Source organism: Vulpes lagopus, chromosome 18 (assembly GCF_018345385.1).
Source record: "Vulpes lagopus strain Blue_001 chromosome 18, ASM1834538v1, whole genome shotgun sequence".
Classification (NCBI taxonomy): domain Eukaryota; kingdom Metazoa; phylum Chordata; class Mammalia; order Carnivora; family Canidae; genus Vulpes; species Vulpes lagopus.
Window position 1 is genome coordinate 27,570,461 of NC_054841.1, and position 261,245 is coordinate 27,831,705.

Consider the following 261,245-nt stretch of genomic DNA (forward strand, 5'->3'; position numbering starts at 1 on the left):
CAAAGCAGATGCTCAACCGCTGAGCCACCCAGGCGTCCCTGGAGCCCATTTCTATCTGAGTCCCACACGCATGTCCTTTCCCACACTGCTCCAGACTGTTCCAGAGCATGTTTATAAATGCCTGGCAGAGAGTATATTCACAGTCAGTGGATGCTTTGCTGATGACCCTAAACTGGGATCTGTGGTCTCTGAGGCAGTTCTGTAAAGGGAGAGGGAAGGCTGAGCCCTGGGCAGGGTTGGGAGGCAGAGTAGGAGCTGTGGGGAAGGAAAGAGCCTGTGTGGTGGGAAGGCAGGGCAGGGAGCTAGGAGGATTTTGAGTCAGACCCTGTGGTCCCCTCCCACAGAGGGTTAAAGCAGCCCAGCCTCCTTCCGGCTGAGCGGAAATCAGGTTTGAGAGCTGAGAGGAGCTCCAGAGGGATGTTTTTCTTCTCCATTTGTCTGCTGTGGCTGGCCCATAAAATCTACCGGAACTCCATGCTGAACTGAGGAATTCCTGCTGAAGGAGGGGGGGGGGACGTGGAGAATGCAGGCGGGGGTGGGGGGGAGTCCTTATCAGGGCAGAGACCACTCCATCTTCAAGCCTCTACCTTTGGGTCAGGGGATCCCCTCTGGAGGCCTCACAGGATTTCTTGGATGAGGGCATGTACAAGGAAGAAGGACACCCCTACCCCCAGGTGAACTTGAGGGGTGAGGAGTGAATACAGACAGGGAGGGCTCAGGCCATGGCAGGTCAGTAGGGTATGATTCAGGTCCTCCCCTTCTACATATGATGGTGTTGGGCAAGTCTCTTCCCATTTCCTCATCTGAGAACCCAGGCAGCCTGAGCGAGATGATCACCGTCTGTAATTTTCTAGTCGGAGGTGACAGTTGGAGGGTTTTTTTCTATCTAGCAGGCACCTTGTGTGCATTTCCTCCCCTGAATGCAGTACAATTGTTTTCACTCCTTTTTACAGTAAACTGAGGGTCAGAGAGGGGAGGTGGCCAGCCCAATGCCACCCACTCACAGGGCAGGGCAGGATTCAAACCTAGGCAGTTGGTGCCAGAACCTATCTCTCAAGGGTTCATCCTTCTGCCTCCCGATATGAATGACCCCAATTCTCCTTGTCCTTGGGTACCCTCTTCCATTTCTCTCAGTTGATGCCTCACTCATTAAGACTCAGCTCATGCATTACTTTCTCCAGGAAGCCTGCCCTGACTAGCCAAGCCAGACTAGGGCTCCTCTCTGGCTGCCTATATGCCTGGGAGGTAACTGTTTTGGTTACTGGGCTGTGAGCCCTGGGTCACCAGAGCCACTTCTAATTCTTCCTTTGCCTTCTGCATCAGTTGACAAAGGAAACTTTTTATTTGCCTTGAAGATGCTAAGTGCTTGTAGCCACCTTAGAACAAGGTGCCCTTGAGAGGTGGGGGTCCACGTGCCTTCCCCTTGAGTCTGGGTGGGCTTGAGACTGTGTGCATCAATGGAGGATGGTGGAAGGGATTCTGTGTGGCTTCCAAGGCTGAACCATAACAGGTGATGCAGTGATGCAGCTTCACCTTGTTCACTGGAGCACCTGTTCTCAGAGTCCTGAGCTTCTGTGAAAGAAGTCCAAGTGCTCTGAGACCACCATCTCACGAGGAAGTCTAGGCCACCCAGAGAGGTCCTGCTGGTGGTTCCAAGCCAGCAGCCTCCAGATGATTCCAGCCCTCAGTTGTTGATTCACATTCAGCCTTTGAGTCTTCCAACTGAGGCTCAAGACACTGTGGAGCAGAGACCAGTCCTCCCCACCACACTTGTTCTGCATTCACAGGCATCATAAAATGGTTGTTGCATTAGGTCACTGAGTTTTGAGGTAGTTTGTTACGTAGCAGTACTAACCGGAGCACGACTACCACCCCGGGCAAGTCACCTTCATGTCTTACTAGGATTATTCCAACGGTCTCCTCACAGGGCTCCTTGATCTTTCCGTTTTCCTCCCTGGTTCCTCTGCAGTCTGTTCTCGACACAGCAGTCAGACACATCCTGTAATGCACAGATCAGACAACATCCCTCTTCTGCACAAAACACTCCCTTGGCTCCCAGTTCACTCGGAGTAAAAGCTAGATCCTTAGGATGACCCATGTGTGACCTGCTCTCTCATCTATCCTATTACTCCTCTGTACCATCTCCCACCTTCTCCTCCCCAGCCACACTGGTCTCCGAGCCACTCTTCATACACCAGACACTCTGCCTCAGGACCCTTGCACTGGCTGTGGATCACAGTCTACCGCCTGGAACACTCTTCCTCTAGGTATTGCCTGGTTCACTGCCTCATCTTGTTCAAGTCCATGCTCAGATGTCACCTTCTCAGTGAGGCCTTCCCTATTGAACTCCATGAGCCTCCTCCTCATGCCCAAGCCACTTGCCTGGCTTTATTTTTTATTTCGCTATGGCCCTTATAACTATCTAACACCCTATATACTTTACTTAGTGTATTTGTTATTTATTATCTCTTCCCTGCCACGGAATGTCAACACTATGGGCACGGATCACTGTTTATTCTCAAATGTATCCCCTGTGTTTGAAATAGCACCTGACATTCAGTGATGCTTTGCTGAATGAGTGAGCTGCAGGAGCCCAGATGTGGGGCTGTCCAGTGGGGAGGCAGATGGGGGTCAGGAAAGAGCAGGAGTGGAGAGGCTGGTTTGAACCAGTGCACCAGGGCTGGAGGACATTCCATGGAAGTGAGAGCTTACTGGCCCCCCCTGCCAGTGACAGCTTACTGCCCCCCCAGAGAACCCTGAGGATGGGAGAGTAAGAGGGAAAGGCTTTGAAGATGCAAACATGGGGCGTCTCCCGGGGCTTTCCTCCTTGGTCTTGTGTGCCTCCGGCCCTGCCAGTAAACAGGATCTCTGGGCAACTGCCTAAGAATCCTGCTCACTGCCCAGAGGCCTTGACTTGCTCTTTCCTGTGCTATAAATCGGGCTTCTTCCATCTGTGACATCCTGGATGCTGCTGGGGGAGGTGAGACAGGGCAGATTTGTTGCAAGGAACTGTGTGCGGCCCTGAGCAGCACACTGCACCTCAGTTTTCTTGTCAGCAAAATGGGAATGATAGGAGGATGTGTTTCAAGGCATGACTGCGAGGTTGAATGAGATAATGAAGAAAGTCCTTGGTAAATAGAGCTGTTCCATGGACCCTTGAGGGGGTAAAGGCACAAAGCACAAACCCTAGCTCTGCCACCAAGGTCAGCCTCATTGTCTGCAAAATAGGATGAATGTGAGTCACTAATGTCATAAGATTGTTGAGAGATTCAAAATGCAAAGGAAATTCTTAGCACGCAGTAAACATGCAATAGTTTGCTTTTATTAACAGTAATTATTCTAATAATGATAGAGGATAAAATGTTATTGAGAAGCCATCTGGGAGCCCAGAAGACTGAGTTCATGCCCCAGACGGAACCATGACCGTGGATTGCACACAGCACCAATTCAGCCCTGTGCCTTTTGTGTACAATTCAGTTTGGTCATACAGACTCTCTCCTATATGCAAGGTCACCTCCTCCCATTGCCTCTAGCAAGCCATACCCATGAGCATACTTCTTCCTTAAAATACCACAGGAGTATATATTTGGCCTTGAAGCCAGCCTGGGAGTGAGTGTGTCGGGGGTTCAAATCCAGGCCTCAGAGCTCCCAAGCTGTAGAAATGTACTCATGCTAATTGTTCTGTGACTCAGTTTCCTTTTCTGAGAAAAGGGAATAATAATAGCTCCAGCGTCTTGCAATTGCCATGAAGATTGAGTGAATTAAAATGTGCCCAGTGCCTGGCACTGTCCCTGGCACTAGCAACCTGCAAGCATATTATATAGAAGAGTGTTACTATCTTTATTCCATCAATATGTAAACTGAGGCTCAGGCAGAAGAAAGAACTTGGTTCAAGTTATCAGTTGTAATGTTTATTGTCCCAGAGCTGGGATTAGTTTCATTTACCCCAGTAGAAGCCCCAACCAGGGAACTCACTGTTTGTGAGATATCTCCTTTTATCCCTTAGTGGTTTTTTTTGGCTCAGTGGGAGTCTATGCCAATAAGGTTAGAAAAATGGATTAGAGGAGAACTTAACATTGAGAAAAATCTCATCCATGAGCTTCTTTTCATAAAACTGAGGAAACAGGGATCCCTGGGTGGCGCAGCGGTTTGGCACCTGCCTTTGGCCCAGGGCGCGATCCTGGAGACCCAGGATCGAGTCCCGCGTCGGGCTCCCGGTGCATGGAGCCTGCTTCTCCCTCTCCCTCTGCCTGTGTCTCTGCCTCTCTCTCTCTCTCTCTCTGTGACTATCATAAATAAATAAAATTTAAAACAAATAAATTCACAATTACTATTCTCAAATGGGCTTTCAAAATTGCTTGGCAATCCTGTAATTCTCTCGGTAATTCACTCTGCCATTCTCAAAGACAATCATTAAAAAAAAAAAAAAAAAAAACTGAGGAAACACTTAGCCCTGTAGGACAAGGTCTTGGGTTCCATGTGAAATGTACTAAGCAAAGTCATAGGAGGTCCTTGAAGGCTCTTATATTATTTTATTTTATTTTATTTTATTTTATTTTATTTTATTTTATTATTTTATTTTATTTTTAAAAAGATTTTATTTATTCATGAGAGACACAGAGAGAGGCAGAGACATAGGCAGAGGGAGAAGCAGGCTTCCTGCGGGGAGCCTGATGCAAGACTCGATCCCAGGACCCTGGGATCACTACCTGAGCCAAAGGCAGGTGCTCAACCTTTGAGCCACTCAGGTGTCCCCCTTGAAGGCTCTCACTTAAAGGATAGGAATCTGGCAGTATGTTTGTGTTCATTGATGTTACTGAGATCTGGACATTGCTGGTGGGGTGCAAATTGGCACAGTAATTGAATTCCACAAATATTCAAGATATATTTATAGAGTCTAAGTGAAAGGTACCATGCAGGTGTGGAGGATTTGCAGTGAGATTCACGATCTGGGGAGGAGATGGACAATGAACCAAAGTAGAACTCCATCTAACAGATGTTGGGGAAGAAATGTTAAGAAGAAGGCAAAGCAGGGTGAGGAGGAGACCCCAAGTGGGGAGCAGTGGTGGTGTCTGGTTGGAGGCACAGATGGAGTAAGGATGAGCCGGGGAGATATGGAGGAAGAGAATATTTCAGGTGGGGAGGGATGTTAGGTGGAAGACCCTGAGATGGGAGCATGCATGGCAGGTTCAAACTTCTGCCAGGAACCCCAGGTGGGACAGAGAAGCGGGAGACAGGATGGGCAAGACAGGTCATGGGGTCAACAAAGGGCTTCAGAGTTCTCAAGGACATTTTACTCTGAGTAATGTGGGAGATCATCAGAGGCTTCTGAGCAGAGAAGGGGCAGGATCTGACTTAGGTTTTAAGGGGAACCCCTCTGGCTGCACATGGAGAATGGACACTGAGGTCCAGGGCAAAAGCTGGGATCCCAGGAACAGCGGCTTGTTTGAGGGTGGTGTGCATGGAGGTAGGGAGGGGTGCTCAGATGTTATGGAGAGATGGATGGAGCTCAGAGGTGATTGAAGAGTGGGCAGTATGTGTCAAAATTGCAAGTGCACATGCCCATTCACCTAGCAGGTCTGCCTCTGGGACTTTATCCTACATTTATATTTGCACATGTGTGAGATGACCCAGATACAGGGATACTTATTGCCGTGCAAAGAGAACTGAACAGGCTGGATGGAGCCAAGTGTGGGTGGCGATGTGGAGGTAGCACTGCGGAAGTGAGGACAGGAGCTGCCATCTGGAGAGCAAGCTGTCACATTAAATATATATTGGAGTGTAGAAGAGAGGACCACTAAGTCTCTGATAGTCTTCCCAGCAACAGGTGAGGTCTGTGCACCTACTCTCTGAATCTGGACTGCTCTGTGACTGCTTTGACCGATACTATGGCAGAAATGATGCTGTGACAGCTTCCCGGCCCAGATCTTAAAAGACTAGCAGTTTCTGTGCTCACTTCAGCAGCACATATGCTAAAATAGGAATGATCCAGAGAAGATTAGCATGGCCCTTGCTCAAGGATGACATGCAAATTTGTGAAGTGTTCCATATTAAAAAAAAAAAAAAAAAAAAAAGACTAGCAGCTTCTACTTCCTCTTTCTTGGAATGATCACCTGGGGAGAAGCCAGCTGCCATGAAGGAAGTCCAACCACCCCGAGACTGCCATGCGGTGAGGAAGTCATAGCTAGCTATGGAGAGGTGTCCTCTAGAATGAGACACTATGAGAGGGAGACAGAGACAGAGACAGAGAGATCTGGTATATCAAGGCTACAGACATGAATAAAGAGGTCAGCCATCTTGGAAGGGAACCTCCAACCTCTACTGTCTCAGCTGACACCACATAGTTCAGAGATGAGTGGCCCAGCCAAGCCCTTCCTGAATTCCTGACCCTCAAATTCATGAATAAAACAAAGTGTGGTTTTAAGCCTCTAAATTGAGAGTAATTTATTAGAGTGCAAAAGATAACTGGAATATATATCCTCTATCACTCAGTAATCTTATGCCTACCTCTTTGTCCAGATAAGATTCTCATACTGACCCAGACAAGGACATGCCAGTGTAGTGACAATGTGGTGGGTAGAGACCTAGAGACCACCCAGGTGCCTGTTACTTGGCTAGTAGAGATAAAAACATGTGGATGTAAACCAGGCAGTTCTAGTCAGCAACTAGAAGCCACAAGTCAAGCCACAACCCAGATAGATGTTCAACAGGGAATGAGCACTAGAGTGAAACCAGATTAAAATGCATATATAGAAAGCAACAATACCCATACAAGCACACTGTGTTCTTCAAGAAGACTAACACACCAAAGAACACATGGAACCCATTAGAATGGGCCTACGGAAGAGCAGAAAATGGGAGGGGGAAATGGGATAAAAGAGAATAGAGAGAGAAAAATAAAACAAAGAAGGGGCATGCAGGGGTCAACAATGATACTCTGCTTTGAAATGATGACTTTTTTTTTTAAACTCAGCCCTCTACATTTGAAGCTTAAAAAGTAATAACAAAGGTAAACAAAATGAATGCCCATAAATATGGGGTTGTTGAATAAATTACAATACATCCACATGATGGCATACTTATTAAGCCATATAAATAAATGTCAAAGTTTTCTATGTATGAATATGTAAGAATCTGCAAAGTATATTTGCAGGGAGGAGGGGGGAGAAATGATGTAGAAGGGTATGTATAATAGGCTCCCATTTAGGGGAGAAAATAAAATGTATGTATTTGCATACATGTATGTATGTATGTATGTATTTGCATATACATTTATTTTTAAATTTTTTAAAGATTTATTTGTTTATTTTAGAGAGAGAATGCATGCAGGCACACATGAGCAGGTGGAGGAGCAGAGGGAGAAGGAGAGGGAGAGAATCTCAAGCAGACTCTACTGAGTGTGGATCCTGATTCAGGGCTCAATCTCATGGCCCTGAGGTCATGACCCAAGCTGAAACCAAGAGTCAGACGCTCAACTGACTGAGCCACCCAGGCACCCCTGCACATACATTTATAAACAAGTGGTATCTCTATGGAAGAATATCCCAGAAACTAATCCAAGCAGATGCTTTGGAAAACGCCAGGTGTCAGAGTACAGGAGTAGTTAGGAGAATTTCAGAGGGGCAGACATGCAGTCTGTCAGTGTTCACCTTTGGATTCCAGTTACCATGATGTGATGGAATCCAGGTCCCATGGAGAGGACCATGTAGAGAGGAACTGAGTCCCTCTCCTATATCCTGCCCTCTGCCCCTAGCCAGCAACCAGCACCAACTTGCCAGACATGTAAATGAGCTTGTTAGGCAGCAGATTCTCCAGCCCCAGTCAGGTCTTCAGATGAGTACAACCCCCAGCTGACATTTGGATGCAACCTCCTGAGGACCAGAACTCCCCAGCCAAAGCACTTCCAAATTCCTGACCCTCAAACACTGTGAGATACCATAAATGTCACTGCTTTAAAGCACCATTCTGTGGTTGGTAGCGTGTGTTACACAGGTTAAATAACTAATACAGAAGACTCCTGCAACCCTTCCCAATAAAAGTCCCTCTCTCCTCCCCAAAGAGACCACTACCCTGATTATTTATTGTTCCTATGAATGTTCTAACTTATACTACGTATAAATCCTTACACCATATATAGGACTGTGTTTCATTCTGAGAAGTATAGAAATGCCCATGATATAATATATACATTTGTGTTTATAATATGTATCCTATCTTACTTGCTTTTTTTCTTCCACAGTATGCTTTGAAGATCCATCTGTGTTGAGGCAGGCAGCCTGCCTTTTCACTAATATTACATTCCATTATATTAATAGCATAATATTAAATCTTATAATATTGTAATATAACATTCCATTATATTAATATACAATACTATAATTTAGTAGGCAGATCAAAGTGTTTGGCACACATGGTCAAATTGCATCTTCTCATCTGTGATAGCAGCTGGACATCACGCATACCTACTAAATGTTAGCTATGCCAGTGACCTATATTTATACTTGGACTTTTAATTTTGAAATGATTTCAGAGTTACAGAAAGGTTTCAAAAACAGTACAAAGAATTCCTTCATACTTTCACCTAGATTCCTCAAATGTTCACATTTTACTACCTTGCTTTATCATTCTATCTCTGCTTACATTTCTGTCTGTCTAGGAGTAAATTGCAGACATGATGTCTCTTCTAAATTATTCCATATATATTTTCTAAACACAAGAACATTCTTTAATAAAGCCACAGTACAGATACAAAAATCAGGGCATTAATGTTGTTGCAATATTATTGTCTACATTTTAGACTTAGTGAAATGTTGCCAATTGTTCCACTAATATCCTTTTGCAGCAAACAAACAAAATCTTTTTTTTTTTTTGTTCCTGATCCAATATCCAATCCAGGGTAAGTTGCATTTAGTTTTTATATCTCTTTAGTTTCCTTTCATCTGGAATAGTTCCTTGGTGGGTTTTTTCTTGGTTGTTTTTTTTTTTTTTTTACTTTTATGAACTTGACATTTTTTTCATGCACATGGACTAGTTGTTTTGTAAGCAGTCCCTATAGTTGGGTTTTTCCTTATGATTAGATTCAGATCAGGAGCTTTTGGCAGCAATACCACAGCAGTGATGCTGTGTACTCTGCAATGTGTACTCTCAGGGGGCACATGAGGTCAATTCCCCCCTTGCTAGTGATGTTCACCTTGATTACTTGGTTAAGGTGCTATCTACCAGCTTTCTCCACTATAAAGCCACAATTTTTCTCTTTGTAATTAATAAATATCTGTGGGGAGATATATTGAAACTATGCAAATATTCTACTTCTCTTCATTCTTCCTACCCACATACTTCCTAGAAGGATGCTATATTTTGCATTAAGTGTAATTATTTGGCCAAGGAATACATGATTATAGACCAATAATTCAACAGTATAAAAAAGTGTAAGGAAAGTCTCCTTCCTACTCCCTCCCCAGCCACCTGGGTCCTCTCCCTGGGCCATCCCTATTCTTGCTGTTTCCCTGTGTCCTTCCTGATTGTTCTATGCACAGGCAAGCTGATACACGCATGTATCCTGTATTCTCTTTTAGAGTCACATGCACATGGAAGGTAGGTAGATATACACATTGCTCTGCATCTGGCTTTATTTCACTTAACGTTTTGGAGGCCATTTTCTTTTGCTCATAAAAAGAGATATTTTTCTGATTTTAGAAACTTAATCCTCCTGAGATGTGATCCCTTCATGTTCACAAAGAAGAAAACTGAGGCCCAGAGTGAGAAAGGGCCAGGCCCCCAAAGTTAGAAGGCCAAACAGACTTGGAAACCAGTCCAGGACCCCTGCATGAGGGAGCTAACAGGTCTCACCACTGGGGAGCCAGACCTTCCAGGGTCTTGCCCCAACAAGATGCCAGACCCAAGCTCAGTGTCCGTTCCCAGCCTGGCTTCTCCCCACTGCCTCCCCAACCCCCGGGGTCCCCTTCTTAGCTCTTGTTAGGGACTTCCCTCTAGCTCCCTGCTGGGCCAGGCCTTGGGAGCCCCATTGATCCTCTGACAGCCCAAGACAGATCGTTGGGGAGTGTGTATTCAGGTGCAGGCTGAGCACATGGAGGCCAGATGAGAACAGGGTGTGTGGGGGGGTCAGGGGCCCTCTTGGGTGGGGGATACAGGACTGAGGAAAGGGAAGATAGAGGATCCCACAGACACCTGCCTCCACTCCTCCCTCCCCCACCATTCCCGCCCTTCTTGGAAATTCAGCTCCCCACCCCCTCGTGTGGGTTGAGGCTCACCCATGTCCTCTCCTTTCCCTTGCCTAGGAGCCTAGGGCATAGCAGAGAGAAGTTAAGGTATGAAATGCACCCTGCTTGGTTTGATGGCAGCCTAGGCCCTCCTGTGAGAATCAGGCAGATGATATCTCTTCCTAAGCCTCAGTTTCCTTGGGGTGATGAAGAGGAAACAGGCTTCACATGGGTCATTATATGTCTCCATGGCCTGTCACTGGCCTCTCAAAACTCACACCAGGTCCTTCTCTGGTTATGGAAGCCCCTACCCGTCGTCCCTGACTCTCCCCACTCTCCCCACCCCCAGAAGGAACACAGTGCTTGGGATCAGGCTTGTTGACCCAAAGGGGCTTCTGGAATAGAACATCTGGAGGTGCTGCATCACGGACTGGAAGAGCCCAGGCATAGCCACAGGATGGTCTCTGCCCCTGTTCTTTGGGTGATGGGTGCTCACTCCTTAGTGAGGTAGCCCTTGAGCTCTGCTAGTGTTCGTTCTCCTTCCTCTTTTGTAGAAATCTGCCCCCCTGTGGCAGTGTGGTCCCCATAATGGGGAGTCTGCCTAGATGCCCTGTGACCCCCAAAAGGCCTTTAGATGGCATGTGCATCTTAAGTGGATACCTGAGCATTGTGTGGTGTGCAAGGGGGTTGGGGGCTATGGGCACATGGGGGCTCAGAGAGAGGGGAGAGAGGGTAAAGGCATAGAGATGGGAACAGAGAGAAACAAGGTTCAGTGAAAGAAACAGGTACTTGGTAAGGGTGACAGGGTCTCAGAGGGAGGCTGGGGGCACAGAGAGGAAGCTAGCAGAGCAGGGGGTGGGGGGTGGCACTCAGATGGAGGGTTGCAGACTTAGCGAAGGGAATGGGGACTCGGAGTGGGGGTAAAGGCTCAGACAGAAGGATGGGGGACAGAGGGAGGGATGACTGCACATAGGAAGGAGGAGGAGGCTGTCCCCGGGGAGGATGGCACAGAACAGAGCCCAGGGGAGCAGTCTGGGCCAGCAGCTCCTTCCCGGCAGGCAGATCCTGAGCTGATGGTCCTTAACTAGCAGCTGGGTGCAGTTCCCTGTGATTCGCAGCCACAGCCAGGGTGTCGGTACCTCTGCGGTGTGCTAGCCTTCCAGAGGGTACCATTCAGGGAGCCAAGGTAGATTGCTGGAAGGGCTTCCCCAGCCTATGCTGGGCTAGTGAAGGTGTCAGTTTGCCTTCTCTGCAAAATTAGGGGATTGTTGGAAGGCAATATCGACTGCAGGCAGGGGGCTGGCATCAATTATCCCAACACTAGGGGTGTGGGTTCTGCGGAGGGGCCAGGGTTTGTACCCCTCACAAATCCCTGGACTTTGCACTGGAGCTCCTTAGATGGAATGGCTAGCTGCCTGTTGCAGAAACAAGGGAATGGGCCAGAGGGACAGTTTGTTGCTCAAGGTCACACCACACAACATAGATACTCTTTGAGTCTGTCTGTGCCAGACACTGTCCACAGCACTTTACTGAATCCTCACTACCAACCCCCAAGGTGGCTACTATTATCAGCCTCATTTTACAGAAGAGGAGATGGAAGCACAGAGCAGTCACATAGCCAGGAAGCCCCACTAGCTGGGATTTGAACCCAGTCATCCTGGCTGATCCGAGTATGGGCAAAAGGGCCAGGAAGGTCTCAGACCTGGGCTTCCCCTGGCCATGGGGGCTGACAGTGCCTTTCTCCCCTTCATTCCCCTCTCTGCAGGGATGCCGGGTATGTTTGGTGCCCCCGGCAGGGTTGGGAGGTGAGACTTAAGTATAAATAAATAAACAGGGAGCAGATGGTGGGGAGGGGCCGGTTCAGAGAGGGGCAGGGCTAGGGCCTCCCACTTCTCCCTGGGAAAACATTACTGGGCTGGAGCAAATGGATTCCAGACTCAGGGCCGGGAAACCCCCTCCCCAGGCCTGCTGTCCTCTCTGTTGATCTGGGGCCTGGCACAGCACTTGGGAGAAATGGTAGGCTGGGGTCCTGAGTCCCAGATTCTGTACATCTATCATTTCCCTCTCTTTTTTCTGTGTGGCCTTGAGCAAGTCATTTTACCTGTGTGTCTCCATTTCTGCACCTGTCAAATGAGTGGAAGGAGGTGGTCAAGGTTTGGTTCAAAGGCCACCTCCTCAAGGACGTCCTCTGTGATTGCTCCATGCAGACTTTGTTAGAGGAACAGCCCAGAGTATCAGAAAGGATACCAGTGTTTTTGTCTTTCATCTCATAGCAACCCATTCAACAGATTTGTTCAGCATCTACTTTGTGCTAGGCACTATGCCACCTTCAAGGCTGACATGATGCCTAGAACACGGTTTTGCTCTGTAGCTCCAGCAGCTGTCCCAGAGTAGCTACTCAACACTTGTTATGTGAATAAATGAATGAGTGGATGGACAAAAGAGGAGATGAGGAGTTGTCATGTGTCCTGGATGTGGAACCTGCATCACTGTGGTGAAGGTGGGAATGAACAAAGGACAATATGGGTAAACAGCAACAGGGTCTTAACAATCCCCGGTGAGAAAACCATTCTTTCTTCAGCATCTGCCAGGCCTTCCAAAAGGCCAAGGAGCATCTCCAAGGATGCCAAGGACACTTTTCTAACACCAGATCTTTCTGTAAGACAGAAACAGCAACAGGGTCTTAACAATCCCTGGTGAGAAAGCCATTCTTTCTTCAGCATCTGCCAGGCCTTCCAACAGGCCAAGGAGCATCTCTAAGGATGTCAAGGACACTTTTCTAACACCAGATCTTTCTGTAAGACAGAAAGATCTCTTTCTTTTTGTAACCCAGAGAAAGCTGATCTTGGGCCAGGAGCTTCTGCAGGAAAGGTCCCAGCTAGAATTTGAGAATATTGGTTTGTTTTGTTTTTTAGAATATTGTTATATTGTTTTGTTTCTGATTTATTCATTTTGGTCAGTTACTTTTTATTTGTGATAAAGGATTCTGATTTTTCACTTTTGTTTGGATATTGCTGAAAGGTGGTGCTTAACTGATCCTAGAGAAACTCTGAAGTGTTTGGCACTTTCTGAGGTAGTGATGGTCTGGGACCTGGGTGGCAATGGGGTGGCAAAGGGGCACCAGGGAACTTGTGGTGGTGGTGGAAATGGTCTGTGTCTGGATTGAGGTGGTGGCTACATGGATGTGTGTGTATTTGTCAAAATGCACTGTACTGTATGCATTATTTTTTAAAAGATTTTATTTATTTATTCATTCATTCATTCATTCATTCATTCATTCATTCATTCATTCATAAGAGATAGAGAGGCAGAGGCACAGGCAGAGAGAGAAGCAGGCTCCAAGCAGGGAGCCTGATGTGGGACTCGATCCCAGGACTCCAGGATCATGCCCTAAGCTGAAGGCAGGTGCTAAACCGCTGAGCCACCCAAGGATCTCCTGTACTGTATGCTTTAAATGAACGCATTTTGTTGTATGTACATTATACCTCAATAAAGTTGATTTAAGAACACATATAGCCTCCCAAGGCTGACTGAAGATATTATGTACATTAGGTGTATGTACTTCAGATATCGAGTGCAGATGCTCTGTGGATGTGGCCAAAGTCATGCAGATTGTTCATCCACTGTAAAGCTGGGGAAACATGGAGTCAATGAATAAATGGATAGATAGGAGACTGACTGACTGAATGAATGAATGAGCAAGTGAATGAATATCTACCATCTCTATGGTAATGAGTCCATTCTACACAGTCCCCATATATCAGCTGGTCATGATCAGGGGTTGTCATATTTCAACTTGCATAGCTCCTCTGATGGGATGCTCACTACCTTATAACATTGTCCTTTCCATTGCCTGAACACTAGGACTGTGTGAAAGACCTTTCCTCATATCAAGTTAATTTTCCTGGTGGTCCCCTGCCCTTTGCACTCCTCAGACACATCTACTCCCCTATCTGGGGACTGTGCAAATGCCACCAGTCTGCTCTACTCTGGGTTCTTTGTCTCAGACGCCTAGCTGCTCTGCTCACCAGATTCCGCTTGCACAGGGCTTATAAATGATTTTTTTAAAGATTTTTTTTATTTATGTATTCATAGAGAGAGACAGAGACAGAGACACAGGCAGAGAGAGAAGCATGCTCCACGCAGGGGGCCCGATGCGGGACTCGATCACGGGTCTCCAGGATCACACCCCGGGCTGCAGGCAGTGCTAAACCGCTGCACCACCAGGGCTGCCCATTGCACAGGGCTTATATCATGGTGGGGCAGTGGGGGAAAAAAAACAAGTACACAGGCAAACAAAACAATTACAAACTGCAAAGGAAAAACCAGGGTGAGAATATTGAGGACACTCTGGGAGGATGAGGAAACAGGAAAAGCCTCTTTAAGAAGTGGACATTTGTGCTGAGTCCTGAAGGATGTGAAGGAGCCAGAAAAACCAGAGGAAGGGCATGTCTGGCTGCAACTAGAGCAAGTGCAAAGGCCCTGAGGTCAGAAAGCAATTGGGAACAAAGGCAGTCAGCCTGGCTGGAGTGGGACGAATGGGCAGGTAATTCAGGGCATTGATGGTGAGGAGTCTAGAATTGTTTTTTTTTTTAAGATTTTATTTATTTATTCTTGAGAGACAGAGAGAAAGAGAGGCAGAGACACAGGCAGAGGGAGAAGCAGGCTCTGTGCAGGGAGCCCGATGTGGGACTCCATCCCAGGTCTCCAGGATTAGGCCCTGGGCTGAAGGTGGCGCTAAACTGCTGAGCCACCTGGGCTGCCCTAGAATTGTTTTTAAATTCAATCCTCAAACACTTTTTAGCAAGGGGTGATATGATATATTTACATTTTAGAAGACACTTTTACTGAATTAAAATTAACTGAGGGCTTTTCTGGCTCCAGTAGTTCAGCACTTCCAAAGTGACCATGAAATGCCTTCAAGAGACAGACTCTGGCTGTCAAGTCAAAGAACGGCCTCCACGATGGGAGGAGGGTCTGCATCCTGGCTCTGCCTCATCTGTGCTGTGTGACTGTCGGCAAAGGAACTCATCTCTCTGAGCCTCTATTTGCAAAGTGGAGTAATAAGTGTACCTACCTCATGGGATTATTGTGTTAACTGGCTTCATATTGGGGAAGCATTTAAAGAATATCATAAGTGCTTTCTGTTTGTTAAATAAAATGTAGAAAGGGTGAGGATGCAAAAAGCAAGATGATGAATCCTTTCTTATTCTCTTCCACTTCTGACTCCTGCAAGAGGAGAGCCCTGGGTCGGTGGGGGTGGGTCTTTCAGGCACTTCTACGGAGAGCAGCCTCAGCCAGATCTGGAGAAGTCGGCAAGGGTGTTGTGTTTACACTGTTTATTTTGACAGCCACATTTATTTATGTCACGTGCTACTGATTTTCCATTTAGTCTGGCTATCTCAAGTTTCCTTTAAAAAAATTTTTTTTTAGGTTAAACAAAAGCAAATAGATTTAATGATTCAAAAACAATGGTCCCCGAAGGTGGTATGAAGCCCGCCTGTCCCAAGTGGCCCATATTGTGAAGGAGGCTCTTGATGGATTTTGAGAGATGTTTTTCTAACCTCACCTCTTCACCGTGCTCTGAGGGAACCTGAGGACTTACTGTGTGTTCTGTGCTTGGCCAAGTCTACCAGGGCACCAGTGGAAGAGTGGAATTCACCCTGAGGACTCTGTCCACATTCTGGTCTATAGTGAAGCTTCTGGAAAGGGCTGGTGGACCCCCAGTTTGGGGGTTACCCAGGTCCTTTCTCTTTTATTCCTCAGATCAAGTTCTATCCACTGGAAAATTCTGGGACTCCATCTTTCTATTACATCTGGATTCTGATCACTTCTCTTCACCCTGGTCCAGTCCATCAACCACCACCTGGGCCCTGGTGACAGCAGCAGACTCCCCCTCCAACCCCCCTCCCTCCCCATGTGCTCCGCTTAGCAGCCAGAGCCAGCCCAGGTGTCCCCTCTGCCTAGAGCTTCACATGGCTCCCAGATCACTTGGAGGGAAAAACCAAAATCTTCACCACCTATGAGGCCCCTTCCCAAGCTGATGGTGCCCATCTCTCCCACCTCCTCACCTGCCCAGCCCCAGTCTTTGTCCTATCCAGGCTGCCCCCCACCACAGTGACCTTCTTGCTCTTTCTTGGAACCTCCAAGCAGGTTCCCACCTCACAGCTTTTGCATGTGTTGTTTCTTCTGCTTGGAACACGCTTCCCTCTGACATCTGCAGGGCTTCTTTCCTCTCTGTTCAGGTCACTGCCCCCATCACAGAGAGGCCAACCATCTTAACAAAATCATTATCTTCCATCTCATTCTTTCTCCTTTCCCTGCTCTTCTCTCATAGCACCTATCACTACTAGATACTGCATTTTACACTTTTTACATGTTTCGTGTGTGTTTCTTGCCCATCTCCCTGAAACGACCTCCATAGGACAGGGATTTCCATCTGTTTTGTTTTTTTGATGACCCCAGTGCTTGGAGCAGTGCCTGGTACTTCAAAGGTGTGACACCAATTTGAGAATGAAAGTCCAGGGAGGTGTGTGAAGGGGGGTGGAGGGCAGTGAGCCCTGCCCTGCCTAGCTCTGTCTGTGGCGCCTTGGTCCCCTCTCTGGGCACGGTTTCCTTCTCTTCCTACCATCACCTCCTCACCCCTTAAGGGCAGGACTGGACAGTGAAACTTGCCTCTCAGGGGAAAGGCTTCCAGCTGCAGGTAGACCCTCCTCCTACTGCTCCTTCCCCTGCAAGCCTGTGGGGATTCATGGCCACAGCAGATGCACTTGCCATGGAAAATACTCAAAAGACAGAGAGTCTAGGGGCAGAGCATGCTGGATGTCCCTGGTCTCTCTTCTCCCAGCCCCTGTGTCATCATCTGGAAGGATGTAAGTGATGAGCATGGACAACCCCTGAGGGTCTATTGTACAGACAAGAAGACTGAGGTTCAGGGCAGTGACCTGAACAGAGAGGACAGTTCCAGGACAGCTGGGACACGGTTCCCTCCTCTGTAAAAGGAGGATAATACCTCCTTCCTCCTAAGGTCATTGGAGGATTAAATGAATTCAATAAAGCCTTTAAGCACTTAGTGGTGTCTGGCACACAGTAGGTGCTCAAGAAACGCTGCCGGCCACTGCTGTGGTCCTGAGAGGTGAACCTATCCACAGCCAGTAGGTGGCAAAGTCAAGGTTCAAGCCCGGGTCTGCGTGAATCTAAAGCCACCCCCCTCACAACCCTAAAACAATGACAATCACTGTAATTGCAACAAGGACACCACCAGCACCACCGTTAACAGCATTTTCCACCCCATATGGTCGCTCCAGGGGTTAGAGCAGAGGGTTATCAGGTGGCCGCACCTGCCCCGCAGCCACAGCCAGGGCTACCGGGCCGAGCGCGGCTGCCCCCCTCCTCCGCGGGCACAGGTCGGCGGCCCGCGCGACCTCCCGCTGGGGGCGCCCCCAATCCCGCCGCCTGGACGGGGGACAAGCGGGGCCCCCGGGCGGCCCGGGGAGCCCCCCGGGGGAGGCGAGCGCGGCCCTCGGGCTCTGGAAGGAGCCGCGCGGCCTGGAAGACATTACACGGCTGTCGGCCGGGGGCGTCGCTCGGAGTTCCGGAGGGGGTCCCGGCGGCGGACGCGCCGGCCCAGGGACGGCCCCGCCACAAAGCGCGCTTTGTTCTGCGCGCCCCCCGGGAGCTGGAACCAATGGATTGGCGGCAGCTGAGGTCATCCGTCAGGCAGCGCCGGGGGTCAGGCCCGGGGAAGGGGCCGCGCGGGGGGCGGGCGGCCGGCGGGGGCGGTGTGTGCAGCCGCGGCCTCAGTTTACCCGTCTGTCCGCCTGGCAGGACTAGCGTGTCAAGTGCGGAAGGGATGATTCCGAGGACGGCCCTTCCGTGCCGGGCTCTCCCCACCTTCCCGCTGTGTGGGGGCGCTAGTCGGGATCCGCCGTGGGCAGAGCCAGCGGCGCGGAGGCAAATGTGGCTGCAAAGATGCAGGCGCACGGGAGGCAGGGATGAAGGCCTTGCAGCCTCCTCTGACCCGGGGAAGGCAGGGCCTCTGCCCGGTGCCCCACGTTGACCCTGGATGTCAGACTGGCTCTGCCTTTGGCGGGGTTTGACAGGTGGAACTGCCTAGTCCTGGGTCCGCCAGGGACCCCTGGAGCTCATCCCTCCAGTAGGTGTTTTTCTGGCTGAAGGCAGATCAGGTCTGAACAGGTTTCTCTACCCGCTACAAGACTACATCCCATGTATTCATTCATTCACACTCCCATCTGTGTGTGCCTCAGTGCTCCCATCCATATACAATAAGATAATTAGGCTTCTAAACATTCAATACAGGGTCCCCTGAGGGATGAGGCCACCAAATCCAAGGAGCCCCAGACATCGTCCAAAATATTTGTGTGTGTGTATGTCTGTGTGTTTCTGGAGAAAGGGCTTGTGGCTTTGGATTCTCAACCTTGCCCATGACCCAAAAAAGGTTAAGAAGCGCTGGCTGGAGTGCAGGGAAGGAAAGCAGCCCCTCCAAACTCTGCTGGAGGTAAAGGCACTCAGAACAGCCACCCTGCAGAGCAATCTGCTAGTACCTTAGAAGTTAGGAATTGAGCTATGTATGAGCCAGGCAGTCCCTCTCCTAGGGATGCAGCTGAGAGAGCATGGAGAGGGACATTGGAAGTTGTTGATAGCCGCAAAACTGGAAAGCTCAAATGTCCACTAACAGGACAATGATTAGGAAGTGGTGGTATTCAGACCCTGGAATTCCGCATAGCAATTAAAAGAATGAGCTAAACCTAGATGGAGCTTATTCATCCAACAAATACTTATTTTATTTTTAGATTTTATTTATTTATTCATGAGAAACACACAGAGAGAGGCAGAGACACAGGCAGAGGGAGAAGCTGGCTCCTCACAGGGAGCCCCATGCGGGACTGGATCCCAGGACCCCAGGATCCTGTCATGAGCCGAAGGCAGACGCTCAACCACTGAGCCACCAGGCATCCCATCCAACAGACATTTATTGAAAACTTACTGTGTTTTGGGCAGTGGGCCTACGGTGATAAGACAGATCAAGTCTTGCCTGGAGAATGTTTTCTAGCCAGTGAGACAGACATAAACAGACACAGAAGATAATTTCAAAGTGTGTGATAAATGCCACAAAGAAAAATATAGCTGAGGAGGGTGACAGAATGTTGGGGGAGGGAGACTGTTTTAGACAGAATGGTCAGGGGAGGCCCCCCTGAGGAAGTGACCAGAACGAGGGAGGCTCTGGGAGAAGAGCAAAGACAATTAATGGGGTGAATGGCCTGGCACAGTGCTGGCAGAGAAATGCAATCTGCAAAGTAATGTAAAAAGGAAAAGCATGCTTTACTTATACTTTACACACTGCGTTACGACAGAGTTAGAAAAAGGTCTGGAATACATGCCAAATTCATGAAGGCAACTGTCCCAAAAGTGAGGAGCACAAAAGGACCCCCAGGAGTAGGACTCACAGTGGGCTTCAGCTCACCTCTCCTATTTTAATTATTTAGCATTTTAATATCTTAATGTTTAAAAGGTGAATATACGCACATATAACTTGTGAGATTAAAGACCATTTTAAAATTTCCATGGTGACAGGGTGGGTTCCAGGGCAGTGAGGGGCCTAAGGGGTCCCTACACACTTTCACTGGACCCAAGTTCCTGGGGGGCAGTGGTTTGTCTGGGAGGGGCCACATTGTTAGACTGGAGAGCCCAGAAGAGGCATGTGGCTCAGCCTGAAGTCCGGAAGCTTCTTGCAGACTATCTGGCTCAGCACCCCCAGCATAGACAAGAAGAGAGGCCATGATGTGCCTAAGACCACAGAGCAGGAGTGGAAGGGTAAATAGAACCCGACACTTCCAGCTACGTCTCTTCAAGCCTGAAGCCCCCCTGGCTTCTCAGGGTAACTGATGGGTCTCCCTCGCAGCCAGCGCCCCCTTCCACCCTCTTCCCACAGGACTTGCTCTGCCGGCTAGAGCCCCCGCCCTGCTCCCGCAGGCCAGAAAGCAGCGCCACCTGCTGGCGCAAGAGAAAAATGCAACGCTCAGCCTCCACGGAGAGCAACAGCCGGTTTCAAAACCCTGTTTCTCTTCCGTTGGAAGAAATCAGAGAGAGATAAACCATGACTCTGAACTATAAAAACAAACAGGGTTGCTGGAGGGGAGATGGGTGGGAGGATGGGGTAACTGAGTGTCGGCATTAAGGAGGGCACTAGACGTGATGACCCCTGGGTGTTACATGCAATTGATGAATAACAACTCTACGCTTGAAACTAATGGTGTACTATATGTTAGCTAATTGAATTTAAATTTAAAATAATAATAAAACGAATGACCAATCCCTTCCACTCCCTGTCTGTTCCACACTGCCCTCCGAGTGTCTAGCAAAGCCTTTAGTGCTGCCTGCTTGGGTCTTATCTGCAAGAAGGAAAAGCTTTCTCAGGAAGGGGTAACCATTCTGGTACCCTAGACCAGTGGGGTCAGGAGATGATTACTCACATGAGCCAGTGGCACCTCATGATGGCAGCTTACAAAACCAGCTCTCAACTTCCTGACCCTTGGTACAAATGTTAGGGGTAGGTAGTCCATTTGAGAGCTGGAAAAAGCCTCCAGGGAAGGGCTTGTCCAATATCCTACAATGAACAGGTGCACTAGCTAATCCCATAACATGGGCTCCTGGGAGTCAACCCAATGTGGTGGAGGAGGTGTCACCATATTTGAAAATAATTGTCTAGATCAGTGGTCTCAGCTTGTGGTCCCTGAGCAGCAGCAGCACCTGGGAACTTGTTAGAAACGCAAATCTGCAGGCCCCACTTGGGACCTGCTAAGACAGAAACTCTGGGGTAGGGCCCAGCAATCTGTTTTAGCAAACCTGTTTCAGAACCTAAACCAGCAATCCAAAGCAATCACACCCTCTCATTTTTATTAAATAAGGTTTTATTTGGGAATGGTTTTTGACTTATAGAAAAGTTGCAAAGATAGGAAAGAGTTCCCATAAATTCTGCACCCACCCCACCATCCTTACATTTTACGTGTACATTTGTCAAAACTGGGAGACTGACATTAGTATGTTACTGTTAATTGTTTATTGTAAAATCCAGATCTTATTCAGATCTCCAGTTTTTCTACCAATGTCTTTTTTTTTTTTTTTGGTTCTAGGATATTACACTGCATTTAGGACTACATTCATTTTAAAGTTAAATTGGTCATCTCAGTCATCTTCCCCTGGGACAGAGAATGGGTGGGAAAGCTGTTGTTTTGGTTACTGAGCTGGGAAAACCGAGGCTTGAAAACACCCAGGGACTGAGTTCCCTTAGCAGGACAGTGAGAGCAAGGCCTGCCTCACTCTGTACCCTTCCTGTCCCTCTTCCCTTCACCTAGGACTCTTGTTTCCAGAAGTCCCTTTGGAATGTCCCATCTGGCCTACCCCCATCCCGCCTGTGTAGACCAGGATAGATGTCTCTAGTAGAGCAGGCCCAGCCCTGGAGACATCCACCCCACCCCATCACCTCTTCTTCTAGATTTAAGGGTCAGGACAATGTCTTAGTGACTTCAGCTCAGTCAGATCAAGGCCTGGTCCAAAAAGAGTGCAAGTTATTTGCTTACACACAACCATTTGTGACTGATAAAAAATGCCAGCAATTCTCTGGAGTGTCTCCCAGTAAGAGGTAAAGTCTGTTTTGCCACCCCTGGAATTCAGGCCAACTGTATGATTTGCTCTGACCAAAAGAACTTTGCCAAAGTGATGCTGTACCAATTCTGGGCCTTGGACTCAAGAAGCCTTCCAGCTTCTACTTTGACTCTCATGACCTTCTGAAGCCAAGGAAATAAGCCTGAGGTAACCTGCTGGGGAGACCACATGGACGAGAACCAAGTCACCCAGCCAACAGCCCGCCAAAATGCCAGACAAGGGAGTAAGGCTATCTTAGGCCATCCGCCCTCTCTAAGGCAACAGCTGACTACATGCAGCCCCGGGGAATGATCCTAGGTGAAACCAAAACTGTCCCAATGTGCCCAGGCCAAATTGTACACCCACAGAACTATAGGCAAATAAATGACACACTTTTAAGTTGTCAAGTTCTGGGGCAGTCTGTTACACAGCAAAGACTGAGACACAGAGGCACCTGGGTGGCTCAGTGGTCGAGTGTCTGCCTTTGGTTCAGGTCGTGATCCTGGGGTTCTGGGATCAAGTCCAACATTGGGCTCCCCATGGGGAGCCTGCTTCTCCCTCTGCCTATCTCTCTGCCTCTCTCATGAGTAAATAAATAAAGTCTTAAAAAAAAAAAAGACTAATACACTATTCCTTACTTCTCTCTTGGTAATGGGATTCCAATTTTATTTCAGGAAGCGGTGTGCCAGTCCTAGGAAATGGGATATGAATGGTCTACTAATTCCGTTCCTGGCATCTTAGCTTTCTTTGCAGCCAGAAGTGGCAACAGTAGCTGGTTTGGGCCAATGAGACCTAAGTGGGACTATGCAGGGGGATAGAACAGGAAACAGGTCTCTGAAAAAGTTCTGACTTAATGATAGAAGTTGACAGCTGGTTTGGTCCTTCCTCCTCCCCAACACCTTTCTTCCTGGAATGCAACCACGATTCCTGGAGGTACAGCAGCCATCTTTGGTCATTACGTAACAAGCAATGAGGGAAAGGCCAAAAGGAATCAGGGATGTGAGCCCCCACCTTCGCTGGGGTACTGAACCAATACCATTTGTCTCCAGAATTCACTATGTGGACAAACTTCACTTTGTTTAAGCCACTGTAGCCTAGGCTTTCCTCTACTTGCAGCCGAATGGGAAATACACAGACAAAAATGTAGGGGGCTCATCCTTGAGAATCTGGAGCCAGGAGCATTTGGCTCTCCAAAGCCACCTCCTTTTCCATTTTATTCTCTCAAGAGTATCTTGAGAGCAAAGACATGACCCCATTTCTGCAGCAGTGGGATCTGTTGCTCCCACATCGTTTAGTAATGAGTCCAAGGTCTTGCAGCTAGTGGAACAGGTGCTCAGAGTCAGACCTCTGCCTAGGCACAGGAGAATGCACCCCTGATTGCTTTCTGCATGGTCCAGCCCACTGGAAACCAGGTGTGTCTTCTGGGCTCATGGTGCCGAGGAGGCTGCTATTGTAAGTCTGGTGTGGAAGCGCCCAGGTACACCCTTAGGTCCGAGAGGGTGGACCGGACAAGCTTGGCAGGGATGGTCTCTCGCTGTAGCTGTTGGTACGCTGCATAGCGGTGGCAGCCCCCAAAGGAGTAGAAGTAGTCACCACCCTGGGCCCCTTTGATCCAGAGGACGTCAATAGGGGGAACGCTGTCTGGATCCTCCTGGAGAAGAGGGGACATTGTCAGTGAGCATGGCACAATGCGTGACAGTTTGCAGAGCAGACTCTGTGAACCTGTGTTGAGCTCCTACAGCATACTCACACTGGCTCATGCTGGCTTGTGAGAGACAACTGTTAAATATTCAGGAATTTTGTGAGCCGGTTGTCATCAACTTGGTAGCTTGAAAATCAGCCATGGTGATTTCCATCAGGGAAATGAGCAGATGCTACAAATCAGGGCTTTCCCCCTCTAGAGACCAGGTTGTTAAACATTTATCGGTTTATTAATATACCACATACACACTATCTATTTGGCCCTGTTTGAGACTCTGGGAATAAACTACAACCAGAATGGGACAGGCACAGCCCCTGCCTTCACGGGGTTCCAGTCCAGTGGGGCAGATGGAATGAAAAAAGCGAGAGTTGGAGTGATCTATGCTATGAGGACAAAAACACGGGTTGACAGGCCAGGGATGGGTGTCCAGGAGGTCTCTCTGAGGCAACAAGGGAGCAGAGACTGAACACAAGAGGAGTCGATGTGGGAAGAGGGACAGGTGTCAGAGCCTGACAGCCTGGGTTCAAATCTCAGCTCTGCTCCTTCACTGGCACATGATCTTAGACACTTAATCTCTGTGCCTCAGCAGCCCTGTCTATCAAACAGGGACGAAGACAAGAGACCCATGTCATAGAGCTGTTGAGTTAAATGAGCTAATGTATGTAAAGCACTCCAAACAATGCTTGTCACATGGAAAGTGCTCAATAATATATGCTCCGTATTCCTGGAGGGAAGAGGATTCCAGGCAGAGGGAATAGCAAATGCAAAGACCTGAGGTCAGAACAAGTTCACCGTGCTGATGGCAAGGCAAGGAGGCCAGTGTGATCAGACTGGACTCGAAGGTGAGGAATATAAGAGGTCAGAGAGGTCAGCAGGAGCCAGACCGTGCAGATTGGTTTCTAAGAGGAGCGGGGGAGCCCTGGAGTGTTGTTGTTATTTTTTTTTAAAGATTTTATTTATTCATGAGAGACACAGAGAGAGAGAGAGTCAGAGACACAGGCAGAGGGAGAAGCAGGTGTCATGCAGGGAGCCTGAAGTGGGACTCGATCCCAGGTCTCCAGGATCATGCCCTGGGCTGAAGACAGCGCTAAACTGCTGAGCCATCGGGCTGCCCTGGGGTGTTTTGAACAATGGAGGGTGACGTGATTTGGTGACCCTTCTAGAAAGTGGTCACAAGAGAGCAGGCTCAGTGGGGTAGACAAAGGGAAAACCGAGGTGAGGCCTTAGCAGGTATCCAGCAGAAGGCACTGGTCTGGATGAGGACGTAGATAGGACAGGGAAAGGCAGACAGGTTCGGGACATGGAGCAGACTGGAGGAGACTGGCAGAAGGGGTGAATGTGAGGAGAGAGAAGAGAATCCAAGTTGACTTTCTGCTAGGTGCTTTAGCAGCCAGTTGCAGAGTGAGTCGTCCTCTAAGTAGGGAAAGCCTGAACTAAGGGGTGGGGGACAGAGCTCAGTGGGGAGACCATGGTTGGCGTGAGCTGCCTGGAAGGCCTCCTGCCACTGGCCTATGGGTTCTCTTTTATTATGTTTATTTGGTGGATTCATTTATCCATTTATTCCAGAAATGATTAGTAAGCAGTAAGGCCCAGCAGTTACAGGCTGGGGCTCTAGAACCCAAAAAGCCTGAATCTGAATTTTAGCTACTCCACTGAGCTGCTGGGGCACCCAGAGCAAATGGCCTCATCTCTGAGAGCACTATTTCTCATCTATAAAATGGGAGAGGATGCTCTAGAGGGCTGCAGATGAAAAGTCACAGAGTGGATGCACATGAAGCAGAGTCCAGCCTGCCCGGCAGCGGGGCACTAATGAGAGGCAGGGTGTTGGGCAGGCCTTGTGCTGTACATTGGGGACACAATACAGGGTGGGCAGTCATAGCCCCCAAAGACGTTCATGTCCTAGTCCCTGGAGCTGGCAAACGGGACTTTGCAGATGGAATGAAGTTAAGGATCCTGAGATGGAGAGATGATTCTGGATTATGCAGATGGGTTGAACGTAATCACTGGTGTCCTTGAAAGTGGAAGAGAAAGGTAAAAGGGAGCTCTGATGTTGCTGGCTCTTTAGACGGGGGAAAGAAGCCATGAGCCAAAGAAGATGGGTGGCCTCAAGAAGCTGGGAAAGGCAAGGAAAGGGATTCTCCCCAAGAGCCTCTGGGAGGAATGTAGACCTGCTGACACCTTGATTTTAATCCACTGAGATCCATTTTTGGACTTCTGAACTGCAGAACTATGAAATAATAAGTTTGTATTGTTTTAAGCCCCTAAGTTCCCGGTAACTTGTTAGAGTTGCCATAGAAAAGGAATACATATGGTAAGCAAAGACTGGCTTGCCCTCACAGAGCATATGGTTCTAGCATGGAAGACAGGTGTCTAAAAAGGCCATTAAAATCTAGTGTGTGTGTGTGTGTGTGTGGGGGGGGGTGCCTGAGTGGCTCAGTTAGGCACCTGCCTTTGTCTCAGGTCATGGTCCTAAGGTCCTGGGATCCAGCCCTCTCCCTCTGCTATTCCCCCTGGTCCTGCTCACTCTCTATCTGTTAAATAAATAAATAAATAAAATCTTAAAAAACAAAAACCAGTGGGATTGGAGCATGCAGGTGTCTGGGGGTCAAGAGGAGGCCACTCACCCAGCAGGGTGCATCAGGCAAGACATCAGGTGTCGCCCTTGAAACCAAGGAGTTAGTAACAGTAAAGAAGAGATGGAAGAGTTCCTGGCAGGGGAAAAAAGCCTGTGGAAAGGACCAGAGGTGGGAGCACACATACTAGGTTAGATCCTCAGAGCCAGGCACTATGCTAGTGTTAAGGAAACAGCCAAGATATGACATAGTCCCTGCTCTAGTGCAGTTTACATGAGGTGGGAAAGACAGACAATAAAACACAAATAAACATATAAAATAAGTCAGATGGACAGAAGTGATTTATGGAGAAATACCTCAGGTTAAGAGTAAATCTTGAAAGACCAGGGCTGTGTTAGCAAGGGCAGAGGCGTGCAAAGGCCTGAATCAAGAGAGGGAGCAGGCCTTCTGGCTATCTGGGGAAGCAGTTCCTGGGAGAAGGAACAGTAGTGCAAACTGTAGGGCTGAACGCCATTCCCGGGAGTTGTAGAGCTGTCTAGTGGGGCCATGGAGTCTCATGAGGTCACCTTCCAAAGGTCTGATGAGGAAAGGTGACATGATGCCATGCAGGCCTAACCTGATACACATGTTTCCCCCTCCCCCAAAGTTCCTGCCAGGATCACTTCCCCTCCCTCAATGATGGGGCTGGCCCCTGTCCTCTCCTGGTCCCAGTTCAAACGAGGGCCAACCAGCAGACATGACATGTCCAGTCCCCTGACTGTGACAGCCATAGTGACAGCCATAGTGACAGCATAGCTTAACTCAGAGTGTGGGGGCCATGTTGCTGGGCACTGGGGCCGGCCTGTGCCACTTTCAAAGTGCCCGACCCTGGACAAGTAACTTAAAAAAAAAAAAAATTCCTCCTGTGCCTCAGTGTCCTCCTCTGTAAAAGAGGAGCAGTAGGGATCCCTGGGTGGCGCAGCGGTTTGGCGCCTGCCTTTGGCCCAGGGCGCGATCCTGGAGAGCCGGGATCGAATCCCACATCAGGCTCCCGGTGCATGGAGCCTGCTTCTCCCTCTGCCTGTGTCTCTGCCTGTTTCTCTCTCTCTGTATGACTATCATAAATAAAAAAAAAAAAAGAGGAGCAGTAGTAGCTCTACCTCACAGGGCTGGCACAAAGCTTAGGCACTTGAAACAGCTCCTGGGCACTGCGAGTGCTACCTTCATAAATAGTTAGCGATCGTTATTTTCACGATCTCGCCCAATCTCCTCCTTGCTCGAAGGAGGGCCCAGAGGCCCAGAGAGGCCCAGCCCCTTACTCAAGGTCACACAGCAAATGCCAGGTTCGGGCGGAGCCTGGAGCCAGCCCGGTCTGGCGTCCACCGTGACTTCCCTCCTGCGGAGCCCTCCCTCCGGCCGCCTCCCCGGGCCTCACCCGGATCGTGTCCACGAGGCTCTGCACCTTGGCCGGGTCCAGCACGGACGGCAGTGGCCGGATGAGCACGCTCAGCGGCACGTTGTGCACCGCGGCGATGCAGCCCGAGTGGATGCTGCCGCCCTGCGCGCCGCCGCTCGGCCCGGGGCCCCCAGGCGCCCCCCGGCGGACCCCGGCCCCGGCCCCGGCCCCGGCCCCGGCCCCGGCCCTGCCCAGCGCTCCTCCCGCGCGCAGCCCCATGGCGCCCGCACCGCCGCCGCCGCGTCGCCCGCGAGCTTTAACCCCGGCCGGGCCGTACCACTCCGCGCGGGCGGCGGGGGCGGCGGCGGGGGCGGGCGCGGGCGCGCGTCTCCCCGCCCCGCAGTGGTCCGGCCCCGCGCTCTCCGCTCGCCGCGCGCTGCGGCCCCGCGGGACTCGGGCCGTCCGCCGGGGGGCGCCCCGCAGCCTCCCCTCCGCCTCCCCTCCGCCGCGCCGCGTCCCCGAGTGGAAGCGCCCGGGCGGGCTGACTCAGGGTGAGTCTGCAGGTCGCGGGGCGGGAGGGGCGCGGCTGACGCACGGGCCGGGGTGACTCAGGCCCGCGGCGGGCGGGGGCGGGGACGAGGGGCGGCCGGACCTGCGGAGCGAGGATGAGTCGGCAGAAGCGGCGGTGCTCGGCTGCCGCGCCTGCCGCGCCTGCCCCGCCTGCCCCGCCTGCCCGTCGGAGCCCGAGCCCGAGCCCGAGCTGCAAGGGCCAAGGAGGTGATACCAGTACCCCCGGGAGTAAAACTACGGATCCGGTGCTGCCGGGCACCGCTCTGAACACTCTGCGGGTAGATTAACTTATTTCAGTCTCCGAACAACTCCGCAACATAAGTGTGATGATTATCCCCTCTTTACAGATGAGAAGACTGAGGCACGGTGAGCTTTAAGTGATTTGCCCAAGGTCACGGAGCTAGTAAGTGGCTGAGCTAGGGTTCAAATCCAGGCTCGGACTGCACTCCCGAGTACATTATGTACCTCACTGCTGGCTGCCTCTGTTCAGGACTGTCACAAGGAGCCTTCTAGAAAGCTGCTGGCAATGTGTGGGCACTGCCCTAAACATGCACACTCACTGTTTCCTCACATCCTCACAGCACCACCAAGACATAGGTGTGAGGGCCAGAACTGGGCTGCTTGTCCAAGGTAGGGCGGCTGAAAATGAAAGTCATCAGAGCCTAGAGCCAAGGACCACTTAACCACCAACACCTGCTTACAGATGTGGATGTGGACGAGGCTGCGGGGGGTGGGGCTGGAGGTGGGGGTGGGGATGGACATGCCCATGAGTTACAGCCCCACACTCTCCCATTCAAAGTCCTCTGTCCCTTGAGTCCCACGTGTAGCGCTTAGCGTCCTCTGGGGCCAGGGGGAGGTAGGCAGAGGCTCCTGGTTTAAATTCCAGGTGTTTATCAGCACCTATGGCAACATTGGGACTTGAGCACAGATTCGCCTGGGTTTGGATCCGGTTTCGCTGCTCCCAAGCTGTGTGGTCTCTGGCAAGTTGCTTAACCTCTCTGAGCCTCAGCATTCATTCTCTTCTGTTAAAATGATTGTGGGAACACTTGGAGATAATGGCTGATGGAGGACAGAGTGGGTGAGGGAGTAAATCAGTGCTTCCACAGCAGTAGCCAAGGAAAGTGACTGGTTTTATCATGAACACCCAGAGAGCTGAAGGAGAGGCCATATTTGACTGAGAGCATCAGGAGAGGCTCTCTGGGGGAGAGGTATTCAAACTGGAAAATGACTTGGTCCTGGGGAGAGAGATGGGAGAAGCAGGAGATCCTTTAGGGTACAGGCTCTGGAGTCATTTGAATGCAGCGGATTTGAATCCTGGCTCTATCACCTACTAAACTATGTGATTTGAGGGTGTGTGTGTGTGTGGGGGGGAGGAGGTGGTAACTCACCTCTGGCCTCAGTTCTTTTCTGGATTGCCAGGGAGAGTAAATAAGAGTAACACATTAAGTGTTTAGGAGGTACGTGGCACATTGCAAATTGCTGAATGGAAGGTAGACATGAAGGACGTTCCAGCCCCAGGGACGGCTTGAGCAAAAGCAGGGAGGCGGGACAGTCTCAGACCCAGTTGAAGACAGGCATATCTGGTAAATACAGGCTCATCTGGTTTGGTTGTCCTCCTCCTCAGCCTGGTTGGCATCTGCATGGGGAATGCATAGTCACCCTCTTAGCTGGAGAAAACCAGAGACAGTACCCATGGTGGGGAGGGGAGGCTGCCTCCTGGGCTAGTTATTGACACCTCTTCCTGAACTCATTACCCTTCCTGATGAGTAATGCTGCCCATCACTCAAAGTTGTTATGGGTGTGAATTGTGAGGAGCACTTAAGTGCTCCGTGCTTTGCGTAGTGCCCCATTTTGCCATTGTAGGCAGCAGGTTCTTAGTTTTTCATCCTCTGTGTTCTGGTTTTTAATCCTCAAGCTTGTCCCCTTGCAGTCCCAAGATGGCTGCTGTAGCTCCAAGTATCATATCATTATTCAACAACTTTCAACAGTAGAAATTAGGACATCCCTTTGGGCTCTTTTTAAAGAGTGAAGCAAGCTTTATCAGCCATTCCTTACCCCTTTGGTCCCCGCCAGTGAGCCTTCTCCTCATATCTCATTTGCAGGAATTTACCACATGTCCACGCCCAAACCAATCCTTACCAAAGGGAGTGGAATGATCATAATTGGTTTAGCTTAATTGACACTAGCCTCTGGGCTCAGGAGGGTCTACTGTCCCCTGAGGTTCATGGCCCTGAGTGCTGAACTGAACTAGCAAGGTCTAGGGATGCCTGGGTGGCTCAGTTAGTGTCCAACTCTTGATTTCGGCTCAGGTCATGATCTCAGGATCATGAGATCCAGCTCTGCATCAGGCTCTGTGCTTGGGATTCTTTCTCTTCCTCTGCCCCTCCCCGCTGTACCTGCATGTGCTCTCTCAAATAAATAAATCTTAAAACAAAACAAAAAAACCAGCAAGGCCTGGTAACGGTAGCCTAGTTTTCCTGTGAGGAACCTTCTTTCCCCACTCTCAGGACTGTGTTGGGGGGCAGATGCCTTGTTGGGGGTGGATGGAGGAGAGAGGACCTGACCAGACCTGCCCAATCAGCAATTCCATTATATTGGCCCATCCATCCTTAAACCAGTGAGACTGAGACAAGCCTCTTGTTGGAAGTAAGATCAAGTACCTTCCACCGGGGCAAATGGAAACCTGGAACTGGAAGTCGGAGAAGTTCTGGCATCCACACAATATACTGTGTTTTCATTTGGATTCTCCCAAAAGTAGTCTGAGACAAGGGACTATGTGCAGGTAGTTTCTTTTTGTTTTTTAAAGATTTTATTTATTTATTCATGAAAGACAGAGAGGCAGAGACATAGAGGGAGAAGCAGGCTTCCTGGGGGGAGCCTGATGCGAGGACTCAATCCCAGGACCCCGGGATCACAACCTGAGCCAAAGGCAGGTGCTCAACCACTGAGCCACCCGGGTGCCCCTGTGTGCAGGTAGGTTATTTGAGAAATGTTCTAATTATTGCTGCTGCAAAACAAACCACTCCAAAATTTTAGTGGCATAAAATAAGTAAAATAACTTTACTATCCTCACAGATTCCGTGGGCCAAGGATTCAGACAGGGCATAGTGGAGACTGCTTGTCTCTTCTCCACAATGTCTGGGCCATCATCCAGGTGACTTGACAGTGGGGAGTGACTTGATGGCTGGGGCTGGAATCCTCTGGAGGTGGCTTCTGTCACACATCTGTTAGATGGTACCATCTGTTGGCTGGAACACCTACATGTGGCCTGGGCTTCCTCATAGCATGGCGGCTGGCTTCTAAGAGTGAGTGTCCTAAGAGAACCTGGTAGAAACTTCATGGCCTTTTCCAATCCAGTCTTGGAAGTCATGTAGCATCATTTCTGCAGTGTTCTATTTGCGGGAGCTGTCATAAGTGTTCCCCACCCCCCTACCCCCGCCCCCCCGGCTCAAGGGAAGGGGACAGAGACTGTCTCTTGATGGAAGGAATAGCAAGGTTCTAAAAGAGCTTGTGGGTGGGAGGTGTTGTTGTGGCCATCTTTGGAACACACATCTACTGTAGGAGGCGATGCCAGGAAGTACTGGGGAAAGGAGAGATGCTGATAAAGGGTACGCGGATGAGCAGGTTAACTTGGTGGGCAAGTTGGGGCTCACTCTTGCTAGGGACTCTCTAAAGAAGCATTATGTGTCATGCGTCAGAATTGTCCCTCTGAGGGACTGGGGGCTGGGTATTTATTCACTGACTCCTGCCCCTCCCTGGTTGAGGGTGACCTGAGGTTAAGTTTCTGCCACTGCTGGGCTGCTGTGTACTCAAACTAAGCAAGCGTCTGAGGACCAGAGGATGAAGCTGCCTGCCTAGAGTATGACCTCAAAGGTGGTCAAAGGGAATAAGGGGCAGGACATCAATGAATTCCTTTTCTGTCCAAACTGGCCAGAGTCCATGTTTGTTGTCTGCAGCCAAAGTCTCTGAGTATTTGCTCTCCCCATCCTGCTCCTGGGCTCTTTCCTCCTCCCCTTCTCTCATTTTTGACAAGGAATCTCATACAGCAGGCATTTGGGTATACAGAGGACTTTGCTGAGTGGGAAGAGGAAAGGATTTTTGTGCCATCATAAAAGAATCATCACATTTTATTGTATTAAAGATTTTATTTATTTATTTATTTATTTATTTATTTATTTATTTATTTATTTATTTATTTATTCATGAGAGACAGAAACACAGGGAGAGGGAGAAGCAGGCTCCATGCAGGGAGCCCAATGTGGGACTCGATCCCAGGTCTCCAGGATCATGCCCTGAGCTGAAGGCAGCGTTAAACCGCTGAGCCACCAGGCCTGCCCGGATCATCACATTTTAGATTCCTCTACCCCTGAAGTACTCTTGTCCATTTCTTAGGTACAGGGTCCTGCCTTGTTGCCCATTCTCTCTTTCTGTTTTCCTCTCCATCTTCCCTGCCCCTTCTACCAATCCTTGAGTTTCCTGTTCTTATTTTAGGCAGAAAGTTTGCCTCTGTCTTCTGCAGCTTCAGTGCCTGCTGAGCATCTCCATGGGGTCTTGAGACAGCTTCACACTTCAGCTCCTTCTCGTAGTCACAAGATGGCTGCTAGCGCCAACCGGGGCAACCTCCTTCTTCGATTATGTCTTAGCTCAGGCTGCTATCCCCAAATATCGTAGACTGGAAGGCTTAAACAATAAATGTTTGTTTCCCACTGTCCTTGGGGCTGGGAGTCCAAGATCAGGGAGTGGTGACCCTCCTTCTGGTTCACAGACCGCTGTCTTCTTGCTGTGGTGGAAGGGGTGAGGGAGCTCTCTGGGCTCTCTGCCTGTAAGGACATTTATCACATTCATGAGGGCCCTGAGGCCCCAAAGCCCCACCTCCACATGCCATCACACCGAGGATTAGGCTTCCACATAGGAATTTTAGGGGGAGATAAACTCAGTCCATAGCAATTCACATCTGGAAGAGAGAGAACCGTCCCCCCGCCCCCATCCCACATCAATAATGGAATTAAAGCTTTTCTCTACAGTCTGATTGGGATAGCTTGAGTCAGGATTAATAACGTTCTTCAGGGACATGCCACGTGTGAGCTGTTTAAGCATGGGTACTGGAGGCGGTCACCCACTGGGATGACTGGGATTGGCCCAGGAGAGAGAGACCAGTCAGCCACATCTCTGAGGTCAGCCTGCTTTGAACTGCCCAGAAGGGCTCAGTAGTGTATGTCTGCACAGATGTGAGGTTTGCTGATGAAGAAAGAGGGAGTGAAAGCCTGGCTATCAGTGTCAGGTCTTCTTGGCCCACCTTTGATTTCAGCTGAAGTTGTGGTGGGAAATTCTGTGCAAGCACTGCCAGCTTGTCAGCCCAGACTCCTTGTGTCGTCCACATTTTCCATCTCTGTGGGAGCTTTGCTCATTCACAAGCACATCCCGGAGATGTGAGGGTATTCACTGATGGACAGGAGCTGGTGAGTAAAAGCCAGGCTTCCACTGTCACAGGTGGATAATTGTGAGAGGTGTTCCGGACCATCTGGAACTTTCCAGACCCTTTTTAGAGACCAACGGGCAGTAGCCAGCCCTGTAGTTGCACCAGTGAGCTCGCGAACACACCCTCTGTCTTAACTCTTCTTGTTCCCTACTTCCTATTTCCTCAAATCACCTTCCCAAGAAACTATCTGCACTCAAGTCTCTGACTCTGCTTCTGGGGGTAGGGGCCAAGGGTGCAAAACTAAGGCAAAGGAGCAATTTCCTAGGTCATCCTCAATAGTTCTGCCCCTTGCCTGGGTTAAAATGACACATCTCTTGCTAGATGTGTGACCTGGGGCCAGTTACCTATCTGTGCCTCAGTTTCCTAACCTGCAAAATGGCCACAATAATGGCACCTGATTTGTAGGGTTTTTGGAAGAATGAAAAGAGATGATGTGGGTAAAGTCTTGAGAACAGTGCCCAACACACTGTAAGTGTTCAATAAATATGAGCCATTTGATTACATTTTGAATTAATAATAGATCTTGAAGGTCTCTCTGTGCTTGCCCTTCCAGGCTAGTCTCAGCTTATTAGCCAAGATTTTTTGCAAGTGAGGAAAGCCAATGTGAATTAGCTTAATGAAAATGGGGACATTTGGCTCCTCTGACTCCGGGGTGAGGCTGGACCTCAGGGAAAAGTGGGTTCCGAGACTTTTTTCTCTCTCACTTGGCAGAGGGATTACCTCCACAGGACAGGAACATGGCTGTCAATGGGGATTATGTTTGGCTTTTAGTGAGAGGGCTGACAAGAGAAGTTTGAAACACCCTAAAGTGTAACCTTTTGTGGAAAAGAGTGTGGAAATAGGAAATCTGGGGCTGGGGTGGCAGCTTCATGGTTATGAGAGGCATAGACCCTTTTTATCTGTCTATACAATCCTTTTATTAGAGTGGGGCTTTTATTCTTAAAGTCAGCTTCTGGTAAGATTGATGCTGAAGTGGAAGTCTGGAAGGAGGTAGAGAAGTAGAAAGGTAAAAGGACACGACCTCTCCTTTTTAGAGGGCTGGCTCAGAAATCCCATATTAACACTTTCCCTCACATGTGTTTGGTCAGAAGTTGGCCCCATGGCCACCCCTGGCCACAAGGGCAGCTGGGATATGTAGTCTTCATTCAGTGTGGCAGTGTGCTCAGCTAAAATTGGAGTTCTCTTACTAAGGAAAGAGAGAAGGCATAATGATAAGGAGCTAGTTGGTCTTATGACTCAGAGAGATGAGATAGGAAATTTCCAACTTCTAGTCAGGTGCCCACATTGGAACCAATCAGCTATGGCCATGAGGGGCAGAGACTCTTTTTTCTTTCTCTTTTTTTAAAGCATAAGCCACCATTATTGATTATGATTTAAATGTATGTAGTTCATTAAAAAGTAATTATCATTCATCTACTATTGGCTAGGCATTGTGCTAGACCTAGGGGATTTAGTGATGAGCAAAAAGACACTTCATTCTCAGTTTCATGAAGTTTATAGTCTAGTGGAGGAGACAGATAATGTCCAAATAATCACACTGATTAATGGAAAACTGAACACTGATGGGCAGTGCTATAAATGAACAATAGCATGTGGCCCCTGAGGAAGTGACCATGCAGCTGGGAGATGAAGGATGGAAAAGGCATTAACTAGTAAGGGTGGTAGTGATAATGGTGCAGGTGGAGTACGTTACTGGTGGAGAGAACAGTTTATGCAAAGGCCCTGTGGCAGGTGAGAGCAAAATTGCCCCAAAGAGGCAGCCGGTCGTTTAGTTGGAGATTCAGCTGGAATGATGGAAGAGCCAGACTAAGGAAGGCTTTAAAAGCCACCCTAAACACGTTCCACTCCCCCTTTCCCACCATAAGAAGTCATTGAAGTGTTTTAAGCAGGGAAATGGCAGGGTAGGTGTGGGGGAGAGGGTGGTAGTGACATGATCAGAAAAGATCCTGCATTTTTGAAAAGAACTCTGTGGCTGCTGTGAAGAGAGGAAAGGAAGTGGGGGAGGCAGAAGGGATCTGGGGAGACCAGTGAGAAGGCCAGTCTGGTTGTCCAGGGAAGAGATGATGGTAGCTATGGACTAGGGTGGGAACTGAGAACATGGAGAGGAAGAATCACCAGAAGCTGGTGTCAGATTGGATGCTAGGATGGGGAGACAGAGGTGGGAGAGAGGACTTCTGGTTTTTTTGGCTGCAAGACTGGCTGGATGCCGGTTCCATCCAAGGAGGTGGGGGATCCTAGGAGAAGCACATCGCAGCCTCAGACTCGGGCTAGTCCGTGCTGTTGGAATATCGGAGTGGAGGTGGCCTGCAGGCAGATACAGATTTGCAGCTTAAAGAGGAGGTTGGAATTGAAAATGTATATCTGCGAATCTGCCTGTGGGTGGAAACTGGAGCCAGGGGTGTCATGAGCCGTTTTCATGAGAGTACAGTGAGAGGAGGAGAATCTAGGAGAGAACCTTGAGGAACACAGAACACACAAGAAGGAACAGGAAATGGCTTCCTTCCTTGGGTGTAGGAACATGAGTCTGCCAAGTTGCTAAGTACACCAGCCAGACAGGTAGAAGGAGAAACAGAGTTGAGTCCTGGAGGTCTTCCTTTGAGAGAATTGTGGAAAGCAGCCTGGAAAGCCTGGCCAGTTGAGGTGCTGAGGGCTGCAGGAAACGGGCCTGATCCAGCTGACGTAAACAATAAAGACACTCATGTCACACACCATGAAGTCCAGAGGTAGCATGTTGAGTGGGCTTCAGGGTGTTTTTTTTTTTTCAAGTGCTCCCTCATGTCATCAGGAATATGGGCTTTTTCCATTCCTCCTCTCTGCTCTCCAGGGTGTAGGCTTCATGCCAAGGTTGGTTAGATGATACACTTCCTTGTTCTTGTTCAGGAAGAAGAGACACTTGGCTTCCGTTCTCTTAAAGGAAAGGGAGAAGCTAACTTTCCTGAAAGCTTCCAGTGAACCTCTCCTTAAGTTTCATTGGCCAGAATTGAGTCATATGCCCATTTATCAGCGCACAGGGGGACAGGATTACTCTTTTGACCAGTCAGGACCACTCCTTAAGCTGTTGTTCAGTTCCCAAATTGCATGGCTGCCAATCAAGGAGGAAAGGACTGGAGATAGTCCCCAGCAGCCATTCCCACCTCCCTCTGGGATGCCTTCTTATTGTAGGTTGGAGAGTCAAAAACTACATTTCTCAGACTTCCTTGCAGCAAGGATAATGACAGTGAATTCGGTTCGGCCAGTCACATGCACTTCTGTGGAATTTGGACAGCGGAAGTGGGCAGGTGCCATTTTCTTAGTGCCTTGTCTCTGGCTCCTTGGCAACTTGGTCATGAAGGCATGAAGTTTTCTGTAACGGTGTTCCAGTGTTTGAGCTGCCAGCATCGTGGGAGACAGGAGACAGTTTTAAAGGCAGTGGCAAGGGCCTCCTGATCCTTGGGTCACAGGGATAGTGCTGTCTTCCTGAACTCAGTAGCTCCAGTGAGCCACCTGATGCCCCCTGATTTTGGAAGAGGCTGCAGCTTCCCTGGTGGGCCGGTTCTCTGAGGATGTTCTAGGGGGTCCAGCTGAGGGCTCTCGCCTTCAGTCCATCCAGCTGTTTCGTCAACAGCCAGTTCCCTGTGTTAAATATTTTCTGCTTTATGGGGGTTTAATACAGGGAATTAAATGTTTATAAAACATAGGTCTAGAGTGGGCTCTGTCCCCTGGATCTGGAGCAGATGTAAGTGATACAACCTCAGGTCAGAAGCAGTGTGTAGGGACACTTGGGCGGCTCAGTGGTTGAGCATCTGCCCTTGGCTCAGGACATGGGTCCTGGGGCCCTGGGATCCAGTCCTGCATCGGCTTCCCTGCAGGGAGCCTGCTTCTCTCTCTGCCTGTGTCTCTGCCTCTCTCTCTGTGTCTCTCATGAACGAACAAAATCGAGAGAAAGAAAGAAAGAAAAGAAAGAAAGAAAAGAAAAGAAAAGAAAAGAAAGGAAAGGAAAGGAAAGGAAAGGAAAGGAAAGGAAAGAAAAGAGAAGAGAAGAGAAGAGAAGAAAAGAAAAAAGAAAAGAGGCAGTGTGTAGTCACAGACTGTGTATGACTGTCGAGGGAGGGCAACATGTGCCCCAGCCCCTCAAAGCCCCATTGGAAATTTGGGGGAGGGGGTGCAGACTGCTTTCATTGCTGGAGACATGTAACACATTGCTCAGATTATAGCCACCTGTCCAGGGGTATGTTAAGGGAAAGGCAGATGGGCACCAGGTTGAAGGTCTAAAAGTTGAGTGTACTGCTCACAAAAGGAGGAATCCCAAAAGGTGCTCCCAGGGGAGATGGAGTTCCCACCTGCAGCCTGGCATCCAGCCCTCAGAGCACACAGGCCTCACCTCTCAGTGGGTCCATGTTGCAGGGTGGAGGTAAGTGGCATGGTGTGATGGTCCTCAGTGAGGTTTTTAGTAAGGCAGGGACCTATTTGTATTTTGAAAGATCACCAAAGCAGCTGGCAAGGAGGATGGATTGGTTGTTCAACATCTTCCTGAATACTTTTGAAGACAGGTAGTTCACTGGCTCTAGAGGCAGCTTAGTTGTTTTGGGACAACTTTGCCCCCTGAGCCAAAGTTGACCTTTTTGCCTGCATGCACCTGCTCAGGTGTGACCGCTAGGGCTGGCCAAAGCAGCAGGAGATGAAGTGGGAAAGATAATAGGGGTTGTCAACTGGCTGTCAAGAGACAAATCTGGCTCATGGTTGTATTTGTTTGGCAGAGGTAGTTAACTTGAATTGCAATTCTTTAAGGTGGGACAGTCTTTCCTGTTAGTCAAGATTCCAACATTCCCTAATGAATTAAAGGAACCTGCTTTACTCATGCTATTAATCTGGTTCTTGAAATCTTTGAGTTTGCAACCCCCCGTATTTGAGGAATATTTAGGACTGGGGATGCCTGGGACTTTGTGGATGTCAGGACACCCTCCCACTCCCGGAGTGTGTGACCCCTGGTGACAGCTACAGGGTGGTCAGGCTAGAGGGAGGGAAACGGAGTGGAAAAAAATCCAGCTTCAATCAACAAGATTAATATGAAACAAACGACATTACTATGCTTTAAAAAAATGTAACACGGAAAAAAAATCCAGCTGCCTCTCAGAAGCCACCCCAACCCACATACCCCTTCCCAATAACAAGGTCTAGAGGTGCTGGTGAGTGGCCAAAGTCCCTTTAATATCCCTGAATTGCGTTACAAGTAATACTGCTGGAGGTGAGGGAAGGGATGGGGGTCTGGGGTGCGAGATGGGGGAGGAGGGACGGGGAGCGCCAAGCGCTCATACAAAATATGGCCAAAAGGCTTAGCATGCATGGAAAATTATTGCTGTCGGAAGTTCCTATTTACAGGGTCAACACCCTCCGTAATTGCTTCTGCGACCCCTCTCCCTCCCCCCATCCCTGCTGCCTCCCTTCCCCGGAGGCGGGCCTGGAGCTGAGAAGCCCTAGGGAAGTGCCCCTGCTCCAGCGGCCCCTCCAGTCTCCACCCTCCTTTGTGGCTGGAGGGAGAAAGGGAGGATTGGAGAGTCCAGGACTCCTGCCCCCAGAGTTGGGCGCCTAGTGATGGGGAAGAGGCATGTGCTTAAAGCAGAGGAGGCCAGGGCACGTGAGCTTGGAGGTGTGTGCTTCGGTCCTCGCCCGGGCATGCAAAAGCGCGGCGGGGGAGGTAGTGGCGGCCAACGTGGGGCAGCTGGCAGCCCCGGCCCCTCTGCCCGGGAGAGTTGCATAGACGTGGCCGGGAGGGAGCGCTCCTCCCGGGAGTGGAGCAGGCCGGAGGCCCCAGCGGGGTCCGGGGCTCAGTCGGTCCCTGGAACCTGGGGTCCCTCGAGAAGAGGAATAAATAGGAAACAGATCGAGGAGGCTCCTCTCTCCGGTGTCCTTGGAGTGGGAGTGGAAGGCTCAGGAGGGCGGGGACCTGCCCCATGACTGGACCTCCTCATACCCCTCACCCCCCAAGTTGAGGGTCAGCAGGCTATCCCTCCCATTCTCGTAACCCCTTCCCCTAAGCCTTTCCCACAAGTTCAGGCTCTGATGAGGGTGAGGCTTCTTCCTCACTCCCCAAGAGGGGGTGTGTGTGTGGTGGGAGGACAGCCTTCTATGGCCTTTGCCGTCCCTCTCCTTGCCTGGCTCCCTGACCTCCCAGTCCAGCTGGGGAAGCCAGACCATCCCTGGGTGAGGCCAAGAGATTAAATATAATAATAAATAGATAAATAAATACACAAATAAATAACTGGAGGGGCCCAGCCAGACAGAGAAGGGCATTTGTGAGGTGCCCCAGACTCCCCCCAACAAATAAGGAGGGGTACCTGTAGTCCTGGGGGTGGAGGAAAGTGCTCAGAGAATCCGGGGAGAGGGCAGCTGGAGGCTGGAAGCCCAGGGAGGGGTGTCCTGGGGTGAGAGGAGGACTAAGTTAGGGGGGCAGGGCCTGAACTGCCCCTCAAGACTGCCCCAGGTCAGGTGAACTCAAAGGGGGAAGAGCTGCTGGAGGGATGAGGGTCGTGGGAGTGGTTGAGAAGGTCCCAGGACCCGAGAGTGGGACCTGTGATGTGAGCGTGGTGTAGGGGGTATGTATGGCTGGGCCTAAGGCCGGGCTACAGAGGGGATCAGGGACAGACAGGGGACTCCCAAGAGGGGTAGGTAAGGGCACACATACAGCAAGACTCGGCAGAGGCCAGAAGGGCGGTCTGGGTTCGGAATGTGGCCTGGGAGCTGCAGGGCCTGCGTACCGGTGTGGACGGGGAAACCAGGGCAGGAGTGAGTCAAAGGTAGGTTTGGGCCTTAGACTGGGGTTCCAACGGAGGAATGGTAGGAGACACTCGGCTGAGAAGTGAGGGGAAAGGTCTGAAAGTTAGAAGGGGCGGGGCGCAGGGTCTGGGCGGGAGAAGCTTCCGGCTCTGGGGCCCGAGAGAGGTGCGGACCTGGTGCCTGAGTTGGGAGCCTTGAGGGCGGGGACGGGGTGTCGAGGTCCGAGTCTCGTGACCCGAAAGGACGTAGTGGTCGTAGTGGTCGGGGTGCGCTGGGCAAGCCAGTGCCGGAGGCGGAGGCGAGTGGTGGGTCCGGGGTCGGGAGAGAAAAGTTCCGGGCTGGGGTGGGGGAGGGGATCCCCACGAAGGGCGTGGGCGGGGAATCGCTGCTGGGGGGCGGAGAGGGCGGAGGTGGCCCCCCCGCAGGACGGCGGGCAGCTCAGCTGGCGGGACCGGCGGGGGGCGGCGGGGGCGGCTCTGCCCCCTTGACGCAGGCGGCCTCGCAGTGCTTGTGGAGGTAGGACTTGAGCGCGAAGCTCTTGTCGCACTGGCGGCAGCGGTAGTGCTTGAAGGCCGAGTGCGTCTGCATGTGCGCGCGCAGGTTGGAGCGGTCGGCGAAGGCCTTGCCGCAGTGCGCGCAGCCGAACGGCTTCTCGCCCGTGTGCGAGCGCATGTGGCCCTGCAGGAGCCAGGGCCGCGAGAAGGCCTTGCCGCACACGCCGCACTTGTGGCGCAGGTTGTGCGTGAGCACGTGCATGGCCAGCGCGGGCATGGACACGTACGCCTTGCCGCACGTCGGGCACTTGCGCGCCAGCTGGCTGTCCAGGCTGCGGTGCGTCTGCTTGTGGCGGCTCAGGTTCGACGACGTGGCGTACGTCTTGCCGCACTCGGCGCACGCGTGCCGGTGCCCGCCGCCCGCCGGCGCCCCCGCGCGCCCCGCGCGCCCCCCGGCGCTCCCGGCGTCCCCCGCGCCGCCCGCGTCCCCGCCGCCCCCGCCGCGCCGCCGCCGCGAGCGCCCGTCCGAGATGAAGAAGGCGTCCATGGAGTAGCTGTCGGTCACGGCCGCCTCCCCGCGGAAGTAGCGCGCCGACAGGCTGGACTGCGGGCTCTCGGGGTCGCTGTACTCCTCCGGCGCCGCCGGCGGGTAGGCGGGCTCGGCCGGCGCCAGCTCCAGGCCCGGCTTCTGGTCCGCATCGTAGCTGCTGGGGGGCAGGCAGTGCGGGGCGTAACCTGCAGGGGCGGGAAGGCAGCGGGCACGAAGGTGAGGCGCCGGCCTCTCTCCGCGCGCTCCGGCGCCGCGGCCCCCTGCTCGCTCCCGGGAGACGCGGTGCGGCTGGTGAGGCGGTGCTCCCGGCCGGAGCGCGGTGCCCCCGTGGTTCTGCCGCGCGCGCAAACCACGCGGCGGAGGTCTTACGCCCTTACCCCCGCTCTGCCCATAGAGACAAGAAGAGTCTGAACTCGCAGCCAGGAAGCGATGGAGCCGAGATCCAGACCTTAGCAGGTTGACGCCAAAGGCCACGCTGTTTTTATTCTAACAACAATCTGCCCTTCTGGTGCTTGCTCCTACTTCTCTGAATCTGTTTCCTCGTCTACAAAATGGAGCTTACAATTGGACACTCCCTCCCAGGGCCTTCGGAAGGGCAGTTGAGTGCTGAAAAGAAGCGTGTATACGCCTGCACCAGGCTCTGCCTCAGTGCTTTATGTATGTTAACCCATTCAACCCTTACAGACCCTACAAAGTGGGTACTGTTAACATCCCCATTTTCCGTGTAAGGAAATTGAGAGGGAGCACAATTATTGCTATATAAGTGTTAGCTATTATAATTATGCTTTTTACTTGCTTGAGAAAGTGACTTCACTGAGGATTATTTGTCTGCCTCCCCCGACCCGACTATGAGCCTCCAAGGGCTGGATCTGTGTGCCCAGCACGTGCCTGGCTCAAAAAAAGGTATGCAATGAGTAGATGTTGCATAAATGAATTAAAATCCTGTTAGATCCATCTCCCAGGGTTGCTAGAGGATTTAAGAGATCAAGTGTGTGGCATGTTAATAGGTGGTCCAGAAGGGGGACTTCCTTGTACTTGCTCTGGAGCCTGTTTTGCTCCCAGCTCCACTAGAAGCATTCTGGAGTCTCTCTGTGAGAATTCACCTCCCCCTCTTCCTCCCTCCTCTTTGGATTTGGACCAGAAATCCTGTCTACCTTGGGTTTATGTGATTGGTGGGTAGGCAGGCTGAGGCTCTCCCAGGGGATTCCACAGAGGCTTCCCAAGTGCAGGGGCCACTCTGATTTGTCTCTCCCTCTCAGGGCCTAACATGGTCCCAGCACCCTCCTGGAGGACCCTGGGGTCTGGGTTCCCAGGAGAATTCCTGGCGGCTATGCATGAACTTATCAACCTGGCACCAAGGTTATGTTTCCATTGTCTTTTGATTCCTGGGAGAACAATGAAGGTTAGCCCCATTTGTGAGGTTTCAAGCTGGGGAGTGACAAAGCAGGAGATTTGAAGCTCCCCTTCTGACCTTGAGACCTGATCTCCCCACACCCCACCTCAAGCCTCCCCCACTCAAGAAAGTAGGTGGAAGAGGACTTTGTAAGCGAGGAACTGGATTCAGAGCTTTCCTTCTTTGGAACAACCTGCCTGATTCAGCCTCGGTACCTTTTCCTCTCATCTGGAATCTGGGATGGTCACAGGGTGGTCTGTGCAGACTGTCCCCCAGCCATGAAGGCAAGACTAAGCCCTTTCTTTTTTCTTTTTTCCCTTTAGATGTTGGCACAGGACCCTCTGCACACAGAAGTGGTTGGGGATTGTGGGGGTGGATGACTCAGTAAGGAGGGGCTCTGGTTGCAGAAAAGGCAGTGGTGCTAGCAGTTTTTTTAATTGGGGAGGGAGGATTGCCTAGCATCTCAGCACCTGATTTCTCCCCTCCTGTCTGCCTTTGGTCTGGAGGTTCCCCCACCTTCCACTCCAGGAATAAGGCCCTTGAACAGACATTCAAAGAGTATTGTTTCAGACTAAGTTAAGTATCTGTCAGGCGCTCCCAGACCCCTTCTCTGTGCTATATTTCTTCCCATTGTACTACTGAGGATAATGATAATACTAGCTAATATTTACTGAGCACTTACTGTGTGCCAGGCTCTGTGCTAAGCACTTCACTCCCATCCCCTGACCAAATATCACAAAAACACTTTTATCACAGTTAAAGAAATGGAAGGTATGGAGTGGTGATGGTACTTGCTCAAGGGGCGGAGCAAGGATTGGAACCTACTGCCCTGCTCCCCTTGTTTTCCAAATCCCCAGAGGTCCCTGAGGAAGGGGGTATAGCTGGGTTGTTCACCTCCCATCCCCACTGCCCCCATCTCGTGGGCACTCCTTAAGTAATTGTGAAATGGGTGATAAATGGTGATAAAGATTTGCCAGGTCGACCTTGCTCCCCAGCCCAGCAGCATCTGCTACAAACCATTCTGTCTGCCTGGTCTTGGGACAACTTGATTCTTGGCAGAGATTCAGGGTGATCTTGAGAAAATCAAGTCCTGTACCTCTCTATGCCTCAGAGGATAGATAGTATAGGGTCCACTTGCAGGGGACTACTGATCATGTGACCAGTGCCTCGCATATTTTGTTATGAAATAAGGATGGCACACTGGTTTAAGAGCACAGCCTTGGTGCTGCACTGCCTGAATGGAGTTCCAACTTCACTGTTCCCCAGCTCTGTGACCTTGGACAAACTGCTTGACCCCTCTGTGCCTCTCTTTCCCCAGCCGTAAAATGGGGGGTAACGTAAGCACTCATACAGTTGCAGTAAGGAGTCCATAAGTAAACAAACAGTAAGTGAGAAATGAGCAAATAATAATGAACACCCTAGAGCACTTAACGTGTCAGACATTATATCAAGGGCTTTATATACACGAATTCATTTCATCCTCATGACTCCAGTTGGTATCATCTTACAGATCAGGAAATTTAGACGCAAGGTAATTAAGTAATATGCCCAGCAAGTAACTTAGAGCCAGGATCCCAACCCAGTGTTGGGCACATTGCAAACCCCCAAAACGTGTTTGTTATTGTTAGTAGTAATAGCAATCTGCCCAAATGGGTTTCTGTGCTGCAGTTTTCTTGGCACCTGCCAAGACAGATTTGATGTTCTTCTCTGGGCCTCTGTTTCCTCAGGATGTGTAATTTCTACTTCATGTTGGGATGAGAAAACTTTTGGTGGGTAGTAGGAGGAGTTTGATGAACCAGGCAAGTCCTAACCCAAATTGGGCTTCCTGCCCGTGGTGCCCTCTGGTGGTAGCCTGTAGCACTGCAGCACCATACTCCTGTCGCTGGGGGGCTCTTTACATAGAAATAGGGGTGCTTCAAACAAAGGCTGCTCTTCTGCCTAAGGGATGGATGCAGAACTGCCTTCAGGACAGGCATTGCAGGCCAGATCTGATTCCCAGCAGTTGTGAAGCTCAGCATGAGTAGTGGAGGTGGGGTGAAGTTGGGGGTCATATAAGAGTTTGCGCGGTTATGTTAGGACAAGGTGGTTCTAACTTGCTTTGTGACCTTGGCCAGGTTACTTAACCCTTCTGGACTTGGTCTGCATAGGAAAAAGTTTGACTGGTATGCTTTCAAGACTTTCTGCATCATGGCTGAATAGATCCTCAGGGATGCCCATTTTCCTGTCTTCCACACACACTCCCAGACTCCCTTCAAGTCCACTTCATCCTCCTCAGATCCACCCTAGCGCTCCCTGTCTATGTGACCTTGGCGAGTTATTTAACCTTTTTGTGCTACATATGTATAAGGGAGCTCATAATAGTGTTGAATGAATTAACGCATATAAAGTGCTTAGTACAAATGCTTGGCATACGATAGCCTCTCAGGCTGCTGTTATTATTGTCATCAGTGATATCCCTGCATTTCCTGGGGATATCCTTCTAACTTACCAAAAGTAGAAGGAGACACACATGAGTGCCTCAGGATGCTCTGTGACCTTGGGCAAATCACCTCACCTCTCTGGGCCTCAACCCTGGAGAATCCTCTAGGACACTGTAAATAGTGCTCTAACTGTGCATGGAACCTGAGCCTTCCTCTGCTCCACAGGTGACCATAGGTGGCTGAACTACTTGTCCCCCATCTGACAGGGTGAGACAGGGTCCTGATGGAGGCAGGAATGGGCAGGGACCCGGAGAGAAGGCCAGAGACCCTCCTGTCCTGGCTCTTTTACTTCTAGCTGTGTGACCTTGGGCAAGTATCATAGTCTCTCTGGGCTCAAATCCCTCATTTGATGGATAGAGACCAGAGCCACCCCTGCCACTTGAGGGGCTATGAGGAAGGCCCAAAAATGCTTTGGAGATAATGGAGATATCATGCACATGTCCTCTGAGAATGACTTCTGGTGTTCTCTGCCTAAGAGTCTTGATACTTTAGATGGAAGGTCCTGAATCCATTAAAAAATTAAAAGTCCTGCACCCAGAGGAGTGGTGGGAAGGGAATTTTATGAAGATTAAGGTGCTAGGTACTCCACCGACATGGTCTCCTCTGGCTATCTTGGCCTCTTGGGGTGGGGTGGGGGCATCTCTGGTAAGTACCACTACTACTACCACTGCTTCCAGGGAGCCTCCTCATGTGCCAGGCACTATGCTGAGCCCGGAGGCCCAGAGAGGGGAGGAGGTTTGCCCAAGGTCACTGGCGCAGGAGTTTGGCTTGCAACCCTCCAAAGCCTGTGTTTTTCCCAAAACATCCAAACTGGATGGAGACTGCTGGGGTGGGAAGTGTTCAGTTGGTGGGGGAAAGGGGCAGTGGGTTTCTTCCAATGACATCACCCAGTTGGCCTGTCTGATGGGATGATGGGGTGTTGGGGGTGGGGAGAAGCTGTTCAAGATGATGTTCTAGCCCCTTTTAAGTTTTTGCAAATAAAAGTAATGCTTGACACTTAACTGAGCACTTACTGTGTACAAGGCGCCCTGCTCAGTGCTTTGTGTACATTAGCTGCTGTCTAAGGGAACATGATAGGCACTTCCTTAAGTGCCCTACAGAAGCTGAGGCCCAGAGACAGGCCTTGACCCACCTCAGATCACAAAGCACATTCACACAAGAGCTAGGCCAGCCTCCTGCCTCTTAGTCCTGGACTCCTTTTCCCAGTCTCTCCTAGATTCCGAGGGTACCAAACTTCCTCCAGGGAATTTCCAGCCCCCAGTCCTACTTCCCTGCCTTGAGATGGGCAGAAAAAGAGAGGGGCCGGGTGGTGGGCCAGCTTTCCAGGTGGCCCACTTTCCTGAGGAGGGCCCAGCTCTGCTTGGTGGTGGGAGCTGGAGGGGCTGCTGCATGGGTATATTTAGAGCTGCTTCTTGCTGTGCCAGGGCCTCGGGCCTCGAGAATCAGCTCCAGCCAGCTGAGCAGAAAGCCAGGTCTGTCAGCAGCAAAGCAGGATAAAAATAGTTTCTCCTGTCTGCTCACAGAGCTGGGCAAAGGGGCTGGTACCTCCCCCTCCCCTTATTATAGCATCTTTGTTAGCTGTTCCCTGGGCACTGGACCAGAAATGACACCCACCTCCTCTAAGGGCCTGGCAGCTGGTACACCTGCCCACTGGGTAGGGGAGTCCCTGCGTCCAGATGATCAGGGGACAGAATGAGGTCTGGCCCACTGTGAGATGGCCATAGGGTGTGGGGCTGAGGCCTGTTGACCCAGGCCCAGGGAGTGTCTAGAGGATTCCGGAGTCTCTCCCCACCTTCCCCCACTCCAGAAATCCCACATTTTCTGTTTTTTCCTGACTGTGACCCAATTCCTGTGGCCCATAGGGAGGTCCACAGCTCTGCAGGAATCAATAGGAAAGATTTTTCAAGGGGTTGTGGAGATAGGAGTAGGTGGCTAAGGGTGTTGAATTGCCTAGCACTGGCTGGTGGAGCAGCCTCCTGCTCCCGTGGGGGAATCTCTGGCAGGCCCTTGCATAGCACACACAGGCTCTGCAAGCCTCCTGTTTTCCGCCCTACCCTCTCTCTGTTCCAGAAGGGTGCAATCAGAGGGCCCATTCCAACCTCCCTTCCTTCCCAAAGGCTAGCAGCTGGAGATCACAGCAGGGAGGGAGGTCAGGAATTCTGGGGACCTCATCTCTCTCAGTCACCCCCCAGAGGGCCTCTAGGCTGTGGGGACCCTAGAACATGGAGATGAAGCACTCACCAGGGAGGTGCATCGGTCCCCCATTTATGCCCTTGTGACCTCATGCAAGTCACGGGCCTCCCTGGCCTCATTTGCCTTTGTAGGTTGGAGCTAATCCTCTCCTGTGCTCACTGCCCTTTGCCCAGTGTGTGTGTGTGAGTGTGCATGTGTGTGTGTGTTGGGGGGGGGTGGCGCAGGGAGTCTTCGGGATGTAATAAATTGCTATGCTGACATAGGGACTCAATGTACTCTTCTGCTGTCCCTTAGGAACCACAAACAGACTGCTTGAGGAGTGGATGCTCAGCTCTGGTCTTCATGTTCCCCTTGTGACCTCAGGCTTTTGGGGAGGTCATGGGCCCCAGATTCTGTATCCTACACAGGCCCTGTTATTTCACACCCCCACTGATTCATTCTTAGCAAAGTCAAATTTTCTGGATCCCTAGAAGGTCAGAGCTGAAAGAGATCAAGTTCCACTGCTTGAGTTCATGAAAGGGAAATAGGCTGAGGTAGAGGAAGACTAGTCCAAGGCCACAGAGAAAGCTAATGGTGGATCTAAGACATGACTCTAGTAGGGCTTGAGAATGGACCTGGACATGACCTTGGACTAGAAATTTGATCTGGATCTTACTCCTGGACCATGAACCTGCACATTGACCTGGACCTGATCTTAGACATTGAAATTTGAACTTGGATGTGAATTTGGTCTGAATCTTGGACTGGACCTATAACCTCAGACATTGACCTTGGATCTGATCTTAGACTTAAGATTGGACATGGATGTTGGGCTTGGATCTCAGATCTGGACCAGGACAGTAGACTAGACATTGGACCTGCACTTTGAACCTGGACCTCTGATGTGTCTCTAACCTGGATCTTGGACCTAGACCAACACTGAGATGCCAGGGGAAGTGGTAGTCAAAGAAGAGCCAGATGGCCCTGCTGTGTGTCCTTGGGCATCTCCCCAACCTTCTCTGAGCTCCCTCTGCCAAGGGATTGGGGCAGCCCTTTTGCATCCCTACTCTCAAGATGGACTTTCTGAGGTGTGGGGTGGATGTGTTGGGGACTCTCAGCCGGGCTTCCAGGCCTGGCCTGGAGCGACTCCTCGGCGCCATCAGAGGGAGTGAGAGGAAGTGGGCGCTGGTATAATGTGGTCAACTAGATAAGCCCATGGGCAAGAGTAGGAGTGCTTCCTCGGCCTGCTGGGGAGGCTTAATGTAGCTGTGGAGGGCGGACAACTGTGTTATTGGATTGGCATTGATCCTTCATCTGCCTGGGTCGGATGCACTCTGAAGGAGTATGGGGGCAGGACTAGGGAGGGGGTTCAGAGAAAGGGGGACAGGGAGCCCAGCTGGAGTTCAGAGTTAGGGTGTGGGGGCATGAGGGAGGTAGGCAGTGAAGACCTCTTTGGCTGGGGTCCATGGAGACTACTGCCATGCAGATAGATGAGCAGCAGCCTGCTCTGGGATCTCCCCAGGATGGGGGCCCAGGGCCTGTGAAGGAGCGGGCTCGGTGGAGCTGGAGGGTGAGGTTGTGAGAGGGTTAGGAGGATGTGAGTTGGCATCTCAGAAAACAATCTGTGTTCAGAATCACTCAGGGAAGAGGAGGGGAAGGAGGAGGCTGCATTGAGGCAGAAAGCAGTGGAGGAGCAAGAGGAATGGGAGGGGGAGAGATGAGGCATTGTAGTGGACAGGATGGTGGGATGAAATCTGCTCTCTGTTCTTTGAGGCATTCTGCAGAAAGGCCTGGAGATTTTTCCATTTGGGAGGCTTTCCCTTCCCTATGTAGGGGTTCTTTTGGCTGAGACGGATGGGGAGGCCTGGAGCCCAGATGTACCTGCCGCACCCTTTGCCCAGCCCTCAGAGGCTGAAAAAGCAGAGAGTAGGGAGGCAAAGAAGAGCATCGCTTGTGTGTGTGTGTGTGTGTGTGTGTGTGTGTGTAGGAGGAGTCCTCCAGGAATCCTTAGCACTCCCAGGCATTCCCTGAGCTGGGAGTACACCTCTTTTATTTGGGGCCCTGCATCTTCCATCAGTTAGGAGCCTGTAGTTCTCCTGACCTCCACATACACAGGCCCCCTCTCTGCACCCCTTCCCCCAGCCTCCCCTCCCACCAGCCTTATCCTGACCCTGGAGCCGTTGCTGCAGGAATGGCTTGTAAGAGGATCTTTCTAATAACTGGAACTATCTCCAGCCCCAGGCCCTTCCCCCCTTCCCCCTCCTTTCTCCTCCCTCCCTTCTTCCCTCCCTCAATCTCCTCACCTCCCCCCCTCCTCTCTTTCTCCTTGTTTACCCAGCACACTTACACACGCTGGGAGAGAAAATCGTCGGCTCAGCAATTTTTCACACTTCCCTCAAACGCTCAGCAAGGTTATTTCCGGCAGAGCGGAGACAACGGGCCACTAGGAGCCCGCAGGCTCTCTGAGACCCCCCCAGCACCCTACCCACCCACAGAATGAGGGGGCCTTCACTGTCCAGTCTGGCCACACCCCAGGGATAGGAGAGGCCCCTGAAAGCAGGATGAGGTGGACCTTGTGTTTCCCAGCCATACCCACCCCCTGGTCTCCGGCACTAACCCTTTACTGCATACGCTGCCAAAGCAGTTAGGCCAGGGTGCCTGTCCTCACTCTGAGGCATCCTGCAGAGAATGAAGCCAAGAAATACCTGCTCTCAGAAACTCTGCCACCCTTAGTCAGGCATTGGGTGGTAAACAGAATCCTATACAAACCCTGACAGTGGCCCCTGCACTCTGTTAGACCCTTATCCAGCCATCTCCAGTGCCTCACATCCCACACTTAACCTTCACAGAAGCTGAGCTTGTCAAAGCTGGAAGGATACTTAGTTCAGCCACTCTTTCACTGCTGGGGAGGCAGAGGACCAGAGAAGGGAAGACACTTGCCCAAGGTCACACAGCGAGTCAGAGACCATAGTCTCCCAGAGTTCCAGGCCAGATATCAGACTATCAGGACAGCCTTAGGATTCTCTGGAGGCCAAGGAGCTGGTCTAGAGACCTTTGGGGAAAGAGTCAAAGACAGGGGTGGTTCTAGGGTGTCAAAAAAACCCCACAGGAATACCCCTGCTGATAGCTTTGCTTCAACTTTTGCCCTGACCCCACTGTTCACTCAGGGGCTCCTTTCAAAGCTTTTTTGAGACTGAATTCAAGGCACTCCTGCCTCCCTTTTGAGGAATAGTTTGCAGTTTGGGCTATGCATGAGAAATTCTCTAGGCTTCTCTGGGTTTCCTCAACTGGCCTGGGCATGGGACCATGGGGGCCTCAGGGATGGGAGACTGTTTTTGTCAGTCTCCCACGGGATCCACATTCCAGTCTTGCAGGCATTTCAGTTTCTACCCAGATCCTAGCACACATACTCCCCAGCCCTGGCATGGTCCCAGGTCCACCCTCTGTCCTGCGAGCACTTTAGACAAGCCCAGCCATATCCCTGGCCCTCTGTCCTCGAACCCAAGAGGGCTCAGGGTCAAGAAAAGGGGACAGCAGAATAAGAGACATATGGGCAAAGGAAAAGGGGATTGGTTTTCTTGGGGACCTGGGGGAAGCCTGAGGCTGAGGGGTTAAAGCCATATCCCTTGATCACTCCCTAATTTCTTTGACCTTGATGAGGTCACAGAGCCCTTTGCCCAGTGCCTTCTTCCTACCTGGCTTGACAGAGTGATGGAATGTGGGTGAAGTGCTTGGAAATCCCTAAGGTGGAAACTCCCACCCTCTGGGGCTCCTGCCTTCACCACCTCAGCACTGCCCCCCCCCCATCCTCAGCCCTTTCTTCTCTTCTTTTTCTCCCCTCCCCTCTCCTTTCCTCTTTTCCCTCATCACCCCCCCCCACACACACACACACACACACTCCAAAGCTGATGCCACATGTGATGTCAGATTTCTTACTGCCAAAGGGATGCCTCTTCTCCAGACACCTGCCTGGTACAGGCCATGAGAGGAGAACCCTTTTGTGATCCCCTTGATGGGGGATGGGGTCTACAGAAGCAGTCTCTGATTCTTCTCCACACCCTTCGGAGATCATCCCCTTCTGAGGCTAAATGACCTCTCTTGTCCCTCAAACCCTTGTCCCTGCAGGAACTTGCTCTGAGAAGAGATGGAGTGTGTTGGGGGTGGGGGACTTACAAGGAACAGCAGGGCTAGCTCTGATGGGGGGGGGGATGAGAAGCTGGAGTGGGGAGGGAGTACAGCCCAGGGGACCAGGAGCCACTTTGGGGGAATCCCTTCTAGAAATCCCTTCTTCCTTGCAGTCCCCAGGATAGGCCCAGCCTTTGGCAGGCATGTGGCCGAGGGTAACAAAAGAGTTGCTGAGAGAGGGGGGCCTGAGAACACTTGTCTGGCATCATCAGGGGGAGCAGGCTTGAAGAGAAGGAGGGCACCCCCAGCTACACCCTAGGAGCCAGCCCTCTCTCCCCAGGCACTGGTAGTCCAGGCTCGAATATATTCCCCACCAGGGCAGTACACTCAGGCAGCCAGCCACCTTCCCTCCACCAGGGAGAGGGGACCCTCAGACTGCCTTGTGCATGAGCCCCCCAGCATTAGCCCTTCGTGGGTGCCTCTCTCTCTTTCCATTCTCTCACCACCCCTCACTCCAGCCCCGTTCTAGGGCCACAACTTTCAAAGTCCGGGCTGGCGCGTGGCGATGGGATGGATCGACCCTGCGACTTTCCCTTTGTAGGGACCTAGCCCCTGCCCCGCCCGCCCGGCCCTCAGGAAGCCCGGGAGGCGCACACAGGCAGGGAAATCTCCTCCCGGGGTTCCCTGCCGCGCGCACCCCTCCTCGTGGCCCGAGTTGGGGAGGGCCCCGAACTCCCCTCCCTGGCCCCCCCGCCCCCCCGCCGGGTCCTACTCACCGTTGTCCCCGGGCGGCCCCCGGGCGCCAGGCAGCACGTAGGCGGTCTCCAAGGGGTGGTAGGTGGGGGCCGGCACCCCGCTGCACTGGAAGCCGTCCCCTTTGATCTTCTTTACCAGGAAGGAGCGCGGCATGGTGCGACTGGCGGGGGGCTCGGCGGGGGCACTTGCGTGGGGCCCCGGTGGGGGGAGGCGGCCAGCCGGGCGCGATTGGCTGTCAGAGCGGGGTTTCAGCACTGGACAGCTCCCAGCGGGCGGGCGGGCGGGCGGGCGGCAGCGCGGAGCCGGCACCGGTGGCGGCGGCCCCGGCTCTGGCTCGGGCTCCCGCTCGGGCTTGGCGGCGGCGGCGCGCAGACAGGCGATCGCTGGAGCTGTGCTCAGCACTCCGGCTGCCGGCTTTATATGGGACGCAGGCTGGAGGAGATCAGGTGGTCCCCTAGCAATGGAACTGTTCAGCGCTCTAATCCATCAAATGTCCCCCAGGACAATCGCTCCGCACACGTTCCCCTGAACCGGCGGCGGTGGGGGCAGGCCAGGCGCAGGGAGCAGCGGGCAGGCAGGAGGGGAGAAAGTGAGGGCGAGAAAGGCACCGAGAGATACAGAGACGGAGAAAGAGGAGTGGGGGGGGGGGAGGGAGAGAGAGAGAGAGAGAGGAGAGGAGATACACAGAGAAAGACAAAAAGAGACATACAGAGAAAGAGAGACACACATACAGAAAGAGATAGAAATAGAGACCGAGATAAGGACAAAAAAGACGCAAGAGATAAACAGAAGGAAAACAGAGATAGAAAGAAGTAGCAACACACGCTCACACACCCATAGGAGAAAAAGAGAGATCCAGACACACAAAAAGAAAGCCCCTCAGGGATGCAAAGAAAGGGAAAGAAAAGTGTAAGGTAGACGCAGAAGCCGAGGGGAGAGGATGGAGAGTGGTCTAAGCAGGCGGGGTTCAGGCACATGGGGACACGGGGAAGGGGAGGCAAAGAAAACAGTGTGAGCTCGCCAGCTGAGACCCTCCTGCTTCCAGTCCTCTCCCTCTCCCCCAATTCAGAAGTGGCCAGTGTGGACACTCAGCTTTAACTAGAGGAAGTCGTTACCCTCACCCCAGCTTGACCTCCCACTGAAGCCCCATATTGGGTTTGGGGTTCAACTTTCTTCTTCCAGAACTGGAGGGGGCAGCAAGTCCCCCATGCGGATGCCGGCCCCGCTCAGCCGGTCCTATTCCGGTGCCTAGCTCAGGCAGGCGCTGCAAGAGGAAGTGAAAATCGTCCAGTAATTAATTTCCCTGCTGCCGGGGGGTGGTGGTTTTGACACATCGGAGGCTGTGTCTTTCCCTGAAGCGGGGAGCAGACAATAGAGACACGTGGACTGGGAAGGGAGAGGGGGGAAGGGAGGGGGAGCGGGGCTCCCGCTGGAACTCTTTACAGGTCAGCTCCTTTGTCTCCAGGAGGATCTGAGCAGAACCCCCCCCCCCCACCATCCAGCCAAAACCTGGGGGAGCTCCTATATCTTGGAGGAACAAGGAGCAGGAGAACTCAACCCCCTGCCCAGAGACCGCTTGGCAAAGTGCCATGGTGGTGGGCTGGCCTCAGCAAGTACGGGATGGCCAGTGCACAAGAGTCCCAGAATCGGACTCCAGGAATGCCAGGACCTCATTGGTCAACAACAGCATTTTGTTTATGGGATGCCAGACTGATGGAGTGGGGGTGTTCTTTTGGGACTGGGTCAATCAATACCAGTTGAGGTTCTAAGATCCAGAGGGGGTATGGAGGTGCCCAAGGTCCCACAGTGAGTCAGCAGAAATTTCCAGAAACCGTTGTGTGGCCTTTGGGCACCACTGAGTGAGGGACTCACACAGACTTTGAGGTATGATGTAAAACCTTGGAATAAAATTTGGGCCCTTGAGCTTGCCAAGGCCCTGCATGATCTTGGGGTAGGGGGCTGGCATTGCCCATCTTCCCACTTATATATTACCTCATATTTTGCCCCATCCCTGGACTTTTTTTAACCTCAGTCCCTGAGGTTAAAAGAGATGATCATACCCCTTGACTCATGGCACACCCCTGTATTCCCTGCTCCAGCCACACAAGCCACTTCTAGATGTTCAGGCATGATGCCCCTGGCTTATCTCTTAGCCTCCACAGTGTTTCCACTGTTCAGATTGTTCTTTGCTCCATTTCACCCTAGCACATCCCTGTTTGTCCTCAGGACTTAGCTGAGGGATCACTTCCTCTAGGAAGTAACCCCAACTTTCTATATTGTGGACTAGCCCAGCTTTGTGGGGACAGAGACTCTGTCCCATGTTTGGCTCAGCATACTTATAATGTGCAGTGGGAAACCCTGGCTCCCTACTGACTAGCTGTGGTATCATGGGCAAGTTATTCTTGCTCTGTGTCTTGCTTTTCCCCTTTATAAAATGGGAGTAATAACTGCTATGGGCTCAGGGGCTTGGCAGCATCATCAGAGTTGCTATATATAAAAGGCTTGGAATGGTGCCTGGCAAATAGTAGGTGCTCAATACACGTGGCTTCTATATGTACCGTTGTGCCTGGAGCACCCCACATGTCTGTGGGGTTCTGTGGAATGAGTGGTGACAATCCTAGTCCTTGCTTCCTTGGAAGTGACATTCAAGGGACAGTGGCTGGACACTGAAGAAGGAAACACTAATATCAATAATATCCTTTCAAATAGTTGCTCAGTGCTACGAGGAACATAAAACCAGGCACAGGGGTGGAGAGTGGTGCTGCCTAGCTAGGGTGGGAAGCAAGGGTCTCCTGGAAGAGGTGACATCTGAGCTGAGACTTCTAGAAGTGCTTAGTCCAGTGGGGTAGGTAAGACACCTGGGTGCCCATGAGCTCACCTCTGCCGGCCTGCCTGATGGTTCTACCATTTCAATTTCCTACAAAGAGACAGTGAAACTGAGCCCAGAGGGCTTCACAAGACACTGAAGGTTCACATGGCTTAGGGACAGAGCTGGGACTGGGCTTTCTGTCATCAGGGCTTCTTGCTGGGCAGGATGGAGACGTAATCCACCCCAGAAGTGACACATCCACGGTCTTGTAGAGCACTAGTGCTGGGTTTAGCATAAGATCCCTGGTCTCCGTCCTCTGGTTGGAAGGTGGCATGGACACCTAGCAGATAAGGAGAAATCTTTGGCCCAGAACGTGAGGTTCAAAAATACCTATGGGGTGGGGAGGCCTGAAGCATGGATGAAGTACACAATGGCTGGCACAGCTTCATCACTAGGGCATCAAGAAGGGCCTTCTGTCCCCTCAGCACCGCCCCACCCAACACTGGCTTCTGGTTCCAGAAAGTCCACTATGAGAAACTAATTTCTCCAAATCACATCAAATAAGTAAAGAACTTTAATCTCAGGGATGTTTGCTGCAGCATCAGAGACTAGAATAAAAACCCCAAACTGGAGAAAATGGAGAGGGGGCGATGAAGAAGATACCTACTTGATGGACTATTTTATAGTCATTAAAAATCGTCATAAGAGGGAAGGGCTCGTGGAATTATGTTAAGTCAAGGATGTAGAATCCAGAAATCTCTCATAGCATGTTCACAACTATGAACCAAAATAAAAACAAACATACTCAGAAAAGTGAAAGGAGGATGAGAGGTCTATGAATTTTCTCTCCCTCTGTCTTTTCATGTTTTCTAAAAAGACCATAAAATGTTTCAGTTCAATAAACATTTATCGCAAGCACTTGCTAACTACTCCCTTCCTTCCATAGAGAAGAACTGATAAATTTTGTAAAACATGTCAGGATAGTCATTCTTCTGACTTTTGGGAAGATAGCACTGCTGGTGCAAGTTTCCCCAGCGACAATAATAATTATTGTTCTATCAACAGCAGCATTACTGAGCAGCTCTGCGTGCCTGGCACTGTTCTAAACACTTACCCTCCACAGAAGCTGGCCTCACCAGAGGCTTTAGCTAGAGGGATTCAGAGTCAGTCTGTTTTCAGTTCAAATCCATGTCCTGCCACTTCCCAGCTGTGTGGTTCTCTGGTACCTCTGTTTCCTCATCTGTAAAATGGGGGCATTAATAGGGCCTGCCTCACAAGGGTGCTCTGATGGTTAAATGATAATGTACTTGTAAAGTCTTTGAGGGGTGCCTGACACATAACAACTTGACTTGATAATTGTTGACTATTTTAATTTACACATCTTCACTCATCTAAGCCTCACCATGACCTCAAGGGAGAAGACTCTGTTATGCCCCATTCTACAAATGGGGCTAAAATGACTGGTTCAAGACTACAAGGTCACCCACCCTGTGGGGGGGTTGGAGAAGGTTTCAGATCCATGTGGCCCACTGCCTGCCTCCCCAGGAGCCCTGGGCTTGGTATAACAGGTCTTGCTAGTGGGAACTCCAGGCTTGGCTGTCCTGTCCTATGGAGTCTGCCCTGGTATGCTCCACATTTCAGACTTGCTCTGCCCATAGGGAAGAAAGGTAGCTGCTAGTGTCTGGGTGTAGATCTCAGTGCTGTGTAAATCCAGGTGGCCAGAAGAATTGCCCTGCACCTCACTCTGCTCATCTGTAGAGGTAATGGGCATCATATTCACAGGGTTCACTGCCTGTGGTTAGGAAGGAGCAGTGCTCTGCTCTGAGTCAGGAGGCAGATTCTAGCTCCGGCTTTGCTCCCTCAGCTCCCCCTTCTGGGCTCCAGCTTTCTCATCTGTCAAATGGGCATGGGACAAGATGGTCCCTGAGCTGCTGTCCAGAGCTGATAATGGAATTCTGTATGAATTCCAAGGAGGAGAGTGGCCACAAATGCATCCACTCCACGCTGATGGGGCTCTTTTTTTCTGGTAAGCTTCACTCCTGCCGCCTTATTTCTCCGGTGTGTTTTATCCAGGCCCTCCTCCTCTGGGCCAGTCAGGAGAAGGTAGGAGAAGGATGAAGCTCTGTATGCTAAGACTCAGAGAGGCGATCTCGCCTAAGGGCACACAGGGGGTCCTCTGGAATGTGATAGCCATGGGCTTTTCTCTTGGGCCACTTAGGTTCTCTGGGAAGCAGATATGAACATGGAGATGGAAGGACAGAATTTTATGGGTGATAAGACCTGTGGAGCAAAGAGCGGTGCCTTCAGCCAGGGTTCAGCTTTGGCACCTGTGAAGAGAGAGCTGGAAGAAAGGAAGATGGGGAAGATTAGCCTTGGGCAGTGGAGTAGGCCCAAGGAAGCCTGGCCAGCCAGCAGGGAGGAGTTCTAGTGCAAGGACTTTCTGCAGAGGAGCACCATGCTGGACAGAATGGCCAGGCCCTGGTTCCTTGCTCTCGGTGCCTGCAGTCCAGAGGAGAGCCGAGTGGCAGGCATCTTACCATGGCTGCGCATGCTTTTCTTTATGCATTTAATAAACACTTAGAGCTCTGGGCCCTGTGCCAATTACTGATCTGCACACTTTCCAAATATTACCTTAGTTAATCCTCACACTTGCCTTTTCAGGCAGACAATACTGTTAGCCCCATTTTACAGGGGAGGAAGCTGAGCCCAGAGGGGCTCAGTAACTTGTCCAAGGTTTCACAACCAGTATGGTCTCTGCTCCAGAGGCGGTGCTCTGACCGCTTTGCCCTGCTGCCTCCTCTCCAGCTGCAAAGGCCCTGGAAGCCTTCCATTTTCATTCCTCATTGGCTCAGGAGCTCAGAGCCTCAGCAGACTCCAGGAAGGGGGCAACTGGAGGGATCAGGAGTGTGGCAGGGTCACAGACTCTCCTGAAGCTTCTATCCTATTCCCTCTGAGCCTCCCACCTCAAGGCCTTTGCAGGCCTGTTCCTGCTGCCCAGAGCACTTTTTCCTCCCTCCTGGCTAGTCACACTTTCTCCTCTCACTAATCCCCACCCTTCCGCTTGACCCCAGGATCCAGCCCAGGACAGATAGGATCTGTGCGGTTGGAAGGAGCATGTTTCAGAGTCCCAGATGATAATAATGCTAGCTGACATTTACTGAGCACTTACTATGTGCTGGGAGCCAAATCTAGCCCTTTGTGTGGATTACATCATCCAACCATCACCACAATCTACCAAGTGGGTGCATACCTTTTTCCTTTGGGGATGATCGAGTCCCTATCCTGACTATCACAGGCCTTACAATTCCTTCATTAAAGTGTCTTTCCTTCAAAGTTAGAGCTGTTCCTAAATATGCTAACTTTTGTCCCTGTTAAGGTCACACCTTAAGTGGCTCCCTGAAACCTCTAGAAAGGGGGTGGAGTGACTAAGAGACCCATACACCAGAGCCCTACATTCAGGCAAGTGAGGTGGTTCAGCGTTGGGCCCAGGTCACCCTGAGCCAAGTTTAAATCCCAGCTCTGCCTCTTCAAGCTGTGTTACTTTGGGCAAGTCACTTTGCCTCTCTGTGCCTCTATTTCACCTCTGTTAACTAAAGTCAATGATAGATAGCGCCTATAAAATAGGATTGTATGAAGCCTGGAGTAGAACTGGAAGCTCTACTTGAATAGCCTTTGGGATACCAGCATGATCCCCATTTAAAAGTTGGGAGAAACTGAAGCACAGAACAGGGAAGTTCCTTTTAGGCTCCTGCCTGCCAGATCAAGGCTGCCACCCTCACTCTACAGTGGCCTCTCCTGCCTCCCTCTCTTCCCCACCAGCCGAGCCCAGAACCATCCATGGCAGATGCTGAGGCTGCTGTTGGATCTGCCGAGTTGGCATTTCCAGGCTCCCAGGGCTCCTGGCACAGAGGAATCGACCATTCTCAGCACCCCCAGTTCTGCCTTCCTGCTCCCCGCCTCTGTTCATATACCAGCTGGGACCCGTCAGAGAAAGCCAGGAGATGGCCCAGGTGTGCAGAGTCTAGGGACTTTCAATATTGACCTATGCCTGACCCCAGACTTGGTGTGGGGGACAGAGACGCCCAAGGATTCAGGACCCCCACATGCTCCTAGTACATACCTTCCCAGCCTCTCCTCCATCCCACCTCTGCTGTGGGAGGGCTGGGGAGAAGAGGGGTTAAAAGCTTGGATGGTCTGGGTTCAAATCCGACGTCTTCTGCTTACTGTCAAGTTACCTAACCTGAGTGACTTCCCTGTCTTCCTTGTGCCTCTTGTTTCTTTAGTTGTTAAAAAGGGATGTTGATACAGAGCAGGTAGGGAGTGAGTGAGGTGTTTAGGATGCCAGTTTGCACAAAGCTGATGCTCAGGAATGTCAGCCTTGTTAATTCCAAGTCCATTCTTTTCCAGTGGACCCCTTGGACCTTTCAGCCCTAAGGAGCCTCTCCTCTCTGACCCCCATGGCTCTGATAGCCAAAGCCCTACAGTAAAATCCCTGCTCACCTGGGGCACAGAAGTGGCCTGCGTGAAAGATCTGCTTGGCTGTGATACCTCATGAACTTGTGGAACTGTCACAATGACTTTCAGATGTACATAGCATGCTCATACTCATTTGATAAAGGAGGACACTGAGCACAGAGAGGTTAAGAAATTGCCCAAGGGCTCACAGCTAGTAAGTCTGCAGAGGTTTGCAGAGCACCTGCCATGTGCCAGGCACTGTGCTAAGGGCTGGGGACATAGCCATGAATAAACAGACCTGCTTTCATGCAGCTCCCATCCTATGTGCCAACAGATCATAAACAAATGGGTAGATATGCCAGCATCCTATCTATAAAACACTAAGAAAACAAGTGATGGGGGAGCCCAGGTGGCTCAGTGGTTTAGAGCCGCCTTCGGCCCAGGGTGTGATCCTGGAGACCCGGGATCGAGTCCCACGTCGGGCTCCCTGCATGGAGCCTGCTGCTCCCTCTGTCTGTGTCTCTGCCTCTCTCTCTCTCTCTCTGATGAATAAATAAATAAAATCTTAAAAAAAAAAAAAACAAGTGATGTGCGGCAAACACAGAATGAGGTGGGGGCTGTTATAAGTGGGGTGGTCAAGGAAGAGCTCTCTGAGGAAATGACTTTTGTATTGAGTCCAGAATGCAAGCTGAGCTTCCTTGGGTCACAAGGAACCCATTCTGGCAATGCTGTGGCAGGTTCAGTCTGGAATGCCAGAGATCCCAGGGCTGGTGTCTCCCATAGCCCAGTTGCCTTGGTCAGCTTCGAAGTGGATGATAGTTTTCTCCTAATCCAGCTGGCCCACCTCTGTGGAACAGTGAAAAGAATGGGCCAAATGACTTAGATTCTCCAAGCATCACCTTTCTCATCTGGAAAATGGGCCTTCATAAACACAGCACATGCTCTAGAGAGCTGAGGTGATTAACAGAAACAATCTGTAGGAAGTCCTGAGCACAGAGCTGAGCGCCAGAAGCACCTGATCTTGCTGTCTGGAGTAGATGGGTGACTTTCCTTTCAGCTGCCAGCACCTTCCAACACCCTGGCCGTGTGAGTCCCCTCCTTCCACTAGTGGGGTCTCTCCTGGACTTCTCCACTTCCTCTCTACAGCCAGGGGCAGTCATGTGGCCCAGGCCAGCCCCATGCTGTTCTGGCTGGAGTGTGGCAGCCTCTGTATTGAGTGTCCGAAAGCAGCAGGGACAAAAGTCTTAGTGTTAGCATCCAGCATTAGAGTCAACAGGGTGAGCTCTGATCTCAGAGCCCCCTTTCCCACTGATGTTATCAGTGAAGTCTCCCTCAGACCAGGGCTTCGACCTAATTTGGGACTTTTTTTTTTCTTTTTTAAAAATATTTTATTTACTCATGAGAAACACACACACACACAGAGGCAGAGACATAGGCAGAGGGAGAAGCAGGCTCCATGCAGGGAGCCCGATGCAGGACTCAATCCTAGGACCCCAGGATCATAACCTGAGCCAAAGGCAGAGATGCTCAACCACTGAGCCACCCAGGTGTCCCAAGGCTTTTTTTTTTTTTTTCTTGATATGAAGCCTTCACTTCTGGTTTCTGACCCTCTTGGGGGATTCTTCAGGCCGATGGCTGCCCATCCATCGTCTGGAAACTCCAGTAGTAATATTTTTCTCAGGTTGAATGGCATCCCACAGGCTCTATCCTTCTGGCCCAGAAGGGCCCATTGGGGATATACAGACACTCAGTTCTTTCCACTGTCCTCACTCTAAGAGCAGGAGTCTGGGGTTGTCCACGTTTGTGTTCCCCAGCTCCTGGCACAAAGTGGCTCACAGAGAAGTCTCCATACATGTTCATGATATGACCCAATATGTGGTTGCCATCAAGCCACCTCCCTGTGTTGTTGCTGAACCTCCTGTGACTACCTCTTCTTCCTCCATCTCTTGCTCCCCAGAGCACTGCTCCCCAGGAATGACCAATTGATAACAGCTCAAGAGCCTGCCTTGCTTGGTAGCAGTTGCCTGGAGTCTGGTGTTGCAATAGATTCTGGAACTGAGCTTGGGTTTAGTGGGAAAGACTGCTGAAATTGATTAAGGATGTCTGCAAAGACACAGGAGGGGAAGTGCTAGCACATTCCTAACATACTTGTCTTCCTCTGTTACAGGTGCCCCTAATCTGGGCTCCATAGAAAGAATTCAGGAAGTCTGTCATGAACTTGGGTAGGAAAAGTATTATGTCTTTAATTTCACTAGCCTTTATCTGAAACTGACCATTCCTTCAGTGATGAAAGCAGTGGTATTAGCAGGACCAGTGACTTTGTCACTAATAAAAACCATAGATATTTTCTTATCACATTACAGATGTTCCAGATATCTTGAAATATCATTTATACTCATCATGACTTGGAAATTGCAATAGCTATTTGCTAGATCTTGTGTTATAATGTATAATAAATAATATATTATTGTAATACAAACTTGTTTTTCATATTTTGATAACTATTTCAGTGTAATTGGTTTATTCTGTGATTCTATGTGTTTTATTTTATTAATTTAAAGGCATCTGAGAAAGAGTCTATTCCATAGGATTTGCCAGATATTAAAGAGTTCCAGGAACTCTGGCCTCTCCGGCTTTGGGAACTCCCTCCCCACCACCTTCCCAAGTTCCCTACCTTATCAGGGTTTGGGAGGGAAGCCGGAGGATGAGGTGAAGTCCTCCAGATGGGAGAAGCCTACCACACAGCCAGGTCCTGTGCCAGCCTCCCTGGGGTGATAGAGGAGGTGGTGAATCAGCAGAAACCTCTAAGTTGATGGAGAAGAGGTGGTGCAGGCTCCTTCTGGGCCAAGGCTGGACTATCTCATGCCAGAGGTGAGAAGCTAGTGTTTTACAAGGTGATTTGAGGGGAGGAGTCTGAGGGAAGGAAATTTCAGCCCCAGAGGGGTCCTAGGTCATCCATCCTGATGTACTCAGAAGCCTTGGACAGCAGGAGCCTCTGAGATTGGAGAGAGAAGGCCCTGCCACAGGGACCAGGGGCCCAACCCCTTTGTCCAGCATGTGCAGCTCCCATTCGTCACCTCATTCATTCATTTATTTATTCCTTCACTTACTCACTTGCTCATGTTTACTTAGTTCCTAGTGATTGGCCCAATCATGTGCCAGGACCTGGGCTGGGCATTAGACAAAAAGATGTAGAAGACTCAGTCCTTCCTTCAAAGACATAAGCGAAAAGACAGTGACAATGTCATGGCTTGATGCTTTGATGGGAGAAGTCCATGAGATCCCTAACTCAGCCCAGAGGGATCAGGAAGGCTCTCCAGAGGAGGTGACCTTTCAAGAAAGTAGAAATTAAGCAGGCCCTTGGGTGCTCAAGAAGAGTGTTCAGGAAGCAGAGGGGCAGCACATGCAAAGGAGCTGGGGGATAAAGAGGACACGAGGGGAATGCATACATCACCCACTGCCAGGGGCAATGGTGGTGAGGCATGGCTGGAGGGGTCACGTCACCTAGGAAGCCTGGAAGCCATGCTTGGATGGTTTCCTGGCTGAGGTGAGGAAGGGATGTTGGCCCTGCTATCTCATCTGTCAGAGGCATTGAACTGTGACTTCAGTGGCCTGGGGAAGTTCAAGGTCTCCGTCTGGGTTGGGGGAGGTGGAAACCATCTCACCAGAGCTGGCAAAGATCAACTGAGAACCTCGGGCCAATGCCTGCCCCTCATGGCAGCAGCCACGAAGTCCTTCTGCTCCGAAGGCCTGAGTAGGCCCTGTTCCTTTATTTATGGGCTGTGTGAGCAATTTGCTCCTTGCTGGCCGGCTGGCTGGGTGTGTGATGCGGGGATTACTCACGCCCCAGTTGTGGTCCGGCCTCTGCAGGCTGCGGGGTAATGAGTGAGGTAATTAAGTGTAAAAGACAGGAGCGAGCAAGGGAGGGCTGAGGGGGGGCGAGCAGTCACTGGCTCTTTTCAGGAGCAGAGGAGTGAGATAATGTAGGATAATAGCCCAGCCAGGCCCTGCCCAGGCAGCCCGGCCTGTGCCGAGAGGTGCCCCCCAAACGGCCAAGACAATTCAGTCTTTTCAGGGAAAATGGGGAGGCTCAGGCAGGGCCGGCTCCCGGGGACAGCTGTATGGAAATGACAGCTCCTCTCCTTGGTCCTTTCCTGTGTTGGCTGAGGGTGGGGAACAGACGCCTTTGGCTGGGGATGAGGCTGAGAAGAAGTAGATAGATCCAGGGAAGTGGGTGAGGCAAGGTGAGGGGTCCATGTGGGGCTGGACGCTTGAGCTTGGGTGGGAGAGGAGAGATACTGAGAGCAGTAGGTGAGCTTGTTAGTGGCTCCAGAGTCTGGCTCACTCTTGACTAGCTGCATGACATCGGCTTAGCTGTGCTCCCTCTTTGGGCCTCAGGGCTCTCATCTGTAAAGTGGGACTGTCAGAACATGGAAGTTTGGAGGATTGGCACAATGGTGCATAGCACCGAGCACACAGTGGGTGCCCCACACATTCTAGATACAGTTGACTCCAGAATCCGAGGGCATTGGTCATTCATTCATTTATTGCACAAATATTTATCGAGTGCCTACCATATTCTAGTGGTTCCTGGTACTGGGAAAATAGCAGTGACTAGAACAGAGTCTCTTTCCTCTTCTAAGAGAGGAGACAGACCATACAGGCATTAAACACATAAGATTACATCAGTGATCCCACTTGTGAACATTTATTGTATGGATGTGTTTAGACGCATGTGAAATGAATACATTCAAGTTTCCTTATTGCAGTTTAGTTTGGCTTAACAAAAATCAAGATGCAATCTACAGGTCTACTGTTACCAAACTGATTAATAAATGGAGTAGCCAAAAGAATATTATACAGACACAAAAAGGATGAGACCACTTTTTATATACAAATACAGAAAGATCTCCTAGAAGTATTGACAAGTAAAAGGAATATAAGGAATATTTTGGGTTAAAGGGGGGAACTAAAAAATATCTTTATATTAGCTTGTGTATATAACAAACCAATAACACCTGTCTCCTATGGAGAGGAGTAAGATTAGAATGAGAGAGCCAGGGCAGTCATGGAGACTTCATTGTATACTTTTGCGCATATATATATATATATATATATATATACACACACACATTTAAAGATTTTATTTACCCATTCATGAGAGACACAGTGAAGCAGAGACATAGGCAGGAGAAGCAGACACCCCATGGGGAATCCAGTGTGAGACTGGATCCCAGGACCCGGGATCACGACCTGAGCCAAAGGCGGACGCTCAACCACTCAGCCCCCCAGGCGCCCCTTTTTCTATAGTTTTGTACCAAGTGAATGTATTACTAGTTCAAAACAAATTCAGCTTTCTATTTCTTCCTCTTCCCTCTGTTTCTCAATATTTGTTGGAAGTGAAGGGTAGGGTGTGGGGTCAAATAGGGAAGGCAACTGAGTGAGGCTGTGGCTCTGTGGGATAGGGGATTGAATAAATAAATAATATATTGAGGAAAATGAGAGCCAGGTTTCTCACTGTCAGAGAAGAGAATTGCACATATGGAAATAGCAAAGGCTACAGTGACCTCTGTGGTGCTGGAATGGAGTTGGAGGGATTGGGGTGAACTCATGGGTTTGGACACATATAGACAGATAAGCAGAGATGCATATGCGCATGCATGTGTGTGCATTTCTCAGCTCTGTCCACAAACAGAGCCCAGGAGCACTCATACCCACATAGCCATGAGTACTCCTAGTACCCAGATCCTGGTATCTTAGTATAAGTATAACATCCTCCACTGCAAGGAACCAGGACTCCTTGAGAAGAAGGCTGATTTGAGGGCTAGGGCCTGGCAAGTACAGAGTGAGCCTGAAGCATTTACTTGTGCTATAAAGTGAGTAGAAGGGCTCCAGTAATGCTGGGCACAGGTCAGAAGAGCATAGGAGCCACTGGCCAAATCTGGTACAATTTGAGCATCATAACAAATAATGGCAATGGCAGGTTATAATCCATTGAATAATTGGACTCTGGATCTACACTGGTATCATATACATACAGACATACACATACATGAAGGAAGAGAAAGCTCTTTCTCACAGTAGAATGTCTGGTAACAAATGTAGAGGGAAGGATGGAAATATTATGGTATAATTGACTCTGGCAGAATTGTTGCTGGGTGCTAAAATGAAAACTACTCTGTGAAAATTTGTTGGGGACAGAGTAGTTACATAGTCTTCAAATATCTCTCCACAAGATAAGCTAGTCATTACAAAGAGAAAGAGGGTAACTATATGGTGAGAAACAGGGCAGAGAGTACCTGAATCAAGTCATCAGAGGTGGCATTGCCTGTTATAGGACACACTGGCATGTGCTTCCAGGTGAGACGCACAAAGAGAACCATGTCACTTCTGTGATGTTCCTGCCAAAGACTCAAAGCCTAAATCTGGTCGGGAGGAACCATCAGATGAACTCTTATTGAGGAGCCTTCTATGAAATAACTGGCCTGTAATCTGGTGAGTGTCAAGATAATGAAAGGGAAGAGGAAACTGAGGGACTTCTAGATGAAAGGAGATGAATGAGATAAGACAATGAAATACAGTGAGTATTTCTGGATGGATCTTTTTGCTTATTGAAAAAGATGTTACTATTGGGACAATTGACAGTATTTGACTGGGGTCTGAAGATTCTATGGTAGTCATGTGTCAGTGTCAGTATCCTGATTTTGACGATTTTGCTGTGCTTATGCAGAGGATGTCCTTGTTTGTAGAAACTTCTTCATGTAGAAACTGGAAAAAAAAAGTATTTGGGGGCAATGGGGAATTGGGTCATCAACTTACTCTCAAATGGTTAAGAAAAAAATCTCTCTACACAAAGAGAGAATGATACAGCAAACTTGTTTAAATGTAATATTTGGGGGCACCTGGGTGGCACAGTCAGTTAAGTGTCCAACTCTTGATTTCAGCCCAGGTGATGATCTCAGGGTTGTGAGATTGAGCTCCATGTTGAGCTACACACTGGGCGTGGAGCCTGCTTAAGATTCTCTCTCTCCCTCCTTCAACCCTTCTCTCTCTCTCCCTCTCTTAAAAAAAATTTCAACATTTGGGGGTTCTGGGTGAAGGATATGCTGGAATTCTTTGTACAATGTTTGCAATTGTTCTATAAGTTTTAAATTATCTCAAAGTAAAAAGTTTTAAAAAATTTATTCAGGGCAGCCTGGGTGGCTCAGCGGTTTAGCGCCGCCTTCAGCCTAGGGCATGATCCTGGAGAACCAGGATCGAGTCCTGTTTTGGGCTCCCTGCATGGAGCCTGCTTCTCCCTCTTCCTGTATCTCTGCCTTTGTGTGTGTGTGTGTCTCTCTCATGAATAAATAAATAAAATCTTAAAAAAAAGTTATTCAGATGACACTGAAGCCATATAATGTCAGGTAGTGATAAGTGACATAGAGAAAAATAAAGCAGGAAGGGGAATAGCAAATGAAGGGGTGATGCTCCTCTAGGTGATGTGATCAGACAGGCCTCTCTGGGAGGGGACATTTGAACAGAGACCTGGATGGAGGGAGGGAGTGAGCCCTGTGGAGATCTGTAGGGAGAGCCTTCTAGACTGAGGGACCCATCAGACAAAAGCCAGAGTGGAGCAAGCCTGGTTTGTGTATTAATTTCTTTTTTTTTTTTTTAAGGTTTTATTTATTCATTCATGAGAGACAAGAGAGAGGTGCAGAGACACAGGCAGAGGGAGAAGCAGGCTCCATGCAGGGAGCCCGATGTAAGACTCGATCTCGGATCCTGGGATCATGCCCTGACCCAAAGGCAGATGCACAACCGCTGAGCCTTAATTTCTATTATCATGTAACAAATTACCATAAACTTAGTGGCTTAAAACAGTACCCATTTAAATCATGGTTCTATAGGTCACAAGTGTGGGACAGCTGGGTGGCTCAGTGGTTGAGCATCTGCCTGCTTCTCCCTCTGCCTATGTCTCTGCCTCTCTGTGTGTGTCTCTCATGAATGAATAAATAAAAAATCTTAAAAAAAAATTCACAAGTGTGACATCCTGTGCCATACATCATAACCTGATCATGGGAGTAAACACTATCACATCCACAGTCCAGGGCATTATATACTGGACATATACACCTACAGGGGGTGAGGAGGAGAGCTGGAAATCTTGGGGGACATCTTGGAATTCTGCCTATCATAGTGGGGGATTTGAAGAACAAGGAATCAGTGTGGCTGGAGAAGAGTGAGCAAGGGGACGAGAGGTAGGAGAGAGCGGAGTATCATAGATGGAGAGACATATATACACCGTGTGGCCCAATGGGAAACTGAGGTCCAGAAAATGGCCTTGTGCCTTTTGGCTCCTGAGTAAGGGGAGGGTCATGCCAGTTCTGCTTGGATTCACTCGAACTGAAGAACAACCTTAGGGTAGGACCCAATAGATGATTTTAAGTCAAAGGAGTGTATGCCCACGGGTAGCCTTTGGGGAACCGGTAGGCTGCTGGGCATGGGTGATGAACTGATCTACTCCATGAATTTGGCCTAGGAGGCCCAGTGCAAGAAGCCACAGGCTCTTCAAGGGCCCATGGAAAAGTCTGAAACTGGAAAAAGTTGCCTGGAAAAATTTATTTATTTATTTTTATTATTATGTTTTTTAGATTTTATTTACATGAGAGAGAGAGTACACAGGCACAAGCAGGGGGAGGGGCAGAGGGAGAGGGAGAGGCAGGCTCCCCGTTGAGCAGGGAGTGTGATGTGGGACTGGATCCCAGGACCCTGGGATCATAACCTGAGCTGAAGGCAGACACTTCATTGAGATACCCAGGTGTCCCCCAATTTTTTTTTTAAAAAGAGTAAAGAAACTTCACTGAAGTTGAGAGCAATCCGATTTAATGGTCTGGAAGTAGCATTATGTCACCTGATGATCAGTAACTAATTCAACTCTCATAATAGTTGCATATGTGTTATATTTCCTGTGACTGCATCTTGTTTCCATTTTTTTTACTCTATTTTCCATAGTATCACATACAGTGTACAAAATGAAAATGTACAAAAGGCGATGCAGCAAAGCTTCTCTCTACTCCTGACCCCTAGCTACCCCTTCCCCTCCCCCAAGACCAATTTCCTGTTCTCAGAGGCATTTTATGCACATTACAAGTGGTCAAGTATATGCACACTTTACTCCCCCCTTTTCACAATGGTAGCTGCTTTGCCTGCTTTTCTCCCCTTGGCAACACATATTGTATGCTTCCGATTGGCTCATATGGAGCTGCCCATTCTTTTGTACTGCAGCAGAGGAACCTATTATTTGAATGAATTGTCACCTTGCCACCTCTTTTCCTAACACCCTGAGTGCTCTTGGCCTCTCCCTTGTCCCCCAGGCAGTCACTGTAGCTCTAGCTCTTCCCACCGCCTCCACTAAGATGATAAGCATGGGATCTTGCTTGCCCAGTAACTGGCCAACAGTGCTGGGTCACACCCCCCAGAAGTGTGGGAGAGTTAAAGCCCCAGCCCTTAGGGCAAGTGTTGTCCAGCATTGTCCTCAGTAAGTCAGAAGACAGAGTGGAAGGAAGAAGAATTTATCAGGTGCCCGAGGGCAGGGGGCTGAGGGAAGGGGCTCAGTCCTGCCAGTTTGAACTTTGTTGCCCACATCTCCTGGGTACATGTACAAGTTTCTCTAGAATGTCACCTGGAATGGGATTACTGAGTTGAAGAGGAAGAGTAAAATAATGCCAAGTTGTTCAAAGTGGTTGTACAAATTGACCTCCTATCACCAGTGTCAAGGAATTCTGATTCCACATAAGTGATCAAGTTGGAATTTATCCAGCTTTGTAAGTTTTCCTAATCTAGCGGACACAATACGAGCTCTTAGTTTGGATTTTGCTAATTACTAAGATGTTAAACATCTTTGTATATGTTTATGGGCTGCTCATGTTTTCTATTCTTTATACCTATTCAAATCTTTAGCCTATTTTTCTTTTTGATTGTCTTTGTCTTACTGATTTGTAGGAGCTCTTTATATATTTTGGGTACTAATGTTTGTAATCAGACTGTTACAAGCTTTCCCCAACTTGTGGCTTATTGTTTCACTTTTTTTATTGTGAATTTTGAACAGAGTATTAATTCTAATGTAGAATTTATTAATATTTGCCTTTATGGTTTGGACTTTTTGTTTCTTGTTTAAGAAATCCTCTCATATCCAATTTTTCTACAGTGCATATGTATATATATTTTAAAAGGGACGTATTGTACATTCTATTTTGTAGCTGCTTTTCTACTTATTCGTATAGCATGAACATTTTTACAGCATCATCAGCAAGTGGTTGCATAGTTTCCCGTCACATAGACTATCCTATTTCCTGAATCCCCTGTTGATGAGTATTCACTTTGCAACTTTTTGCTCTTATCAACAATGCTGCCAGGAACATCTCGCAGCTGTCATGGTCCACATTCATGATGATTTTTTCTAAATAAAGTCCTAGGACACAAAATACCCATCCAATTAAAGGATAGATTTTACCAAATTTGCCAGAGGCCTCATTTTTCATTCCTCTCCCGAAAACAGTATGCTACTATGTTAAATTGCCCTTCCCAAGAGTGTGGAATCAGCAAAATAGATGGATGGCCCTGGGTAGGGGGTCCTGGAGACTGCATTTGGAGTGGCAGTAGTTAGCGGGGATGTTTGATTGCAATGGCATGTGTGGAGATGGTCACTCTGGCAAATACAGACTTTATTCACTTTTTTCCTTCCCACACTTCCATAGGTAAGACACCTTTATTAGGTGATGTTGAAAGGAAACAGCCAAGAAATGCCCCAGTGAGGCCAGCATTGGTGATGATTCTCTGCTAATTGTATTTGGAAGGGTATAAGTTGCTGCCTCAAGTAGATCTTTGTGTGTTGAGGGCTGAAATGTCTCTTAAAACTGCTGCCACCTGGGCTGGCACGTTAGGTTTTCAGGAAACATTTGTCCAGTGAACAAAGGAATTAAAAAAAAAAGTTCCCCAGAGAACTCTCAGCTTGTGAACTTGAAAACCTTAGACCAGGACTCCCATCTTGCTGGGGGCATCAGACTTTTAATACTTAAGCATTGATTTTAGCGACTGTCAACATATATTCCCCTTTTTATAATAATCAATACTAATTTTTATTAATGGGAGTGCTATATAGTTTCCCATTAGCATGAATTGGCTTTTTTTTTTTTTTAAGTAAGGCAATTTAAAGAAAAAATGTTAAGAAATTGAAGGAAATACAGACAGAATGCCACTGGAGGCTGGGAAGGTTGAAACTTGGAGAAACTCTGCTTTAATGGAAACCCCTTCTTCGAAGAAGCCTAAGACTTGGGTGGGTGGGGTGGGGGTAGAAGTGGGTCCTTGGGATTCTGGGCAGAGGGTGCTGGGGGCTCTGGAGGATGTGGCCCACACATTTGGAGGCCAGACAATCTGGGGAGGCCTGCCGCGTTTTTCATAAGAGTGACGTCATATTTAGGACTAAAAAATGTGTTTCCTTCTTGATGTCACCAGACACTCATAGCAACTTTAAGTTCCAGGCAATGAAACATCACTTTACACAGGGAAACTGAGCAATAGAGAGAAGCAGCCATTTGCCTGTGGTCATGGGGTGAGTAAATGGGCTAGGATGAGTTGGCCCTGATGTTGGGTTTGGGATTTGTGGGAGAATGTGTCAGGACTTGGACTTCTGAGACCAGGACACCCATGTTAAGGAGAACAATAGCCATTAGCATTTACTCAGCGCTTACCAGGTGCTGGTTCTCTCTGCTAAGCACCTTTGGCTATCTTGCTGAACACCTTACACTAACCCTATGTCAGGGAATCCATTGTGATCACCCAGAAAGTGTTGAGAAGGAGTTAATTGATTCATGGCTCCTGCTCTTATAGAAACTTGAATTCTAAGAGAGGAGAGGGGAGACAAAGTAACCATGGAAGGCATAAATGAATGAGACAATTTCATACAACGATAAATGCCATGAAGAAAACCAACAGGCAGTGTGATATGGTCTCTGGAGGTAGGGAAGAGACTGCCCCATGTGAGACCATTGGCAAAGGCTTCTCTGAGGAGGTGCCATTCGAGCTGCAGCCAGAATGTACTAGATTTGAACCAGGGCCATTTGAGAGCCCTGCTTATGATCCCAAACATACCCCAACTTCTGTCTCATGTGGATCATAGAATGCTTCTTCCAGAGATGCTTTGCTCCCTTGTTAAACATTCTTGAAGTTGTGGCATATGGGTCTGAATGTCTGGGACCTAGGAATGGAGGGATGCTAGAATAGTGGAGCCTGAAGAGGTCTTACCCAAGGGACTGCCCCGTCCAATTCCAGGGACTCAACCTATGTGGATTCATGCAACACTTGGAGGTCTGGGAAACCAAGTCCCAGAGAGGAGACGGGTCCAGCTAAGAGCCGTCGCTTGTAGCTGTGCAGGTTGTGCTGGGCTCAGGGGTGCTGAGCTGGGAACTAAGAAGCTGCCAGGAACCCTGTGGAGGAGCTGCCTTACACCAGGAAGAAGGACTCCCTGTTTCTAACTCACACAAAGGAATGCTATGGGCTGGTGATAGCCCTGAGCCCGGTGGAGGATGGTGGTAGAAATTAGCGCCTGTGTCACTTACCCTTCCTCCAGCCTGCTTCCTGAGAGGGTAGAAGGGTAGAACACGGCCATGATTTGAGGATGGTGAGGATGGCCGTGGCCCTCCTTGATTGCAGCAGGGGGTGGGAGGGGGGCTTTGCATGCTCATCACAGGCCTTATGGGGCAGCAGAGAGGAAGGGCTGGGGCTCCCTGGGGTGTGTGTGGAGCTGACAGACTGAGGAGTGGGCAGGGCCAGGGGCGGGGGTAGCCCAGAAGGGCCTTATCTCCTCTAGGCCAGTGTCAGCTCTGGTCCCCAGCCTGCAGCACATGCTGGGGCTGCCAGCCTGAGACTGGAGACTGTAGTGAATTTGCATTTATATTGGAGACTTCTGTTTCCAGGGCCTGGAGGGAGGAGGGTGGCCACTGTGGTCAGCTGAGCGAGATGCGAGAGAGGAGGGGCCTACCGCCCTGTCCTGTCGGGGTACAGGAAGTAGCCGGTGGGTTGGGCCTGCCTGGCCGAGGAACAGTGGCACAGAAGGTTCTCTGGGCACAAGGCCGGCCCTGACAGCCTGCTGGTCCACCCTCCCAGCCGCTTGCCAACATCAGCTGGGAGTTGGCTCTGCCCCACGGACCTGGGAGAAAGGTCATTGGCCTGTGCCAGCAAGGGACCGGGCAGGGCGGAAGCACTCCTGTGACTGTGTACAAGTGTGTGGCATCCCATCTTACCTTTTTCTCAACCCGTGGAGTTGTTTCAGCCAAGAAAACCAACGCTCAGAGGGGCTTACCGTGAGTCCAAGGTGAATGGGCTTGTGATCCAGGGCCCCCCCGAAGCTCCTTATCAGCAATACTCAGCACACTCAGGTGTTCTGGAAGACAACCCCTGACTTGGGAGCGGGGAGGAGTTGACATCCCTCATCTAATTTTGGGAGAGACGAAGGAGGTCATCACAGACCCATCGCACTGTTAGGACTGGTTTCGTGATGGCTTAGGAATCATGTTTCATTTTATGGTGAAGTCCGTGGTTGTGACTGGGTTGAGCCCGCATTTCCCCTGCCTTTGGAGAGGAGCTTCTCCCTATGAGATCTCATAGTGGGGAAGGAATGGAAGCAAGGAGAGAAGGAAGGCGAAAGGAAATGAGGGCAGAAGGAGGGAAATATGAAAGGAATGGAAGAAGGGATAGAAGAAGGAAGAAATGGAAGCAGGGGTGGATGGAAATGCAGAGAGAAGGGAGGGAACGGGGAGTAGTCACGAAGAGAAGAAAAGTCAAGGCCAGAGGGCGCCAGGGAGAGCCGTCTGGATTCCCTGCAGGTGTGCTGGTTGCCTTTACAGACCCAGAGCTGTTGGGAGTCCCCTCTGTGACCTTTCCTGGCTGTCCCCTCGAGTGGTGTTCCCCTCCCCGCCCTGCTGCTCCTCCCCTACAGCTGAGGCCTCTTGACCTCCAGTAGCAGGCTGAGCTCTGGTCCAGGTGGGGGACCAGTGACGGCCTCGCCAGGGCACCAGGGAGCAGAGGTCAGGGCCCCATGTGATCCTGAGGCTCAGCTCCCATGACTCACTCCAGGCAGTGCTTTGCTGCCTCTGGAGGGGGGCTCTGCTTTGCTTTCAGGTTCTCTTTACTCCCTCCCTCCTCCATCCTTCCAGACGGAGGTCTTGGCCCTATTCCCCCAGCCTGTGACTGTGGGCTTACAGCTGACAAACCTCCTGGTCCTGGCTCTCCGTCCAGCAGTACAAGCCCTCCCTGTCTGTCACCAAACAGTCAGGACAGCCTGTTCCACCTGGCAGGCTGGCTGTTGCCCAGCTTCATCTTGGGAAGTGAGGACCAGCTCTGACAACACGCTGCCTGAGTTCAAATCCTGGTGGTGCCTCTTCCTAGCTGTGTGGCCTTGGGCAAGACCCTTTACCTCTCTGAGCCTCTGACTCCTCATCAATAAATGGACATAATGATAGGACCTAGCCCTTGGATTGCTTTGTGGATTATATACAATCAGGCATGGGAAGTGCTTGGCTCAGTGCCTGGCATCTAGTAAGCACCCAAGACATATTAGCTCTTATTATCCAAACTTTATCTTTCAGTGCTGGTTCTGGCTTAGTGGGGCTACTGGGTTCTAGACACCTATCCTGGTGCCTCCTGCATTAACCCCTTTATGCCTAGCATCACTTGATATGACTATTTCAACACAAATAGCATCAAACCCTGATGTTATTATAGTACTTCTCCCAGTTACCATTTACTGGATGCTTGTGATGAGCCAGGCATCGTGTAAGCCATTTTAAATTATGGTTGCAAATTCCTTGATACTCTTCTCATCAAGAAATGGGGTCTATGTTCTCCCTATGATTGTTTCCAAGAACAAACTGTGGCAGAAGTGACACTGTATGACGTCTGAGGACAGGTTGGAAGTGGCCATGTTGGGTCTCACGGGACACTCACTCTTGGAACCCAGCCACCATGCTGTGAGGAAGCCCAGGACCCAAGGAGAGGCCACACAGACGTGTTCCGGCTGATAGCTTTAGCTGAACTAGTCTGGATTGCGAGACATGTAAGGGAAGACACCTCTAGATGATTCTGGCCGCCAAGCATCAACTGTCTCCAAGACACCGTAGAATAGGAGGAAAGCATCTCCAGTGTGCTCTGTCTGAATCCCTGACCCCTAAGAGCCTGTGAGCACAAGGGACTTGACTACCACACTGTGTTTTGGGGTGGTTTGTTACACAGCAGTGAGTAACTGGAACCACCACCCTGACTCACTGAAGCTCCACAACAAAAGGAAGTAGCTGTTCTAATCATTTCCCTTTCATATATAAGGGAGTGAAGTCTGAAAATGCTTTAGCAGGTTGCCCGAAGTCACAGAGCTCCTAAGAGGCAGAGCTGGGATTTGTGTCTGTGGTCTGACTCGAAACTGTGCACTGAAGAATTGCCACATCCTGCAAACCCTGGTGGGCCAGAGAGGTGACCGGACATCATCTCCAGGGTCCTGGGGGGCCATGGGAAGGCGCCGAGGTAGAATTTGTGAGATCAGGAGAGGACACTAAGAAGCCCCCTGGGGTGTCTTGGGGAGGGCGGGTAATAAGGAGCTGGAGGTAGCCTCTATGGACAGAAATGCCACCCTGCCATTGTCTTTGTCCTCTCTGCTGTGCCTGTCGAAGCTGTGAGGACAGCAGCGGGATCCCTGGTCTCAGGCCCCTAGGAACTCAGTACCTGTCAGAGCCGTGTCCAGCTGGGGATGCCAGCCAGTTGGACTGAGCTGGGCTGTGCCCTCAGTTGGGCTGAGCAGGGCAGCCTGGGCAGGGTCCTCTGCCCCATACATCTCAAGGTTGGCCACAGAGCTCCAAGATCATCTGTGCTAACGGGACGTGTTTGTTTTGGAGTTGGCTGTGAGTGGCAGAGAGCCCAAAAGAAGAGTGACTTACAGGAGACAAACACTGATTTCTTTTTCTTATGAACAGTCGAGAGGCAGGCTGACCAGGTGGCTCCTCAGTCCTCGGGGACCCAGGCTTCTTCTATCTTGTTGCTCCACCATCCTTAACACCTTGGTCCAAAATGGCTGCACATTCTCCAGCTACCAAGTCCAGATTCCAGCCAAAGGGAAGGAGGAAAAGGGAAAAAATGTTCCCTCCTCTCCTCAAAGATCTCTCCAGGAAATTGCATGTGGTGGTTTCCTTACCTCCTATTGGTTGGAATGGAGTCACATAGCCACCCGTAACTGGGAGTCTCTCTTCTGGGTGTCCATGTGCCCAGCTATATCTTGGGGTTCTAATACTAAGGGCAAGGGAGGTAGGGAGCATGGGGAACTACCAGCCATCCCTGGCAGCTGGAGGGAATGCTCTAAAACAGATCAGGTTATTTTATTTGCAGCTTAAAATCATTCTGTAGCTCCCTCTGCTTCCATGATCAAGGTTAAAATCTCCATTAAGCTCCCAGGGCTGGCTGCCTGGTCTCACCCCAGCCCATCTCCCCAGCCTCATCCTCCCTGATCCACCCCCAGCACTGAACTCAAACCATGCCCACCCCCACCCTCTCCCTGGGTCTCCCTTGTGCTGATTATTTGGGAAATCCAAATAAGCAGTTAATAGGTCTGTGGCTCTAAAACCCCTACTGTGTGCCTGGTACATCCACACACACTTTTTTATTTTAATCCTCACAACAACCCAGGGGAGGCCAGCATTATCGGGAACCTCCTTTACAGATAAAGAAACAGAGCGTGTGCTGGGTGGAGCCACATAGTGACCACTCTGCTGCATGGCCTGGCTGATGGGAAATGCCTTGCACGGGCATAGCACTTTATAGTTGGCACATCCCTTTCCCTTCCATTGTCTCATATAGTCCTCACAGCTACTGTGCCCCTTTTGCAAATGAAGAAAATGGAGGCTCAGAGAAGGACAGTGATTTCCTCAAGGTCACACAGCCACCTGCTAGCCGTGCCTTGTTTAGAATCCAGGCACGTATCTGGATTTGCGTATTGTATGCACGTATTGTATTTGCCTGTATCTGCCCCATCTGCCTTCTCTAGGGAGTGAGTGAGGTGGGCCGCACCCAACCTTCCATAGTCCTGACGAAGGTGGCAGGGATTTTAAAGTCCAGCTTTCAAATGGGGAAACTGGAGTCCCTGGAGGAAGAACTTGCTCAGGGTCCTACACCCCATCAGTGACTTGCTAGGAAGGGATCTGAGTTTCCTGCCTCCCAGTGCAAAGACCTGGCACACTTTGCTCAATTCATGCAACAGAAATTTATTGAGCACCTACTGTGTACCAAGCACTGTGCTAGCTTCTGGAATCACAGCCATGAAGAAAACAGGCATAAATTCCTGTCTCCTGTGGAGCTGATGGTCTAGGGTGGGATGGGGGAAGGGGAGACCAACACTAACCAAAAAGATCAGTAGCAGCAACTGTTTTCCCTCTTTTTTTCCTTCCTTCAACAAATATTTATTGAGAACCATATTTCTGTAAGACAGAGCCAGTCCTGACTCTCCTGGAGTGAGAGTCTAGTGGTGGAGACCGGCACTACATGAGGAGGCACATAAGGAAACAAAATAAATTCAGCTAAAACGGCTGGGAAGAAAACAAGGTTAAATGCCAGGGAGTGAGGGGCAGGGGAGGCAGTGGTGGTTAACTCTAGATGGGGTGATCAGGTAAGACCTCTCTGAGGAGGTGGCTCTTGAGCTGAGACCTGAAGAGTGTGAAGGGGCCAGGTAGAGGGAACAGCCCGCTGCCAAGATGCAGAGGTAGGACAGAGCTTGGGGGTGTGGGAGGGGCTGAGAGGAGGCCAGGGTGGTTGGAGCAGGGTGGGAGGGGGCAGTTTAGAGGGAGAGGTTGGCAGGAGGGATGGCTGGGGTGCCATTGAGGAGCACTGTGTAGAGAGAGGGATGACTGGCCCCCTGTGGGGCACTGCTCAGAAAGGCCAGTCATTTCTGCATCTGGGGGTTTCCCAGCCGGATCCCAAGGGGTGGGGGCTGAGCACCTGCTGGCCTGGCACGCCTGCCTCCACAGAGATACAGCCCCCCAGCCCCCTGCAGTGGAGTCCCCCTCAGCGGTGCCTCCACCTGCACAGCCGGGCAGGGCATTGTGTGCCGGCTCTGATGGGCACACCTGGTGCTCTCACTGGCCTGCTGGCTGCCTTGATTTAGGGGCTCGTCCTGGCTGGTTCTGGAGCCTATTCCCTGAAGTCTACCAGCTGGTACTAGGCTGGCTGAAGAGGAGGAAGCAGGCTCTGGGGGCGGTGGCCAGGGAAGAAACTTTACCGCTCATCCTGGCAAGTCCATTGGACCAAGAGAGAAGTGTCCTGAGCATCTTTGAAATCCTGGACCTCCCTTCTCTGGCAAAGAACCTGGAGGCTCAGGCAGAAAGCAAGGTTCAAATGCCAGTTTAGTTGCTATGCTTAGAAATGTTCTCTCCCTCTCTGGGCCTCAATTTCATCTGTATGACGGAAGAGTTGACCGTGGCTAAACTCATCATGTAAATTCCAGAGCCAGACTATCTGACTCTTCACTCTCCCACCTTGTGACTGTTTGAACTTAGCTAAGTTACTCAGCCTTTTGGTGTCTCTTTTTACCCACCTATAAAATGGGGGTACAATAAAAGTATGTACTTCAAGGGTTGTGTGTCAAGGTAGAGTTATGAGTAGCTGCTGCTTGGAACAGGGCCTGCCACATGCTAAGTGCTATATATTTTAACTCTGATTGTTACTGCTATTCAAATCTTTGGAGAATGTTGTACTAGAAAGACTTGCTGGAAATAAGTAAGTCCGTTTGTTTGTAAACTTTTGGTCTTTGTTTTTAACAGAGAAGCTCTGCATTGCTGAAGAGAAATTTTACTCAGAGCCCCAGCTGTTCCGAAGGGATGGAAGGGGGGGCACCCGCCCCACCTGCTCCACCGTCTCTGTGTCTGCAGCCCCCAAGGGGGCTACTGGAGCATAATTTGAAAACCCTTGCTCAGTTTGTCTCCTTCGGCTCACAGTCAGGGAAACTGAGACTCAGACAGAGGCAGGGACTAGCCCAGGCCCCACAGGGAGTGAGTTGCCCAGCCTAGCTTAGAACTCAGATTTCCTGGTTTTCTCAATGCAAGACAAGGGGCAGGGGCAAGGAGAAAAGCGAGGACCAGAAGCTGCTTGGGGGACTGGGTGCATTGTGGCGTCAAGTCATTAACATGCAAATGACATGCAAATTGATGCAAAACAGCATGTTTTATGCTAATTTGCAGAGTCGAGAGCTTCGACATTTTTGGTAACAGGGCAGCAATCCTGGTCCCTGGGCATTGCCGAACACGCGTCCCTTTTTTCTTTCTTTCTTTCATTATTATGATCGGGGCCCATAAATCTTGGTTTGGTTGTAACCCTGCCTCTTCTTTCCTGCACGCCTGGCTCCTGTCACCCTCAAGGGCTCCCTCCATCTCTTGATCCTGCCTGGGCCCAGAGGCAGGCCTGGGCAGTGGGTCAGAGAACCAAGACTGAGAAGCCACCAGTCAGTGCCAGGTAGTGAACCCATCTTGGAAGCCACTTCTTGAGGAGTCTGAAGGGCCAGGGGCTGCAGCAGCTGTTCCTCTGTGCCAACTGGTCTGTGGACATTCGGGACACAGTGTCCAGGACCCCCAAACTGTCCCTAAATCCAGGTTTGGTGCTTCCCCTGAGCTCTCATGGCCACCATGTCTTCTGTGCCATTTAGGGTTGGCCTGCCTCACAGGACGAGCCGCCTAGGGCGGGCAGGGTCTTCTCCTTTACTTATCAGGACACCCAGTGCCAAGGCCACAGGTTTAGGACATGTTTGGAGTTTGGGGACTGAATAAATATGTGGAGATCTGACAGTGTACCTGGTGGTGAGCTTGCAGTCTCTGAAACCATGTAGCTTGAATTCAAATCCTGACACCGGTCCTTTTTGAGAAAATAGTAGTACTTATCATAGCTAACATTAATTGAGCAACCTACCACATTCCGCGTGCTTTGCTTTGTGCTTGCTGTTTAATGCTCTCGCTGATAATAGTATCCTGTAAGGTGGGATACTATGGCTCCCTTTTTATGAAGGAGAGGTTACATGACTTGTCCAAAACTATGTGTCCAGGGAAATGACTAAAAAGGCATTTATATTTGCTAAGAATGAGTTCCTCACCAGGCAGTGGCTCTGAGCCACTTGTCAAAGCTGCTCTTACAAGGTACCATACCTCTACCTATGCTATCAGCCAACCTTTCAACAATGTTAGACTTTACCCAAGACCTGTGCTCCTGGAAAACAGTGATGGTTAAGAAATTCCTCTAACCTTTTGTTTTCTGAAATCCCACTACTCTTCTGCGTTCAGAGCAGTGGTTTACCACAAGCAAACACCTTCCTCATGTGATTCACGTAGACTTGTCCATCTTTCTCATGACTGTCCTAAGACTCGGATGACTTCCTTGTTTGCCTGTGACCTTTCCTTTTTTTACCTGAACCTCCTGTTAAAGACAAAGACCCTCCTCTTCCCATTCTTTATCTCATGGTTGATTAGTTGAGATTAGAGCTGTTTGTCCCATCTGAAAGGAGAAGCAAACATTTCCTGTTCCGCTGACCAAGGAGCCTTCCCCCATTGCAAGACAATCCAAGGTCTAAATTCCCCACCTGTAACCTGTGTGCTCCTCCCGGCAGGTCTAAGGCAAATGTGCCCTGGCTGGACACCTTGATCCTGGGATCTCTGGTGCCCTCTGTACTGCAATAGCTTGGGTAAAGCCCTCCCCTCCCCTGCATTGTCTGCTGGTGTATTTTGTCTTTGACACTTTCCACGGTGACATTTTCCACCTAGGGCTCTGACCCTCTAAGGGTCCTGTGTGTGACCTTGGAGCAAGCACTTCCTTAGCGTCTCTGTGCCCCGGGCTCCTCCACTGCAAAACGGGATGCCCAGCTCACTAGCCCTACCTCCTCAGGTTGTGAGACCAAAGAAGATCACACCAGGAAGCGCTTGGCGCGGTGCCCGGCACAGAGCGAGCGCTCCAGAAATGTCAACCATTGTGCGCTCAGGAGAGGGACCCGGACGGGGCCCGCGGGCGGAAGTGGGGGTCGAGAGCACGCCGGAGACCTCCGCTCCCCTCCGCGCTGGGGCGGGGGGCGCTGTGTGCCCGCTCTCCCCCTCCCCCGGCCGCCTGCCCCCCGATCGCAAGCTCGGGCGGGGGACACACTCCTCACTCCTCCCTTCCTCGCCGCCAGCCTTTGATTGTGGCGAGCAGCGAGTCGCGGAGCAAATTAACTTTTTGCACACTTCATTATGCGCCGCCCCGCGTCCCCAGGGGCCGCGGCCCCGCCCCCGCCCCGCGCCGACAACTTGATTGGGCAATTAATCTTCGCGCCCCCCGCCCCCCCGCGCGGCCCCGGGCCTTTGTGCGCCTGCACGCGGGCCGCGGGTGCCCGCCCGGCCGCCCGGTCTGCTCGCGCTGATAAGGCGCCCCGCGCCGCCGGCCCCGCCTTTGTCAGGGCTCCGGGAGGCCCGGCCGCCGCGCTGCCGTCTCGCACCCCGTCAGCGCGCCCCCGCCCCTTCGGCTCGGTCCATCTGTTTGAGCTGCACAATCCTCCAGCGGCCGGGGGGCTGGGGGGAGGGGTCTCGCTCCTGGGCAGGGAGCCAGCACCCCCACTCCACCCGGCCGCCCCATGTGTGAGGAGTGACGCCCCCGAGCCCCCGAGACACACACACACACACACACACACACGCACGCGCTCGCGGGGCCGCCCAATTAAGCAGCGCGGTGATAATTAAGAAGGGGGCTGCGAAGCGCAGCGGCAGTCTGAGGAATGGGGGGGGGCTTCCCATCAGTGTCCCAAAAAAAGAGGGGACCCGCCACCCATCCTGTTGTCGTTACCCACCCCAGGTGTGTAACGCCTGGTTCTTAGCTTGAGGGTCTGCAGGCTTCCATGGCTAGAGTGGAAGTTTGGGGGGGAGGGGGAGAGTCCCTGGGAATTTGCCTGATAAATCGGGCCTCTTTGTGCAATTTCCTGGGGTTTTGCCAGTAGTTGACCCAGCCTCTGAAAAGGCAGCCTGATTCCGATAATGTTGAGAACCCGGGTCCTAAATGGGAAGTAAATCTGGGGCCCTTGTAGAGGCCCATGACAAGGGGTTCAGAATGGGGGTTCAGAGAAATGCTCCCCACTCACTCCCTGAGTGTCAGGGAAGGACTCTGTGCCCTGGGGTGGTGGAGGTGATGGGTGGGGACCAGGTTGGCACAGCACTGCGCACACAGAGCGTGCTCACAAGTGTTGGTTCTTGGTATTTTCTGTGGTTTTCCCTGGATGGGCACAGGACCACAGTTGAAAACTGATGGGTGAAAGATGATGTTGGAAACAGGCCCTTGAGTTTCATCACTCTCCTGGGCAGTGGGGTAGAGTGGTGCCTGGGCATGGGCTCAAAATGTGGGGTCTCTGCAGAGCTTGGGGCTAGGAGTGGGGGTGTGGGGGGCAGGGAAGTGTCTGTGGTCCTTGGGAAGTGTCTGCACCAGCATGCCAGTGCGTATGCAGAGGATGCCCAGCCTTCACTAGTGCTCCCAGAGTCTGTGACCACAGGTTGGAAGAATCCCTGTGCATGGGGGCTGAAGAAGTGGCTTCATCTGTGCAGTCCACCAGCAACGTGGATGGAAAACTTGGTGTGGGCAGAGTCCACAGCTGCACCACTCGGTGAGGACAGCATGAGCAAAGCAGAAGCTGTTTGCTGTCCTCACCGACTCACAATCTGGTTTGGGAGATGGATAAAAACATAAGTTGGGACGTTCAGTGAGTGACAAGCACTGTAGGTAGAAGCAAAGCAGAACAACTGATGATGTGTGCAGACTCTACTTGCTGGACACCCCCTACCCTGACCCCAGCAGTGAAGGCTCTTCTCCTGAGCCAAGAGCTCTACACCCTGTGCACCTTACCTCCTACTTCCTAGGACCCAGCTTGCCTAGCCAGTATGGGGCCATGGGGCAGGGTTCCCTGGGATGATGGGCAGGCCTCTCCCCCTTATTCCTGTGGAGCTGGTAGTGGTGGCTCCCTCTGATAATGACAGCCTCCAGTCTTGCGTGACTGAAAGGCCTCACGGGCCCACTGTCCAGAAGGGGCCTCGTGAGCAGGAGCTGAATTAAAATGGAGAAATAAGAAATACAGCTTCCCTCCCCACCCCCACCCCCTCGCTCCCCTCATTCCCACAGCCCCTGAGGCCATGGGTGGATAGCTTCTCAGTCCCTCTGATGAGCTGACTCAGTTAGCTGGGTATACACCTCTGGATGAATGCCATTAGGGGACACTCCAGAACCAGCGGAGGAATAATAGGAAAAATGCTGTTTGACTCTGAACAACCCCCCTCCGAACCACACTCTCCCCCCACCCTGCAGGTTTAGATCCCTCATCAACCCTCGTCCCAATTCTGATGTTCTGGCTCAAGACATCCCCCAATTTCTAACGTTGTAGACTTTTGATTTTCTGGACTATTGACATTCTATGCGTCTTACTCAGACATTCTGGAATTCTGTTACTATGTTCTAGAATTCTGGGCCTCGTACTGATCTCGTTGGGTTCTAACCGTTGAAACCACAATAAAGACTACATGCAAATCATAGGGTGCCTGGGTGGCTCAGTCAGTTAAGCGTTGACTCTTGATTTCCACTCAGGTCATAATCTCTGGGTAGGGGATCAAGCCCTGTGTCTGCTTGAAATTCTCTCCTTATCCCTCCCCCCTGCCCCGCCCCATTCACTAGCTCGCTCTAAAATAAATAAAATCCTTTAAAAAACAAGACCACATGCAAAGTCATATAATACTAGTCATAAAAACAGCAGTTAACAGTCTTTCAATCATGTTTTTTTTTCAATCATGTTTTTATTAAACAGATTTTTTTTTGAGAATCTTCTAAGTGTCAGACACTGTTCTAGGCATTCTACAAATAAATTAATTAAAATAAATATCTTATTAGGCGATGTGTGTGGGAGAGATGGGTAGAGAGGGAGAGGTTGCAATTAAAATTGATGGTCAATTAAAAAAAATAAATAAATAAAATAAAATTGATGGTCAAGGTAGGACACACTAAGAAGGTGACATTTGATTTTCTATTTGTTCTTTCAATTATTGAGATTTGAAATCTCAGTCTATAATTGTGGATTTATTCCTCCTTGCAAGTCAATCAGTTTTTGCTTCATGTATTTTGAATCTCTGCCATTAGGGACATAAACATTTAAAATGTTACATGCTTTTGATTAATTGATCTCTTATTCATGATAAAATGACCTTCTGTCTATCCCTGGTAAGACTCTTTGCTCTGAAATTACCTTTGTTTGATATTAAAGTAGCCACTCAATATTCTTTTTCTTTTTTAAGTATATATTTGGATCCTTTTAGGAGTTGGATCATTAAGAGTTCACTATGATTTAACATTGGCCTTTTCTAGACTAGGTATTTGAAGTGTGCTTTTCTTTGCCTGTGTGTGTCTGTGGGTTTTTTTTTTTTTCCCATCCTTTTCCCCTTCCCTTACTGTTATGAGCTGAATTGTGTCCCCCCCCAATTCATATATTGAAGGCCTAACCCCCACTACCTCAGGACATTGACTATATTTTGTTGATAGGGCTTTTGCTATGGTAAATAAGTTAAAATGAGGCCTTTAGGATGGGTCCTAATCCAATCTGACTGGTATCCATACAAGAGAAAATTTGGGGGATGCCTGGGTGGCTCAGTCAGTTAAGCATCTGACTCTTGATTTTGGTTCAGGTCATGAAATCAAGGCTGATGGGATCCAGCCTATTTTGGACTCTGTGCTGGATGTGGAGCCTGCTAATGATTTTCTGTCTCCTTCTCCCTCTGCCCCTCCCCTTCACAGGCTCTCTCTCTAATGCATACATACATACATAAATGTTAATAAGAAGAGGAGGGATGCCTGGGTGGCTCAGTGGTTGAGCATTTGCCTTCAGCTCAGGTTGTGATCCTGGGGTCCTGGGATCAAGTCCTGCATCAGGCTCTTTGCAGGGAGCCTGCTTCTCCCTCTGCCTCTCTCTCTGTGTCTCTCATGAATGAATAGATAAAAATCTTAAAAAAAAAAAAAAAAGAAGAGGAAATTTGGACGCACAAATAGACACAAGGATGTGTGCAGAGGAAAGACCATATTAAGACACAGTGAGAAGGTGGCCATCTGCAAGCCAAAGAGACCCAAGAAGAAACAAACTATTGATATTTTGATCTTGGGCTTCCAGCCTGCATAAATATGAGGAAATAAGTTTCTGTTGTTTAAGCCACTTAATGTTCTTTTGATTAGTGCTAGCATGATATGTTTTTTTTTTATCCTTGTACTTTTAACTTGTGTCTTTATATTTAAAGTAGTTATTTTGTTTTTTGTAGGTGACACATATTCGGGTCCTTTAAAAAAATCCAATCTGACAGTCTCTACTTTTTAATTGGGGATGTTTAGACCATTTGCATTTAATGTGATTATTGATATGGTTAGATTTAAGTCCATTTGTTTGCTCTCTATTTGTTTTCCATTTGTCCTATCTGCTGTTCATTTCCTTTTTCTTATTTTTCTGCCTTATTTTTGATTAATTGAGCATTTTTTATTATTCCATTTTACCTCTTTTGTTGGTTTACTAGCTATAGTTCTTCATTTTGTTATTTCAGTGTTTCCATTAGGATTTATAGTATATACCTCTAACCAACCTTAGCCTATGGTCAAGTGATATTATACCACTTCATGTATAGTATAAGGACCGTATAATAGTACATTTCCTTTTCCTCCTGATTTTGGTTTTGTTGTCCTACATTTTACTTATGTAGATATTACAACTTCACAAAATATTATTGTTGTTTAAACAGTAAATTGTCTTCTAAAGACATTAAAATAATAAAAACTTATATATTTGCTCATGTAATTTTTTAAAAAGATTTTATTTATTTATTTATTTATTTATTTGTTTATTTATTTATGAGAGACACAGAGAGAGGCAGAGACACAGGCAGAAGGAGAAGCAGGCCCTTCACAGGGAACTCGATGAGGGACTTCATCCCAGGGTACCAGGATCATGCCCTGAGCCGAAGGCAGATGGTTAACCACTGAGCCACCCAGGCGCCCCTTACTCATGGAATTAGCATTTGTGGTGCTCTTATTCATTTGTGTAGATCTGCGCTTCCATCTGGTATCATTTTTCTTCTGTCTAAAGGATTTCATTGATCATTTCTTGTAGTGCAGATCTATTGGTGAAGAACTCTTTCAACTTTGTGTGTCTGAAAACATTTTCATTTCACCTTCATTTTTGAAAATATTTATTTAGTTATTTATTCATGAGAGACAGAGAGAGAGAGAGAGAGAGGCAGAGACACAGACAGAGGGAGAAACAGGCTCCATCCAAGGAGCCTGATGTGGGACTCGATCCCGGGACTCCAGGATCACGCTCTGGGCTGAAGGCAGTGCTAAACTGCTGAGCCACCCGGGCTGCCCTCACCTTCATTTTTGAAGGATATTTTAACTGGGTATAGAATTTTATGCTGACACATTTTTTTTCTTTCTTTGAGTTAAAGGATTTGCTCTATTTTCTCCTCTATCTCACATCCAACAAGAAATCTGCCATTATCCTGATCTTTATTTCTCTGTATTTAACAAATCTTTTTTCTTTGTTTTTAAAATATTTTCCTCTTTGTCACTGGTTTTGAGCAATTTGATCATGATGGATAATTTTCTGTCTCTTTTTAAAAAATTTATTTTTATTTTGTTATTTAAAGATTTTATTTATTTCAGAGGGAGGGAAAGAACAAAAGAGAGAGTGAGAGAGACAAAACGTGAGCAAGAGCACAAGAACAGGGGGAGGGAGAAGCAGATTCCTTGCTGAGCAGGGAGTCCAGTGTGGAATTTGATCCCAGGACCCTGGGATCATGACCTGACCTGAAGGCTTAACCGACTGAGCCATGCAGGTGCCCTTATTTCTGTCTCTTGTGCTTGCGGTTTATTGAACCTATTGGATCTGTAAGTTTATACCTTATATCAGATTTGGAACCTCTCAGCTATTCTTTTTCAGATATTTCCTTTGGGGACTTCAGTTACACATTAGTCTGCTTAAAAGTTGCTCCACAGCTCCTGATGCTCTTCTTTTTTATTTTTTATGATTATGATTATTATTTTTTTCAGATTTTATTTATTCATGAGAGATACAGAGAGAGACAGAGACATAGGCAGAGGCAGGAACATAGGCAGATCCCAGGACTCTGAGTCACCCAGGCATCCCTATGATTATTATTTTTATCCTTCTCTGTGTTCCATTTTGGATAGTTTCTATTTGTTATGTCTTCAAATTCATTCTTTTTTTTTCTTCTGCTGTGTGTAGTCAACCATTAATCCCAGCATTTTTTTCATTTCAGACATTGTGGTTTTCGTTTCTAGAAATTCCATTCAGATCTTTTAGTGTCTTCCATTTGTCTCCTTAACTTTTAAACTTACAAAATATAGTTTTAATCGTTCTTTTAATGTTCTTGTCTACTACTTCTGTGTCAGTTCTGGGCCAGTTTCCATTGATTCATTAGTGTCCTCATTATGGGCCATGTTTTCTTGTTTCTTTGCATACCTGGTAATTTTTGTTTGGATGTCAAACACTATGAGTTTTACCTTTGTTGGATGCTGTATATTTTTATATTTCTATATCTTCTTGAGTTTTGCTCTGAGATTCAGTTAGGTTACTTGGAAACAGTTTGATGCTTTCAAGTCTTGCTTTTATGATTTGTTGGGTGGGTCCAGAGCAATGGTCTGCTGAGGGCTAATTCTTTACCAAGACCTTCCTGAATACTGTAACAAGTCCCCCACGGGTTATAATTTTTTTCTATTTGGCTCTATTTTTGGTCCTATGTAACTGCTGGACACTGTTCTCTAGTCTTCTCCCATGTTTTTTTTCCCAAATCAGAGTAATTTTACTGGACAAAGCACCAACCAGTGCTCAGCCTAATACTCCAGGGGGTCTTTCTGCAGATCTGTGGAATCATCAGCTTTGCTCTAATAGAGTGTCCTGCAAATTCATTCTCTTTGGTCTTCCTGGAGTCTCAGCTGAATTTCTTTAACTCAGGGAATCTTCTGGGTTTCACCTAGGTTCCCCTTTCCTGCACTGGGATCTGGAAACTCCTCCCAGGCAGTACACTGGGGCCATCATAGGCCTTACCTTGTTTGCTTCCCATCTGTGAGAGATCATTATCCTTTATTGCTTGATGCCCAGTGTCTTGAAAACTATCATTTTATATATTTTTCCTAGTTTGTTTGTTTATTTCAAGTGGGAGAGTAAATCTAATCCCTGATACTCCATCTTGGGCAGGAGCAGATGTTGAAAGGGAACATTTGAACACAAACTTGAAGGAAGTGATGGAATGAACCATGACAATATGGGGGCTGGAGGAGGAAGAAGATTCTAGGCAGTGGGAACAGCAAGTACAACAACTCTGTAAATATGTGCCTGAGAGTGTTTGAAGAACAGAAAGAAGCCAGTATAGATGGATCAGGGGATGTTGGGGGTGGGGGCAAGAGGGAGACAAAGTGACAGCTTTTGTAGGAGCTTACAGGCCATGGTAAGAACTTTGGTTTTTATACCAAATGAAATGGGAGCTATGGGAAGGCTTTGAAAAGAGAGGAAACATTTTTTGACTTATATTTTACAGGATATCTGAGTTGATTGAAGTAACTGAATCAATTGAGAGATGCCATAATGAAAGCTTGAGACAGCTGGGAACTGATGCACTAAACCAGGCAACAGATGATGGTGACTCGGATATAACATTAAGGGGGTTAGTAACTAGGAGGGGGCTTGAGGGAGGCTCATGGGGTGCTCTTATGCTTCTTGATCTACTTGGAGGTTTCATCATGTGCTCACTGTGTGAATATTCATAATCTGGATGTACATGTCCAGTTGTGGTCTCATCTACCTAAATATAATACCTCAATTTAAAAAATAAAATAGATATGGGGTATCTGGGTGGCTCAATCGGTTAAGCAACTTTCTTTTGATTATGGATCAGGTCATGATCTCAGGGTCTTGAGAAAGAGCCCCATGTGGGGCTCCATGCTCAGCAGGGAGTCTGCTTGAGATTTTCTCTCTTCCTCTCCCTCTGCCCCTCGCCCACTTAAACATTTTCTCTCTCTCTCTCTCTCTCTTAGATAGATAGATAGATAGATAGATAGATAGATAGATAGATAAATTCTTAAAAAAAAAAAGTAGATGGGGTGCCTGGGTGGCTCAGTTGGTTGAGTGTCTAATTCTTGATCTTGGCTCAGGTCTTGATCTCATGGTTGTGAGTTCAAGTCCCCATTGGGCTCTCTGCTGGTTGTGGAGCCAACATAAGAAAATGATAAAAAATAAATAGAAAGATAAAATAGAGAGATAAATAGGGTGGCATGGACCAGGCTGTTATCAGTGGAGGTGGGAAGAAGTGAGTAGATTCTAAACCTCTTTTTATAGGGCAGCCCTGGGTGGCTCAGTGGTTTAGCACTGCCTTCAGTCCAGGGCCTGATCCTGGAGACCTGGGATCAAGTCCCACACCAGGCTCCCTCTATGGAGCCTGCTTCTCCCTCTGCCTGTGTTTCTGCCTCTCTCTCTCTCTCATTGTGTCCCTCATAAATAAATAAAAAATCTTAAAAAAAATAAAAAATAAACCTCTTTTATAGGTAGATCCAATAAGATTTGAGGATAAATCTAATGTTAGATGTGAGGGAGAGGAAAGGGTGCAGGATAGTGCCATGGGAGAGTTTGAGCACCTTTATTTTTTACCAGTGTATTTTGTGTGATGGATTATGGCTGCCTTTGCCTCCATGAGGTTAGAGTCTCCCTGAGGGTGAAACTAACAATGAAAAAAAAATCAAAATCAGGGGTTGCCTGGGTGGCTCAGTTGGTTGAGCATCTGATTCTTGATCTAAGCTCAGGCCTTGATCTCAGGGTCATGAGTTCAAACACCATGTTGGGCTCACACTGGGCATGGAACCTACTTAAAAATAAATAAATAAATAAATAAATAAATAAATAAATAAATAATCAAAGTCAAGGGGCACTGGGATGGCTCAGTCAGTTAAATGTCTGACTCTTGGTTTCAGCTCAGGTCATGATCCCAGGGTGATGGGATTGAGTTCCATGTCTGGCTCTGCACTCAGAGGGGAGTCTGCTTGAGAGTCTCTCTCTCCCTCTGCCCTTCCCCCTGCTCATGCGTGCTCTCTCTAAAATAAGTTAAAAAAAAAAAAAGAAATCAAAGTCAAGATGGAGAGAAAGACAGGGTCCTCACAGTAACATGTCAGCACCAGGATCCAGCCATACCTGAAGCCAGTGCCCTGGCCTTCTCAGTTATATAAAACAATAATTTCTATTTTTTTTCTTCTTTCAGTTTTGACTGAAGAATCCAGATTGATATGACTTCCTTGCATGCTTTACTCTATGTACACCATCCCGGGGACCCTTTATAGAAACCATTTCCTGTCCTTTTCAACACTTTCTTTCTCCTGTACTTTTGCTCCTGTGGGACTCCCTTTCTAGAATGCCCTTCTTTCCTTGCCTCCTGCCCTCACATCAAAATAGTCCTCCTGTTCAAATCCATCCTGACTTCATCAACTGAAAGTGGAACCGGCAGGGCCTTAGACACCAATCCTCCACCGTTGTGTGGATGGGAATATTGAGGTCACTCTGTGAGACATGGGCAGATTTGTGGCCAGGACTCCAGTGTCCTGATTCCCTCAGGGGCATTCTACAATCCTGCTTGTTCAGCCTTTTCTGTCCTTACCCCCACTCAGGGCTGAATAGACCTCTTCTTGACAACTTACATTCTCTCTCACACTGCTGGCCTTTGCACATGCCTCTTCTTCAGCTTGAGTTGCCTCACTCCTTCCTATCCTCCTGGCAAAGTTCCCGCTTGAACCTGGAGACTCTACTCAAGGATCAGACTTCTGGAAGTCTTCCCTTATTCCCAGGGTAGGTCAGTGTCCTGCCAGGTGCCCCCACGGCCACCTCTGGTACCCTCATAAGCCCATTCATCCCTCTGTATCATGGGTGTGTTTTGGGCAAGGCAACTGCTGTGGTTGTTCTGGCAAAGAAAGTTCCCAGTCAGCATTTGTTAATTGACAAACATGGATGAGAAAGGACATTTTCTGAGGCAGGGGTCCGGCCACCACCTCTTTCTAGCTCTGTGGTCATGGGCAAGTCATTTCCTCTCCTTGAGCCTCAGATTTTTCAGCTGTGAAAAGGACGGGACATCATAGTATTTAAAACCTCAAGCAGCTGGAATTTGAATCCTGGCTGTGTGACCTTAGGCAGATTACTTAAGCTCCCTGGCCTCAGTTTCCTCATTTGCAAAATCAGGATAATCAATGCACCCATCTTGTAAGGTATTTGTGAGCATTAAATTAGTGAGTATCAAGCTCTTCGAACTATATTGACATATCATAGAAGAATCTCCAGATGATAACCGTTGAGCAACAGAAACCCGTGCCTTCCTGAGAGGAGAAAAGAGTCACAACTCATGAAGTGCTGTATGAATGGATTGTGCTCTCACTTAGTAAGCTGCCTGGGAAAGGCTCTGACACTAACTAGGAAAACACGCGTCCTTGGAGAAATCATGCCACCTCTTTGGGCCTCAATTTTCCCATCTATAGAAAGGACGGGTTAGTTTAGGACAGTTAGGGGTTAGAGGCTTAGCCTATCTGAGGCTCATGACCAAAGCTGTGGATAAGTGCATGTCTGTCATGGGATCCTGGTGAGGGTTCCATGGGACAGTGTCTGCAGAGAATGTGCCAGCCAGGCCTGCCACATAGTGAGTGTTCAATAAATGTGCCTGTCCTTTGTGCCACTGTTATTCTGGCCCTCGCATTCTGGGGTTCCCGGAGGCAGCGCTGGACAGGAGATATGCCAGGTACCCACAAAGGAAGGTACTGGCACATCACCCCACTGCCAGTTTAGAATAGTGAAGGCAACTGAGTGAAGTGTCCGCCTGTCTCCGAGCTGTATCTGATGAGCTGTGGCATCAGGGAGAAAGACAAGGATCGTGCCCACTAGAGAAAGAACAGGATACCACTGTGCCACAGGGATGGGCTGGCGCTCCTACAAAGACCCCAGGGCCAATAATATCCCTGTCACATATGACCACCTCACTATTGTCACCTGCCACCTGCTGGGGCATGAAGTGAGAGAGAGCAAGGTCCAGATCCTGGCTGCTCCCCCTTCTTGCTGCGTGACCTCGGGCAAACCTCTGTACCTCTCCATCCTCCGTCTCCTCACTTGTCACATGGTGAGGCTTTAAGCATCTTAGCTTGGAGAGTATGGCTTCAGATCTGGGAGTGGTGACGACTGGCTTAGGCTGGGGCCAGGAGGCCAATAGCACAAACCATCCCTGGACCTTTTCACCAGGGTTAAGTGAGAGGCAGTTGGGAGCACAGAGGCCTCCCTGTAGGTCCAGAGGTGGAGCACAGACGGGCTGGCAGAGGCCCAGGGCTCATCTTGGGATGGAGACAGATTGGCAGACAAAGGGGAGGCAGGCGGGCTGGGCTGGGGTGCCTCTGGGGAGGAAAGGGAGAGGGAGGGTGTGGAGCAGGAGGGAGGAAGGCACGGCTGGGCTGCGTGCAGCCTCACAAGCCCAGGGCCTGTGAAGTCTCCAGCTGGAGATTGGGACTGGACCCTTCCCCTGAATGGGGTGGGGAGGAGGCCCTTTGGTTCACTCCTCTGGATTTGGGGGATAAATGAGGGAGGAACCCTGGGGGGTGAGATGGAGATAAAGCATTCTCCCCTTCCCACAAAACACAGCCTCGCCCTGGCCACGCCGCTACTGTGACACTGTGACATCTTCACAATCCCTCCCCTGCACGGCCATCAGGGCTTGACATTCTCACACGAACATGCTGTCGAGTTCCCAGGAGATGCTTCTACCCTGCCTCTGGGTTGCACTTGGAGAACTGCCGCCTATGGTGTTCTGAGTCAGTTTGGGTCCCTCTGGTTCGGGTGGCCCCTGGTGCATACACTGAGATGGAGCTAGCAGGGTCAGAGGCTTGCTGGGGCCAGGTGCCCGTGGAAGACGGCAGGGGAGAGCTTCAGCTGCTGTGCAGGGCTGGCAATGCCACCCAGCAGGGAGCTCTGAAGAAGAGTCCACCCCTTATCAGAGCCTGACATTAGGCAGCAAGGGTCAGGCCCTGGCTCCCGTGCTGGCTCGGACACTGGCTGGGATTGCCTGGGAAAACCGTGGCCCCTGGCTCAAAAGCTGAGAGGGATCCTGGAGGCTGTCAGCTGCTTTCTGACCCTGTACCTGAAGGACACGTTCTTTCTTGGAGGGAGACCAAAGGCCCCTTCTGTGGCTGCCACAGGCCTTTGCAGTGTGCCAGACTCTGGGTGGAGCATTTACCTAGATAAATGCCATTTTAGAACCAACCTGAGCACTCAAAGAGAGCTGTCTCCATTTCATAGATAGGAAAAGTGAGGCGCTGGAAGATTAAGTGATCTACCCAATAGCAGAGCCAATACTCGAACCCCTCTCCTGCCATAGTGTTCATCCCTTGCAACTACCTTGGAAGGTGAAGCACATTAGCCTCTTCTACAACTGAGGAATCTCAGGTATGGAGAGGTCAGTGACTTCCTGGATCATGCAAGTGAAGTAAGTGGGGGCTCTGGGATTTGAACCTTGCTCTGACCCATCTCTTCTAATTTCAAGGTGCCATCTGTTGAATGTTTCCGGGGGTGGGTATAATAGCAGAATCTTGGGGCTGGAAGGAGCCCCCCTAACAATCTGCCAGTGGGGCTAGTGAGGTCTAGCCATGCCTCAAATGCTTCTCTGAGCCCTGAGGGGCTCCCTGGTGTGTGTGGGTCATAGCCACCCATCATTCATACATTCAGCACACGGTGATGGGCACCTGTGGGTCCACCTGCTAACTCAGGGCACTTGTGGTCAGTGGGGAGACAGACAAGATACAAGGGGTCTACATAGACCTAGGGGCAGCACTGGGGATTGGGTGAGGTGGCTGGTACATCTAGGGGTGCATTTGGGGAGGCTTCCTGGAGGAGATAGCCTGAGAGGAGGGGAAGTGAGAAGGGCATTCAAGGCAGAGGAAGGAGTAGAAGCAAAGGCTTGCAGGTGGGAGAATTCATATTGCTGTTAGGGAGCTGATGGGGAATCAGCACCGGAGTGCTGAGATTATAGGGGAAGGTATGGCCAGGAATGAGGTGGAAAGTGGAAATCTGGCCTGGCCAGTGTGGTCAAGCACTGGATTTGAAACATGATCCCAACTCTGTGCAGGGCAGGGCCACTGTCTGCGGAAGAGCTGTCACCTCCAGGGCTCTGACTTTCCCAGAATTCTCTCTCGATTCTCTGACTCCTCTGTGGCTTCCACCCCCTGCAAGGGCCCCCACAATCTCTTCTGATTTTCAGGCCCTTGTTGACCTGTGTAACAAGTAGGGTTTTGTGCAGATGGCAGAGTGTGACTTCCAAGGCTAGGTCATGAAACATCTCTCAGCTTCTGTCTTGGTCTCGGGTTCAACCACGCTGGGGAAGCTATCTGCCATGCTGGGAAGTCACTCAAGCAGCCCATGGAAAGGCTTGTAAGGCAAGGAACTGAAGTCTCCCCTCCTACTGTGGCCGACTTGCTGGTTCTATGAATGAGCCATTTTGGAAGCAGATCCTGCAGCCCAGTCAAACCTTCAGATGAGTGCAGCCCCAGAACCAGCCAGCCAGACTGGCCTCAAATTCCTGACCCAGAGAAATCATGAGACCTACTAAATGATTCTTGTTATGAGTTACTGAGTTTTTGGGTGATTTGTACTGCAATATCAGATAAGGAGGGCCTCTCCACATCCTTCCTTGGCTCTGTCTGTTTTACTCTGCCTTCTGCAACTTGTTCATTCGTTTGATCACAAATATTTATTGGACATCTGATGTGTGGTGATGGGGATAAACAGGTTACAACAACACATCAGGCCCCCTCCCTCAGAGTCCCAAGATTCAGACCCCCTGGTTCTGTGATTTTCTAAAAATGGTCCATTAAGTCACCATTTGACTGTTTGAGCTGAATGTCTCAGAGTGACCTTTGGGGAGACCTAACCTCTTTTGAGAGCCTGATGAAAACCAAAGTCTCTCCTCTAGAAAAGTTCAGATACACACAGAATTAAATTGGGGCACAATTGAGAGGGATCCTAGGCTATCCCAAACCGGACTTTAGGCCCCCAGACTCTGAAGACCCCAACTGGCCCCCAGGGACATGTAGCACCCCAAGGAGGAATCAGCAGTGCCTCAGCCTCTAAGCTGCTGTTTGCTTCAGCAGGTCATGTAGCCTGTGTGGAGGGCTTGGTGGAGGCTGAGCCCTGGGCCTGGGCTCTCCCCTCCTCTCTGCTGTGCTCTCCACAGGCTGCCCCTGCAGGAGGCTGGTGGGCCTCAGGCAGCCATGCCTGGGAGACATGTTTAAGAGGAAGAGCAAGAGAACCCTTTGGTTGTGTGCAGGCCGACTGCCTGCTGCCAAAGCTGAGGCCTCAGCCTCGATGGAGCACAGACGCTAGAGGGTAGGAGTCTGAGGATACAGCCTCAGGCTAGCAGCTGACCCAGCGCCCCTCTCAGGGAAGCCACTGTTTTCTGAGGACCCACCTGCCCTGATGTGGGGATCGGGGCTGCCCAGTGAGTAATTCAGGAAGCAGAGTATGCAGCTTGGGGGGAGGGTGTGGGGAGGGTGGGTGGAAGGCGGCCCCCTCTCCCTCCTGAGTGCTTACCTCTCCCTCCTCCTTAATTCTCACCACCATGCCTTTCTTCCCATGTCTGCTTTCTTTCCTTCTGTTTCTCTTTTTTTCCTTCCTCTCCTTTTTCTCCTTCTTGCCTTTTTCCTTTTTTTTTTTTTTAAGATTTTATTTATTTATTCATGAGAGACACACAGAGAGAGAGAGAGGCAGAGACAGGGAGAGAGAGAGAAGCAGGCTCCATGCAGGGAGGCCGATGTGGGACTCAATCCCAGGCTTCCAGGATCATGCTCTGGGCCAAAGGGAGGTGCTCAACCACTGAGCCACCCAGGTGTCCTGCCTTTTTCCTTCTTTACCCTTCTTCCCCTCCTCTTCATCTTCATGATGATTAAGAGCATGGGTTCTGGCTGCCCTGGGTTCGAATCTCAGCTCTGCTACCTACTAGCTGTGTGTTCTTGGGCAAGTTACATAACCTCTCTGTGCTTTGGTTTCCTGGGCTGTAAAATGGGACACTAACAGTATCTGTCTTGGAGGTTTCTCTGAGGAGTTACTTAGACCAGGGCCGTGCCTCTGTGCTAGGTGAGGGCCAGCAGCTCTTCCCTCCTTCCTCTTTTTTCCTTACTGTCTGTGCTGTCTCCCGCCCATCCTCCTTCTCTCCAGGCTCTGCCCCGGTACTCACCGCTTCTCCACCAGGCATCTTGGGCTCTTGCCCCCACCCTCCCTGCTGCCCCATCCTTTCACTGTAGAGAGAGGAGGGGGCCCAGGCTTGGGGCCAGGCTGCCCCAGGAGCAGTTGCAGGGCCAGGTGGTTGGAGCTCTTCCCCGGGCCCCGCCCACCACTAGTGCGAGGAGCTGCCTTTGTGCCACCAAGTGACAGCCTCTCTTGGTGCATTTGGCAGAACCATGCATCTGGCCCGGGTACAGCTGAAATGCTCAGCCTGGCAGCAGCGGCCTCAGGAGGCAGGGTGCTCTGGGGTCCCCTTGTCATCCAGTGACATGGCCCTGCATGAAGGGTGTCCCCAGCCCACTGTGGCCCCTGAAGCCCAGCATGTTACCCCCCCCCCCACGCGGCAGGGGTGCGGTCAGTGGGCAGGCATGGTTAGCAATATCAGCCATCCTGAGTCCTTGCTTTGTTCCAGTCCTTATTGTGAGTGTAAATTCCTTGCATCTTTATAGCCGCGGATGTGTATCATCCACCATTTTAGAGAGGAGCAGATTGAGTCTCAGAAAAGTGGAGGAAATTGCTCAAGGTTGGCTGAGTGGATGAAAGGACAAGTGCAGGAGGGAAGGCATTCTACTGAGGAGGAAACAGATGAGTCCTGGTCCACAGACGTGGATCCGGGAATCCTCCAGTACCTCTCAGCCATCAGGCCTGTGGGACTGGTGCTCAGCCGTGGGGACTCCCTCCTCCTGCGGGAGGAGCTTAGGAAGAGCAGCAGGCACGGTGCTCAGCCAGTGTCTCGGATTTCACAGTTCTTTGAGAGTATTGTCCTTATTTTGCAGGTGAGAAGCCAGAGGCCCAGAGAAGGCAAAGACCCTGCCTGAAGTCACACAGCCAGTATATGTGACTCTGAAGGCCCACTTTCTGTCTTCCAAAGTAGAGGCCTGGAGTGAGAGGGCAAAGGCAGGAACATGCCTTCTACCACCCTTCCATTCTGTTTCTGCTGGCAAGGCCAGACCCTGGTGCCCCTCTGCCCACCATTTGCCGAAAGGCACAGACGTCTTCACTTTGTGCTGGAAACCAGGCCTGCCAAGGATCACTGTGCTCACTTTTCTTCCTTCCCTTGGCTTCTCTTTCCTCCTTCCTACCTGCCTGTCTACCTGACTTTTAAGTAAGATATAAAACAAATAAAGTACCTGGAGCACATACATCTAATGTGTGCAGTTCAATGAATTTTTATGCAAGGACACACCTGTGTGACTACCATCCAGATGAAGATAAAGAACAGGCACCAGCACACTCCCTCCTGCCCATCCCCCAGATAATCACCATCCTGATTTTTTTTTTCAATTGAAGTAGAATTGACACACAATGTTACACGAGTTTCTGCTCTGCACTATTCTGATATTTATCACCATAAACTTTGCTTGTTCTCAAAATCCATATAAGTGTAATCTAATCTTACTCATCGTGTCCATTGGACAGATGAGTAAAGTATAAACCAGAGAGGGGAGGTTGACTTGTTGGCATCTCAGAGCCCAGCGCCTTTGCACTTGACTTTAAGCAGAGAGATATGGGTGGTGGGCACTTGCTGGTGTCCCCCAGCATGCTTGTGCTTTGTTTGTCTAATCAGAGGAAGTACAGCTCCTAGCTCCTTGTTGACAGGATGGCTAGGTGCCTGATTGCTCATCCAGAGGGTCTCACAGGCATCCTGGGGTTTTCGCAATCCGGAAACCTTGAGGTGGGTTGGCTCCTTTTAGGAGCTCAGGGAGACGCTCACTGTCTCTACTGGATTGAAGAACGCGCCCCCCCCTTCATGTCCACCCAAAATGCCAGAATGTGACTTTATTTAGAAATAGTGTCTTTGCAGATGTAATCAAGTCAAGGTAAAGTCATACTGGGTATGACTACTAGAGTAGATCCTAGTCTGATGACTAGCGGCCTTATCAGGAAGAGAGAAATCTGGACCCAGACATAGACCTCCAGGGAGGACGCCATGTGGTGACTGGGGAAGATTGGAATGATGGGCCTACAGGCTCAGGGGTTCCAAGGACTGTGGGCAACCCCCATAGGGCCCCCACTGACACCTTGATTTCAGATCTCCAGCTTCCAGAACTGTGAAATAAAAAGTTTCTGTTGTTCTGAACCAGTTTGTGGTCCATTATTACAGCAGCCCTTGAAAACAAATACAACATTCAAGCCTGAGGTCTGGGATCTGCTGCCTTTGACCCCTACACCTGAGTGGTTTCTCAGGAGAGAAACCCCCAGACACACAGAGAAACTACTGAGGATGTCCCAGCAAGAGCCCAGAGCTCAGGACACAAATGTTTCCTTACTGGGGGTGGGAGACAGAAAAATACCTCTCCTCTCAGGTACCAGTTCTTTTTTTTTTTTTTTTTTTTTTAATTTTATTGGGATCCCTGGGTGGCGCAGCGGTTTAGCGTCTGCCTTTGGCCCAGGGTGTGATCCTGGAGACCCGGGATCGAATCCCAAGTTGGGCTCCCGGTGCATGGAGCCTGCTTCTCCCTCTGCCTGTGTCTCTGCCTCTCTCTCTCTCTCTCTCTCTCTGTGTGACTATCATAAATAAATAAAAATTAAAAAAAAATTTACAATGTCTTGAAAAAAAATAAAGATTTTATTTATTTATGCATGAGACACAGAGTGAGAGGCAGAGACACAGGCAGAGGGAGAGGCAGGCTCCCTGGGGGGAGCCCGATGTGAGACTCGATCCTAGGACCCTGGGATCATGACCTGAGCCGAAGGCAGACACTCAACCACTGAGCCACCCAGGTGCCCCTCAGGTGCCAATTCTAAAAGCAAGAACTGAAAAAGTATCTCCACAGATGACCCTGACGTGACACCAGAACATTCCAGAGTGTCACACAACCACAAAATGAACAGCCGGCAGCTGCTGCAAGAGCCAGCCATGCTGCCAGGCAGATGTGCTTTCCTCTGGCAACAGCTCCTCTTAGTTTTATTATTCCCATTTCACAGATGTGGAAATGGAGGCTCTGGGATATTATGTGACTAAAACAGCAGGAGTGACAGCCCAGGCTCTGGGACCTTGTGACTTTGGGTACATTACTCCCCTGCCCTGAGCATCCTGTTAGCTGAACCATAAGTAACAAGATGCTCTCCTGATGGAGTTGCCTTCTCAAACATTGTCACGCTGCATCTTTGTACCAGCCTGGGAGACAGTTATGACCAACCTCATCTTGCAGTTGGAAACCCCAAGGCTCAAGGAGGAAAGGGATGTGCCCCAGGGATATGCACAAAACCAGAGAGATGAAAGCAGATCTCATCTTGCACAGTTGTTTTGGAATTGGAGTTGAATTCAAGATAACCGCGTGAATGAACCTGATACCCAGTGGACGCTTAACAAAGGCTTGCTTGAAGTTTCACATCGGGTCAGTGGCGAAAGAAAAAATCCACACACAGGTCTGCCTCACCCCAGAGCCCTTTGCAGCCCCTTCCTCCACGTGAGGCCATGAGGATGGTGCCTGGCACAGAGTGAGCTTTCCAGAAGGGTTAGCTTAGTCCAAGTATTACTTTCAGAAAGTTTGACAACGTGAATCTTATGCAAATATAGTGAGCATGTGTTAGACGTTTATTTAACTCATTAATGAGGGAACCGGCAGGATGGTCAGGCTGGTTCAGTGGAGGACAGGATGGCCAAATTAGGTACAAAACTGGTTAATGTCTTACAGGGCAACAAAACCATAGCCTTAGCATTATTTTTAGTACAAGACAAAAATCATTTGCAACTGTGCATCTTTTATAAGTTAAAGTGTAACTTCACTGAGTGGGAAGTCTGATCAATAATAAACAGCAAAGTCAAACAAAGGTACATCTCTTAGACAATCAGGTGGCCCGGTTAGGCCGATTGGACAGTGTCTTAGAATGAGCTCGAAAGGGCACACTGGCTTCCTTTTGTCTCATGCCTACGTTTTGGATAGTTTTCATTACAGCTGTTATTACATCACTACTACTACCATTATTATGATTTCTCTTCCCTCTGCTGAAAGGCAGTTCACGGAGCTCACAGGTTCCTTTTATGGGACACACAGACCCCAAAGGCCCCTTCACAAAGGGCCAAGGGCAGAGCCCTCACCCACAACTGATAGTCTGGGACCCACACTGGCCAGACAGCAGAGCCCACCCGGGCTGAAGTGCGGTGACAGCAGAGGGGGCCTATGGTAGCGTTATTGTGTAAATAACCCTGCCCTGGAAAGATCTCTGGTATCACTTGTCTAGTAAAATAAAGCCGTCCATAGATGAGAAGTGGGAGTGATCCCATGCAGGTTCATACATGTGTGTATGTGTATTTGCAATGTGCATACATTTCTAAGCATAAATGCATTTCTACAAATAAGCATAGATACATTTATTTCTATGTGTGCGTGTAGAGAAAGCTCTCCGGAGAAATACCCGCCACTCCCAACTCAGTCACGGTGTGGGGGTGCGAGGCTGAAGGGGAACATCCTGTAGAGCCCACTGCATTGTTTACATTGGTTACCCCCACCTTGTTACCTTTTTCCTGCATGATCTCTAAAATAGATTAATACATGTACCCATACTGTGTATATATCAGAGATTTCTGGAAGCTTGTCCTGGGACTAGGAATGGGTGGGGTGCGGGGCTTTCCCACCGGTACCCTCCGTGCTCTTTGGCTTCTCATCACCGTTGTTATGTCAGGCCACGAACACCCCTCCGGCGCCTCCATCCCCGTCTCCGGCCGGAGCCCAGGCTTGCGGGCCGGGACCGGGACGCCCGCCCCCGGGGCCCGCGGGGTGAGCCGCAGGAAGGGTGCGGGCTCCGCAGCTGACGGTGGGGTGGGGGCGGGGAGCAGATGGACTGGGCGCCCGACGGCTCGGGGACCCGGGTCCCGTCCAGGTGGCTCCGGCCGACTCCCGGGCCAGCTGCGGGGGCCGGGGAGGGGCGGGCGGCCCGGATGGGGAGGGGACCCCGTTTTCCATGACAATGCCAAGGCGGCGCGTACAAAGGAGCCGCAATCAGCGTTTTATTGGTTCGAGTTAATTATCTGAGGCGGGAAGGGGGCGGGCGGGGCCCGGCGATTCCCCGGTGGGGTTGGGGGTGGGCTGGGGTGGGGTGGCGAGACCCGAAGGGGAGGGGGCGGTGGGAAAGGGGCTTGTCTCAGTCTCGGCGGCCGGGGGCCTCGGTGGCAAAGCGCCATCGCCCCCTGGTGGGTACCTCATTCATTCGTTCCCTCATTCATTCATTCATTCATTCATTCACTCGCTCACCCGTTCACTGTGTTGCTCTGCGGAGCATTGCAAGAGTTAGTCTAAGTGCTGAGAACAGGGCCCCGAGGCAGGTGGGGCACATTTTTTTAAATGCCGGGTCCTGGGCTGGGCACCTCTTGGTTGCCATTCTCACCAGCCAAAGGCTCTCAGGCTAGTGCCGCAGGGAGACTTAAAATTACAACGCAGACCGGCAAATGCTAGATAAAGGGCCGCATCGCGGGATGGGGAGCCCAGAGGACCTTCGGGAAAGAAGGGAATCCCGAGGGCTTCCTGGAGGAGGCCCGGTTTCAGGCAAGACCTGAGTGATATGTGGAAATTAGCTAGGTGAGGGAGCGAAAGGGTATAGGTGATGAGGGCCTTGTCACAAAAGAGTTCAGCAGGTGCAGAAGGCTTGCACAAAGAGTAGGTAAGGTGCACTCTGGGCAGAGAAGTTTGCTGGGGGAGGATCCTGGAACCCACCATGCAAGGGTGGAGCTGGGTAATGAGTTAGATAAGAGGGCTGGGATCAGATGAAAGCATAGGCTGTGGGTGGGGTGGCCTGAGAACACCTATGAGATCTCCTTTAGGTTTGGGGAGAAGTTGGCTGCCCCCACCCCCATCTAAATTGCTCCCAAATGGATTCGGACCTTATTATTATCCCGCCTTGACCACTGTCCCATTGTCTCCATGTCTCCTTTCAATTTGCCCTTCAATCTGCCTGCACGCTATTCCCCAAAATGACATTTCTAAAAGCAAAACTATGTGGTGCTACTTTTCAGAGTTATGATGCACAGGGTTTATAACCAGTGGCTTTGACAAAAAAAACCAAACCAAAACAAACCTTTAATAATAGTTGCTTAAGCAAAGTAGAGGCATTTCCCTTTCATGCAAATAAAGTCTGAAGGTAGGCCATCTAGGGCTGGCATGGTGCTCCATGGTTTGGAGAACTAGACTCCTATCTTGATATTCTAACCATCCTCAGTATATAACTGCCATTTCGTGGCCCGATATGGCTGCTCAAACACCAACCATCACATCTGCATTCCAGATGGAGAGCCTTCCAGTCATCAGAAAGGAGAAAGGGTTCAAGAAGGGAGGGAAGTCTCTAAAGGCCCTTTCTGGAAGTCACATATGATCCTTTTACTTAGATTCTATTGGTCAGAACTTGATTATATGGCCACACTAACCTGCAAGAGAGCCTGAGAAATATGGTCTGGTTCCAGGCATCATGTGTCCAGATAATAATTGGAGTTCTCTTTCAAAGGAAGATAGGGAGCCTGGATATTGGAGATTACCATCTGTCTCTGTCACACTCAAGAGTTCCACTTCTAGGAGTGTGTCTTACAGATGCACTCAGCCATGTGATATATCTACAAGGTTATTCACTATGGCATTGTTGGTGACAGCAAAAAACTGGAAACATGAGTAGGGGGCTTCTTGTTAAATTTTGGGACATCTGTACAAGGGAGCACTATGCAGCCGTGAACACAAATGAACAAGCTCACTATGCACTGATATGAAATGACATTTCAGATATCTCACTTTGGAAAACAGTTTGGCAGTTTCTTACAAAGTTAAACATATACCTACCCATGACCCAGCAACTATATGTCTAGGTTTTTACTTCCCACCCCACCAAATAAAAATATATGTCCCCACAAGGACTTAGGCACAAATATTCATAGCAGTCGTTTGTGATAGACAGCAACTGGACACAGCCCAGTGTCCATCAACTAGTGAACGGATAAGCAAACAGATGACTCCATATCTTGAGATATAACTCTGCAGTATAAATGAGTGAACTATTGACACGTGCAACAACGTGGAAGAAAGATCTCAAAGCACACTGAGCAAAAACAAGCTGGACACAAAAAACAGTTTGCTCTAATGATGCTATTTACATCAAATTCTAGAACAGGTAAAATGAGTCAAGCCATGGTGCCAGAAACCAGCTCAGTGGCTTCCTCTGGGAATGGCGGAATTGATTGGGAAGAGGCATGAACAAACTCGGGAGCTGGAAATGTTCTGAATCACGATTGGGTGTGGGGCAGACACATTCATTGCTCTGTATGTAAATTATACTTCAATATTTTTAAAGACTTAAAAACATTTTAAATTTATTTATGATAGAGAGAGAGAGAAAGAGAGAGAGAGAGAGAGAGAGGCAGAGACACAGGCAGCGTGAGGAGCAGGCTCCATGCTGGGAGCCCCACGAGGACTCGATCCCGGGTCTTCAGGATCACGCCCTGGGCCAAAGGCAGGTGCCAAACCGCTGAGCCACCCAGGGATCCCCTACTTCAATATTTTTAAAAAGCAAGGCGCAGAACAGTGAGCAAATTATGCTATATGTTTCAAATGAAAAGAAATTTGCTTGTATCTGCATCGAGTCTCTGGGACAGGCTGGTAACAATGGTCGCCTATGGGAGGGGAATGGGTGGCTGGGGCTGGGAAAGATGGAGACTTTTCTCCATATCCTGTTGCACCTGTTGACCTTGAAAGACAGAGGTCAGTGTACTATGTAAATAGAAACTAAAAAGAAAGAGATGGGTTATGTGCAAATCTGACATCGACAAGCCCCAGCTTTCAATCCCTTGGTGGCTCCCCTTTGCCATCAGGGCCAAGTTCAGAGTCTGAGCGGTCCCTGTGTCACCTGCTCCCCCCACCCCCGCCCCAGGCAGCACCCTCTCTGGTGGCTACTTGCCGCTACCCACAGACAGCTCAGCGTCAGGCTCTCTCAGTCCTTTGTGCCTATGCTGTGACCTCAGCCACTCTTTTCCCATAAGGCTCAGCTGCTGGTGAAGCTCTCCCCAGCCCCCAGCCTGAGTCGGTTCTCCTGTCCCCTGTGGTCCTGCTGCATGCTGCCCCACCTCTTCCTCATCCATCCAAACCACCGTGTTTATTGGTGCTGACTGTGAGCTGGATCCCTGGAGTCCCCGGAGACAGATGGGAGCCATCTTTAGGGACAAACCTGCTTCCATGTCTTTTCTCCGTCTGATAGAGGGCTTCTCTGGCCCAGAGATTCTGAGACTCCCCTCTCCCTGGGCCCAGCTCTGGCCTGAGGCAGAGCCTTGATAAAATGTGTTGTTTTAAAATTAAGTGCTTGCTGCTCAGAGAATATGTTTTATGACAAGGCCAATGGGGCCTTTTAGAATATGTAGAACAAACACACTGTTGTGAGATTATTGATATGTCTGAGTCCTAATCCCAGATTCCTGTGAATGTGGAAATGGGGTCTTTGCAGATGTAATCAAGTGTAAAGTCATGCCGGGTGAGGGGTGGGCCGTAACCCATGGGCTGGTGTCTTTATGAGAAGAGGGAAATCTGGACATAGACATAGTTGTACAGGGAGGTCTCTGTATGGTGATGGAGGCTGAGAGCAGAGTGATGGGCCTATAGGCTGATGAACACCAGAGATTCCAGGAAGCATTCTCCCTGGAGCCTTTAGAGAGAACAAGGCCCTGTGACACCCCAATATTGGACTTCCAGCCTCAGAACTGGGAGATAATAAATTTCTGTTGCCTTAACCTCTGATTTTGTGGTAATGTGCGACTTGAGCCCTAGAAAACTATATACACACTAAACTAGTCAATACCTAAGGCAATTAAAGGTAGTGATGAGAACTTTGGAAAAATAAAACAAAACATGGAAACCAGGCATGTAACAGGGTGTGGTTGGGAACAGGATCACCTTAGCCAGGGTGGTCAGGGAAGGCCTCTTGGAGGAGGTGATGTTTCAGTGGAGACTGACAAGATGAGGACCCTACCATGGAAGCAGGAGGCAGAGGTGCAAGGGGCAGGTGCCAGGCTCGGCATGTTTGAAAGCTACTGGAAGCAGGCTTGACAATGGCGAACACCATGCTGGGGTCTTTGGGGAAGTCCCCAGGACTGAACCAGGAAGGGACTGTCCTGTCCTTGCCTCCGTAGATCTCAGGACCTGCTGTGGGGCTGATGCAGGTCACCCCTTGGCCTGGGCCGGCTGGCAGCCGATGAAGGAGGCCAGCTTCCCAGCTGACACTGCGCTGTAATTGTGATTAACTACCGGGTCCTCTTCCCTGCTCAGGCCTGAGGCCGCGGGAGGGACAGCTGCAGAGTGAAGCAATGAGGCCAGGAAGGGGTTAATGGGCTGCCCCTCCATCTGAGCCCTTCACACAATGAGGGGTGGTTAGGGGGGCTCTTGTGGAGGCCTGTGGCATCAGCTGGGGTGAGTGAATGGAGGGGACAGAGGCCTTGTCCCTGGGGACAGGGCGAGTACTCTGTGGGGAGAGGGGTCAGAGCCCTCCCCCCTGCTGTTATTTCCATCCGTCCCTATCTTCCCCATCGTCCCCTCCTCTCCCCATCCAGCTTGAGCATCTCAGACAACTGCCCTCTGGGCTCTAAAGTGGGCAACATCTTCAGCCTCGAGGAATTCTGAAGCACAGTCTGAAAGTCAAAGAATTGCAAAATCGTGAAATGTCACCACTGAGGGGGAGCTCATTTATTCCTGTCGCTTTCAAACTTTTTGGCTTAATTATTATTAGCATTGGAACCCAGAGCCTCCGCCCCCACCTCATTTTCTCCCCTAATAATAATAATAAATAGTGTGTTGATTACATGGAAAGCAGCCTGGGCGCAAGCCTAAATCATTCATCCCCAGTTCTCACAAATGTCTCACTTACACAACCACCACCACAACCGATATATGGAACAGTTCCCTCACCCCCAAAAAAGTTCCTTCATGCCCCTTTGGGGTCAATACCCTTTCCCCTGATCCTGGTGGAGTAATGGCCCCTCAAAGACATGGAGCTCTGGTCTCTGAGTTTTGTGTTACCTTATTTGCCAAAAGGATCTTTGCAGCTGTAATCAAATGAAGGATCTTGAGGTGAAGAGACGAGTAGATTGGGACGCCTGGGTGGCTCAGTGGTTGTTCTGCTCAGGGTGTGATCCTGGGGTCCAGGATCAAGTCCCACATTGGGCTCCTGGCATGGAGCCTGCTTCTCCCTCTGCCTGTGTCTCTGTGCCTCTCTCTCTGTGTCTTTCATGAATAAATAAATGAAATCTTTAAAAAAAAGAGAGATGAGTGGATTATCCAGGTGGACCTTCATGCAATCATGTGTCCTCATGCGAGAGAGGTGTGAGTACCTGTCTGACTCAATTGGAAGAGCATGCGACTCTTGATCTCGGGATCATGAATTCAGGCCCCACGTTGGGCATAGAACTTGCTTTTAAAAAAAGGGACACAAAGAGGCAAACTTGCGGACAGGAAGGCCAGTGACCATGGAGGCAGAGAGTAAGGGATGTGGCCACAAGCCAAGGACTAACTGGGCCACCAGAAACTGGAAGAGGCAAGGAACAGCTTCTGCTATAGAACCTTCTGAGGGAATGCAGCCCTGCAGGCACCCTCATTTCAGACTTCTGTTCTTTTTATTGCCAAGTAGTATTTCAGTGTATGGATACACAAAGACTTATCTATCATTCACCAGTTGAAAGGCATTTGGGTCATTTCCAGGTTTTGGCAATTATAAATAATGCTGCTCTTAACATGTGCACACAGGTCTTTGTGAGGACATAAATTGTCATTTTTCTGGCGTTGATATCTAACAGTGGAATTACTGGGTCATAGTGTAAATATATTTATAATTCTACAAGAAACTGATGAACTTTTCCAATGGGGACTGTACCATCTCACATTCCCACTGGCATCTAATACTGTCAGATTTAAAAAATGTCTTGGCCATTTACATCAGTATGTAATGACCACAGGGTTATCACGAGGATTGAATGAGTATATTGCAGAGAAGGATGCCTTGCATAATAAACGTGCTCCCTGCCTTGGGGATGTCAGCTCTTTCTTCTGTTATCACTGTGGGGAGGCCAGGACATGAGCAGCGCTGCAAAACTCCAAAGCCAGGTGGGCCAGGTGGGCTATGTGGGGACATTGGGAAGTTGGCAAGCATGTGCACATCTGGAAGGTTGGGGTCTAAAGGAAACAGTGAGATAGAGGTTTGAGTGCGGCTGGTTTTCCAGGGAGTGCCCTGAGGATCTCAGAGAAGTGAGGGAAGCAAGGTCAGGCATTTGCGACAGAGGTCTTTGGCCAGTCCTGTCAAGAGCTCTGGAGCTGGGACAGCCCTTCAGAGATGTCATACCGTGAGACAGGGAGGTCAGGCCTCTTCACCCTGCAGTGACCAGTCTCTGGTGTGGCTGCCCCTGGGGGAGGGGAAATCTTAGGTACAGCAGCCCCTTCCCCCCCAACCATCAGCAGCCAACACTGAAGGCATGTGGGGCCTGGTGCCCTGATCTAGGTGACATCTGCCAAGGGGAAAAGCAGGCCCAAGTGGCCAGAGCTTTCAAGTTTTTAAAACTAGCTGTAAATCTAGATGTTGAAGTTGTCTCCTCATTTTTTATTTTTATTTTTTTAAAAGATTTTTAAAAATTTATTTATTCATAGAGATGCAGAGAGAGAGAGAGGCAGAGACACAGGCAGAGGGAGAAGCAGGCTCCATGCAGAGAGCCTGACATGGGACTCATCCAGAGTCTCCAGGATCATGCCCTGGGCTGCAGGCGGGGCTAAACCGCTGCGCCACCAGGGCTGCCCGTCTCCTCATTTTTTAAAGTGCTGGAAACTCTTTCAGACTTTTAGAACATGCTGTGAGGAGCTAACATGCCAGGCCTCAGGGCTGGTTGGGGCCTGGGGCGGCCTGCTGATGGCCCCAGACGTGAAAGCTGCTCTGTCACCATCTGACATCGTGTTGGTGTCCGCTTCCCCACCAGGTGAGCTCTCCAAGGCAATCACCTTTGAGTTGCTCCACACAGCCTCACCAACATATAGGGCAGGGCTTGGCATAAACTGAAAGGAAGAGAAAGTAGAAGAGGGGAGAGCCAAGCTGGGTGACTTGCCTCAGCTTGCAGGGTATTTATTTGCAGAGAAAGGCGTTAAGTTTTGAGTTGATTTGTTACACAGTATTTGACAACGGATACCTTACTCTGGAATGTATGTAATGCACTTTATTGCATATAAAGACAATTTCACACGGCACACATCAGATTCATCAAATGCTGTTGCCTCGCCCTTCAAAACATACCCAGAATCTGAATACTTCCTCCCACCGCCAAAGCCACCACCCGGGTCCACAGCTACCATCTGCACTCTCCTGGGTCACTGCCAAGCCTCCCCACTGGTCTCCTTGCTTCCCTCCTGCCCCTCCCTGCAGAGGTGGCACAGCCATGGGAGAGAGGACCCCACGGCCTCCGGGGACTTTAAGGAGGAGGCTTCCTTGGGGAAGCAGGAGGGGCCCTTCTGTCTCCTCTGCCCCCCACAGAGGCCTGGCTCCCCAGGGGGCAGGGCAGAGAGGGTGGTGTCGAGGCCAGGTGTGGTCCTGAGCACTTCATAGCACCCAGGGCACCTGGTACCTCTTACGGTTTGGAGTCCTCGCCCTGGCTAAGTGGGTATGTGACCGTGAGTGGGAAGGGGATGCGCCTGCGTGCATTCCCAGCAGGGGTGGGGTGAGGTGGGGCATGCATAGTGGTTTAGAGCACAGCTCTTGTGTTCTGGCTGTGTGGCCTTGGGCAATTTGCCTAACCTCTTAGTGTCTCTATTTCCTCTTTTATAACAGGAGACTAAAAATACTAATACATTCCTCATAGAGCTATGATGAGGATTTCATGAGTTAATAAGTGCAGAAGGGTTAGGACAGTATTATCACATGAAGGAATTACACAAGGGCTGGCTCTTAATATTATTACAGGCAAAAGATCAAATCCCAGCTCTGCCATGGACATGCTATGTGACTGAGTGCAGGTGACTGCCTTTTTGGACTCAAGTTTCCTCACCTGTAAAATAGGATCATTTTGGCACGATCCATAGGGCATTTGTGAAGATTCAAGGACATGGGACGGCCTCCCCCTGGTTCAAGGTTGGTTCTTGATTATGTAAGGATGGGAGCCTCTGAGTATCTGCCTATATGGCCATGACAGGCACTCCTGTGGCCTGGACTCATGCATCCACTCTGAACGGCGCCCCCTTCTGTAGGACCCCAAAAGATCGGGCACAGCCCTTCCTTTCCCCCTATTTCCGGCTTCTTGGGCTGCAGCGCCACCTGCTGGCCCAAAGCTGCATTGCATGCAGAGCCGACCACCTGCTTGGAGGGAAGGGAATACGCCCTTGAGCGCCGGGTATGTGCATCTCACACACACACACACACACACACACACACACACGCGCGCGCGCGCGTGTATATATATATGTATGTATACATATGTACATACATATATATATGCCAGGGTAGGTGTCAGCCTTTTTCTGTAGAGACTGATCCTCAAGGGAGGTCACACAAAACCAGCTGTGAAGCTGGGGAGCTGGGGTTCACGTCCACACCCCTTCCCCGCGTCCCACCTCCCCCACTCCAAACACCCTTCTACAGTGAGTTCAATTTCTGGACCCTCCCTGCCCCCTCTGCTTAGAGAGGAGCCAGGACCTGAAATCAGGGTCCTGGAGAGAATATCAGGTCTGTTCCCCCAGGACCCAGATTGAAGAAGGAAGAGCACTAGACTGGGAATCCCCAGGCCAGGGTCTCACTCTGGCTCCCCCAACCACCAGCGGAGCAACCTTTGCAAAATCCTCACCCATTTATTTTAGCCCTTATCATTTTGAATATAGTCACTGAAGGGAGAGCACTTAACACGGGTGTTAGGTTCTAATGTGAGGAGAAAATGATAGAAATAGACAATTTTCTAAGACTTCAAAAAATCCTTTAAATCACTCATAAGTACAGTTTTCTGAATGAGTCTTTCATAGTAGTAAGCACACCGGACATAAAGACGGGTAGTGTGTGGCAGCTGTCATATAGGTTTGCAAACTTTGATTTTCGATTCAGCTCTCACTCAGACTTGCAGGATTCGGCTTGCACACCCCCTGCATCTTGTTCACTGCAGGGCTTCTGTCCAGGCACAATAACCCACACTATGTACATTGTTCTCCTTCTCTCTCTCTGGACACACACAGATGTGCTTCTGAACTTATGTAATAAAAACAGCTAACAGTTATGGAATATTTATTATGCATCATCATAAAGTTCTGGGCCCTTTACCTTCATGAATTCATATCATCCTTCTAGAAATGCTTGGAGAAAAGTACCATTGTTACAGAGAGGGAAACTGAGGTACTGAGAGGTCAAGGAAGTAGCCCAAGGTCACACAGCCAGTGAATGGTAGAGTGTGGACTTGAAGCCAAGGAGTCTAAGACCAGAACCCACATTCTTTTTTTTTTTTAATTTTGTTTATTTATTCATGACAGAGAGAGAGAGAGAGAGAGAGAGAGAGAGGCAGAGACACAGGCAGAGGGAGAAGCAGGCTCCATGCAGGGAGCCCGACGTGGGACTCGATCCCGGGTCTCCAGGATCACACCCTGGGCTGAAGGCAGCGCTAAACCGCTGAGCCACCCGGGCTGCCCTAGAACCCACATTCTTAACTGCCATGCCATCTACTTGAATGGAAGCCCTGTGGGAGCTATGGGTACCTGCCTGTGTGTCTGTTGTCAGCCCACAAGCTCCATTAGGCAGGCTAGAACCTGGTCTGGGTCATCTGTGTACTCCCAGTACTGGTCCCTTCCAGCCAGGACCCACTCCGGGTGCATGCAGTAATTGTTGGACGCATGCACATGGCTCACTGAGCCCCAGCGTCTTCATCTGTCAGACACACATGACAGCACGTCAGATTGCTGGAGGGCCCAGTGAACTGTCGGCGGGCCAGCTCTCTTTAAAGACCCTCCGTTCTCCTTTGCCCACTTCCTATTCATCTCTGTCTCAGGCTTTTAGTCTGGCCAACTGAGTGACCTGAACCAACCTGGAAGAGCTGATTATGTGCATATTCCCCAACTCTGCATGCAGTAACACCGTATTTGTAGGTTGAAATTAGCAGCAGGGAGTGTATTTACACTGTGAAAATTGGTAATGGTACAAACAGGATAATTTCCCCTTAGAGATCTTAAGCAGTTACTACTGCCAGGAGAGAATGGATCCTCTAGACACCACCTTCAGGGAGCAGCACGGTCAAGTGATCACACCTATTGGCTCTGGAGCCAGACCACCTGGCTTCAAACTCCAGCCCTATCACTTACCGAGTGTGTTATCTGGTTCAGTTACTTAACCTCTCTGAGCCTCATTACCTTTTTCAGTAGGGATTCAATGCAAGCATCCATGTAAATGCTCTCTCAATAAGTGTTGTTTATTAATATTACAAATCAGCCTAGGAAGTGGGGGGACTTTCTTGTTTCTCCATCTGAGGAAAAGGGGTTGATGGGAACGGGGATCTGTGATGTCAAAGGGGAACCTCAGACAAGGGCAATGTATAACCCCAGTCTGAAGCCCTAATGGAGGGGTCTTGAACGCTGGCAGACCAGATCTTTGTAAGCCGGTACGGGCTGTGTGCATGACGACTGGGGGCCAAGAATCTCCTTCAGTTCCAGGGCAAGGGTAGGAGGGGGTTGCTGTTAGCTCAGAAGCCTGGGATGGATTTGGGGGAAGTAGGTGATCTAATCAACAATTCTCTCTGCCTTCCCCTTCCCTTTCTTGCCAGTGAGCACTCCTAGGGGGACGTTGTGGGGTTGGTGACATATGAGATGTAATGTATATGACAAAAATAGTACAAAAAGCGAGAAGGAATACAACTATACAGGAGTAACATGTTGGTATCTGCTATGAAGGGAGTATAAATCTGAAGTAGAATCTAACAAGCGAAGGTGTGTATGGTAAGCCTAAAGCAATCATTTAAAAAAAGTGAAAAAAAGTTAAAGAAGCTGGAAGCTTCTAGAAAACTTTCAGGGCATATGTCTAAGCATGACTTCACATCACACTTTTGTGAGCATTAAGTTAGTTAACCCATAGGAAACACTTGGAAAAGTATTTGGCATGCAGTAAGCATATAAATTTTAGTTGTTCTTGTTTTTTTAAAAATTTATTTATTTATTCATGAGAGACACTGAGAGAGGCAGAGACATAGGCAGAGGGAGAAGCAGGCTCCATGCAGGGAGCCCGACATGGGACTCGATCCCGGGTCTCCAGGATCACGCCCTGGGCCAAAGGCAGGCGCTAAACCACTGAGCCATCCGGGCTGCCCCTCATTGTGGTTTTGATTTGCATTTCCCTGATGATGAGTGATGTTGAACTTTTTTTCATGAACCTGTTGGCCATAAGTGTGTCTTCTTTGGAAAAATGTCTGTTCAGGTCTTTTGCCCATTTTTAACTGGATTTTCTTTCTTTCTTTTTTTTTTTTTTTAATTGAGTTGTATGATGCTGCCTCTTTCTTCCTACCTTTTTGCTGAATCTCTTCCAATTCTTAGCTTTTAAGGTCTCATGTCATTAGATTGGGCCTACTCAGGTAATCTAAAATAATCTGTTTTTTTTTTATTTTTTTAAAAATTTTTTAATTTTTATTTATTTATGATAGTCACAGAGAGAGAGAGAGGCAGAGATACAGGTGGAGGGAGAAGCAGGCTCCATGCACCGGGAGCCTGATGTGGGATTCGATCTCCGGTCTCCAGGATCACGCCCTGGGCCAAAGGCAGGCGCCAAACCGCTGCGCCACCCAGGGATCCCTAAAATAATCTGTTTTAAGGCCTGTAACCTTAACTCCATCACCAAGGTCCCTTTTGCTATGCAGTGTAGCATATTTGTAGGTTTCAGGAATTGGGGTGTGCGCATCTTGGGAGGTGCCACTCCGCTCACCCCTAACTAATATTTGCTGAACCCTTCTCAGGGAGAGGCACTCACTGTGCTGAGGTCTGGGAGGTCAGAGGTAAATGTCTGAGTACATTGCTCCAGAAAAAGGGTGGGAGGGAATGTCTTCCAGGGACCATCCCCCTTTTGGGAGTTTGGGTAGCTAGCTTCAGACTAGAGCAGCCCCTCTTGCTCTGTTTCTCTGGGTGGAGACTAGGACCCCACCCCTTCCCATATTCATATCCCTTCAGCTCCCATCCACTGCCCTGGGGTGGAAGGAAGGTCATTCTGTCCGTTTTCTTTTTCTTTTTTCTTTTCATTCTGTTTGTTTTCTACACAGACCTTATGCTCATTCATTCATCCATCTCCAGAAAATTCTAAGGAGACCAACAGGAAGGACAAATTGTGTATTTCAGTCTTCATGTTATCCTGGCTTTTTTTGCCCAGGGTGGCCGCAGAGCTCCTGATATTGTTCACACCTGCTGTGGTCCTTGCAATGTCATCACCCCCCCTCCCGCCCCCAAACCTCACATAGGCCAACACAACCCTCTACCCCTTCATAACCTTGGCCTCTAAGGTCCTTCCCTTGGCAGGCTGCCCCCCACCCCCCAGCGGCTCTCCAGGCTGGCCTCCACTCAGGCGCTGGATTGATGCAGACTGCTGCCCCCCCACCCCCCGCATTTGCAAGTGCAGTTTCCTCTGCCTGGAATGCACCCTCCTCTGCTTCTGGCTTTGCCCTCTTCCCTCCAACTGCCTGGAGATACCAGCTCGGGGTCGTCTTAGCGGAAGCCCATCTGCTGCCACCCCAAGCTGAATCCGGAATTCTGAGCTCATTCTTCGGGGAACTTATTTCGTTGGACCGCAGAGATGGCAGGTGACTCAGTCGCCTCCAAAGCAACCAGGTTTAAGCTCAGGGAGGGCAGGGGGAAGGGGGTGGAAGGGCCCTCCAGGGTCCTTAGTAGATGTTCCCAGAAAGTGGAAGCTTCTAATGACATTTATCGAGCACTTGCTGTTTGCAGGTGTGGTACTAAGCTCATTGCATCTGTTAGGTCGATGAACCCTCACAGCAATCCTGGGTGGGAGAGGCTTTTTTTTTTTTTTTTTTTTTTTTTTAACTTATTTGAGAGAGAGATCACAAGCAGGGGGTAGTGGCAGGCAGAGGGAGAGGGAGAAGGAGGCTTTCCAAGGAGCAGATAGCACCATGTGTGGCTTGATCCCAGAACCCTGGGACGCTTAAATGACTGGGCCACTCAGTCGCCCTGGGAGATGCTCTCATTGTCCCCATTGTATGGTGGAGATTGTAGAGAGTGGACTCATGCACTTTCACTTGAAGGCTGTCAATGTCACGAAGACTTCCAAGGATGGTGGGTGAAAGCAAAACCAGAGAAGCTCAAACACAAGTAAAAATGGGCAAAAGAGGGATCCCTGGGTGGCTCAGCGGTTTGGCGCCTGCCTTTGGCCCAGGGCTCGATCCTGGAGACCTGGGATCGAATCCCACATCGGGCTCCCGGTGCATGGAGCCTGCTTCTCCCTCTGCCTGTGTCTCTGACTCTACTCTCTCTCTCTCTCTCTCTCTCTGTGACTATCATAAATAAATAAATATAAAAAGAAATGGGCAAAAGACCCGAAAGGACACTTTTCCAAAGAAAACATACTTATGGCTGACAGGTTCCTGAAAAGAAGTACAACATCACTCCTGGAGGTGCCTTTTCCAAATACCAGGTCACTCGCCCTGTCACCTAGTCCTTGACAGAACACATTTGCATGGCTACATCCATACTCTGCACGCTCTCCTGCATCTCCTTTCTCTCTTTCTCTCTGTGTAATTAATCTTGGAACATCTTCTCACATCAGTACAGAGAGATCATCTCCTTGCTCATTATCTACTCCAACATCCTTTCTGGGAGGGAACGATTGAAAACAATCCAAATGCCCTTGTTAGGGCAAATGCAAATAAAAATTCTCCCTGATGCCAGAAAGGGAGCCATCCCCTCTTTCTTTCCTGAGAGCATTTAGTTTAGAAAACTTATAAATTCTTTCCCTGCTCCTTTCAGGTGTATTCACGTCTTAAAAAAAAAAAAAAAAGCTGAATAAGCCTCTCATCAGTTTTACCACCCGGGATCACTTTTCTCAAGGACACAAGAGCCATCTCTCTGTAACATAAATTTGAAGAAAGTCAGTGCCCCCATCACCTAGTCTCTGGGGGAGGGTAGGAACCTAATATTAGTGTTCAGCTTCAAGTTGCAAGCAACTTCCTCATAAAGACATGAATTTCTTTTTCCTGCAGATAAAGATAGCTAACCCAGGCAGCCATCCCGATTACCGGGTGAATTTTTCAGGATGAACCATGTGACCCTTATTTGAGAACTAGCTATCGTTTGAGAATACAAACATAGTCGGCTGTATCCGCCAGAGGATGTGGAGGAGTCGGGTTTCTTTCTGCCCATTTACCGGATTGTCTGTGATGTGCACCACAATCTGGTTTAACGTGTATTTAGTAATAAAAGTTTTCTTTTTCTTCTACTTTTGTGGAGAGGTTTTCAGTTTTTTGTTTTAAATTTTGTCTCCAGTACCTTCAAATGTCTTTCTACGGAGGGCTGGTTGCATAAATTTGGTACCTCCAAGCAATGAAATGCTGTGCGGTCATGATCAAGAACCAGAGCCCTCTCTCCATTTTCACTGTTGAGCGAAAATAAGGGTACAAAGTAGTCTGAAACTTTTTCTGGAAAAAGACTCTATATTTATATTTGCATAATCTCTGCAAGTGTGAACAAGAAACTAATAAAAGTACTGTGTGTGTGCACGTGGGTGTGTTTGTTGAGAGGAACTGAGCAGGTGAGGGGCAGGAGGAAAGGAATTTTTTTTGCTGAACATCACTTTATATTTTCTGATTTCTGGAACATGTGACTACATTATCTATTCAAAATAAATGAAAAGGAGGGTTGGTGGCAAGCAAACAAACCACCAAAGAAGTCCCAGAACCAGACATTCTCTAAGCACTTGATTCTGTTCATTTCTGAGCTTAGCCTTGACCTTAGAACTGAAAATTGATTATATTGATCTTAGGGTTCATGTTAGACATTTTTATGGGATGGCTGGTATTAATGTAAGAGCAAGGGATGTCCATCTAAAAAAAAAGTAAAAAAGAGAACAAAATAATAGGTAGCAGATGCACTTCTCCCCAGACTTCCCAGGATTTCCAGGGTCTGGTTCCCCCGCTTGGTGAGTGGGGGAGGAACTGGACTCACTTCTAGAGGTTTGGTGTTGTTCCTCCCCCTATCATCTCTCTGCTAGGAGGTCACTCACTTTCCAAGGAGCAGAACCTCATGGGTCAGGAGGGGTGACAGGAAAGGGTGTGTGGGGTCTAGTGTCCATCTATCTTGGGAACTGAGGAGTCAAGACGCCCAGGATTCCACCCTTGACCATCTATCTTGTAGAAGCTCCTCTGTGAGGAGAGTGAGAAAAAGGTTACAGGGCAGGGGTCATCTCTGAACCACCCTGGCCACTTCTAGGTTGTGTAGACTGTCCCTTTTGTTATTTCTGTTGAGCATCAGATTGGGAAATGGCCCAAGAGGGCTTGCTACATGCTGGGCGCTTCTCACCTTTATCCCTGTGCTAAACCTATGAGGTAGGTGCTATTTATCACAATCCCCATTTTAGGAAAGGTACGGAGAAATAAGTGACTTCTCCGAGGTCACACAGCCTGTGAGGGCTAGCTCACGCTCTCAGCAGTTTCCCTTCTGACGCCCCTGAGCCTGCCTCCAGCTGGGTGCTGCAAACCTGCTCTCTCTAAAGAGCCCATAGAAGTTCTGAAATGGAATTGCGGGCACTGTGACGCGGCATGGGGTGGGGCTGTGCTTTGCGGGGCCCCAGGTCCCATGGGAGGCCTTGCGGCGCTCTCCTAGAGGCGAGTTGACGGGGATGCCCAGGTCCTCAGCCTCTGCCTCCCAGCTCTCCGCCGCCTGCCCTGTGACCTCGGGCACGTGCCCTGCCCGGGTTTCCAGGTGTCAGTCACGGGAGCGGGTCGGGCCTGGTGCTAGGCCGCCGGGCGTCCTAGGCGGAGCACTGCAGGCTGCAGAAGTCGGCGGACGAGAAGAGCCGCAGCACGTTGACCAGCGGGAACATGAGCAGAGCTCCGAGCAGGGAGCCCAGCTGCACCGCCGCCCCGCACCACAAGAGGGCGCTGCGGCTGCGGTCGCGCAGGATCACGCCCAGCATCACCTTGACGTAGCTCAGACAGCCGATGAACAGCACCCACGAAGCCACCTGCGGGTGCGGGGCGGCAGAGATGTGGCGTGAAGGGGCCTTTGGGGCGAGCCCCGGGGGGAAGGGTGCTTGTAGGGTGACCTAACTGGGCTAAGAGAACCCCATGGAATAACCTTTAAGTTCAATAGAGCCTTTGGGGGTGACACCCTAGGGCTACCGGGGCCCCGGTGAGTTGACACACACCTCTAGGGCAAAGGAGAGCCCAATGACTCCCATGAGCGAGTCAAGGGCATCTGGGAGGCCAGGGCTGAGGTACACATGGCAAGAAGAATGTGGCATTCAGGGGAGAGGCTGGACTGTCACCTTGGACCAGCCACCTCAACTTCCCAAGCCTCTATTCCCAAATGAGAAGCAGTCCTCCCCCTGCCCAACCCTATCTGGGACTTCCTTCTGGAGCAAACACACAGACTTTGGTGGGTAGAAAGGGCCTTGGCTAGCTGAGGGGTAAGGAGGGAGGTGTCTTCCCAGGCCAGATACTTACAATGAGGACCTCTCCACCCCAGTGGCCCTGCATGAGGGGGCAGGGGCTCATCACAGCCATGGCCATGTTGTAGGCGCCAAAGCCAGTCCCGAGCACTGTGAGGACCCCCAGGAATGGCAGAGACCTAGGACAGAGTAGAGGAGTGAATGGAGGAGGTGAGAAAACTGACCTCTGCCTCCCCTACCCTGGATGCTGTGTAGAATGGTCAGCATCTCTAGGGTTAGGGGTTAGATCCATGTGGAAACTTCTAGGCCATCTGGCTCAAGTGGGTCAGCGATGTTCTTAAGACTAGTCTAAGTCACCCTGAGCATTTGTGGCAGAACTGGAATGGACTCCTAGTGCTACTGGCACCTGGTTCAGATCCCATTTCCTATTTAAGCTGCAGCTGCTCCCTAAGCCTGCTTCCTCACCTGTGCAATGAGCCTTGCCGGGATGCCAGAACCTGTAGGGCCTGCTCCTGGGCCCCACCCAGTGTTTCGTCTGCTGCATTTCCTCCTGCAACCTTCCCAACCTCAGCCAGGAAGCTGAGCTGACTAGGAGGTGGCTTTGAGGCTGGCATTGCCACTGCAGGATGTGCTGTGCAACCTCAGTTGACCCCTTCCCTTCTGGTGTCATCTATAGCGTGGGGTCTACAGGATCTAGGGGCCCTGATGGCTGGCCTGGACACATTCCATGGGTGGCCTTCCACATAGGCTCTATGTGACAACTGAGGATACTGTCCTTCATTTGGGGTTGTCACCCTGTGGCCTCCCTGTGCACGCTCTTCGGAAGACCATGACTGGTCTGTAGTCTTGGGTGGGAGAGGAGGGCCTGCCCCTGCCTCTAAGGATTCTTTATGCTCCAGGATTCTTGGAGTCCCTGGCTTCTAGACTGGATGTTTCTAACAGTCTGGGTGCCTCATATCCCACAGATCTCTGGCCTCTGTTTCTGCTTCCCCAGAAACGTCCAGCCTCCTTCCCCAGTTTCAAGCCCTAACGGAGAAAACTCAGCTTTCTGGCAATGCTACATTTTCTGTCTAAACTCTCCTAGTCTCATTCTCCCTCTTTCCTGGGCTGGGGGAGGGGATATGAGCATGTCAGAGGGGACCATGAGGGCAGGTGGGGGCAGAGTCGTGGCTGGGACATTGTAGGCTCTAAGGTCTCATGACTCCAAAGTCTGTGTTTCTCCTCCCAGGGTCTGAGCCCCTGCAGCAGAGCCACTTAGGTTGTGTACTAAAATTTGAAATCTCAGGTCTCAATCTAGGCTGGCTCAATCTGCATCTTATCAATTTGCCTAGCCACTCTTCCAGAACTGCAGCTGTAAAGGAGCCGGCATGAGCTGGAGACAGGAGCACAGGGCTGAAATCCTGGGAAAGAGACTAGGGGATTCAACCCTTTCAGCTCCTGCTTGCTCATTCCTCCTCAAGGGCCAGTGGCTGGTCAACACTTACACTGGACCTGCCTTGCACAGGTACTGCTCTAAAGTCTTTACAGAATTAGCTCATTTGATGCTCCCAGCAACCCCAAGAGGTAGAACTATTATCATCCCCATTTTCCAGATGAGCATCCCCAAGGCACAAAGAGGTGAAGTGATTTGTTCAGTACCACCTTGCTAGGAAGTGGCCAAGTTGGGCTTTGAATCCCGGGGCCCTAGAATCCACTTTCTATAAGTGCAACCTGAGAGTTGGGGTTTGGAATTCTGACTTCTAGAATGAAGTGGATCCCAACAAGAGTTCCCCAGGCCCAGCTGGGGCAGACCTGTGAGGCAGAAACATGGAGAGGAAGCAGGCAAGAGGGTTGGCCATGGAGCTGAGGGTGGCCGATAGGTGGTAGGCAACAGGCCCGTAGGACAGGCAGGAGTAGGTCTGCACGGAGGGCAGCACGCCGTTGGTGAGCCCGTTCACAAAGGCCACCAGGATGTAGATGAAGACCAAGTATGCTGGGTGGTCGGAGGCTGTTTTCTCCTCTGGATGCCCCTGGATCTTGCTGCTAAGCCTTGGACCTGGGGGGCCCAGGTCTTCCCCTTCCCGTGGTCGGATGGAGTGGAGTGTGACCTGGGAGGTAAGGAGGTCTTCTATGGAAGATTCCCTGGGCCTGGGCTGACGCTGGAGGAGAAAGAAAGCAGTGAGGCAGCAGGCCATCATGAAGGAGAGCAGGAGGAAGAAGACCAGGGGCGAGAAGTTGGCCGGGAGGTAGCGGCTTTCCAGATGGACCACAGAAGAACGCGTCGTCTCCATAAGGTCAGACACGAAGGTACTGCTGGCTTCCTGGGAAAGAACAAAACAAGGCTCGGTCAGATCCTCTGGGGATGTCGGGACACAGGTAACAACATTAATGATCATATACAATAAATAGCACGCATTGTTAATAAGTGAGGGATGAGCAGCAGACACAGGGCATTACTCAGGTGATAATAAATGCTCATGTGGGCTGATGGTTCACTGGGCACCAGCACTTTGTGTGTGTCAGCTCGTGCATGCCTCCTCGTAGCCCTGTGCACTGGGCACCACTACCCCCAGTTTTGGAGGGTTTCGAGGTGTCAGGATGGTTCTGAACCTGAAGGTCCTGGGGAGTATGTGGCAAGGCCAGTCCACTTCCTTCTTTCAGGCTTAGAAGTTCTACCTTTTCCCACGCTACTGCCCTCCAGGGCTGGCAGCCACAGATACAGTCAGAGGAGGGGCAGCCCCACCCAAAGCTGCCTGTGTGGACATGGCCTGGTGTGCCAAATCTCTTCTCAGGAGATCCCATACATGTGAAATTTCAGAACATTTAAATGTCTTCAACTAATTCAAACACTGAAAGTGGTGTGCTGGCAGGATATGGTAGCCCAGGGCCCCTGGTTCACACCCGCTGTTGGACTACTGTAGTTTGGACAATGCCAGGTGTTACGTGAAGGGCCTGCCAATACCCACTGGAAATGAGTTGGACATTTTAACAGCACTAGGCATTGAAACAATGTCTAAAGTCTAAAGTTCTGGGGATCCCTGGGTAGCTCAGCGGTTTGGTGCCTGCCTTTGTCCCAGGATCGAGTCCCGCATCGAGCTCCCGGCATGGAGCTTGTTTCTCCCTCCTCCTGTGTCTCTGGCGCTCTCTCTCTCTCTCTCTCTCTAAGTCTATCATAAATAAACAAACAAATAAACAAACAAACAAACAAATAAATAAATAAATCTTAAAAAAAAAAAAAGTCTGCAGTTCTTAGCCCTGGCAGTACATTAGCATCACCTGAGGATTTTTGAATAAATACAAGCTCACCATCCCTATTTTGCAACTTGGAGATGCGAAAAGCTCTGAAAGTTAGGATTTTTTTCCATGCCTCAGTTGGTGGCAATACTTGAATGCAGGTAGTTTATTTATAGTCTTCATCAGCCCACTGAGCACGAATGCCCCCCGGGCTGTAGGTGGTGGTGTTACTGTGTGAGACTGCTATGTCTCAGATGTTATTATAGACCGAGACAGGTGTTTCTAAAATCTGAAACTCCAGATTCCAACACACTTCTGACCTCAAGGATCTCAGAGAAGCCTCCCCCACACCCCCTACCGAGAGTCTTATTTCATTGTTTTGGATGGGGTGGGCCTCCCCTCCCCGACTGTGTTTCAGTAGCTCCCCCAGGTAGGTGATCTGAAGTGAGGCTAGGTCAAGAACACCCGTCTACCCAACAGCTGGGACACAAGCCCTCTGCGTGGTCTTCCTTGTGACCAAGCACGAAGCTCTGTAGTGGGTCATGCTCCAGGTACCTGTGGGAAGACCGTCTTCCCGGTGGTCTCAGGGCTTGGGGTGGTGTCTGATGGCTGAGTGACATTGACACAGGTGGTGAGACCCGAGCCCTGGGCAAGAGCCACCAGGGCAGGCAGGAGGCCGCTGAGTCCTTCGCCCACAAAGAAGGTGGTGAGGTAGTGGGCGGGCAGACGGCTCATGAAAGGCAGGAAGGTGACAGATGAGGTACAGTCCACCAGGGCCAGGAAGAAGGTGAGGACCATGAAGGCAATGCTGTGGTGGCCGTCGAGCACCCAGGAAGTGACATTCCAGAGGAAGGCGAAGAGGGTACAGGCGAGGGTGCCCACACCCAGCACAGTAAAGATGATGGGCACCTCCGAAAGGCAGCTGGGCTGGAAGTGATGGAGCAGGGTGACCAGGAGGGGGCCGATGTTGGCCAGCTGGATGACCACGGTGAGGTAGGAGGGAAGATACCACCCCTCGGGCAGCTCCGTCACCAGCAGGGGCAGCTCTACCCAGATCCCATTGATGGCAACCCAGGAGCCCATCCCAAAGGTGCAGACCAGCAGGTGTATCAGGAAGGCCATGGTGACGTCTGCCCTGCGCCGAAGGCCTCTACCTCTCAGATCAACCTGCAGTGGGGCCGATGGAGAAAAATACCAGGTGAGCAATGTCACGGTCACCATCTGACAAAAGACTATGCTGTGGTGCCCAGGTTTTCCCTGATCTTTCCCCTTCTCATGAACAAACTGGCTTTTTATTATAGGAAAACACAAACTCTTTTATGACTAACTCTTCCAGAGGGGAAAGTTCCTAACCATGGCTTGTAATCCCAGAGACCACCAAAGAAAAGTTTGACACATTTAACCACACAAATATGAAAACACACAAAAGTAATCAAACAACAAAGCACCTTCTTCCAAAAAAAAAAAAAAAAAAAAAAGGAGAAATACCAACAGTTGAGATCAAAAGATGACAATCTGGGGGAAAATATTTGCAATGTAAATCAGAGACAAAGGGGTCATTTTCTTCTTATGTAAAGGATTTGTAGACATTCAGAACAAGAAGACCAAATAGAAAAAGAGTGGGCAAAGGATGTGCACAGTTCAGATTCAAAGGTACAAATAAGCCTTTTATTTTTTTAAGATTTTAATTATTTATTCATGAGAGACAGAGAGAGAGAGAGAGAGGCAGAGACACAGGCAGAGGGAGAAGCAGGCTCCATGCAGGGAACCCGATGTGGGACTCAATCCCCAGACCCTGGGATCACGCCTGAGCCAAAGGCAGACGCTCAACCACTGAGTCACTCCGGCCTCCCAACACATAAGCTTTAAACATACAAAAAGGTCTGGGTTTGGGGATCCCTGGGTGGCTCAGTGGTTTAGCGCCTGCCTTTGGCCCAGGGCGCGATCCTGGAGTCCTGGGATCAAATCCCACGTTGGGCTCCTGGTGTGGAGCCTGCTTCTCCTTCCTCTTGTGTGTCTGCCTCTCTCTCTCTCTCTGTGTGTGTGTGTGTCTATCATGAATAAATAAAAAAAAAAAAAGATCTGGGTTTGTACCCAGCTCTGCCACTTGCTAAGCAGGGTGACCTTGGGCAAGTGACTTTTCCTCTCTGTGCCTCATTTTCCTCATCTGCAAATAGAGGATGAGATGAGTCTTGACTTTATGGTTTGTAGTGAGATGCAAATATGTTAAAGGGTTAATGTTTTGGGGGGGGCACCTGGGTGGCTCAGGGGTGATATAAGCACCATTTTGGACTCACTGTGATATAAGAACCATTTTGGAGAGAAATGTTGATGAGGTCAATTACCTCATTTTTACACATGGGAAATAGGGCGAGCCTGGGGAGGCGGGATTTGGAGCAGGTCCTCTTGTGGCAGGTGGCCTCCTGAGCCCCCACCTCCACCCCGCGGCCTGATCTCTCAGTCTTGCCCAGTTCACATGGCCGTCTAACTTCTTTCTCTTAGAAGCTGCGGCAGTGTCCCTTTGGCTACGCCTCACCTGGGAAAGTCCCCACACCTCAGAGGCTCCTTTCCCGGTTCCCACACACAGAACTGACTCTCAGCCCCAGAAGAACTCCCTTCTTCCTCCCTCCACTGAGCAGAGTGAGGTCTGACCTGCTTTCTGCCCTGCTGCACCACCTTCTGTCTAGAGACCTTAGGCAGGTGGCTTAAGCTCTGGTCTCTCAGCTGTGAGGCCTGCCTGCCTAATGGCCAGGGACAGGTGTGGCTCTGGGCAAGCCGAGAGAACCCACGGAGGGAAGCTCCAGGCAGTTGGCATGTGGAGAGGACCTTTAGCTCAGGCCAGTTGTGCGCCGTGCGCAGCTCCTCGGCTGCTCACTCCCACCTGAGACCAGGATGTGGTACATAACAGATAAAATCCCACTAAAAAAAGAGCTGCCCTGAACCTGCTCAGGCAGCATTCTGCCTATAATGGGTGACATGATAAGGAAGGACGAGAAGGTAGAGGTTGAATGATATTCCAAGGCAGAGGCTGCTAGCTGCTTCCCATTACTCACTCTTCCCTTCTTCCTTAGTTGTCACAGAGACCAGATTTTGGGCTGGGCAAATGGCCACCAAGCTTTACGAGTCCATTTCCTGGCCTCCCTTGCAGTGGGGCATGGCCATCCGATCAAGGCAGGCCAAGGAGGTTGTGAAGTCTTAAAGATGAGGGAGTGGACCTTACTGCCCTTCCTCCATCCTGCTGTCTGGAACTCAGGTGTGATGGCCGGAACTCTGGTGGTTGTTTTGTGCTAAGAGGGATGGTGTGGGGGCTAGAGGGAGATTAGGGAGATTGGCTTTGTGGCACAGAGCTGCTGTACTGGTCCAGTTCTGCCTGCCACTTAACTCTTTTGTTTGTTCGGTGTTGTTGACATAGTAAATGAGCTTCTCTCTTGTTTAAACTAATTTTATAGGGATCCCTGGGTGGCGCAGCGGTTTGGCGCCTGCCTTTGGCCCAGGGCGCGATCCTGGAGACTCGGGATCGAATCCCACATCGGGCTCCCGATGCATGGAGCCTGCTTCTTCCTCCGCCTGTGTCTCTGCCTCTCTCTCTCTCTTGTGACTATCATAAATAAATAAATAAATAAAAACTAATTTTATATACAGCAAAACAGTGGTCAAATGTACAGAGGTAGACATTCAAGGATATAGAGGGACTGGTTATAGTAGCCAAAAGCTAATGAGTACATTTATCTCCTTTACTCTTAATGTCCCAATTCAGAAATCCAGGTCCTACCTCAAATGGGATTTGATCTAAAACCAAAATCAGTTAGGATTAGTTGTTGAAATATACCATAAAGAGGCATTGAAAGGTTAAGAGTGGGATCCCTGGGTGGCTCAGTGGTTGAGCGTCTGCCTTTGGCTCGGGCGTGATCCCAGGGTCTGGGGATGGAATCCCACATCGGGTTCCCTGCATGGAGCCTGCTTCTCCCTCTGCCTGTGTCTCTGCCTCTCTCTCTCTCTCTCTCTCTCTATCATAAATAAATAAAATTAAAAAAAAAAGAAAGGTTAAGAGTAAACTTGTCTTCCAGAGAAATGCAAAGAGATGGAGGGAGGGACAGACGGAGAGAGAAAATGAGAGGGGGAAGAAGACAGGGGAGGGGTAGAGGGAAGGGGAGAGAGGGGAGAGAGGGGAGAGAGAACAAAGAGCTCTCAATATGGGATTTGATGCTGAATGTATAAATTAAGTCATTTTATATCGTCATTGATAGACATCAATACACGGATAGTCATGTTGATAGATACTGCAGTCCTCAGTGGAGTTGAATGGATGTCTGTATTCTGAATAACATTCCCCCACAGCCCCAGATGTGCGGGAAGGAAGGGACAACAGCACAGTCCATGGTAGGGCAATGACTCACTGCTCTAGGCCTTGATGACAGGAAGTAAAGTAAAATAAACAAGGATATAGAGGAGGCAATAAATGATATTTCTAATAAGGAGGAATAAGTAAATAATGAAAGGGAGGAGGTGGATTTGCTGAAGATGGTTACTTTTATCATTTGAAAAGCTATTAAAATAATGAGAGTTCAGCCAGGTGTCCAGTTATACATTTACAAATATGTAGTTTTCCTGCATACAACTAGAAAATAAGACTTACTAGGGTAGTCATTTGGGCAAAAAGCTGGATCTCTGTTTTACTTCTTACCCCCAATCCTTGAAAAAAGAACCCCAGCTGGATCAAATGTTTAGCTATTTTTTTAATTAATTAAGAAAAGAATAGGGGATCCCTGGGTGGCTCAGCAGTTTAGTGCCTGCCTTTGGCCCAGGGCGCGATCCTGGAGTCCCGGGATCAAGTCCCGCGTCGGGCTCCCGGCATGGAGCCTGCTTCTCCCTCCTCCTGTGTCTCTGCCTCTCTCTCTATGTCTATCATAAAATAAATAAATAAATCTTTAAAAAAAAAGAATACGCCCCCCACCCCGAACATATAGGTAGAAGGAATTGCTTGTGCAAATGTCCTGGGGCAGGAATGAGCCTAGACCAGTGTGGCTGGAGCAGTGGGCCCGATGGGGAGATAAGGGCAGATGGGCAGGTAGTCTGAGTTTCCTTTGTGTGCAATAGGTTCAATGCACCAAAAGGCTAAATCCCCACACCCCACAGAGCTGAACTGTCTGGTTCTGATGCAGGCACCACCATGGCTGTGAAACTTGAGGGAAGTGATTGGGCTCTGTGAGTCTCTTCCCTGGGCTGGAAAAGTCATGATGGTGGGATAGCCCAGCACCACCCATCTTCCCTGTGGCTTCCCTGCCCTGGCCTGCTTCCAGGCAGCCACACCAAATGCCCTACACTCCTGGACCTGGGAGACACAATGACCCCATTGAGAGGTACGCAGCCATCGATGACAAAGAGGGGAGGTGTCCTAGGCAGAGGGAACTGCATGTGCAGAGCTTGGTGGCTTCAGAGCACTAAGGAGTAGCTCAGAATGAGTATGATGGGAATATTTTTATAAAGTATGTATCTCTTTGCTCTTTTCCCTATAGTGACTTTGCAATTTTTGTCCATTCATTTGACTAGTGTTTATTGGGCACTTGCTGTGTGCTTGACAATAATTTTTGCTCTTGGGAAAGTGTGAGAAGTCACTAAGTGAAATAAAAAACAGAAACCTAGAACAAGTCAGTGGTGATAAGGGCTGTGGGAGGGAAGCAAAGTTGGGAGGAGCAGGTGATCGTAAATGGGGTTGTCAGAGGGAATGTGAAGGAAGTATGGGAGTGAGCCAGGCCAGGGGAGAGTAGTGCAGGGGGAGGAAACAGCAAGTGCAAAGGCCCGGGGGTGGCACCTCACCTGCCATGTCCCAGAAACAGGCCTTGGTGTTGGAAGGCCAACCCAGAGGCCAGTGTGGCTGCAGCCCTGCAAGCAGAGGGGGTGGGGGGTTGGGGGGTTGGGGGTGGGGAGATGGGCAGGTCACATAGGGCCCTCTAGGCAAGAGTTTGGGTATTTTCTGAGCCCAAATCTCCATTCCTGGGCAGGAGGAGGACCAGCTCTAATTGGGTTTTAACAGAATCACACTGGTTGTTATGGAGAGAGTAATGGGGGGCCGGGGCAGAAGTAGGAGTGGAACCTATTTTTTTTTTTTTGGAGTGGAACCTATTAATCCATTAGGGAGCTGGTATAGTAATTCAGGCAAAAAACATAGTAATGCTAACAATGCCAAGAATTCTAAGGGTAGCTACCATTTATTACTGGTCAAACACTTGACACACAATATGCATCAGATCCTCCCAATCATCCCCGGGTAGGCAGTATGAGGATCTCCATTTTATAAATGAGTTAAGGCGGCTCAGAAAAGTGATTTGCTCAAGGTCACCCAGCTGGTCATCTGGGAGCTGGGATTTGAACCTAGGCACAGCTGACTGTGGACCCAGCCTGAGCAGAGCCCAGGAGGGAGGGGGTTATGAAGAGGTGGCAGGGGCCAGGTGGAGCAGGATCCCCTTCCACTCACCTCCAGCCTCCCCAACACATGGGCTGGGAAGGGGAGAAATGGGGTGCTGGCCTGGGAAAACCTGAGAGAGATTTCAAGACTTCTCTGCTTCCTGGGCCCCACCAGCAACAGTGGGGGACCATAAACCTAGGCTCTGGAGGAGACACTTAGGACTTAGTCCGCTCTATGGCAGATGGGCACCCACACGATGCCAGGATAGCCCCTGGCAGAGGTGTCTCTTTCCTTCGAAATCTTGTATAGAAAGCTGAGAGTCCCTGGCCCAAGGGAGTGGGGGTAGGAGGCCAGTGTGCCCTCAGTGTGTGGCTGAGCCACCTCCTGCCCCACTCCTGCCCCACCAGGACCATTGGAGCCCGAGCAGCCTCCACTCCTGGCACTTGTGCCTCTCTTTGCTTTGTTCTCGCACAATATTATCGAGCATCAGCTCACTTTTGGAGGTTTATCTGTGTCTTATCTTCTAAGTGCTGACCTCTCCCACTGGAGTATAATCTCCATGTGAGCAGAGCCCTCTCTTCCAGTGTCCAGGTGGCCACCTGGTTTGCAAAGGGCTGGGCCTCCAATCGAGCCTACCTCAGCCATGCAGCTTGAGTTGGCCAGGGCGGCCTGGACAGTGCCAGCAGGCAGTGTGGGCACTGTTTACACTCGATCCTGGACAAGGGTCTGAGTCAGTGTTGGCCTAGAGTCCTCCGTGAATCCTCCAGGTCCTCTCCCTCCTACTCCAGCCTGGGACCTGGGGCCTGGCCTGGGCCGAGGGACCTGGCCCGCCCTCATGGGGATGGTGGGGAGGTTGTCCAGATGGAGGCAGGATGGCTTTGAGTAGACGGAGGAAGAAGAGAGAGAGACCAAAGCCAGAAGCCAGAATGGGCAGAAAGAGGGACAGAGGCAAGGTAAAAGGAGGAGATGGGACAGAGAAGGCAGGGGCAGGAGGGGAGGAGGTGGAGATAGAGGAGCAGATGGGAGTGTTGGAACCCTGGCACCAGCTCGGCCATGGCCCTCACCTAACTGCTCACATCCATTCATCTCTTACCTTTCATCACCTCAGAGTCCCCCGCCTCCTCCAACTCCACCTTCCCATCTCACAAATGTGGGGAAATGGAGGCCCAGAGAGGAGGCAGTGCTTGCCCACACTGTGTCCCCTCCCCCGCCCCGCACCCCCCACCTCAGATGGTGGTGGTCATCCAGGCCTGTGCTCAGTGGCTGTGTGTCCTCAGGCCAGCAGCTCACCCTCTCTGGGTCTTGCTTTCTCCATCCAAGAAAGGGTGTGGGGATGCCCCTGTCTTGTTGGGCTTGGCTAATAGGGAGGAAGCAAGGAGATAATGGGAGCCCCAGGCTGGCTGGCAAGGGACTTGACGTTCCGCTCCTCCTCCTCCCTCCCTCTCAGGCCCTGGAAGGGCTGTAGGCCTCCCACGAGGCTGACCTTGCTGAAGCAGCCTCCCCTCAACTCCCATCCCCACTCCCGCCCCCGTGCCAGGCTGGTGAGGCTCCGGCCCAACCTGGCAGGAGCTGCCCTCTAGACTTCCCAGCGGCGTGGAGATACAGCTGGCCAGAGGTCAGTGGGGGACCCGTCTTCTAACCCAGGGAGGAGGGGGCTGAAGTCCACCCTGCCAGCCCCAACCTGACCACAGAGGAGGAAGCTCTTCTTCCCTTCTAACCCTCTGGCTTCAGTCCAGGAGCCCAAAACCAGGGGAAAAAACCCCACAGGCCCGCCGCTGTCCCCAGACAAGTATCCCTCACCCCCCACCGACCCCCGGTGCCCAGTGCCAGCCGGCCCCTGGTATCTGCAGCTGACTCACAGGCCTGAGCCTCTGGCAAGGCCAGCTTACCTGCAGGTCCCGGTCCCAAGTGGCTCTGCCTGGGAGGGGCCGAGGCAGCCGGTTAGTATTAACCTGCCTGGCCCCGCCCTGTAGAGGGGGAGGCAGGGGAGAGGCAGGGGAAGGTGGGCGGGGCTGCCAGTGGCACGCTGAGCCTACTGTGTGTCTGCAGGCCGCCCAGCGCCCCATCACACGGATCCTGATGAGGCTCACGTTGTCAGTGAGCGCTTACTTGCTTACTTCTTAGGAGGGTTGGCTCCTAAGAAGGCAGAAGACCTGCCCAGGCTGCTCTGGCCTGACCCCAGGGCCACCATAACTCCTTCTACACAGTAACAGGGCTCCCCGGAACAAAAACTCTTGGTTCAAATGCTGGAGCTGAAGCAAGTCACTTGGAAGTGGAGGGTATTAATAGCATCCTTCTTGTGGGGCAGAACTCCTAATAGCCAGTGTGTGCCAATCTGACTCTGTACCAGGCACTGAGCTTGACATGCATTAATACATTTACTTTTCACCATAACCTTTTGGGGTGTGGGGGAGAGATGCTATTACAATCCCATTTTACAGATTAGGAAAACAGAGGCCCAGAGAAGTCAAGAGTCTTGGCCCAGGTGGTCTCTGACGTCCACTGATGAATACTGCTCGGACAAAAAGCAATAGTTCATATCTGATTAAATATTTCCGGAATCCTAGACAGTAAGCAGATATTTAGTTCCTGCTTTACAGATGGGGAAATTGAGACTCACAGAGGTCAAGTGACTTGCTGGAGGTGCCCTAGCTGGGAAATGCAGGGTCAGATTCGAAGCCGACTCGCACTGGCGCTCACACAGGGCCTGGCACCTGGTAAATGCCCATTGCAGATTGACTTCTCCTGAGAATTCTGGCCAGCTTTTTGTTTGCCTTATTCTCTGAGATATTCATTTGCTTGATAAGCAATCGCTCTCCAGGCAGATGCTTGGGATGAGAGGTGAACAGACCACGGAGGAAGACCCCCAGGCCCCTCTCTCGGCTGTCAGGGGCTAAGGGGCACTTTGGGTTATGGGAACCTAGGAATGTGCTCCCTAGGAGAGCCTCCACCAGCACATCAGCAGTGAGAGGCCGCTCCTGGCCCGGATCCCTCCCACCCACTGAGGTTCCTTTCCGATTCCGACTGTTCTCCCTTGGGTGGGATCCACAGCCCTGCTGGTGTGATCTCCCTTCTGGCCACCTCACCGGTGCATCTTGTGGTATTTTTATTTTTAATTTAAAAACATATCTTTATTATCAATCCTCAAGGACTCCCCTGTGGCTCACCAAATTAAAACCAAAAAAAAAAAAAAAGCCTAAGGGTCACATTTCTGTCCTTTCTCAGCTGGGACCAATAAACCTTGACAATTTTTATCACTTGCTCTTTCTTATATGTAGTCTTTCTTGCTTCCAGCCAGAACTGCTTACCATTCTTTAAGTATTTATAGTAAGTCTAAGCCACCAAAATTTCCATATGAATTCTTCCGTTAGAATACCCTTTCTGGGGCGCCTGGATGGCTCAGTCAGCTAAACCTCAGACTCCTGATTTTGGCTCAGGTCATGATCTGAGGTTGGGCTCTGTGCTGGGCCTGAAGCCTGCTTGGGATTCTCTCTCTCCCTCTCTCTTTGCCCCTCCCTACCCCTCTTCCTCCCCCTAAAGGAAAAGAAAAACAAAAACAAAAAGAAAAAGAAAAAAAGAAAGCCTTTGCCTCATCTCTTTCCAGCACAATCCTATCCATATTTCAAAGCCAATCTTAAACGTTACCTCCACCAAAGGAACTTTTCTGGCTGTCTTTAATATAACTGGTATACATTGGGAGCTTTTTTTTTTTTTAATTCTTCTACCTTATTTTATTCATTAATTCATGATTTTTTGAGCCCAGTCATGTTCCAGGGACTGTTCTTGAACAAGACAGGTACTATTTCTGCCCTCAAGGAATGTGTTAGCTAACTATTGTTGTCTAACAATGCACCTGAAAACAGTGGCTTAAAACAATAACCATTTAACTCATAAATCTAAGTTTGGCAGTTTCGGCTGGATTCAGTTGGGCAGTTCTCATCTCAGCTGGGATCACTCAATGGATCTGGATTCAGCAGCTAGAGATGCTTGGGTCCAGTTCATCTCAGATGGTCTTTGCACAGTTCTGATGGTAGGTCAGCTGTCAGCTAGGGATGCAACAGCGATGACTGGGCCATGTGTTTCTCATCATCCATTAGGGTCACATGGGCTTGTTTAGTCCAGTTTAGCAAGTGTTTTTGTGTTTTGCTTGCATTTGGGGTTGGTGTCAAAAAAACTCTGTGGACCATCAATGTTACGTGGCCTTCAGTTTTCCGGCCATTGTCTCCCCTCGGCAACTACATGCAGAGGTATTGAGCAGGATCCTGGCATTGCTGGTTCTCTACTATAAAAGACTGTACCAGGGCTCAGTTGAGTTTCGGCTGGTAACACCATTCAAAAGCTGACCATCTATTTGCATGAGAAGTTCACACCCACCCTATAGTTAAACCCAATGTGAACAGCTTAAGAATAATCAGAATGCATGATGGTGGAGTTAAGGCAAAGAAGTACCCTTAGGACAGAAGATAATTCCACATTTTTTCCCAAACCTGTTCCCCAGGTTTAGTTGATAGTGGTCACACTCTCCTTGGTCCTGATTCCAAAGCCACAGTAGTATTTCCTTAGGTAAGTCACAGAAACTGCTTCTCCATAGATACCTGCCTATAAATAGGGAGTAAGAGCTACCCTCCTGACTTCCCAGAGGGCCATTCTGATGCTGGAGCAAGATAAAGCTTGCACAAGTGTCAGAGCATTAGTGGTCAGCCTCTGGCTGCCCCAGGGTCCAGATTTTTACTCTTAGCAACCGTTTGGCACCACTTTCACCTGAGGCACCTCCACAGGCTAGAAGCAAATCCATTTCTAAAAAAGCAAATGGGAAAGAGGCAGATTTCAGCTATAATTTTTATAATTGATATGATTTCCCAAACCATTCAAAGTCCATCATTCCCTTTGATTCTGACAGTTCTTCCTTTAGTGGAGGAATCATCATCTGCTTTTCATCTCATAGATGAACATCATTCACAACATAAAAGATCTGCTCAAAGCTCCATGAGAGGAGACAGCAAGGCTGGAACTTGGATCATGCGTCCTCTAATTCCTATCCTCATCCCTCAGAGTCACTTTCCATTCCCATTCCCGTATTCTCAGAGGACACACCAATTCTTCTTGCTCTCCTTGCTCCTCTCCCTCCCTCACCCTCTCCTTCAGGACCGAGGGATTGCACGGAGTCGGTGGCTGACTGGGGAGATGGTGAGTCCCGTTCTGAACTCGAGGCTCAGCTTCTCATTGTCTGGGGGCCTGAAGGTAAATCTTTGCACAAGGGAAGTGAAGAAAATAAACAGCTCAGACCTGGCCAACTGTTCTCCAATGCATACCCGCTTTCCTATTGAGAAAGGCATAAAGGCTTCCTTTTTCTTAAACTGTCCATTCTCCAGAAAATGCTCCGGGTTGAACGTGTCAGGGGTGGCCCATTCTGCAGGGTCCCTGTGCAGTGCAGTCAGGTTGGTCACGATCACGGTCCCCTCTTGATTCCATCACTTTCATTCTACATCCACCCCTGCCTCCTAGTCCAGGCTACCAACTGGCTTGCCTACACTCCTGTAACAGCTGCCCAGCTAGGCTCATAGCCTCTTTTCCCTTTCAATCTGCTCCATGCTCTCCATTGGGAGCTTATAAATGTTGCATATGTAGCCGGCTCCAGGGCTCCCAAAGAGATCCTGTTCTGCCACTGGCCGCTGACAAAATCCAAAGGCAGAGAGACCAGTAGAGGTGAAACAGGAGAGGAATTTATTTCAGTGAGGCCAGCGCCGGGAAGACAGAGGGCTAATGCCTCATAGACTGTGTCCAAAGTGCTGAAAATACTTCCAGGTTTATATAAGGAAGATGTGGGACACAGGTGGGTGGGCCCATGCAGGTGGGCAGTGAGGGTCAAATCGCTCAGTTTCTTGGAGTCCCTCACGGGCGGTCCTGCGGGCTCAGGGCAGTCCTCATGGCTTGAGGGGGCATTTCAGCTGCTGCAGGGGATGCTCTGCCCTCGGGCTCTTCCACCTGAGCCCAGAGATGCGCTGGAAAGAAGAACCCAACTGAAAAGTTTGAGGCCAAAATAGAGACAGTGGAACTCTTTACACGCCTCGATGAATGAATCCCAACCAGAATATTCTCCTTTTCCTTGGATATCCATCTCCAGATATTTTTACAGCCTCTTTTGTTCAATGAAGACAATTATTATTATTTTTTGTAGCAGTTTTAGGTTTCGAGAAGAGCATCCCCCTCCCCCCATTCCTTACAGACTGGGGCATCCCATCCACTGCGATGGGAGGCTTGCCTTTTCCGCTGATTATCTGGGAGCTCTGTCTATATCCTGCACATCCGGACACTCGTTCATTGGCTTCAGTCACAGAACGACGTTTATTAAGTGCCAGTGAAACCGGCGCTTTATAATAAAAGCTCTACTTTTAACCTACTGAACACAAGGCAGAATTGTTGTTGCCTTGTGTTTAGGGTAGCTGGAGGCAAGTGAGCTCTAGCCCAAGGGCCCCATCTTTTCACAATAGACTTTCTAACTGCCCATTTCTAAATGGAATTAGCCTAGGTAATATATCATGAGGCCTTGTAACTGCTTCTTATGGATGAAACCTCTCTGATGCACGAGTCACAAGACGTTTGTATAAGTTGTTTCTACCAAACAGAGAGGCTGGGGACCTAAGGAGCGTGATGCCCCAGTGTGCCTGTAGATCGGCAACGCCCTCACTGATGTGGGAACAAAGGCAGGAGAGAAATTAAGAAATTTCCTTACTCCCTACCGCCCATTGACAAGTCCTTGAAACAGGCAGAGTGACCTTCCTCTAGGGACTCCACTGCCTGGATGTTGATACTTGGCTAAGGGCAAAAGGCAGTCTTAGTCCAGCCCCCACGACTCCATAAATCTACTTTAACATAAAAATTCCTTTGGAAACTCCTCTTACCTCTATCCTCTAAGATACATGTTAGCAATCATCCCACTGATATATGACCCACTAATAAACATCTGAAGGGTCTCATGACTGAGTTTTCACCAAAGGTAATAAATGACCTTTCCTAACAATAGCTAGCCCCTGTCCCCCCTTCACCCCAGGATCCTGGAAACCTTGTTTCCAAAATACCTGGGAGACTTATGCTCTCCCTAACCCCTTTCCCAACTTGAAAATATATAATAGGCCACTCTTCATGATCCCAGGGCAGCTTTTTCTGCCCGCGTTTCAATAAAACCACCCTTTTTGCACCAAAGACATCTCAGGAATTCTTTCTTGGGTGTCCACTTTGAGCCCTAACGTCTTTCCTGCATCACTCACTTTTTCCTCATCCTCTATAGCTACCAGTCCCCTTTGACGACACTCTCCCTAAAATCCAGTGAAGACTCAAGACCCCTTTTTTCAAGGCAGGCAGACTTGAGATCTCACTCCTCCTCCCCATTTCCTTGTTTAGCTGCCTTGCAAAGTAAACTTCTTTCTTTACTGCAGACCCAGTCTCAGTGTTTGGCTTTGCTGCACACAGGGCCCTTGCTACCCCATCCTTGTGAGAGACAGTTGGGACCTAGAATTGAACAGAAGAGACAAGGCCTTTGTCTTTGGAGATCTGCCATTCTTGTGGAGCCAGAGGGACAATAAACATAGTAAGTGAGGACATTATTTAGTACGTTAGGTGGAGTGGGTAGAAAAAAAGAGCAGGGTGAGGGGGCCCCAGAGTGGCAAGTGGGGGCAGGCTAGAGAGTGGGGACACCCAGTAGAGGCACGCAGGGGGACAGAGTCCCAGGCTGGGCAAGGGCAGGACTAGGGGTGTGTCCATTATCCCAGTGCACGGGGATGAATGTTAGCCAGCCCCCAGGGCTGGGCACACATCTTTTACCATCAAGAACAATGCAGCAGCAAACACGGGTCATCTGTCCGTCTGTCCATGTGCAGAATACCTGGAGGATCCACTCCTTGCAGTGAACTACAACACACTCGGAGAGGGACCATCCGGTTGCCTTCCAAAGGTTCCGCACCAGGGCCACGAGTTTCCCACAAAGAGCTGCCCTCCGGGAGTTCTCGAACGTGTACATTCTTCTGGCAGGTCACAAGGGCGCTCACATTCCACCAGGAGAGTTTCCAGAGCGGAAATCAGCTAATCCGCGACAGGGCCCCCGGGGCAGGCGCGGGAAGGTTCACGCCTAGGTGGTGGGTGGGCAGGGCTTCCTGATGGGTGGATGGGTGGATGGGTTGATGGGTGGATGGGTGGGTGAGCAGAAGAGGGGCTGGGGACGCTGCCGAAGTTACCCATAGAGGCCACCAGGGGGCGCACAGTGCCACCACCTCCCAAGATGAGCCTGTCCGGAATTAGGACCTTCTCTCAAGGGGTCCTGTGGGGCCTAAATGCCAGGGAAAAGGAGGGAGGTGAGAGGAAGGAGAGCGAGAGAAAGGGAGACGTAGAGTTAGGGAGGGTTAGAGGAGCTTCTAAGAGTGCCTCTAAAGCAGTCTGCTCTCTCTAAGGACTGGTCTCATGATGGAACCCCCATCAAAGTGACTATGACCTCTTATCTGTGAGTTGAATTCAAGAGCCCAGAACATAGTGGAGAAAAAAGTCACAGGATAAATGCGTACAGTATGATGCCGTTTGTGTAAAAAAGAAATTCCTACCAATAAATGCTGCATATTTATTAGGGCTGTGTGTGTGTGTGTGTGTGTGTGTGTGTGTGTGGTGTTTACCACATATACATCCATAGGAAAAAGTCTAGAAGGAGGAATTTCAAAATCAGCAACAGTGGTTACCTTTGGAATTGTGTGTGTGGAAGGGGTCAGGGAATGGGAAGGGTGATGAGGAGTGATCAGAGAGGACTTTAGCCTTAAATATTTTAATTTCCTAGGAGTCTAAATCCTGTTGGTTGTGTAACCTAAAATTAAAAATTACTTTAAAGGGACACCTGGGTGGCTCAGTGGTTGAGCATCTCCTTCCAGTTCAGGCCAGGATCCTGGAACCCTGGGATGGAGTCCCACATTGGGCTCCCTGTGGGGAGCCTGCTTCTCCCTGTACCTGTGTCTCTCATGAATAAATAAATAAAATCTTAAAAAAATTACTTTCAGAAAAGAAAAATGAAGATAAAGAAATGACAGAAACATCAAATGCCATCTTGTATTGCATCAATAGAGGTCTTCCATGTAGCTCAAGGGAGGTGAGAGCCTCCCCTGCTCTTCTCAGAACATACCCAGGAGGACCTCCTTTCCTCTCCTTGGCTCTGTCCTGTGTGAAGAACAGTGACAGCTCAAGGGCATGCCAAGAGGTGAAAGGGGAGGAAATTGTGGTGCCATCTGAATGTGTGCAGAGGAGTGAGCATGCTCTTTACTTAAGCTGCAGTAGCCGGGCTGGGAGGGGTATGTGTGACAAATGCATTCTTGCAGGCTGATTTCTGCTAGGTCCCAGGGGCAGGATTCCAGGAGTGAAGGATAGTGGAGACTCCCGCCCAGATGGGGTAAAGATTTCCCATCCAGCTAAGTGGGGATGGTGTGGGATAATTTGGGGATTTGGGAAGTGCCTAGACTTGGAATGTATGCAAGCCAAGACAGCATGATGGTTCCTAGGAACTAGGAACACCAAGGATGGAACTCCCAGCACCCTATGGGAGGGTAGGGGAGTCTCTGAAAGACTCCTTCAGCTCTGGAAAACAATAGCTGGGAGACCAGAAGGGGTGGCTGTTGAGATACAGATTAGACCTGAACCCTCGGTGGGCTTCAGTATCTCATCAGTAAAATGGGTGGTGGGTGGGTGTGGTCTCCGCTTTTATCCAGCTGGGAATCTTCCAGGATCTCTTTTGGTCCCGAACACTTGCAAGCTGAGGGTTTGCAGTTCCCAGATTAGCCAGCAGAGCTCGCCTTCTGACAGACTGAAAAAAGCCGGGCCGGTCTGAAGCTGGGACGGAGGCTGGGATTCTTCGTTTATTTGCTTTTTCTCTCCCGGGGAACTTGAGATCAGCAGTGTTCCGTGCACTGGGGATACGGTCAGGAGCAAGGGCTCTACAATGGAGCTGCTAATCTTCCCTCCCAACTTCTTTTTTTCTCCCACACTCCACTTCTTTTTTTTTTTTTTCTTAAAGATTTTATTTATTTATTCATAGACACAGAGAGAGAGGCAGAGACAGAGGCAGAGGGAGAGGGAGAGGGAGAAGCAGGCTCCATGCAGGGAGCCCGATGTGGGACTCGATCCCAGGTCTCCAGGATCATACCCCAGGCTGCAGGCGGCACCAAACCGCTGCGCCGCCGGGGAGGCCCGCACACCCCACTTCTGATTCCTTAGCAGATTCAGATCGGGTCACCTCTGTACCCCTCCACTGCCATCACCGCCTGCCAGCCCTTCATGTCTTGCCTGCTGCCTGGCTGTCACAGTACTTTCTTCACTGGCCATCCCATTGCCGCCCTTTCTCCTCTTTCTCCCTTTCTAGCCAACCGGATGCTCTTGAAACTCATCAGAGCCTGCCCCTCAGCTCAGAACCCTCCCAACCCCATCTGTTCTCCAACCTAGAACTCACCTGGCCCGGTGTTATCCTGCCCCACTACATGGGACCACATGGCTCTCCCTCCTGCCTTGTATTCTCCACTCCAGCCACACCGGCCTCCTTGCCGTCGCCTCAGGTGGCAAACTTGTTCTCTGCCTCAGGGCCCTTGCACATGCCCTCTTTCCCCAGGTAAGCCCTGTGGCCTCTCCTTCACTTTATTCAGGCATCTGCTCAATCTCACCCTTCAGAGGTGAGCCTAAATTAAAATAGTCTGGTCACTGCCACTCTCTACCTTCTTATGCCTCTCTAGCTTTGTTAACTGTGCCCTCGATGGTGTGCTGTGTGTTCACTGTTTCACTTGCTTACTGTTTGTCTCCCTCCAGTGTCAGCTCAGCAGTGGGGGGACTGTGTCTGTTTGGCTCAGAGGGGAGGTCCTGGTGCCTAGTTGGTGCCTGGCATGTGGAAGGATATTTGTTCACTGGCTGAATGGAAGGGGAGGCCTTGAGGAGCACACTTCCCTGGCTTGGCAGTGAGTGAGAGGGAGGGACTGACAGTGACACTGAGGTTTCTGCCTGAACGAGGAGAGGGATCACCTGGCCGCAGGCTGGGGACACTGGGGCTGTACTGATGGAGGGGGCACAGTTGGGGAGGGAGAACCGTCTCCCTAGGACTGGGGGCTCACAGCCTGTGCCGACTTCCCCATCCAGAGACCTCACACTCCTGGGGTCCTATCCCCTACCCTCTACCTATGACCCTGACTTGCTGGGGGCCAGACATGAGCTTCTGGCCCTTTGGGTGCACCGGGCCTTCTCTTTCCTCTTCTCTCTGTATGATTATGTGTCTGAGGTCTTCAGGACGAGGCCAGGCCCTGGAAACAGGGAACCTGGGTCAGGCCTAGGCCTCAGTTTCTCTGCCTATCCAATGAGGTAGACAGTGCAAGAGGGCAGATGCCTAGGTGCAGATCCCAAGGGTGAGGGAAGGTGCAGTGCCCTTCTGCCCACTACCCCCTGCAGACCCCGGCAGAGCAGCCTGGCCTCTCAGGGCTCCCAGGCAGCTAAAGTGCTGGCCTCCTGCCGGGCCCCAGAACCAAGAGCCGTATCCTGGGAAAGGGGAGCAAACACCTTGCGGCCAGGCCCCTAGAACCGTCAGAGCACCAGGGGCCAGTGCTAAGGGTGATAATCAGGGTGTTCCAGGGGAAGGAGCCTCAGGGCAGGGCTGGGCTGCACGGGGCCCACACACAGGCCTGGCTTGCCGGGCCCAGAAAGTTCTTCCTCTCTTGCTCTGCCTTCCCCCGTTCTCGTTTCATGCTCACAGTTGTGGCCACACCCAGGCTCTGCCCTCATGATTCCTTCTTAATGCTTTTCTTTATGTCACTTGGTTTGCACTGAGTTACACTGAATCATTTTATTATTTATTTATTTATTTATTTATTTATTTATTTATTTATTTTTACATTGAATAATTTAGACACATGGAAAAATAGAGAATAATGTTGTAAACCATATACCCAACATCCAGATTACCATTAGCATTTCCCATAATACTACTTCTATTTCTTTTTGAGATAATGTGATGTGAATTATAGATATGAATTTTCACCTCAAATACTTTAGTCTACATCTCTAAAAAATAAGTCTATTTCCCCACATACCACTGGAGCATTGTTTCACTCCAGAATGTTGATTTTTCTCCGATAGCTAATATTTAGTCCACAACTGACTTGCCCAAGTGTCCCCAAAATGTGTTTCACAGTTGACAATGGGTTTATTTATTTTTATTTTTTAAAGATTTTATTTATTTATTTGAGAGAGAGAGCAAACATGCCCACAAGTAGGGGGGAGGGGCAGAGGGAGAGAGAGAACCTCAAGCAGACTTTGTGCTGAGGGCAGAGCCTGACGCAGGGCTCAATCTCACAACCCTGAAATCATGACCCCAGCAGAAATCAAAAGTCAGATGCTCAATTGACTGAGCCATCCAGATGCCCCAACAATGGATTTATTGTGAAAGAAAACTTGATGCATGAAATGAAAGCAAGTGTCTTCTGCCAAAAATAGAAGGTACCTCTGGAAATGGACCCAGTGTCAAACTACATGGCACCCAGGCTATAGCTGAGGCCTGCCCTTTATTTGTTGTAAGAGTGATGAGTGGGCATGGGTTGTTAAAGACAGAGCAGCTGCAGTAGAGACTTTCTCACTGTTGGAATAAGACTTGAACTTGGAAAGGGAACCTCTTTCTCCATGTCAGGATGTGTGCCATTTAACACAGGGCTGGTCTGCAGGGGTAGGGAGATGTAAGCAGGACAAGAGAGTAGCTCCTTCCCAAGGCTGCAGAAGGTTCTGGAGATGTAGTGGGAAGATCACCAGGCAGGGAGCTGGGAGCGTGTGGGCCTGTCCTTACTCTGATTTGGGTCTCTGTGTTTCTGTCTGTAAAATGGGGGAAGTGGTAATGCTAGGACAGGGCCTCCCCACTGCATCACTCCCTGCCACGCCACCACCTGACAGTACCTCATTAGGACCTGTGTGACCTGTGTGAACCCTGTGACCCAGCTTCCTACCTCAAACCTTTCTCTGTTCTGGGCTGGCTAGCTCCCTCCTGTTCACTCTTCACGTTTCAAACCAGATGCCACCTCCTCCTAGAAGCCCACCCTGACTTCTGGCATGGGTTCAGGCCCCTCATTTGGACTCCACCGCTGCCCTTGATGACTCAGAACTGTAACCCTAATGGCTTCTCTGTCTCTCCTGACAGCTGTGGACAGGAAAAGCTGAGAGCATTTGTCTCCTTCTCCACTGTGTCTCCAGCCCCTACCTTGGTGCCTGGCACATAGTAGGGGCTCAATAAATGTGTTGAATGAACAAATGATTATTACTACATTTTGTCAAATCTGTCTGCCTCTTCAGGGCTCTGGGCCTGGGCATTTGGCCTTTCCTCCCCTCTCTCCCCATCCCTTCTTCCTCTTCTCACAAGTATTTGTGCCAGGTGATGTTCTAGGCTTGGGAGATACAGGCAAGGCACCTGCCCTAGTGGAGCTGACAGTCAGTGAGGAGAGGCAAATGAAAACAAGTATACAAAATAGTCGCAGATGTTATTTATGGAGTGTAAGACAGACAGGAGCTTTGGAACAGCATTCGAGAGCCTTGCTGAGAAGGTGACATTTATCTGAGTGGAGCCTTGAGTGAGAAGGAGCTGGCAGGCGAAGATCTAGTGGAAAGGCATTCCTGGCAGTGGGAACTGCATCTGCAAAGGCTCTGAAGGGCGAACCAGCTATGGCAGGGGACAAAAGGCAGCTGCAGGGATGAGGTCTGAGAGGAAGCAGGGCCAGGCTGGGCAGGGAAGGCTGTTCTGAGTCCTCCAAGGCCAGTGGGAAGATGTGAGTGGGAAGAGGCTGGGATCTGATTTGCTTTCTTTCCAGCTCTGAGATACAGCTGACATGTAATGTTGTGTAGGTTCAGGGTGCACGATGTGAAGATTCAATACATGTATATATCACACACGTCTACCACAATGCCTTGTTAACACGTGTATCACCTCACATAGTTACCTCTGTGTGTGTGTGTGTGTGTGTATAACATAGTGCCTTGGTGAGAATATTTAAGATCTGCTCTCTTAGCAGCTGTCAAATATATAATACAGCAATCTTAACTGTAGTCACCATGCTGTGCATTTTGGTTCTCAGGACTTACTCATTTTATGACTGGAAGTTTAGATCCTTTGACCAACATCTCCCCGTTTTCCCCTCAACCCCTAACAGCCACCATTCTACTCTGTTTCTGTAAATTCAGGGTTTTATTTAAAATTCCTCATATAAGTGAGATCACATATGATCTTTCTCTTTCTGAATGATTTCCCTTAGCATGATGCCCTGCCTGTCCATCCATGTTGTTGCAAATGGCAGGATTTCCCTCTTTTTTTTTTTTTTTATAGCTGACCAATATTCCATTCTATCTACCTGTCTATCCATCCATCCATCCATCCATCCATCCATCTTAGATTTTCTTTCTTTTTTTTTTTCATCTTAGATTTTCTATACTTATTCGTTTGTCGCTAGACACTTAGGTTTTTCCATGTCTTGGCTCTTATTAATAATGCTAACACAAACATTGGGGTGCAGATATCTTAGAGATACTGATTTCATTTTTTTTTGGTTATACACACAGAAATGGGAGAGCTGGATCATATTCTAGTTCCATTTTAATAAAATAGGAACCTTCATACTGTTTTCCATAGTGGCCACACCAATTTATAATTCCACCAACAGCACACACAAAGGTTCCCTTTTCTCCACATCCACACCAGCATTTGGTATCTCTTGTCTTTTTGATAATAGCTTTCCAACAGGTGGGAGGTAATATCTCATTGTGGTTTTGACTTGTAGTTCCCTGATGATGAATGACGTGCACTTTTTCATGTACTTGTTGGCCATCTGTATATCTTCTTTGGAAAAATGTCTATTCGAAAACTCTGCCTATTTTTTAATTGGAAGTTTTGTTTGCTGTTGAGTTATGTGAGTTCTTTATATATTTTAGATATCAACCCCTTATCAGATATATGTTTGCAAATATTTTCTCCCATTCCATAGGTTGGCTTTTCATTTATTATTATTATTATTATTTTAAATAGCAATATAGTTAACATACAGTGTAATATTAGTTTCAGGTGTACAAGATAATGAATCAACACTTCCATACAACACCTGGTGCTCATCACAAGTGTACTCCTTAATCCCCCTCATCTGTCTCCCCCCATCTCTCCACCACCCTCTCCTCTGGTGACCATTAGTTTGTTTTTTATACTTAAGTGTCTGTTTCTTGGTTTATCTCTCTCTCTCTCTCTCTCTCTCTTTTCCTTTGCTCATTTGTTTTGTTTCTTAAATTCTGCATATGAGCAAAATCATACGGTATTTGTCTTTCTCTGACTTATTTCACTTAGCATTATACTCTTACACTCTCTAGCTCTGTTCATGTTGTTGCAAATGGCAGGATTTCATTCTTTTAATAGCTGAATAATATTCCACTGTATGTATGTGTATATATATGCATATATATATACACACACATACATATACACATAAATATGGCCTATACACATATATATACCACCATATATACCACTTCTTCTTTATCCATTCATGTATCAATGGACACTTGGGCTACTGCCTTTTCACTTTGCTGACTTTCTCTTCTGCTTTGTAGAAGCTGTTTAGTTTTATGTAGATCCATTTGTTGATTTTTGCTTTTGTTGCTTCTGCTTTTGTTGTCATATCTGAAGAATCATTGCCAAGACCAATGTCAAGGAACTTTCTTTCTTTTTTTTTTTGGAACTTTCTCCCTATATTTTCTTCTGGGAGTTTTATGGTTTCAGGTCCTAGGTTTAAGTCTTTAATCAATTTCTAGTTAATCTTTAAAAAAAAGATTTTATTTATTTATTCATGAGAGACACACAGAGAGAAGCAGAGACACAGGCAGAGGGAGAAGCAGGCTCCATCCAGGGAGCCTGACGCGGGACTAGATCCTCCCCAGGGATCACGCCCTGGGCCGAAGGCAGATGCTCAACCCCTGAGCCACCCAGGGGTTCCTCTAGTTAATTTTTGTGAGTGGTGTGACATAGTGGTCTAATTTCATGCTTTAGCGTGTGAATATCCAGTTTTCCCAATGCCACTTGTTGAAGAGACAGTGGGGTTTCTCCATTGAGTATTCTGTGTCAAATATCATTTGGTCATATATGCATGGGTTTATTTCTGGGCTCTTGATTTTTTTAATACCAGAACCATACTGTTTTGATTCTTGTAGTTTTGTAATGCCCATTTATGTTTTAAAAGATTTCCCTGAGCTGAGGGAGGGCAGGTGGGGGAGAGAAGGCAGGAGTGGCCCCTGGGTCTGCCGCAGCCTCCAGGCAGAGATGGGTTAGCTGAGCCCCTTTCCAACCCAGCTCTAGCATGAGCTGTCTGAGCTGCCTGAGCATGTGCTGAGGATGGGCCTGGGTTGTGGGCTTGAGGCTCCCAGTGTCTGTTGGTGTCTGGACCTGTGGGATGGGCCTGAGCAAGAATGAAAGGGCAGTGGGGTTTGGGCTCATTTGCATTTGATTTGCATGTGGAACTAAGGGGTCAAGTTGAAAGCTGTAGAGGCCTATACCAGTCCCTCGGGTGTAGGGTCTCTGGTGCTATGACAGACAAAGATTCTATCTCCAGGCCATGACCTTGCAGTTCAGGCGGGGCCCTATTTCTCCACCTGCCTCTGGCCTGACCCTGCCATCTGGGTTTGGAACACTGGAAGGACAAAGGATCCTCACTCTCTGAACCATTTTCTCCTATAGAATCCCATCTGTCAGGCTCAGCCTCTGACCTGGGACAGCTCTGTTAGTTCAGGCCCAAGAGTAGGGGAGGGGATGCCCCTCTAACCCTAAGGGGGACCCAAGCCTCTCTTCTCAGCTTCTGCCATCTGCTCTGGGCAGCGCTAGCCTCCTCCTGCTTCTGTCACTTGTTTGATGTGATCCAGGCCAGTCACTCTCCTCTCCCCCTTCTGGGCCTTGGTTTCCCCCTCTGTCATGTGCAGAGGTGGGATTGGGTTGCTTTTCCAAAGAGGAGGGACTTGTGTCTCACTCTTGTAATTGTTGCTATATCCACAATCCACGTGTTCTATTAGTAACTTCAAGTTTTGGAAGGAAACATGTGCCCCTTTGCTTAAACAGATTTAATTTGAAAAGAAATTCCATGCTATCTCCATATGTGGAAATTCAGTATTGTTTGCCATAATTGGAAAGATTCTGGGAAGAAAAAAAATAATGGAATGGGAATAGAACAATGTCATTAAATACTAGTCTTGCTTCAAGTGCAAGAAGCCCAATACATTTATAAGATATTGCAGAAAAGACAAAACTATGGAGAAAGAAAACAGATGAGTGGCTGTCAGAGTGAGGTGGAGGGAAGTGACAGTAAAACACAAGAGGGAAGTGCCCCAGGTGATGGAAACATCTCTACTATAGTGACTGCAAGTGTATACATTTGTCAAAAATCAGAGAAGTGAACACCTGAAGTTGGCAAATTTTGTTATATTTAAATTTCCTTTAACAAGGCAAGTTTTAATTAATTAATTATTTATTTATTAAAAATTTATTTATTTATTCATGAGCAACACAGAGAGAGAGAAGCAGAGACACAGGCAGAGGGAGAAGCAGGCCCCATGCAGGGAGCCCCATGTGGGACTTGATCCCAGATCCCAGGATCATGTCTTGAGCCAAAGGCAGATGCTCAATTGCTGAGCCACCCAGGCATCCCAAGGCAAGTTTTTATAAAGAAACAAATAAAAATTCCAGTTGGGTCCTCAGTCTGAGGACCCCTCTTGTGGCGAAAATTAGCACATGTAGGGAGAGGCTAACTCACTGAAGAACAGCAAAAAAGGATGGAAGGGTATCCAGGGGAAGACAACTTCCACTCTGGAGCTGTGCTAATACAATAGCCACTAGCCTTGTGTGGCAAAAAGCCGTTTAACTTAATCCAAACTCAGTAAAATTAAAATGAGCATATGAGCCACATTTCAAGCAGCTAGCGGCCACTGTACTGGGCAACTACAGAACATTTCTCCCTCACAGCAAGTCTTGGTAGATACCACTGCCCTAGAGGATCTATTTGATGCATATAATTTAAAAACAGTCATGCCCCTGTCTCCTACTTTGAGAAACGCTGCTCGGTTTGATCTAACCTCACTGTGTGAAAGCCACCACCTCTTTTCACTTTGCATGATGACCCAAAGACCATTTCACTTATGCAGTCTAAGAGCAGAGTGAGTAAGGGACAGGCAGTGTCAGGTAGGGAGAGATAGGTAGGGGGCCATGGAATCAGGCTCATAAAACAAAATCCTAGGAATTCTGAGATATAAGGAAACCAGAGATAAGGGAATAGCCCAGACCAATTGGCCCTGAGTGTTAGGAGTATTTTTCTTTGGTGGCTACAATGTAATCACAGAAAATGACAGACCACAAAGAAGTAAGTCATGAAGGGTGTTATCAATAGTCCTTGCTCAAACTAAGACGGCACAAGAATCTCAAGGCCACAAGCTCCCTGGCCAAGTTTTCTTTTCTTTTTTAAAAAATTTTATTTATTTATTCATGAGAGACACACACAGAGAGAGCGGGGGGTGGGGGGCAGAGACATAGACAGAGGGAGAAGCAGGCTCCATGCAAGGAGCCGGACAGGGGACTGGATCCCAGGTCTCCAGGATCAGGCCCCGGGCTGAAGGCGGTGCTAAACGGCTGAACCACCCGGGCTACCCCCCTGGCCAAGTTTTCAATAAAAGACCAGCTTGTTGGTTTCAATAAAAATCTTCAGTGGCAGCTCTGTCTGGACATCTCTCACTTCTAAGAGCTTTCTCTGTATCCTTACTTAATAAACTTCTATTGCTTTACTAAAATTCCTTTGTCAGAGAGATTCATTCTTCGACTCCGTGAGACAAGAATCTGGCTCTCCCATTTCAAGCGTGTGGTGGGCATCTAGAGTTTTAGACTGAGGGGATTCTAAGGATTTGAAGACCTCAGGATTAAAAAATTCTGGGCTATTCAGATTTGAAATCTGTCCCTGGTCCTGGGGCATGAGGGTTTTGGAGTGAAGAGCTAATGGGGCTCAGTCAGGGCCAAATCCAGAGGGATCCTCAGGACTGTCTGCTCCTTTCCCTGTTTCCTGCAGCTGTCAGCCTATTTCTAACCTCCAGAAGATTTCTGGAAGCCCTGAGTTGTTCTGTGCTGACTGCATGGTGCAAGCGTGTAGGGTTTGCGATTTCTCAGGAGTCCCTGTGGTTGTACTGTATAATCTCTGATATTTTCACCCACAATTAGCATAGTGCACATTTATTGCGCTGTACTTTGGTCAGGTCCTGTGCTAAGCATTTTGCGGGCATCATCCTAGGGACTCAAGGTAACTCCTTACAATGTAGGTGCAGTTATTTCCATTAAAGATAAAGCGACTGAAAGTCCAGAGTTTAAGGAGTGTTCCCAAGTCTGGCAGCAGGTGGAAGGTAGAACCGGGACTGGAACCCTGAGTGACTGACCCCAGAATTCTTGATCTTGGTCTTAAATTGCTGCTTTTTATCTTTAAATTCTAAACGCCTCCCTGTGGCATCTCATCACCCCAAGATCATGACCTGAACTGAAACCAAGAGTTGGCCACTTAACCGACGGAACCATCTGGGCACCCCTGCCTCTTTTTTATGCTTCAGGCCTCACTTCAGAGAGGCCTTCCTGACCATGTATATATATAAAGCCGTCCCTTTTCTATCACACCCATTGCCTTTCTCTGCTTTACTCTCATTTATAACATGTCTCGCTTGTTGGTTCAGTTACTCATCTATTGTTCTGTCTCCCTCACTAGAATGTGACTTCTGTGTTCCCACCTTTCTTCCTATAATTGGCACAGACCAGGGGCTCAGAAAATATTTGTTGAATGAGTAAATACATCCTGAAACCAACCAGGAGGAGGCGAAGGTGGGGTGGTCTGCAGGGGTGAGTGCAACTTGCATAGTCCTCTTTCCAAACTGGCAGCTGCCCTTTCCTAACTGCCCAGATGGAAAGCCAAGGCTCAGAGGAATGCCCAGCCCAAGCAGCAGCTCAGTGATAATAGCCCCCCCTGGAGAGCCCATTGTTATGCTCCCCAAGCCCTTTCTCAGGTGGCACACCAGGAGATGTCCAGGAGGTCAGCTGGGGGCTATCGCCACCTCTACTTACCTGACAGGAAGTCTTCAGACAGCAGGGCCAGGGGACTTGCTCCCAGAGGCAGTATGGAAGGGGGGGGGGCGGTGGGTGTGGGAGCCCAGAGGAGAGCTGCCTGACCAGCTCGAGGTCTGTGGGAGCTGCCTGGGCTAGAAGCTGATAGGAGCTCCCCCAGGGGGTTTCAACCTTGGCTGCACATGGAAGCCTGCTGCCCGAGCCCCTGTCCCAGAGGTTCCGATGTAGTTGCAACCTGGACATGGGGATTTGTGAAAGTCTCTAGGTATTATCAATTGCGGCATAACAAATCATCACAAAACTCAGTGGCTTAAGACAAAATAATCATTTTTTTTTTTTCATCTCTTGGATCAGTTTCTATTGGATAAGAACTGAGGAGGGGCTTGGCTCGGCAGTTCTGTCTCAGAACCTCTCACTAGGCCTCACGTGAAGGCTTGATAGGCTGCCTCCCCTGGGACCAGAAAGGAACTGTCCTTGGTCTACAGTTCACTCCAGTGCCTGCCTCTCAAACCACCTGGAGGCCTCCAAAGAGCCAGTTTCCACCGGCCAAAACAAAATACAGCCATGGGAGGCACAAGGGATGGGGAGCTGGTATCCGAGGGTGATTTCATATCATTTTCAAGTTGAGTAGAGGAAACACTGCCAAGGTCAGGGTGCTGGAGGAAGCACCAAAGCAGCTGCAGGCCTGTGGATGGGGCAAGATGTTATTGTTGTTCACACCCTGGGTCAGGATGAGACCATAAGGATCATCTAGCTCCCTTTTATCTGGGCACACTAATGACAGCTTGTCCACCCTCCTATTCTTGCAGGCTCTCCCTCCTCACTCCCACATGGTGGGAGAAGGGAAGGCCCCGGATGATTTTAATCACTGTGAGCTGCTACCAGGGGCTTAACAAATCCTCGAAGACAGGGAGCATCGCCAATATGCTGGTGGCAAGTGAAGATGCCCAGAGTTCTAGAATCTGAGTGTACCCAAAGAATGTCTCTTTATGTGGCCTAACTTGGAGTCCAGGGGAAGTTCCTTCTGCCCTCTGTCTGCCCTCTGTTTGCCAAAGGGAATAAGGCTCAGGACTTTTGTGTTATCCTATTTGTTTTAAGCTCCAGGGCATGTAGGGCAGAGGCAAGTTTTGAAGATGCAAGGGTCAGCAGGACCTTTATCCAAACATCTTAAATACCTCCCAACCCCTGATTAAAGTTTTACATCTCAGAGAAGAATCCAACCACAGCACAATTGTTGTCATTCTCATTTTAATGACAGGGAAGCTAAGGCCTGGCAGGCACCCTAGCAATGTGTTTGCGGGGGTCATATGCTTCTGAAAAACTTGCCAAAGTGAGATATTTGAACCTCACTCTGGTGAAACCACCATCTCCTTCCATTCTGACTTCCCTTCATGTCAGATGCTGTTGGAGTGAGTGTGAGCATTTTGGGGATTTGGCTAAGGGGATCTTGACATTTAGTGTGGGTTTAGTGGTCTTATTATGTTGTTTCCAGTCGCTTTTGTGAAAAGTTATTACCAACTGGTGATGACTTCCAGGAATACCGCTACCTAGCACACTGAGGTGTTCTGTGACATCTGCCACAACCAACACTGTGACATGAAAGTGCAGGGTCAGAGGTCATATCTCAATATATATAGATGAATGGTTTTACAGTGCCCAATACCACCAGTATGTAATAGAGAAGAGGTATGAAATATATATATTGGGCCAGAAGAAGCTTGTTTGTGACAAGTATTATGGAGGTATGCCAATTTTGTAATTCACAGAAATAATGTTATTTTTCTACATTTTGTAAAATTTGTGGAATTTGCCATTTGTTGAGGTTTCTTTTATCTTTCTAACCAATCACTTTTTATTACCTATTTCTAAATTAGTAATTTTGTAGATTTGTCTTAAATAAATCTCCCTAAATTGCATAAACCTCAGGAAGTATACAGTCTGAATCTGACCCTGCTCAGTTTTCTCTGTCGTTTATGATCACAGGACTCTCCTTGTCCTTCCTCACTGCTGTTGCAAACAGGTGTTGTACAAAGTTTACATGGCAATATAACAGAAGGGTTCAGAGGACTCCTGTGGGATCCAGACAAACCGTAGTTTTTTTCATTTATAAAATGAGAATACTAATAGAATCTCTCTCCCCACATAGTAATGAAGTCAAGTGAGAAAATATGTGTCAGGCCTTGAGCACAGTCTAGCAGAGGGCATAGTTAGTGCCACAGTTGACATTTAGCTGGTCATCACATATAGTCAGACTCCCTGTTTATGACGGTATCTATTCTGATTTGTTTGGTGCCCATGCCAGAACGAGCAATCACTGTAAGCTAGTGATAGCTGGTGATTAGTCCCCCTCCCTCACTGGCCCAAAATATGTATATAGTAAGTGCTCAGTCAATGACAATCCAATCAAAGAATGAAAGTCTCCATCTGGATTAGAAAACAGGTTGGCTTCAGATTCAACAATGCCCTAGACCCAAACAGTGACTCACAGCTGTGAAATTTCCTCATCTCAAAGGGTGCTTAGAGTTCATTTATTCGAATCCTTTTTAAAAACCTGTGGTTTTTTCCATTGACATATTTAAGTGCTGGAAAGTGGAAAATCCACAAAAGCACAACAAAGAAATGAACTGCTATTATAAATGGTTATACATGTGACATTACAATTATGTACTTAATATGTAGTTATGTGTACATAGTGCTTTGAAACATACTTTTGTTTTTATTTATTTATTATAGTCGCACAGAGAGAGGGGGGGTGGCAGAGACACAGGCAGAGAGAGAAGCAGGCTCCATGCACCGGGAGCCTGACGTGGGATTCGATTCCGGGTCTCCAGGACAGCGCCCTGGGCCAAAGGCAGGCCCTAAACCGCTGCGCCGCCCAGGGATCCCTGAAACATACTTTTAAAAAGCTTTCTTTGCATTTTCCTCATACTTTAAATATCTTTAACTACATCATTTTTAATGACTGCATTACAGTCATCGGGACTGTAGGGATAATTAAGGGTACCTATCTCAATGGGTTATGCCATGAGCACTGACCGGAGCTATGTCATGTGAAGAGACCCAGCATTTGTAAAAGGCTAGATAAACTTAGCTCTTCCGCAGGATGGCTTTATATAACCAATCCTTTTTTTTTTTTTTTTTTTTTTTTGCTGAGCATTGGAGTTATTTCCATTATTTTGCTATGGCAAATAACGCTGGGCTATATTAATCTTTGCTCATATCTTTGGTCATTTCCTTAGCAAAGTTCAGGACTGCTGGGTTTGCACATTTCACAATTTCCCACTGAGCATGTAGGGGAACAGAGAGAGAAATGGGCTGGCCCGGGCTCACACAGCGCGCTGCAAAAGCGGACCTGGAGACTAGCTGGGGAGCCCAAAGGGCGCCTCATCGTGTTGTTGGGGACCGGGAGGAAGGCCTGGCCAAGGGAGAGAACGAGGCTCCAGAGCGGCGGCGGCCGCGGGAGCAGCAGGCCAGCGGGGCAGAGCGGCGCTGGGCTGGGCTGGCGAGGCGGGGCGCTGGCTCGCGGGGCCCAAGCTAAGCGGTCGCCTGGCAACCCAGGCGGCGCGGCGTTCGAACGGAAGCGAGGAGCCAATCAGGATGTCCGGGGCAAACCATTCCGGCGGCGGGGGGAGAGCGGCGAGCTCACTTCCCTTTCCTCTGCGCCCCGGGGACCTCCGGGCCGGTGGGGGCCTGGGGACAGCCTGGTACCCCGGTTCGTCTCGGGTACGCGCAGCCGCTCGGAGGAGGCCCCTGCGGGTCCCCACGCCGGGTTGGGGGCGCACCGAGCCGCCTGGGACGCGGCCATTCCCAGCCCGGGTCCGAGCTGTCAGCCTCTTCCAAGACCCGCACGGGCGGAGCCGGGACTCGCCGAGCTCGGGCTTCAGGTGAGGGGGCGGGTGGTCTGGGTCGGAGGGGGTCCGGTCGCCGAGTGCCTGCTGTATACGTCCTCCCGGCGTCGTACGTGCGGGAGGTGGTACCCCATTTCCCGGAGGAGAACGCTGAGGCGCCCGGAGGCAAGTGTCCCATCCCTGGTTGAGAATCCAATTCGCATCTTTCAGCTCCACCTCGAAATCTCCAGTCTGGGTAGACCTAGATTTGCCTGGAGAGGTCCAGACGCTCAACTGGTGGTCAGCTCCTCAGCCTGCAAGGCTGCTATGCCCTGGAGCCCAGGCTGGATCACCTACCTCCTGCGCTGCTCCTGCATTGCCCCCTGGGTGCCCCCTCTGGGCATCTGTCTTCCCTTCTCTAGGACGCCAGAGGTTGGATTCCGCGCTCGTTTGGGGTCCTTCTGCCCACAGGGTACTGAATCGCAGTGCCATCTCAAAGGGCTGTTTTGGGGGATCCGACTGGACCGACGTGTCTTGGTTAGGTGCTAGGTGGGCAGCAGGTGCTTTGGCCCTGGAACCACTGTTAGATTCTTGAGAATCTGCTCCAGGCTGGGGGAAATGGGTAAAGGCAGCCACTGAACGTTAAGCCACTAGTCAGCAGAGACTTTGGAGTTCAGGATGGGGCTGCTGACACCTCTGGCTGGAGCATCATACCTAGACCAGGCCCTGACTCCTGGGGATGCTCTGGGAACTCAGAAAGAAAATAAGTCTTTCATTTATTCTTTCAACAGATATTTATGGACTTTGTATGCCATGCCCTGCCCTCCCCTTTGTCTATTTTGTTTCTCTCAGTGGCATTTACCCATCTAATGTCCTCTGTATTTCACTTATTAGGGAGTTGATATCTTCTTCCACTGGAATGTGATAGGAGGAGGGGCTAAGGTGGCCTTCAGGGCAAAACTGAGGGGTGCCAAAACCTCTAATCAAGATAACTAAAGCTAACAGTTATTATTTTCTTAAAGATTTATTTATTTTAGAGAGAGAGAGATGGAGTGTGGGAGTGGGGGTGGGGATTGAGGGTGAGGGGGCAGGGGCAGAGGGGGAGGGGAAACAGATCCTCCTTTTGCAGGGGAGTTCAAGGGGGGAGGAGGGGAAGCTGGATCCTAGGACCCTGAGATCATGACCTGAATGGAAACCAAGACTTGGAAGCTCAACCGACTGAGCCACCCAGGTGCCCTAAAGCTAACTGTTACTATTTGCTGCGTGTTCTGCTGGTAGAGATCAACTCATATGGCCTCTATGGAACACAGTACACCGTCTCTGTCACGATTACAAGCACGTCCTCAGCCCAGCTGTCTCACTTCTAGGCAACGCAATGTAGGTGCAGTGACGCCGCAGGCTGGTTTGTAATAGGGCAGGTCTGGACACACACTAAATGGTCATCAGCAGGGGCTGACGAGCTCTTTATGTTACTGATGTGCCACCACACATATTTTTGGACAACATATATTATTAAGTATATTAATACATATATTAGAATTAATACTATATTAACATTATTAAAACAACATGTATTATTGAGTAAAAAGAGCAAGGTGAATACAGTACACACAGCGTGTTGCCATATGTGTACAAAAATAGAAAGAATTTATACTCATTATTGCTTGATCTATCTAAAATCTCCCTGGAAGGACACACAGTTGTCTGGTTACAGTGGCACCTGCAGGGAGGGGAACTGGGTGGCTGGGGACAGGGGTGGGAAAGAGTTTGTTTTTTACTTCATTCTCTTCATAGTTTTTGAATTTTGAGTCATGGGCATATATCATCTGGTTGAAAAATTATATACATATGAATCATTACAGATGATATATTTGATCATAAGACCAGTGCCCCATCTGTGATCTGTCATTGACTTGCTGTGTGACTTTGGGCAAGTTTCTTCACCTCTGTGGGCCAAGATAAGACGCCATGATGGCAAACTCAGGTCTGGGAAGAAGGCAGTCCAGGACAGGAAGTGGGCTTGCCCTGGAGTCTACCCCAACCTCCACCTTCACCATCCTTGTGAGCCAGGACCTTCCCTGAGGCTTTGCATGCGGTCTCTGTCTCCACTGCAAGCCTGTTTGTCCTCATTTTGCAACTTCAGTTACAAACTGAGGCACAGATAATTGAGCTGGTGGAGCTGGGCTATCCGCTGGCCGATAGAAGATCAGTGCTTCAGGCGTCTGTGCCCACAGCCCTCCTTCAGTCCGCTCACCTCTCTCTTTCTGAGATGTGTGCAAGTGTGCCCTGGGCAAGGCCCACTGCAAGCAGGCCAGGGCATGAGTGTCTGGGGAGACTCCAGAAATAGCACGGAGCTCCTGGCGTGGCCCTGGAGGATGCCCAGCTGGGTGTCTCTGACCCGGACAGCTGGGCTGAAATCGAGCTGGCCTGCCCTATTGGCCGGCCCCCTCCCTGCTGCCTGGAGCCTTTCTGATCCTCCTCTGGGGCAGGTGAGGGCCTCCCTGTCTCCACCCAAGTCAGGGCCTGGCTTCTGCCGAATGGAAACAGCAAAGCAGGTGGAAGGAAGGGGTGGGGTGGGGGGTGCAGAATGTCATGAAAACTATAAACGTTGAAGCCACACCTCTTGCCCCCACACCTCTTGCCCCCTCGGTGAGGAATAAACAATCACTGACACCTTCTGAGCACTTACTATGCATCAAGTGCTTTATAAGTATGCACTCATTTAATTCCCTCAAGTCTATGATGTAAGGTAGTTCCTGCTGCTATTTTTTCCACCTTACAAAGGGAAACTGAATGCAAGAGAGGTTTAGGAGCTTGGGCCAGATTATCCAGGGAAAGAATGCGAATCTGGGGGGTCTGGCTCCAGACTCACTTTCTTTTTTTGGTAAAAAGTATATAACATAAAATTTAGCATTGCAACCATTTGTAAGTGTACAGTTCAGCGGCAATAAGTACATTAAGTGCAACCCTCACCACCATCCACTTCCAGAACCTTTTCATCTTCCTAAATGGGAACTCTGTACCCATTGAACACCAGCTCCCCATTTTCTCTTCCCCCAGTCCTTGGAAAGCACCTTTCTACTTACTGTGTCTATGGATTTGACTATTCTAGGCACCTCATGTAAGTGAAATTATACAATATTTGTCCTTTTTCCCCCAGTATTTGTCCTTCTGTGTCTGACTTATATCATTTAGTATAATGTCTTCAAGGTTCACCCAGGTTGAAGCAGGTGACAGAACTTCCTTCCTTATAAAGGCTGAATAATATTCCATTGTATGTTCATCTGTACATCTGTTCACGGACACTTGGGTTGCCTCCACCTTTGGGCTATTGTGAATAATGCTACAATGGAATATTGGTGTACAATATCTGTTCAAGTGCTTGGTTTCAATTCTTTTGTGTATACACACAGGACTAGGATTGCTGGATCCTATGGTAATTCTTTTTAAAACTTTTTCCGAACCGCCATCCTGTTTCCACAGTGGCTGCACCATTTTATATTCCCACCCAGAGTGCACAAGGGTTCCAATTTCTTTACATCCTCACCAACACTTGATATTTTCTGTTTTGGGGTTTTGTTTTTTTGTGTGTGTGTGTTTTTGCTTGCTTGCTTGCTTGTTTTGGTATTGGTCGTCTTAATGAATGTGACATATTATCTCACTGTGGTTTTGATTTACATGCCCCTAATGATGCATAATGCTGAGCATCTTTTCATGTGCCCGTAGGCCAGGTGTGCACTTTCTTTGAAGAAATGTCTGTTCAAGTGGCCCTGTGTGCTTCGATTTGTAAACTCTGAGAGAAGTGGGTCAACATTCTGGGTGTGAGGTCCTTGCCCAGGAGCTGGGCACTGCAGTATCACATTTTGGTGGCATTTGTCATGCATAGGCTGGGAAAGAGGCACTGTTACAAGTCCTGTTTTACAGTTGGGGAAACTGAGGCCTGGGACAGTTGACTGTCTTACCCCAAGTCTATAGCTAATCACTGGTGGAGCTGGGTTTTGAACCCAAGTAGGCTGGTTCCAGAGTCCATGCTACAGAGGGAGCCATGGTGCTGGTGTAGGGAAGGGCACTGTAGGAGCAGACCCTCAAGTGCAAGGGTTTGGACATGATGTCTTTGGAGAAAGAATAGGGCTCATCTAGAAGTGGCCAGGGCCCAACTTGAATGGGAGGTGACATGAGGCTGGAGGGGAGGAGGAGAGGTGAGGGAAGATCTCGGGTGGGACAGGGGGTTGGGAAGAGGCTTGGTACTGAAGGGCCTTGGTCTTTTAAGTGGCCTGGGTTCCAGTCTTGATACTTAGTCAATGGTGTGCTTGTCTGCTTGGTCACTGGAGGATGAAAATACAGAAATAGGAAACGAGTGATTGATAAGTGAATATCTAAAATGACAAGGTGGGATAATGTGTGGAAGGAAACAACCAGGTGAGAGACTTGGCAGGAGCCTCAGGGTAGCCAGGGAGGCCTCTCTGAGGAAGTGAGACCTGAAGGAGGTGAGCTAAGGGATTCCAAGCAGAGGACAGATGGTACAAAGGCCCTGAGGCAGGAAAGGGCTTGGGGTGTTCAGGAACAACAGGGAGCTGTGTGGCTGAGCAGAAAAGGCTGGAGATGAGGCAGGAGGGGAGGGCAAGGACTGGATCTGGAAGGTCTGAGGACCAAGTGGAGAGTTTAGGTTTTATTCTAAGGTGATGGGGATCCACAAGTGGGCCAAGCAGAGCAGTGATGAGATATGATTGTTGGGAAAATATTGCCATCTTGCCCCCATTTTACAACTGAGGAACCTGAGACTCCAAACCACAGCCAGGAATGCTACCTAAGGTGGCTTCTCCCTCTGGGGCCCAGAGAGGGAGGCTGTAGAGTCTTTTGGTGAGTGGATGAAGTCCAACACTGAAAATTCTGTCTCTTCCACCTCTCTCCAGTCTGCTAGACCTGCTCCTGGGTTTATATCCTAGTTCTGCCATTTACCTGCCATAGAACCTCTGGCAAGTGGCCCCACCTCTCTGTGCCTCAGTTTTCTCAACTGTAAAATGAACATAATAGGAGTACCTCAAGGTGAGTGTGAGGATTCAATGAGTCAACATATATAAGGAGCTTAGAATAGTCCAGGTGCAGAGAAACACTTAGAAAATTTCTTCCCTATTATGAAAGTGTTAGTGTTTCTTTGCTTTTACTATTATTGTTGCCTAACTGAGCCCTCTTCGTCTAACCCCTGTCCCCATTGTTGCCTCAGTAAGGGCCAGGCAGGGACCCAGCAGAACATTGTAGGGGATGATGGTCTTTAGGCTGACCTCTCTCATTCCCCTAAAACCAGGCTCCAGAGCCTGGAGGAGACCTCAGAGCTGACTCACTCCCAGGGGAAGGAGAGTTGTTCTCTGAGTCACTTCCTGTCCCCTCATAGCCCTCCACCCCAGTCAGGGTGCAGCCCCCACTGGGCGCAGATATGGTTTCCCCAGGGCTCAGGACTGAGGCCAGTGGGGCACTTCTTTCTCTGGGCCTCAGGATCCCAGTGGAAACTGGCCTAATCAAATGTGCCACCTGAAGTGACACAGTAGGGCTTGGTTTGGTAGAGGACACAATCATGTCCCTCCCAAGGATTCATTCCTGCAGTGTTGCAGTCTTCTCCTCTGTAAAAAAAGATTAAATAGTTTCTCTCTGGGGGTGGTGGCGGTGATGGTGGGGAATATCCAGAGACTTACAGGAGTATGGTGCCTGGAACTCAAACATTCTAATTATTACTATTGCTGCCATCGTTAGTAAATGTTTATGGCTGGCACAGAGCTTTTACAGGCACTCTCAGACCCTGACCTGACCTGGAAGGTGAGACTCCCCTCACTTGGCAGAATGGAGGGCCCGAGGGGTCCAGCCACCTGCCCAGGGACACACCTGTAGAAAGGGGTGGCCTTGAGGTTGATCTACAGGGAAAGTGCCCAGGTCGGACTCCTCAGGGTGACTTTGGGCAACTGGCCCAGCCTGTCGCAGTCTCCGTATGCCATTAGTCAAATGCGGATAATAGAGTTCACCTCATAGGGGTTGTTGCGAAGATTAAAATGGGTTAATGAATAGCAGGAACAGCACTTTCTCGTGCCTGGCACAGCCAACATTCATGCCGTCATTGCGGCTGTGAGAGCGGGGGACTCAGTTTTGCCATCTCCAGGATGGGCGCACTTGCCTGCCGGTGGCCAGATGTGCGCGTGTGGCCGGTGCAGCTGTCGGGGGGCGGCCCGGCTCGCGGGACAGCTTCCTGGGTAGGACGGGGCAGCTGGGCCCGCGTCCCAGGCGCTCCTGGGCTCAGGTTCTGCCCCCTGCCTGGCTTTCGTTCTTCCCTTTCGGGTAATAACCTGGGCCGGCGGGTTCACCTGCCCAAGGCAGGCCGCCGGAAGTTGCGCAAACGCGTGTTACCTGAGCTCCAGGTGGGCCGGGCCCGGGGAGCGCTCGGTAGCGGCGCGCGCGCAGCCAGGTATGTGCGGGCCCGGGGCGCGGGGTCGGGGCTGGGGGGCTCCCCGGGCACCCCGCCCTCCTCGGGAAGGGGGAGACGGGTCAGGGCTCCCCTTCCGGCCCGGACGAGACCGCACGCATCGTGCCGTCAGCGCCCGCACCGTACGAGCCAGGTGGACCCGGCCTCAGAGAGGGGCGGCGAGCCACGGAGCCACACAGCGCGCCGGCGGCTGCGGCCTCAGCCGGGCGAGTCCCCAGGCTGCCCGGAGGGGGCAGGGCAGAAGCCGGCCGCGGATCTGAGCTCCCCCAACCCCGAAGGCTGCCTCCGGGGAAGCAGGTGGGAAGGGGGCAAGGCGGGGCTGCAAGCCCGGGGTGGCCGAAGAGGAGCGCTAACGGCTGGCGCTCGGGGGCCTTTTGTGGGTAGCACTTGAAATACGTGGGTGGGGGCGTCGGCGGGGAGGGGCGGCCTCGGGACGAGCCCCACCCGGGGGCTGCGACCCGGGGTTTGAACTCGCAGGAGCCGCCACACCTCCTTTTGCCCACCTGTGAAATGGAGCTTATTCTGATCAGTGTAGGCTTGGCCCGCATCACGTGCCTCCTTTGTCTGCGGCTCGGGCTCCGACCCGCGGTTCTGGAGCGTGCTTAGAGACCGCAGCCGGAGGGGCGGCCTGCGGGGTTGGTTGGGTCGTCAGCGTCGCCCTAAAAACCAAGGAGCCCAGTTCTTGGAGCGCAGCCTTCTGGCCAGGTGCTGGGAAAGTCCTCGACCTGTTTTACCTCTCATCCCCGCAGAGACCTGGAGGCTCAGGTCTATTTTTAACCGCATCTCAGATAAGGAACCGAGAGCCTGAGAGGCGCAGCTGCTGGAGGGAGGCGCACGGGTGGGCAAGCTGACCAGCGGCCCCCAAGCCGGCGTCCGGGCCCCCGCGGAGCCCCTGCGACCATCAGGTCGGCCCCAGGGCGTGGGGCTTCTGCCCTGCCCCTGCCCACCTGACCTCCTCCTTCCCTCTGTGTCCCCGGATGGTGCCCGGGAGGGAATTGCCGCCGCCAACGGGTCGGACTGGTTTGGTAGGCGGTGGCCCGAGGAGGTGGGGCAGAGTCTAGTTACCTCCACAGGGCTCGGCAGGGCTGCCTTTCCTGGTAGACCCTTCCTGCCTGAGGTCTCCTTGGGGTCGCTGGAGTGGGGCAGCCTTCCTTTCCCACCACTCCATCCCTTCTACCTGGGCATCAGCTCTGGCTCTAGGCCAACAGCCCCCAAGGTTCTGTTAACTTGCATTGCTGCCTGCCCTTGCAGGGGTCTCAGACTAGGGGCTAGATTGGGGTGGGGAGAGCACATATGCTTGCAGACGTGTGTGCTCCGTCCACGCACGTTTTAAAAGTCGTTGTCGGATATGCTAAGATTTAAGAACCTGGTGTGTTTGTGCACATCTGGATTTCCAGCTTCCTAGCATGTTCCATACCTACCATCTAGGGCACGTATGCCTGCAATACACTGGATGTGTCTCTGGTTTATCCAAGGTCTGCCCTTTCGCACCTTGTCCTCATGGTCACTGCAATTCAATAGCAGTTTATTGAAACTATTGTGTGTTGAAAAGCTACAGATTCAGTGAGTGAAGAAGACGAACCCCCTGCCCTTATGGAGCTGATGTAGGGGAATGGGAAGAACAAAGAGTAAAATGAAATAAAGGCAATGGATGAGTGAAGTAGGTTTCATATGAATTTGTGTCTTATTTATGGACTCTGGGACCTAGGATGGTCACATCTCTAGTCTCAGTTTCTTCAACTGTAAAATGAGATGATAATGACCCTTCTCACAAGCTTGTTGGAGGATTCCGTGAGACGGTGTCAAATGTCTAGCACACAGGTAGGCATCCCTGCCTTCCCACCCCAATCTAGACTCTCCTCCTGTCATTCTGGGTGACGATGTGCGGCTTGTCCACTATAGCCTTCTGCTGTGGATGAAAATCTCTGATCTGCACTGTCTGCTCTAGACTGCTGTAGTGGCTGTTGAGCACTTGAAATGTAGTTAGTGTGATTGAGGAACTGAAGCGGAAATTATTATTCAATTTAAATTTAACACTAAGGTTGAGTAGTAGCCATTGAATTAGATAACACAGGCGTAGATGGTCTGAATGACAAGTCCTCTTGGGAATTACTGAGATAAAGTCCTCTCATTTTACAGATGAGAAGTTTCAGGACTTGGTCTGTGAATTTTCTTCTGGCCCACCTCTGGGAGAGTTGGCAGGGACACTGTGACTCCAGCCCTTTCTTGGAAAAAGGCCTGGGGCACCAGTTCCTGCTGCTTAGGTGATCATGGGGACACGTGTGCACCCAGGTGTGGGCCCCCTTGCCAATGAGTGCCTGTCTTAGCTGTCGGTAGATCCAGGGTCTTCTGGGTGCTCTCCAGCAGGGTCTTGGGATTGTGGTGGGCATTTCTAGCTTCTCTTGGAACAGCATAGCTCAGGACTGAGATTTTAGCTGACAGACATCCATGGATCACTGTGGGCCTGGCACTGAAGTCCCATACTGGAAGTTGATAATTGTCTGCACGTCACTGGGATAGGGGGTGGGGATTTTTTACACTCCTCCCCCGCCAGTTCTACTGCTATGCCTGGGGCCTGGCATGTCTAGACGGGCAGCTTCCTGCCTGGGTGGGTAAGAGTAGGAGGTGGTACCAGGTTCCCTGGGGGCAGTCCAGGTGAGGCGTGGGGTTGGAGCCCTTTCTCTGGGTCATCAGGTGCGCCAGCACCTCCCTGCTAGAAGCAAGGGGGTAGAGCTACCAACTTGCTGGGTTCGCTTAATCAGGTCGATTGAGCCCCCTGCGCTTCAGTTTGCCTACCTGCAATAATGGGGCTGTTAAGGGGACCACTGAGGTTAAGCTGGCTGGTGCCCAGCATACGGTCTGGAGCCCACTTTGCTTCCTTTAAAGGGTGCCTTGCCCTGTCTTTTCTGCCCAGGCTGCTTTCCTCTGTCTTCTTTGGCACTTTTTTTTTTTCCTTCTCTGCCTCCGCTGAGCTTGGTCCTCTGAAAAGGAGGCGGGGATGTGGGTGGGGCCACCCTTCAGGGGTGGCTTTCTGTATGCTGATTGGCTCCCTGTAAGCCAGGGGCGTGGCTATTACCTTTTAATAGGGAAGGCGTCTTCGGCCCTTTCAGCCTTGGCTGAGCCTTTGTCTGAGTGTGCTTAACCTCTTTCTTTCCTCCCCTACAGCCGTTGCCGGCCTCCAGCTGCCAACTTTCTGCCTGGATCTTTCTCGCATTTCTCCTGTCTCCTCAGACCGAAGCCCTTGGGGTATGTAACAGTCATGCCCGTGGACACACTGACTCCAGGAGCCCGGGACACCCCTGCCCTACCTTTCCGCCTGCGGACCAAGGTCCCCGGCTACCTGCTACGGCGGCCAGCAGATGGTGGAGCCCGGAAACCTAGTGCTGTGGAGCGCCTGGAAGCTGACAAGGCCAAGTATGTCAAGAGCCTGCATGTGGCCAATACCCGCCAGGAACCTGTGCAGCCCCTGCTGTCCAAACAGCCACTCTTCAGCCCTGGGACTCGCCGCACCGTGCTCACACCTAGCCGCCGAGTCCTGCCTGGTCCCGGCCGCCGGCCCCAGCTGGACCTGGACATCCTTAGCAACCTCATCGACTTGTGTGACAGTCCTGCATCCCCTACTGAGGCCAGCCGTACCCCTGCACGGACAGAGGGAGCCCACCAGGCACCCCCAGCCACTCCTCCACGCCCGCCACCCAGTACGGCTGCTGTCCGGCGAGTGGATGTCCGTCCCCTGCCTGCCTCACCTGCCCGGCCCTGCCCATCACCAGGCACTGCCACTGCCTCCAGCCCAGCCCGGCCCCCAGGTTTGCAACGCTCCAAGTCGGATTTGAGTGAGCGTTTCTCAAGGGCAGCAGCTGACCTGGAGCGATTTTTTAACTTCTGTGGCCTAGACCCGGAGGAGGCACGGGGTTTGGGTGTGGCCCATCTGGCACGGGCCAGCTCAGACATCATATCCCTGGCTGGGCCCAGTGCTGGGCCTGGCAGCTCTGAGGGGGACTGCTCCCGCCGCAGCTCTGCCACCGTTGAGGAGCGGGCCCGGGAGCGCGTCCCTTACGGGGTGTCGGTGGTAGAGCGCAACGCCCGTGTGATCAAGTGGCTGTACGGGTTGCGGCAAGCACGGGATACCCCAGCAGCTGAGGGCTAGGCCTCCACTGGACTTGGCATTTGCCACAGGACAGATCTTAGAGGGGCAACTGGCCCCTTGACCTCTTCAGTATCTATTCCCTGGCTTGGGTAGACCAGAGGTTGTTACCTTGTGTGAACCTGGCATGGGGGCAGAACTCAGAGGCTGGACCAGCATCCATCTGGCAAGAACTGACCCTGGAGAGAGTTGCCTCTTGACCTTGGGCTGCCTTCTACCCCTCACATGTAGGGGTTTTGACACTAGCCCTGCCTGGTTCTTCTTGTGGGTTTGGATCCAGGGCACTCAGCCTTCTCCACTGAGAGTGAAGGACCAAAGGATCTTACTAGGCCTGTCTACCTAGCGGTTCTGTTTCCTTCTTCCTTGGCCTCTAACCTTTGCTGACTTCCTCTTCCTTTCCCAGTGGGCCCTGGTTCCCTGGGAACTTGGCTGTGGGTGGGGGCAGGGCCATGGCGGCCTGGCCTACCTAGGTGGGTAGACTACAGGAGGGGCTAGTAGGAGTCTGTACCGCTCTGACTTCTCTCCCTTTGGTTAATAAACACAAATGCTTGTTTTTCAAGAGCTGGGTCATCAGACTTTTTTTGTGTTCACAAGGGAAAGGGGTGGGAGAAGTCTTGGGATAGGGCCTTCCAAACACCATAATTGTTTACCCCAGAATCTGGTGGGGCATGAGGTCAGTGGTGGGTCTGGCCACAGAGTGAGTCTGGGTAGAGCCAGGAGTGAAGTCTTTCCCCTGCATCAGGAAGGGGACCTGCAGGGGAAGAGCTGATGGGGGCATGAATCCTTCCCACTGCTGCCCTTTTCTCAAGGGGGGCAGGAAACTCCACACAAATTCTGTACACAGGCTTGTAGATTGGGGGCTGTAAGCAGGAGTTCTTAGAGGAAGAGGGACAACTTGGGGCAAACAGCACAGAACAAGCAGCCTTGCCTCCAGCTCTGGGTAAGCCTGGGTAAGCCAGTCTCCCTTTCTGGGCCTCAGTGGGAGAGTGGGGCAGCAAGTCCTCAGGGGGCTGGGGGAAGGGGAAGGATGGCTGGCACTGGGCTGTGAGGTCCTCCAGGCTGCTTCCCTGCTGGGAGATGCCTCCTGGCCTCTAGTGCAGCCAGGCGAGGGCGGGTCACACAGGGCACACAGGGTGAAAGCCTGGGTGGCCTCTGCCCACCCCCGGGGTGGGAGCAGGGAGGGGCTGGGCGGGGCTTCCTCTCCTGCAGGCTGCCTTGGCTGCAGCACTCAGAAACAGGAAGCTCTAATGGGGGCCCTGGTGACAGGTTTGATGTAAGTTTTATTTTAGGCATAAAGAGGAGATTTCCGTTAGGCTGTTGACAAACATCCAGGGCAGCCCAGCTGTTTGTCTGTCTGTCTGTCTGACAGTCTATGGTCAGCCCCCAGGGGATTGGGCTGGGCCTGGGCAGTGCAGGGGAACAAGGGAAACTGGGTTATAGAAAGTGGTGCTCCAGCTCATGAGAATGGAGTCCACCCCCTTCATGATAAGGATGGGGAGACTGAAGCACAGGGGCACCCAGCAGGTCTGACGATGCAGGAGTTGAGTCTCTTGGTCCCCCCTTTAAGGAGTTATGGGGTCGGGAGGGATAATCCCGGCAGGCTCCACAGAGGAGGTGCCTTTTGAGGTGTCAAAGACCAGCTTCTCCAGTCAACCTGGCCTGAATTCTGTGCTAAGTGTTGCCCCTCCCTGGGAGCTGCCAGCACCCCAGAAGCCCAAGTGGCTGTGTTGGCTGCATTTTAGATCACAGGACTGGTGGGTGATGGGCCGGGAGAGCACTTGTTCCTGGAGGAGGTTAAGTCATAGGTGCAGACCCTTCACACCTCATCACTGAATCTTCAAGGTGACCTTGCCAGGGTCTGTCTGAGAGCAGGAGGAGGGATCGTGGCTTGGGGAATGACACAGAGCAGGTCTGCATTCCAGCCTGGGGTCACACCCACAGTCAGGGGCACTCTGGCTCCTCTCTTCCTTGTCCTGGGTCCTGGCAGCCTTTCCTCCTGTCACTTTATGGAGCATCTGCTGGGTGTCCAGCTATGAGTATGACAGGCATGGGTCCTGCCATATTTGGTGGATATGAGTGGGCAGTTCATCAGCAAACACAGAGTTGTATCTTGTGGAGCAGGGACTCCTGCCCTAAGACCAGACCTGTTGCCAGGAGCTGGGGCCGGGGGTGGTCAAGAGGGCATTGGGAGAGTCTGTTGGGAAGAGAGCAGGGAAGCATTCTTGGAAGTGGAGAAGGTGTTTCCGGGTCTCTGGTTCCACAGGGGCTTCCCTTCTACCAGGATTCTGGAACCTATCCGCCTCCCATGTGGGGGATCTGTGGAGGGAGCGGCTGGGGGCCTCTGCCAGCCTTAGGGATCTGTGGGAACAGCCCCTCTATTGTTCTGCCTTTAGTGGAGTGTGAGGGACAGTGAGCATTGAGGGCCAGCAGCTGCTGCCCCATCCCCTGGGGCTGCCTGGCTTCCATAGCAGCGCCCCCAGGCCAGACTGGCCCCAGCTGCCCAGCCCCTAATTAGGCAGAGATGAGATCTGCTCCCAGATCTATTTCCCAGCAGCTAATTATATACACGTGGGCTTGGAAGCCCAGCAATCTGGCTGCTCACTCCTGTCATGAAGGTGTGATGGGCCCCTGGGAAAGGCACCTGTCCCCGCCTGCCAGGCCTCAGTCTACCCTTTTGGCAGAGGATGGGATGTAGCTAGAGGGCCCTGTTCCTTTTCCTGGTGAAATGGTTCTGGTTCTGGTTCTGCTACAGAGGCATTCAAGGGGACCAGGGAGAGGAGACACCCATCCTGCTTGACACCCTGTGTCCAGCGCAGCAAGGAGCGAGTGAGGAACTAGTCTACTGGGCCCTGACTCTAGATCTCAGGGTAGGTGAGGACATATGCAAGAGTATGGTGATAGCTGCCCCTCAGGTAGACATGCATGTAGGCTTAGAGTTGTGTGGATCTTCCCAGGTCCAAGACAGAACACCCCATTCAGGTTTTTTTTTCAGATAGTGCATTCATATATTTACCCCAGCACTTTATTAAGAAAATTTTCAAACTTAAAGAAAACTGGAAAGAATGATACAGCAAACACTTACATATCCACCTACTGGATGCTCAGTTCTTACTATTTTGTTAAATTTGCTCTACAGGCATCTATCCATCTATACATCAATTAAGACAACCTATTTTTTGAAACTTTACAAAGTAAGTTGCAAACATCAGTACACTTCCCCTTAAAGGCACTTTAGCATGCATACCACTAGAGCTCCATTAGAGCCCAATATTTGTTTATGATTCTTTTTTTCCCCTGTGTGTATGTAAAATTTATATCTGGTGAAATGCACAGATCTTAAAGGTACCCATTGCAGAATTTAGACAAATGTATACTGTTTCCCAAACTCCAGCCAGGATAAAGAGCAATACCATAACCATGGAAAGTTCCCTCATGTCCCATGTCTGTCAATTCCTGTCCCTAGCTCATAGATACATCTATGTATCTGTATAAATTAAATAGTACTAATAAGAAACATTTTCTCGCTGTGTCCTTCCCACTCCTGATCCGTTAAACAGCCACATTCAACTCTTTTAACTATTTCTTCTGGTACTTTCTTCCATATTTTTAAGTAAGATGCTTTCTTGTGGTTTTCTGGATTAATTTTAGCAAATATTGCCTGACTTTCTGGTCTGATGTCTTCACAGTGTCACTTCTGTAACCTCACTGCCTGGATTTGAATCCCAGCCTTTATCCTTCCTGGCCATATGACCACAGGCAAGTGACTTAACCTCCTTGTGCTCAGTTTCCTCACTTGTAAAATAAGAGTAATAAGAATATTTGAGCTATTGGATTGTTATGAGGATTCAACATGTAAAGTGCCTAGAATAATGCACCAGAATAATTATTCTGGCTGTAAACATGTTTTTTTTTTTATAATTATTATTATCACGGAGGGATTAACTTTTCTCACCCTCCTATCCTTTCAATCTACATTTATTACAATTTTCCATTAAGTGAATATTTAGTGTTATTTATATTGTAACTATGCAAATATTGTTTCCTGCCAAGCCAAATCACATATGACAGTTACATTTCCTTTCTTGTGAAACTCTTGGTTTTCCCTGGAGTTCCTATCAGCCTTGTTTTTCAGTCCTGTGGTTTCCTCGTAACCAACTCATCCTTAATTCTCTGACATCTTCAGTGTCCCCATAGTTATACACAGAAGGTAATGTATTGGTTCCAACTTCCTTCCTGAAACTCTTCAAGTGATCTTTAACACCACCCCCACTTAAAAAAGAAGTATGACCAATTTTTAAAATAGAATATCAAGCACATGTACAATCTGTAATATAAGCATTTGTGAGCATCCCCTGCATGTCCCTGCTGGTGGGTCTCTAAGAGGGGTAAAAACTGAAGCTGTGACCCTCCACTGCCAGGCCTTTCTATGTACCCATGAGGATCTCTCAGCACCATCTGTTCACTGTGCCAACCTCTGGCTCATTTTGTGCTTTTACTTTATGCATCCCTTTGTTCAACTAAAGGCTGCTGAGTCCTTTTCCATGCCCTATATTGTGCTGGGCAGCACCAGGGATGTAGAGCTTGGGTATTGTTGACTTACCCATTCCCAGAATATATTTACATTGACATGTGGACCTGAATAGTGGTCTGAATAGAGGTGTGTGTGGGGTTAGGTGACGGCTGGGAATATCTTCTGCAGGTGACCTGTAAGGGGTATGTCTATGTGGGTGCTGACAGATTACCTGTAGGAGGCCATTTACATACACTTACGTGCATATGTGTATGTGTATGGGTGTTGTCTCCATAGTGTATATTCACCGATTATGTGTATTAGTTAGTTTTTGCTGCATAACAAATCTCCCTAAACCTAGTGGCCTAAGACAATTTATTTGTCCACGATTCTTCAATTGGTAATTTGGACTGGCCTCAGCTGGGTGGTTCTTCTGGTCTTACCTAAGCCCACTCATGTGGTTGCAGTCAGCTGGTCTCAGAGGGCTTCATCCACATGTCTGGCAGTTGGCAGGCTGAGGGGTGCTTCCAGTCACCTCCATGAGGTTCACCCCCATGAGGCCAGCTTGGGCCCATTCACATGGTAATCTTGAAGTACCACGTTGAGCAAGAGAAGACAAGCAAGCTCCAATGCACACAAGCTTTGGAAAGACTCTGCTTGTGTTGTGATTACTAATGTCCCATTGGCTAGACAAAGTGATGTGGCTGAGTCAGATTCAAGGAGTTGAGAGATAAACTCCATCTCTTAGTCACATTGCAAAAGGGCATGAGGACAAGCGTGGAGGAATGATTACAGCCGTTTTTCAATTTAGCATGACCTATGTGTGCCAAGGGAAAGTACCCAATTGTGCAATCAGAGAAACCTGGATTTCTTGGTGCTACCTCCTACTTACTATCTGTCCTTGGTCAAGCTACCTCACCTCTCTGAGCTTCACAAACTGGATGAAAGGAGACAATCTTTGTAAAGTGCCTGTGCCATTCATTTGTTCATTAATGCAACACGTATTTGTTAGCGTGAGGCACACCTTGCGACACCATAGTGAGCAAAATTAACCAGAACACCCGCCCTTGGAAAGCTCAGTCTTGGTTAAGGACAGACCTTAATTGGCCATCCCAATAATTTTATGGTCACTGAAATTAGGTCCTGGAAGGAAGGAGGGATTGCTGACTTGACCAGGGAGGTTTGGAAGCCTGAGCTATTTGAGCTGAGATATGAAGGATAGGTGGGAGTTAAACAGAAGAGGGGATAGGAATGGAAAAGCATTTCAGATTGAAGGAACCATTTGTGCAAAGGCCCTGTGGTGAGAGTAGATTCTAGGAACAGAGAGAAGGTGAATGGGGCTGAACCTGGAGTACAAGGGCCAGACCATGCAGGGTGATGAGAGCCTTTGAACAATGTGAGGGTCGATCTTACTAGACAGACTGAAATGAAACCCATAGGTCTAACTATGGTTTACAAGGCCATCATGACCTGTATTCCTGTTACCCTTCTCACTTCCCCTTTACCTACTCTCTATAGCCACACTGCCTCCATGATGTTCCGGGAACACATCAGACACATTCCTACCTCAGGGCCTTTGCACTTGCTGCTTCCATTGCCAGTGTGTATCCTACCTCAAATATCCATATAACTCATTCTCTTAATTCATTTTGGTCTTTGCTTACATGTTACCTCCTCAGAGAGACCTTCTCTGACCCACCCACTTACTGCCCTCTCTACCTAAACCATCAGCATCCAGCAGTCACTGGTTCCCTATCCTGGTTTATTTTTCTTGCTAGAAAAAATACATATCAGCCCCTGACTCACAGTAAACAGAGGCCGTGTGACCTATTTCTTGCCTCTGTCTCTTACTAGAACGTAGCTCCAGGAGGCAAGGATTTGACTTAGGCTACAGGTCCCTGGGGAGCAGTAGGTAGTCCACAAATATTTGTTAGATGAAAGAAAAAAGGAGTAGAGGAGTGAGCGAATGGCATCCAGGAAGGAATTGGCTTCTGGAAATTAGGAGGTCTGGGTTCAAGCCCCAGTTGGGTGACCTTGATAACTATTAACCTTTCTGTTCCTTGGTTTCCCTGGCTGTGCTGTGCGGCATTTTTGTCTCTAGGTAGGTTCTGGGGAGGCAACAGGGCCCTGTTGGGGAGGAAGGGAGCTGGAGCCCTCTCCCTGGCCCTCCTGGGGATGAAAATAGCCTAGTCCAGCCTCTAGGTTGGCCCCTACCCTGACTATGGCATCTAGCTGGAGCCAGGGGGCTCTGTCTGGAGCCTGCCAGCCTGGCGCTGGGCTGGGATCGCAGCTTCCTGACAGCTGGGCCAGGCAGCCCCGAGAGGTTCTTAAGGGCAAACCGGGCCTGTTGGATGTCCCCAACCCCCCTCCCCACCTATCCCTCCTCCCTCAGAGTCCACTGGCAGGATAAATCCCTTAATCCTCTACATGCCTGCAGCCTTTGCAGCTCACAGAACTTTTTCTTGGTCTGTGTCTAATTGCACCCTGCACAGTAGGGGCCTTACCAGTGGGGACACCGAGGCTCAGAGAGGACAGCTGCCTCATTGGAGGTTACAGGCTCACACGTAGTGCAGTTAGTAATGGAACCCAGGTCTGGCCCAGTCCTGCCCTGCCAGAATGTGTGTGTGTGTGTGTGTGTGTGTGTGTGTGTGTAAGCACGCATGTGTGCTTATATGTGTGTGCTGGGGGTGGCATGACTGCCATTGGGCTTCATTACCTGTCCCCTTCCTTCACTGCTAGCCCCTGGTTCTCTGTTCTTTAATTAGGGGTGGTGGTTAGTAGCACCTAAAGCCAGGCTGCCAGGGTTCAAATCTCACCCTCCTAACTACTTCCTACCTGGACTGTTGGGTCTCCCCATTCCTCCACCTCTGTGTCCATCATGAGGATAAATTCCTTAATCCTGGACATTATCAGGCCTAACTTTATGCATTGACTAATTTAAAAAATTAATTAGTTGCCAGTTTTAAGTATTTAAAACATTGGAAGAACCACATCAACAAACCAACTAATGCACATCTATGAGGCCCCAAGCACCTACTGTGTGTCCAGCACGGAGCAAAGTTCTCATTTCTGGGAGAGAGTGCCACTGTGAAGTGGACTTCAAAGGAGCCTCAGGAAAGTGAATCCATGTACCAAGGTCACATGGCCAGGGAGGGCAGAGGCAGGGAGGGAGGTGAGTGGGGGGTTGTCGAGACCCCAGCATTCACCCCTGCCCCCCGGGCTCCTTGAGATCCAGTAGTGTTTATTCAGGCAGGTGTGTCACTCTGTGTCTGGCTCTTGGTGTTCTTCTTGGCAAAATGGGGTGGGGCAGTGTGAATGGAGAGGGCCTGCCCCAGCCCCAGGCGCAGAGGGGCTTGGCCCAGCCCATGAGTACCCCCGCACCCCAAATGTGGGCTCAGTGGGACCAAAGCTTCCAAGTTCTCATGAGAATCAAGATCTCAAAAATCAGGGACACCTCAGTGGCTCAGTGGTTGAGCATCTGGTTTCGGCTCAGGGCATGATCCTGAAGTCCCGAGATCGAGTCCCACATCGGGCTCCTTGCGGTGAGCCTGCTTCTCCCTTTGCCTGTGACTCTACCTCTCTCTCTGTGTTTCTCATGAATAAATAAAATCTTTTAAAAAAATCTCAAAAATCAGTAGGTAATTCTCTCATTGCTTAAATGTGGGTAAGTCACTATTTTCATGTAAAAACGCCCCTGTACAAAGTGTATATAATGTTATTTATATCGTCATTATTTGTAACAGCGAACAATTGAAAACAGCCATCAGCGAGAAGTGGATGAACCCACTTGGTCCCAGCCACGCAATGGAATCCCAGGCAGCCACAGAAAAGATGCCGTGAGTGTTTGTGACGTGGGATGGCAAGATGCCTGGTTTGGTGAACGAGCAAGGTGTAGGACGGCATGCACGGTGTGCTACTGTTTTTGGAAACTGGAATAGCTGTCCACATACTCTCCTGCTGGCATAAACTCTCCCTGGAGAGTTACACAGTGAGCACTGCATGGTGGCTGCTGTGGGGGAAGCAGCTGGCTGGAGCCAGAGGTGGAGGGGGACTCACATCCGCACTTTTGTAACTTTTGAATTTTGAACCCTGTGAATGTGTTACCTATGCAGAAGAAAAGAAAGAAGTTTAAAACAGGGAAATAAAGCAGAAACAAGAAATCTGAAACGGAAAGACATCAGACCTGCACATCTAGTCGCTACCCCCTCGCCTAGAGTAACCACAGGCCACATTCTGGGTTTTGCCCAGCTTCATTTTGTGGCTCCACCCTCTACGGTAATATTTTGGTTTCCACACGCACAGCGCCCACGGGAAACGCCAACCAATGGGCATCAGGTTCTGAGCTGGGAAGCCTTCCAGGGTTGGTGGTGGGTATGACACAGCTCCAGGATGGCGTTGTCCAAATACCTGAGTGATGACGCAGCCCCGGATGGAATGATGACACTTCCCACAGTCTCACAGGCCCTACTGGTCTGGTGTTTGTCTGGCAACTTCCAGGTGGGTGTGTGGATACTTTCAACAGCCATTCCCATTAACTAGCTCTGAGCCTTCAGGGACTAAATCCATCCATGTGTCATCCATGCATCTATTTATCCATCCATCCATCCATCCATCCATCCATCCATCCATCCAATATTTAGTAAGTACCTACAATATGCTCCGTACTCTTCAAGGCACTGAAGATAGAGCAGAGAACAAAACAAAAGTTCCTGCTCCTGTGCTGTTGACATTCTAGTGGGGAGAAAAAAAATGCATGTGAGGGTGGAAATGTGCTGGAGAAAATGAAGCCAGAAAGAGAATTGGGGTGGGGGGATTCTAGGTTTTTTCTTTTCTAATGATGTATAATCGACATACAACAATGTTGACCCATTTTGGATATATGGTTTGATGAATTTCGACAATTATATACATCTGTGTATCCACCTCTACAGATGGGTTCTAGAAGATTTCTATCATCCCAGAAAGTTCCCTCCTGCCTCTTTGTAGTCCATCATGACTCCCACACCACTTCCCATCTGCAAAACTGCTGGTCAGTTTTCCTTCATGAAAAAGGATTGGACTTGTCTTTTCTGTGGTTCCTGGAGATGGCATCTAGCTTCTTTCACTCAGTGTAATACATTTGTGATTCACCCATGTTGTTGTGTGTCTGTCTCTTTGTATTGCTGAGTAGTCTGTGGTACAAATGACGACCAATGTTTTGTCTATTCATCTAGCCTATTGATGGACATCTAGGTTGTTTTCACTTTTTGGCTTTTAGAAATAAAGCTGCTATAAACATCCCTGTACAGATCTTTGTGTGCACATATACTTTCATTTCTCTTGGGCAAATGCCTAGGAGTAGGGTTGCTGGGCCTGGTGGTAAGTGTATATTTAACTTTATTAGAAGCATGGATTGTGCTTTTGTTTTTTAATTTAAAATTTTTTGTTATTTTTTAAAGATTTTATTTATTTATTTATTTGAGGGAGAGAGAACATGATCAGGGGAAGAGGGAGAGGGAGAAGCAGGCTCCCTGCTCAGCAGGGAGCCCGACCCCAAGATGATGACCTGAGCCATCCAGGCATCCCGGATTGTGGGCAGGCTTCAGCAACCAGATACCATTTCAGTAAAGACTGGAAAGAGGCAAGGGGAGCCTCATGGATAAGACTGTTTGTTGTCGGCAGAGGAACTGGGCAGAAGATGTACCTGCTGTGTTTGAGGAACAGCGTGGAGGCCAGGATGGTGGGAATGAAGTGAGGGAGAGAGGGCTAGAATGCAGGGTCAGTGTGTAACAGGGCTGGATGGGCTGAGGCCTGTAGGTCATGGTGAGGATGTTGGCTTTTACCCTGAGAACCCATGGGAGGTTTCTGAGCAGAGGTGGGACGGTATCAGACTTGTATTTGAACATCTTCTCCCATGTCAGGCTGCTGAGTGGAGAATGGGCTGCAAGCAGTAAGGGAGGAAGTAGGGAGGCCAATGAGGAGGGTACTGCAGCAGTCCTGGCCGGAGATGAAGGAGCCAGACTGGGCTGGAGTGGGCAGAGGGTGAGGATGGTCAGATTCTGAATCTGCTCAGAAAGTGGAGCCAACAGGGCAAGTATTGGATGTGGGAGGTGAGGGAAAGAGGACATGAAGGGTGATGGAATCTGAGGTGCCCTCTAGGGGCTGAGAGTGACTCCTGCCCCAGCCAGTAACCAGTAAGGAAATGTATGCCTCAGACCAGCAACCACAAGGACCTGAACTTTGCTGGCCACCCGAATGACCCTGAGCCTTCACAAAGGAACAAAGCCCAGCTGACTACTGGATTTCAGCCTGGAGAGACCCTGAGTAGAGGCCCCAGCTATGCCATGCCTGGACTTCTGATCTACAGAAACTGTAAGGTTGTGGTTTTCGGTGATGATGTTTGTGATAATGTTTACTCAGCAATAGGTGGCTGATACAAGCATCCTAGAATCCTACAATTTCAGAGCTAAGAAGGTCCTTAGGAACCATGAGTCCAACCTTCTCATGTACAGATGGGGAAACTGAGGCCCAGAGAGCCACTAGCACTTCAGCACTGGTTCTTGCAAGGAGATGCCATTAGGCAGCAGAAGCTGCCCCAGCATTAGAGGCCCCACCAGGCCCAGCCTCTCGTCTCCTGGGAGGCTGCGGTACTAGCCCCTCTGCCAACACCTCCCCCGTCAGGGCACTGGCCCCCCAGGGAACCGGCTGCTGGCCACCCACTGAATGCCCTGAGCCCCTGGGGCAGCAAGCTCAGGCAGGCTCTCTGCTAGGCCAAGCCAGATGGCCAGGAGGCAGAGCTCTCACCCCCACAGCAGAATAGGACTCAAGGGAGCGGAAGCCAGGCCCAAATCTGAGATCCCAGGTGAGAAGGACAAAGTACAGGCTTAGGTCAGAGGGACTATGGTTAGGATCCAAGCCCTGCTACTCACCAGCAACAGGACTCTGGTCAAGGGGTGCCTCTTTGCTGAGCTGCAGCGTCCAATCTGTAAACTGGGAGCAGGAATGCTCTCCTCCAGATAGTCAGTGAGCTAAGGTACATGGAACTCTTGATGGGGGCACTGTAGATGCACAAGTACGTGCCCCCAAACTCTACCTTCTTGTGAGCCTTGATTTCCCCATTTGCCAAATGATCTTGTGCCCTAAATGTGTTTGGGAGCCCTTGTAGCTCTAAAAGTTGGCCATTTTGGGATTCAAATGCTGGTTCTGCCTCTAACTAGCTGTGACCTTGGATAAGTCACTTAAGCCCTCTGAGCCTTAGTCTTCTCACCTGTAAAATGGAGCTAGTCATCATTCTTACCATTACATGAAATCATCATCATCATCGTTGTTCTGAGTGCCTGCTGGAAGGGGCAACAGGTTAGAGACTGAAGTTTAGTTTCCTTGGAGACAAATATTTGTGGGCTGGGCCAGGCCTGCTTATATTTCTGGTCAAACAAAATTCATTCTTTTCCCCCCCAACTCTCTGGCCCTGCACCATCTAAAAGCAGGCCCCAAGTATCACAGTGTTTATAAACGCTAAACCCCCAGGCAGGTTTTGGGAAACAAAAATGCACATCCATTTCTGTTCCCAGTTCTGGGAATTGCCTCATTTTTCTCTAGAGGGTTGCCAATAGTTTTGTGCAAATGCTTGGAGGTGAGAATGTGTGTCATAGGCACAAGTCAGTGGACATCACTGCAATGTCCCCACTGAACACGTTTGAATTAAGCCTGCGGGCCTCTCTCACAACTGACTTCCTGATGGTACAGACACCTGACTGCAGGCTGGGCAGGTCAGAGTCTCTCCTGGGAGTTTGACACTCAAATGGAGGGCGTACAGACAGAGGGTGGTTGGAGATGTGTCATCCTGGCCAGTGCCTTAGAGAGGACAGCCACAGGCTCTGCCACTGGGGCCCCTACAGATGCCTGAGTACTCATGCTGGGGGCTTGTTCTTTCCCCATTCTGGGGACTCCTTCCTGTAAATCCACTGCTGGGCTTCTTGGTTAGTCACTTTCTGATGTTTGTCACCTAACTCCCCTTGGCCAATGTGGTGACTGAGGGGGACAGAGACTTAGTGGGTGTTGAGGGCAGACTGTGGGATGGAGTAGTAACACCTCTGGTCCATGCAGGTAGTTTGGGTTGCTTCTGTGCAGAAAGAGCACTGGAATCATGGGGTGCTTCTGTGTAGAAAGAGCACTGGAATCAGAGTCTGGTTCTTCACATGTGACTTTAGGCAAATCATTTAGCCTCCCTGTGTGGTCCAGTGGGATGGAACCAAGGGACACCTCGAGGAGCAGATGGGGAAACAGGACCAGAGAGAGGGAGAGCTTTACTTATAGCCACACAGCAGGTTTAGGACAGACACTGGAGAGCTCCTGGGTCCCTCAAATCCCAGCCCAGAAGGGGAGCAGTTCTTGGAGTAGGCAGCTCTTCCGTAATTAGTAGCAGAATCTGTTTCCCCCAGACAAACCTCAGGCCTGCCAGTAAGTCACAGATCACAAATGCCTTTCCCAAGTAATTGTCACATTTGGCTCTGCAATAGTGTCAACGTCCCATTTGGGTGCCAAGCAAACTGATTCTGGAGAGTGACAGGGGCTTTTCCAATGTCACACCACACGTTCATGGCAGAATGATCTGAGCCAGATCTGAAATGCTATCTTTTTTTTTTTTTTAAAAGGTTTTATTTATTTATTCATGAGACACACAGAGAGAGGCAGTGACAGGCAGAGGGAGAAGCAGGCTCCCTGCGGGAAGCCCAATGTGGGACTTGATCCCAAGGCCCCAGGATAATGACCTGAGCCAAAGGTAGACGCTCAACCACTGAGCCACCCAGGAGTCCCAAATTCCCATGCTTTTTGCTCTAAATCAGTGTTTTGAAGCTGATATATGGGGACTTATGAGGATGGTGGTTAAGGAGTTCTCTAGAGGGATTTTTAAATTGTTTGATTTCATTTTGGTGATAGCCCTAGAAATGTAACTCAAGCATCTCATGTGTCATCTGCATGGCCACAGGTGAGTCCTACCTGAGATTGTATTTGGGCTTGAGATCATGTTGGCACCATGGAATAACATTTACTGAGAACTAATTTGGGGCTGGGCACTGTTCTTTGCACTTTTCATGTAGCAGTCATTTCACCCTCACAACAACCCTATAAGATAGGGACTATTTATCCCCATTTTACAGATCAGGAAGTTGAGGCACAGAGAGGTTATGTAACTTACAACAAGGTCAACAGCAAACAAGGGGCACAGCCAAGATTTGAACTCAGGCTGAGTCCAGAGCCTGTGATCTTGACTGCTGTGCTCTACCACTGTCGCCAGGTCTGAGGGGTGAGAAGAGGGCAGAGATGGCTTTGATATGTAAAGATGAATTCCTGCTAAGTGAAGGCCAGATGATGCAGAGGTAGAGGGTGGGAAGGAATTTTCACTGTGGGTGAAATAGAGCCAGGTAGTGGGAGAATAATGTCATTGGCACATGGAGTTGGGCAGTAGCGTGTGACGAACCCACAGAAATGGCAGCATGACTGAGTGTCCCACATTCACACTGCAAGTGGCAATTCAGGTTTAGCAAAGCAACATCATCCTTATTGCTGAATTAATGTTGTTACACTGACGCTGTGGCAGCATCAGTGCCTCCATAGTTAAGGCCATGGGCTTAAGAGTTATGACTTCTGGGGGCAAATCCACCTTCCTCCTTGCCTGGTCCTCACACTATGGGCAAGTCCCTCGATTTCTGTAAAGTTCATTTTTTTTCTCATCCCTAAATGGAATTCTAAGAGCCCCTGAAAGCCTGCCAGTTTCCTATGGAATTCCCTTCACTCCTTTTTCTTTGTTGACCAAACCCTGATTTTATTTCAGTTGCAATGTATACAGTTAGAAGACTACATTCTCAACCTCTCTTGCAGCTACTGGTGGGCAATGGTTCGAAGTTGTTAGGTGAGGTTTCTGGGAAATATCCTTGGAAGACACTGATGCAGCTGGTAGAAAGCCGACTCCCCTTCTTTCTCCGTCTTCCTACATGGGACTCAGGCATTATGGCTGGAGCCCCAGCAGCCATTTTGGATCCAGAATTGGTCTTGAGGATGAAGTTACAAGGTAAGAATGAAGCAACACGAAACTAGAGAGAATGGGAGATGTTGATCATACCGTAGAGACTGCATCAGTCCTGACCTGGATTTGTCTTTCAGACTTCTTTTTTAATACACTTTTAATTTTTTTACAATAGCTTTTGATTCACACAATTATTGCAAAGATAGCACAGAGTTTCTATGTAGCCCACATCCAGTTTCCTCTATTATTAGCATCTTATACTGGTATGGTACCAATTAAAACCAATACTGTTACATATTATTAACTAAAAAAAAATTCCATACTTCATTCAGATTTCCTCAGGTTTTCCTAAATGTCCTTTATTTCTGTTTTAGGATCTTATCTAAGATACCACATTATATTTAGTTGTCATGTTTTCTTAGGCTTTTCTTGGCTATGACAGGTTTTTTGTTTTTGTTTCTGATGACCTAGACAGTTTTGAGGAGAAATGGTCAGGTATGTTGTGCCTGGTTTGTCTGAAGATTTTCTGACGATTAGACCAGAGGAATGTGTTTGGGGAGGAGGACCTCAGAGATAAAGTGGCTATTCTCACATCCTCTCAAAGGTAGACACTGCCAACATGACTTATTAGTATGAACCTGAACTTTGATCACCGTCAGATTCTCTACTGTAAAGTCACTCTTTTTTCTTTCTTTCCATGCAGTGCTCTTTGGAATCAGGTCACTATGTGCAGCCCACACTTAAGGCGTGGGGAGTTTTTTTTCTCTTTCTTAAGGGTGGAGTATCTTACATAAATTACTTGGAATTTTTCTGCACAAGAGATTTATTTAATCTATCTATCTATCTATCTATCAATCATCTATCCATCTATCTACTAACTTACTCAATCATTTATTTGATACAATAAATATCATAACTGAATATATCCATGCTTCAGAATGGACTCAGGGATATTTACTTTATTCTTTGGGTTATAACTCAAAACAACTTTATGTTTTTGCTCAAATTGTTCCAACTTTGGTCATTGAGGTTTTTTCCAGTTGGATCCCCAGAGTTTTTGACATGAGAGGAAAACAAACTGAGGTAGGTATTTTACAGTAGTGATCTCAAATACCTCCCATTCCTGTATACTCACCCCCCTTGCAATGTGATTTTGCAGCTTCCCTCATCAAGATCTGAGTCCCTGGAATCTGGGCTGAGCCTTGTGACTTGCTTTGGTCAATGAGAAAAGGCCAAAGCTTGAAAAGGCCTTGTGCATGGGGGCTTACTGCTCCAGGGACTCGGGACTCTGAGACTACCATGGGGGCAACCCGGCCAGCCTTCGAAGATGAGAGGGTATGTGGCCCAATTACCTCCACTCCCCTTGCCTATAGCCAGCAAGCAGCCACAGGAGGGAGGCCTTTCACCACAGCTGATTGCAAATGAGAGATGGACACAAGCTGTTTCCATTGAGCCTGGTCCAGACTGCCAACCCACTGAGTCATGAGCAAATCCCTTGTTAGTTTAAGTCCCATGCATAATGGAGGACTTACACAAACCACTTTCTTTTGTAAGTCTATGGCTTTTGAGTTTTCTGTTACATGATGTTGAACCTGACCCTATATGGATACAGAATTGATTTCATGGGAGGTGGTGAAATATGAATGAGTGAGACAGGATTAGTACATATAATTGTTTGGATGGATTAATAATGACAATAATAACTATTTTTGTAGTGTGTTAGTATTTAATTTGTAGTTTTGTCCCAAATTTTAGCTGTTTGAGAATTGTGTTCAGATTTTTTCTTTTCTTTAAGTATGCTCCACACCCAGTGTGGGGCTAGAACTCACAACATTGAGATGAAGAGTCATACTTTCTACCAACTGAGCTAGCTAGCTGCCCCCAGTTCTTTGAGAACTATAAGCATAAGAAGCTGAGAGCCCATTTTATGAGTATACACCAACAAGTGTTTCTCTGTCCATGTCCACCAGCTGACGACCACCGGGAGCGCTCTGGGAGTCAGGCAAGTTGGGCTGACGACTCATTGCAGCAAGAGAGAATGCACACTGTGGGGAGCTCTGAGGTGTCTAAGGAAGAGGGGGTAGGAAAAGGCTTCTTAGGGGCACCTGGGTGGCTCAGTGGTTGAGCATCCGCCTTTGGCTCAGGTCGTGATCCCAGGGTCTTGGATCGAGTCCCACTTGGGGCTCCATCTCAGGGAGCCTGCTTCTCTCTCTGCCTATGTCTCTGCCTCTCTCTATGTTTTTTATGAATAAATAAATAAAATCTTAAAAACAACAAAAAAAGAAAAGGCTTCTTGGAGGATCTGGGCTTGCGTTAGGCAATCTTGAGGAGAGTTTAAGGAAGTCAGTTTCTCTTGAGGTTATGTGCTTTCAGGAAGTGGGAGTAGTTCCACAGTTGGGCTCCCAATCAACCTTCTCTGGGTGAGAAGCCAGACTCGAGTAGGGCTAAGGCTCTGAGTGAGTCCTATAGGGGCCGCAGTCACTGTATTTGCTAGGGTAGGGGCCTGTGCCGTCATTTTGGTGGCCTGGAGATGGTCAAGTTTTGTCTTTGTTCAGACATGATTACAGAGTGGTCTGGCTTTTTGTCTTGGTTCATCGGACATAGAATACCTTGTCTGTTTCTGTTTCTTGTTTCTATTCAACAAGACATCAGCTGGTACCCATGAGGATCAGGCTCAGCTGATCACATCCAAGCCAGATGTCGGGGCTGCTATCTCTTTCTCAATTGAAGTTAATGCTGGTAGGTCTGGGAGGATTCCTGCTCCCTAAAGATCTCCAGATATTATTATTCAAGTTGGAGCCAGAAGCTCATTCTTGCTCAAATTGGGCTGTATCTTTAAGTACTTCTCTCATCCCAGAAGTTTTTCCTTTCCTATTTACATATTCTACTAACAATATCTAAATCTCAGTTTCAGTATTAAATATGCACAAATTGGGACGCCTGATTGGCTCAGTTGTTGAGTGTCTGCTTTGGCTCAGAGCGTGATCCTGAGGTCCCAGGATCAAGTCCCGCATCGGGTTTCCTGCATGGGGCCTGCTTTTCCGCCCTGTGCCTGTGTCTCTGCCTCTCTCTGTGTGTCTCTCATGAATAAATAAATAAATAAAATCTTTATTTTTTTAATTTTTATTTTATTAATTTTTAAAGATTTTATTTATTCATTATATGTGTATATATATGTGTGTGTATATATATATATATATATATATATACATATATATATATATATATATAAAGAGAGAGAGAGAGAGAGGCAGAGACACAGGCAGAGGGAGAAGCAGGCTCCATGCTGGGAGCCCCACGCGGGACTCGATCCCAGGACTCCAGGATCACACCCTGGACCAAAGACAGGCGCCAAACCACTGAGCAACCCAGGGATCCCCTAAATAAAATCTTTAAAAAATATGTACACAAATGGATTATATTGCTAATAAATTATAGTAATGATAATATTTATCAAGCACTTGCTATGTACTAGGTGCTGTTCTAAGCACTTTTATGTTTTTTTTTTTTAAGATTTTATATATTTATTCATGAGAGACACAGAGAGAGAGGCAGAGGGAGAAGAGACTCCCTGAAGGGAGCCTGATGCAGGACTCCATGCCAGGACCTGGGATCACACCCTGAGCTGCAGACAGATGCTCAACCGCTTGAGCCACCTAGGCGCCCTTTAATCCAAGGATTCTTAACTTGGGGTCATACTGGGGCCTATGAATGGGATTCATCTTCATTCACCTGTAATTAAATTCAGCAATTCCTTCAATTATGAACATGAGACACAAGCCATAGTAGTGTCAGCAGTACCTGGGACTTGGCCACCATTAGAAATCATAGCTACTTTCATATCCTACCATAGTGATTATGGATATCTGAAAATTTGGTTAGTACTCATCATTACTTTGCAACTAGAGTACTTGTGAGATCTTGAGAGCTAGAGCTTATTAGTTATATGTTCACAAAAAACCATGTCTAGGACTGTAGTACAACTGTGTTCTTTAGAAGTATTTTGAGGATCATGTTTTTAATTAATATAATTTGTTTCCTTCATAATCCAATGTATTTTTTTCAAGCAGTTGAAAACAGCATTCTGAGAAGGGCTTCATGATTTCACTAGATGACAAAGGGATCCACGGCAAGACACACACGAAGAGCCCTGTGCATTGATTCACTCCTCCAATGGCCCCACAGGCAGGTCTTATTACCAGCTTGTTAATGGAGGGGACATGAGGCACAGAGAAGGTGTGTCGCTTGCCCATGGTCACATAGATATAGAGTGGTTGTGCATTATTTTTTAAAAATATTTTATTTATTTATCTGACAGGAAGAGAGAGACAGAGAGAGAAAGAGAGCACAGTGGGGGGGAACAGCAGAGGAAAAGAGAGAAGCAGGCTCTTTGCCGAGCAGATCCTGGGATCCTGGGATCATGACCTGAGCTGAAGGCAGACATTTAATGGACTGAGCCACCCAGGCGCCCTTGTGGTTGTGCATTATTAAGTCCTCCAGCTCTTTTGACAGCCTATGGGCTGCTGTGGGCTTGTCCTTGGTATTATGCATATGCATGTGATTATCCCGAGGCAGGTGTCAGACACATGGATTTATGGATCTCGAATTCTATGTGTGGGTGTGTGCAATGAATGCATGGAAAAGAGAACCACAAATTCTTGACCATTCTGGGCCAACTGTGTGACTTCTGGGGTCACTTTGAGTAACTGCATCCTCATATCCTTTGGGCCTTCAAGGCTGAAACACTGGGCTGGGGAGGGTTCAGGGGCCAGGCTGGGGGGAGGTGGGCAGTAGGTCAAGTGGGTGGGGTAGGAGGGCCAGCATAGCTCCAGGGCTTGGCCTCTGAGATGAAGCTACTCTTGTGACCTGGGACAGCTTGGGGGATAGAGAATCCGGAGGAAAGAGGATGCAGGTCTCACAGTGAGAACTTCCCCCAGGCACTTGGGAGTCAAGAATACCTGAGACCATGGTCCCAGTGCCAGGCTGCCTGGGTGGGGGTGCTGTGGGGAGCTGGAAAGGAAAGCCACACTCGTGTGAGGCCCCTGGGCTCTCAGCACTGCACTGCAACACCACTTCCCTTCTGAGCCCAGACGTGCGGGTTTTCCAAGCATCGAGAACTTCTGAGGGTTTTCCAGGCATCAAGAGCTTCTGCGACACCAGCTGGGTGTCCCACAACTGAAGTCCGTTCTGACACACAGGACCACTCTCCTTTCACTTGCTTCAAGCTCGACATGCTTCTGAAAACCGGCTATAAAACAGAGGTTCCCAAGGCTCCCACTTCAGGTTTGACTAATTGGCTAGAGCAGCTCACAGAACTCAGGGAAACTGTTTACTGACTAGACTACTTGTGTGTTATAAAGGGATAAGTCAGGAACCTGGAAAAGATGCCAGAGTATGTGGGATGGGCGCGGACCTCCATGTTCCCTGGGGTGTGCCACACAACCTGCTCCTCCATGTGTTCACCAACCCCGCAGCTCTCCAAACCGTGTCCTTTTTTTTTTTTAATATCTTATTTATTTATTCATGGGAGACACAGAGAGAGGCAGACACACAAGCAGGCTCCATGCAGGGAGCCTGATGTGGGACTCGATCTCCTGTCTCCCGTCTCCATGATCACGCTCTGGGCTGAAGGCGGCGCTAAACTGCTGAGCCACCCAGGCCACCCCCTTTGAGCTTTTCATAGAGGCTTCATTACATAAGCACGATTGATGAAATCATTGGCTATTGGCCAAGGATTCTACCCCCCCCCCTTCGCCTCCCACCACTGCCCACTTCTTGGAGGTGGGGCCTGAAAGTCGGGTCTGCTTTGGTTCCCCTGGCAACCAGCTCCCAGCCTTGGGGCTTTCCGAGAGAGTCACCTCATTAACAAACAGGTGAGTAAAGACAAATTCCTTTCACCATCAGGGCTGGAGAGCATTTTCAGGAACCAATGACAACCGACCAAATATAACAGAAGATACTCTCATGGCTCTTATTGTTCAGGAAATTCCAAGCATTTAGGAACTGTGTGCCAGAAATGGAGATGAAGACCAAATCTATATGTTTCTTATTATAAACCATAACATCACAGGAACCTAGTAAAACCTGCCACCCACACAGGGGCGCTGGGGTCCCTAGCCTGAAGGCAGTGAGTCCTCAGAAAGGCCTTTGGATGTGGGCCATCCCAGTCAGAGAACTGAAGGCTCCTCCTACTCCATGACCCCTGGGACAGGGGTTGCCCAGAAGCATCCCTTTGATAGCAACTCTGGTTAGTTCTTTTCTTCCTCAAGCTTAACTGACAACAGTAAAAATAGTACTTATATGCCACATGGACTATTTGTGGTCATTATTTACTAATTCTCATACCTCTGCCACATTGGATCAGTTATTACAGTTCTGTGAGGTGCTTTATAAAGCATCAGGAGAGAATGGAAAAATTACAGCAAGTCATTTTATCTCATTTTCTCATTTAAAGAACAGGGAGGTCAGCCCAAGTGGTTCAGTGGTTTAGCGCCGCCTTTAGCCCAGGATGTGATCCTGGAGACTCGGTATCAAGTCCCTTGTCAGGCTCCCTGCATGGGGCCTGCTTCTCCCTCTGCCTGTGTCTGTGCCTCTCTCTCTCTCTGTGTGTGTCTCTCATGAATAAATAAGTAAAATACAAAATAAATAAATAAATATAAAGAACAGAGACTAGGGCACCTGGGTGGCTCAATTAGTTAAGCATGTGACTCTGGTTTCACTTCCGGTCATGATCTTGGGGTCCTGAGATCAAGCCCCACATCAGGCTCTGCACTCAGCAAGGAGTCTGTCTCTCTCCCTCTGCTCCCCCCTCAAATAAAGAAATAAAATCTTTAAAGAACAGGGACAATTACATGCTGGGCTGTGAGGACTAAATGAAATATTGTGTTTTCTCAATTCTAAATGGTAGTAGCCTCCATGTCTGGTGGACACTATGTCTGAGGAACTTTGGGCATGAAGACAAAACTGTATCTTGTCTCTAATGTCTAATTCGGTAACTTTTGTTCTTTTAAACAGCTTTATTGAAGTTAAATTGACATGTGATAAACTGCACATACTTGAAGTGAATCATTTGTTAAGTTTTACCATATGTGTGCACCTGTGAAACCACCCCCACGGTCAAAGTAATGAGCATGTGCATCACCCATAAATGTTTCCACATGTGTGAGTTAGAGGACGCTGTGTCTCATAGCAGGGGCTCTGGAAGTTCTTATTTGTGATTTTTTAAAAGATTTATTTATTTATATGGGGGAGAGAGAGAGAGAGTGGGCGAGTGTAGGGAGGGACAGAGGGGCAGAGGGAAAGGGAGAGAGAAAACCCCAAGCAGACTCCCTGCTGAGCATTGAGCCTGACTCAGGGCTCGATCTTATGACCCTGAGATCATGACCTGGGACGAAACCAAGAGTTGACACTTAACTGACTGAGCAACCCAGGTGCCCCTGTTTGTGATTTCTCATCTCAGAAAAGATGAGAACAGTTGTTCAGGGCAGGTCACCACAGCATGGCTTAGTTGTGAAGCCCGGGGAGGACCACAACAGACACCTGACATCCTCTGCTGACTTCTGAAACCCTTCACAGCTGGGCTCTTGTGCCATTTGGGCTTCTTTACTCTGTAGGCAACAGAAACCCAACTCAGAATTGCTTGAGCAAAACCAGACCTTCCGTTGATTCAAGGAGCTGAAAAGTCTGCAGTGATGCTGGCTTTGGCGGTGGTGGGGGGCGGGGGGCGGGGCTGGTTCAAGACACCGACATCATCCCCAGACCCTGCATTTCTCTTGTCCTCATGCACAGGCAGGCTCATCTTGGAAAGCAAAATGCCAACAGCATTAAGCAACATGGGAGATGAGGCCGGAAAGGTAGCAAGGTGTCAGATGCTCCTCACCTCTCTGCTCAGTTTTCTTCTTTACTCTGGAGTCTAGTGGCCATGGGCAGCCATGGAAGGATTTTGAGCATGCAAATGACCTGATTTTATTTGAGTTCTGAGAAGATCCCATCAGCCAAGATGCAAGGCCAGAATGGTCATTACAAACAAATTCATTCTCTAAAAATCCTTTCTTGTAGAAGAATCACAATGGAGTTAGCACCAGGCAGCATTCTGGGTGCCTTTCTTGAGATCTCACATCTTCCCACATTGTCTGGGAAAAAAATGTGTATTGCTTAAGATTTTAAGCCCCAAACAGCACTAGCTTAAAGAAGATAAAAATCGGGATCCCTGGGTGGCGCAGCGGTTTGGCGCCTGCCTTTGGCCCAGGGCGCGATCCTGGAGACCCGGGATCGAATCCCACATCTGGCTCCTGGTGCATGGAGCCTGCTTCTCCCTCTGCCTGTGTCTCTGCCTCTCTCTCTGTGACTATCATAAATAAATAAAAATTAAAAAAAAAAGAAGATAAAAATCTGTTTCTCACAGGGCTGGTGAGGCAGCTCTGCAAAGTTTCCATGCTCCTTCCATCATTCTGCCTCCAGCCCAGTTTGTGGCTTTAGCCTATCAGCTCATCTCATGGTCCAGGCTGCTGGTGTGCCAGCCATCACACGTGCATCTCAGGTAAAAAAAAAAGAGGGAGGGCAAAGGGTCCACCTCCAGTGAGTCAGCTTTCTTATTTTCCTGACTTGACATCTCTTCTTACATATAATTGCCCAGATACCAGTCACGTGTCTTTTTTTTAAAAGATTTTATTTATTTATTTATTCATGAGACACACACACACAGAGAAAGAGAGGCAGAGACACAGGCAGAGGGAGAAGCAGGCTCCGTGCAGAGAGCCCGATGTGGGACTCGATCCTGGGACTTCAGGATCACACACTGAGCCAAAGGCAGATGCTTAAACCCCTGAGCCACTCAGGTATCCCTCAGTCATATGTCTTACTTTAATATCAAAGAAGTCTAAGAAGTGTGACTTTTCATGGGCACATTACCACCCAATGTAGGGTGTGTGTGTGTGTGTGTGTGTGTGTAGTTAAAAGGTTGTATATTCCTTGATACTCTTCCCATTGAGAGGTGGGGTCTAGGACCTCCTACTCCCCAGATCTGGGCTGGGGCTCATCTGAGTGCTTTGGCCAGTAGAATAGGTGGAAGTGATGCTTTAAAAATGTGATTTAACATCTAGGTCATAAAAGACCATGTATCTTCTGTTCATTTGGCTTAGGAACCAGGACGGACTTCGTGGTCGTATGACCTATTTAGCGGCATAGAGCCCTGTGTTCAGAAGGGCCATTCACTTGTTTTCATGCTCTGCTGCAGTCTTGAAATTCCTAATGAGTATATCTTTGCACTTGTGTTTTGTAAGTGAAGTCTGATGGGACAGTGGAGCGAGTGTCTATGCAAGAGGGTATATGTACGCTAGTTCCCTGCACTCTTTTTGAATATGGGTCTGCAATGCCTGCTATGTGGCTTCCATAACACACTGACCTTGTATGTAGGGTCCCAGGGCTCAGCAGAGCATTAAAACAATTAAAAATTTTTAATTGTTTTAATGCTCTGCTGTCACATCTTAGAATTCTTAATTTTCTCTTTGAGCTCATGTATTGAAAGTGTAGTCCAGTGGGACAATGGATCATGCGTGTGAGCAGAACATGCACTAAGAGTGTCCACTGCTCAGATATAGTGTTCACAATGCCCCATGAGCATAGAATTCCAGTAAGCTCACAGCACAGGGTCATTTGGTAGTTCTCCAAGTGGGTCAAGGTAAGCGTGTGAAGTCTATGATTGAGTAACTATGGGCACAGCCCGAAGAGGCTGTGCTTTCTATTTCAACCAGAAGTGCCTTTGGCCACAGAAAAAAGGCACTGGCGTTCCAGGAAAACACAGACAATCCAGGAACTTGATCGTATCCTTTCTTATCCATGTTACTTCCGTGTATTGGCTGGCCAACCACCTGCGCTGAGAATGATGACCCAGAAAGGAAGGGGAGGACAGGTCATCCCGAGTCCCCTGTCCCTTCAGCCTTCCTTACTCATGATAAGCAGGGGGTAGAGAATATTGGTAGAAGGTGTGCATATCAAGAAGTGAAAGAAAAGTGATCCCTCAGTTTGGTGCAGCATTTCCACAGTCCTGGTAAGAATGAAATATACCATACATGCGCATGAGCTCTGAAATACCAACATTGTAATTTCTTTTTTTATTTTTTAAGATTTTATTTATTTATTCATGAGAGACACAGAGAGAGGCAGAGACATAGGCAGAGGGAGAAGCAGGGTCCTCGAAGGGAGCCTGATGCGGAACTCGATCCCAGGACTCTGGGATCATGAGCTGAGCCAAAGGCAGACACTCAACCATTGAGCCGTCCAGGCACCCGTCCCCAATGTTGTAATTTCAGTGATTCCACCTGTGAGTTAAATGCTCTCACATCTGCATTCAAACTGTCATTTTACAATATAAAGATGAATGGTAAAAATTTATGCAAATAATTTAAATAAAAAACAATCCTTTAGAGCAACACAAAATAGTAAATAAAAACAGCATGACAAGTTGAGAGAGAGACTGTAGAAGAAAAGGAAGAAGTACATTTTCCTAACGTTTGAACCAGGGGCTCCCCATTTTCATTTTGCACTGAGCCCTACAAACCAGATTTCTGGTCCTGTCGGGAATGTTTGCTGATAAAATGCTTCCTCTCAGATTCAGCCATCATGGTATGAGGAAGCCATGGGCAAAAGGGCCCGTGTGGATGCTCCTGTTAGCAGTCCTCCCCGAACTCCACCTGGGAGTTATCCCAGCCCAGGCGATAGGAACAAAGCCTCCAGATGACTCCATTCCCACATCTCCCAGCATTCCCTTAACCTCATCCCACCTCCATCCATCTGGGCCTTCCAGCTGAAGCCCAGCCGTCATGGCATTGAGACACGCCCTCCCTGCAATGCCTTGACTGAATTCCTAATCTATAGAATTTGTGAGCAAAATAAAGTCCGTGGCTGTTGTTTTTCTGCCACCGAGATGGTATAGTTTGATATGCAGAAATACCTAAATTATGTACCATAGTTTATTCATTTGGGTTGATTCCCATCTTTTGTTAATACAAATGAAGCTGCAATGAATGAATAACTTTGTGCATAAATTATGTATATTTAGGACAGATTCCTAGAAGTGGAGATTACTGTGTCAAAGGATAAATGCATAAGTAATTTTGTTAGCTATTGCCAAATTCTTCTCTAAACTCTTATTTTCTCCCCAAATAACTTTGTGTTTATACTGTACTTGTGCATATATAATCTCCCCTCCTGACCTACCTATGTACATATAGAGAAACATACATAGACAAAAATGCACACATGAAGGTACAGCCTGGTGAATTCTCACAAACTGAACATGTGTGTGTGACCCTCACGTGGGTCAAGAAACAAATAGTCCTCATACCCTAAAAGCTGCCCTAGTGCCTATCCCAGTAAATATTCCCTTCCACGTATGAATTTACCCCTATTTACCCATTTTCCTGTTGTCACTTCCAGTTGGGGGCTAATATGTTCTATACTCCTTGATTTCTGTTATACTCATCAGAGCCTATCACACAGATGTCAGGTTTGTTAGATGCTCCTTTACCCTTCTGTTGGTTTATTGTTCTCAAATTAGGTTCCTGTGTAACCCTGGGGTCCTTTCTCAAATGACAAGAAAGAACAAAGGCATGGCTTGGCTTCTATCAGTTTAAAACCTTCCCCCAAACCTTTGGGGCCAACCCTACTTGTCTGCTAGCAAGCTTCAGGAATGACAAATGTTCAATGAATAATGGGAAAGCCTGTAAATCCCACAGGCTGCACTGCGAATAACAGTGGACATCATTTATAGAGTGGTCTTTTGTGCCGGGACAGGTCTTTCACGTACAGTAGATAGGCTTTCTCTAAACTTCAAATGTCTTGGCAAGATAGGTATCATGATCTCGATTTCACTGGGAGTGAAAACCCAAGTTCTGAGAGGGGAAACAACTTGTTCAAGGCTATGTGCTCACACTGGAGGACAGGGAAGCCTGTAGGCTCTGGGCTTCACTGTGGCGCTGGCTTCCTGCTGTTTAGATCATTACCTTCTGCGTCCTCTTCTCAATCTGGCCCACAAGGGCCTGCCTACTTCAGCCCCTACCAGACCTGTGGCTTCTTCCCCTTCCTGAATGCTCTGAAGCTTTCCCCTGGGCCAGCCCCAGGGCCTTTGGATGTGCTGTCACCTCTTCCTGGAACACTGTTTTTCCTCTTCACCTAATTCATCCTCATCCTATAAGGATGCTGTCCTTGCTCCAATAGCGCCATATATTACCCTCTCATATTCATTGTACTTTAGGTTGCTTGGTTAATTTGTATCGAATTTCTGTCTATTTCTACCCACCCTGGACTATAAGTACCCAAGGGCAAGTGTTGATCTGTCTTGTTCATGGCCATGTCCTTAGTGCCTGGCACAGTTGCTGGCACATAGTAGTTAGCAAATACTTGATGAAGGAAGGGGCCATCTTATTTGAGTCTCATGGCAACCTTGTGAAAGAAGGAGAGCTGGATTGCTCACTCCCTTTTTATGGATGAGGAGAGTGGGGTCCAGAAGGGAAATGATCAGTCCAGTCTTCTGATTTGTGGACACAGCCAGACCTGGGCGGCTGTGGTCCTGATGCCTCTCCCAGACACCCGACAGGCAGGTGAAGGCAGAAGGAAGAGGCCTCCAGCAGCTAGGAGGTTTCATCTCCCCAGATTAAAGTGGCCTGTCCCTGTCCCTCCCCTGCTCAGGCCACAGGAGGAAGGTCAAGGAGGTTGATAAGGAAAAAAGCTAAGTCCTACTCAGAAAAGATTTGGGGGTGATGATCCTGTGGCCAAGTGTTCTGAAGCCAGGGCAGGGAAGTCAGGAAGTTAGAAGCAGGAAGGAAGGTCCTGTCCCTGCCCCAGAGGCATCAAGCAGGGACAGTGGGCTTTTATTTTCCTGTGTGAGTTTCAAGCACTGGCTAGCTTCAGCTTGGCAATTGCTTATGTATTCATTTATTTTCCTTTAAACTTGGTCACAGGGAACATAAGATCGAGGTGAAGGATGCTCTGGAGCAGGTGATTTGGATCCAGAACCCCCTCTGTACATTCTTATGGTGTGACTTTGGCCAAGTGACGTCACTTCTAAGGGGGTCAGTTCCCCGTTTGGAAAGGGGAGAGATGATAATAGTACCTATCCCATAAGGTTGTTGTGGGGCTTCCACGGAGATTCTAAGGGAAGTTCTTCACGAGGTGCCTGGTACAGAGAAATAATCGGAGACAATATCAAAGAGAGCTTACTAGGTATAGGCTCTGTCCTAGGTGCCTTATAATTTGCTAAGCCCTCATGGGATTTTGGAGGCTTTTACATTATCCTTGTGAGACGCAGAAGTGGACTTGGGTCCAGCTCTCTGCAGAACCAGAGGGCTGAGCCACTACACTGTGTTACTTCCAGAGAGTAGCTACCGATACTCGGAGTTCCATGCCACAGGGATGTGAAAGTCCAGTGGAAATGGACAGTTCCCCCAGGACAACTGGGGGATGGCCCACTGGGACCCTTTTTGCAGAAGGTTCATCAGGCCCAAAGCCTCTGAACTCCAGTGTAAGAGCAGAGCAGAGGTGGAGCTAGAAAGAGACTTGAGCTGGGTGGTGAGGAGCCCTGATTGCAGGCTGAGCACAGGGTACTGGAGAGCCCCTGGAGGTTTCAGGCAGGGGAAATGACATGACTGCAGGCTAGGAGGGAGCAAATCTGGATAGGGAGCCCTATAGGGAGACTGCTGGGATATTCTGAGCAAAAGGTGAGTTCGGGATAACGAGGGAACCTGCTGGGGAGGAAGCAGTGCTGGATATCCTGTTTCCCTTCCCGCTAGATGGGATATGGCACCTCTGGGTGTAGTGGCCCAGGCTGGAGAGGGAGGCAGTCCACCAGCCATGGACTGCTCAGCACCAGACCTACGAGCAAGAAACATATTTAACCTACTGGATTTGGGGGTCTTTTTGCTCCAGAAGTGTAGCTTGTACCGTAAGTCACTGTGTGGTAAGGCACTTGACTTCTCTGGGCCTCTGTTTCCACCTCTGTAAAATGGGTAATACTAGAACCCATTAGAATTCAGAGATGGTACATGTAAACTAGCATGGAGGAAGCATATAGTCAGTGTCCGGTGTTCCCACCCTAGTCCCCCTAGTTGACTCTGTGTAGGACACACTTCAAACTTCCCATTTAGCCTGAGGGCAAGACCCTTACTTTCTCTTCCTCCATGTGACTTGCCCACTGGCACCCAGTGTAGGGCAGTGGGCACAATAAGGCCCTTGACTCAGAGTTATCCAGTAACAGGATATGGATGACTCTCGGACAAAGATGATCACTCTCCCAGTATTTTACAGGGAAACTGAGGTCTAGAGAGGGGCAAGAATTTGCCCCAGCTCCACAATGACTCAGGCAAGGTGTGGCTGGATTCGGTCCCTGGCAGGCATTGGGGTGGGGAGTGATCTCTGATGTAGGTGCTGGGTGGGGCACTATCCCAGCACCCTCTCTCTTGCTCACTGTGGCTCTCTAGTCACACTGGCCCCCTTGTAGTTCCTCATGATCACCTCAGGGCTTTTGCACTTGCTGTTCCTCCTAGGGAATCTACTCTTCCTTGGCTGCCTCTTTCTCACTGTACTAGTCCTCAATAGAGAGCTTTCCTTGATCACTTGATGTTGGACCCTCTGTGATCTGTCTCCGCCTCCTGTTTGTTTTCTTTATTTGCAATATATTAATTTGTCAATTTAACTTTATAAATTAAAAAAAATTTTGGTGTGGGCCAGCCTCTCCCTCTAGCCTGTTGAGTTCTGAGAACAGGACTATCTTGTTTGTTCCATCCCAATCACCAAGCTTGGCCTTGACCCAGGCAGATCCTCAACATCTACTTGCTGTGTGAATGAATGCATGTGTGCATTCACATGCATTCTGAATTCTAATGTTCCAGGCTGAATTCTAATGTTCCAGGCCTGGCTGTCCACCATCACATGGAATCCACATGATTTCCCTGTGCACTAGCTCCCAGTGTCCCCAGTGTGCAGACGAGGAGAGTCTGAGAGTCTTCACAGGGTAGGGAAGGAATGTGTTGAGTGCTAAAGGCCATTGGACTTCGGTGACCTCAGGACACAGGAGAACCTCCACTGCGTGACCCTACATTAATCTAACACAAGAAAGTAACACGTTTATGCTGGACACGGCCTGGACAGACTCCATTCTCTGAAGCGCTGCCCCATCCAAAGATGCTGCTACAACGCTGTTAGCTTTCTGAAGCATCTTTAAATGGGAGAGGTGAAAGCTCTAACAGACACCAAGGGGGAGGGAAATCTGGAAAATGGGGTCAAATCCCCCCATCCAGCAAGACAAACCATCCTGATGCCGGCTGTTCCCCTACTCCCTGCAAAGGGCCACCTTTTACCTCGGCTATGGTTTTGGGATAGGCACAGTGAGCTCTTCCCCTAGTGTGGAAACTGCTTTTGCTGAGGACACGCAGAGATCTTAGGAACAATGTGATTAGGTGCCAGCGGTAAAGGCAGACAGGTCTTGGAGAGCTTTCCAGAAATTTCCTTCAATCCTTGAAATAAGTGGAGGGGACCCTACTCCAGTATTTTTGCAGTTGGTGCCAAATTGCCCCAGAGAGGCCAGGATGAGGGAAGCAGCATGTGTGCTGGAGGTGATGATTAGCTGTGCCACCTTGGATGAAACCCTTTCCCTCTCTGAGCTCTAATTTCTTCATCACTAAAATGGGGAGAAGGCTGGTCTAGTGTAGGGAGAGGTAACAAGGATTCTGCATAGGAACCTGCAGAGTCAGGTATCCCAGAAGATAGTTCCTATGAGTAGTGACCCGGAGAGATCCAGCCAGGGCCAAAGCCACCAGCCGTGCCCCCACAAGGGCCTGTGCCGCCTGGAGTCCTGCTGCTGGTCTTGTTCATAGCTGCTGTGGGTTGGCATCATGGTCAGGGGACTTTTTGAAGCCAGCAGCTGCTCTGTCCTTAGTGCACAGATGGGAAACACAGGCTCAGAGAGAGCTAGGGACTCTGCTCCAGGGACAAAGCCAGGACAGCGAACCAGGGTCTGGCATCCCTGGACAGGCCACAGCTGTATCCTTGATAGTTGGGGGCAACCTGGGGGTGAACTGGAGCCTGGAGCCAGAACTTGGGGGTGGGGATGTGGGAAATAGGAGTCAGAGAGATGGAAGGAAGACAAGTGATCACCAGTCTGGAAATAGTGCCTGGGAACTGCTAGTCCACAGGACTTGGATGGGACTGACTCTACCCCTGTTCAAGGCATGATTGGGTGACCCAGGTCTGGTCATTCAGACTCACAGTAAAAAGGACAGAGATGGGAAAAGGAGCACCAGTCTCAGCTGGAGAAATTCATGCCTTTGCTGGAATCACTGGGACAGGGGAACTCTGCTTAGCTGGGGGCACATGAGCCCAAGGCTGCTGGAGTTACCTGTCAGGAGAGAACCTGACTGAGAATAAAGCCGACGTGGATGCAGGGCTGAGAGGTGAAGAGGGACGTCACTTGAGCCCCTGGATCTAACTGTGCCTGAATCCACCCCTAGACTTCTGGGTATGTGAGTCAGTCCATTCCTTAGGGTAGAGTTTCTATCCCTTGTGCTGGAGAGTCCTGACATGGAGAAGGAAGGAAGGTAGGAATGAAGGATGAGTATCTAAGAACAGGCATCCGAGGGTAACCCAGATCAGCTTCTCAGCCTTTTCTAGAAAACAAGTACAGACAGGATTTACGCTTTCATCCCACCCAGAGGAGTCTGTCCCTGGGGCTCACAGCTTCGCCTTCATCTCCTTTCCCCTAGCTGATAAACTCTGCAGTACAAACATAAATGCCATGGATTAAAAAATAAGTGCTCACCTTACCTGGGTCCAAAAGAAATGGGGCACATACCAGGGGTGGATTTCCTCCCTCCATTTCCCTCTTTGGGAACTAACCTTTATTAGGCATCTGTTCATGCCAAGCCCCGTTACAAAGCTGACATACATGGTTTCATCGCCTCCTGCCATGGCACAGCCAGGAGGGAGCGTCATCTCCACTACACAGACAAGGCAACTGAGGTCTTGAGAGGCTGAGCCAGTGGCCTCAAGTCCAGGAGCTGGAGCAGGTCTGCCCAATTCCAGAGCCTGGCTCACGGCACGACATGGCTGGTTTTTTTTCCAAAGAGCTCAGTCTTAATCCTCGCTGGCTTTGCTCAGGGGCCTGGCTGAGGTGGGACTCAAGGACAGCCACCCACCATCCATCCCAGCCCCATCCAGGAGAAAACCTCCTGAAGACAGAGGCATACCCTTGTGGAAAGAGCAGGTTGGTCTCAGCTGGTCTGGGTGTTGGCTGAAGATGGCAGGACTGTGCTGGCCTCATCCAAACTGAGGAGGGTGACCGTGATGTGGTGGGCGGCAGAGTGGCCGTGGCCCCTCTCTGACCCTATCCTCCAAAAGAAGCTTGTGAGGAGCCCCCGGTCTCCCAGGCCCAGGCAAAGGCTGGCTCTGCCCCATGCTCCCACCTCCCTTGAACCCCCAGCTGACTGTTGGATCAGATGGGGAAAGAGGGCTAGGGTCCTGGCTTGGAGGCTGGAAGGATCTAGACTTGAAGATGGGCATCCTGTCCAAGGCAGAGTGGACAGATCCAGCAGTCCTTGAACTTGAGCCGACGTGAGCTAGGGTTACAGGGAGTGCTGAGAAGGTAGCCTCCAGGCGGAGATCTGGCTTTCCAGGGCCAGAAGGAACCTGGCAGGACCCCAGCCCATAGCACAGATCAGAAACTAGATCCTTCTTCAGGGATGGCATGTGTCTTCTTTAACCCAAAGCTTCTTCCAGTTGTTTTTAGAGGCTGTTTGAGACCATCACTGTGTCTCTTGAGTGCAGATGGGGGTGGGGAGATGGGGAGATGGGGCTCCTCCTTATCACACTTGTCAGACATTTTCCAAGGGCATCTGCAGCCCCAAGAGAGGCTCTGGGATAAAGAGGGCCTGTTTTCAAATAAGGACACTTGGAGAAAGCTGCCTACTCTAACCCCTTCACAGGTGGTCAAAAAGCCTATCACTATATTAAAGGCTCTGACAAGTCCTGTAGCTAAGAATGCCTGTTTATATGGATTTAACCACGTGTTTCCCTCCCTCACTTTTCAAGGGGAGCCTGAGTTATTCTCTCTGGAATACATTCAAGGACATGCTAGGGGTAAAGAAATCCTTGTTAGATTTTCTGAAGCCCCCAAAGACTTGATCTGAGCTCCAGATGCTGAGGCCTCAGAGGGGTGGGCTGTTAATTCCCTATTTCTTTGAGGACCTAAATTGAGTATGTTCTCAGCTCATTCAGGTTATCGTGACCCTCAAGCTGGCAGGGTAGCCATGCTGGAGACAGAGGGAAGAGGACAGAGGGATACTGTAGAGGCAGAATCCCCCCATAACCCCTGTTTCACTTGAAGGGAACAGGGGGCAGCTGACCTCCTGTCTCCTGGGCAAGGAGTGCTAGCTCAGGGGACCCAGGGTATCCAGGACAACGCCCTGGCACTGTGTCCTGTGTTTGGGTCCGGCTTGCCCAGGGGATACCAAGTCCCACCTCTTCCTATGGGTCCAGCCTCCAGGCGTAGCCACTTGTCAGATGCTCACGGGACGCACCATCATGCGAGTGGCCCGCAGCGAGTAGCTGGGGCCCTGGAAGTAGTGCCAGCGGATGCCGTTGAGTTTGCGCACGTGGTGGCGAGCTGGGTAGTAGATGCCGTTGAGATTCGAGAGGCCGCAGGCATCAAACCACCATCCTGGTGCGGGGAGAGGAAGATACTTGGGGAGGTGGGGGCCAGCCAGTGGGCTGAGGGCAGCCCGCTACCCCGGGGACAATCAGGGCTGCTGCCTCCTCCGGGAGGCCAGCTCGCAGGAGATGGGACGGAGTGGATGGGCATGGCCCTGGGAGACTCCCAGGGCCTCTGCTCAGCCTGCAGCCTCTGCATCAGCCCCCTGAGGGCCCCCCGAGTCTATGGGTCTATGTCTCTGTGGGGTCTGTCTGGATCTCTCTGAAGTCTGATGTATCTACTTCTGTTTTCTTGCCTTTCCTGGCCTGTCTCTCACATACTGTGTCCGTCTGTCTCTCTGTGGTCTGCATTTACCTCTCCATCTCTCCCTCTGCACTTCTGTCCCTATGGAGTTCTTTGTGTCCACTGTTCTGTGTTCCTCTCATCTGCATCTGTCCCTGTCTCTGTCACAGGAGGTATCTCCTCCTATCTCTGTCTCCCCTACTCATCCCCATCTCCCTCTGTCCTCCCCCCAAGGAACACTACCTGAGCCCCTAGCCCAGGTGTCCCCATCCTGGTCCCACTCGGCCTGGGGAACGGATTCTCAGGCCTGGGGTTGGGGCCCATCAGGCATTGCATCCCAGCCTCAGAGTTCCCCTAGCCCAGTCTCAGAGGAAGATCGGTGGTGCCTGTGTTAGGATGAGGGGAGATCCAGAGGGAACCTCAAGGACTCAGTGGGGGGAGGGATGGAGGGAGCACAGTCAGGCCAGCATGCAGGTGGTGAGACCCCAACCTGCACCCTCTTCCCAACAGCACCCAGCCATAGGGGACCTGAGTGGGGAGGTAATGGGGGTGTTCAGCCAGGTGCACCTGTGGGCAAGCTTGGTTTCAGACCCCCACACCCACCTCCAGACAGCATCTGGGCACATTTGCAGAGGCAGTTGTCATTGTCTGCATCACGGGTGCTGAAGTTGGTGCCTTGCAGGACCAGGCTGCTCTGGCGCCCTGCTGAACCGCTGTACCCGCTCAGAGAAAGCCTGGAGGCCACCCGGAGGTGGTGATGGGAGTTGGGTCCAGAGTTAGGTTGCGGCTGGTTAAAGAATGCCCCCCCCCAAGAGGGACCTCGGCTGGGGCTCTTTTTCAGTTGTTCTGAGAGGGGGTACTCCAGCCTAAGGTGCATGGGGTATCCTGCCCCTGGATTGCCCTCTCTGCCTGCTGCCTCCCAGGGACAGAGCACCCACTGTGTGCCAGGCCTCCCTCATCTCACTGAACCTGAGTCTTAGACAGGAGTGAGAAGGATAAAAATGAGAATACTAATAATGAGGACAATGGCTAACAGTTTTTTGAACACCTACTATGTGCTGGGCATTGTTCCAAGTGCTGTCTGTGGGTTAGCCCCTGCTCCTGGTATCCTCACAACACCTGATTATTTCCATCTTACAGGTGAAGATACAGAGATCCCTAGAGCCCAGGGAGGCTGCCCCAGGCCTCAGAATGAAAGAGAGTGAGATCCAGATCCCAGCCCAGTGTGGCCTGCCTTGGGAGTTGTGTGCATTTTGCTTCCTAGCTGACTACTCTGCAACCCCAGCCTACCACCTCTAGGAAGCCTTCCCTGACTACACCAACCTACATGGATCTGTGCCCCAGGGCAACCGCAGCCCTGTGACTTGCACATCTGCAGCCAGCTGCGGGGAAGGTTTCTATTTCTCTGCCAGGCTATGAGATCCTGGTGGGCACAGCCAAACCTATATGGTAATTACGACCATGAGCTCTGAGGATAGAAGGCCTGGATTCGAATCCCAGCTCTGCCACTTGCCAGCTGCGTGACCTTGGGCGGATTGCTTCACTTGTCAGTTTCAGTTTCTCCTTTTATTAAAACGGTAATGGTAGTAATGTTAACAGTGATGAATTTGTTGGGTTATCATGTTCCGATGACCTCAGTGTGTGATGAGCCATAGCAGTGCGGGCACATGGTAAATGTTCAGCACATATAATGCTTTTTATCATTCGTCCCTTTGTTCCCACTCTTGACACACAGCTACAGCTGGCACAGGCTTTTGCTCCTGATTGGAGAGGGTGTTGGGTGCTTGTAGCATTGGTAGCTGAGGTGGGGACCGGATTTGGAAAAAAGAAGGTCCTCTGGGTGGGGAAAAATGGACACCAGATGCGGCTGGGGCAGGGCCTGGGAGATGCCCCTGGGGGGGTCAAGAGGGCATGTGGGGCCTGGGTTGTGGCCTGGCTCAGTCCCTGCACTTCACACCATGGGCTCTGTCTGTCTGTAGTGAGGCAGGGGCATGGCTTCAGGGTCCAGGTGCCCTAACTGTAAAGCCCTAACTGTGCCCTTAAACATGTAATCCAGGGCTCCCTGTAAAAAGGCCCATCTGGCCAGGGGTTCCCAGGGATAGGGACAGGTAGATTGGCCCACTGACTCACATAGTCCTGGCTTCTCTTTGTGGTCATTATAGGCTCCCCTTGAGGTATCAGTGATGGCAGTTCAAGGTCAGGCTTGGGGCTCAGACTGAGGTTCGGGATGACATTTAGGCTGAGGTGTGTGGAATCAGGGCTGGGCGAAGCTGAGCAGTCTCATGAGGTCATTCTAGCAGCACGGGCCTCCCTGCTGTCTTCAAGTCCTCAGCTCAGGCTCTTCCTCTCCCCTGTGGGAGCCACAATGAGGATCTTGTGACCTCTGGGGAATTCTCAAGTCGGAGACCAGGAAGCCCAATGTGGCCCATTGTTCAGATGCACTCTGTACATGTTCATGGCTCAAGCCTGGGGACCTCAGACACACAGTCTCTGGGTGTTCCTAAGTTAGAGACACAAGGAGTAGCTTTCATGTGTCTGTGGATTGGTGGCTGGGGTCTGTGTGTCTATAATTGTGAGCATTTGGAAACAGTTCTTCATGCCTGTGTGTGTGTGCATGTTTGTTTTGAGTTTGTGCAGCAATGTCTATGGAGGCTCCGAGTGTGTGCTCTGCAATCTGAGTTTGGGTCTGGAATTACGTGTATTGGTACCTGTGAAGCACCTCTACATGTATGTCTGGGCATGTGCCTGTGCTGGTTTGTGCAGCTATGTACTTGTGTGAGTCTATGCACTCTGTAGGCCCAAGCGTGCACCCCAGAGGTGTGGTGAGCTCCTCCGCATGTGCACATACCTCTGTGTAAATCTTGCACTTGTAACCAGATCTGGGTGTGTGGCCACCTCTGGGGGGTGTGCGCCTGGTGGCTGCGTGCCTGTGCCAGTTTCTTCCTGTGGACCACTTCCTCTTGCAGGCTAATGTGTGTGCCTCGGCCAGGCTCTAGAAGACCCCATTATTGGGTCTGACACATAAGGGTGCCCCTCATGCCCATGGCACCCAGGCCCCAGTGCTGACTGGGCTTCCCTGTGCGCATCCTCCCCATCTCACCGGCCAGCTGACTATGGGGTGGGGGTGCGCACAGGGGTCAGCATCTGTTCTGTCACTCTCTCTTTGGCCCTTCTCTGGCAGTTTCCAGGCCTGTGTTTTCCAAGATCTTCACTCCCAGGCTCCCGAGCTTTTACGGAATGAGGGGGGAGTTCTTCCTTATGATCTTGAAAGAGACTTGCTCAGGTTTGTGGTATCTGTGGCCTGCTGGATGAAACTCTCTGTCTGCCTTTTTCCAAAACATCCCCTCTGCTTGGGATGCCCTTCTCAAGGCATTCTCTCTTTGTCTGGAGGATGCCCACCCTTTATAGGCCTTACCTCCTCTAGGGAGTCCTCCCTGTTTGCACAAGCATTTCTATGCCCCTGCGCTTTCCCCATAGGCAGCTGCTGTCTTCCCAGGAGTGTGGGATTGCCTGTGGACATGCTCACCCCAGACACAGAGGACACACTGGAGTGTGAACCAGGGACTGGAGAGAAGAATGGCCATGAACTCACACAGAGCAGGCCAGCCAGGTGTGTGAAGGGCTGCCCTGGGACAGCAAAGGTAATATTATTTGCTGAGCATTTACTAAGTGCCATGCGCTGTGTTAATGCTCTACATGCAGTATCTCATTTGAGCTTTATAACATGTTGAATAAGGTAGGTACATCTGGCGCACCCATTTTTAGATGAGAAAGTGGAGGCACTTCTTCAGAGTCACTCAGGGAGATAGGGATGGAGTCAGGACTTAAGCCTTGGCTTTGGTAGCTTAAATAGGAGTCAGCAGGGTGTTATGGTTACTCACTGGTCAGCTTGAGTAGTGGGGGCATCCAGCTTAGCCCCACCTAGCCCAGACCCAGGGTATGGTCATTCAGCTCTGAACCTTGCAGTCTAAGGACTATTATCAGATTGAGATGGGTTCCCCTAAGGAGGATGCCAGGACAACTTAGCTGGAGGATCCTGGGGGCATTTAATAAGAAGAAAGAAGGGTGGGACACATCATTGAAAAGCTCTCCAAGATGGAATTATACATAAAGTGTAGGAGGACAGAGAGCCACCAGAGATTCCTTTGGAGGAAGTGACCTCTCTCAGTGGAGGCATTCCAGCCTGGCTGGATGATGACTATGGCTGTGGAGGAGATTCCAACATCATAGTAAGATCCAGATGACACATGAGGTCCTTTTCAGACCTGTGAGTATGAATCTCTGACTCCAATTCTGTTCTGTTCAAAGACAGGACTCAGTCTTATCTCCAAGAACCTTGAGTTTCTCAGAGGCAACATCATGTAGTGGAAACACCCTGAGTTTTGGTAGCACAGAGATCTGAATTCAAATCCAAACTCTACTTGTAACTTTGGGTAGGAGACTTAAGCTCTGTGCCTATTTCCACCTCACTAAAGCAGGTACAGCAATGCTTACTTCAGAGTGTTGTAGGAGGACTAAATGGAGTAATATGCCTGGAACATAGTAGGTCAATAAATGCTCTTTCCTTTTCCTAAACAGAGCTAAGAATCAAGCCGAGGGAGGTGTGGGAGACCTTTATGTTATACTCATATGTAAGCCCATCCTGCAGTTAAGAAGCAGAGGTACAGAGAAACCAGAACCTTGACTTGCTCAAGTTTACAAAGCAAGCTTGAGCAGAGTCAGAATGAGCAGGTCCTCTGTTTCCCAGCCCAGGGAACTTTCCATATCACTCCACAGCGTGGGACAGGCTGGACTCCTCGCTCTGAGCCTCAGTAATATGGTTGATTCTGGGTGACTGACCTTAGAAGGCCCTTTCCTGCTCCTGGGATGGCAGCATCAGTGACAGGCTCTCCACCCCGCCCAGTGGCTAGGACGTGCTGAGTGTTAACCAGCCGCCTCCAGATCCCGTGACGTGTGCCCAAATGGGGGACAGATGGTAGGAACTGGAGACGCCCAGGAACTGACCCTTGGTGCAGACTCTACAGCCACTGGCCCGGGACCCTAGCCCGCCCACCAGCCTGGGCCCCGAGCCTACCTGTACAGCTGCCCCTCACTGCCCAGCTGGAAATGTTCATACTGGGCATAGGCCTCGTTGCCCTCCCAGTCTTGCAGCTCCACACGCAGAGAGTAGGCTGCCTTGCTGGTGAGCTGATGCACCACCTCATTGCCCAGCCAGTGCTCCCCCGCCAGGTCGCCAAAGCCCTGCAGAGAGTGAAGGGTGGTGGTGGTGGGGTTGTTCATGCTGCAATAGGAGGCTGCACCCCTGGCTGAGGAGCTGGGGTGGGCCAGGTTCCAGGGCCACTTAATCCAAAACCACTTTGCCTAATGGCCAAGTCCACAAAGTACAGTGTGGGTAGGCCTAGGGAGGGGAGTTCCCCACTCCATGGAGCAAAAAGACTAAGGTTTTTGTAAATGTAAAATTCTGTTAACAATAATTGAAATCACATTTCTGTGGAATTTAAGAACAAGCAAAATGAATTTGCGGTGATAGAAGTCAGAATAGCAACTACCTTTGGGAGAGTATTGACTAGGACACGCGGAGGCACAAGGGGGCACAAGGGGGACTTCTGTGCGGGCTCACAGCACTGTATATCTAGCTTTGAATGATGGTCACATGGGTAAATACATATGTAAAAATCCACTGGTATCTTACGCTTAAGATTTGTGCACTTAGCTGCATGTAGGTCGAACCTCAATAAAAAAAACTAAAGATTTTAATCAGCTGGATAAATTGCAAAGCAAATTTTGTTCAGTGACATGGCAGCTGCTGCAAGATTTCAGCAACACAGAAATGCAAGGCTAAGCACGTTAGGTGTCACCAGTGTCCCAGAGAGACGAGAAACCAATGCCCAGAGCAATGATTCAGCACCAAGGACAGGGGCACACCTAAGCCCCACTCCCCATTTTAGTCCCGCGGTGCTGCTGATTGGCCTAATGATTAATCTTCAGTGCTCTTTGTATACTTCTGAGTATCCTATTTCTTCTTGCTGTTCTTAATAATTATTTAAAACCGAACTGTCTCAAGAACACTCATATCTTAATTTGGTATTTATTTTTAAGTATTTATCAAATGAACAGTAAGCAGAAACAACTAATGAAACAACTAATCGTGCATTTCCACGATTCCTTTTCTATTTCTCTTGCTTGTAGAAACGTTAAGAGCTTTTAAGTCAGCTTGCCAAAAACCCTTTACTCAAAATTTAATTAAAAAATTGGAAGACAATCGGGCACTCTTCCTCATCTTGTAAAATGCATGGGGTCTTTGAGCCAAGAATTCCACGTTAAAGAATCTCTCCTGCAGATGTGATGATATTAATGTGTGCAAAGATAAGGGCATCATTTATGCAATGCTCAGGGGTGGGCATGGGAGATTATTTTCTTCTGTTTCATTTTTGTATTTCTAAAAGAAATTCTTAAGCAATATGTATATATAATATTTCCACAAATAAAAAAATAAAGTTAAATTTTTATTCTTAGGATATATGTCAGAACTTGCAAAAAGAAGGTTCAACTTCAGGTGATGGAATCCTTGACAGTGAATGTGTACTGGGAAAACCTGTTTGAAGCTAGTTGGTTTTAGATGGGTTGATTTTTTTTCTGGGAAAGGTTGAGGGCAAATTAGTGCCCTGCCTACAACCCACCTGCCCCAGGTTTCAGGGCTTAAAAGCCCCTTCCCAAGGGAGCAGTGTTACCTGTTTGTAATCTCTCCAGTTCCGCTGGAAATTCACGCTGCCATTCTCACGGCGCTGGATGAGAGTCCACCCACCTCCATTGGCCTCCATGTCACAGAATACCTGAAAGGAATTGCGTTGTGGTGGTGGAGGGGAGGGAGTTGGAAGACCCTGGAAAGGCCAGAAGTAGGTCTGGGCCAGCCCAATTTTGATTTGGCTGACAATCTCACAGAGCAACAAGTGAGCCTGGTGGTTGAGGGCCTAAGAAATATCCAGGTTCAAATTTCCCAGTTCTGTCATCAGTTTTCTAAAGTGTGAGCAAGTGATACCCGCACAGAGCCTTCCTTTCCTCATTTGTAAAATGCAAGTGTTAAAACCTTAGCCCTTTGTGCCTCAGTTTCTCCTCTGCAAATTGGCTTGATGTGAGACCTATGTAAGATGAGTCATCTAAAGAACAGAGCCTGGGCATACTGAGAATTAAGTAAATGGAGGCTTTTCCTCTCACTATTATTTTGAGGTTGTGGTAAGGATTAAATGCCAAGAGGCAGGACACACTTGACACACAGTGTAGACTCAGGACATGTTATTACATTCAGTGGACAAGTGTTTTCTGAGCACCTGCTATCTACCAAGGCATGGGGGATGCTGCTACGGATAAGACAGAAAGAGTCTTTCTCTCAAAAAGCTCACCATCCATCATAATCTCTTCTTTCAGCCTAATCTTTGTCACATATTATTTTTCCAGCCAGTTCAGTACATGTTCCATGTTCAGTGAGGACACACTTGGTCCCTGGTCCCATACTAGATGACAGAGACAAATCAGAGATAAATCAACCCTCAGGGCTGGCTTGGTCTGGAGGAGGCTATGATAGGGCAAACAGACTATTGATTATGAACATTTGGGCAGCTACGGAGAGCCCCAGAGAAGGAGTCACTGGGCAACCCTAGAGGGTTTCTCAGAGGAGGCAACATTAGGACAGGGCCTTGGATGATGATGTGCCTGACAGGCAGACAAGTGGAATGGCACCTCCAGTGGAGGGTGTAGCTCTGACAAGGCAAAGGCCTACTCAGGGAGAGAAGAGGGTGGCATCTGTTGTGGAAGTAGCAGAGGGTGTGGGAAGGGAAACTGAGGTCTAGCGAGGAGAAGGAACTTGCTCAAGGCAAGTGAGACAAAGTAAAGCTGAGGTGTGAGCCCAGATCTTTGGCCTCCCAGAATTCCACCGTAGCTGAATTTACTTAATTTCATGTAGAATATTTACTTAAAAAGTCGTGTCCTTTTAAAAAAAAGAGAACTTAAATACTTAGACTAAATGTATTTTAAAAGGAAATCTTACCAGTACCATAAATTGAAAACTGGTAACACTTGCTTTTATGCAGATAATTATAAAAATAAATATAAGAAAAACGTGAAACTCTAGCTAGAAATCAAGGGCCTGATCTCTGTGTCAAAAGATGTGTTGAGCAGCTGTGCATGAAGCGTTAAGGAGAGTCTGCAAACTGTGTATTCAACTGAGATTCAACTGAGATTCAACAACTGAGATGTGTATTCATAGGAATTCAAAGGAAATCGAACAGGGAATTAGGAAGTGTGAAGACTGACTGGTTGTTCCCCATATTCTTTCACTTCTGGGCCTGGCCCCCAAACCTTCCCTTCTGATAGAATGCTTTCCACTGACCCCTCATCCATCCAATAACTGGACCTTAAAGCTGAGAGCAACCTAGGAAACACTCACTGGAGATGGTAGGGTCTATATCAGCCCTGGTCCCTAATTTCCCACATGGAGCAGAGCCCCCACACCTGCCTTCAACCAGACTATATGTAAAGTAGAAATACATTTCTTTGTGTTCTAGCCCCTGGATTCTCAGGGTTGATTTGCTGTATCAACTAGCATTACCTTAAGCAACACGTAACTATTTTCTGCTCGTCCAACTGCAAGCATCTCTGGAGAAGGTGCTGAAGAAGGATGCGCTTGCACCTCTGGGAACTTCTGCTTTACCCCCATATTCTGACCTCTGACTGATGGGGGCTCTGGAAGGTAGGGTCATCCCACCTTCTCTGGTATCTCAGATGCTGAACAAGGCCAAAAGCCGATGCGGGGGCGGGGAGGGGGTGGCCTGCCAGGGACACCCTTGGCTCAGCACCCTCTGATAGCCTCAGCCCCCAGGGAGTCCCCTAACCTTCCTGGGCTCCGTCATATTGGCCACATGGATGGTGTAGATGCCACTGGCATTGGCCCCAAAGCGTTGGATCTCTGCACAATCCTGGAACAGCTGCTCAGCTGCCCTCACAGAGGCTGCAAAGGGACAAAGCAAAAGCAATCAGAGGTAAGCTAAGGAGGGAAGGCGCCAGGTGGGCACTACTTCCTGCCAGGTTCCTGGATGGGAGGTGTTGGAGACAGGGAGAGGTATCAAACCTAGGAAAGTTACCTGGAAGAGGTGACCGTGAGCTGGGATCTGGATAAGGAGCAGGAGTCACCTAAGACAGGGGGAAAATGTTCCAAGCAGAGGGAATAGCATGTGCAAGGGCCGCAAGGTGGGGAACAGTCTTGGTGTTTGCAGGGGACGGTGCAGTGAAGGGAAGTGGTGGAAGCCAGGGAGGAGAAACTATCCTCTACCCATGAGAACAGAGCTGAGGCTGGCCCATAAACTTGACAGGAGTAGGGCAAGGATGGCACAGGCAGGGTCATGAAGGAGGAAGAGATGAGGCCGTTTGAAGAAGAGCCAGATCAGCCTTGAATGCCAGGATGAGGAGCCTGGACTGTGCGGAAGAAGAGCACTCTGGCCAGGGTGTGGAACAGGGACCGAAGGGGATGAGACTCAAAGCAGAGAGGCCACGGACAAGGCTGCTAGAATCTTCCAGGCGAGGTCATTAAGGTCTGAACCCCAAGGAAGTACTTCCCCCTTTCATAGACCAAGAAACCAAAGTCCAAGAGTAAGGTAACTGGCTCAGGGCACACAGCTGGGGTATGGGCAGAGCCTTCCCTCACTCTAGGTCTTATGAAGGAGTCCTTGGATAGGAGGCACAACTTCAAATGCCTTGGTGACAGTGGGGCAGGGTAACAGGGTGTTTGGGCAAAGGGTCCCTGAGGCGAGGTGCCTAATTCAACCTCCTACCCAGACTGGTGAGCAGACACTGGGTCACAGCTGGAGACTGGGTTAGCAGGGAGTGTGTGGGGAGAGGCCTTGGGCCTGGGCCTGCATCTGGGGCTGAGCTACAGTACACCCACACATGGGACTAATTTTGGCAGTTTCACTGCCAAGGCCATGCACAAGCCAGTGATGGATTTGGGTCACTTCGTATCTCATGATTTGGACGGTATCCACTTCTCCTGCCTGTAGCTTCCTTGGGGCCTCAAATACCTTAACCCAGCAGGGCTTGCCTGACTTAGACAGAGCCCTGGTGCCATCCACTGGCCCCAAATCACTGCCAGCCGTAGTGCCTGGAACCCATCACTGTTGCTTGACTTCATGTTACCTAAAGCCTTCCCAGCCTCCTGCTGTGGTTGATCCAGGAGTAGAAGCCCCTTCCTCACCCAGCTATTCTCCACTGCCTGGTTCCAACTGAGCTTCCTAAAACATAGTCCCACTAGGTGCAAAACCCTCCTGTGGCTCCTGACTATACTCCAGTTAATGTTCTCTCTCCTCAGCACAGCCTTTTAGGCCTTCTGTGGCCTGGAAATTTCAAGAACACTGCAAGCATGTAGTGGTATCGAGTAGGCACTCAAAAACATACATTTCCTCCTTCTTCCCTTAGAGATCCAGTGATGGGCAGGTGGGCATTTTTGCAAGACTATGCTGTTCACCGCTGCATCTTCAGTACCTGGCACTGGACCTGGCACACAGTGGGTTTTGCTGACCGAGTGACTGAAGCTGAAATCAGCCATGCCTTGGCCATCCCAAGTGGGCCCCATCAGAAGGAGTCAGTGAACGCTGGGGGGCAGACCCAGGAATTTTTCTGCCTTCTCAGAACCTAGAGCCAGAGATGCCTCCTAACTTCTGTTTGGCCCTCCTGGGCTTAGGGACAAGGGCGACAGGATGAGAGAAGTCCTTGGGGAGCAGCAAGTTCAACCTCTATATTCTAAAGATAGGGAAACTGAGGCCAAGAGAGGGACAGGGACATGCTCAAGGTCACTCATGGAGTCTTGGGGTAGAGTCTGGATTGGTTTGGCTTCTCTTGGGACTCTCGTCCTCACCATATTTGTTTCACAGGTAAGGTACTGGGAGAGGGGCCCGGCCTTTCCCGAGTGGTTTCTGGGTCAAGCGAGCCAGGAGGGTAAACAGGGTCTTCCTCCGCTCCCCTCCGGTCCCCTCCCGTCCCCTCCCGTCCCGTCCCCTCCCCTCCTCCCGCACCGCTCTGGGCGTCCGGCTCGCTCACCCGGGCCCTGTGCCACGACGCGCACCAGGCGCTGCACGGACTCCAGCAGCTGGCGCTGCTGGCGCTGCAGGAGGCTGGAGTTGCTGCTGGCGGCGCGCAGGCTGCGCTCGAGGCCGGCGAGGGCGCCGCTCTGGCGGCCCAGCAGACGCCGCAGCCGCTCCTTCTCGCCGCGGAGAGAAGCCAGCTCCGCCTGCTGCTGCGTCTCCAGGGCCTGCACCCGCGTCTCCAGCGCGCTGCGGGACGGGGGCGCACGAGCGTCAGCCTGCTGTCCCCACCGCGCTGCCACACTCGCGCGCTTGCCCTGGGGCCCCGGGGAGGCGCTCTGCAGGACAGATCCGCACCGAGGCCCAGGGAGGTAGAGCGTCCTGTCCCGGTTACACAGTCGGGGGTGGGGGATCCGGGGTGGGGCGTGCCCACTGATGGCCGAGAGTGAGGAGGGGAGAAAAGAGAGATCCGGCCGGGAAGAAGATGGACCGCAGCCCATAGAAGAAAGAGATGCGCGTGGGAGGATATGCCAGCAAGCAGGACCTTGTTACCAAATCCCCACTATGCCTGCCCTCTGACCTAGCAGTCGGTTCTCAGGAGATAACCCCCAGGGAGCAGGGGCGAGAGTGCCCGGGATTGGTTATAATAGAGAAAAACGAACCAGCCCGAATGCCAAACAGTCAGAGCTGGCGGAGTCTGTTCTCTTTCCGTGTCCCTGGAAATGTTCTGGAGCTGCGAAGAGGAGGGAGGCCTAGCGCATCCGCACGGAATTGGAAAGACGCCCAGGACGTGGGGTGAACTGTGCTGGCACATCGGTGCCTCTAGGCCAGTCCCACATGTGGGAAGAGAGAGAGAGAGAGAGAAAGAGAGAGAGAGTGAGAGAGAGAAAGGGCATTAATGTAAATGGAGAGGGAAACCACAGAACTGATACAAAAAGGCATGGAAAGACGTGTGGAAGGACACAGTGATGGCTGCGCTTGTAGAGAAAGTGAAAGGCAGTTCGCTGAGTGCTGTTTTCCTGGCGGAGTGGTCCGGGGGAGGGAGGAGGAATATGGGGAGGGAGGAAGATGCAGGTGGCTGGTCGGAACCCACTTTCCCCTTCGTTTTATACAGGTCTCTGTTGTCTGGTGATATAATAAACATGGAGCATATTTGTCATGAGTTTTAAAAATAGAGTTTTAGAAAAAAAAATCTTTTGACTTAACTCTTCCACTTTTGACATTTCATCCTGCAGATTTGCCCCGTGTGTGTGCAACGAGATACAGAGCCACTATTAGGGGTTTCGACTGAACAGGAGTAAAAGACAGGAAACAATCTTAATAACCATCAACTGGGGACTGAGGATGTAAGTGTGGGCACAGCCATTGGGTGGAACATGATGCAGTTAGAGTGTGTCCTGTAATTATAGAACAGTTTCCAGGATACTTGGAAAAAAAGAGGTGCAGGAGCATGGTATACTCCATTTGGGTTCAAGAAGGGGGAAAAAAAAGGACCATATATACATACTTGTTTAGATATTCAGCAGAAACCCTCAAATGCCAGCTAATAGAATGTCTGCTATGGGATAGGAATTTTTTCTGCTTCTGTAACCCCCGTGTTTAGAACAGTGTCTGACATGTGGTTAGAGCTCAAAAACGATTGTTGGTTGAATGAATGGAAGAGCATAAGAAACTTGGAAAAGCGGTAGGTGGCTGACAGGATAGGAGGGAGACATTCTCCCATCTATGAGGTTATGCCAAACCATTCTCTAGGCTGGAACAACAAGTCTAGCCAGGTCAGAAGGAATTTCCCCTGAACCCCAAATTACACTGTAAGAAGAAAAAAAATTGGGACACACTCAGATTCTAGAATTTTAGCTATCTCCATGGGCCAAGAGCTTATTGATGACATCCTTCGTCTTCACTGACTTCTAGGCACCCAGTGCCACTTCAGACCTCAGTCCTTGCCCTCCTCCACTTTGGGGTGAGGGCATAAGAATAAGAAGATGGACAAACTATCATTAGCTGCACGCAGATGAGAGGTTGCTGGGTGGGCCTGGAGGCCTTATCTTGACCCAGCACGTGAGGAACAATAACATCTCCCTTTGTACACAGGCCCGTGGCTGCTGCAGTGTGTGGGTTTGGCCTCCTCCAACACCCTGACCTCGACAGTTTTTCTCCACTCAGCTCGAAAGCAAGATGAAATCAGCCTCAGATGGCCATTTCTCTGCCTTATCTGGACCCCATGACTCTTTTATTCTTTGTAATTTGAAGGGTGTTCCCCTCAAGTGTATTTGTTTATAAATGCCGAGACTCTCTGCCAGTACAGACGAGGAGCTGGCAGTGTGGTTGCTTCTGGGAAAGGGAATCAGTGGATAAGATTGGATTTACTTATTGGCAAATAAGTAAATCAAATAAAAATTTACAGGGTGAATTGAACAGTATGTAAACTGTAGCTCAATAAAGCTGTTAAAAATTTATAAAATGAAGAAAGAAAGGAAGGAAGAAGGAAAGAGGGAAATAGAAAGAGAGAACAGAGAAAGAATCAGTGTGTCCTGAGCCCCAGGAAAATGTCCATCTCCCATCATCGCCCAGGGGTGCCTGCCTGGCCCCCAGCCCACCCCAGCCCTGGCTCTCGTGCCCACTCTGGGTCCTGCCCCACTTGGGTCCCAGGCTGGCCCTCACCCCCAGTCCCGGCCGGGTGCTGGGGTCCTGGTGCCCACCTGTTGCGGCCCTGCAGCCTGTGGAGCTCATGGCCCTGCAGTAGTAGCTGTTTCTCTAGCTTGTTGGTGGACAGTGAGGTCTCCAGCAGCTGGATCTCCATTCGGGATGTCTGGTTCAGGACCTGTTCCCGCAAACAGGGAGAGGTAGGGGCCTACGCAGGCCATACAGGAGCCCCACTTGGCAGCCGCCCACCTGCCCAGGGGCTCTGGCATTCCAGCAGCGTGCTGACCTATTGCCATCCTCCCAGCAGTTAGTTCCTATAGTCGTTCATTCATTTACTCGTTCCTTTATTCACTCATTCACTCACAGGCCTGAACTGAGTTTATGATCTTCCTCTTGAATTTGCTCTTCCCCATCACTGCACACGACAGTGCAGTCCATTTTTCCTGCTACTCACATCCCAGGAGGAGTCCCCCTAACCACCCATGTCCCACCCCAATCCAATCTACCAGCAAGTCCTGTCAGATCCAGCCTCCAAATGGACACCTGACCACTCTCCCTCCCTCCAGGGCCCCCTTTCTGGTCATGGCCTCTGTCATCTCTTGCCCTGTGTCCTGTGCCACCCTCCTTACAGGGCGCTCTCTCTCCACCCTGATCCCCTACAGTCCTTCCTCTGCTGAGCAGCCGAAGGCAGCCTTCTAAAATGTGGTGCATCTGCTCAGAATCTTCTTGTGGCTCCAACTGCATGCAGTGGAAAGGTCCCAGTCCTCACCATGGCCTGCAGCACCCTGTGATGTCACCTGCCCTCACTGCCTCTGTGAACCCTTGCCCACCCCTCTTCCCTGGTTGCTCCAGCTACACTGACCTCCTGGGTGTTCCTGGTGCTTGATGCCACAGTCCTGCTGCTGGGCCTTTGCACATGCTGCTCTCCCTGTCCAGAAGGCCATCCTGGTGAGCCTGGCTCCAATTCTACCTTCCCCGCAGCGCCTTCCTGGTCTCTCTGTCTAAACTTGCAAGCCACCCATTCTCCGCTCCTAGCACACATTCCCTCCCTCCGGCCCCTGAGACTCCCACCCTCTCACTGATGCAAGGTTATTTATCCTATTCAGTCTCCTGGTGGTCATCAGAAAGGAAGATGCTCAAGGGTGGGCAGGCCTGTTTCATTTACTGCTCTGAACTAGAACCGGGCACCTCCCACAGTGCCTGGCACCTAGTAGGGCTCCAAGAGACACGTGCCTATTTGTCATTCAATCTTTTCGTCTGTTCATTTACTCACCCTGCTGCTTATACGTTTGTTTCCTCCCTCCCCTTCTGTGCTCCCAAGGCTCCCTGTCTCCGAGCTGCGGGCCCCCTGAGGCTGATGGACTTCTTCATTACCCATCTTTCCTCGGAGCACTGGATCTGTGCTCCTATCCCCCCTCTAATCCCAGTGCCCAGCACAGATCTGTAGTCCCTGGAGTCACAGATGTAGAAGAACCAAACCCAGTGTGCACCACTCAGGGCTCATAGCATGGAGTCATCAGGGAGGGGCCCCAGGGTGCTACAGTCCCAGATGTAGCCCAGACTTTACCCAGGGACAGAGGTTAAGGCAAGATGATCTGGGCTGCAAGCCAGCCGGCCGGCCACAAGTCCCCCCATCCCCCTGCCCCTGTGCCACCTGCCCGCTCTCCGTACCTGAGCCTCCACGTCAGTCAGCTTGCGGGTCTGGGCGGTGGTCTGGTTCAAGAGGCTCGTGCCTAGCTCCAACATGGTGGCCGTCTGGTTCTGGACCATGTGCTGTTGGACCTGTGCCAGCTCTGACCTCAAGTTCATCTGGATGTACCTTTCTAGCTGTGGGGAGACCATGGGCTGGGGTCATGGGTAGAGCCTGGAGGAAGACTTCCTCCATGACCTGGCCTTCTGCTCCCACTCCAATTTCTTCTCTCAGTCCTCTCCTGCACTCTGCTTCAGATGCATTGGCCTCCGTGACATCCTTCCAACATGGCAAGCATACAGCTACCTCAGGGCCTCTGCACATGCTATTCCCTCTGCCTGGAAACCCCCGCCATCCCTCCCTCATGTCATTTCAGGTCTCTTTCTACCACTTATCACTCTCTAACTTTGTATTACATATTTATTGTCTATTGTCCATTTTACCATTGGAATGTCCATTTTGTGAAGCCAGAGACTAGGTCTTACCTCTGTGTCTAGCGCAATGCCTAGTGCCCAGTGGGTACTCAGTAAATATGTGTTCAATGAATTGATGGAAAAGGGGGAACTGCAAGGGTCAGAGAATAGCCCCCAATGTCATGCCCGTTACAAAAGTTTGCGGGTCTATCCAGCAAGCTGGACTTTCTATTTTCTGGCCTCTTCCATCTGCCAAACGGGCTGAACCGGACAGTCTCCAAGGGTTCTCTCAGTTCAGATATCCTGGGATCCCACGAGCTAACATTCATGTCTTTGACAGGGCTGCTCTCTTTCCCAAGAGCAGTAGAAGCTGGTCTGGCATGAGACCAGGATCAAGTTGTAAAGGTGAACAGTGTGTTCTCAGAGCTCAGGGCCCGCAGGCAGAGAGCTGGTGTCCCCCCTTCTACTCCCTCTCCATTCTGCACACATGCTGGCCTCTGGCCATCCCCCTCTGCACCCGCCCCCGCCCTGGCTCCTTTCCTTGCCCTCTTGCTCAGACTTCCAGGAGGTCTGACAGACAGGGTAGCTCCCAGGGTTCCTGGGAAGACGGGCACTCCCCAGGGAGAGGTGGTGAACTTGGCTGGGGGGCCAGGCTCTGGCTGTTTCCTCCTTGGGCTCTTCTTCCCTCTGCCATCTTTTCTTTCTTTTTTAAGTTTGATTTATTTATTTTAGAGAGAGAGAGAGAGAGAGCACAAGCAGGAGGGGCAGAGACAGAGGGAGAGAGAATCTCAAGCGGACTCCGTACTAAGTGCCGAGACTGGCCCAGGGCTCATTTCAGGACCCTGAGATCCCAACCTGAGCCAAAACCAGGAGTCAGAGGCTTAACCGACTGCGCCACCCAGGTACCCTTCTCCTCTTCTTTCTCAACACTCTGCTCCCATGCCTTCCTCCCACCAGTACTTTGGAAGGAACAATTGCAACACCAGATCCTGGAGGGGGCACATGTGGGGGTGCTGGTATTGACTACAGCAGCTGTGCTCAAAGTGTGGCCCTTGCAGCAGCATCCCTGGGGAGCTTGCTAAAAATACAAATTTCTAGGTCCTACCCCAGAGCTACTAACTCAGAAATTCTGGGGTGGCACCTAGCCATTCCAGTGAGTCCTGATGCTCCCTCAAGTGTGAGAACCCTCAGGTGGCAGTCACAGAATTGACTGAGGACCTGGGAGACAGGACTATGGGAGCTTCTCAGGCATTTGTCACATTGGCCCCTTCCTCCCTCCTCTGCACCATCAGCCCCCTGCACCGCCGTCCCCTGTAACACACAAACATCCTCCGACCACTCCCATCTAAAAACAAATTTTTGACCCCACAGTCCTTCCAGCTGCGTCTCCAATTTCCCTGGTCCCCTCAACAGCAAAACTTCAAGTTGCCTCCAGTTTCTTGCCTCCAGCCCCACCCTTGCCTCTAAAAACATTAACAATATGATTATGGTGTACTGTATGCATAGAAAAAAGCACAAGGAATAATATAATGAAGTCTGTGTATTTACCACACTCAAGAAAAAAATACAACCCATACTGGGGCGCCCAGGTGGCTCAGTCGGTTAAGTGTCTGCCTTTGGCTCAGGTTATGATCCCAGGAGCCCTGCGTTGGGCTCTGAGCTCAGACCGGGGGTCTGCTTCTCCCTCTCCCTTTCCCTCTGCCCTTCCTTCTGCTCAGTCTCTCAAATAGATAAATCTTTAAGCAGTATATATATATAACCCAAACTGTTGAATCCTGCACTCCCCGGCCTGCCTCCCCAGCCCTGGGGAGCCCCTTCTCTCAACTGGCCTGGTCATCGGCTCCTGGACAAGAGAGGCCCATTGTCCTCTCACTCTCTCCCCTCTCAGTAGCATTTAGTCAGATGGTCACTCCTGAGTTCTGGAAGCACTTCCCAGATGCTCCTTCTCCTAGTTGTCCTCCTACCCACGATCACCTCCTCTCTGCCTCCTCCTTTACCAGCATCCTACATGTCGGGGGCTCTGAGCCCAGTTCCGGCCTCTCATCTTTATGTATGTTCTATCCCTAGGTCAGGGGTTCTTAGTGGGGACCATAGGGCCTGCAAAGATAATTCAGAGGGTCCACGAACTTGGGTGAGAAAAAACTCTTGCTTGCTAACCTGTAAGCAAAGTTTGTCATTTCCTTCGGTTATGAGTGTAGGCCACAAACGATAGCATTTTCAGCTGATCCTGCAACTTCATTACCAATAGAAATCACCAATATTTCCATACCATAGTGCAAGTGTTACAGCATCTTTTTTTTTTCTTAAGATCTTATTTATTCATTTGAGAGAGAGCATGAGTAGGAGTGAGGCAGTGGGGTGTAGAGAGAGGAGAGAGGGAGAGGGAGAAGCAGACTCCCGGCTAAGGAGGGCACCTGACATGGGACTCCATCCCAGGACCCCGGGATCATGGCCTGAGCAGAAGTCAGCTGCTTTACTGACTGAGCCATCCAGGTGCTCCTGTTACAGCATCTTAAATACCTATTTTACTCATCATGGCCTCAGAATGATGGACGTTCTCAAACCCACCACTAGGTAATGCTACAACCATAGCACTGATTTGATATCTAATATTTTGATTACAATGGCAACATCACTGGATGTTCTTATACTTTCATTTTATACATTTAAAAGCATTGCTCTGAAAAGGGATTTATTGGCTTCACCGAGGACCAGATACCAAAGTGCACAAGGCCCCGTTGCAGGTGCTCCTGTAGGTCCTAGGGCTGCCATGTGCCGACAGCACTGGCTCCGTCTCCCACCCAGACTACTCTCCTCAATGTGCCACCAACTCCCCATCCCCACGTGGACTTCCAGCAAGCATCTCAGGCAAAAATATCCAATATGGACCCCTTCGTTCCTCAGGTCCCACTGCCCTGTCTCTGCAAACCCACCCCACTCCCCCTCACTGCCCCCGTCTTTCCCATTTTGGCAAATGGCCCCAAACCCAGATGTCATCATTGATGCTTCTCTTTTTCTCACCTGCTGCACTCAATCCTCTAGTGAGTTCTGGCCACTATGATCCCAATGCAAATTTTGAATCTGCCCACTTCCCTGCACCCTGGGTGAGGCTACTGTCATCCCCATGGGTCCCTTCAGGTGTGCTCCCACCACACCTCTGTGGCCTCCCTGGGGTTGCTAATGTGTGGCTGCCTGGGCACCTCATGGGGAATAGGGGAGGCAGAACTATACTGAGGCTGATCTTGCCCTCTCTCACCAGTCACAGACCTCCTGGAACCTGGTGTAAAATGCAGACTCCCAGGCCCCGAGCTTCAACTCTAGGCAGACAAATAGCAAGTTTAGTCCCAAGACGAGACTTTCTCAGGCATCCTCCCTAAGCCTCTCATTTGTAGGTGGACAAACTGAGGCCTAGAAGACTTGCCCAAGGTCACTATCACCTGGTGGGCTAGGTTCCACAACTCCCTCCCCAGGTCAGGTGCTCCTTCAGATCTGCAGAGCTGGGCTGGGGACACAGGGTAACTTGGGGGTCATCTCAAGTGACAGGAGTTCACGAGTACCTGTATTGGTCCCTTGGTTGTCCTGTGGCTGAGTGGCTGGGTGGGGCCCAGGCCACCCACAGCTGGGGCCCATCACCTAATTTGCCACACCCGCCCACCAGCATGGGTCCTAGGATGGGAAATTGGGGCCAGATGGTCCCATTTTGGCCATGCTGGGCTCTGGTGAGTAATGTTGGCCTATGTAGCGGGGATTGGGTCTGGCCTAGGGTTCAGGCTCAGGCTGGAAGGATGGGGGGGAGGGTCCCAATGAAGGAGCCAGCCCAGAATGACATCTTCCATAGCCCCTGCCTCCTTCCCCCACAATAGGATTGGACCTGCACCTTCCCTGTCACCCTCATGCTTGCAGATTTTCAGGGTTGAGATGGGGGGTGGGATGAGGGCCTGAACTGCCATCACCTCTACAGCCTGCAAAGAGGCTTACCTTTGGCCTTTGGGCTGTCAACCCTCTCCCCTTGGCCCAAGGTTTGAGTTTTGGCTATATATGGCACTCCAACTGTGAACTTCTAGCAGTTAAGAGCTGCATTTCTCTGAGCCTCACTTTATTGATCTGTGACATGGGGACAGGGAATCTTGCTCCTCTTTGGGAAGAGGGCAGCTGTAAAGGGCCTGGAAGGAAAAGAAAGGAGTTTAGACACGCAGGGGCTGGGCGATGAAGGTAGGTATTCTGGACAGACCACAGGTGAGCATTGCATGGATGAGCAGTCTCCGTGGCCAAGGAGATCCCCTCAAGTCCGCTTTTTCCCCACATTATTTATATTAAAAAAAGTCTACAACTAGAGAATGGATGAGCAACTGTGGTCCATCCATCCAGCAGACTCTACTCAGCCATGAAAAGGAAGGAGATAGTGATGCACCCAACAACATGGACGAAGTAAGCCAGACTCAAGAGGCCACATGCTGTAGGATTCCACTGATGTAACTTCTAGGAAAGTCAGAGTCCATGCTGTTGCCAGGAACTGGCATCTAGGGTTGGTAATTGACTGCAAAGGGTCATAGGAGAACTTTCTGGGGGTGTTGGCAATGTTCTATATCATGATTTTGGTAGTGGTTGTGTAACCATACACATTTGTCACTACCCCCAGAGCCATATATTAGAAAGGTGTATCTCACCATGTGGACTGTACCTCAGTAAAAAACAAACCCCACCAAAAAAAGATTCTAAAAAATGTCCCATATAAAATTATGTATTATAATGATAAATATAGTTTCTCAAACCCCTCACCCTCTGAGTGTCATATATGTGTCGACTCAAGAATTTCTTGAGCACCTACTTCCTTGTACTAGAGACTAGGAAATCAGGAATGAACAAAAATGGCAAGTTTTCTGATTCCAGGTACTTCCACTAAATTCCAATAGTGATGAATGCTCTTAAGGAGGTGAGACAGGGTAGTGGATGGGGTCAGCAGGGAGTTCAGCCAGAGTGCAAGGGAACCCCTCACTGGAGGGACCTCCTGAGCTGAGAGGCTTGCCAGCTGTGGCAAAGTCAGGAGGAAGGGAATTCTAGACAAACAGAAAAGCACATGCACAAACCCTGAGATGTGAGTGTGTCTGGCATATTTAAGAATCAGAAAGTAACAGTGATCTGCCCTGCCTGTCTCTTCCTTGGAAAATGGTGCATGTGGTTCATATTTGGGAAAAATGGTTTGTCAACAACAGATAAAAGCCAATGTGGAAAGAGTCGTCAGTGCTTTGTATCTGATAAGCCTGGGTTCGAATCAAAGCTCTCAACTTAGCGGCTGTGTGACTTAGGGCAGGTACCTCTCTCTACCTGTCTGGGCCTTTTCTCTAGAATGGGGGTAATCATAGTTCCTATCTCTGGGATAGGGAGGAGGAGGAGGATTCCTGACATGACCTACGTAAAGGGCCGGAGCATGGTTACATAATCAACACATGACAAATTCCAGTATGTCTGTGTCATGGATTACTAGGTGGCTGTTAAAAAGGAGGTTGACCTTCATTGGCGGCTGATCTAAAAAGATGCCCCAGTTGTACTCTTGAGTGAGACAAGAAAGATACAGAACATTCCCTACAGTGGGTCTGCTAATCTCTAACAGAACCGAGCTCTTCCCATGGCGAGGACTATGGGCCACAGACTGCTACCGTGGTGGTGCCCATGCCCATGACTTTGTCACCAGTAGACATCACAGACATTCTTGTGTCTCACCACAGTGATTGTGAACATCCATGATATATTGTTTACACTTATCATGATCTCAAAATGATGGAAGGCACTAGATCATTAGATTTTGTTATTTAATGTATTAACACGAGAGCAAATAGGTAACTATATCACAGATCTGTTTTAAAAATATTTTGAGGGCAGCCCCAGTGGCCCAGCAGTTTAGCACTGCCTTCAGCCTAGGGCCTGGCCCTGGAGACCCAGGATGGAGTCCCACGTCGGGCTCCCTGCATGGAGCCTGCTTCTCCCTCTGCCTGTGTCTGCCTCTCTTTCTTTCTCTCTCTCTCTCTCTCTCTCTGTCATGAATAAATAAATAAAATCTTTAAAAAATATATTTTGATATCTGTATCTTAAGGCAATTTGTTTCCTTTAATTTTATGCATTTAATTTTATGTTTGAAAAAAATTCTTCCAAGAGAGGGTCCAGAGCTTTGCCAGATGCCAGAGAGGCCCAGAGCACAGAGAAGATTAGGACCTCTGAAGATCCCCCTCACAATTCCCCCTCGGTGGAGCATCCACTCCAAGAGTATGAGGGTTGGTCTGCTTTTTCTTCTGGAGCCTCGAAGGATATCTGGAAATTCTTAGGTGGATCAAGGATTTTCGTTTGGTTGAATGAATGAATGAACGAACGAATGAATGAATGGCTTGGACACCTATTCTACTGGAAGAATTAGCTTTGAAATAAGTAACAGCATATGGCTCTGTGTTGTAGCCACTGGGAAACAGAAAAAAAGGTAAGGAGAGAAATGCACTTACAAAAAGCTAAATCTCTACCCCACAGCTTGTCACTTCCAGCCATTGTGCCTCCATTTCCCCATTTATAGGTGAGGGTGAGAACAGTACCACTCCATGGGGTATGCACATGGAGCTCATAGAAAAGGGCCCTGTTGGCAGATGTGCTTGGAGCTTCTCTGGTCAAGGATCCTGGGGGACGCAGAGAAACCAGGAGGGTAGAGCCTACTGTCATGACCCTGGCTGGCCAGAACTGCACTGGAGTGGGTGGCTAGGGTCCTCCACAACATTTGTGGGGCCCTTTGGGAGTCAAGGGCATCTCTACACAATGTCTAGCTCTGAGTCACTGTGGGTGGGAACTCACCAAGGTGTGGGACTGGCCCCCCTAGGTGAGAAGAACACTGGAGGAGAATGAGGCCCAGTGGCAACCCCTCCAGAGGCTGGCAAGGCTTCTAGCATTAGAACTCTAGGCACTGGGTATAAATCCTGACTTCTCCATTCACTGGCCATAGGACCCAGGCTGAGTGTCTTCGCTCTGAGTCTTGATGCTCTTATCTGTCCGATGGGGAACCAGGAAACCCCCTTTGGGGATTAGTGTGAAGGAAAAATGAGACTCCTGGAGAAAGAACCAGAGGGTGTTTGGCACATAGCAGGTGCTCCCTGCATCACTCCTTAAGAGGCTCTGGAAACTTCATCTTGCCTTAATGGTACTTATTTCCTGGAGACCCAGAGATGGCTTCTGTTTATATCTATCTTTGAGGACTCCTGGCTGTGTGGTCTCTCAGAATTTCAGTTTCCCCAGCTGTAAAATGGGCACAGTAGTGGGGCCTGCCACATGAGGTTGTTGTGGGCCTAAATGAGCCTGGGGCTGGGGATGGTTCAGTGAGACCATGCCTGGTGTGTGCCAGGCACACAGTGACTTTAGCCATTGCTCTTACTGTCATCATGGGGGCTGCTGCACACTTCCTGCAGCACAGGCTGGGGGTTGGCACACCTGGAATGCTGGAGGCTCTGTCCCAGCCTCTGGTCCTTCTGTCCTTTGCTGCTGGGACTTTGCCAGGAGTGAGAGTGGGGGCAAAAGTTGGAGGCCCTTGGGGGGTGGCAATTGTCCCAGGAACTCGTTCTGGCACCCCATGATTGCCAGTTGTGTTTGGGTGCCTTAGACATAGCTTCTCGTCCCCTGCCTGGAGGCTCTGCTACTGATCCCATTTTATGGATGAGCAAATGAAGGCTCAGACACAGAGTCACTTCCCCGAGGTTACTGGTCAAACTGGCAGACACTCAAGTCATACACAGGTCTGCTGATCTGGAGGCCAGAAGGTCCAGTGGGCAGAGCATGGTCAGGACAGGAGCTAAGCAGGTGGAGGCTGTGTCCCCCTCACCCAGTGCAGGACAGGGTGTAGCCCGCCAGCCAGGGAGCACAAAGGCCAGGGTGCCAGGCAAGCTCTGATGTTGGCTTCTGCCAGTTGCCTGAGTTTCTGGGTCCCCTGCTCAGGCTTGTGCCTGAATCAGACCAAAAGAGAACCAGGGGTTCCCACGAGCTGGGGTGTGTGTTAAGGTACAGAAAGGCCAGGGATTCTCCCCGCTAAAATCTCCATGAAACTGCAGGGAGGCAGCAGGGAGCATGGTTTCTGGTCTCAGCTCTCCAGCTCCGAGCTATGTGACTTTGGTCAGAGGATTTCATCTCTGAGCAAATGCCACCCTTCCAATGGCTCAGGCCCAACCCCTTTGGGCCCTCTTCACTTCCCCTCCCCCAAACCCACACCCAATCTGTGATCTCTACACTCTGCGATCATGCGCAGAACCTGACCACCTCCACCCGTGCCCAGCCTCCATCATCTCTTGTGTGGCTTCCTAGCCTTGCCACCCCCTCCTGCTGTGCCCTCAGCCTCTGTTCATGCTCCCCCAGCCCCCAGAGGGAGCCCAGTACACCTAAGCCAGGTCACAGCCCCTTCTGCTCAAAACCCTGCAGTGGCTCCCACGGTATAGAGAAAACCAGGCTTCTTTGTAAATTCCTTTCTAGGAGAAAAAAAAAAAAAATCTGTGCTTTAGAAACAGGCAAAACTATCCCGAAGAGTAGGGTTTAAACTGGGCTGCATTGGGGGTGGGAGTGGAGGGAACTAGGGCCAAGTCAGCCGGGCTGAACCCAGGCCCCAGGGTGCAGGCTGGGTGAGATCAGAGCCTGGCCTGATGATGGAGAGGAAAGCAGGGTCCCCCCACAAGGGACCCAAGCCCAGGCAGGAGGGATATGGGAGCTCTGAAGACCTGCAGAGATCACACAGCCAGCTCTATTTCCCACAGGGGGAAACTGAGGCCCCAGTCAGGAAAGCCATTTGTTGGAGGCTGCACGCAGGAGCTAGTGGCCCAGTGTAGCCAGACCTGTAAAAATCTGGAAGAACAGAAGAACTTTGATAGCTTTGTGTGTGTGTTTCAACTTAAATGGGTATTTTTGTAATTTGAGTGTTTTTTGGAATAGGTGATATGAGCACATTGTTCAAAAGTCCAAGGACTTGGGTAGCTCAGCGGTTTAGCGCCGCCTTCAGCCCAGGGCCTGATCCTGGAATCCCGGGATCGAGTCCCACATCGGGCTCCCTGCATGGACCCTGTTTCTCCCTCTGCCTGTGTCTCTGCCTCTCTCCCTCTCTCTCTCTCTGTCTCATGAATAAATAAATAAAATCTTAAAAAAAAATTTAAAAAAAATCAAAAGTCCAAGGACTCAAAGGATGTGGAGTGCTAACGAGTCTCCTAGCCCTGCCCCACAGGCCACTGAAGGACATGCGGGGTTCACTTCCAGGGGAACTCCATGCATGTGCCAGCAGTGCATATCCTCACATCCCTGCCCCCACTTTGGGCTAATAAAACGTCAGCTCACCGTTCTGCACCTTGCTTCTTCTCTCAGAGTATGAAATTTGGATATTGCTCCACATTCATCCAGACAGACCTGCCTCACTGCTTTAACAGCTGCATGGTAGTCCATCTGTGGCCACCACTGTTTGCTCATCGAGTCCCCGGTAGCGATGTCATTTCCAGGCTTTTGCCATCATGCCAGTGCTGTTGGGAATATCCTTGCCCACAGGTCATTTAACTCTCCTGCAAGGGTGCATCAGGGATAAGTCCCTTGACGTGGAACTGCCAAGTTCAAGGGAGTGTACACTTGTGATGTGAACAAATGGCCCCTGGCAGAGGTCATGTCTGCGGTTTCCACTCTGGTTTCAGAGGAGGGGCCCTGGGAGCTGCGGCAGTGGCCACAGGAGCCAGAGGGTTGCCTACCGGAATCCTCCCAACACACATCCACACCCTTGATCTCAGGAGCATCCCGCTAACCTCTTTCTGACTTTCAGATCTCCCTGCAAACATCACCTTCCCTAAGACGTGTCCCCTGGCCACCCCATCAAAGATAAACACCGAGGCCCCTGCCCTCCTCTTCCCGCTGCAGCTGCCTGGTTTCTTCACAGCACTGGGCGCATCTGAAATCACTGCAGTGATTTCCTATCTATTTTCTCCCCAGGAATATCAGCCCCAGGAGTGCAGTGCTGCCATGGTCACGGCCACATCCTCCATGCCTCAACTAGTCCCAAGCACATAAGAGGCACTTAGGAAATATTTGTTGAAAGAATGAATAAATCGTTTTACGTAAGGAGTGCTGGATTTCCACTGAATAATTGGCTGCTGGAAATAAGTTTGGACCTCCCCACAGAGCCCCAGCTACAGCTGGAGGCCTGAGTGAGGCAAGGAGAGGCCAGAGAGACCAGAAGGCCGGAAAGCGGAGAGACAATTGTACAAGGACAGATGGACAGGGGCAGAAACGCCAGCGTGGCCACTGGAGGGCTGTGTGCGGCGCTTACAGCAGGAGCTCAGAGAGGTCCGGCGCAAGGCAGGGAGCCAGCCTGGGCTGTCTTCAGGAGAAATGCTCTAGAAATGACCATGACACTCATTCATCTGTTCAACATTCATCTGTTCAGATGTGTAGGACCTGTGCCAGGAGATGGGGAGTGAGCATTGACCAGAGTAGACCTCACTTCTGCTTGAGGGGGGCCAAGCTCTGCCAAGCTGCTGAGGCCTCCGAAGGCAGGTCTCTGAAGCACTAGGTGTGTGGACACAGCCTCGAGGTCCCAACAAATATAGCCCCTTTAGCCCATAACTCTCTCGTCATCCCCATTTTACAGACGAGGAAAAGAAGCATAGAGAAGACCAGCCCATCGCCCGTGTTGCATAGTTTCTGAGCAGCAGAGGCTGGCTCATATGCAGGCCTTGAGCTCCAAAGAGCACACCCTCCGCCACTCAGTGGGTGCCTTGAGGCAGCCAGACTCCGAGACTCCAGACTCCAGACCCTACATCCTGATGTGCATCACCATGTGTCATCTGTCCCTCACTGGGCAGGAACCGGCCGCTGTGCCTGTGGCATGCTGTAGAAATGTCGGAGTGTGACTTTCACAGCTGCGTCATTACATTTTGGCTTTTGGTTTGCCCTCGCTTAGCTCTCTGGCTGGCGGGGAGCTGGCCACCATGTCCTGAGGACCCTCGAGCAGCCCTGCAGAGGAATGGAGGCCCTCTCCTTCACTTCTCGCCAGCACCCACCTACCAGCCATGGGAGTGGGCCTCTGGGAGCCTGGTCCTCCCACCCCAGGGAGCCGTTAGATGATCACAGCCCCGGCTGGTTCGCAAGTACAACCACAGGAAGAAAACCTGCCTTAGAGCTCTCTTGTTAAGCTGCTCCTGAATTCTGGACTCTCAGATATGGAAAGATAATCGTTTATGGTTATTTTAAGCTGTTACACGTTTGGGAGTAATGTGCTGTCCCACAATAGATAAGGAATGCACTGCTTTTGTGGTGGTCACAGAGGTCAGACCCTCTTGCCTGCTCAGGGGTGCTGCCCCCCTTGCTGGGTGCTTGGCACCCCTGCCCCACCATCCACATGACTCAGTTTCCCCAATTTTGCAATGGGTCTCACTTTGTGGCTCTGAGCCCAAGGGCCAAGGGCCAGCCCTTCCTCTTCTGCCTTGCTCCAGCTCTCTCCCATCTCCTCTGGGCCCACACAGGCCCTGACCTTGGGGTTCCGAGCAGCCAGACCCAGCCCTCCTGGCTCTTTCTCCTCTGTTGCTCTTCTTCTGGGTCAGGGCTCAGGGAGAGCAGAGCGGGCAGGCAGGAGGCCAGGGGTGGAGCGTGTCAGGGCCCAGCGGGCTGTTGTGGAGGGAGGTGCCGTTCAACTCTCGCCTCGGCCCACAATTCCCGGCACAGGCTGGGCTTCTCCAGACTTCCCATTGCAGGCCAGAGTCTAGTGGGGGCTGGGACGCTGAGTCAGGCACTGGTTCAATCACAGCTTTGCCATTTCCTTTCGGTGCCAGGGATGGAGCTTCTCGGGCCTCAGTGGCGTCACAGAGAATGGGGCTCCTTGTTTCCTCTTGGCAGAGGGGCCAGGGAAATAAAGGAAACCAGTGCTGGAAGCTGTGCTTCCCGGAGGCTGGGTCTCTCCCATCTTGTTCACTGGTGCAGCCCTGGGGCCTAGTGCGTGGTAGGTGCTCACCAATATTTGTTGAATGTTTGTGGCTGTTCTGCTCACTGAGCCTCACCTCGTATGAGGTGTGTGTGTGTGTGTGTGTGTGTGTGTGTGTGTGTGTCTGAGCAGCCCAGTGTCTGCCTAAGTCCAAGAAGCCACAGGGAGAAGATGAGGGGAAGATGGGGGAATGGGGAGGGAGGTGCAGGGGGAAAGGGATCTAGGCCTACATTTGCTGTGTGAGCTTGGGGTGCTTCTTAGAAGATGTGAACAGGGTGCTATGGCGTTTGGCCTCCTAAGGCTCCACTATCCTTTTGTCCTTGTCTGTGTCTCAACCTGGATCTTGGAATGTTTGTCTAGAAAGGGCTCCAACAGATGAGTCCACCTTGTTCCCCCTCTGTAGAGACTGAGAATTTAATTGAGAGAAAGTGAAGAAGCACATTTCTCATAATTGCTCACCTCCCTGCCACCCGTGTGCCAGCCCTTACATGGAATGGGGAAGTGTGTCCATTTTGCTTGGTAAATGTGTATTCAGCACATATTACGGGCCAGGCACTGTTCGAACCACTATGCTTAATTAAATCTTTGTCACTACTCCCTCTGGTAGGAGTTATTATTGGCCCATTTTATAGACCAGGCATAGTGTGGTTAAGCAACTTATCCAAGGTCAGGCAGCTTGTCATAAGCAAACCCGGGCTGTCTGGGAGCAGATCGACCAGGCCACACGTCTGCAGAGTCTCCTTGACTGAAGTGATCATTTGGCAGCACTCCTACCTGCCTCCTAACCCAGCTGTACCTTGGGTAGAGAGCCAAGCATGTTCTAGATAGAGGGAGGCCTTGCTGGGGTACCTCACCATGTGGTACCAGGCTTTCCCGCCAGCACAACTCTGGCTATAACTGTCCTTATCTGATTCCCAGAAGCCTGGAGGAAATGTGTGATTGTTCCCCAGTCCACAAAGGAATAAACTAAGGATTTGAATTCAATGGCTGAGCTCTTGCCCATCTTGTATCTTTGGTGTCTGAGGCTGACCCTGAAATAGGGTGACAGAGATGGAATCAAGGTCAGGGAAGAATGGGAGGAGTAGGCCCAGATGTCCATAGCCACTGCCTATTGCAGACCAATTCTCATTGGGCACAGAGTAGAAAAGTGGTTCCATCAGTCTCCAGCACCCAAGATTCCTGAGAGCAGGGTCAGGCGCAGGGAGGTCTGGTCTGACCCCTGATGAGCATTCTAATCTCAGCTTGCCCACACTTTTCCTGGCTCTTTACGCTTCAGCCACAAGAAATGCTCTTTATTTCCTCCAAATCACGTTGTTCAATCTACCCCAGGGCCTTTGCACTTGCTGTTCCCTGTGCCTGGAATGTTTTTCCTTTCCGTTCCTTGCCTGAGAACACCCAATTGACCTTTTTGAGCTCAGCTCTGTCCTTCCTCCTATTGCACTTCCTCCATCAAGGTCAGGTCCCCCCATTATCTACCCTTAGAACAGGTGAGGCCTTCCTCACAGTGTGTATCATGGTTGACCATTACGCATGAGAAATTATCAGGTTGGTATCAGGTTGGTGTCTATCCCATTGCTCCTGGAGGGGAGGGATTGAGTCTCCCTTGCTTACTGCGGAATCCTCGTCCCTGACACAGTGCCTAGCACTGCAAGCTCTCAATAAACATCAGTGGAAGGGGCAATTGAGTGAATGGAGAAAGAATGTTCTCACCTGTATGCGTGTGTGCACGTGTGCCTGCATGCAAGCCCAGAACTTAATAGCTGTAAGGCCGCATTCATTTTTCACGAGGTTCATGACATGCAGTGTGTCATGTTGCTATAGCGGAGGAGGCACAAAATGCTCTCAGCTGGGTGTCAGGAGCCCTGAGTTCTGATCCAATCCCCATGACTGACCTCAGGGGGAATGCAGGTGAGTCATCCCTCCTGCCCAGGGTCAGTATTGTCATCTGGCGGGTGGGCATAGAGAGGCAGTCCATGTGGTGCTTCAGTGTGAGGTCTGGACCCAGCCCCTGCCTGGGTTCACATCCCCCTCTCTTACTTCCTAGCCATATGAACTCTCTGGGCCTCAGTTTCCCCTTAATAAAAGGGGACTGTAACAGTCCTCACCTTTTAGGACGTTGCGAGGTTTAATGAATCTATGGTTGTGTAACATGTATAGTAAGCAGTGCCTGGCACAGAGGAAGTCTGTGTGTGTCTACCACAGCAGCACACCCACCCCCACCCCCAGAAGAGAGGAGGAACTTCTCCACGAGCTGAAGCAGCACCAGGTGTGTGCCCAGACCTTGGCATGCACTGGTCATCTGGGCCTCGCCACAAACCCAGGCATGAGCTTACACTGTCCCCGGTTTACAGAGGCAAAAGCTTCAGCTCAGGCCTTTCCCACATTTGCAGAGCCACACACTTCACAGCTATGAGGTTGAGCGGACGAAAGCAAGTTGCAGAAAGATAGAGATAGTACGACACTGTTTACATAGGAAACAAATACTATACAAGGGTCAGGAGGGCGAGACATGGGGAAGGAGGCTAACAATACCCGATTCCCAGTGGCTCTCTGGGAAGGAAGCAGGTGAGGCGCGAGAGCGGAGCAGGAGCTGAGCAGCATCTGTGAGCTTTTGTCTCTTAAACTGGGTTATGGGAACAGGGAGTTTCATTTAATATTTCTATCTTGGGACACCTGGGTGGCTCAACTGCTGAGCCACCCAGGGATCCCCTAAATAAAATCTTTTAAAAAAACAATTTTTCAATCTTTTTGTACTTCTCAAACATTTCCGTAGACACTTAAAATGCAGAGAAGAAACTGCAAGGAAATTAACTGGAGATGACCAGGGAGTTGGAATAACAGGTGATATTTTTTCCCCACTGTGTCCAGGACTGGAACCTGGGTCTACTGGGCTCTGGAGGAGGGCTCCCCGCTGCCCCATCTGCAGCCCCTCTCCTGCTCATCTCTGCTAGCAATGGGCCCATTTGCAGCCTACAGAGGTCCCCCTCAGCTGCTTGGAGATCATCCTCCTTCCTTCGGCCCCACGGTGGTTGCATTGTAGCCCCCAGAGTCAGGAGTGAAGGGCCACAGGGCTCTGCTGGTCTCAGCCTCTGAGGTTCTGTTTCTCTGTCCAAGGGGAGGTAGTTTTGCTTTCAGCTTCAGGGTCCACAGACATCCCCCATTCACCCATGAACCCCACCACATCTCTGCGTGCTTTGCCTTATTCTGTCCTCACCTGAGGTACTTGTGTTCATGATACCTACTTTGAAGATGAGGAAACTGAGGCCCACGGAGGCGAAAGGAGGATTTTTCTAAGCTCACACTAAGCAAGATGTGAAGAAGCTCCAGTTGAATTCCTGTGTTCACTCCATAGTGGATTCCCTGACTGTGCCATGTGTTCCAAGCATGTCATCTGCTGCGGACACTGCCCTGTCTCTTCCTCTTGCCAGGCACCGTACTCAGTCCTGTGTGTGTGTTAACTAACTTAATCACAATAACCTGCCAAGTAGCTTCCAGCAGTTTCCCTATTTCACAGATAAGGAAACTGAGGCACAGAGTGGCAAAGTGATTGAGAACACACAGCCAACAAGCAGTGGAGCAGCCGGGATTCAAATTGAATTGGGGCGGGGTGGGGGTGGTATTCCAAGGTCCACACTGCCTCTGTGGATTTACTCTGGGCTCTGGCCAAGGATGGGGGATATAATGGCGAGGATGCCCAAGTGGAGGTCCTGAGCCCCTCAGCTTTCAAGAGCTGCCGATGCTGGCTGAGGCGTCCTTTCTCTTCTGTCCCAGCTGGGCCTCCAGGGATCAAGCCACCACGGACATGTCTTGTTTATTAGCAAGGAAACCGGCCTAAGTGCTGAGAGTGTGGGTTCTGGCAGCAGACAGCCTGAGGGTAAGCGTGGCCTCACCCTTTCTGGCCATGTGACCATGGGCAAGTCACCTAACCTCTTGGTGACTCAGTTTCCTCATCTGTTAAGGGGCAAACAATCTTGTTTCAGAGGCTCTCTATGAGAATCAAATGCAGTAATTCTCACAAGGCATGTAGGACAGCATCTGGCACACAGTCAGTGCTTAGTAAACACTGGCCTTCAATCCTGTTATCTTTCTTTTGTCCTACGCTCTCTCTAGGAGGCAGTGAGTGTTTGGAGTTCCAACAGAGGAACTAATTGATGCAGGTGGCTTCCCCAGGGTCCCAACAGCTGGTCAGTGGCCCCACTGGGACATGCCCCACTGATTCTTGGTCCATTCCAGACATTTTAGAGCTGACTCTGAGGTTAAGCAAATGCTCCGAGGCCAGAGGTGCAGACTTAGGGGGCAGACCTGGGGCCTGTTTTCTCACATTTCCTGCCCTAGAAGACAAGGGGGAGAGGGTCTGTGTGCATCCCAGCCCAGATGAGCTGTGGGGCCTAGGGGGAGAGAGCCAGAAATGCATGGCCCTGACCCCCTGGGATGGCCTGGCCAAGGAGCTTGAACAAATAAACCTGGCCCTCTGCGGGAAGCTGCTTGAGGGGCTGCTGCCCCCATGGCTCCCTAGTCATCCCTAAACCCAGGGCATCTGGGCCAGCCATGTCTAGGCTCCCTTCTTGGAAAAATAACCCCATTTCTCCAAGAAGCAGATGCTATTCTTTCCCCACTCCACCCCCCAGCCCCAAACTGCTTAGAAAGCAGCCAGCGGTGAGGTTAGGAAACCAAACCCCAAGACATTCTGTTCGGCAACTGAGATTCATTTTTTGTTTGGATAACCGAAGGCCGAAAATGCCAAGAATTTACGGGCAGCCTGGGGAGGCTGGGGCAGCTGGGAGTCCGGGGCCAGTTTGGGAGGGTCTTGGGCTGGGCCAGAAACCCACGCTGCACTCCGCTGGATGCGCTTTTGACCCACATCCAGCCAGGCAGGGCCTTGAAACCGCTGGGCTGAGGTCTTGAGTTATTCTGAGGTTTGGCGTCAGGGACCAGGAGTGAGCAGCAGAGGCTGGGGGCAGTGCCAGGTTGGGAGGCTTCTGTCCAGCCCCTCACCCCTCCCCAGTTGGTTTTGGGGTGCAGAGGGGGAAGAGAAAGAGGCCCCAGCTGAGCACCCTGGCTGAGGAGGGAACTCTGGTCATCTGGCTTGTGTGTCCCGGGTCCTCCAGGGTGGACAGAGCATATGGACATCCAGGGAGGTAGAGACAAGAGGGCCAATGGGTTCAGGGGGGAATGAAAGGAGGATCTGAGAAAGAGACAGGGAGAGACCTCGGGGAGATGCCACCAGACAGGAGAGGGAGTCACAGAGTGGCAGAGACATCCAGAGTTATAGAGCAGTGTCAGGGCCACTGTGAAGGCCCCGGGAGAGAGACCCACAAGAGACAAAGCAACCCAGAGACAAAGAGAAAGAGGCAGAGACACATGGGGAGATGGGGAGAGAGGGCCAACTGTCACTGGTATAGGAGAAAGGGCAGGAAGACCCATGGTTTGAAGGTTTGATGTCTGCCCTGCCCCTGGGACTCCAGCAGCTCAGAGGAAGTGGGGCTGCCCTCGGGGGCTTGGGCTGGGCCGAAGAGCTTCCATGCCTCTGTCTGGCTCTGGTTTTCCACTATCCTCATCTGCAGAATGGGTCTTGCACAGGGGAAAGCAGAACCGGGCACTTTCTGGCAGAGACTGGGGTCAACTCGGGGGATGATAGTACCAAGAGTGACCCTTCATGAGCACCTGCTGCAGGCAGATCCTTTCCTGGTTCTGCTTCTCTTAAGCCCACATCAAACCCTCTCCCCACACAGATGAGGCACTGAGCGCAGGGCCAGCGCTAGGTCACACAGACAGGGGACCCAGGAGGCCCCGTGACCTGCCACTGTGCTGCACAGCCTGCTCGGGAAGCCTGCCCCCCCACCCCCGCTGGCTCTGTCCACCCACCCCCTCAACATTCCTGGCTGCAGCTTTCCTCCCAGATGAGAGGAGGAGCAGGGCCAGGAGATGATGTGCAGCCCACCGATAGCAACTCCAGACGTGAGTCATTAGGGCAGAGGCTTTCCAGGGGGATGGAGGAGGAGGAGAGAGAGAGAGGTGGAAGAAGGGGAGAAGAGTAGAAGGAAGAAGTGGGGTGGGGTACAGGGGGAGGGGAGTGAGGGGGGGAGAGGGAGCAGCCCCACCCCACTGCTGTGCACTCTGAGCATAGGCAGGAAGACACTGGCTAGTTGGTCATCTCCATGGGGGGAGAAGAGAGTGGGTTTCTGGGATTCGGGAATTCTCAGGCACTAAGGAACACCCCATCTCTCAGATCTTGCCTCCCTCACCTCCCTGGCACCCCCAGAGTCAGGAGAAAGGACCTGGAGTTTGGAGTGAGAGTCCAGGCTGGCTGTCACTGCTGGGTGACTCTGGCAAGTCCCTCCCCCTCCCTGGCCTGTGTCCTCACCTGTGTACTGGGGACATAGAGGGACAGGGACTTGAGACAGGGGCATGGGCTGAGCAGGTGCTGGCCACCGGCGGCTTATGGCAGGGAGAGTCTCCCCTGCACCCATCCTGATGATTGGAATCTTGCCAAGACTCGATCTGGGGAGGCCAGTCCTCTCCACTCTTCCCCAGTAATCCCTAACGGCAGTGGTAGTGATGACGACGTTTCTAAATCAGAATAATTTGAAACTAATTTTTTTTTTTCTCCTCTGGGATGTTACCGCAGAAGCCAAGAAGAGGCCTCCGAGTTTCAAAGACTCTGAGTTATGCCCAACCCAAGCAGCCTAAAGGGGTCGTTCAACCCAAGGGGCCCTTACCCAGGAGATGTCACAGCAAATACCTGCCCCTGGCAGAGACCAGGCAGGACGGGGGACCCCTGAAGAACACCACCACAGACGAGTGACTTCCCCAGCGCTGAGGATACTGGACTGGGGCCATTGGGCTGACTCGTCTGAGATAGAGGTGCCCTCCCCCAGCAGTGCAGAGCTCAAATTAGACATGCGGCTGAATGAAGTCAAAGCCCATCAATCTACTGCATCTGGCATGGTTTTTATAGAGCACACGCTCTGCCCGGGCAACAGGCTGAGAGTGGCATGGGAGCGGTCTCAGTGGTCCTCCCAGCCATTCCCTGGCATGTTGCTATTTTCTCCATTTTGCAGAAGGGGAAACTGAGACTTGCTCATCCACAGCCATGTGGCAAGTGCCAGGTGGGGCTGTGAACTCAGGTCAGCCTGACTCCCACACCAGTCCTCTCTGCCCCAGGTGCCCCATGGACATCTGGAGAGGACACTGCCCTGTGGGCCAAAAAGGTGGCCCGGGGCACCTAACCCGAAAGCCACTGACTTAAATTCATCCTTTGGCTCAGTCAAATTTGCCTGAACACCAGGCACCCAGGAGAGTCAAAGATGGATGAGCGGGTAAGGCTCAGGATAGAGAAGCCAGTGGGGGAGGTGACAAGTCCTGAGCAGAGTCCCAGCTGGGGAGACAGGACAATGCACTGCAAGGAGAGAAGCCAAGGCCATAAGAAGGGCGGGACCTGCTGCCTTGGGGATAGATGGACATGAAGGACACCCTAGGGCCCTAGAAAGTCTTAAACAGAGACAGGGAGGGAGGGAAGAGCTGAGTGTCCAGCAGCTTTGGGGTTGAGGCACAATGGCCTCTGAGAGGAGAGACACCTGCAGGGTCAGGGTCATGGATTGGGGGCTCAGGAGACTACCAGATACTGATTTGGCACCACCATGGGGCAGGTGGGAGACAGTGCTGCAGGAGTGGTGGGGGCAGCCCCGGGGGTGGGGGAGGTGGGGCCTGTGCCATGAAGGGTGAGAGGAAAGGAAGAGCAGGGACAGAGCCCTGGGAAACACTGGCATTCCAGGGTGTGGGAGGACTGGAGTGACGGGAGGGACTCAGGGACCTTCGTGCATTCATTAGTTCATTCACTCCACAGACGTGTATGGAGGACCTGCCCTGTGCCAGGCACTGTTCTAGGCTCTGGGAACTCAGTAGTGAACAAAGCACTTGCTTTGTCCCTGCTTTCTCGGAGTGCACAGGCTAATAGAAGTGCTTTAAGAATGGGTAGTGATACATGCTAAGAGAGAAAACCAAAGCCAGGTTGAGGGGATACAGAGGGACAGAGGGAGGGTGGTTGTTTTAAATGGAATGGACAGGGGGAGCCTCTCTAAGGAGGGGACATTTAAGCAGAGACCCGAGGGGGGTTGGGTGAACCCTGTGGGCACCTGGGAGAGCGGGTGTTCTAGGGACTAAGGATTTTTGCTTTTATTCTAAAGAGATGGGAGCCCCAGGAGGGTTTTAAGCAGAGGAGGGACAGGATCTAACTTAGGATCCCTCTGTCTGCTGAAGTAATGGACGAGGTAGGGGGTGGGGTGGGCAGGGTGGAAACAGGGAGTCCAGGGCAGCAGCCATAATGACTGTCCAGATGGGAGAAGAGGTGCTGGTGCGGGTGGGGCTGTGGAGGTAGGGAAAGCAGTAGGGACGCAGGGCAGAGTGGGCATGTTTTGTGGATGAGGACTTGCGGATGGAGACAGTTTTTGGAAGGATGGTACTGGTCAGCAACATGAAATTTGTCAGATCAAGTTGATGAAGACTGAGCCATGGCCATTGGATGTGGGAGGTGGGATGTGAGAGGTGACTTTTGGAGGAAGGGGTAAATGGGATGTGAGGAAGCAGAGGCAGAGAAGGGTGTGGCTTGGAGAAGAGGCTTGTTTCCTCTGCTCCTCCTTCCTCTTCCTTTTTATTCCCTCATGGGATATGCTTAGATGGGATTAAACACTGAGGGAAGAAATCAGCAGAGTGGGAGCACAGGAGGGGACAGTTGGCTTGGGGAGGTGAAGGGGCTGCAGGGGGATGGGATCTACATCCTAGGAAGGAAGAGTAGCCTTGGGCCATGGAGGAACCCCTTCTTTCTGAATGAGAGAAAAGTCTTGGGGACTGGTAGATGCACGGGTGAAATTGCAGGCGTGGGACAGGTGGATGAAGAGTAGCTCTCCCTTTGCCCTCATTTGTCATTGAAGCAGGAGGTCATTGGTCTGGTGAGAGGATGGAGAACAGTAAAGATGGAGGCTTGGGGAGGTGAGGTTTGGCATGACCCTCATGGAACTGGAAACACACAGACTTCAGGGCAGCACGGAGCCCCCATTGGGCTGGCTCCAGTGTGTGAGGCCATGGCCTTCCTGGAGGGGGACTCCAGGATGATGTTAGGTTGGCAGCATTGCAGGGCGAGTGGCGGGGAGGACAGGTGGGAAAGGGACTATGAGAGATGGTGAGTGGGGGCTGAGGTCAGGGCAGGAATAAGACCGGAGGTTAAGTGCACATGCGCAAGAGTGTATATACAAGTGTGCAAAGCAGGTTGGTTAGTTATGCATAGGGCAGTTTCTCCACCCTGGGGACAGATAAACCCAGGGTGTGCTCAAGGTAATCCTTTGGACAACAGAGGAAACTGTCAAAACTTCAATTTACATGATTTCATATGTTATCTTTTTGAAAATGGAAGGTTCCATTTCATTTTGTTTTATTCCCTGTACTTATATTGATGTGGGGACATGTGCACATATATTAAATAAATATGCATGTATCAGGGACGTAGACATTGTTTGCTGATTGGGCACATGATCTGAACAGTTTGGAAACCAAGGAGTAAGAAGGCAGTGCTCCTTGGAGAGACACCTTGTCCATTGCTGTGCGCCGATTAATACATCTGAGGGCCCTAGGAATCAGTGCGCTTCCCTCCACGCCGTGCCGCTCACTGCTCAGACTGTCTTTTGCACCAGGGGCTTGGGTCTCATTCTCTTCCTCGGTTGCTCCTACTTAGGGGCTCCTGCCAATCCCATCTTGGAACACACAGGACACCTTTCCTGCCCCCATGCCTGTGCCAGGCCACACCAGCTTCATTCATCTCTGTACCCAGTGCCTTGTCAAGGGCCCTGCACACTGTGTACTCAGAGCGTTTGCCAAAAGGATGAAGACAGAAGACCCTAGAGTGGGCCTGGCCTTGGTCCAGAACAGGGTGGAGTGTCCTCAACTCCTCACTCTCTGCCACCCTGTACCCAATTCATCAGCAGGGTCAATTAGCCCCCTCTCAGAATAAAGCAGAATCTCCCTGAGCCCGGTCCTGCTCCAAGCCTCCATCACCTCTTGCCTGGCAGCTGAGCAGCCTCTTCCTGGGGCTCCCAGCATGCACCCTGCCCCCTACAGTGTATCCTGTTCAGACCAAGTCAGCTGTGTCTCCCCCGCTCCAAGAGCTGCACTGGCTCCCGTGATGCTCAGAGCAAGAGCCAGAGTTCTTCCTCCCAGCGGTCCCCAAGGCCTGACACGACCTGCCTCCCCTCCCCTCCCCTGCTCATGCACCCCTCTCCCCTCTTTCCTCTGCTCCAGCAGCGCTGGTCCTCGAGGTTCCCCTGGCACCCTGACTGCCTTCCCACCTCACGGCCTTTGTACTTGCTGGGTCCTTTGTAGTGAATGCCCAGCCCGCAGGTACCAGCATGGGCTGCTCCATTATCTTACTTGTTCTCTGGGTTCAGACATCATCTCCTCCAAGAAGTCCTCTGGAATTATCTGACCTCAAGGAGCCACCCTGTCATCGTTTGCCCTCTTCCCTCCTTCATTTTACGTCACCTTCTGACGTAGCAGGTATTTATCACTCATCTCTTCATGGCCTCTTTCCCCTACCAGTCCAGTATTGTTTGTTCTGTTTACTGTTACATCCCTGGCCCCTAGGATGGGTCAGAGCTCACCGATTTGGATTTCGCTCAGATGAGTGAATGAATGGCTGTGAGGGAGCCAGGTTTCCAGCTCTGAGCCTGCCCAGTTTTGCTGTGCGGCGTCAGGGCCATCTCTGTCCTTCTCTGTTTCTCATTACCCCAATCTGTACAATTCGGAGACATGGCTTTGATTAGCCTGGCCTTTGTGCCCTGGGCAGGCCTCTGGGGAGGACGCCCCACCTCTCCATGGAGACAGCCGGAGACCAGCCCCCATGCCTCCCGCCACCACCTCCCTGCAGGCCCAGCCCTTACCTTCTGCAGCCACTGTGTGTTGTTCTCCAGCACCTTCTCCAGCTGCTGCACTCGCTGGGTAGGCCAGTCCCCCAGGTTCAGCGGGGCTGCGGGCGAGTCCCTCTGGAGGCTGTTGGAGCCACCGAAGGCCTCGGGCTCTGGTGGGCAGGGCTCGGGCTCGGGCAGCACGAAGGTGTAGCTGCACTGGCCGTGCTGGACGCGGTGTGCCCGGCGGCGCCCACCCGCCTCCTGCCCCCTGCGCTGGGCCACGGTCAGGGTGGCCGCCGTGAGGAGGAGGCTACCCAGCAGCATGGCCGGCCGGGACAGCATCCGGAGATGCGGCGACAGTGACCGTGAGGGCCGTGGGCCCCGAGCCCCCGGGCACCCCGCCTGCCTGCCCACCGCCCGGCTCCGCGCCCGGGCCGCGCCCCCGAGGCCAGCCGCACAGGCCTGCCTGCCAGCCGCAGCCCGAACCCCGCTTGGCCGGGCTCTGTCCAGGCAGCTATTTATATTCGCTCCAAATACCACAGCTGCTCGGCTTCCTCCCACCGCCTCGCTCCCGCCTGCAGACACCCCCTCACCTCGAACCTTCCCCCTCTCCCTTCCTTCCTCCTTACTCCTGCCCACAGCTGCCCTGTCCCCGCACTGGCCCTGCTCGCCCAGCTTGGCCTTGCCTCTGAGTTCTTTTATTATCCAGTGGAGGCCTGGCTTCCCCCTGAGAAAGAAAACAACACACACACACACACACACACACACACACACACACTCACACACGCACACGCCAAACCCCCAAAGCTGCCTGCTTCAGAAAACCAAAGGCAACTGAACCCTCTCTTCCTGTCTCTGTCTCTCTCTGGCTCTCTCCAGCCTTCCCCCACCAAAGGCTGGGATCTCAAGTTTCAGCTCCCCTTCCCCTTCCCTCTCCCCCCTACCTTCCCCCTCTGATTCCATGTTAGTGCTTGGAACACAAGCGAAGTGACCCCCAGAGAGAGCAAAGGGGGGGCAGAGGGGTGAGGCTGGAGGGGAGGCAGCGAGTCCAATCTTTTGAGAATGTCCTTTTGAGGCCAGTGAAGTGGGCGCTCTAGCCGGGAGCTGGCTCCCAGCCTCCCTTCTCCCTTGGGACGGGGGATGTTATGCCCTGGGGTGGCCCTGGCTCAGTTGTTGTGACAGTAATGAGAGGCTGTCCTGTCCTGAGGCAGATTGTTCTAGGACTGCCTTTGGCCCCGAGAAGGGAAGCAGATTGCAAAGAGCATAGCTTGGGGTAAAGAAGTGCCTCTGCCAGCCCTGGAGTCGGAGGTGGCTGCCTCTAAATCCTGCTCCCCAGCTGCTGACCCTTGGGTGGGCAGCTGAATTTCTCTGTCTTCATACCCTGACCGGTAAGCTGGGTAAACCCCATCTCTTACACGGTGAATGTAATGTGGGTCCTCAGCCTGGAGACCGACGAATTTTTTATTTACTTTACCTGTTAACTGGTTTAAATCCTGGCTATCCCAGCTGTGTGACTTTAAGCAAATCACTTAACTTCTCTGTGCCACTGTTTCCTTTCAGTGAACTGAAGAAAATAATACCACCCACTTCAAAGACTGTGAAAATTAGGGGCAACTGGGTGACTCAGTGGTTGAACGACTGCTTTCGGTCCAGGTCATGATCACAGGGTCCTGGAATCAAGTGCTGATCAGGCTCCTCACAGGGAGCCTGCTTCTCCCTCTGCCTATGTCTCTGCTTCTCTGTGTCTCTCACAAATAAATAAATAAAATCTTAAAAAAGTGTGAAAATTAAGTGAGTTAGAACAGGGACGGCAGGGGGTGAGCACCAAGTAAATACTTGTATTGCTGTGATCAGCGTTATAGTTACTACGTATGCTCCCCTCCCCACACCCACTGGAATATGAACCCTATGAGGGCAGGACATGTTTTGGGGGGAGGTGGCCGCTGGGCAGGAGGTGCCCAGGAGTGGTGGCACCTCTTCTGGGTGTGCTGCCTTCTGCCTTCTTCTGAGGCTTTTCCCAGAATGAGGGCCCGACCAGCTGTTTGCCATTGTCTCTCCCTCTTTGTTCTCCCAAATCCTATGGAGTTGTGAATGGGCAGCCGTTGGGGGCAGCAGGAACCAGCAGCTCATCCGGACATCTGAGAACTTTAAACCAGGTGTGTGGGGCTTTGGCAGGAAAAGGAAAGGCAGCTGGTTATCAGCCACCAGCATTCACAGAATTTCCTGTGTGCTCAGGACCCTGCTTGCTCACCTGTGCCTCGATTGTCTCAACTGTAAATGGGATCACACCACTCCTGGCCTTGTGAGGAAGAAGCGTGCTAATGCAGGTCAGGAGCTGATCCTGGTGCCTGGCATGAGTGAGCTCAGAGTAAGGGGCAGTATATGAGGATTGTATTGGTTGAGCTATATGAGCCCGATCAGGCCAGTGTCACTATTGTCCCCATTTTACAAAGGAGAAACCTAAACCCAAAGCAAGAGAGTGGTTTGCCCAAAGTCACACAGCCTGGAGATGCTTGACCTGGAACTGGGGCAGAAAGGCAGGCTGTGCTGCCAGGTGGGTTTGAAGCTCATCTCACTTCCTCCTGCTTACCCCTCTGGCACCGAAGGAGTCAGCCTCCACCCCACTCCTCCCTACCACCCCCCACCCCCAGCCTCCAGCCTCAGTCGCCTCCTTGATGCACTGCTGCAGGGAGCATCTACACTACCTGCTGGAGCAGTGGAGCTCCCCCGCTCCCCACCACACACACAATCAGGCTATGCATTTAATCTTACTGACTGAAAGAATGAATGTCATTTTCTTCCCAAGGTCCCATGATTACACAGATGGCTCTCTGTAAAGAAGAGGAAACAGGATTACCTGCTCACTGGAGAAATGTGGGTAGGATCAAGAGAAGAGTTCTGGAAAGCTTGGGAGATGACCCTGGCAGCCTCTGCATCTTCATTTCAGCACCTATTTCTCACCTCGGGGCCTTTGCACATGCTGCTTGCTCTGTCCAGAGCTCTGCTGTCTATCTATCCCCACCCCCAGCTTTCAGCAGTGTTCTGGTTACCGTGGCTGTCAACCAGTTACCCCAATACAGTGGCTTAAAACAAAATAACCATTTATTATCTCTCAGGGTTTCTGTGGGTCAGAAATTCAGGAGCAGCTCAGCCAGGCATTATGAGGTTGCAGTTGGATGGTGGCTGAGTTAGGGTCATCCTCAAGGTTCCTTCCATCACTGTCAGCACATCAGCCTTCCACCCTCGACCTCAGTCGGCTCCCTTGTAGTCTCTTCAGGTGGTGTCTGCAGCATGATGGCTTCAGGCAGCCAAGCTTTTACATGGCCACTCAGGGCTACAAAGGCGCTTGTCCCCAGAGAGCCAGGTGGAAGTTACACTGCTCTTCATGGCTTAGGCTTGGAAACTTCTGCCACCTTCTATTGGTCAGGTCTGCCCCATTCAAGGCAGGGAACATAGACTCTGCCTTTGATGCAGGTCATTGTCCCAAGAAGAGCACACAGGACAGGAGTTGCATTGATGTAGCTATCTCTGGGAAATGCTCCAGGCTGGAGAACATGCTCCCCTTGCCCTCTGAACCTTGTTCGTGTCATAAATCAGAACCCCCTCTTATAGTACCACCCTTTATCTTAGCCCTTCTCAGGGTGCATTATTCATCCTTCTGTTTGGCCCCAGCCAGATATGTAGTATGTGGCACATTCTCAGTAAATATCTGCTGCATGAATGAATGAATGAGTGAGTGAATGAATGACTGAATACAATGCCAGTTTCTCCCTGTGGGGCAGATGTGGAGCAGGAGATGGGGTCACTGTGGAACCTTCATGGGGCTACTCCAACGGAGCAAGCCCAGCTGACACAGACTTGATAGGTGGCTTCGGGCATGGCTGACTTTAGCTTTGGGCTGCAGAGTTCTCCTCCTCAATCAGAGAGTGTAAAGTAGACTCTACCCACGTAGAGATCTCTTGGGAAGGTGAGCTCTAGGGAAAGTTTACAAACTGTCAGGCTGCTGAGGATCTTTTTTTGTTTGTTTTAAAGATTTATTTATTCATGAGAGACACAGAGACATAGGCAGAGGGAGAAGCCGGATCCCTGATGCGGGACTTGATCCCAGGGCCCTGAGACCACAACCTGAGCCAAAGGCAGATGCTTAACCACTGAGCCACACAGGCATCCCTGCTGAGGATCTTTAAACACAGGTTCTCAAGGCTAGTGTCCAAGTTAGTTTGGGCAAAAATCTAGCCTGGAGGCAGAGGGTTTACAAAGTACCCTCCCAGCCCTCGGGGAAATGGGAACCAGCCACATTCCTAAGAGAAGCAGCGTGAGCTAAGCTGGCGGCAGTAGGTAGGAGGAGTGGGCACCAGGACGCAGAGAAGGAACATGAAAGACATCATCTGGGGTCAGGTGGCAAGCTCAAGGAACACATGTGCTGGTGTGGAAGGCAACACTGAACCTTGTACCTGGTGCTCTGTGCATGGACTTGTGGTCCTGACCTCACTTCTGAGCACCAGACCCAGAGCCATCCTCCTTCTGGACATGACCTATTGCTGTGATCAGGGTTATAGTTACTATGTATCCTCCCCTCCCCACACCCACTGGAATATGAACCCTCAAGGTCTCAAACAGAACTCCCCATTTTTTATTCTCCCACTCTGCCTTAAGCAAACTTCTAGATTCTTCCGTCACTGGTAACTGCCCAACCTTCACCAGGTACCTGGGACAGAAACCCGGGAGCAGTGCTGGCTTTCTGGGTGTGCGACCTCTGCATTCACACAGGGCCCATGCTTAGAAGGGCCGCACACATGTAACGCTCTGCTGTCTCTAGCTCAAGATTCTTAGTAAATTCTGAACGAAAGGTCCAGCACTTTGAGTCTGCACTGGGCCCCTCAAATTACATAGCTGCTCCTGCCAGGGAGTCAGGAGGCTCCTCTACTCCAGCGGTGTCCTGCTCCTCACAATCAGGCCTGTTCTTCCAGTGTGATCCTGAGACTCTTTCTCCCCCTGCCCCCTCTTCGCTATTCTGGACATACTAGAGCCAGCCTGTCTGGGTTGAAATTCTGTCTTTCTCACTTTCAAACGTATGCTTCATCTGCCTGGAGCTCTGTTTCCACTTCTGTCGAATAGTGTCGATGCTAGTGATGATCTGATAGGGTTGTTCAAAGGATGAAAAAGCTGATTGCTGTAAAAGGCTTAACACACAGCCTGGCACATACTAAGCACTCAATAAATGACGGCCCAATAATGTCATCATTTCCCCCCACCCAGACCCCTGCTGTCACTTTCCTAGGCCAGGCTGATTCATCTCTTGCAGAGAGGAGAAAAGGAGTCTCGGAACTGAACTCTTGTTAATTCATCTTTGCTGCTGCAGCCAGAGTGATTTTTCCAAGACGCAAATCCAGCCCCTGACCCCTTGGCTTAAACCCTTCTGTTTTAAACGCCAAACTTTTTAGTGGTTTACAGATCCCTGCAGGATCTGGCCTCCAGCCTTGTCGCTCTTTCCCTAGGACTTGGCACCTGGTGATGAAGCGTTGGTTTTCCTTTCCAGCACCTCTCTGCTCTCTCCAGCCTCTGGGCCTTTGCTCTTGCAGTTACCTCTGCTTGGACAAATCCTTTCCATCTGTATTCTCTGGCTTCCTTCTACCTGTCTTTTGGGTCTTACCTCAGGCATCGCCTCCTCTGGGAAGCCTTCCTTCATTGCTTTCCTACTTTAGAAGGAATAAGCCCTCTACCTCTTGGATCCCAGTGTTCCTTATCTGTGTGTCTCCCATCAAAGCATCAACCCGCATTATACAGGCTTATTTGCAGATCTTTGTTCCCTCCTCTAATCTGAAGACCCTTCCAGGGCATTGACCACCTTTCCATTTCTGTGTCTATTGCTGGTCCTAGGGTCAGGCTCATAAGTAGGTTCTCACGAGTGTTTGTTGAATGAATAGTCACCCCTATAGGGTGGGGGCTGGAGCTGCAGTCCCCAAGCAGAGGCTAAGGAAGTCACCCTTTCTAGGGCTGGGGCAGCAGCAAGTTTCTGTCTAGGGTATTTCTATTTGGGTCTTGCCTCCAAATATGTAAAACAACATATTTTCCCTCCACTAGTCTGTTGTTGCCATGGTGCCAGAACATGGAGAAAATACTTCTCTCCACCTGGAGAATTTGGCTTTTGCTCAAATGGCTTAAGCAAAAAGAGAACTCATTGGCCAATGTAACCGAAAAGTGTAGGGGTTTCTAGCTTCAGGCATATCTGCATCCAGATCCTTAAATGATAGCAGGAATCTTCTTTTTCCTCAGCTCTGGGCCCCTGTTTCTCAGTTGGTTTAAATCTCTGATAGTTCCCACCACCATTACCCCCATCATTGGTGGCAACAGTTCCAATCTATCAACTTAGCAACCTCTCCCGACACAGAGTGCCCCTTTCCTTATGGTTCTTGGGAAGGTTCTGGCATGGGTCACAAGGACATTCCTAAGCCAAATACTGTAGCCAGAGGGATGGGGTACTCTGGTCCATCAGGCCGGGCCATGTGCCCAGGCCTGGAGCCCTGGAGTAGGGTTAACCTCATGGGACCGAGAAGGATTGAGGGAAGTGTAGAGTGGTTTTCAAGGAAACCTGGAGTAGAGTGACCAGAAGGAGACGGGTGTTGAGGGTGCAAAGAACATGCCCACTTGCCTCTTGATCCTGGCAACTCACCAAATGAACTGGTTCCCTCTACTGCCACTGTCACCCCAGAGCCAGTGGAGCCTCAGCTTCACCAGGGATGCCATGGGAACGTAGCTTCCATTTAGCTTGTGAGAGAACATACCTAGAGGGGGAGGCAACTTGCACACGCTGGAATCTATTTTCCTGGAAGCACTGATCTTCCTGCTCCTGGGAACTGAGGCATTCCTGGAGAATCACGTGCCCACTTGGGGTTCCTTGAGTATTTGGATCCAGAGGAGATGAAGCCACAAGCCTGAGTCTCTCACTCTGGGCCTTATCTCCAAAACCCAGCACTTCTCCCAGCCCCCTTCCTTTTTGGCTCCCTGCATTTGAACACCCAGGGTGATAACTGAGGGTGGCCAGTAGGGCCGCATGGAGGGCCCCAAAGCTGTGCAGTGCACAGCCCTGAGGACATCACCTGGGCATCTCCTGAGGCCACTCTGGTGGCGTGGCGAGTCCTGGCATGAAGCTCGGTGCTGCCGACCACCTTCGGGATGGCATGTTCGTGTCTTTAGGAGGTCGAGGGCCAGATCTCACGGAGCAAGACTCGCGGTAGCTCTGTGAGACTTTCCACTCGAGACAACGGTCTGTTTGTCAACTGCTCCCTTCTTCCACCCCAAACCCTGAACCACAACACAGTTCATGAGTCAGAGGGGATCCAAGGTTGGGGAGGGGCATTGAGGGGGTATCCACCCGGTACCAGTGTTGTGTAACAAAGCACTCTAACACTTTGTGATTTTCAACAATGGTAATGTGATTTCCCTCATATATGTACAGTTCTGGCCAGGTTCAGTGGGGATGGCATGACTTGACTCCATCGACAGCAGCTGGAGCAGCTTGGAAGCCTGGAGTCATCTGAAAGCCAGTCCAGTCCCGTATCTGAAACTCAGTTGGGCCTGTCATCGAGAATAGCAACACGAGGCCTCTTCTGTGAGGCAGGGTCTTCCTCACAGCCTGGGTGCTGGGTTCCCAGGGCTGGCATCTCTGGGAACCAGGCAGAAGGCATTTGACCTTTGATGGCCTAGCCCCACAAATCACTCGGGTCAGTCTTCTACATGCCCTTCGTAGAGACTGTTACAAAGCCCCTCCCAAGTTCAAGGGGAGCCAGAAGAAACTGCCTCTAGGTGGGGAGTGGCAAGGTTCCAGAAGAGCACGTAGGGTGGGAGAGATTGCTGTGGCCATCGTTTGAAAACACAGTTGGCCACAAGCGGGTAGGATGAGACAATGCCATTTAAGAATTTAGCACCTAAGTGCTCCAGAGCCGGTAGTGTTATTATCCTTGCTATTATTGGAAAGATCCAGGATCTCTTGGCATGAAAATGTCCTTTAGACCCTCTGATAGTGAAAGGTGCAGTAGGAAGTGGATTATTTCCATCAGGGCTGCCAGAGAAATTCACCAGAAGTGCTTCGGGATTTGTCCAAAGTCACCCAGCTTATCCATACCTAGGGCGGTCCTAGACAGATGGGCTCCCATTTAGCTGCCTCTGTTGTAAGCAACCACCTTGGCTTCAGTTTCCCCTCTGAACAAGGGGAGTGTCCTGGCTCTGCCACCCCAGAGCTGAAGGGTCCAGGGTGGAGGATGTGCACCCTCTCGGCTATGCTGCTCAGCCTGGGCCACCAGTCTACCCATCTTTTCTCAGGCCTGGGGAGCTCAGCTGCCTCTGAACCCATGTCTGGCACTCACTCTGGGATGTGAAGAATGAGCCTGCCAGGTCGGAGGGCAGATCTATTTTTGAACCTATGGTCCAGAAGAGCCTGTGACCCAGAGAACCAACATGCTCCTATATATTTTGTTTATTTTTATTAGACAAGCACAGCATGTCCTTCGTAGAAAAGTCAGAAAATTCATGTTAGCATGAGGAAAAAATAAATGGAGTTTGTATTGTCACCAGCTGGAGGCAAAGACCATAGCTCACATTCTGGAGTGTTCCCCCCCCTAATCATTTCCCTCTACATATAGATGCATGTGTTTGGGGGTGGGTTTTCTAGCACACACATACATACACACACACACACAGACACACACACACACTGGAATATTCTCTACATTGTTTATTATATTTTACTTATTTTTTGGATTTACCTTTTGAAAAAAGAAATCAGAAATGTGCACAAGATCATATGATACAACCCTATGTACCCATCACTCTGAATGGGCATATGCCAGCATTTTGCATATTTGTTCCAGAGTTCAGTTTTGTTTTAAAAGATGTATTTGTTTGAGAGAGAGAAGCAGCAAGAGGAGAGAGTAAGAGAGAGTATGAGCTCGGGGAGAGGCAGAGGGAGAAAGAGAGGCAGACTCCCCGCTGAGCAGGGAGCCTGATGTGGGGCTTGATCCCAGCACCCCAGGATCATGACCTGAGCCAAAGACAGACTCTTAACTGATTGAGACACCCAGGAGCCCATGCTCCAGAGTTTGTAAAGAAACAAAGTAGTATTACACGTTAAGGTAGCATCTCTCCCATCCTGCTTCCTGGTCTCATTTTTTTCTCCCTTCCCACCCATAGGTCCCTATATATGTATCCATAAATAATGTATATTGTTTTCGTGCTTTCAAAATTCAAGTATATGCTACTAAGACATAAACAATGTTGTGTGCACACGCTATGTTTTCCAGCTCTACCCAAATGACACATATAGATCTCATGTCTAGGTCACTTTCTTTTCACTGCAGTGTAGCATGACAGCATATAATTATATGACTCTTTATTTATCCAGCCCCTGGCAGATGGACATTTGGATGGATTCAGTTCTTCTCTCACTCCTATCGAGGCTTCTGTGGCTATCTTATCCACGAGCCCTTGTGCCCACGAATACATTGCCAAACTGTGCTTCCAAGAGGCTGCTGCACTGGGTTATTTCCCCCCCGTGAGGCATGAGGGTTTCTTTGCTCCCCATTCTTGCTATCCCTTGGTGTCACAGGCTTTACTCTGTGGAATCCAATGGCTTTGAAGTGGTACACGTATGTTATAGCCTGCTATAGGCTACTTAACAATATATTCCTATTTAACAATATTATGAACTACTTCCCTCAGCAGATATCTCTTCTATAAGCACATGTTTAATAGTGGCAAAAGCCTCTGCTGGGGCCCTGCCAGGATTTTCCAAACTGATTCCCTGTTGTTGGACACTGGGCTTTCTTTTCACCATAGATTGCAAAATTGACCACAGATTCCTCCCATCTCTGTGAGCACGCTGCTTTGCAATGTGACTTTCCAGCTCCTCCCACCAAGAGGTGGAGTCTATTTCTGCATCCCATGAAGCTGGGTTTGCCCCTCTGACTTGCTTTGGCCAATGCAACAGTTTGAAATGTGAGGCTCCTGAAGCTTGAAAGGAGCTGTGCCTTGGGACTTGCTCTCTTGCTCACCGGGGACATGGGGACCAGGGTGGGAATAAGCCTTGCTAGCCTGCTGGATGATGAAACACATGTGGTCGTGTCATCCTGTCACCCTAGCTGACGTTGAACCAACCCCAGATCAGCGGTGAGGCCATCCTAGACCACCCGACCCAGATGAGAAGAATTTTCTGTAGGTCCAATTGACCCACAGAAAAATGGGAAATAATACCTGTTTGTTGTTCGAAGCCATTAAAGTTTGAGAATGGTTTGTTAGACAGGAAAAAGTGATATAGCTCTGCTAGCAATTTCCTTTGCTCAGCTAATTACTGTGAACATTGGGCTATCATCCCTCAAAGTCATCATGAGGATGGAATGAGATGGCATTTGTCAATCATGGGGCAGGACTCAATATCCAGGAGGTCCTCTTTCACATCCTGGTGGTCTTAGATATGACTTGTGACCCATCTTATTTCCCCTTGATTCTCCTTCCTGCTCTGCCTTATCTCAATGGGCTCATTCTTCCAGATTTTCTGGATGGTACCAATATTTAAATGTAAATGTAATCATGTGAATTTAGATATTTAATGGCAGTGTTAGGAAAATCCCTAGTGCTGGATTTCCAGGTGTCCTGTCCTTCCAGACAGTCTCTCTCTTGAAGTCAGGCATGGTCACATGACTTTAAAAAAAAGATTTTATTTATTGATTCATGAAAGATATAGAGAAAGAGGCAGAGACACAGGCAGAGAGAGAAGCAGGCCCTCCTAAGGAAGCCCGATGCAGGACTCCATCTCTGCTTCAGGGATCATGCCCTGAGCAGAAGGCAGATGCTCAACTGCTGAGCCACCCAGGTACCCCCACATGACTTGCTTTGACCACCAAAAAGTGAATAACTTTTAAGAACCATTGTGTGATGCTCTATGCTTCCTTCCCCTACTGCATAGAACCGGGAGCCTCATATTAAGATAGCAGCAGCTGCAGCAAATGGTCTAAATTCTTGGCTCCTCTGAGGTTTTGATGAGCCTACCTGATGATCTCCATTAGACTAGAGCATGAGAAAGAAAAACATTCTTTCTTGTGTTGTGCTGTTTGTCATGGCAGCATAGCCTAACTATTTTGGGCTGAACTCTGTTCCCCCAAATATATGTTGAAATCCTAACCCCCAGAATGTGGCCTTATTTGGGAAAAAGGATAATTAGTTAAGATGAGATCATGCTGGAGTAGGTTTGCCCTTAATCCAACAGGCCTGGAGTCTGTGTAAGAAGATGGCATGCAGAAGACACAAAGGCAGGATGCCATGTGAGGACAGAGGCAGAAATTGGAGCAATGCAGCCAGAAGCCAAGGAATTGCCCAGATGTCTTAGAGAGGACACAAAAACAGAAATCATAAGAGAAAAGACTGGTAAATTGAACTTCATCGAAATGCATGGCTTTTATTCTCCCAAAGGCTTGATTAAGATAACAAGAAGGCAAGTCACAGACTAGGAGAAAATGTCTGCAAAATACATATCTAGGGGCACCTGGCTGGCTCAGTCAGTGGACTGTAAAGCTCTTGATCTCAGGGTTGTAAGCTTGAGCCCCATCTTGGGTGTAGAGGTTACTTAAAAATAATAAAAATATATCTAATAAAGGACTTTTATCCAGGATATATAAGAAGTCTCAAAATTCAATAACAAGAAAACAACTCAATAAAAACATGGGCAAAAATTTTGAATAAATTCTCACCGAAAGAACAGAAATGGCACGTAAGCACATGAAAAGGTATTCAGGATCACCAGTCATTAGGGAAATGCAAAAGCCACAGAGAGACACCAATAAACATTCACCAAAATGACTATAATCAAAAAGATTGCTGATGAGTCCTGGTGAGGATTCGAAGCAACTAGAACTCTCCTTCATTGCGAGTGGGAATGCAGCATGCTACAGCCATTTTGGAAAACAGTTTGGCGGTTTCTTCTAAGATTAAACATATGTTTACCACAATTCATTAATTCTCTTCCCAGGTGTTTATCCAAAAGAAATGAAAATGTAGGTCCATCGGTATATATACAAATGTTCTTATGAACAATATTATTCATAATTGCCCCAAACAGTAAACAACCCAATTATCCATTAGCAGGAGAATGGATAAACAAATCATGGTATTTCCACAATAGAATTCTACTCACCAAAGAAAAGGAATGAACTATAATACAAGAACAACATAGATGGATCTCAAAAGCCTTGTATTAAGTAAAGGAAGCAAAACTATAAAAGAGTTCCTACTGAGTGATTTCATTCATATGGAACTCTAGAAAAGGCAAATCTATAGTGACAGAGGGCAGATCAGTGGTTACCTAGGCCAGGGGCCTGAAGGGAAGAGATTGACTGAGAAGAGACAAAGGAAGGTTTTGGGGTAATGAAGTGTTCTCTACTGGATCAAAGTGGTAGCTACACAGGTGTATGTATAAATTTGTTAAAATGCAAAAAACCATAAATATAAAATGGGTGAATTTTACTGTATGCAAATTATACCTTAACAAAGCTGGTTAACACCATAATAGGTCTTAGGGAAATGGTCAAACCTTGGTCATCACTAAAGTGTTTGACCGCTGCCCCTCTGTAAGACTAGGTCCAAGTCACTGTGCCTCATCAGCAAATGAGAATCACCATCCACCTCATTGTGCAATCCTTGTGAGCATTAAAAAGGATTCAGGGAAAGACCCCAGAAGACCATAGCACCTGATGGCTAATGATTGTTACCTTTAATAATCATAAGGAGGGATAAGGTTCTTTAAAGGCTCTTAGCATCCTCTCTCTCCATTTACTGAGAATTCAGCCATGCATCCATCCCCACACCCATCCACGTACCCGCACATGCACCCATCCATGCACCCACACATCCATCTGTGTACCCATCCATGCATCCAGCACCTGTTTATCAAGCACTTGCTATGTAATCAGCACTGTGCTCCACTCTATGGATTCAGTAACAACATTAAGAAGAAATGCTGTCCTGTCGGTTTATATTTTAAGGCAAGAAAATGATACTAACCAGGGGTGCCTGGGTGGCTCAGTCAGTTAAGCATCTGACTCTTGACTTTGGCTCAGGTCATGATCTCAGGGTCATGGGGCTCCTCTGTGCTCAGTGGGGGGTCTGCTGGAGATTCTCTCTCCCTTTCCCTCCCTCTCTGCTGTCCTCGCATGCACACACTCTGTCTCTCAAAATAAATAAAATCTTTTTAAAAGAGATTCATGAGAGACACACAGAGAGAGGCAGAGAACACAGGCAGAGAACACAAGCAGAGGGAGAAATAGGCTTGATGCAGGGAGCCCATTGTGGGACTTGACCCTGGGACTCCAAGATCACGCCTGCACTGAAGGCAGATGCTCAACCACTGAGCCACCCAGGTGTCCCCAAATAAATAAAATCTTAAAAAAAAGAAAAAAAAAGGAAAAGAAAACAATATCAAGCAAAGAGGCAGAAGATGAATGCCAATGTGAGAAATGTTGGGAAGGAGGCTCCAGGGACCCCTGAGCCAGTGTAATGGGGTCTTACTCTAGTCAAAGTCAGAAGACCCTTCTTTGATAACTGAGATGGGGAGGTTAGGTTAGGTTGGGTTAGGTTAGTAACTCTAACCTCAGGGGAGGTTAGAGTTACTCAGGCACAGGGTCAGAGGACACTTTCCAGCAAAGGGCACAGCACAGGCCTGGGTAAGGGAGGAGCTGTGAAGGAGCACTTCGTCTGCTGGTTGCTGGTTCCTTCGCTGCCAGGTCTGTCCACCTTACAGGAATGAATTTCCCATTCCTCTGTGGCCCTAGCCCTGGAAGTGGGGATGAGTGCAGGAGTCCAGCCTGGACTGGAAGCTCCAGGTGTTTGGTCATCTTGGCCATAGGGGACCCCTTCCCTACTTATGTGTCCTAGACCCTGGCCTCTCCCACTGTAATCTAACACTTTCCTCTGCCCTCCCCCAAGAAACCTGCCCAGGCCTGGAAACAGCCCTATTTGAATCCCTTTTGTTTGAGGCCCTTCTCAAGCCAAGGGGATGTTCTACTTCCTGACACAGAGCTTCCTGCCTCCAGCTCAGGTGAACTTGGCAGCTATCCTTGGCTGGAAACCTGCTCATTGTCTCCGTGATACTGCTGGTCCTGTGATGAGGCCTGGTGGCAGCAGTGTGGAGGGGCCGAGGGACCAGGGCCCACAGCTGACCAGGAGGTGTGTGAGCAGGGGGTTTCCCATTCTTTCAGTCCCCATCCTCCAAGAGGCCATTCCTGATGCCCTCTCTGTTCTACAACACCCCCTTCTCTTCCTCATCTGGCGTCAGACACACCAATAATCGCTGAGGGTACTGATGTTGCTGCTGACAAGTAGAAGTAATATCAGCATTGACAAGAATAATAGCATTGGCAGGGAAACAGAGAGGCTAAGAAAACAGACTCTGGAGTTGGATCTGACCACTCTGAGTCTCAGTGTCCTCACCTGGAAAATGGGTTTAACGTGGTATCTACTTACTTCATGTAGGTGCTGGAGATGGCACCAGATGAACATACATCATCCCTAGCATCAGAGCAAGGGCTTAATCTGGGATGTGAATTGCTGCTGTTCCTTTTATCTATCTGTCTATCTATCTATCATCTATCTATCTATCTATCTATCTATCTATCTATCTATCTATGAGAAAGGTGAATGAGGGGGGGAGGAGAAAGAAAGAGAAAGCATGATCAAGAAGAGGAGCAGAGGGAGAGAGAGAAGCAGACTCCCCACTGAGTAGGGAGCCCGATGCAGGGCTCGATTCCAGGACTCCAGGATCATGACCTGAGTGGAGGCAGATGCCCAACTGGCTGAGTCACCCAAATACCCTGAATTGCTGCTGTTCTTACTGTCATTGCTACAAAGACTGTTCCACCAAGGACTTCCACAGACTAGGACCTAACCACTGCCTCCAATATCACAAGAGCAACAGGGTGTTGTGGCACCACATTAGGACAACGGAGTTCCATCAAAAGTAAGGCATGGGTTCAAGGTACCGCAGTTAGAGGCAGACAAAGCCAGCAGTACATTGAAGATGTGGGTGACTCCGAGGTCTGGGCCCTCACCCAGCAGACTCTGAACCCCCCAGGGTGTACCGCTGTGCACACTGGCCGCTGGAGGATGCCAGGCTCACTGGGATCTGTCCTCAGACACCCTAGGCTCATTCTGCCTTCGCGTTGAGTGATCCTGAGCCAGCTACTTCACCTTCTTGAGATCAGCATGTGCCTTTGGAAGATGAGATCACTGCCCTACTCCACAGGGGCTATGGGGGGATTAATGAGTAAGTGGATGGGAAGCCAGAGCCCAAGGCCTGGCACACAGTAGGGCTGATGGGGCAGGTAGAAGCAAAGAAGGCCAGGGCTGGAAATTCTGGAGGGCAGGCACATTACCCCTCCGCCCTTGCAGATATCATCTCCTTGGCAGAGACTGTTCTCAGAGGGTTGGCAACAAAAGGAAGTTCTATGGGTGACAGAAAATCTCAAACTGGCCTATTTTCCTAAGTGGGGTATTTTTTTCATTTCACATTGGTGTGAGAGGAATGTTCTTGGCCTAGGAGTTGCTGTATTAGGTTCATTCATTTATTTAGGCATTTCTCATGCAAAGGTCATGTAAGGCCAACCTGGGGTCTTTGTAGTTTCTGTTCCCTCCATCTGGATCACAGTTCCCCCAGTGGACATCTTAGCATTCTAGCTAGGCTCGAATATCTGCCCTCAGAGAGGTCTTCCCTGGGCACCATGTAAAACAAGCTCTATCCCTTCCCCACTATGCTTTCTTCAAGGCACTTTTACTATCTGAAGTTGTGTTTTAAATTTATTTGTCAGGGGGTGCCTGGATGGCTCAGTTGGTTGGGTGTCGTGATCTCAGGTCGTGATCTCAGGGTCCTGGGATTGAACCTCATGTCGGGCTCCCTCCCCCTGCTCATGCTTTCTCTCTTTCTCTCTGAAAATAAGTAAATAAATAAAAATGTATTTGTCTCTCTCACAAGATTGTGAGCCTCTGAAGAGCACAGATCATCCCTAAGCCATTCAATTCTGTATCTCCATTGCCTACAACATACCTGGCATACAGGAGGTACTCAATAAACACTTGTTAAGTGGATGAAAGAAACACTATATGCTCTAACTCGAACATTTCCCGGGCACCATCATCAACGGGCTGTGGATATGGAAATAAATCAGACATAGTCCTCGGCCCCAGAGAGTGCTCGGTCTAAAGGAAAGCAGAATTTTGACAAACACCATAGCAAAACATAGCTGGGAAATCCATCTCCAGGTCTTGCAAACTCCATGTAAGTGAGTGGAAGGAAGGAGCTAGGTAGTTACTGTGAGCTGGGAGTCTATGCTGTGACAGGACCTTTCATGTGTGACATCTGGCTCAGTCTTCACAACAGCCCATTTTACAAATTAATCATAGGGTGAAATGACTTGGCCAAAGATCAATTTCATGGCAGTGCCAGGATTGGAGCCTGTGGGTGGCCTGCTACTAAACTCTGAGTTTTTGTTCCTTTACCAGCAAGACCCCTCTTGCTCAAGAAAAAGAAGTTAAATCCATCCTAAGGGGGCTCAAATGAAAAATTATATCTATAGTTTTATATATAAAATATATATATACATTAAAAATTATATATATATAGTTTTATATATAAAATGTATAAAACATCTTATAAATGTCTACTTCATAAAGTATTTTATAAAATATATATTTACATTTAACATTTTATGTTTATATAAAAATTTAAAATACAAATGTAATAATTTATTATTATTATTATTATTTATTCATGTAATAGCCATGTCCAAGAATATCAGCCTTCAGGCATGGCTGGATCTAGTATGGCAAACATCATCACTAGAATTGGCTGCATTGCCGGATGACCTCACAAGTCACGGTGGCAAGATGTCTGCCTTGAATGCCTGCCCTCCCATCCCCTCTCCGTAGCCCCAAAGAACAAAATCTTGAGGGAAAAAGAATGTCTCCCTGCAGGCCTTGGGGTTGCTTAATCCAGGGCCATTTCGCATCAGCCTCCTCCCACAATGAAGGCTGTATAGCCAAATACTAACCTTTCTGGCCCCTTCTATAGCTGGGGGCAGGGGGCACAAGACACAGTGCCAGCTAATGAGACAAAATAGAGTCAGCTGGCAGGAGGAGGGTTTTCACTGCTCCCATAACAGGGGTAGCTCCAGCCACAGCTGTCTTGAAAACAAGCATGGTGATGGAGCATCCTGCAACCATGAGGAGGAGGGGGTTAGAAATCACATGACCCCTGACATCGCTAAGCTGCTGAACTTCCACCTTCGGATTTCTTCCTAAGAGAGAAAAATAAACCTCTATTGTTTAGGCCAAGGCATTAAATCCCCTGTTACTTGTAGCTAAAAGCATTCCCGATGCTACACATCTCTGTCAAGTCCCCATAAAATTCCTAGGGAGGTACTGCATTGGCTTCAATGGGGTCCTGTTCCCACTGCTAAGCCAGTTATGGTGGTCAGTGGGGAGGGGGTATACCAACCACCACGTAGGCTGGGTGTGGGCAGGGATGGTTCCCCAGTGAAAAGGGGGGTCTGTCAGCAGAGGAGGAAATTATGGCTACACTCCCTCCAGTCCAGGATCCGTGGAGAAAACAGACACCTCGCTCTTGGCCTAAGGTTCCTTCTATCATTTCCTGCAACACAGGGCTTGTTCATCTTCCAGGCTTTTCTCTGGGGAGGTGGAAGGGAGGATAGTGGGACTGTCCAGCTAGAGGACCTTCCGGGAGATAAAAGACAAGCCACAAAGACTTCATTAAATGCAATACCAGAGTGCCCTTTCCATATCCCAGGACCAGGCCATCCAAGCACACCTCAATCCTTGTTACTCTGAAGGAAGAGGGGGTTAAACCTCTCCCTTCTCAGTCTCTCCCGTCCTGTAAGACTTTGGCTCCAGACAGGTTCGAGTTCAAACCCATCTCCATCATGTTCACAGGTGGGCAGCTTCAGACTATTATCTTATTTCTCGCCACCTGGATCTCTAAAACTAGGTGGGGGTGGTGGGCAGAAGGACACTCCATGGGGGAGGGCAGCATGAAAAAGAGTGGACCAGGTGTCTGGCCCACAGTGGCCCTGTGGCCACCAGCAATAAAAGGACATTTTCTCTGCAAATCCTTCCCTGACGATCCCAGGATTTCAGGGAGAAAACCTGCTCCCATCTGAAGCACCAAGCACCCAGTGGTGACCAAACCCAGGCACATGGCTAGGCCATAGTCCTCAGCCTCCCTTGCATGCAGGAGTGGTCACATGACTGAGTTCCATTCCACTCCACACCTTCCCCTTCCTTGGGCTTGATGCACACAGGCCTGGAGAACTCAGAGCCACAGTGCAAGATGGCGGGGCTGTGGGAAGGAGTTTGGATCTTGGGATCATTGCTAGGGAGAGCTGCTCGCTCAGTGGGCACCCCCTTATAAGACTTTCAGTGAGTGAGAAATAAACCTCTATGGTGTTTGGTGCATTCACCTTTTGGGCTTACTGACGTTGCCCTAACTTACCTGCTGCACAAGGGTGGCTTATAAAGGCTCACAGGATGGGTGATGGATGGCCAGTCAGGAAGGGCACTCTGTGTGGGGGGTGGGGTGTGTGTGTGTGGGTGTGAGGAGGCTCTCCTTGAACCCTCCTTGCTGGCCGGCCAGATAGCAGCCATGACATCAAGTCTAGAGTCAGGGTAAGAGACAAATAACAACAATAATAATAATGGGAGTTGTTGCCAATTTTCAAGAGCACTTAACACTTGCCAGGCACGGGGCTGATTGCTGCAGAGCCTCATCTCTCTCACTGAATCCTCATGATGATCCATCAAGGAAGGCACTGCTGGCGTCAGCCCCATTTTACAGAAAAGCCCCAAGAGGGGTCTGAGGATGCTTTCCAAGAGGTGGGATCTTTGTAGGAACAACATTTCCCTGACATAAGCCTCCTCCACCTTTTCTTGGGCTTTGCCTTCATCCCACTATGTGCCGGGCATTATTCGTGGGGCTGAGGACACAGCAGCAAACAAAATAGATGGAAATCCCCAGCCTCATGATGCTGAAAATCTAGTGGGGAAAACAGGCAATAAACACATAAGCAAATAAACACATTGCACCATGAAGATGGCCCAATCCCCAGGGTTACAGTGAGGAGTAGGTAGGTGTACAGTGGCTGGTGCTCATAACTGTTGGAATTCCTATTATTACTATTATTTTACCATTTTGTTGCTTTTGTTATCGTTGCTATTAGCATTCACGCAGATCTGTTCTGAGGCCCCTTCTAGCTCTCAGCCTGGCCTGGTTGTTGCCTAAACCTCTCCCCCTGGGCCAGCGTGGGGGACAGTGTTCACCGGCCTCCCCAATGCTCTGCCTGGAGCAGGGGTGGGGAAGGGGCTTGATGTCCCCTCCTGTGGATGGACCCAACCCCTCTCTTGCCTGTAGCTGTCCTGGCCTGGCCCCCTTCAGCAGGGACCCAAGCCTTACTCCCTTGAAAAGGATGCTTTCCCACAGAAGGAGAAGTCAAGACCAGAATCATCCCTAAGGCCTGAAAGACTACTCAGGAAGAATTGTTTGAGAGCCTAGAGAGAGCAGGGAGGGGACAGGATGGAGCTAGGGAGGACAAGAGATGAGCCCCAAAGCCAGCTGTCATCCCTGGTCTTCATCAGGGTCCAAGGAACCAGCCTCCCTCACATTCTTCCTGCTTCCCTGCTGCACTCTGGCTCCTGTCCCATCCTCCGGCCACCTCCCTCGCCCTCCGAGAGGATGCTCCCTCCCTCCCTCTTGCCCCGGCCACTGGCAGCAGCAACCTGCTCTCTTCATGCCCCACTGGATTAAAATGCAGAAGGCGCCTTTATCCAAAAAAATGTGGCTAGGCCCTAATCGCTCCCATCCTTCTTGGCTGCATAGCCACTGGCTGCTGGCTGCCCTCCTCCAAGACTGAACAGGACTTGCAGACAAGGGAGCAGAGGCCAGAGTGGATGACAAGTTGAGCTTCAGGCTCCTGGTCCAGTGCTCAGGCCTGGTGGGAAGGGGTGTGAGAGGAGGTGGGGTGGATAGCCCATTGATCCCCGACTTGGGCTTCCATTCTTTCATCTGCAAAATGGGGATGATAATGGAGATCTCGTGCTTAGAACAGTGCCTGGGCCACTGGAAGCACTTGAGAAATCCCCAGTAAGACTTTGGCCTTCAGAATCCCACTATCTGCTCATATGCCCCGCCCCCCTCCACTGTCCTGCCATGTCCACAGAAGCCACTGTCAATCAGGCACTTGAGGCCACAGCCCAAGGGAGGAACCCCAATGGTCCTCTTCCCAGCTCCACCCCAGCCCTCAGATGACCCAGGGCTCAAACTGCCTTTGTCAACATTGGCTGAGCCCCTTTCCGTGCTGGGCACCGAGATGCATGCTGTTCTTTGTTTGTTGTTGTTGTTGTTATTGTTATTCCAATAAATAAAGCAATTATTGATTCAGTGAAAGAGGTTTTGAAAGGATGTAAAGCAAAGAGTTAAAATTATATCCAGCCAGTGGCTTGTGGGCCCTTCCCACTCCTCCGTGACTGTGACTGTGCACAGAGAGTCTGGGCCCTGGGTGCGCTGTGCACATGCTGCCCTCCAATGCCCTTTGTCCGCTGCACAATGGGATCCCTGCAGAGCCTGGGGATCAGGCTTTTTCATCACTGCATAGTTGGCCACGGTGCAGCTGCACCACCGGCAGTGGGGCCAGTGCTCCTGATGGACTTCTGGGCTGTGGCCTGGGTCCTTCTGTTTCTAACAGGGCTGCAGGGAAAGCCCTAGTTCATGCCTCTTTGTCCAGAAGGGCACTGTTTCTCTATGACAGACACTAGGACATGAGCTGATAGACAGCACATGCTCTTTATGCTGGGGGTGCCATCAAATCCCACGCCCTGGGGGCTGTTCTAGGCCTGTGCATTTGCTGCCCCCACTCCCCAGTCCTGGCCGTCTCCAGCCTGCTTGCCCCCTTCATTTTCTTGTTCCATTCCTGGCCGTACTGTTGCTGCTCCAGTCTTGGTCAGCCGATACTGGTTGAGATCAGCTTTCATCTCTCCCTGAGGGGACAGTGTCACAGGCACCCACAGGAATCAGGGAACTTTGAGGAAGAGGTTTGGGTCCACAGAGGAAATAGAGGAAGAGCTTTGGTGTGGGGGTTCTGGAAACAGATAGCCCGGGTTCGAATCCTGGTATGCCCCTTGCTGGCTGTGTGACTCTGGGCAAGTCATTCAACATCTCTGAGCCTCAGCTCTGTTATCAGAAAAGCCAAACCAATAGGAACATCTAGCTCAGATGGTTGTTGTGAAGTCTGGATAAGTTAGGAAATACTTGGTGCTTCGAGCAGCGCTGGGCACATTAGCTATTGATACTGTTTGGGCCCTTACAGTATTGTAATGAAACCCGGAGGGGCATGAGAAGATAATCACGATGATTGTTTATGGAGCATGGACTGTGCCAAGCGATTTGCGTGAACTGGCTTATTTAATCCTTCCAACTGGGAAACCTGAAGGTTAGAGGGGTAAAGGCATATGACAGCCTGAAACTGGAAACCCACCGCCTGCTGTTCTTGGGACCCTGTTCAGGTCCCAGTGGGGAGGGTGGCTGGTGTGAGGGTGGCCCGGCCCTGCTGGGAAATGGGATTTCCAGGGCTGGAGCCGCGTCTATAGCACCAGTCTTGATGAGGAACAGATGCACACAGAGTCAGGGGCCCCGCCCACCCCTCCTCTGCAGCCCAGGATGAGGGGTGGCGATCGCTTCCAGATGGGCCTGGCTCTGAGCAGCACCTTGGGTGATCCCATCTAGCTCTCTGCGGGGACAGCACTGTGAGTCTCCTCCATGGCCCTCTGCCCCTCTGGTTCTGGCAGATACCTGACAAGGTACCTTGGTTGGGGCCAGTTGACCTGGGGAACATCTGCCTTGCTCAGTTTCCCCATCTGGGAAACCAGCATTCTCATCAAGCTGGTCCAGCAGAGCAGTTTCATGCTGGGAAAGCTGCAGAGGAGCAGGAGACAATTTCCCAAACTGTGCAGGCTGTGCCATGGGACAGAATTTCCCAGACTAGGCGCCCCTGGAAAAGTGGGGCTTCCTAAGTCGGTTTTACTCTTCCATTTGGATTTATTTTCAGACTCTTTAATGCATAACCATAGTGCAAAATCTCAGAGGTGCAAAAGGAGACATATGAAAAGTGAGTCTCTCTCTCTCACTCCTGTCCTCCAGACTCTCAGAGCCCCCTTCCCTGAGGCAACTCTTGTCACTAATTCCTTGTGAATCTGTCCAGAGATATTTTATGTGCATGCTGGAAATACACATAAGGTTTTTTTAACTCAATGATGGCAAATGTCACACACTATTCTGTTCTCTTTTTGTTATTTAATAATACACTTTAGAGATCTTTCTACTTCACTTCATGAAGAGCACCTCATACTTTCTGATGCCCAACCCAGATGAGAGCCAAACATCAGACAACTACTCAGCATGGACACTGACCAATCAGAATGGATCCCAGCAGCAGTATAGGGCGGGCAGTGGGCTGGTGCTGGTGACTGGTGGCAGCTCTGTGTCTGCACAGTTTTTGCGTGACATGGGTGTGCCAGCATGTATTTAACCAGTCTTCAAGTGATGGCATGTGGGCTGTTTCCAATGTTTTACTTTTTCACTCAGGGTTGCGAGGAATACCCATTTTGCACATATGTAGGAGGATAGAAGTAAGATGATTTTCTAGAAGTGAAATGGCATTCTGCATCCATATGTTACAAAAATTATTTTAACTCCTCTCTCACACCATACGTAAGAATGAACTCAAAATGGACCATAGAGCTAAATGTCAAACCGGAAATCATAAAACATCCAGGCAAAAACCTTAGATCAGGCAAAGATATTTTTGACAAGACACAAAAAAACCTGAACCATGAAAGACACAAAAAGTCTGAGTGATGAAAGAAAAAAAAATGATCAATTTGACTTAATCAAAATGTAAACCTTCTCTTGTCATAGCACTATTAAGAAAATGGAAAGGCAAGCCACAAATCAGGAGAAATATTTGCAAAAGTCATATCTGATAAAAAATTTTGTCCAGAATATATATAAAAAGCTTTCACAACTCAATAGGAACACAAATAATCCAATAAAAAGTGAGTGAAAGATTTAAGGAGACACTTCACCAAAAAATACATAGTGACGATTAATGAGCACAGGAAAATATATCTAACAGTATCAGATACGCAAATGAAAGCCAGAGCGAGGCACCGTGGCACATCTCTGAGAATGGCTAAGATGGAAAAACAGCTGATAATACTAAGCAGCAGTCAGGGTACACAGCCACTGAAACTTGGGAAATAATTTGGCGATGTTGTAGAAAGTTAAACATATACTTACCACATGACCCAGCAATCCCACACCGATGCATTTACCCAGTAGAAACAAAAACTGTGTCCACACAAAAAAATTGTATGCAGATGTTTAGGGTGGCTTTTTGCATAATCACCAAAAACTGTAAATAATTGTCCAACAGGTGAATGGATAAATGATGGAGTACTAACTGGACAATAGAAAGGGATGAAGTATTGATACACACATGTGGGATGAAAAAAGCCAGATTCAAAAGGCTACATACTGGATGATTTCACTTATAGGACTTTCTGGAAAAGACAAAACCACATGGAGAGAGAGAAAACCGATTAATGTTCGTCAGGGGCATGTGGGGGTATAGGGGAGACCAAGCACAAAGGAGTACGGTGTAGTTTTTTGGGTGATGGGATTGCTCTAGAGCATGATTGTGGGGTGAGTACACAACTGTATGGGGTGAGTACACGACTCTATGATTGGCCCTTGGACAAAACAGGCTCAAACTGCATGGGACCGCTTATATATGTGGGGTTTAGGTGTAAATACAGTATAATACTTTAAATGTATTTTTTCTCCTTTATGATTTTGTTAGTAACATTTTATTTTCTCTAGCTTACTTTATTGTAAGAATAGAGTGTATTACATCTACTGTACACAATATACGAAGTAGGTGTTAATCAACTGTTTATGTTATGGGTAAGGCTGGTCAATTGTAGGCTATTAGTAATGAAGGAGATTTTCTACCAACTGGCGTCAGTGCCTCTAAACCCCAGTTTGTTCAAGGATCAACTGTAGACGTTCGTCAAAACACAATGAGCTTTACATCTCAAAGGGATGGGTTTTATTTACTGTAGTGAACTATATTTCAATAACCCTTATACTTAAGAAAACCATATGTATGTCTGTAAATGTGATAACTATTTCTAAATGGCCCACAGAGGGAGAGGCTGTACAGGTTCATTTGTCCTCCCTCACTATGAGAGTGAGGGCCAGACTCTGAAGGATCAATAGGGAGTGGGGGGATGGGGATCGGTGACAAGACAGAGACTGGAGCCTGTCTGCTGGGGCCTTGGGCCAGTGGCTGCTGCTTGCCGGGTAACACCAGATTTCACTCCTGCCCAGTGCCACCTTGGGGTCATTCATTCATCTCTTCAATAGTGGCTAGGTCCTACCCTTGTGCCAGACTCTGACTGGGCACGGGGATCCAGAGAAGAGTCAGACCCAGGCCTTAACCTCATAGTGCCCCGATTTGGGGAAGACACACACACACACACACACACACACACACACACACGGAGTCAAGGACAACACAGTCATGTCAGCGCAGAGCTAATGGAAGAGGCACCAGGCCAGCCTGGGAGGCTGTCAAGGAGGGCTTCCAGGAGGAGGTGGAGTCAGAACTGAAACCTTAAAGAAGGTTGGGTTCACCAGATGAGGAAAAGAAGAAGGGGGCTCCAGGTGGGGAGCACAGCTGTGTGAAGGAGGTGAGGGGTATAGTCAGGGTGGGGGAGTTACTCGGTATGGTTTACACACTCTGTATCCATGGGCCTCCCGCAGCCACAGCCATAACCACAATCTCCCAAAGTGGTTGAGATGATTCAAGATAATGGGTATCAAGTGGTCAATGCACCATTGTGTCTGCAACAATGACGGGAGAAGGGGAGGGGCCCAAATATTTGGGGGCCTAGAGGAGGGGCAATCAGGAAAGTCTGGTGGCAGCCCCTTTGAAACAGGGTCAAATCCAAAAAGGAGGTCCTCATGCTCTGAGCTTCAGGGATGTTTCCTCCAAGGAAACAGAGGTTTACTATCAGTCCTTTACTTATTCCTTAGAGTGAATTTTCATACCCCTCACCCTGCCCCTATTTCTTCTGAGATCTGCATTTTTTAAAGTAGGCTCCACATCCAGTGTAGGGCCCAATGCAGAGCCTGAACTCCTGACCCTGAGATCAAGAGTCAGACACTTAACTGCTTGAGCCACCCAGGCACCCCTGGGATCTGCAGTTTAAGCTGGGTTTCTGACCAGGGGATAAAGTGTCCCTTGAGATCAGCCCAACTCTCATTCCCATGTGCTACCTCCCAACTGGAGTGGTAATTAGTTCTCGATGATGAAATGCAAGCAGAAGTCTGCTAGGTGTGTAGGGTGGGGCTGGGGGGTGAGAGAGAGCCTGGAGGGAACTGGAGGTTTCCTGGGAGAGCTTTCTTGGCACAGATATAGCCTCTTTCTCTTGTTGCCTCTTTCTTTCTGCCTTGAATGTGTGTGTAGAGGTAGCCATCTTGCAACCATGAGGGGAAGTTCAAGAGAATCACATTCCTGACATAACTGCATCACTGAACCAATGCCAGCTGCCACCTACCTCCAGACTTTATGTGTGAAAAACAAACCATTATTTGCAGGGGGTGATTCGAAAACATTGAACAACTGGCATGACCATAGACCTGTGTGCTGGGTATATATTCCTCCCGCTTATTTGCTGACACTTCTATGAGTTTGCGGTTTTCAGTGTTTATAGTCAAATCAGTCTTAAAAGCCCACTTAACAGAGTCTTAAACAATTAGGGGCTTATTTTCTCCATGTAGTGGAGGTTTGGAGGTCAGTGGCAACTGGTAAAGTTTCAGTGGTTCAACAAAGTCAGGGATGGCAGCTTTGCTCTTTCCCTCAAACCTGTCACCTCATGGACACAAGATGGCTGCTGCAGCTCCAGATATTACATCTACATTTAAGGCAGGAGTAATAAGAGGTTTGAAAGAGTAGTTCCATCTACTTCCTTTTAAGCAGACCTCTACTAAGGCCTCATTGGCCAGAATGGTATCAGATGATCACCTCTGGCTTCCTAGAGGCTAGGAAAGTGAGTATCTGGGAAAGCCAAGAAGAAAAATTGTGTTCAGTTAGGAAGGCAGAAGTGGGGGATGGTATTTGGGAAGCTGTGCCCACTATATGCCACTCTAGTGTCAGGAGCAGGTGGAGAGAGACTGTAGAAGGGATCCTAGACTAGGGACGCCTGGGTGGCTCAGTGGTTAAGCTCTGCCTTCAGCTCAGGGTGTGATCCTGTGGTCCTGGGATCGAGTCCCACATCGGGTTCCCTGAGGGGAGCCTGCTTCTCCCTCTGCCTATGTCTCTGCCTCTCTCTCTCTCTGTGTCTCTCATGAATAAATAAATAAAATATTTTTTCAAAAAAAGGTATCCTAGAATTCAATAATTTTTTAACAGAAGTATAATTTACATATAGTAAAATACAAGGAATTTAAGTGTACAGTTGGATGAGTCTAGACAAATGCATCCTCCAATGGCACCACCGACTGAAAAAAGTCACAGGACATTTTCACCATTCCTCCCAAATTTCCTTGTGTCCTTTGAGAAGGAGAGATGGGAAGGTATTCAAGATAAAGAGCCTTTGCAAGTGACCACAGGACTCATGATGAGGTGGTTTTTCTGTTTGAAGAAAGGAAACCCTTGTCATCCATGAGGTGACAGATGTTGTAGCCAGATGGCCCTTATATCCAGACAAGGTCATTTAAAATCACAATAAGGGCTATGAAGAAACATTTAAACAGGTACTAAGCAGAGAATGCCTTGGGGTAGGTACTGGCTATTAGGTAAACTTGTCAGGGAAGGCCTCTGTGAAAAGGGGACATTTAAACAAAGACTTAGAGGAAGAGAAAGAGGCAGGCCACAAGGAGATCTAAATCTAGAGGGAGTGCACTCTGGGTAGAGGGATAGCAGGTGCAAAGGCCCTGAGGCCAGAATGAGATTGGTGAATTTTGGGAACAGATGAGGCTACTGTGGCTGGAGGGGCAAGGGAGACAGGAAGAAGATAAGATCAGAGAAGGAGTAGTGGCTGATTTAGTAGGACCTTGTGGCCATGAGGAGTATGGATTTTATTCTAGGAGTGGAGAAGCTTTTAGCCTGCACCAGTCCTGACACAGTGCAAGGTGCCCTCCAGATCCTTGCTCCTGGTGTCTTTGGGCCTCCTGCTTCCTCCTCTATGTTC

At 49.9% G+C, this 261,245-nt stretch overlaps 5 protein-coding genes and 1 non-coding gene across 12 annotated transcripts; 2 read left to right on the plus strand and 4 right to left on the minus strand.

Moving 5' to 3' along the window:
* Positions 1-5,948: 5,948 nt before the first annotated feature.
* LOC121478469 lies at positions 5,949-6,055 on the plus strand. The gene has a single exon (XR_005984478.1). It is a non-coding gene; the product is annotated as a U6 spliceosomal RNA (small nuclear RNA).
* A 15,078-nt stretch (positions 6,056-21,133) lies between these two features.
* SRXN1 (sulfiredoxin 1) lies at positions 21,134-27,828 on the minus strand. The gene is made up of 2 exons (XM_041733092.1): positions 27,574-27,828; positions 21,134-23,535 (listed from the first exon to the last, which is right to left on the minus strand). The coding sequence occupies exons 1-2, from the start codon at positions 27,811-27,813 to the stop codon at positions 23,332-23,334; spliced, it is 444 nt and encodes a 147-aa protein (XP_041589026.1). The 5' UTR covers positions 27,814-27,828; the 3' UTR covers positions 21,134-23,331.
* Positions 27,829-27,938: 110 nt separating this feature from the next.
* Positions 27,939-162,257, plus strand: FAM110A (family with sequence similarity 110 member A). 4 transcript variants are annotated; one of them, XM_041733088.1, is made up of 2 exons: positions 27,939-28,085; positions 160,740-162,257. In XM_041733088.1, exon 2 carries the CDS (start codon positions 160,834-160,836, stop codon positions 161,719-161,721), a length of 888 nt encoding a protein of 295 aa, XP_041589022.1. In that variant the 5' UTR covers positions 27,939-28,085; positions 160,740-160,833; the 3' UTR covers positions 161,722-162,257. The 4 variants fall into 4 exon arrangements, with proteins under 4 accessions (XP_041589022.1, XP_041589025.1, XP_041589023.1 ...); XM_041733091.1 differs by lacking the exon at positions 27,939-28,085 and adding an exon at positions 150,912-151,162; XM_041733089.1 differs by lacking the exon at positions 27,939-28,085 and adding an exon at positions 157,505-157,556.
* Positions 40,775-52,459, minus strand: SCRT2 (scratch family transcriptional repressor 2). The gene is made up of 2 exons (XM_041733087.1): positions 52,327-52,459; positions 40,775-41,565 (listed from the first exon to the last, which is right to left on the minus strand). Exons 1-2 carry the CDS (start codon positions 52,457-52,459, stop codon positions 40,775-40,777), a joined length of 924 nt encoding a protein of 307 aa, XP_041589021.1.
* SLC52A3 (solute carrier family 52 member 3) lies at positions 115,536-129,040 on the minus strand. Its single transcript, XM_041733086.1, has 5 exons — positions 129,019-129,040; positions 121,279-121,890; positions 119,302-119,810; positions 117,566-117,689; positions 115,536-117,084 (listed from the first exon to the last, which is right to left on the minus strand). Exons 2-5 carry the CDS (start codon positions 121,843-121,845, stop codon positions 116,872-116,874), a joined length of 1,413 nt encoding a protein of 470 aa, XP_041589020.1. The 5' UTR covers positions 121,846-121,890; positions 129,019-129,040; the 3' UTR covers positions 115,536-116,871.
* Positions 162,258-186,389: 24,132 nt separating the features above from the next.
* ANGPT4 (angiopoietin 4) lies at positions 186,390-234,832 on the minus strand. 4 transcript variants are annotated; one of them, XM_041733232.1, is made up of 10 exons: positions 233,922-234,828; positions 210,600-210,755; positions 208,985-209,106; positions 206,299-206,531; positions 204,102-204,217; positions 201,945-202,046; positions 200,288-200,454; positions 195,817-195,947; positions 194,742-194,940; positions 186,390-189,408 (listed from the first exon to the last, which is right to left on the minus strand). In XM_041733232.1, the coding sequence occupies exons 1-9, from the start codon at positions 234,228-234,230 to the stop codon at positions 194,780-194,782; spliced, it is 1,497 nt and encodes a 498-aa protein (XP_041589166.1). In that variant the 5' UTR covers positions 234,231-234,828; the 3' UTR covers positions 186,390-189,408; positions 194,742-194,779. The 4 variants fall into 4 exon arrangements, with proteins under 4 accessions (XP_041589166.1, XP_041589165.1, XP_041589168.1 ...); XM_041733231.1 differs by lacking the exon at positions 186,390-189,408 and having other exon boundaries at positions 192,123-194,940; positions 233,922-234,827; XM_041733234.1 differs by lacking the exons at positions 186,390-189,408; positions 194,742-194,940; positions 195,817-195,947 and adding an exon at positions 196,025-197,564 and having other exon boundaries at positions 233,922-234,832.
* Positions 234,833-261,245: the final 26,413 nt, after the last annotated feature.

What these genes read in the sequence shown, in the direction of transcription:
- SRXN1 (XM_041733092.1), bottom strand. Translation starts at nt 27,813, where the DNA reads ATGGGGCTGCGCGCGGGAGGAGCGCTGGGCAGGGCCGGGGCCGGGGCC. An exon ending in GCCTCGTGGACACGATCCGG is followed by an intron (nt 23,536 to 27,573) that starts GTGAGGCCCGGG and finishes CCTCTTCTCCAG; the next exon opens with GAGGATCCAGACAGCGTTCC.
- SCRT2 (XM_041733087.1), bottom strand. Translation starts at nt 52,459, where the DNA reads ATGCCGCGCTCCTTCCTGGTAAAGAAGATCAAAGGGGACGGCTTCCAG. An exon ending in GGGGCCGCCCGGGGACAACG is followed by an intron (nt 41,566 to 52,326) that starts GTGAGTAGGACC and finishes CCGCCCCTGCAG; the next exon opens with GTTACGCCCCGCACTGCCTG.
- SLC52A3 (XM_041733086.1), bottom strand. Translation starts at nt 121,845, where the DNA reads ATGGCCTTCCTGATACACCTGCTGGTCTGCACCTTTGGGATGGGCTCC. An exon ending in TCCATGTTTCTGCCTCACAG is followed by an intron (nt 117,690 to 119,301) that starts GTCTGCCCCAGC and finishes ACTCTGTCCTAG; the next exon opens with GTCTCTGCCATTCCTGGGGG. An exon ending in GGGGTGGAGAGGTCCTCATT is followed by an intron (nt 117,085 to 117,565) that starts GTAAGTATCTGG and finishes CCGCACCCGCAG; the next exon opens with GTGGCTTCGTGGGTGCTGTT.
- FAM110A (XM_041733088.1), top strand. Translation starts at nt 160,834, where the DNA reads ATGCCCGTGGACACACTGACTCCAGGAGCCCGGGACACCCCTGCCCTA.
- ANGPT4 (XM_041733232.1), bottom strand. Translation starts at nt 234,230, where the DNA reads ATGCTGTCCCGGCCGGCCATGCTGCTGGGTAGCCTCCTCCTCACGGCG. An exon ending in ACACACAGTGGCTGCAGAAG is followed by an intron (nt 210,756 to 233,921) that starts GTAAGGGCTGGG and finishes GTCTCCCCACAG; the next exon opens with CTAGAAAGGTACATCCAGAT. An exon ending in CGTCGTGGCACAGGGCCCGG is followed by an intron (nt 204,218 to 206,298) that starts GTGAGCGAGCCG and finishes GTCCCTTTGCAG; the next exon opens with CCTCTGTGAGGGCAGCTGAG.